Source organism: Nerophis ophidion, linkage group LG01 (assembly GCF_033978795.1).
Source record: "Nerophis ophidion isolate RoL-2023_Sa linkage group LG01, RoL_Noph_v1.0, whole genome shotgun sequence".
Lineage (NCBI taxonomy): Eukaryota > Metazoa > Chordata > Actinopteri > Syngnathiformes > Syngnathidae > Nerophis > Nerophis ophidion.
In genome coordinates, this window is record NC_084611.1 from 7,915,054 (window position 1) to 8,196,695 (window position 281,642).

At 41.5% G+C, this 281,642-nt stretch overlaps 12 protein-coding genes and 1 pseudogene across 22 annotated transcripts in view; all 13 read left to right on the plus strand.

Moving 5' to 3' along the window:
• The window catches only part of LOC133546772 (zinc finger protein OZF-like), a 22,257-nt gene extending 4,057 nt beyond the window's left edge, over positions 1-18,200 (plus strand). Inside the window, exons 2-3 of the mRNA XM_061892891.1 lie at positions 14,348-14,647; positions 14,788-18,200. Coding sequence (XP_061748875.1) covers positions 14,348-14,647; positions 14,788-16,079 — 1,592 coding nt within the window. The 3' untranslated portion in view covers positions 16,080-18,200. The remainder of the gene's footprint in view (positions 1-14,347; positions 14,648-14,787) is intronic.
• Positions 18,201-32,050: 13,850 nt separating this feature from the next.
• LOC133550894 (gastrula zinc finger protein XlCGF17.1-like) lies at positions 32,051-159,367 on the plus strand. Of its 3 annotated transcripts, XM_061897151.1 has the most exons (3): positions 32,051-32,373; positions 44,978-45,025; positions 153,490-159,367. In XM_061897151.1, exons 1-3 carry the CDS (start codon positions 32,283-32,285, stop codon positions 154,458-154,460), a joined length of 1,110 nt encoding a protein of 369 aa, XP_061753135.1. In that variant the 5' UTR covers positions 32,051-32,282; the 3' UTR covers positions 154,461-159,367. The 3 variants fall into 3 exon arrangements, with proteins under 3 accessions (XP_061753135.1, XP_061753047.1, XP_061753214.1); XM_061897063.1 differs by lacking the exon at positions 153,490-159,367 and having other exon boundaries at positions 32,064-32,373; positions 44,978-47,517; XM_061897230.1 differs by lacking the exons at positions 32,051-32,373; positions 44,978-45,025 and adding an exon at positions 137,775-138,144 and having other exon boundaries at positions 153,454-159,367.
• On the plus strand, positions 49,589-59,156 carry LOC133554122 (zinc finger protein OZF-like). The gene is made up of 2 exons (XM_061902573.1): positions 49,589-49,893; positions 54,001-59,156. The coding sequence occupies exons 1-2, from the start codon at positions 49,779-49,781 to the stop codon at positions 55,128-55,130; spliced, it is 1,245 nt and encodes a 414-aa protein (XP_061758557.1). The 5' UTR covers positions 49,589-49,778; the 3' UTR covers positions 55,131-59,156.
• Positions 66,016-87,000, plus strand: LOC133549612 (zinc finger protein OZF-like). 2 transcript variants are annotated; one of them, XM_061895206.1, is made up of 3 exons: positions 66,016-66,331; positions 80,803-81,168; positions 83,571-87,000. In XM_061895206.1, exons 1-3 carry the CDS (start codon positions 66,217-66,219, stop codon positions 84,674-84,676), a joined length of 1,587 nt encoding a protein of 528 aa, XP_061751190.1. In that variant the 5' UTR covers positions 66,016-66,216; the 3' UTR covers positions 84,677-87,000. The 2 variants fall into 2 exon arrangements, with proteins under 2 accessions (XP_061751190.1, XP_061751199.1); XM_061895215.1 differs by having other exon boundaries at positions 80,803-81,102.
• LOC133563861 (gastrula zinc finger protein XlCGF8.2DB-like) lies at positions 92,673-99,877 on the plus strand. 2 transcript variants are annotated; one of them, XM_061918114.1, is made up of 3 exons: positions 92,673-92,970; positions 95,402-95,656; positions 98,403-99,877. In XM_061918114.1, the coding sequence occupies exons 1-3, from the start codon at positions 92,862-92,864 to the stop codon at positions 99,341-99,343; spliced, it is 1,305 nt and encodes a 434-aa protein (XP_061774098.1). In that variant the 5' UTR covers positions 92,673-92,861; the 3' UTR covers positions 99,344-99,877. The 2 variants fall into 2 exon arrangements, with proteins under 2 accessions (XP_061774098.1, XP_061774099.1); XM_061918115.1 differs by lacking the exon at positions 95,402-95,656.
• Positions 106,194-126,898, plus strand: LOC133549619 (zinc finger protein OZF-like). 3 transcript variants are annotated; one of them, XM_061895229.1, is made up of 4 exons: positions 106,198-106,517; positions 112,943-113,311; positions 120,036-120,281; positions 125,102-126,898. In XM_061895229.1, exons 1-4 carry the CDS (start codon positions 106,409-106,411, stop codon positions 126,301-126,303), a joined length of 1,926 nt encoding a protein of 641 aa, XP_061751213.1. In that variant the 5' UTR covers positions 106,198-106,408; the 3' UTR covers positions 126,304-126,898. The 3 variants fall into 3 exon arrangements, with proteins under 3 accessions (XP_061751230.1, XP_061751213.1, XP_061751223.1); XM_061895246.1 differs by lacking the exon at positions 112,943-113,311 and having other exon boundaries at positions 106,194-106,517; XM_061895239.1 differs by lacking the exons at positions 106,198-106,517; positions 112,943-113,311 and adding an exon at positions 117,131-118,703.
• Positions 159,368-159,455: 88 nt separating the features above from the next.
• On the plus strand, positions 159,456-180,973 carry LOC133569606 (gastrula zinc finger protein XlCGF57.1-like). Of its 2 annotated transcripts, XM_061874579.1 has the most exons (4): positions 159,456-159,745; positions 167,958-168,257; positions 176,099-176,389; positions 180,218-180,973. In XM_061874579.1, exons 1-4 carry the CDS (start codon positions 159,649-159,651, stop codon positions 180,268-180,270), a joined length of 741 nt encoding a protein of 246 aa, XP_061730563.1. In that variant the 5' UTR covers positions 159,456-159,648; the 3' UTR covers positions 180,271-180,973. The 2 variants fall into 2 exon arrangements, with proteins under 2 accessions (XP_061730563.1, XP_061778420.1); XM_061922436.1 differs by having other exon boundaries at positions 176,099-180,973.
• A 5,625-nt stretch (positions 180,974-186,598) lies between these two features.
• LOC133551040 (gastrula zinc finger protein XlCGF8.2DB-like) lies at positions 186,599-203,493 on the plus strand. Of its 3 annotated transcripts, none has more exons than XM_061897358.1 (3): positions 186,599-186,888; positions 195,299-195,586; positions 197,642-203,493. In XM_061897358.1, the coding sequence occupies exons 1-3, from the start codon at positions 186,780-186,782 to the stop codon at positions 198,685-198,687; spliced, it is 1,443 nt and encodes a 480-aa protein (XP_061753342.1). In that variant the 5' UTR covers positions 186,599-186,779; the 3' UTR covers positions 198,688-203,493. The 3 variants fall into 3 exon arrangements, with proteins under 3 accessions (XP_061753342.1, XP_061753422.1, XP_061753503.1); XM_061897438.1 differs by having other exon boundaries at positions 195,299-195,532; XM_061897519.1 differs by lacking the exon at positions 195,299-195,586.
• Positions 203,494-205,982: 2,489 nt separating this feature from the next.
• Positions 205,983-217,352, plus strand: LOC133542470 (zinc finger protein OZF-like). The gene is made up of 3 exons (XM_061886945.1): positions 205,983-206,255; positions 209,956-210,309; positions 215,650-217,352. The coding sequence occupies exons 1-3, from the start codon at positions 206,165-206,167 to the stop codon at positions 216,855-216,857; spliced, it is 1,653 nt and encodes a 550-aa protein (XP_061742929.1). The 5' UTR covers positions 205,983-206,164; the 3' UTR covers positions 216,858-217,352.
• Positions 217,353-222,121: 4,769 nt separating this feature from the next.
• LOC133548496 (zinc finger protein OZF-like) lies at positions 222,122-228,965 on the plus strand. The gene is given in 2 exon segments (XM_061893623.1): positions 222,122-222,402; positions 227,452-228,965. Coding segments are annotated over 2 exon segments (1,611 nt in total). The 5' UTR covers positions 222,122-222,305.
• A 126-nt stretch (positions 228,966-229,091) lies between these two features.
• On the plus strand, positions 229,092-231,158 carry LOC133557809 (gastrula zinc finger protein XlCGF57.1-like; annotated as a pseudogene).
• A 3,468-nt stretch (positions 231,159-234,626) lies between these two features.
• Positions 234,627-243,404, plus strand: LOC133553163 (zinc finger protein 629-like). Its single transcript, XM_061901099.1, has 3 exons — positions 234,627-234,926; positions 237,012-237,323; positions 242,265-243,404. Exons 1-3 carry the CDS (start codon positions 234,812-234,814, stop codon positions 243,185-243,187), a joined length of 1,350 nt encoding a protein of 449 aa, XP_061757083.1. The 5' UTR covers positions 234,627-234,811; the 3' UTR covers positions 243,188-243,404.
• A 15,814-nt stretch (positions 243,405-259,218) lies between these two features.
• On the plus strand, positions 259,219-279,992 carry LOC133535504 (gastrula zinc finger protein XlCGF57.1-like). Of its 2 annotated transcripts, XM_061876528.1 has the most exons (4): positions 259,219-259,551; positions 268,917-269,171; positions 271,203-271,538; positions 279,508-279,992. In XM_061876528.1, exons 1-4 carry the CDS (start codon positions 259,437-259,439, stop codon positions 279,804-279,806), a joined length of 1,005 nt encoding a protein of 334 aa, XP_061732512.1. In that variant the 5' UTR covers positions 259,219-259,436; the 3' UTR covers positions 279,807-279,992. The 2 variants fall into 2 exon arrangements, with proteins under 2 accessions (XP_061732512.1, XP_061731694.1); XM_061875710.1 differs by lacking the exon at positions 279,508-279,992 and having other exon boundaries at positions 259,224-259,551; positions 271,203-275,518.
• The last annotated feature ends 1,650 nt before the right edge of the window (positions 279,993-281,642 follow it).

The window sequence follows — 281,642 nt, forward strand, 5'->3', positions numbered from 1 at the left end:
AAAATGGTGGGTGTGTTACCTCGGCGACGTCACATTCTGACGTCATCGCCTCCAGCGCGATAAACAGAAAGGCGTTTAATTCGCCAAAATTCACCCATTTAGAGTTCGGAAATCGGTTAAAAAAATAGATGGTCTTTTTTCTGCACCATCAAGGTATATATTGACGCTTACATAGGTCTGCTGATAATGTTCCCCTTTAACACAGAGCGGTCAAGCGAACGTGTTTCTCTACGTCAACCAGCATGTTTTTGGATGGGGAAATTGTGATATATATATCTTACCGAAGACATCAGTGGATTATGCGTCCTCCTGCAGTAGTTGTCAAAAAAGGCAACTGTGAGCTTGGCTCCTCGGCTTCTCTCTTGAGACACTAGTGTGTTCACCTCAGCCATACGACTTTGATGTATGTCTTTACAATCTCACTAAAACACTATCAAAACAATAAGCAGATAAGGTAGGGGTGTCAAACTCAAAAACAGAGTGGGCCAAAATTTTAAACTGAACAAAGTCGCGGGCCAAGGTTGAACGAATTAACCTTTTAATAGGGACCCAAACAAGTTTTGCATTAAATATTGAACAAGCAAGGCTTATATAACTTTAGTGACATGCAAAATCCAGTTTCAAATAATAATAATAATAATTAAAATAATATCAATGGCATATCGAACACAATTTAAATACTAATTTTATGCCTTTTTTCCTTTTTGCAATCTTTAGGTAAATATCAAATTTTTTCCACAGGCTAATAATACATTTGAAAATAAAATAACAATAATGAATGAACCAAACATTCAAGCCTTGAAGTAGCAAGAGAAAATGCATTGACAAAACGTTAATTATTGGTCATTTTGCTGGAAGTTTCCTGGAAGAGCTAGTGCTGCAAGGGGTTCTGGGTATTTGTTCTGTTGTGTTACGGTGCGGATGTTCACCCGAAATGTGTTTGTCATTCTTGTTTGGTGTGGGTTCACAGTGTGGCGCATATTTGTAACAGTGCTAAAGTTGTTTGTACGGCCACCCTCAGTGTGACCTGTGTGGCTGTTGACCAAGTATGCGTTGCATTCACTTGTGTGTGTGTAAAAGCCACAAATATCATGAGACACGCTGTTAGTATGGAGGAAAAGCGGACGTGACGACAGGTTGTAGAGAACGCTAAAGGCAGTGCCTTAAATGCACGCCCCCAATATAGTTGTCCAGGTGGAAATCGGTATAAATTCGGGAGAATGATTGCCCCGGGAGATTTTCGGGAGGGCCATTGAACTTCGGGAGTCTACCGGGAAAATTAGGAGGGTTGGCAAGTATGAGTATGAGCGGTGAATGCGGTGTTACAGCGGCACCGACGCTGTATAACACCTGCGGGCCAGCTCTAATGCTAAATTGATATTGACTCAAGGGCAATCTGGCCCGCGGGCCAGAGTTTGACACCCATGAGATAAGGGATCTTCCACAATTATCTTCATAAATGTGTCTAATTACATCTGAAACGCTCACACTTCCGCCGCCCGGAGCCGTCGCTTTTAATTTATTTTTATTGATTTATTTTTTTTTCTAGTCCTTCACTATCAATATCCTCATCCACGAATCTTTCATCCTCGCTCAAATGAATGGGGAAATTGTCGCTTTCTCGGTCCGAATTGCTCTTACTGCTGCTGGCCCACATTATAAACAATGTGAGGATGTGAGGAGCCCTCACACCGGTGACGTCACGCACACATCGTCTGCTACTTCCGGTACAGGCAAGGCTTTTTTTATTGGCGACCGAAAGTTGCGAACTTTATGGTCGATGTTCTCTACTAAATCCTTTCAGCAAAAATATGGCAATATTGCGAAATGATCAAGTATGACACATAGAATGGACCTGCTATCCCCGTTTACATAAGAAAATCTCATTTCAGTAGGCCTTTAAGCAGTGGCACAAACATTCATGTCATTTCCAAAACAGAAAGTGCAAGATTGTCAATAGTTGAGGTCAGAGGCCAAAAAGGTTAAGAACCCTTGCATTACAGAGTCCTAACAACTATATTAATGAACAAAATGTCCATCCATCCATCCATCCATCCATTTTCTACCGCTTATTCCCTTTCGGGGTCGCGGGGGGCGCTGGCGCCTATCTCAGCTACAATCGGGCGGAAGGCAGGGTACACCCTGGACAAGTCGCCACCTCATCGCAGGGCCAACACAGATAGACAGACAACATTCACACACTAGGGACCATTTAGTGTTGCCAATCAACCTATCCCCAGGTGCATGTCTTTGGAAGTGGGAGGAAGCCGGAGTACCCGGAGGGAACCCACGCAGTCACGGGGAGAACATGCAAACTCCACACAGAAAGATCCCGAGCCTGGATTTGAACCCAGGACTGCAGGAACTTCGTATTGTGAGGCAGACGCACTAACCCCTCTGCCACCGTGAAGCCCCTGAACAAAATGTATTAAATGTAAATCTTCATGGTGTTTTGTTTTTTTAAACTTCCATCCATCCATTTTCTACCGCTTATTCCCTTTCGGGGTCACGAGGGGCGCTGGCGCCTGTCTCAGCTAAAACTTACAAATTGAAATTAAAGAAAACCATTGTTAATTTTATACAAATGTGCATGCATGATCAAGTGGTTGTGGTCCTAACAAGAGACATTTTAAAACAAGCCACTTTTGTGCATGATGTCACTAAGATGACATATCAAAACAACACTAAATTAAAGTGCACTTTTTGTACAGAACGCCACTACAATAGTTAAAAACACATACAGTGCACTTTTGTGCATGATGTCACACAAGATATTTCAATAAGTGTCAAATAAAAATGAGCTGCATGCTAGGAAATCAAATCGCTATGTGGTTGGTTACTGCGAACATTATCTCCTTTGGTTGTTGACTATTTTTTTTCATACGGTGTTGATGTGGAAATGTTTGCCTCAGCATTTTGATGGTGTGGCACCGAATGCGTAGTAAGCACTTTTCAGTAATGCTACTTTTTGTTGCAACGCTTTTGCCCCACACTTGACAAATTACGGTTGTCTGTTCGACATCTTCCCTCTTGAAGCCAAACCACCGCCCGACGATGGACCCCGTACTGTTTTTCTTGGGAATTAATTCTTCCTTCATTTGTTACCAGATTCACACCTCCTTTCTATCGTATTACCACTCGCACGGCTCCGCTAGCATCACAACTAACGTTACTCATGCCGCTACCTCTCTGCTCCATGAGGGCGTATACGAATGTGACGTATGACGCGACAGTATGTGACGTATGTAAGAAGGTGCGCTAGCTGTCTGTGAGAAGCAGAGACAACAAAGAGTGATAAAAGCCTGTAGTGTAATGCCCGCAGCTAAAACCAAATGCGCTAGAAAAGGGGTGCCCACACTTTTTCTGCAGGCGAGCTACTTTTCAATTGACCAACTCGAGGGGATCTACCTCATTTATATATATCATTTGTATTTATTTATTTATGAAAGAGACATTTTTGTAAACAAGTTAAATGTGTTTAATGATAATACAAGCATGTGTAACACATATAGATGTCTTTCTTTCACAAAGACAAGAATATAAGTTGGTGTATCACCTGATTCTGATGACTTGCATTGATTGGAATCAGACAGTAATGATGATAACGCCCACATTTTCAAATGGAGGAGAAAAAAAGTTGTCCTTTCTGTACAATACCACATGAAAGTGGTTGGTTTTTGGCATCTAATTCATCCAGCTTCCATACACTTTACAAGAAAAACATTGGCGGCAAATTCCGTAGCTTGCTTGATTGACATTCACGGCACCCGAGGGTCTTGTGAGATGACGCTGGCTGCTGCCAGTTCATTATTATGAAAAAATGACAGAGAGGAAGGCGAGAAACACTTTTTATTTCAACAGACTTTCGCGCCGTCCCTTCCGTCAAAACTCTAAAAGCCGACTGCACATTTCCTATCTTCACAATAAAAGCCCTGCTTCATGCTGCCTGCGCTAACAAAATAAGAGTCTCGGAAAGCTGGCGTGCACAAGTGATGTGCACGCCAGCTTTCTGAGGGATCGCTTGTGCACGCCAGTTTTCCGAGACTCTGTATTTAGTTAGCGCAGGCAGCATGAAGCAGGGCTTTTATTGTGAAGATAGGAAATATGCAGTCGGCCTTTAGAGTTTTGACGGAAGGTACGGCGCGAGAGTCTGTTGAAATAAAAAGTGTTTCTCGCCTTCCTCTCGGTCATATTTTCATAATAATGATCTTGCAGCAGCCAGTGTCATCTCACAAGACCCTCCGGTACCGTGAATGTCATTTAAGTGACGTCTTGGTGAAGATTGATGATCACTCATTTTTAGGTCTATTTTTTTTAAAAGCCTGGCTGGAGATCGACTGACACCCCCCCCCCCCCCCCCCCGCGGTCGACTGGTAGCTCACGATCGACGTAATGGGCACCCCTGTGCTAGAACGTATACCCGAATATCACGATATAGTCATTTTATATATCGCACAGAGAAAAACCCGCGATATATCGAGTGTATCGATATGTCGCCCAGCCCTAGAATGAACCCGAGGAAATGTGGGTTTCGGTTGTTCTTCTTTCATGTAACGTCAGATGTCCAACTCTGTGTCGCGTAGCTATACCCACGTCTCTGGTCCTAGGTGGAAGAGGCTGGCTTCCGAGGTCGGTCCAAATAAGGGGCAGATGTTAATCATATGGTCGGCGGTCTGCTCAGGGTCACCGCCCTCGCATGCCACACTGGCGACCGACCCCAGTCCGTAGACTGTTCAGCGTGGGCCATTGCCGGCCTGGTAGGTAGTACGAGTTGATCTTTCCAAGTGTTTTTGACAGAGAGGAGAAATCTTTTTTCAGATCTAGGCAGGCAAAGGATCTTGGGATATAAAAGGAAGCGAAGGATACACAACATGCTTGTTGCTAACGGGAGTAAAGGACACATTTGGGTATTATCTTCGACCCAACTCTCTCCTTTGATTCACGCTTTAAAAGCGTTACTAAAACGGCCTTCTTTCATCTCCGTAATATCGCTAAAATTCGCTCCATTCTGTCCACTAAAGACGCTGAGATCATTATCCATGCGTTTGTTACGTCTCGTCTCGATTACTGTAACGTATTATTTTCGGGTCTCCCCATGTCTAGCATTAAAAGATTACAGTTGGTACAAAATGCGGCTGCTAGACTTTTGACAAGAACAAGAAAGTTTGATCACATTACGCCTGTACTGTATATACCTTTATATACATATATACATACATATATACCTATACTGTATATACCTTTATATACATATATACATACATATATACCTGTACTGTATATACCTTTATATACATATATACATACATATATACCTATACTGTATATACCTTTATATACATATATACATACATATATACCTATACTGTATATACCGTTATATACATATATACATACATATATACCTATACTGTATATACCTTTATATACATATATACATACATATATACCTATACTGTATATACCGTTATATACATATATACATACATATATACCTATACTGGCTCACCTGCACTGGCTTCCTGTGCACTTAAGATGTGACTTTAAGGTTTTACTACTTACGTATAAAATACTACACGGTCTAGCTCCATCCTATCTTGCCGATTGTATTGTACCATATGTCCCGGCAAGAAATCTGCCTTCAAAGGACTCCGGCTTATTAGTGATTCCCAAAGCCAAAAAAAAGTCTGCGTTCTATAGAGCGTTTTCCGTTCGGGCTCCAGTACTCTGGAATGCCCTCCCGGTAACAGTTCGAGATGCCACCACAGTAGAAGCATTTAAGTCTCACCTTAAAACTCATTTGTATACTCTAGCCTTTAAATAGACTCCCTTTTTAGACCAGTTGATCTGCCGTTTCTTTTCTTTTTCTCCTATGTCCCACTCTCCCTTGTGAAGGGGGTCCGGTCTGATCCGGTGGCCATGTACTGCTTGCCTGTGTATCGGCTGGGGACATCTCTGCGCTGCTGATCCACCCCCACTTGGGATGGTTTCCTGCTGGCTCCGCTGTGGACTGGACTCTCGCTGCTGTGTTGGATCCGCTTTGGACTGGACTCTCGCGACTGCGTTGGATCCATTATGGATTGAACTTTCACAGTATCATGTTAGACCCGCTCGACATCCATTGCTTTCCTCCTCTCCAAGGTTCTCATAGTCATCATTGTCACCGACGTCCCACTGGGTGTGAGTTTTCCTTGCCCTTATGTGGGCCTACCGAGGATGTCGTAGTGGTTTGTGCAGCCCTTTGAGACACTAGTGATTTAGGGCTATATAAATAAACATTGATTGATTGATTTGTTGGCTGAATTCAAAGGACACTTGGAGAGTTTTAAATTGGCACAGCCTTCGTGCACCGCGATGACGTCAGCACCCTATGAACGCGCACTGCGAAGGACGCAACCACCAAATTGGGACTCGGCTGGTGCTGTAGTAGGTTTGGTCTCCCTTTTATTGACTGTCTCCTGGATCCCTACAAAGGTTCTTACCAACAGTAGATAACCCATTACTATGTCCTCCTTGCTTATGGCTGTCCATCGATTACGCTGATGACGTTGCTCCAGTAATGGGTTATTGAGGGTGGTTTCGAATATGCCTTTGCATGTGGCTGTGCAGGCCAGTGTGCGACCCGCATGGTTTGCCACATGTGGGGCAGATGTAGTCCAGGTTTGAGAGCGGTGCCCCTGCAACGCGCTGATGTCGCTGTATACGTTGTCGTTTTCTCCTCTCACTGGTCTGCTCTTGGAGATGAGCAATGCCAGTGTGACTGCAGTTGCGCCAGGTGTGGCGATCAGCAGGTTGGGGGGGGGGGGGGGGGGGGAGGAGGTGGGGTGGGGGGGGGGGCGGTAGTGCTGAGGAGGAGCAAAAACACCAGCGCAGTGAATTGATTTAAGTGGTGGCAGAAGTGCGCAGTCTCTACCCACACTGTTTTGTCTTGGCCCCATGTGGCGTCCTCCTGTGGCATGAAAAGCTCATGACGACTTTCTGCCGCACGGGGTTGCAGAGGACTGCCAGAGCACCGGTCTGTTGGTGACTGCCTAATGCGGGTCCTTGCCACAGATTTTTCGTTAGGGGCTTTCTCCCGTAGCCTATAACCAAGTGGTTAGCCAGTAGGCACTGGTCAGTCGGATGGTGGTAGCCTGGATGAGGACTAAGCTATCCACCCCCGGGGGATCCCATGCTGTTTAGCCTGAGGCCGCAAGGCACACAGCTACCGGGGACTGCCACGAGGAGGCACAGCAAAGGTCTTGGTGATGGAGAGGCTATGTACTGGCGAGGAAAGCCTTACGCATTCTGCTTTTCCATCGCTTGGTTCTTGATCAGCTAGCCAGCGGCAGTTCCTGGAAGCGAGAGGCAGCAAGCAGCAGACAGGCATGCAACTATGCTATCCAAGGATGGCTGCACTAGACGCATCACATCACATACCCGCTAGCCCCCAGCTACGTCCTCCTCTCTGTGATGGAGTGTCCTTCTCTGGGGGTGTCAAAACATTCTTCTCTGGGGGTGTCAAAACAATCTTCAAGCACATCAAAACATTTCTTCCACGCAGTTTTTGTCAGACAAGATGAAAAAATTTCAATTTCACATAGCTGTCAGCCTTTTTTGTTCTTTTAAAGAAGCGTGGGCTAACCTGGCCAACACTTCCGATTATTCCGCCCCATGCTTACTCAGTCCTATACAGACGAAGGTAGCTTGGAGACTATATATTCTTATATAGGTACTGCCTTCCCGCTGCCGGACCCGACTGCTTCTATCGCTGACCCTGGGTCGCCGGCCGAACAGTTAAAGGCGCTGCTGATGAAGCCTTATCTCTGTACTCTATTTAATAATACAACTCTAACATTTGACAACCAAACAATTAAACAAGGCGACACGGTAAAGAATCTGGGTATTATCTTCGACCCAACTCTCTCCTTTGAGTCACACTTTAAAAGCGTTACTAAAACGGCCTTCTTTCATCTCCGTAACATCGCTAAAATTCGCTCCATTCTGTCCACTAAAGACGCTGAGATCATTATCCATGCGTTTGTTACGTCTCGTCTCGATTACTGTAACGTATTATTTTCGGGTCTCCCCATGTCTAGCATTAAAAGATTACAGTTGGTACAAAATGCGGCTGCTAGACTTTTGACAAGAACAAGAAAGTTTGACCACATTACGCCTGTACTGTATATACCTTTATATACATATATACATACATATATACCTGTACTGGCTCACCTGCACTGGCTTCCTGTGCATTTAAGATGTGACTTTAAGGTTTTACTACTTACGTATAAAATACTACACGGTCTAGCTCCATCCTATCTTGCCGATTGTATTGTACCATATGTCCCGGCAAGAAATCTGCCTTCAAAGGACTCCGGCTTATTAGTGATTCCCAAAGCCCAAAAAAAGTCTGCGGGCTATAGAGCGTTTTCATTTCGGGCTCCAGTACTCTGGAATGCCCTCCCGGTAACAGTTCGAGATGCCACCTCAGTAGAAGCATTTAAGTCTCACCTTAAAACTCATTTGTATACTCTAGCCTTTAAATAGACTCCCTTTTTAGACCGGTTGATCTGCCGTTTCTTTTCTTTTTCTCCTATGTCCCACTCTCCCTTGTGGAGGGGGTCCGGTCCGATCCGGTGGCCATGTACTGCTCGCCTGTGTATCGGCTGGGGACATCTCTGCGCTGCTGGTCCGCCTACGCTTGGGATGGTTTCCTGCTGGCTCCGCTGTGAACGGGACTCTCGCTGCTGTGTCTTGGATCCTCTTTGGACTGGACTCTCGCGACTGTGTTGTATCCATTGTGGATTGAACTTTCACAGTATCATGTTAGATCCGCTCGACATCCATTGCTTTCCTCCTCTCCAAGGTTCTCATAGTCATCATTGTCACCGACGTCCCACTGGGTGTGAGTTTTCCTTGCCCTTATATGGGCCTACCGAGGATGTCGTGGTGGTTTGTGCAGCCCTTTGAGACACTAGTGATTTAGGGCTACATAAGTAAACATTGATTGATTGATTGATTGATTGATGTGTCAGGTGTGCTTCAGGAACAAGGAGCAGGAAGAAGTGGTCAGACGTGCTTGGGTGGGTGATAGGACGCTCTCGTATGCTCTCTTCAAGTCAAGTCAAGTCAGCTTTATTTGTCAATTTCTTTACATGTGAAGACATACAAAGGAATCGAAATTTTGTTTCGCACTCTCCCATGCGTAGACAACAGTAAAGTGCAACGTGAATATGTCTACCTATTAAAGTGACAATATATATAGTTCCTGTTGTTTTTAAATAGGATATGACTGTAAACAATGAGTGTTTCATCAGTAGTGCAAATACTTGTGATATACTTAGCAGCAGATGTGTGCAATTTTGCATAGTAATTTTTCTGTGGGTCATGGGGTTTAGAGTTCAGGTTGTTCCGGGGAGGGGGATTTCAAAGTCCTGACAGCCTGTTGGATCGGGCTGAGGATTGATGGAGTGGGGGCGGGGGGAGTTCAGCAGCCTAACAGCCTGGTGGTGAAATCTGTTGGTGAGTCTGGTGGTGCGAGAGCGGAGGCTCTTGTATCTTCTTCCAGAGGGAAGGAGGCTGAACAGGTTGTGTGCGGGGTGGCTTGCGTCACTCACAATTGTGAGTGCTTTGCGGGTGAGGCGGGTGGTGTTCAAGTCCTGAAGAGATGGGGGTGGTGCACCAGTGATTTTCCCAGCTTTTTTCACCATGCGCTGCAGGTCTCTTCTGTTGTGTTGAGTGTAGCTCCCGCCCCACACAGTGATGCAGCTAGAAAGGATGCTTTCAAGGGTGCCTCTGTAAAAAGTGGTCAGGATGGGGTGGTGGAGCACTTGCCCGCTTTAGTTTTCGCAGGAAGTAGAGGCGCTGTTGGGCCTTCTTCACCAGTGATGCGGGATTGGTAGTCATGACAGGTCCTCGCTGATGTGCAGGAATTTGGTGCTCCTTACTCTCTCCACTGCAGCACCACCGATGGTCAGCTGCTGATGAAGCCGTATCTTTGATGTGTCAGGAACAAGGAGCAGGAAGAAGTGGTCAGACGTGCTTAGGTGGGTGACAGGACGCCCTCGTAGGCTCTCTTTAGTTAAACTTGGTGAGGTTTATAGCTGGTGAGGCACTGACGTAATCAGAATCGGATTTACAAATATACAGAATGCGGTCTGTGCAGATTATTTGCATTTGATTGGCAACATTAATTTCGGCATTCTTTACACATACAAACTGTCGCCCACAAAATGTGCATTTCATTAAAAACGAAGCAAAAATAATGTTATCGCCGTCTTACTTATAAATGAAGTCCATGCTTCTGGATAAAAATATCTGTCACTTTCTGGTAAAAGTCCTCCTTCACTTACTTCAGTTTTAAAAGTCTTATAAGAGTTCAACATAGTTGCCGCGATTAGCAGAGCTCCTACTCTCATCATTTCAACGAAATGCGAGCTGCTGTTCGGCGAGGAAGTGTTTGAAATCTCTTGGTTCTCTTTTACTTTATCGTTGTGGACACTGATGTTGAGTCGCCGCTGTTCATCCGAAGCCAAGTCCATCCTCGTCATCCCAAACGTTTTTAGGGCAATCTAGCTTTAAAGGGGAACATTATCACAATTTCAAAAGGGTTAAAAACAATAAAAATCAGTTCCCAGTGGCTTGTTTTATTTTTTGAAAATTTGTTCTAAATTTTACCGGTCCCCGAATATCCCTAAAAAAAGCTTTAAAGTGCTTTATTTTCGCTATTTGCGATGCGACTATCCATTTCCCTGTGATGTCATACAGTGCTGCCAATGTAAACAAACAACGGCGAGTACCACAGCAAGATATAGCGACATTAGCTCGGATTCAGACTCGGATTTCAGCGACTTAAGCGATTTAACAGATTACGCATGTATTGAAACGGATGGTTGGAGTATGAAAGTATTGAAGAAGAAACTGAAGCTATTGAGCGATTAGCTATTGACGCTATTCATAGCCATAGCATGGCCGAATAGCTGCGTTAGCATTGCCGGTAAAATGTGCGGACCAAACGATCAGGACTTTCGCATCTTTTGACACTGGAGCAACTTAAATCCTTCGATTGTTTAGTGTTTTTTTCGCATTAAATGTGGGTGGAAGGAAACGTAATATAGTTGCAAATGCATCTGCAGGTTATCCATACATCTCTGTGCCATGTCTGTCATCGCCAGTAAAATGTGGAGACACCTCGGTACATTCTGGCGGCAGACACTTTCGCATTTTCGGGCCTGTGGTGCAACTTGAATCCCTCCCTGTTAGTGTTGTTACACCCTCCGACAACACACCGACGAGGCATGATGTCTCCAAGGTTCCAAAAAATAGTCGATAAAATGGAAAATAACAGAGCTGAGACCCGGTGTTTGTAATGTGTTGAAAATGAAAATGGCGGGTGTGTTACCTCGGAGACGTCACGTTCTGATGTCATCGCAAAAAAGAGCGATAAACAGGAAGGCGTTTAATTCGCCAAAATTCACCCATTTAGAGTTCGGAAATCGGTTAAAAAAATATATGTTCTTTTTTCTGCACCATCAAGGTATATATTGACACTTACATAGGTCTGCTGATAATGTTCCCCTTTAAATATAAGCGGCCGATTGCTCATATTTGGTGAGGCTTCTTTGCAAATTCTTTAGGTCACAAAATCCCATTTGAGTCCACACAGTTCCACAGGTTGAAAAAAGAAGGCAAGGAAAGCAGAAAAGGCGGTTTCTTGTAGAACATCCACAAAGCCACTCTTTTCACGTATACTATTTGGAAAGAGCGAGTAACTTTCCGTCCTGTTGATTGAAATAAACCATTCAGCGCCGGCGTTGGTCTTCCTTTAGTAATTATCTCCTGCTTAGCTTGAAAGTCCACTTTAGAAAACGGTTTATGTGCGGAAATGTAGTGATCCATGTTAAAAGTCGGGATGCACGTGACGGAAAACGTAAGTCACTGCGGCACGTACCCGCTGAGGCCACCGTATGTCTGGGATCAAGAGCGTCCCGCCCCTATCGTGAGGCACGAGATCTGTTTGCCTCACCTCAGACTTTTTTCTCTGCCGTTTTGAACGCCCAGCAACATAACAGACAAGTACGCGCTCTGACGGCATGGCAGACGGAGAAGTTTGCGAGGGATTGCGAAAATTCTGCGATTTTGACGAAACAATATTTCAAATTGGTGAAGCTCAATGAAAATTAAAAACTAACAATTATTTTATCATTATATATTTTATTTATTTGCATGATCACAGGTGAGGCACTGCCTCCCCTGCCTCCCCTGACCGCACATCACTGGTCAAACTTGGTCCAAAGTATTCTCACCTTGGTCGGGCACTGGTCATACTGTTCAAAACTGGGGAGTACATTATTCAAGCAGGCTTTGTTAACGCTCCAGTTGTTGATGCACAGCCCTCCGCCTCTGCTCTTACCAGAGGTTTTGATTCGATTAAAGCGGTGCAGGCTGTGGCCTGTTAGCGGACCAGCTATGACGTGATTGAGCGGATGTAGCCGCCGTTTTAAATTGATTCTGTCCCGAAGCATGTTGTTGCTCGCCAACCATAGCTCCAGTTTGCCTGTTTTGTATACAATGGACTTTTTTCCCCAAATATGTTTTGATATCTGACCGGATTGGAGTCTTGTTCACGATTGAGGGAAGAATGGATCGTGAGATCGACAGGCGGATCGGTGTGGCGTCTTCAGTAATGTATCAATACATTAACTGTATTGATTAACTGATCAATACAGTAACTGTATTGATCCGTTGTGGTGAAGAAGGAGCTGAGCCGGAAGGCAAAGCTCTCAATTTACCGGTCAATCTACTTTCCCATTCTCACCTATGGTCATTGGCTTTGGGTTATGACCGAAAGGACAAGATCACGGGTACGAAATGAGCTTCCTCCGCCTGGTGGCTGGGCTCTCACTTAGAGATAGGGTGAGAAGCTCTGCCATTCGAAAGGAGCTCAAAGTAAAGCCGCTGCTTCTTCACATCAAGAGGAGCCAGATGAGGTGGTTCGGGCATCTGGTCAGGATGCCACCCGAACGCCTCCCTAGGGAGGTGTTTAGGACACGTCCAACCGGTAGGAGGCCACGGGGAAGACCCAGGACACGTTGGGAAGACTATGTCTCCCGGCTGGCCTGGGAACGCCTCGGGATCCCCCGGGAAGAGCTGGCCGAAGTGGCTGGGGAAAGGGAAGTCTGGGCTTCCCTGCTTAGGCTGCTGCCCCCGCGACCCGACCTCGGATAAACGGAAAATGATGGATGAATAATAACTGGTTTGCAAAAAAATATTTTTAACCAAAATATGTGAAATTAGATGATCTCCCCAGTGGTTGAAAAACACTGCCCAAATAAAGGCATAATTTACTGTGGCAATGACTTTCTGACTGTTGAACCTTGTGGACAAAAGTCTCGACTTATATAGTACAATTTGATACGCTTGAATGCAGCTTGAGGTTACTTCCAGTTCCCAAAACCTTTCACCAGAGAGTAGACCTAACAGTAGATGATGTCTTTGTATGGGCTTCCCTGCTTAGGCTGCCGCCCCCGCGACCCGACCTCGGATAAGTTGAAGAAGATGAATGGATGGATGGATGGATGGACATCAAATATGTTGTCTTTGTAGCATATTCAGCCTAATATGGGTTGAAAATGATGTGCAAATCATTATATTCCGTTTATATTTACATTTAACACAATTTCGCAACTCATCGAAATAGGGTTTGTATTACGTAGTAGTAGTAGTATAGCTCGGTTGGTAGAGTGGTCGTGCCAGCGACTTGAGTGTTGCGGGTTCGGTTCCCGCTTCAGCCATCCTAGTCACTGCCGTTGTGTCCTTGGGCAAGACACTTTACCCACCTGCTCCCAGTGCCACCCACACTGGTTTAAATGTAACTTAGATATTGGGTTTCACTATGTAAAGCGCTTTGAGTCACTTGATAAAAGCGCTATATAAATATAATTCACAATTCACAGTAGTAGTAGTAGTAGTAGTGGGGTGGTACTTCTGTTAGAAAATGATTAAAAAAAATAAATAATGTGGTGTTAGGGCTGGGCGATATGGCCTTTTATTAATATCTCATTATTTTTAGGCCATGTCACGATACACCATATACATCTCCATATTTTGCCTTAGCCTTGAATGAACACTTGATGCATATAATCACAGCAGTATGATGATTCTACGTGTCTACATTCAAACATTCTTCTTCATACTGCATTAATATATGCTACTTTTAAACTTTCATGCAGAGAGGGAAACCACAACTAAGTCAATTTACACAAAATGTATTTATTAAACAGTCATTAACAGTGTTTCCCACAGGTCAGGCATCTATTTGTGGTGAAGTCATCGCTGCAGACATTGTGTTGTTTGTGTCCTGCAGACGTCCAGCAGCTGATTGGTCGTCTCGCTCAGTCAGGAGGGAGCTCCACTTTGAAGCAGGAGACTCCACAACCACCCCGCATTAAAATGGAAGAGGAGGAACTCTGGATCACTCAGGAGGGAGAGTGTCTTCTGGGACCACCTGAGGCTGAACTCGCCAAGTTGCCACTGACTATTATCTCTGTGAAGACTGAAGATGATGAAGAGAAACCACAAGTAGACAACCTCTCGGCTCCACTATCAGATAGGGAGGCTGAAGACGAGGTTGGACAACATTTATGCAGCGATACAGACTGTGAAGGTGATATGAGGACTCACACAGACAACCAATACTCTCAATTCTTTAAAAAGAAGAGACGTACATACAGGAGAAAGTGTAGCGAAATCAGGAGAAACATCTCTTGGATCATGTTTGAGCTAAAGTGTGTTTGTGTCCTGCAGACGTCCAGCAGCTGTTTGGTCATCTAGAAGAGCTTCTTCCTCAGTCACCGGGGGGGAGCTCCACTTTGAAGCAGGAGGCTCCACAACCACCCCACATTAAAAAGGAAGAGGAGGAACTCTGCATCACTCAGGAGGGAGAGTGTCTTCTAAGACCGCAGGAGGCTGATCTCACCAAGTTGCCACTGACTGTTGTCTCTGTGAAGACTGAAGATGATGAAGAGGAACCACAACCAGACAACCTCCTAGCTCCAATATCAGATTGTGAGACTGAAGTTGAGGCTGAAGACAAGGTTGAAGAACCGTTGAGCGGTGGTACAGACTGTGAAGGTGATTTTAGGACTCGGACCAAAAAGAAGAAAGGTAAAAAACGTTTGAGCAGCTCAGTTTGGGCTAAAAGCTTTTCCAAACAGAGCAATTTGACTGAATACATAAGAACACACACAGTGGAAAAAACATTTACCTGTTCGGTTTGTGGTAAAAACTTTACCCGAAACAGCTTTTTGACTGCACACATGAGAACGCACACAGGAGAAAAACCATTTAACTGCGCGGTTTGCTGTAAAAGCTTTTCTATGAAGTGCAGCTTGACTGAACACATGAGAACACACACGGGAGAAAAGCCATTTAACTGTTCAGTTTGTGCTAAATTATTTACCAGCAAGGGCAATTTGACTCAACACATGAGAACCCACACAGCAGAAAAACCATTTAGTTGTTTAGTTTGTGGTAAAAGCTTTCCTCAAAGCGGATACTTGGCTGCACATATGAGAACACACACGGGAGAAAAACCATTTAACTGTTCAGTTTGTGGTAAAAGCTTTTCCGTGAAGTGTAGTTTGACTGATCACGTGAGAACACACACGGGAGAAAAACCATTTAAGTGTTTAGTTTGTGCGAAATGTTTTTCTAGCAAGAGCAATTTGACTCAACACATGAGCATACACACTGGAGAAAAACGATTTAGTTGTTCAGTGTGTGCTAAAAGATTTCCCCAAAACAGCTATTTGACTGTGCACATGAGAACACACACAGGAGAAAGACCATTTAACTGCTCTGTTTGTGATAAAAGCTTTTCTCAAAAGAGAAACTTGATTCAACATATGACAACACACACTGGGGAAAAACCATTTAATTGCTCAACTTGCAGTAAAACCTTTTCTCAAAAGATCAGATTTACTCAACACTTGAGAACACACACTGGAGAAAAACCCTTCAATTGTCCAGGTTGTGTTAAAAGCTTTTTTACGAGGCAAGGTTTGACGAAACATAAAATCAAACACAATGGAGAATGAACATTTAGTTGTGCAATTTGCAGTAAAATAATCATTTTAAAGGGGAAAGTTTTCACAAATTCTGGAGGGTTAAAACCAATAAAAATCGGTTCCCAGGGGCTTATTTTATTTTTCGAAGTTTTTTTCAAACTTTTACCCGTTACGCAATATCCCGAAAAACGGCTTCAAAGTGCCTGATTTTCACTATCAGTATATCCACCCATCAATTATCCTGTGACGTCACAGCGTGAAACCACCAGAAACAAACATGGCGGATAACACAGAAAGGTATAGCAATAGTAGGTCGGATTCAGACTCGGATTTCAGCGGCGTAAACGATTCAACAGATTACGCATGTATTGAAACGAATGGTTGCAATATGGAGGCAGGTAGCGAAAACGTAATTGAAGAAGAAACTGAAGCTATTGAGCCATATCGCTTTGAACCGTATACAAGCGAAAACGACACGACAGACAGCGACACGGGAGGAAGCGAGGACGAAAAAAATAAAATAGAAGCCATATTACATACAGATAGTTCGTCATGAGATATAAATTGATTTAAGAGGACGTAAAGGAAACTAGATGAGCTCAAATATAGCTACAAATGAGGCATAATGGTGCAATATGTACATACAGCTACACTAAATAGCATGTTAGCATCGATTAGCTTGCAGTCATGTTGTGACTAAATATGTCTGATTAGCACACTCCACATAAGTCAATAACCTCAATAAAACTCACTTTTGTGCATCCATGCACAACGTTATAAGTTTGGTGGACAAAATGAGACAGAAAAAGAAGTGGCATAAACCACGTCTTAGCCAAGACATCCAGGGGGTTTACCTCGCTCGTCTGCGGGAACAGACTGCCGTCATCGCTTGCCGTGCTCTGTCGTCCCTGAATAGCTCACGCACTCCGGCATATTCAGTGGTGGTCTTTTTTCCAATATTGCAGATTTCGTTGACTTTATTGTTGGAAATGCATCTGCTTTGAGTGTCGCAGGATATCCACACATTCTTGCCATCTCTGTCATAGCATAGCTGTCGTGGGGAAAGTGTGCCGACGAAACTTTCGCATCGTTTGGCCAGTGGTGCAACTTGAATCCCTCCCTGTTAGTGTTGTTACACCCTTTTGACAACACACCGACGAGGCAAGATGTCTCAAAGGTACGGGAAAATTGTCGAAAAAACTGAAAATAAAAGAGCTGATTTGACTTGGTGTGTTTAATAAGATTGAGAAAATGGCGGATCGCTTCACGTTGTGACGTCACGGGTCAAAGGTCATCGCTCTGAAAGGCGTTTAAATCCCCAAATTCACCCTTTTAGAGCTCGGAAATCGGCTAATGTTCCCCTTTTAAAGGGGAACATTATCACCAGACCTATGTAAGCGTCAATATATACCTTGATGTTGCAGAAAAAAGACCATCTATTTTTTCAACCGATTTCCGAACTCTAATTGGGTGAATTTTGGCAAATTAAACGCCTTTCTGTTTATCGCTCTTTTAGCGATGACGTCAGAACGTGACGTCACCGAGGTAACACACCCGCCATTTTCATTTTCACATTACAAACACCGGGTCTCAGCTCTGTTATTTTCCGTTTTTTCGACTATTTTTTGGAACCTTGGAGACATCATGCCTCGTCGGTGTGTTGTCGGAGGGTGTAACAACACTAACAGGGAGGGATTCAAGTTGCACCACTGGCAAGAAATCTGCCGCCAGACCCCCCCATTGCATTTGCCAGAGTGTCTCCACATTTGACCGGCGATGCTAAGACAGACATGGCACAGAGATGTATGGATAACCTGCAGATGCATTTGCAACGATTAAGTCAACTAAATCACAAAGGTGAGTTTTGTTGATTTTGTTGACTTTTGTGCTAGTCAGACATATTTGGTTGCAGCATGACTGCCAGCTAATCGATGCTAACATGCTATGCTAATTGATGCTAACATGCTATTTAAGCTAGCCGTATGTACATTTGAAACTAGATACCCACATTTAATGCGAAACAAACACTTACCAATCGACGGATTTAAGTTGCTCCAGTGTCACAAGATGCGAAAGTCCTGATCGTTTGGTCCGCACATTTTACCGGCGATGCTAATAAGGCAGCCATGCTATGGGCCACTTCATTAGGTACACCCGCGCTATGGCCGAATAGCTTCAATAGCTATTCGCTCAATAGCTTCAATTTCTTCTTCAATTTCGTTTTCGCTATCTGCCTCCATACTCCGACCATCCGTTTCAATACATGCGTAATCTGTTGAATCGCTTAAGCCGCTGAAATCCGAATCTGAATCCGAGCTAATGTCGCTATATCTTGCTGTGGTAACTGCCATGTTGTTTGTATTGGCAGCCCTGTATGACGTCACAGGGAAATGGATAGTGGTTTCGTAGATAGCGAAAATAAGGCACTTTAAAGCTTTTTTTAGGGATAATCCGGGAGGTGTAACATTTTGAAAAAACTTCGGAAAATAAAACAAGCCACTGGGAACTGTTTTTTATTGTTTTTAACCCTTTTGAAATTGTGATAATGTTTCCTTTAAAGCAAATGCATTAGGACACACACGGGAGAATACCCACTAGTTTGTGGTGATATATGACGACATCCTTCCAAACCCAGGACCTCATTGAAATAAGCCGAGGTTTCTTACACACACATGTAAATATTGAGGTGAGAAGTTATTCCATGGTGTGAAAAAGTGTTTCCCACCTTCCTGATTTCTTGTTTTTTTATTGCATATTGGTCACACTTGAAATGTTTCAGATAGTCAAACCAACTGGAATTTTAGTCAAAGTCTAGTAAACGAACACAAATGTTGTTTTTAGATGAAGGTTTCTGTTGTTAAGGAAGAAACCAAATTCAAACCTCAATGGCCTTGTGAGAAAAAATGTTTGCCCCTTACTTGTCAGGCTTTCCCCTGACAGTTTGTCTATGTTTTAGTTTTTTCCTCTGCATTTGTCTATTTCCTCTGTGTTTAGTATCTCCCGTCTTTAGTTCCTGTCTAGTGCTCTTATTTTGTCAGCTTCCTGCCTTGTTCCCTGAGTGCTGAGTTCCTCCTCAGCTGCGGCTGATTGGCTCCGGGCCACACCTGTTGCCAATCAGCCTGCTCCTCTTTATACCTGCTTTGTCTTGTGTCAGTGGCTGGATCGCTGTATTGTCGTTGCCACATATCGCTCTTGTCGTGCTACCTGTCGTCTCGTTTTGTTACAGCTACTACCTGTCATGCTACATTTTGTCCTGGTCTTCGTAGCAGTAAGCTGTTTCTGTTAGCATTAGTTATTTCCAGTTTTTCTGTTTGCTATCCACTAGCTTCCATGCTAAAGTTCCTTTTTGTTTTCTAGCTTCCAGTGCTAGCTCCCTTAGTTTGTTATTCTGCCCACATGCGTGCTTTTTGTTTGTTCTTGTTTAGTTTTAAGTAAATCATGTTTTCATATTCCATGCCTGCCTCCGTCTCTGCATCTTGGGGTTCATCAACAAATAACTCTGACATAACTGTGGTTTTCTCACACCTGAGTTCAGTTTCTCTTGCCACGCCTGTTCTCTACCCAGAAATCACTTAATAGGACAAAGTGAAGTAGACAAGAAGCGAGACATGCTGAGATCGAAAAGAATTCAGGAACGAATGACGTAGAATGCAATTGAGATAAATCATCTGGGTAGAGGTAATAAAACCAATTCTAAAACTTCGGGACTTCACCACAGCAAGAGTCATTATCCTCAAATAGAGGAAACGTGGGATTGCAGTAAACCGTCCCAGAAAATTACCGTAAGAGCACAGTAAAGACCCAAAAGAAACCAGGACAACATCCACAGAACTGAAGGCCTCCATTGCCTTATTTAAAGTCCGTGTTCTTGGTTCCGCCATAAGAAAGAGATTGGGCAAAAACAACCTGCATGGCAGAGTTCCGATACAAAAACCACTGCTGACCCCAAGGAACATCTCAATCTTGCCAGAAAACATTATGAAAATCCCCAAGATTTGTGGGAAACCCCTCTGTGGTCTGGAAGGTGTGTCTCCCGTTATATCTGGCCTGAATTATAGAAAAAGAACCTCATACCTGCAGTCAAATATGTCGATTGTGTTTTTGCCCTGATCGATGCACCCATGAATTCCGCTCTCTATCTAGAAAATCCTGAAAGGAGAATGTCCGGCAGTCTGTTCGTCACGTCACAACAATCAAAACACACCAGCAAGTCCACCTCTGAATGGCTGAAGTTAAACAAAAAGAAGACTTTGGAATTGCCTGGTCAAAGTCCTGACCTGAATCTTAGGGAGAATCTGTGGCTTGCCCTTCAAAAGGTGGTCCGTGCTCAAAAACCCTTGGGTGTTGCTGAATTAAAACAATTTTACAAAGTAGAGTGTGGCAAAATTCAGAGAGACTCATTGTAAGTTATCACTAGGGAGTGGGACTATTCCTTTGAACTATTGGATTCACAATTCGAGACTATTCAGGGACGATATTAGAGGTTTTTTTTTAGAACGATCCGATCCAAAATGATTCAGTGAGTTGAAATCGACTCAGTAAGTTTTGGCAAAATTATATTTTAGTAAAAAGGTGTGACTGGACACTGCAGATGAAAGTTCCTTTATTCCTGTTGTTCCTTGTAAGGGAATTGTGTATAAATGAATTATGGATGCCAACCAGCAAGTATCCATCCATTTTTCCACCGCTTATTCCCCTTTGGGGTCGCGGGGGCCGCTGTCGCCTATCTCAGCTACAATCGGGCGGAAGGCGGGGTACACCCTGGACAAGTCGCCACCTCATCGCAGGGCCAACACAGATAGACAGACAACATTCACACACTAGGGCCAATTTAGTGTTGCCAATCAACCTATCCCCAGGTGCATGTCTTTGGAGGTGGGAGGAAGCCGGAGTACCAGCAAGTAAACAAGTATTAATAGTAGAGATGTCTGATAGCATCGGACTGCCGATATTATCGGCCGATAAATGCATTAAAATGTAATATTATCTGTATCGGTTTAAAAAAAAAAAAGTATTTTTTAGGGCTAGGCAACGATTAAAAATTTTAATCGAAGTTAATCGCACTATTTCTCAGATTAATCGCGATTAACTGCATTGTATACGCAAAGCCCAATAATGACTTCAAAAGTAGTGTGTAGTGCACCTTTATTGGAATATTCTCCCACAGGAACAAAAGCGCCGAAACATTTGTTGTGCAAACACAATTTAAATCAGTCCTTGTTAAACAGTAGCAGTTAAATAGCATATTTTATGAAAATCAACTCAACCCTGTTTGTTATGGAAAATAAATATAATCTACATACAAATCTCTGAGCCACAATCATAACATCTGAACAGGCAATTTCTGAGGTAACAGCAGAAACATTTTTTTTTTATCAGGGTCTTATGTTTAAAAAACCTATATTATAGGTAGTGGGCTATTTTAGGGAATTTTTGATCAAATTATCCGTAGTAGCAATATTAATAATGTTGTGTTTATTCTGCGTAGTGCACTTAAAATAATTATGACCATATCTAGGAATTGATATGATGGGAATATTCCGATTGTTTGCTTGGTGCTTTGATAAACTGAACGCATGTACATGGTACTATATTGTGATGTTATGAGCCAGGGAATAAAAGAACTACCCTACCCAGCATGCAACAGGAGTGAGGAGCATGTATAGGTTGTGTCGCCATGACGGCATCTTGTATGTTGTGATATGCACGCTCTGAAAGTAAACGTTAAGAACTCAGCCAACACTCCTGGTCTGCATTATTCATAAATAGACAGACAACACATATACTCCGCTGCTTCACAGATGTAGCCGGCAAAGTATTCCCATGCTAGCTAGCCGCTCTAGCAAGCCCGCATCATTCAGTCCAAAACGGCCCGATCTATCCACATTCAGAATTGTCTGGCGGTCGTAAGTGATCCCGGAGTGACCACGCTTTAAGCCAGCCGTGAAATTTGCAGAATTGTCCGGTATTTTTGCCAAATGTTCCATCTTTACCAAGAGCCCCTCGACGCCGGGCGACGCCATCTTGTAAAGAAAAGGCGTTAACAAAATAAAAGCATGTAAACAACATAAGCAAATGTGCGATAAAATAATTGTCGCCGTTAATAGATTGATGAGTTAACTCGTAATTAACGCATTAATTTGCCCACCCCTAGTATTTTTATTTTGTCCTGTCTAGCTGTCTATGCCCCAACATATCAGCTGTTCAGATTTAGCCCAGTTTATATCCATCCATCCATCCATCCATCATCTTCCGCTTACCCGAGGTCGGGTCGCGGGGGCAACAGCCTAAGCAGGTAAACCCAGACTTCCCTCTCCCCAGCCACTTCGTCTAGCTCTTCCCGGGGGATCCCGAGGCGTTCCCAGGCCAGCCGGGAGACATAGTCTTCCCAACGTGTCCTGGGTCTTCCCCGTGGCCTCCTACCGGTTGGACGTGCCCTAAACACATCCCTAGGGAGGCGTTCGGGTGGCATCCTGACCAGATGCCCGAACCACCTCATCTGGCTCCTCTCGATGTGAAGGAGCAGCGGCTTTACTTTGAGTTCCTCCCGGATGACAGAGCTTCTCACCCTATCTCTAAGGGAGAGACCCAAACTCATTTGGGCCGGTTGTACCCGTGATCTTATCCTTTCGGTCATGACCCAAAGCTCATGACCATAGGTGAGGATGGGAACGTAGATCGACCGGTAAATTGAGAGCTTTGCCTTCCGGCTCAGCTCCTTCTTCACCACAACGGATCGGTACAACGTCCGCATTACTGAAGACGCCGCACCGATCCGCCTGTCGATCCCACGATCCACTCTTCCCCCACTCGTGAACAAGACTCCTAGGTACTTGAACTCCTCCACTTGGGGCAGGGTCTCCTCCCCAACCCGGAGATGGCACTCCACCCTTTTCCGGGCGAGAACCATGGACTCGGACTTGGAGGTGCTGATTCTTGCACTAAAGGAGGACTATGTTATTGTTTACTTTATTACTCTAGAATACTCTGGACTGAAGCTGTGTGCCTTCATTGTTTTTGAAGCTGTTATTTTGAGGCATGTTTAAGAAAACTAAAAAAAAAACAATGCACTTTTTGAAAGTCAAAGAATAGTACTTCCCACAGCTGTAGTGGGTATCAGGATTATCTCAGGGAGAGCCTGTCCAAAATTCCAAGCTGCTGTTTTGAGGCATGTTAAAAAAAAAAAAAATAATGCGCTTTGTGACTTCAATAATAAGGTGACATTTTTTTCCATGACTTGAGTTAATTCATTTTGGAAAACCTTGTTACGTTATTTAATGCATCACAACAAAATTAGGCATGACAATGTGTTAATTCCCCGACTGCATTTATCGGTATTGGTTCATATCGGAATCGGTAACCAAGAGTTGGACAATATCGAGATATCGGCAATAAAAGCCTCTATCGGACATCTCTGATTAATAGCCAATGCATTGACATTTTATTTGAATAAAGTGCAGCCAACACTTTAGGTTGCTCACATTTTCAATCTTGAAGAAATGTTCAATGCAAGTACAGTAACCAACATTTTAACATTTAGATTTACCTGCTACTTTTGCTGTCGTCGCCTAACATAAAATAATACGATATTCATTTCAAAAAAGAAATGCAGCAGTCTTCTCTTCAGGTTGAATGGGCAGTAGGTTTACCTGAGAAATTAAATACAACCAAATATCCATCCATCCATCTTCTTCCACTTATCTGAGGTCGGGTCGCGGGGGCAGCAGCCTAAGCAGGGAATCAATCAATCAATCAATGTTTACTTATATAGCCCTAAATCACTAGTGTCTCAAAGGGCTGCACAAACCACTACGACATCCTCGGTAGGCCCACATAAGGGCAAGGAAAACTCACACCCAGTGGGACGTCGGTGACAATGATGACTATGAGAACCTTGGAGAGGAGGAAAGCAATGGATGTTGAGCGGGTCTAACATGATAGTGTGAAAGTTCAATCCATAATGGATCCAACACAGTCGCGAGAGTCCAGTCCAAAGCGGATCCAACACAGCAGCGAGAGTCCCGTTCATCCCAGACTTCCCTCTCCATAGCGTCCAGCTCCTCCCGGGGGCCAGCCGGGAGACATAGTCTTCCCAAAGTGCCCTGGGTCTTCCCCGTCCCGACCACAGAACACTTTTCCACTTTGCATCAGTCCATCTTAGGTGGGCTCGGGCCAAGCAATGCATGTAGCATTTCTGGATGTTGTTGATGAATGGATTTCGCTTAGCACAGTAGAGCTTTAACTTGCACTTACTCATGTAGCGACAAACTGTAGTTACTGACAGTAGTTTTCTGAAGTGTTCCTGAGCCCATGTGGTGATACCCTTTACACACCGATATTGCTTTTTAATGCAGTACCGCCTGAGGGATCGACGGTCCGTAATATCGCTTACGTGCAGTGATTTCTCCAGATTCTCTGAACCATGTGATGGTATTACTGACCGTAGATGGTTAAATCCCTAAATTCCTTGCAATAGTTCGTTGAGAAATGTTTTTCTTAAACTGTTGGACAATTTGCTCACGTATTTGTTGACAAAGTGGTGACCCTCGCCCCGACTGAGCATTTCATGGAAGCTGCTTTTATACCCAATCATGGCACCCTTGTGGGGCGGTATAGCTCGGTTGGTAGAGTGGCTGTGCATGCAACTTGAGGGTTGCAGGTTCGATTCCCGCTTCCGCCATCCTAGTCACTGCCGTTGTGTCCTTGGGCAAGACACTTTACCCACCTGCTCCCAGTGCCACCCACACTGGTTTAAATGTAACTTAGATATTGGGTTTCACTATGTAAAGCGCTTTGAGTCACTAGAGAAAAGCGCTATATAAATATAATTCACTTCACCCACCGGTTCCCAATTAACCTGTTCACCTGTGGGACGTTCCAAATAAGTGTTTGATGAGCATTCCTCAACTTGCTCAGTCTTTTTTGCCGCTTGTGCAAGCTTTTCTGAAACGCGTTGCAGGCATTAAATTCCAAATGAGCTAACATTTGCCCAAAAAATATTGGAACATTAAATATTTTGTCTTTGCAGTTTATTCAATTGAATATAAGTTGAAAAGGATTTGCAAATCCTTGTATTCTGTTTTTATTTATGATTTAGTGTGCCAACTTCACTGGTTTTGGGTTTTGTATATTGTCTCGTGTCGTTTGCGTATGTTATGACCTTTCCGAGCCACCGTAGCTATCCGTCATCATTGTTTTAACAACATCACTTACAGGCAAACAGACTTCACATTTGACGTCTTTATCAGTGAAAGTGCTTAACTTCATATAAAGTCTGCTGTTCTTAAATCCAATGTTTTCCTTTTTCTAGTATGGATAGACCGAGTCCCTTTTAAAAAACATCTTGGATCAATATCTATCTTCCAGAAGGGCAACTCGCCGAGCACAGATCGACATACTTGAAACTTAGGAATATCTATTGATATGAGGTGGTGACTTGTCCAGGGTGTACCCCGCCTTCCGCCCGATTGTAGCTGAGATAGGCGCCAGCGCCCCCCGCGACCCCAAAAGTGAATAAGTGTCAGAAAATGGATGGATGGATGGATGGATGGATCAATCAATCAATCAATGTTTATTTATATAGCCCCAAATCACTAATGTTTCAAAGGACTGCACAAATCATTACGACTACGACATCCTCGGAAGAACCCACAAAAGGGCAAGGAAAACTCACACCCAGTGGGCAGGGAGAATTCACATCCAGTGGGACGCCAGTGACAATGCTGACTATGAGAAACCTTGGAGAGGACCTCAGATGTGGGCAACCCCCCCTCTCTAGGGGACCGAAAGCAATGGATGTCGAGCGGGTCTAACATGATACTGTGAAAGTTCAATCCATAGTGGCTCCAACACAGCCGCGAGAGTTCAGTTCAAGCGGATCCAAGACAGCAGCGAGAGTCCCGTCCACAGGAAACCATCTCAAGCGGATCAGCAGCGTAGAGATGTCCCCAACCGATACAGGCGAGCGGTCCATCCTGGGTCCCGACGAGCGGTCCATCCTGGGTCTCGACTCTGGACAGCCGGTACTTCATCCATGGTCATCGGACCGGACCCCCTCCACAAGGGAGGGGGGGACATAGGAGAAAGAAAGGAAGCGGCAGATCAACTGGTCTAAAAAGGAGGTGCCTGTGACCGGGCTTGCTCTAGTGCAGTTAGTCAAATGTGGCTCACATTGGATATCAATCAATCGTTACACCCCGAGACGCTTGTGTCAGTTTCAAACACTGACGACATCTATTAAACAAGACAGGAAGCAAGGAATTAAACAGAGACAGAATTAAATTTGGCTCAATTGAGGAGGGACGTTTGGACTGTACTCTTGTGCACTCTCACTACGCTCCGCGGAAAGATTGTACGCCTCCTCTTTTATTTGGACTTTCCCTGATTACATGGCAACAGCTTTTTCTAAGGGTCGGGGGTCGTAAACGGCCATCGCCTTTGATTACAAACAGTTCAAAGAAAGGGTCGCCTTGTCCTGCTTCCTCTCCGCTTTGCAGTTCTCGGGTCAAGACAATATCGTTCTGTTGATGATAATACATCAAAGGAACAGAACACCTTCATGTTGCTTCCTATCCTACACAGTGGAGTTTTACAAGCCTTGTTCTTGGTAGGATCAAAGACAGCTTTTGTCTTCTCGCCGGGAACTCGTGGCAACACAAAAGTTTTGTGATAACTTAGATACAATTATTCGGACAACTCGGTTGCAATTGTTGCTGCAAAGAGCGGCCCAACCGCTCGTTAGGTTTCAGTGGAAATCGCTTTTTCACACAGGGCCACAGAGGTTTGGGTTTGTTTTTCTCCCTTAATAATAAAAATAAACTGCATTTTGTGTTCACTTGTGTTGTCTTTGACTCAATATTTAAATGTGTTTAATCTGAAAACATGCACACAAAAAAAAGAAATCAGAAAGGAGGCTACACTTTCTTCCACCACTGTAGATTGTGTGTTTTATTATTGTTGTTATTATTATTATTAGTGTGATGCTGCTTCTGTGTGGTCAACCTGATAGAGAATTTGTAGCCATATTTGTTATTTTGCACAACACTGATTTATATATTGTGTTAAATGATCAAAAAGCAGATGTAATGTACAGCCAGTCGATGCATCTGCCAGGATGTTATGTCTTCAATGCGATTTGTACGTCTGTCAACAACATATCGGGAAATGTTCGAGACGGGATAAAGGACGAGTCATTTCATTTTGAGGGTGAGCCGGATCACCGTGTGGAATGTGCAGTTTTGTAAAAAGATGTTTACCAAAGGGAGACTGGTAGTCTCCCAGTTGTGCGTGCAGTCCAGTCCACTTTGTCCTGTGCACAAAAACTATCCTTTTAGTGTGTATTCTATGACAGACACCTGATGTTTTTTTATTTATTTGATGTACCACATGTTGCCGTATTTAATTTTTTTAATCTGCAGCTGCAATCTCCACCAGGTACTTATTCATTATTAATTAACGTTATGACAATTTATTAATCTCACTTGTAATATCTATTGGAATGAATTACAGATAATAGCCAATCAATTTCCAGGACTGTAGTGTATTATATTTATTTGTAACAACTTGCCTTTTTATTTTATTTTGCTTGATTGGTACGTTTCCTTTCTTTGACTTTGCTAACTGTTTATTAATATTGATAATTTTGAATATGTATTTAATCAGTCGACTCTCTTGGTTGCTTTGTTGGGTCTGCTCCTGTCTCTTGCTATGCTCACCCCACCCCAGCAGACAATAACGTGGAACACCGCAGAGGCCATCACAGTGTATTTCATGTTCTTTGATGTTTGATATTTCCCTCTTACACACATGCTTATATGCGCGACGTTTACCTGTTTCTCACCTTTTTTGTAAGGGGCGCCTATTAAAATAATCATGTATATATTATCAGAAAACTTGAGTATGCTTAAAGTAAATTTTTATAGTTTTTAGCTATTGTGCTCGAGTTAGACTTTTCTATCTGTGCAAGGACGAACCTTCTTGTCTGAGGGGTGGCCTCAGTCGCAGATGTTATCTTTGTTTTAGCCCGCTAACAGCCAAGGACTTCGAGGACCTCAACGAAGATAAGACGACAGCACGCAGACGAATTAGAGACCAGGCGAAATCACAAGGCCCCAGCACATCCCGTCACGTATTGTGCGTCCTGAACCTGCCTTGAGTGATGTATGTGACCACTCCTTTTAGAGGCGGCCTCAGGGATGTTGACTGTGAAACACCTGAATAAATAGAGGGACGCGGGAGCTGAGCCTTAGAGTGAAGGGTGAGACTGTGATTAAGTGTGCAGCTCCATGCGTTCTCCTCATGAGCTAAATTGAACTCTGTCTCTGCATGGTTCCTTGCTTCTTGTCTGTTTAATAAATGTCATCCGTGTTTGAACCTGACAGCACCGGAAGTTGGCAGACTTGTGATCCTGTTCTGTCTCCCTGTATTGTTTGTCTGCTCTTGAATGGGATTGTGCTGAAAATCTTCATTTCCCCTCGAGGATTATTAAAATATTTCTCAGTCTGATTCTGATTTCCAGGACTCTAGTGTATATAATTTATTTGTAACAACCTGCCTATTTTTTGCTTGATTGGTACGATTATTTTCTCTGACTAAACGAACTGTATATTATATGGATTATTTTGAATATGAATTTAATCATGATTGCAGCAGCCAGTTGGTTCCTCATCTTTGTTAATCTGAGTTTTACACCACTGTGTGGAATTACAATTCATATAAAAATGCTTTATCACTGTTTGTGCGGGAAAACTTCTGACCATTTAAGTTAAAGTACCAATGATTGTCACACACACACTAAGTGTGGTGAAATGTGTCCTCTGCATTTGACCCATCCCCTTGATCACCCCCTGGGAGGTGAGGGGAGCAGTGGGCAGCAGCAGCGGTGACCCGCCCGGGAATCATTTATGGTGATTTAACCCCCAATTTCAACCCTTGAGGCTGAGTGCCAAGCAGGGAGGCAATGGGTCCCATTTTTATAGTCTTTGGTTTGAACTCACAACCTACCGATCTCAGGACGGACACTCTAACCACTAGGCCACTGACTAGGTTTTTGAACACTTTGTCAACAACAATGTACGAATAACTTGACAATAGAGTTAAGACCTTATCTATGACTCATCAAAATGTTTACATTTGTATGAAGACTAGAAGTTGGTTGGATCATACTGTATTGAATGACACTGTAATGTATGTCACTACAGAGTTCCTGCTTGCTTTTGTGCGTTATTGTTTTTAAGTTAAGATCTAGATGTGTGTGTGCTACATAAAAAATTGTAAAAAAAACAAACTGTTAAATTTAGTCATTTAGTAACTATTTTACTTGTGTCATTATCAAGATCAAAACAAAAAGGATAAACATATATATCCATCCATCCATTTTCTACCGCTTATTCCCTTTTGGGGTCGCGGGGGGCGCTGGCGCCTATCTCAGCTACAATCGGGCGGAAGGCGGGGTACACCCTGGACAAGTCGCCACCTCATCGCAGGGCCATATATATATATATATATGTACATATATATATGCACATATATATACACACACACAAATATATATACACATATATATATATGTATATATACATATATATCTGTATATATACACACATGTATACAGTGTGTGTATATATACATATATGAATATACACATATACAGTATGTGTATGTATACATATATGTATATATATACATACATATATATATGTATATAGATATATATATATACATATTTACACACATGTGTATATATATACACATACATATATATACACACGTATGTATATATATACATACATATATGTATAAAAATACACATATATGTGTGTGTGTGTATATATATATATATATATATATACACACACATATATATATGTGTGTGTGTGTATATATATATATATATATATATACACACACATATATATATGTGTGTGTGTGTATATTTGTATATATACATACAGTATATATACAGTATATATATGTACATATATATACATGCATACATACATATATGTATATGTATGTATATATATATGTACATATATACATAATTTTTTTTTTTTTTTTTTTTTCCCCCAAGATGGCGCTGCTGTAGTGGCTGCTGTAGGCAGGAGCTCTGTGCTCTTGTGTCATCCTTTTGTGTTTCCCTCTTGTTTTCATGTGTTATTATATTTTTTTGCATTTTGGTCCAGGACCCTTTGGGACTGTGTGACAAGGGGTGGCACTTTCGTGACCTCTGTGGTGTTTTTTTTGTGGACTTCTGGATCTGCCTCCCGGGAGCCTTTTGGCCATGGAGACCAGCTGCTGGGTGTCTGCTACACCAGAGTCTGTTTGGAGGGACTGGAGGAGATGCGGATGAGGGGACAGGGCTGCGGAGCTAGCACTGAGCGCTGGGACGGAGAGGCTTTGCGGTGTCTCGGCTGGGTGAGCAGGTGTCGGACACCTCAGTCACCTTGGACGTATCCTCGCTCATCCATGCGGACTGGACACTGGCCGAGAGTGGAGTCGGCTGTCTTGGTTGCTTTGTTGGGTCTGCTCCTGTCTCTGGCCATGCTCCCTCCTCCCCAGCAGACGATGGCGTGGAACACCGCAGAGGCCACCACAGTGGATATGTTTCTTTTACTTTTTATTCATAGCTGTATGTAGAAGTGTCTGGTTGTATCTGCTGCTTTAATGTCTTTAATGTTTGATGTGTCCCTCTTACACACATGGAAGAGGGGTGTGTACTATGGCTATGAGTTGTTGTTTTGTTCCCTTGGCCTCAGTCTGCACCCCCACTCCAGGGCCCAGGCTAAGACCAATTTTTTAAATTTTATTTTAATCTTCTATTCCCCCCCCTGTTTACCTGTATGTCATCTTTTTTGTAAGGGGCGCTGGAAGCCGGCAGACCCGTCAGCTATCTTGTTCTGTCTCCCTGTAATGTTTTTTCTGATCTTGAATGGGATTATGCTGAAAATTTAATTTTCCTGAAGGAACTTTCCTGACGGAATAAATAAAGTACTATCTATCTAATCTAATCTAATCTAATATATATATATATATATATATATATATATATATATATATATATATATATATATATATATATAGTCATATATATATACACATATGTGCATGCGCCGGAAGTAAACAACTTCCGCCCTCGACTCTCACATGAGGTTTTCAAAAAAGGGACATTTTACAATTGTTTTAAAACAGCAGTTCGCAAATGAAATCTAATAACGCCCGATAATCGACAACTACACCAAAAATCATTTATATATATATATATATACATATATATATATATATATATATATGTATATATATATATATATATATATATATATATATATGTATATGTATATCTTTTTTGTAAGGGGCGCTGGAAGCCGGCAGACCCGTCAGCGATCCTGTTCTGTCTCTCTGTAATGTTTGTCTGATCTTGAATGGGATTGTGCTGAAAATTGTAATTTTCCTGAAGGAACTCTCCTGACGGAATAAATAAAGTACTATCTATCTAATCTAATCTAATATATATATGTATATATGTATAGTCATATATATATACACATATGTGCATGCGCCAGAAGTAAGCAACTTCCGCCCTCGACTCTCACATGAGTTTTTCAAAAAAGGGACATTTTACAATTGTTTTAAAAGAGCAGTTCGCAAATGGAATCTAATAACGCCCGATAATCGACAACTACACCAAAGATTATATATATATATATATATATATATATATATATATATATATATATATATATATATATATATATATATATATATATATATATATAATCAAAAAAAGATTCGTTTTTTGGTGTAATTTTCGATAAAATAATCTTTTTTTGATCTATATATATATATATGTGTGTGTGTATATATATATCTATATATATATAGATATATATATATATATATATTGATTATTAGTAGATTTCATTTGCGAACTGCTCTTTTAAAACAATTGAAAAATGCCCTTATTTTGAAAAACTCATGTGAGAGTCGGGGGCGGAAGTTGCTTACTTCTGGCGCATGCGTAAAGTGGCAAAGTACAAAAAAAAAAAGACCGCGATGGTGGACTGAGAGCTCCAGTGACTTTCCGGAGAAGTTTCGAACTGACGGTCTTATAGCCATTTTTATACCTCAAGATTGACCTCTTTTTTAAAAATCAACTTAACCGAAGTTGAATTTGCATCGATGAAGCGTTATCTGAAGTGAAGATTGAAGATTGAAGACGACTCCTGCTATGCTAAGATGGCGACGTCGGCTCAAAGACAACATGAAAGACAATCAGAAACTTCCAGAAAATCACCAACGGAGATAAAGACCAAAACCCCGGATGAAGGTGAGTGAGTTGACATTCTGTCATTTGAAAGCTATTTCAAAGTCCTAAAAGGCGTTGGTGAGATTTCAACCAACTTTGTCGAAGAACGTAAACAAAGAGCCGCCATGATTGTTAGCTTGAAGAAGGCAGTGGAGTTCACATCAGAGGAGATGAAAGAATGCAAAAGTCAAATGAAGAAAGTGGGAGAACAAAACAACCAGTTGTGTAAAGGAAATAATGATTTTGGGGAGGAGTAAGAGATGTGCAGTGTGTGAAGAGAAGACTGGACCACGTGTCTACATCAACCTGCAGAGGATTGGAGGTCATAAAGAACAAGATGAATATGATTCACGTCAACTTTCAATAGGGAAGTATTCCACAAAAATCACAGCTCATAATGTAAAAACAGCTAACAAAAAAAATGTAAACCATTGTAATTTTTGTTATGTGCTGCTGCCAAACAAGCACCCGTTCACTGCTGCTCTCAATCAATCAATCAATCAATCAATCTTTACTTATATAGCCCAAAATCAGAGGTGTCTCAAAGGGCTGCACAAACCACAATGACATCCTCAGCTGAGATCCCACATCAGGGCAAGGAAGAACTCAACCCAATGGGACAATGAGAAACCTTGGAGAGGACCGTAATATTGTGAGAGTCCAGTCCATAGTGGATCTAACATAATAGTGAGAGTCCAGTCCATAGTGGATCTAACATAATAGTGAGAGTCCAGTCCATAGTGGATCTAACATAATAGTGACAGTCCTGTCCATAGTGGATCTAACATAATATTGTGAGAATTAAGTCCATAGTGGATCTAACATAATAGTGAGAGTCCAGTCCATAGTGGATCTAACATAATAGTGAGAGTCCAGTCCATAGTGGACCTAACATAATAGTGAGAGTCCAGTCCATAGTGGACCTAACATAATAGTGAGAGTCCAGTCCATAGTGGACCTAACATAATAGTGAGAGTCCAGTCCATAGTGGATCTAACATAATATTGTGAGAGTCCAGTCCATAATGGACCTAACATAATAGTGAGAGCCCAGTCCATAGTGGATCTAACATAATATTGTGAGAATTCAGTCCATAGTGGATCTAACATAATATTGTGAGAATTCAGTCCATAGTGGATCTAACATAATAGTGTGAGAATTCAGTCCATAGTGGATCTAACATAATAGTGAGAGTCCAGTCTGTAGTGGATCTAACATAATAGTGAGAGTCCAGTCCATAGTGGATCTAACATAATAGTGTGAGAGTCCAGTCCATAGTGGATCTAGTTAATAGTCTGAGAGTCCAGTCCATAGTGGATCTAACATAATAGTGAGAGTCCAGTCCATAGTGGATCTAACATAATAGTGTGAGAGTCCAGTCCATAGTGGATCTAGTTAATAGTCTGAGAGTCCAGTCCATAGTGGATCTAACATAATAGTGAGAGTCCAGTCCATAGTGGATCTAACATAATATTGTGAGAGTCCAGTCCATAGTGGACCTAACATAATATTGTGAGAGTCCAGTCCATAGTGGACCTAACATAATAGTGACAGTCCAGTCCATAGTGGATCTAACATAATATTGTGAGAATTCAGTCCATAGTGGATCCAACATAATAGTGTGAGAATTCAGTCCATAGTGGATCTAACATAATAGTGAGAGTACAATCCATAGTGGATCTAACATAATAGTAAGAGTCTGGTCAATAATGGATCCAATGTAATAGTGTGAGTCCAGTCCATAGTTGATCTAACCTTATATTGAGAGTCCAACCCATAGTGGATCTAACATAATTTTGTGAGAGTCCAACCCATAGTGGATCTAACATAATTTTGTGAGAGTCCAGTCCATAGTGGATCTAACATAATAGTGAGAGTCCAGTCCATAGTGGATGTAGCATAATAGTATGTAAGTCCAGTCCATAGTGGATCAAGCATAATACTTTGAGAGTCCAGTCCATAGTGGATCTAACATAATATTGTGAGAGTCCAGTCCATAGTGAATCTAACCTTATAGTGATAGTCCAGTCCATTGTGGAGCTAACATAATATTGTGAGAATTCAGTCCATAGTGAATCTAACCTTTATAGTGATAGTCCAGTCCATAGTGGAGCTAACATAATAGTGAGAGTCCATGAATTGATTTACGTGGACCCCGACTTAATCAAGTTGAAAAACGTATTCGGGTGTTACCGTTTAGTGGTCAATTGTACGGAATATGTACCGAACTGTGCAATCTACGAACAAAAGTTTTAATCAATCAATCAATCAATCAGTCCATAGCGAGGCCAGCAGGAGATCATCCCGAGCGGAGACAGGTCAGCAGTGCAGAGACGTCCCCAACCGATGCACAGATGAGTGGTCCGCCCCAGGTCCCGACTTTGGATGCATATCTTAATATAGTTTGGTGCTAGAATATGGAATCAAATATATGGGGGCATGTTGCCGAATTAAAGCAAAGTGATGTCCCTTAACCAAAACAAAAACAAGTGTAACAAAACACTCAAGTATTCAAACATGCCTTTTTACCTACTTTGATTTGTTTAAACCCAGATCAATAATTAAATCAGAATCAGAAATACTTTAATAATCCCTGAGGGGAAATGAGGATTTTCAGCACAATCCTATTCAAGATCAGACAAACATTACAGGGAGACAGAACAGGATCGCAGACGGGTCTGGCAACTTCCAGCGCCCCTTAACACTTGATCATATTTGCACAAAACTGCACGCACAAGAATCACTTTAATAACCTCTGTAATTACCCGACTACAATACTCTTCATTCAATGACTGTAAATAATGTAAATACAAGAGTATGAAGAAGTCATACTGTCCCATTACCTTTGTTCATACTACTGTCACTACTCAACTGCCAAAGAACTGTAGACACCTTAAAGGGGAACATTATGACAATTTCAAAAGGGGTTAAAAACAATAAAAATCAGTTCCCAGTGGCTTGTTTTATTTTTCGAAGTTTTTTTTTCGAAATTTTACACCTCCCGGAATATCCCTACAAAAAGCTTTAAAGTTCTTGATTTTCGCTATTTGCGATGCGACTATCCATTTCCCTGTGACGTCATACATGGCTGCCAATACAAACAACATGGCGGTTACCACAGCAAGATATAGCGACATTAGCTGGGATTCAGACTCTGATTTCAGCGGCTTAAGCGATTCAACAGATTACGCATGTATTGAAACAGATGGTCGGAGTATGGAGGCAGATAGCGAAAACGAAATTGTAGAAGAACTTGAAGCTATTGAGCGAATACATATTGACGCTATTCGGCCATAGCGTGGGTGTACCTAATGAAGTGGCCCATAGCATGGCTGCCTTATTAGCATCGCCGGTAAAATGTGCGGACCAAACGATCAGGACTTTCGCATCTTGTGACACTGGAGCAACTTAAATCAGTCGATTGGTAAGTGTTTGTTTCGCATTAAATGTGGGTATCTAGTTTCAAATGTACATACAGCTAGCATAAATAGTATGTTAGCATCGATTAGCATAGCATGTTAGCATCGATTAGCTGGCAGTCTGCATGTGACCAATAAACTTCAACCTTGAACCTTACAAAAAAAGGTGAGAAACAGGTAAACGCTGGGGAGGGAAAAAAATATTCAGTCTATGCCTGGGTCCCTGGAGAGGGGGTCCAAACTAAGGCCAAGGGGGGAAAAACCTAATAGTCATAGCATACATAAACATGCGTGTAAGAGGGAAACATCAAAGAACAAAAAGGACATTAAAGACATTAGAAGAATAGAGCTGATGCAACCAGCCCTAGAAGTAAAACAACAACAAAATAAACAAAAAACTTATACATTGTGGTGGGCTCTGCGGTGTTCCACTCCATCGTCTGCTGGGGTGGGGGGGGAGAATGGCCAGGGAAGGAGCAGACCCAACAAAGCAACCAAGAGAACCGACTCCACTGTCGGCCTTTGTCCAGTCCGCATTGATGAGCAAGGTTACATTCAAGGAGACCAAGGTGTCCGATACCTGCTCATTTAGCCAAGTCACTGTGAAGCTTGTCCGTACCGACGTTCAGCGCCAGCTCCGCAGCCCTATGTCTTTTCATCCGCATCTCCTCCAGTCTCTCCAAACGGACTCTGGTGTGGCAAAGACCCAGCAGCTGGTCTCCATGGACAAACGGCTCCCTGGATGCAGACCCAGAAGCTCACAGTATTAGTTCACAGTAGTTGAGATAGTGATAAGGTAGATAAATCCCACATTTTACAGAGTACTCAATTGAGAAGTAGCTGTCCACAATCGTGACTCCTAAAATTTAATTTATGAAAATACTGCTTAAAACATTTTTTGGATTAGTTTCAATTGTGTTAATGTGAAATAAATTTATGATAACTTTTAAACAGAGGTCGAACGACATATATTTATTGAAAGTTAATTGTTTTGTTTTAAAAACTGCTCAAAATATCGCATCCCTCTTTTTTACATCACTACTGTTGCTTGCGACCAGTCTTCCTCTCGGGGAATAAACCACACCCGTCAATCCCGAGTTCTTTTGAATGACTTATATGTTGACTAAAAAGGACTCCAAAGACAGAACGGTACGATACCAAGGTTTACTGAAACTTCAGGAGACCAGCCCTTACAATGCAACCATGGCATCAGCTAGCAAGGTCTGAATCCAAACAAAAAGAGTCACCTTGTGTAGAACAAAAACAGCCCCTCTCGCCCAAAACAGATAAAAAACTGACTAAAACAGCTCTGTGAGCCGACAAACGGGAGCCCTTAAAACCTCTTAAGGCCCAAGCTGTTTGTTTACATGCTTTTTTAATTTCTCTTTGCTATTTGGGCTTATTGGACCCTAATTAGAATAAAAACTAAGAATCATCTTTTGATATGATGTACTTAGTCCATAAGTACACAAACGTGTACTTCATGTTTAGTGGCATGCTAATTCTTATTTTTACACACTTTTTTTTTCAAAACGACATTATGTTATACTCTTCTGACACCACCAGATGGCAGTATAAGTGTCCACATAAGTGGCCATAAGACCCCAATTCAGTAGTGTACACAATTTTAGAAATAGGAGCTAAAACGTGCTGTCCACGCATGTGGCCATTAAGGCCTTTAGAGGTTTTTAATGAAGACAAAACAAAGAGTTTACTGGCAGACATAAGATTAAAGCAAGGAAGTCACGAGAAGATACCCAACATGGGAAAATACGAGCTGCTTTAAACATGACTACGGATGAGAAAAGAACACTTAAAATTATCTCATTTTCCCCACTATCGAAACACAAGAGTTTTAGAGGCGATTCTATATTTAGGCCACACCTCTACCTTTTTGACCAGGAAATGACGTTGCATTTGTGCCCTTCACTGCTGCGTTGTAAACAACTTCATCCTACAGTTTTTAAATAAATGTGTCTGAAAAATCAGTGTATATCTTTAAAAACTGTAACTACCAAACACATTTTTGTTTTTAATTAAACTTTTTTGGGGCTTTTATGCAACATATAACGTTTCAGTAGTGACAAAATGAAATGGAAAGTAGTTTAATCCTATCATTTTGTAATATTTCATATTGTAATCATTTTCAAATAATTGTTTTCGCAAAGTTTTAAAATAAGTGATTATTATCAAAAAATTGTCGTTTTAATCATCTATTTAACCTAAATAAACATGTTTTTAATGTACCTCCGATGCGCGGCCACCGATGCTGCTCGCTGCTCCCCTCACCTCCCGGGGGGTGAAACAAGGGGATGGGTTAAATCCAGAGGGTAATTTCTCCACACCGAGTGGTATTTTAAAGGCCTACTGAAAGCCACTACTAGCGACCACGCAGTCTGATAGTTTATATATCAATGATGAAATATTAACATTGCAACACAAAATGGTGACCCTTGCCCCGTCATTGTTTGTGAATGACTGAGCGTTTCATGGAAGCTGCTTTTATACCCAATCATGGCACCCACCTGTTACCAATGAGCCCGCTCACCTGTGGGATGCTCCAAAATAAGTGTTTGATGAGCATTCCTCAACATTCTCAGTCTTTTTTCCCCACTTGTGCCAGCTTTTTGGACAACATGTTGCAGGCATCAAATTCCAAATGAGCTAACATTTGCAAAATATAATAAGTGTACCCAGTTTGAATGTTAAGTATCTTGTCTTTGCAGTCTATTCAATTGAATATAGGCTGAAAATGATCATTGTATTCTTTTTTAAATGCACAATTCACACAACGTGCCAACTTCCTGGGTTTTGCATTTTCGAACAACAAGATCACTAAGTCCAAGTAAACCGCTGGAGTCGCCACTTCCAAGTCCGGCTGAATACGTTGTAATCCTCCGTAAATACGTTTTTAAAAACGTCCATCCACTTCTCATTGCTCGGCGTATCAAAATGAAGTTTTTAAAAAATAATGCGCAACATTAAATGCATACTAGTTTAAACACTGCAAGATATTACCTCTAATCAGCCTTCTTCAGCACAGAGATGGCTTGCAAATATTCCTGGGAGTCAAAATGTCCTTGGGTTTATCTTTCTCCCGATGTCAAGTATGTTGTTATAGAAACACACAAGAAATAAGAAAAGACAAGTTGTCCTGCATGCTCTTAATGGCGGCTGAAATTTTGGACAAAAGTTTTTTTAGGAAAGACCCAAACGTGTGAAGTGAAGTGAATTATATTTATATTGCGCTTTTCTCTATTGACTCAAAGCGCTTTTACATTTTGAAACCCAATATCTAAGTTACATTTAAACCAGTGTGGGTGGCACTGGGAGCAGGTGGGTAAAGTGTCTTGCCCAAGGACTTAAAGGGGAACATTATCACCAAACATATGCAAGTGTCAATATATACCTTGATGTTGCAGAAAAAGGACCAAGTATTTTTTTAACCGATTTCCGAACTCTAAATGGGTGAATTTTGGCAAATTAAACGCCTTTCTGTTTATCAGACTGGAGGCGATGACGTCAGAACGTGACGTCACCGAGGTAACACACCCGCCATTTTCATTTTCACATTACAAACACCGGGTCTCAGCTCTGTTATTTTCCGTTTTTTCGACTATTTTTTGGAACCTTGGAGACATCATGCCTCGTCGGTGTGTTGTCGGAGGGTGTAACAACACTAACAGGGAGGGATTCAAGTTGCACCACTGGCCCGAAGATGCCAAAGTGTCTGCCCCCAGACCCCCATTGAATGTGCCAAAGTGGCTCCACATTTTACCGGCGATGACAGACATGGCACAGAGATGTATGGATAACCTGCAGATGCATTTGAGGGGTTCCGGTTTGGTAACCGCAGGATTAGGTCTCTGCTTTTTGCAGATGATGTGGTTCTGATGGCTTCATCTGACCGGGATCTTCAGCTCTCGCTGGATCGGTTCGCAGCAGAGTGTGAAGCGACCGGAATGAGAATCAGCACCTCCAAGTCCGAGTCCATGGTTCTCGCCCGGAAAAGGGTGGAGTGCCATCTCCGGGTTGGGGAGGAGACCCTGCCCCAAGTGGAGGAGTTCAAGTACCTAGGAGTCTTGTTCACGAGTGAGGGAAGAGTGGATCATGAGATCGACAGGCGGATCGGTGCGGCGTCTTCAGTAATGCGGACGTTGTACCGATCCGTTGTGGTGAAGAAGGAGCTGAGCCGGAAGGCAAAGCTCTCAATTTACCGGTCGATCTACGTTCCCATCCTCACCTATGGTCATGAGCTTTGGGTCATGACCGAAAGGATACGATCACGGGTACAAGCGGCCCAAATGAGTTTCCTCCGCCGTGTGGCGGGTCTCTCCCTTAGAGATAGGGTGAGAAGCTCTGCCATCCGGGAGGAACTCAAAGTAAAGCCGCTGCTCCTCCACATCGAGAGGAGCCAGATGAGGTGGTTCGGGCATCTGGTCAGGATGCCACCCGAACGCCTCCCGAGGGAGGTGTTTAGGGCACGTCCAACCGGTAGGAGGCCACGGGGAAGACCCAGGACACGTTGGGAAGACTATGTCTCCCGGCTGGCCTGGGAACGCCTCGGGATCCCCAGGGAAGAGCTCGACGAAGTGGCTGGGGAGAGGGAAGTCTGGGTTTCCCTGCTTAGGCTCGGACCTCGGACCTCGGATAAGCGGAAGATGATGGATGGATGGATGGATGAAGTCAACGAAATCACAAAGGTGAGTTTTGTTGATGTTGTTGACTTATGTGCTAATCAGACATATTTGGTCGCAGCATGACTGCCAGCTAATCGATGCTAAAATGCTACGCTAATCGATGCTAACATGCTATTTACGCTAGCTGTATGTACATTTGAAACTAGATACCCACATTTAATGCGAAACAAACACTTACCAATCGACGGGTTTAAGTTGCTCCAGTGTCACAAGATGCGAAAGTCCTGATCGTTTGGTCCGCACATTTTACCGGCGATGCTAATAAGGCAGCCATGCTATGGGCCACTTCATTAGGTACACCCATGCTATGGCCGAATAGCGTCAATAGCTATTCGCTCAATAGCTTCAATTTCGTTTTCGCTATCTGCCTCCATACTCCGACCATCTGTTTCAATACATGCGTAAACTGTTGAATCGCTTAAGCCGCTGAAATCCGAGTCTGAATCCGAGCTAATGTCGCTATATCTTGCTGTGGTAACCGCCATGTTGTTTGTATTGGCAGCACTGTATGACGTCACAGGGAATTGGACAGTCGCATCGCAAATAGCGAAAATCGAGAACTTTAAAACTTTTTTCAGGGATATTCCGGGAGGTGTAAAATTTTGAAGAAAGACTTCGAAAAATAAAACAAGCCACTGGGAACGGATTTTTATTGTTTTCAACCCTTTTGAAATTGTGATAATGTTCCCCTTTAACGGCAGTGACTAAGATGGCGGAAGCTGGGATCGAGCCTGGAACCCTCAAGTTGCTGGCACGGCCACTTTACCAACCGAGCTATACCGCCCCCAACTGTGCGTTCGACAGCACAGTCCGCTCCTCAAAGGTTCCTGAAGGAACTTTCCAAAGTCTCACCGGGCTCCTCGGTAACAAATTAGTTCCTGGGGAACTTTGTTTGCTCGGGTTGTTTTGGGTGCAAGCGCCCGGGTGGCGGGGGGGTTAATTGGCCATAGTAAATGGGAAAGTTCCTGCTTGAATGCCCTAAACATGACTTGAAAATTAAATGATTTAAAAAAATAAAATGTTTATCTCCGGGTTGGGAAGGAGACCCTGCCCCAAGTGGAGGAGTTCAAGTACCTCGGAGTCTTGTTCACGAGTGAGGGAAGAGTGGCTGGTTAGAGGAAAGTATGGGCTTCCCTGCTTAGGCTGCTGCCCCCGCGACCCGACCTCGGATAAGCAGATGAAGATGGATGGATGGATTATATATTGTTAGAAAAAGTATTACAATATTTTGCTGCTAGTTTGACCTATCTAAATTCAATCAAAACAGAGTTTTGTTTTTTTTGTTTACACTGATTCTAGCTCCACTTGTCTAAGCCAAGTCATGTAAACTTGATCCATCATTCTGGCAAAGCACTAAATCAGGGGTGTCCAAAGTGCGGCCCGGCGGCCATTTGCGGCCCCGCAGCTAATTGTTTACCAGCCCCTCCCCCACACAGTCTGGAAATGCTATTGCAAAAATAAAAAAAGAACATTAAAAACATTGGAATGAGGGGAAATCTAACGAGAAAAAGTTGCAATTTTGACACAAAGCTGCCATGCAGGCTGTTTTTTGTTTTTTTTTGTATTTATTTTACCATATTAAAACCGTCTTTAATAAACAAGTTGAAAAACTTATTCGGGTGTTACCATTAATGGTCAATTGTACGGAATATGTACTGAACTGTGCAATCTACTAATTACAAGTTTCAATCAATTATTATATTTTTGCCATTGCTCCAAAAAAAAAAATAATGACAAAAAAATTAGTTTTATAATGAATTATTTCTAAAGCTCCAATTAGTTCAAATATTTCACTTAAAAATGTTTTATGTGGTAAATATTGCATATATTGTGCCGTTGCCATATAAAAACACTGTTTTCTTTGACAAAAGAGCATAAAACAAACAAAATAATAGTTGAAACGTAAAATCGACAGATATATCTGAAATTGATCTTATAACTTAAAGGGGAACATTATCACAATTTCAAAAGGGTTAAAAACCAAAATCAGTTCCCAGTGGCTTGTTGTATTTTTTGAATTTTTTTTCAAATTTTTACCAGTCCCGGAATATCCCTAAATAAAGCTTTAAAGTGCCTTATTTTCGCTATCTTCGAAACCACTATCCATTTCCCTGTGACGTCACACAGTGCTGCCAATGTAAACAAACAATGGGAATACCACAGCAAGATATAGCGACATTAGCTCGGATTCAGACTCGGATTTCAGCGACTTAAGCGATTCAACAGATTACGCATGTATTGAAACAGATGGTCGGAGTATGGAGGCAGATAGCGAAAACGAAATTGAAGAAGAAATTGAAGCTATTGAGCGAATAGCTATTGACGCTATTCGGCCATAGCGTGGGTGTACCTAATGAAGTGGCCCATAGCATGGCTGCCTTAGTAGCATCGCTGGTAAAATGTGCGGACCAAACGTTCAGGACTTTCGCATCTTGTGACACTGGAGCAACTTAAATCCGTCGATTGGTAAGTGTTTGTTTCGCATTAAATGTGGGTATCTAGTTTCAAATGTACATACAGCTAGCGTAAATAGCATGTTAGCATCGATTAGCGTAGCATGTTTGCATCGATTAGCTGGCAGTCATGCTGTGACCAAATATGTCTGATTAGCACATAAGTCAACAACATCAACAAAACTCACCTTTGTGATTTCGTTGACTATCGTTGCAAATGCATCTACAGGTTATCCATACATCTCTGTGCCATGTCTGTCTTAGCATCGCCGGTCAAATGTGGAGTCACTCTGGTACATTCAATGGGGGTCTGGCGGCAGACACTTTGGCATCTTGGGGCCAGTGGTGCAACTTGAATCCCTCCCTGTTAGTGTTGTTACACCCTCCGACAACACACCAACGAGGCATGATGTCCCCAAGGTTCCAAAAAATAGTCAAAAAAACGGAAAATAACAGAGCTGAGACCCGGTGTTTGTAATGTGTTGAAAATGAAAATGGTGGGTGTGTTACCTCGGCGACGTCACATTCTGACGTCATCGCCTCCAGAGCGATAAACAGAAAGGCGTTTAATTCGCCAAAATTCACCCATTTAGAGTTCGGAAATCGGTTAAAAAAATACATGGTCTTTTTTCTGCACCATCAAGGTATATATTGACGCTTACATAGGTCTGCTGATAATGTTCCCCTTTAAGTGTTGAAAGTATAAAAATAAAAAAAACTAATAAAAATGTATCACTTTCTGAGTGGGGCACCTTTTGTATCCCAATTATATTTAGTAGTATTTTATTTGTATTTTCAGTGTGATTACTCAAAAATAATAAAGAACTAAAATCAATGGAGCCGTATAGCTCGGTTGGTAGAGTGGCCGTGCCAGCAACCTGAGGGTTGCAGGTTCGATTCCCGCTTCCGCCATCCTAGTCACTGCCGTCGTGTCCTTGGGCAAGACACTTTACCCACCTGCTCCCAGTGCCACCCACACCGGTTTAAATGTAACTTAGATATTGGGTGTCACTATGTAAAGTGCTTTGAGTCACTAGAGAAAAGCGCTATATAAATACAATTCACTTCACTTCACATCTTTTAGGGCTCGAATTAACCTACTCAGTGGCCTAGTGGTTAGAGTGTCCGCCCTGAGATGGGTAGGTCGTGAGTTCAAATCCCGTCCGAGTCATACCAAAGACTATAAAAATGCGACCCATTACCTCAGCATTAAGGGTTGGAATTGGGGCTTAAATCACCATAAATGATTCCCGGGCGCGGCCCCCGGCTGCTGCCCACTGCTCCCCTCACCTACCAGGGGGGATAAAGGGTGATGGGTCAAATGCAGAGAATAATTTCGCCACATCTAGTATGTGTGTGACAATCATTGGTACTTTAATTTTTTACTAAATACTGCTTCTTTCAGTTTTACTATTAAAAAAACAAAGATGTTTTTGACAGAAAAGCCATAAAACCTTTTTATTTTTTTTTAAAGTTGGGGACGGCGTGGCGCAGTGGCAGAGCGGCCGTGCACAACCCGAGGGTCCCTGGTTCGAATCCCACCAAGTACCAACCTCGTCACGTCCGTTGTGTCCTGAGCAAGACACTTCACCCTTGCTCCTGATGGGTGCTGGTTGGCGCCTTGCATGGCAGCTCCCTCCATCAGTGTGTGAATGTGTGTGTGAATGGGTAAATGTGGAAGTAGTGTCAAAGCGCTTTGAGTACCTTGAAGGTAGAAAAGCGCTATACAAGTACAACCCATTTATCATTTATATAGAGATTTACTGTAGGCGTTAAATAAAAAATAATACAACTTTTACTTATTTTTAACATTTCAATAACTGAGACCCTTTATGGTCCCCTTGACTCCTAAAGGTAAAATACATTTTAAAAATCCATATATTTTGTTATGGTTTGAAAATGAAAAATATCAAAATGTCCCACGCATGCTTTAATTTTTCCATGTGTGGCCCTCAGTGGAAAAAGTTTGGACACCCCTGCACTAAATGAATGGCCATGAAACACTACATACAGTACACTACATAGAAGTGTTTGTGTTGTGTGTTTCCCGCAGGGGCCGTGCAGCTGATTGGTCATCCAGAAGAACTTCCCCCTCAGTTGGCAGGAGGGAGCTCCACTTTGACTCCACAACCACCCCACATTAAAAAGGAAGAGGAGGAACTCTGCATCACTCAGGAGGGAGAGTGTCTTCTAGGACCGCCGGAACCTGATCTCACTAAGTTTCCACTGACTGTTGTCTCTGTGAAGACTGAAGAAGATGAAGAGAAACCACAAGTAGACAACCTCTTAGCTCCACTATCAGATAGTGAGGCTGAAGACGAAGTGGAAGTAACTTTGAGCAGCGATACAGACTGTGAAGGTGATATGAGGACTCACGCTGACAACAAACACTCTGAATTCTCTGAAAAGATAAGAGACAAAACACATTTCAGCTGCTCAGTGTGTGCGAAAACCTTTACTAAAAAAAGCAATCTGACTTATCACACGAGAACGCACACGGGAGAAAAACCATTTGTCTGTTCAGTTTGCGGCAGAGGCTTTTCTATAAAGTGCAACTTGACCTCACACATTAGGACACACTCAGGAGAAAAAATATTTGGTTGTTCAGTTTGTGGCAAATACTTTTCTCAGAAGAGTTATTTGAGTCAACACATGAAAACACACGCGGGAGGAAAATCATTGAATTCAGGTGACGATTTAGACTTTGAATGCTTTGAAAATAAGCGAAGCAAACGTTTCAGCTGCTCGGTTTGTGCAAAACGTTTTACTAATAAGAGAAACTGGACTCAACACATGAGAACACACACGGGAGAAAAACCCTTTATTTGTTCGGTTTGTGGTCGAGGTTTTTCGGTGAAGGGTAATTTGACTCAACACATGAGAACACACACGGGAGAAAAACTATTTAGGTGTTCGGCCTGTGGTAAAAGATTTTCTCTGAAGAGTAGTTTGACTGACCACCTGATAACACACACCGGAGAAAAACTATTTAGTTGTTCGGTTTGCGGTAAGAACTTTGCTTTGAAGGGTAACTTGACTCAACACATGAGAACACACACAAGAGAAAAACTATTCAGTTGTTCGATTTGTGGTAAAGGCTTTTCTCTGAAGAGCAGTCTGACTGAACACATGAGAACACACACTGGAGAAAAACCATTTAGTTGTTTGGTCTGTGGCAAGTACTTTTCCCAAAGGGGTAATCTGATTCCACACATGACTACACACACAGGCGCCAAACCGTTTAAATGTTCAGTTTGTTGCAAGAGCTTTTCACAAAAGGGTAATTTGAGCCAACACATGACAACGCACACACACGAAAAACCGTTTAACTGTCCAGTCTGCGGTAAAGGCTTTTCTCAAAAGAAAAACATGACGAAACACAAGAGAACACACTCGGAAGAAAATATCACTTAGGTGTGCGGTGAAAGACGCTGAAGAACACACAGAGAACTCAGCTGTCTAGGATATGTTCTCTCCTCAAATATATTCCGCTGCTCCTTTCTCAAATATTCAATGTCTTTGTACAAAGTGGGATTATACATCCATCCATTTTTTTACCGCGTATTTCCTTTGGGGTCGCGGGGGGCGCTGGTGCCTATCTCAGCTACAATTGGGCGGAAGGCGGGGTACACCCTGGACAAGTCGCCACCTCATCGCAGGGCCAACACAGACAGACAACACTCACATTCACACGCTAGGGACCATTTAGTGTTGCCAATCCACTTATCCCCAGGTGCATGTCTTTGGAGGTGGGAGGAAACCCACGCAGTCACGGGGAGGACATGCAAACTCCACACAGAAAGATCTCGAGCCCGGGATCGAACCCTGACTGCTCTGGACCTTCGTATTGTGAGGCAGACGCACTAACCCCTCCCCCACCGTGCTAACCCTCTGGAGCATAATTTTATCCGTCCGTGTCTTCTTTGTCAATGAAACGATCCTGAATTGTGTGACGGACGATGCCTGCAGTGCTTGCTTGGTTGCTCCTTCTGCAGACGAGACAGATGACTCCAGATAAGGAGGAAATGTAGTCCTCTTCCATGATGCCTTCTTTAGCAAAACCTATATGATTAGGCTGAAACGTTTTCCGAACCATTCCCCATGTTGCTCTGAATCTGTGCTCTTTTATCTTTCTTTTTGTGATGTTTTTGACGACTTTTATGTTGCTCTTAGCCTGCCGTATGTTATGTGTTCTCCCCTTTCTCAAATGTGAGACAATACAGTTAAATCAAGTGGAATATATATAATATAAGGCAAATATTTGGACTCGGGGGGCCTCTTTGAGAGAAAAAAATGTGTCAGGGGGAGGGGGGGCAATGTGTATGTGTGTATAAATGATATGTACACATTTAGATGTAAAAATCTGCTGTACAGCATTTGTGTTTGGGTCCCTTTTTGTCAGGAACACTAATACCCAAAGTCATAATGTCTGATGGAATTCTAAAAAACGTATGACAGACCACCCTCAAAACAAAGGAATGGACTTTGACTGTTTTTTTTCACTGAATGGCACACCCAAAATGTACATTAAAATAAAGAAAGTGGCATTTACAATATTAACTATGAACAATAAAACACTAAATAGTAACAACATATGAATGTCGCTACTCTTTTACAATGAATGAGAATAATAATGAATTACATTTGTATCACACTTTACATTTGTTGAAATCTCAAAGTGCTCCAAAGTATAAAAATAATTGAAAAATATAAATAGAAAGTTAGAATATATGATAAATTAAAATAGAAATAAAGTTATGAAAAACACTAGATAAAATAGAAATAAAAGCATGAGAGCACTGGATAAAACAGAGAAATTTGATGAAAGCTGTGCTAAAAAAAACGGGTTTTTAGTCCCTTCTTAAAACGGTCGACCGACTGTGGTTCTCTAAGATGGTCGGGGAGAGCGTTCCAGAGTTGGGAAGTGGTCGAGCAAAAAGCCCGGCGGTCCGTAGATTTTACTTCTCAGACCAGCTCCTCGATAGAAATCTTTTACCATTAAGCAAAACACAACAAAAATGTAACAAAAGAACAAGAGTAATTAAAGCTGCGATGGACGGGACCGACTTTTGCTGGTGTTTCCTGCCTTTACCCATTCAACATATCTTTACCTGCACGTTACCTACCTTCCCTGCATCCTGGGGTCACACTGGTGCTTCTTTCTTTCAACCATACATGCTGGTGCTTCCTGCCATCACAGAGACAATATACCTTTACCGGCACATTACCTACCTTCTCTGTATCCTGGAGTCTAACTGGCGCCTCCTTCTTTCACCCAGTCAACATATCTTCACCCGCACCGTACCTACCGTCTCTGCATTGTGTGGTCACGCTGGTGCTTCCTTCCTTTAAGCGGCCATCTTGAGACGGCAGCAGTTCTTTGAAGGCTCGCAAAATCAAAACCGTAGCAGTTAGAAAAACTCTTTGCGCAACTTTTAATCTCTTTCCTGTGCGAGTTTGAAGCCGACACAACAAACGCGCTCAGAGGAGATAATGTTTGAAAAAAGGTGACGGGTTTTCACAAAACTTTTGTTTTGAAGGGGTAATTGCCAACTTCCTGTTGATTTTTGCTGAAGGATGTCAATTAATGAAATGTAGGTCTAAGTGAGACCTACATAGAGGTTTTTTGTTTCATGTCTCTACGACATTCCTACCGGAAGTTACAAGCAGTTTTGTCTGTGTTTTCTTCCCAAGAGCAGTTTTGTCAGTGTTTTATTCCTAGGGGGCGCTAAAGCGAAATTTTGAGTTTTGGGTTGTTGTTGTTTTTTTTTTTAATTAGATCGCAATTTTCACCAGTCATGATGTGTGTGTCGAGTTTGGTGAGTTTTGAAGCATTTTAAGGGGGTCAAATTTTAGCTCAAAGAGGCAAAAATGACATTTTTTTAGGAAACTTTTGTTTTGAAGGGGTTTTGCCAACTTCCTGTTGATTTTTGCTGAAGGGTGTAAGTATGTAAAAAAAAGTAAATAATAAATAATACAAAATTATTCCGCGTCCTGGTAGTTGGGGACCACTTCAGTACAGTACATATTCCGTACAATTGACCTCTAAATGGTAAAACCCGAATAAGTTTTTCAACTTGTTTAAGTCGGGGTCCACGTTAAATCAATTCATGGTTGCCAATCAAGCTTCTTTATATGCCAACGAGCCTCCTGCAGACTGGGCTGGATCTTTTTTTGGTGTTGTTTTGCTTATGCTAGCATTTCCTATGCACTTCCCTGCTGCACTATTACTTTGTTTTATGAGTGTTGTATAGATTCCTGTCTGCGTTCCATTATTTACAATAAACTGTGGTGAAGTACATTGTTTATATTATTAATATTATTATTATTATTAAAACAAGTATAACTCTACCATTGGTGTGATGCTGCTTTTGTATCAACTCTGTTAGAAAACGGTAAAAAAAAAAAGAAAAATCACTAGTAAAGAATGTGTTAATCACTCTTGTTATTATGCGCAACATTGATATATGTTTCTAAAGTATTAAACAGCAGATGTAATGTAATTGCAAAACGTTGTTTTAATTCAAACCATCCATCCATCCATCCATTTACTACCGCTTATTCCCAAACCATAAACCGTAATACGTTTTTGGAAACCTTTATTTTGAAAAAATATATATGTCAAGTAAGGAACGGAAGTTGCTGACTTGTGGCGCATGCGCAAGCGGGTTGAGCAGTGGCAAGGCGAAAAGAAGAAGACGGGCTGCTGAGTAAATGTGACTTTTTTTACAGTTTTACGGCAACTTGGATTCAATTCGAACTTAGCTACGACTACGTTATTTTCCCACGAAACGGAAGTTGAGTTTGGAGCGACGGAGTGTTACCTGAAGTGAAGATTGAAGACGTGATAGAAGATGGACGACTACTGCTATGCTAAGATGGTGACGTCATGTCAAAGACAACATGAAAGACAATCAGAAACTTCCAGCAAATCACCGACGGAGAAAATGATAAAAACTGAAGATGAAGGTGAGTGAGTTGACGTTTAATTATTTGGAAGCTATTTCAGGCCCCGAAGAAAGGCGTTAATGAGATATTAGCCGACTTGGTTGAAAAATGTAAACGAAGAGCCGCCATGTTTGTTAGCTTGAAGAAGGATGTTGACTTCATATCAGTGGAGATTCTGTACGTTCATATATATATTGTGTGTGTGTGTATATATATATGTGTATCTATATATGTATGTGTGTATATATATATATGTACAATTGTGTGTGTGTGTGTGTGTGTGTGTTGTGTGTGTATATATATATATATATATATATATATATATATATATGTATATGTGTGTGTGTGTATATATATATGTGTATCTATATATGTATGTGTGTATATATATATATATATGTACAATTGTGTGTGTGTATATATATATATATATATATATATATATATATATATATATATATATACATACATATATAGGTATCATGTATGTGTATGTATATATCATGTAAGTATGTATATATATATATATATATATATAGGTATCATGCATGTGTATGTATGGATGTATATATATATGTATATCTATATATGTATGTGTGTATATATGTGTACAATTGTGTGTGTGTGTGTGTGTATATACATTTATATATATACATAGGTATCATGCATGTGTATGTATGTATGTATATCTATTTATATATATGTATATCTACATATGTATGTGTGTGTATATATATGTGTACAATTGTGTGTGTGTGTGTGTGTGTATATACATTTATATATATATACATATGTATCATGTATGTGTGTGTATGTATATATAAATGATAAATGGGTTGTATTTGTATAGCGTTTTTCTACCTTCAAGGTACTCAAAGCGCTTTGACACTACTTCCACATTTACCCATTCACACACACATTCACACACTGATGGAGGGAGCTGCCATGCAAGGCGCCAACCAGCACCCATCAGGAGCAAGGGTGAAGTGTCTTGCTCAGGACACAACTGACGTGACGAGGTTGGTACTAGGTGGGGATTGAACCAGGGGTTGTACACGTCCACTCTCTCACTGCGCCACACCGTCCCTTATATACATATAATATATATATATAGTTATAGTTATTATTTATGTGTATGTATATATATATATATATATATATATATATATATATATATATATTAAATGTATATACATCATGTGTATATATATATATACATGTATATATGTATGTATGTATCATGTATATGTATATATATGTTAGGGCTGCAAATCTTTGGGTGTCCCACGATTTGATTCAATATCGATTCTTGGGGTCACGATTCTATTGAAAATCGTTTTTTTTTTTTTTTTTTCAATTCAACACGATTTTAGATTCAAAAACAATTTTTTCCCCAAATTAAAAGGATTCTCTATTCATTCAATACATAGATTTCAGCAGGATCTACCCCAGTCTGCTGACATGCTAGCAGAGTAGTAGATTTAAAAAAAAAAAAAGCTTATATAATTATAAAGGACAATGTTTTATCAACTGATTGCAATAATGTAAATTTGTGTCAACTATTAAAGGAAGCAAAAATATGACTTATTTTATCTTTGTGCAAACATTGGACACAGTGTGTTGTCCAGCTTATGAGATGCCATGCAAGTGTAAGCCACTGTGACACTATTGTTCTTTTTTTTATTTTTATAAATGTCTAATGATAATGTCAATAAGGGATTTTTAATCACTGCTATGCTGAAATTATAACTAATATTGATACTGTTGTTGATAATATTCATTTTTGTGTCACTACTTTTGGTTTGTTCTGTGTGGTGTTTGTGTCTCCTCTCAATTGCTCTGTTTAGTGCAGTTCTGAGTGTTGCTGGCTCAGGTTTGGTTTTGGAATTGGATTGCATTGTTATGGTATTGCTGTGTATTGGTTTGTTGGATTGATTAAAAAAAAAATCGATTTTTAAAGATGAGAATCGATTCTGAATCGCACAACGTGAGAATCGCGATTCAAATTCGAATCGATTTTTTCCCACACCGCTAATATATATATATATATATATATATATATATACACCTGTGAAGTGAAAACCATTTCAGGTGACTACCTCTTGAAGCTCATGGAGAGAATGCCAAGAGTGTGCAAAGCTGTAATCAGAGGAAAAGGTTGCTATTTTGAAGAAACTACAATGTAAAACATGTTTTTGGTTATTTCACCCTTTTTGTTAAAGGGGAACATTATCACCAGACCTATGTAAGCGTCAATATATACCTTGATGGTGCAGAAAAAAGACCATCTATTTTTTTACCGATTTCCGAACTCCAAATGGGTGAATTTTGGCAAATTAAACGCCTTTCTGATTATCGGTCGTTTAGTGATGACGTCAGAACGTGACGTCACCGAGGTAACACACCCGCCATTTTCATTTTTACATTACAAACACCGGGTCTCAGCTCTGTTATTTTCCGTTTTTTCGATTATCTTTTGGAACCTTGGAGACATCATGCCTCGTCGGTGTGTTGTCGGAGGGTGTAACAACACTAACAGGGAGGGATTCAAGTTGCACCACTGGCAAGAAATCTGCCGCCAGACCCCCATTGAATGTACCAAAGTGTCTTCACATTTGACCGGCGATGCTAAGACAGACATGGCACAGAGATGTATGGATAACCTGCAGATGCATTTGCAACCATTAAGTCAACGAAATCACAAAGGTGAGTTTTGTTGATGTTGTTGACTTATGTGCTAATCAGACATATTTGGTCACGGCATGACTGCCAGCTAATTGATGCAAACATGATACGCTAATCGATGCTAACATGCTATTTACGCTAGCTGTATGTACATTTGAAACTAGATATCCACATTTAATGCGAAACAAACACTTACCAATCGAAGGATTTAAGTTGCTCCAGTGTCACAAGATGCGAAAGTCCTGATCGTTTGGTCCGCACATTTTACCGGCGATGCTAATAAGGCAGCCATGCTATGGGCCACTTCATTAGGTACACCCACGCTATGGCCGAATAGTGTCAATAGCTATTCGCTCAATAGCTTCAATTTCTTCTTCAATTTCGTTTTCGCTATCTGCCTCCATACTCCAACCATCTGTTTCAATACATGCGTAATCTGTTGAATCGCTTAAGCCGCTGAAATCCGAGTCTGAATCCGAGCTAATGTCACTATATCTTGCGGTGGTAACCGCCATGTTGTTTGTATTGGCAGCACTGTGTGACGTCACAGGGAAATGGATAGTGGTTTCGAAGATAGCGAAAATAAGGCACTTTAAAGCTTTATTTAGGGATATTCCTTGACCGGTAAAATTTTGAAAAAAAACTTCCAAAAATACAACAAGCCACTGGGAACTGATTTTTATTGTTTTTAACCCTTTTGAAATGGTGATAATGTTCCCCTTTAAGTACATAACTCCACGTGTGTTCATTCATAGTTTTGATGCCTTTAGTGACAATCTATGATGTAAATAGTCATGAAAATAAAGAAAACACATCGAATGAGAAGGCGAGTCCAAACCGTACTGTATATATACACTTAGAGGTGAGGCATCTCTGGAGTTATTTTTGGGACAAACACAGACAAAACAGACGGTTCCTGTACTAATCACGAGCAAATAGTAGAACAAAGAACTTCAGTGTCCTTCAATGTCTTTTCCACCCACACCCATAAGACCCTACAACACACCTATGTGGTGACTGTGACGTTTTTGTTTGCCATGCGATGTTATTGTTTTTGTTGTGTTTTATCTTCTATCTGTACATATTAGCAAGCGATATGTAATATTTACTACTCTTTTTTCTTTGTCATTACGCTTTACTTCTGTTACTGTGTGTAAAACCCTGCACTGCGACAACGTAATTTACGCATTGTGCGATGATTAAGTCTATCATATCATAAATACATAAATATCGATTTTTAAATGCACGTTTGTTGTATCCTATTGTCCATCAAAACAGATTTTTTATATTTTCTGTAATTTTAGCTCCACTTGTCCGAGTCCAACCCACGTCATGTAAACATTGACCACTCAAACACACTTAGAAGAAAGTGTAGCAAATTCAAGGAGAAACCTCTCATAGATCATGTCTGAGTTAAAGTGTTTGTGTTGTTTGTTTCTGCAGGCGTCCAGCAGCTGATTGGTCATCCAGAAAAACTTCTTCCTCAGTCAGGCAGGAGCTCCACTTTGAAGCAGGAGACTCCACAGCCACCTCACATTAAAAAGGAAGAGGAGGAACTCTGGATCACTAAGGAGGGAGATTGTCATCTAGGACGAGAGGAAGCTGATCTATCCAAGTTTCCACTGACTGTTGTCTCTGTGAAGACTGAAGATGATGAAGAGAAACCACAAGTAGACAACCTCTTAGCTCCACTATCAGATAGTGAGGCTGAAGATGAGGTTGAAGTGTCTTTGAGCAGCGATACAGACTGTGAAGGTGATATGAGGACTCACACTGACAACAAACACACAAAAAAGAAGCAAGGAAAAACGTGTTTGAACTGCCCGGTTTGTGGAACAATATACACCAAAAAGAGCTATTTGACTGAACATATGAGAACGCACACAGGAGAAAAACCATTTAATTGTTTAGTTTGTGATAAAAGGTTTTCTAGGAAGAGGCACGTGATTCGTCACATGACAACGCATGCAGAAAAAAAATGTCGTTGCTTTGTTTGTGATAAAAGATTTTTTTTCAGTCAAAGTTTGACAAGGCACATGAGAACGCACACCGGGGAAAAACCCTTTAATTGTTTAGTCTGCGGTAAAAGCTTTTCTCAAAATAGCCATTTGACTCAACACGCACGAACACACACAGGAGAAAAACCATTCAGTTGTGCAGTTTGCGGTAAAAGCTTTTCTCAAGGCGGCTATTTGAGTGAACACATGAGAACACACACAGGAGAAAAGCTATTTAATTGTTCGGTTTGTGGCAGAAGCTTTACCCAAAAGATTCCTCTGACCAAACACATGAGAACGCACACAGGAGAAAAACCATTTAATTGCTCAGTTTGTGGCAGAAGCTTTTCTCAAAAGAGCAACTTGACTAAGCACATGAGGACGCACACGGGAGAAAAACCGTATAATTGTCCAGATTGCGGCAGAAGCTTTTCTCAGAAGAACACTCTGACTGAACACATGAGAACACACACGGGAGAGAAACCATTCAGTTGTTTAGTTTGTGGCAAAAGCTTTACCAAAAAGGTTTGTTTTACCAAACACATGAAAACGCACACAGGAGAAAAAAACACTTAATTGTTCCTTTTCAAGAGAGAAATCTCACTCAGAACATAAAACCCACTCGACATAATACAAACCCCCTTTCCATGTGAGTTGGGAAATTGTGTTAGATGTAAATATAAACAGAATACAATGATTTGCAAATCATTTTCAACCCATATTCTGTTGAATATGCTACAAAGCCAACACATTTAATGTTAAAACTGATAAACGTTTTGTTTTCTTTGCAAATAATAATTAACTTAGAATTTGATGCCAGCAACACGTGACAAAAAGTTGGGAAAGGTGGCAATAAATGCTGATAAAGTTGAAGAATGCTCATCAAACACTTATTTGGAACATCCCACAGGTGTGCAGGCTAATTGGGAACAGGTGGGTGCCATGATTGGGTATAAAAGCAGCTTCCATGAAATGCTAAGTAATTCACAAACAAGGATGGGGTGAGGGTCACCACTTTGTAAGCAAATTGTCGAACAGTTTTAGAACAACATTTCTCAACGAGCTATTGCAAGGAATTTAGGGATTTTACCATCTACGGTCCGTAAACTCATCAAAAGGTTCAGAGAATCTGGAGAAATCATTGCACGTAAGCGATGATATTACATACCTTTGATCCCTCAGGCGGTATTGCATCAAAAACCGACATCAATGTGTAAAGGATATCACCACATGGGCTCAGGAACACTTCATAAAACCACTGTCAGTAACTACAGTTTGTTGCTACATCTGTAAGTGCAAGTTAAAACTCTACTATGCAAAGCGAAAGCCATTTATCAACAACACCCAGGAACGCCGCCGGCTTCGCTGGGCCCGAGCTCATCTAAGATGGACTGATGCAAAGTGGAAAAGTGTTCTGTGGTCTCACAAGTCCACCTTTTAAATTATATTTGGAAACTGTGGATGTGGTGCCCTCCGCAACAAAGAGGAAAATAACCATCCAGATTGTTACAGGTGCAAAGTTGAAAAGCCAGCATCTGTGATGGTATGGGGGTGCATTAGTGCCCAAGGCATGGGTAACTTACACATCTGTGATGGTATGGGGGTGTATTAGTGCCCAAGGCATGGCTAACTTACACATCTGTGAAGGCACCATTAATGCTGAAAGGTTCATACAGGTTTTGGAACAACATATGTTGTCATCCAAGCAACGTTATCATGTATCATGTATCAAAAACCCTGCTTATTTCAATAAGACAATGCCAAGCCACATGTTACAACAGCGTGGCTTCGTAGTAAAAGAGTGCGGGTACTTTCCTGGCCCGCCTGCAGTCCAGACCTGTCTCCCATCGAAAATGTGTGGCGCATTATGAAGCGTAAAATAGGACGGCGGACTGTTGAACGACTGAAGCTCTACATCACGGGCAGGGAACCTATGGTTCTGGAGCCAGATGTGGCTCTTTTGATGACTGCATCTGGCTCCCTGATAAATCTGAGCTGACGTTGCTTAACACGATAAGTAATGAATAATTCCACTTGTAATCACAGTGTTAAAAATAACGTTCAAAATATAAAACATTCTCATGCTTTTTAATGTTCAAGAAGTTGCAATAATGGTAAGAAGTAATTTATTTATTATTGGTTAGTGTGGGGCTTGCCCTCCTGGGGGTTCTTCAGACCACCAAGAGCCTGTTTTAGGTTTACAATATTGTTTTATTTTACTCTCAGTTGCTTTCCAGCAATTGTCTTTTTCTCTTTCGTCCTCACTCGTGCTCTGGCTCCAGCCCCAACCCAGTCTCTCCTCCTGGCTGCTGCTTATAACAGAGCGACAGGTGATTAGATAACAAGGCCCAAATGGGCCATCTACGCACCTGTCGCTGATTTCGAGGCCGGTCCTGGCAACATCCTGCTTTGCTGCAGGCCCGCAGGCCACGCCCCCTCCACAGTTAGCTTCAGAATAACAATGTTATTACAAAGAATAAGAGACCTACTATACTCTGGAAATGTTGGTCTTACTTAAAAATGCACGCGTTTAGTTGTGTTCAGTGTTAAAAAAAATATTATATGGCTCTTAGGGAAATACATTTTAAAATATTTGGCTTCTTGGCTCTCTCAGCCAAAAAGGTTCCCGACCCCTGATCTACATAAATCAAGAAGGGGAAAGAATTCCGCTTTCAAAGCTTCAACAGTTAGTTTTTTTTCAGTTCCCAAACGTTTATTGAGTGTTGTTAAAAGAAAAGGTGATGTAACACAGTGGTGAACATGCCCTTTCCCAACTACTTTGGCACGTGTTGCAGCCATGAAATTCTAATTTAATTATTATTTGCAAAAAGAAAAATAAAGTTTATGAGTTTGAACATCAAATATGTTGTCTTTGTAGCATATTCAACTGAATATGGCTTGAAAAGGATTTGCAAATCATTTTATTCCGTTTCTATTTACATCTAACACAATTTCCCAACTCATATGGAAACGGGGTTTGTAATATCTGAGCATACTGACTGCAAGAACCCCACTCAAAGTCTGAATGTGTTTTTTTAGGGTCTGACGTCAAAAAACAGTCGTTCATGAGTTTGCTACGCTCAGCAATAAGAATGGAGTCCAGTATGGACTACACCCTTGGTCATGTTTTTGTTGATTTCTCTTTCTTATTCAATAAATGTCCTTATCTTCTTCTCAGCACTTTCCTTCAAGTTTACTTTCTTTCTTCTCCTGGTTGAAAAAACCAAATTGCTATAAGCTAATGTTAGCAAGTAGGACCAGATGTTTGGCGCAGGTCTTAGAGGGATAACTATGACATTCACTACTGGTGCCGATGTTAGTAACTCAAACTTTTGCTCTTAACACAAAACATAACAATCGAGCCAAAAGACAACTCTGAGAATGTCACGCCCATGGGGTTCATGTTTTGTTTTAGTCATGTTCAGTTTAGTTTTTGGGATATTCGGTTCTTGTTCCTGCGCTTCCTTGTTTTTCTTATTTCCATAGCAACTCATTAGTTTCCACCTTGTCTTCAAGTCACGCCCCTGTCCTCAGTTCTCACACCTGTTCATAATTATCATAGCTATTATTTAAGCCACAGTTACCAGGTAGTCAGCCTGGCAACTTCGTATTCCTCAACCCCCTTCATGCCATACCATGCTGTTCATTCATTCTGTCCATGCCACGTAAGTTTTTTTGTTATTCATGCCACAGTGCAAGTGTTTATTACATGTATATAGTTTGTAGCCTTTGTGCTAGTCTTTTGGTTTTTCATTAGTCAAGTTCGTTCTCCGCCATTGTGCGCGCCATTTGTTTGCCTTTTTGTTAGTTATGGTGTTTAAAAATAAAAATGTACTCACATTCATGTCTGGCTCGTGCCAATTTTCCTTTGCATCGGAGAAACAATCCAAGTCGTGACAGAGAATACACTCTTAAAGGGGAACTGCACTTTCTTTTGGGATTTTGCCTATCACTCACAATCCTTGTGTAAGACAAGCACACATGTTTTTCTATTTTTATGCATTCTAACTTGTAAATAAATACGAGCAAATGTACAATGGAGCCTATGGATGTCGCTCGTTTTTGCCGATAAAGCGCTTAAAAAACACCCAAAAACTTCCATCAAGATTTCATATATGTCAGAGTTTGTTTGTGTCGAACCCCAAGGTGCAGAGATGGAGGCAGGCATGGAGTGAGAAAACGTGGTTTTAATATAAAATACAAGAACAAAACCAAAAAAAGGGTACAAACAAAAAAGCACGCACGTGGGCGGATAACAAACTAAGAGATCTAGCATGGGAGCTAGAAATCAAAAAGGAACTTTCGCATGGAAAACAGAAGTCGTACTTGTACATAGAAAACAAAACGGAAGCAGGGAACAAAAGACAGTAAGCTGAAAAAAACGTTTATCAAACATAGCTTACCGCAACGCTGCATTGACACATCAAGATACGACACGACAGGTAGCAAAGACAAGTGCGACATGTGGCAACGACAATAATCCAGCCACTGACTCAAGACAAAGCAGCTACAAATAGGAGCGGGCTGATTGACAACAGGTGTGGCCAGGTGCCAATCAGCCGCAGCTGAGGGAAAACAGCACACAGGGAGACAAACAGGAAGCTGAACCAAAATAAGAGTGCTGACATGAACTAAGGACAGGAAATACTAAGAACACACAGAGGAAAAACTAAAACACAAACTGTCAGTGGCAAGCCTGACAATATACATGCTATCCGTATTTATGTAATGTAGTAACAGGCACATTAGTAATACTTTATGTTTAAGGTTTTTTGGTTCTGCGGGGCATTAATTTCACAAAAAGGACAAGCGGTAGAAAATGGATGGATGCGCCACTACGTTCCTTGTAGTCATCACTGATTGCAACTCATGCAGACTTCAATAGAGCCAACAAACATAATTAAACATCAATTACTGTTAATTGTCTTCTCTCACTGGGATGCTGACTGTTAGCTTGTTGATATATTCCCGCTAAAGGTGGAACAAGCGTCTTTTTGGGTCTTTTTTGCCATTTTCAGGTCTAAGTTGGCTGTCAAAGTTGACCAACTTTTCATGTTATGTCCACATCATTATGCTATCAAGGTGAGAGACATGATTTATAATCTAGAATAAACATTCACGATGATGTCACTTTTGTGTTCCATTGTGTTCAGTATTTTAACACATAAAAGTGTTTGCCAGGCATTAAAAGCCACAAACGCTGGCGGAGTAACAACAATATGAACATTGCACGGGAAAATGTCTCTGCCAGTTTCTGCATCTCACAGGGATTCTTCTTTTGTGTTTCTGCACCTGCGGTTCCCACACAAAGTTGCAACAACATTGTTTATCAACACGGTCTGCTCTCATTTTCTCGCACATTTGACCCTCTGATGTTCTGTGTACCTACACTCTGTCCTCCTCCTGTCTAGGCCTGCTGTGTGTGTGTGTGTGTGTGTGTGTGTGTGTGTGTGTGTGTGTGTGTGTGTGTGTGTGTGTGTGTGTGTGTGTGTGTGTGTGTGTGTGTGTGTGTGTGTGTGTGTGTGTGTGTGTGTGTGTGTGTGTGTGTGTGTGTGTGTGTGTGTGTGTGTGTGTGTGTTACACAGGACATCAATTTCCACACTTCTGGGGCGGTTTAGCTCGGTTGGTTGAGCGGCCGTGCCAGCAACTTGAGGGTTGCAGGTTCGATTCCCTCTTCCTTCATCCTAGTCCTTGGGCAAGACACTTTACCCACCTGCTCCCAGTGCCACCCACACTGGTTTAAAAAAATGTAACTTAAATATTGGGTTTCACTATGTAAAGCGCTTTGAGTCGCTAGAGAAAAGCGCTATATAAATATAATTCACTTCACTATTAGCTCTTTTTTTAAACAGCATCACTGCAGACTTCAAAAGAGCCAACAAACATAATAAAACATCACTTACTGTACAATGTCTGCTGTAATTCGGATGCCGACGGCTAGGATGTTGACATATTCCCATTTAAATGAGGCATGACTCATAATCCCAGAGGAGAAAAGAGGGGTGGAGCCAAGCGTCTTTTCATGTCCTCGCCATTTCTGGGTCTAAATTGGCTGTCAAAGTGTACCGACTTGTCGTAATGCCTCCTCATCCTTCTACTGTCCAGGTGGAGAGGCATGATGTATGGCCGACAATAGACTTCCAGGGAGCAAGGAAACGCCTCACCAGTCGATCATGTCAACATTGTGTATATATTTCAATAAAAAACAAACAGAAAATCGTAAGTAAAAAAAATATTTTTTCAATCCAATCCAATCCACTTTATTTATATAGCACTTTTAAACAACAATAACGTTTCCAAAGTGCTTTACAGCCATGTTAAAAACAATATTAAAAAAAAAAACAAACAATATTATGCTCCACCAATGAATGAATAAAACAAAAAAAAAATACAAATAAAACCAATAAAAACAATATAAAAACAAATATGATTAAAAACTATTTTAAAGGTTAAAATCAATTAAAACAGTGAAATAAAAATCAAAGCGTATAAAAAACACAGAGGACAACAGAGGACCACACAACTCACGTAGTGTTAAAAGCCAAAGAATAAAAGTGGGTCTTAAGACGAGACTTCAAAAGAATAATAATTACATTTAACCTGGAAAGGAAAATGTGTGTTCAATGCTAAAACATTCATCCATCCATCCATCCATTTTCTACCGCTTAATCCCTTTTTTGGGGTCGCGGGGGGCGCTGGCGCCTATCTCAGCCTCAATCGGACGGAAGGCGGGGTACACCCTGGACAAGTCGCCACCTCATCGCAGGGCCAACACAGATAGACAGACAACATTCACACTCACATTCACACACTAGGGACCATCATCATCAATCAATCAATCAATCAATGTTTATTTATATAGCCCCAAATCACAAATGTCTCAAAGGACTGCACAAATCATTACGACTACAACATCCTCGGAAGAACCCACAAAAGGGCAAGGAAAACTCACACCCAGTGGGCAGGGAGAATTCACATTCAGTGGGACGCCAGTGACAATGCTGACTATGAGAAACCTTGGAGAGGACCTCAGATGTGGGCAACCCCCCCCCCTCTAGGGGACCGAAAGCAATGGATGTCGAGCGGGTCTAACATGATACTGTGAAAGTTCAATCCATAGTGGCTCCAAGACAGCAGTGAGAGTCCCGTCCACAGGAAACCATCTCAAGCGGATCAGCAGCGTAGAGATGTCCCCAACCGATACAGGCGAGCGGTCCATCCTGGGTCCCGACGAGCGGTCCATCCTGGGTCTCGACTCTGGACAGTCAGTACTTCATCCATGGTCATCGGACCGGACCCCCTCCACAAGGGAGGGGGGGACATAGGAGAAAGAAAAGAAGCGGCAGATCAACTGGTCTAAAAAGGAGGTCTATTTAAAGGCTAGAGTATACAGATGAGTTTTAAGATGAGACTTAAATGCTAAATGCTAAATACCATTTAGTGTTGCCAATCAACCTATCCCCAGGTGCATGTCTTTGGAAGTGGGAGGAAGCCGGAGTACCCGGAGGGAACCCACGCATTCACGGGGAGAACATGCAAACTCCACACAGAAAGATCCCGAGCCTGGATTTGAACCCAGGACTGCTGGACCTTCGTATTGTGAGGCAGACGCACTAACCCCTCAGCCACCGTGAAGCCGCTAAAACATTCAACTTTTCCAAATTTAACTCAAAACTGGATTGAGATAGGCAGCAGCGCCCCCTGCGACCACAAAGGGAATAAGCGGTAGGAAAATGGATGGATGGAATTTTTATTCTATTTATGTATTTATTTATTTTTTGGAGTTTAAACGTTAATTTTTACAAGTGTTATACTTTTGTAGCTGAATGTAGGAAGGGCGCCTCTGAAGTGGCAGTTGCTTACATCAGCTCTATGCTCCTTTAATGGCTTATGTGTCCTTTGTTTGTTTGTTTTTTGATGATATTTTTTTTTCATGTTTTTTTTTAATCCTCTTTTTGTATCTGCACTGCAACCACATGCAGTAATTTGCCCAATGTGAGATAACTCTAGTCGGTCCTATCCTATCCTACGCACATTTGTCTTGTTTGATGAAGGAAGAGGCAGGCAGAGAATTTAAAGACATGTTTACTGTTCTACAAATTGACTGCAGACTGTCGCCATACTTTGCTTTGTTGTGTGTCTTTTTTGCCGCTTTTAGCCAATTTATTCACTGGGGGTTTGTTAGTTAGTTAGTTAGTTAGTTAGTTTTGAGCAGATTCTGATAAAACGTTCAGGAAATGTCTGAAATGGGATAAGGAACAAGTCATCACTTTTTGGAATGAGCATTTTTGTAAAAATAGTTTGAGATTGAGCAGTAGATCAAGACTAGGAGTACTTTTCTTGTTTATTCAGTCCGGCACTTGTAAAGGTTGTAAAGAAGGACAGAGTGTAGGTACAACAAAACATCAGAGGGTCAAATGTGCGAGAAAATGAGAGCAGACAGTGTTGACAAACAATGTTGCAACCTTCTGTGGGAACCGCAGGTGCAAAAAGACAAAAGGTTGCTAACTAAAATAACCATACAGTGATAATTGTGCGATTCATGACATTTTTCTGGTTTCCGGAAGTGTCTGTGCACAAGCCTGTTGGTTAGAGTTTATTTTGATCATGTGTGGCGTTTTAGTATGTTATATCACATATTTTACATATTTTATGTGACCTGTAACATGTCCGAAAAGGAGTAGGGAGAAGCAACGCTTATTGAATCAACTTCATGACAATTACTAACTGTTCCTTCCTGTACACTTCCTGTTCTCAATGTGTAACACACTTGACATCAATTACTTCTAAATAGAAAAGTTCTCATTATGAATACGTAATTTATTATTTACATAACGAGATGAATGGTGTCTTATTTTCACGATATTAACACGTTTATCACAACTATTCTTGTGAATTATATTTATATAGCGCTTTTCTCTAGTGACTCAAAGCGCTTTACATAGTGAAACCCAATATCTAAGTGACATTTAAACCAGTGTGGGTGGTCACTGGGAGCAGGTGGGTAAAGTGTCTTACCCAAGGACACAACGGCAGTGACTAGGATGGCGGAAGCGGGAATCGAACCCGCAACCCTCAAGTTGCTGGCAAGGCCGCTCTACCAACCGAGTATTTTGTAAACTCCTTTAGTTTAAACTGGATCATGTTAGCACATTGTTTAATTGTTTTGCTTAACCCATTCCATCATTTAAATCCACATACTGATATGCAGAAGGTTTTGAATGTTGTACGCGCATACCAACGTTTTAAGTTAAAAAAAAATTCTAAGGTTATATTTCTCCTCTTTTGTTGAGAAGAATTGTTGCACCTTCTTGGGTAGCGGGTGTCAGGTTCAAACACAGATGACATCTATTAAACAGACAAGAAGCAAGGAGTTAAACATAGACAGGATTCAGTTTAGCTCAATGAGGAGAAACGTCTGGGCTGTACTCTTGTACAGTTTTCCAACTGCTACGTATGGGTAGAAGGTGTCAGGTACAAACAGCGATGTCATCTATTAAACAGACAAGAAGCAAGGAATTAAACCAAGACAGTATTCAATTTTGCTCAATGAGGAGAAACGTCTCACACATTAGTAAGGTTCAAACACAGATGACATCTATTAAACAGACAAGAAGCAAGGAGTTAAACAGAGACAGGATTCAGTTTAGCTCAATGAGGAGAAACGTCTGAGCTACACTCTTGTACGGTCTTCCACCTGCTACATATGGGTAGCAGGTGTCAGGTTCAAACAGCGATGTAATCTATTAAACAGACAAGAAGCAAGGAATTAAACCGAGACAGGATTCAATTTAGCTCAATGAGGAGAAACGTCTGAGCTGTACTCTTGTACAGTCTTCCCCCTGCTACGTATGGGTAGCAGGTGTCAGGTACAAACAGCAATGTCATCTATAATACAGACAAGAAGCAAGGAATTAAACCGAGACAGGATTCAATTTAGCTCAATGAGGAAAAAACGTCTGGGCTGTACTCTTGTACAGTCTTCCACCACGCTCTGACAAAAGGATTGCATGCCTCCTCTTTTATTTGGACTTTCCCTGATTACGTGGCAACAGCTGTTTCAAAGGGGAGAGAGGGGTCGTAAACAGCTGATTATTTCGGAGCGAGGAAATTCCACAACTGGATTTGTTGCACGTGTGGCATTTTATGACAGTTCCATGCTGGAAATCACTGAGAGCGGCCCGTTCTTGCACAAATGTTTGTAGAAACAGTCTTGATTTTATACAAGTGAATATGACACCTGATTGTCATCATTTGGATGGGGGGTGCTGTGGAGAATGCATATATTTTTAAGACTTCTTTCTTTATTCATAAGAGGTCTTTCTTTCTTTTTTCCCCCCATGTGTACTCCTTATGCTTGTATCTTATGTCCGCAAGTAAACTCTGTGCTTCACTTTGAAGGCGTTGTAATGTGGAAGTATGGCAAACTCCCTTTTTACGTTATCAGTGTTAGAACAAAGAGGCTGTATTCCTTTCTGGGGGCTGTTTTCGTATTCAATAATTTGTCTCTTTCCGTTTGGCTTTCAGACCGCTTCTGGATTCTGGTATTGCCGGGTTGTAAGGGTGGTCTCCTAAAGCTTTGGTAAAACTTGATATTCCTATTATGTCTTGATGGTTCTTCTTACTCAGCATATATGGAATCTGAAAGAACTTGGACCAGTGACTTTTGTTCCCTGAGAGGAAGACCGGTCAGATGCAACAGCGGCCAAATACTTTTGGCAATATAGTGTTTGGTTTTTTTAACTTGTTTTCATGTATTGCTTCCTGTTAGTGAAGTGAATTATATTTATATAGCGCTTTTCTCAAGTGACTCAAAGCGCTTTACATAGTGAAACCCAATATCTAAGTTACATTTAAACCAGTGTGGGTGGCACTGGGAGCAGGTGGGTAAAGTGTTTTGCCCAAGGACACAACGGCAGCAACTAGGATGGCACAAGCGGGAATCGAACCTGCAACCCTCAAGTTGCTGGCACGGCCACTCTACCAACCGAGCTATGCCGCCCCATAGTTTTGTAGCTTATTACCCAGTTCAAGGCTAATCCTCTATCGGGGTCGCTTGAGCCTATCTCAACTGCAATCGGGCGGAAGGCGGCGTACACCCTGGACAAGTCGCCACCTCATCTCAGGGCCCTCTATTGTCATACCGTTCTAATTTGTTGATTAAGATATTATGATTTATTATATGAAACGCTGTTGTTAGATCCGTAAATACTGCAGCTGTACAGTTTACCACCTGTTTCGTTTGTAATATCCGCTGTTATTTTGGACAAGCAGTAGAAAATGGAAGGCTGGATAAAAGTAATTTCAATATTTTAACGCGATCTTGTTGGTTATTTTGAGCTTATCGGCTTTGGTGAGCCGTTGTTTCAAAATAATAGTAAAACGGCTTTATTTTGGAAAAAAAACAAAACAAAACGGAAGTTGCTGCATTCTGGCGCATGCGCAAACGGATCACGCAACGGCAAAGCGAAAAGACCAAGATGGCGGACGAAGCAGCTGTGGCTCGTCGGAGAAGTTTTGAATTTACGACCTTGTAGCCGTATAAAGTTAACAGAAAATATATATTCCTCCAGATTCGTCTTTTTTAAAAGCCCGCAAAACGGAAGTGGAGCATGAAGTGACGGAGCGATATCTGAAGTGAAGATTGAAGACGTGATAGAAGATGGACGACTACTGCTATGCTAAGATGGCGACGTCATGTCAAAGACAACATAAAAGACAACCAGAAACTTCCAGCAAATCACCAACGGAGATAAAGACCAAAACTACAGAAAATTGTGAGTGAGTTGAAGTTTTGTCACCTGAAAGTTGTTTCCAGCCGTGGAAAGAACGTTGAGTGTGAACAAAGATATTATCTACTGTTAGGTCTACTCTCTGGTTTTAGTTTTTAAATGCATAAAAACAACGCATACATTTATTTTTTTTGCATCAAAGCTTTTTGACTTTGTCAGGAACCTCTTTGTCAACAAAATAAAACATTTTATTTTTTTTTCACTAAATTATAAAATGCTCTGGTAGAAATTATGCCCTTGGTGTTGTTAGGGTCGGTTTCGACCCGGTTATAAAAATAAGATGATAAAGCAATGATAAGAGCCAAAACTGAACACACTGACAGCCAATCATGTGAGATTTAGTGGATTCTCATTTTACCTTGTTATCCTGTACAAAAACAAACAAAAGACGGACACAAAGTGTCACTTTTTGCCACTCTGATTTTGTTTTTTTATTAGTTTTGGAACTAGTAATCTATTTCTCTTGGTTTCATTCGCTTGATTGGTTGTTGTTTGTTTGATGTTGGATTTCTGTTGCTGAAAAAAATAAGTTTTAGCCTTTTTCTTGAAGTAAATATATATGGGTCGAAATTGACCCGTAACACCATAGATGTTACTATAGTTAAAATTCTTAAAATGAAAAAAATAAATAAAACACATTTATTTAAGAGATGTGTTCTAATACCCCTTAGTAATAGTTAGGTAACACAACAATCTTTTGTTTTATTTATATGATTCTCTTGAGGTTCGTTTTACCATTTTTAAAAATTGAAATCGAGGGGTATACTGACAAAAAATGGCCCAATGGCCCAAACCAAAAATATTAAAACCAATATTTTCAAGGATAAGGAAGCCTAACGAGGTAACCAAGAGATGAGAAACAAATTGGATGATAGATAATTGTTTTTAGTGTATTTTACAGCTGATATAAGACATGGGTCAAAACCGACCCGTTAACATAAGAGATGGTAACAGAAAGCTAACACAAGAGGAAGGTTAAGCCTTTATTTGGGCAGTGTTTTTCAACCACTAGGGAGATCATCTAATTCCACATATTTTGGTTAAAAATATTTTTTTGCAACCCAGTAATTATCCTTCCATGTTCTTCCGTTTATCCGAGGTCGGGTCGCGGGGGCAGCAGCCTAAGCAGGGAAGCCCAGACTTCCCTCTCCCCAGCCACTTCGTCCAGCTCTTCCCGGGGGATCCCGAGGCGTTCCCAGGCCAGCCGGGAGACAATAGTCTTCCCAACATTGTTACGTTCCAGATGGCTCGAAGTCTAGGGATCATAGGGGAACGCAACATAAAAGTGTATAAATCAAATGAATTGTAAATCAAAGACACTGAAGCCAAGAATTGAAAACAAAAACTAGTGTATTAAAAAGTGACCAGGTGGTGGGGCGGGTACAACAAGGACACAACGCTAGCCTAGTTTGGGACTTCTACGACATTCCTAACGGAAGTTACAAGCAGTCCATTTTTTGTCTTTGGCCAAAGGCGGACCCGACCAACGCTGCTTGCAGCTTTAATTATGATTCTTTCTTTCTTTCTTCCGCACCGTCGCACCCCAATTTCACCCCCTTAACATACTTCAAAACTCACCAAATTTGACACACACATCGGTCTTTCATGCCTTCCCAAAGACTACTGGTGCTGTCACAGAAATTAACAAAACATACCAAAATACACCTCTAGAAAAGAAAGATAAGCTGACTAACTAAAGCTATTTAATTAGCATAAACCAAAAACCTACCTAACTACTCTTACCAAAGAGGGGGTCCAAAACATACAAGGGTGACAGTCACCACTAAGTCTGGTGTCTCTATACATAAACATTTATCCTACGTGTGTAGTTTATAGAGGCCTCTGTCTAACCTTTCCCAAGACTAGGCTGCAGATACTCACAAAGGTTGAAAGGTCCAAAGAAAAACTGAAGCGAAAAAAAGAGGGTCTCTCAGAACTCCAGACAGCATGTCAAAAAAATAATTCCCCTGGCCAGTGGTGAGCAGGTGATTTAAAGCAGCACAGGAGGATGAATAGTGGACCGGGATTGGCTGGCTGATCAACAGGTGAAATGAGAAACAGCTGGGAACAGAAACCGGTTGATTGGCAGCAGAGGTCGTGGTTGAGTGTGACCTGTTCAAACGAAAGAAGAAGAAACAAACAACAAACATGCCCGAAACACCTCCCTAAGGAGGCGTTCGGGTGGCATCCTGACCAGATGCCCGAACCACCTCATCTGGCTCCTCTCCATGTGGATCAGCAGCGGCTTTACTTTGAGTTCCTCCCGGATGACAGAGCTTCTCACCCTATCTCTAAGGGAGAGTCCCGCCACCCGGCGGAGGAAACTCATTTCGGCCGCTTGTACCCGTGATCTTGTCCTTTCGGTCATAACCCAAAGCTCATGACCATAGGTGAGGTAAATTGAGAGCTTTGCCTTCCGGCTCAGCTCCTTCTTCACCACAACGGATCGATACAGCGTCCGCATTACTGAAGACGCCGCACCGATCCGCCTGTCGATCTCATGATCCACTCTTCCCTCACTCGTGAACAAGACTCTTAGGTACTTGAACTTCTCCCCTTGGGGCCGGTTCTCCTCCCCAACCCGGAGATGGCACTCCACTCTTTTTGGGGCGAGAACCATGGACTCGGACTTGAAGGTGCTGATTCCCATCCCAGTCGCTTCACACTCGGCTGCGAAATGATCCAGTGAGAGCTGAAGATTAGTGGCCAGATGAAGCCATCAGGACCACGTCATCTGCAAAAAGCAGAGACCTAATCCTGCAGCCACCAAACCGGATCCACCTCAACGCCCTGACTGCGCCTAGAAATTCTGTCCATAAAGTTATGAACAGAATTAGCAATTCTAGTCTGCAAATTATTTGTCGTCGTTGAGTGTCGGTGCTGTCTAGAGCTCGGCTGAGTAACCGTGTAATACTCTTCCATATCAGTAGGTGGCAGCCGGTAGCTAATTGCTTTGTAGATGTCGGAAACAGCGGGAGGCAGGGTGCAGGTAAAAATGTGTCTAATTCTTAAACTAAAAATAAACAAAAGGTGAGTGCTCCTAACAAAAGGCATTGAAGTTTAGGGAAGGCTGTGCAGAACGAAACTAAAACTGATTTGGCTATACAGTAAACAAATACGGAATGCTGGACGACAGCAAAGACTTACTGTGGAGCAAAGACGGCGTCCACAATGTACATCCGAACGTGACATGACCGTCAACAATGTCCCCACAAAGAAGGATAAAAACAACAACGGATATATTCTCGGTTGCTAAAAGAAAGTAGATGCGGGAAATATCACTCAAAGGAAGACATGAAACTGCTACAGGAAAATACCAAAAAAAAGAAAAAGCCACCAAAATAGGAGCTCAAGACAAGAACCAAAACACTGCACACAGGAAAACAGCAAAGAATGGTGTGATGTGACAGGTGGTGACAGTACACCTACTTTGAGACAAGAGCTATATTGATGCATGCTTTGTTATGGTTTGAAGCCGTATCCAACAATTGCAACGACAACTTTTTACCGTCAACTGAGTTTCGTTTTTTTAACGATTTCTGTTGGTGGTGTGCCTCTGGATATTTTCAACGCAAAAAAATGTGCCTCGGCTCAAAAAAGGTTGAAAAACTCTTGACGTAGATTACCGTAATAAATCGTATAACGCTCAAAACCGCAGTTTAACCATTGAAATACTTTCTATAGTTCAAGACTTACGCTCATTTAAAAACGTCACTGCACATCGTAATGGTGGCTACAGATTTGATGTTAAAGGTCTATAAAAATTATGTAGACCGTCCGGCGGGCCGGATTGAAAATCCTAAATGGCCGTGTCTGGTCTAGATCAAAGAGTGATATAAACTCTTTAAAGTCATCTGCAATCGACTTGGTGCTACACCGAAGCCGAGTCGGAATGTTGGTTTCCATAGCTGGTCATATTATTAGTATATCATGAAAAAGTTGATTTATTTCATTAATTCCATTTAGAAAGTCAAACTTGTAGAATGTATACATTCATTCCAAACAGACTGATACATTTCAAGTGTTTTTTGCCAAAAAGGAAATGATTATAGCTGACAACCAATGAAAACCCTAAATTCAACATCTCAGAAAATTGGAATATGGTGAAAAGGTCAGATATTGAAGACACCTGGTGCCACACTCTAATTAGCTAACTAACTCAAAACACCTGGAAAAGCCTTTAAATGGTCTCTCGTTTTGATTCTGTATGACACACAATCATGGCGAAGACTGCTGACTTGACAACTGTCCAAAAGATGACCATTGATACTTTAAAGAAGGAGGGTAAGACACAAAAGGTCATTGCCAAAGAGGTTGGATGTTCCCAGAGCTCTGTGTCCAAGCACATTAATAGAGAGGCCAAGGGAAGACAAAGATGTGGTAGAAAAAAGTGTACAAGCAAGAGGGATAACCGCGCCCTGGAGAGGATTGTCAAACAAAACCGATTAAAAAATGTGGGGGAGATCCACAAAGAGTGGACTGCAGCTGGAGTCAGTGCTTCAAGAACCACCACGCACCGACGTATGCAAGATATGGGCTTCAGCTGTCGCATTCCATGTGTAAATCCACTCTTGAATAAGAGACAACGCCAAAAGCGTCTCGTCTGGGCTCAAGACAAAAAGGACTGGACTGCTGCTGAGTGGTCCAAAGTTATGTTTTCAGATGAAAGTAAATATTGTATCTCCTTTGGAAATCAAGGTCCCAGAGTCTGGAGGAAGACAGGAGAGGCACAGAATCCACGTTGCCTGAAGTCCAGTGTCAAATTTCCACAATGGGTAATGGTCTGGGGTGCCATGTCATCTGCTGGTGTTGGTCCACTGTGGTTCCTGAGGTCTAGGGTCAATGCAGCAGTCAACCAGGAAGTTTTAGAACGCTTTATGCTGCCTGCCGCGGACCAATTTTACGGAGGTGAAGATTACATTTTCCAACATGACTTGGCACCTGCACACAGTGCCAAATCTACCAGTACCTGGTTTAAGGACCATGGTATCCCCGTTCTTGATTGGCCTGCAAACTCACCTGACCTTAACCCCATAGAAAAGCTATGAGGTATTGTGAGGCGGAAGATGCCAGATGCCAGAGCCAACAATGCTGAAGAGCTGAAGGCCACTATTAAAGCAAGCTGGGCTCTCATAACACCTGAGGGTGCAACAGACTGCTGGACTCCATGCCACAGACTGGTGGACTCCATGTATTGCTGCAGCAATTCAGGCAAAAGGAGCCGCAACTATGTATTGATTGCCGTACATGCTGAAACTTTCCATGTTCATACTTTTCAGTCGGCCCACATTTCTAAGAAATATTTTTTGGTACTAGTCGTAACTAATATTCTAATTTTCTGAGATACTGAATTTGGGATTTTCAGTAATTGTCAGTACTAATCATCAAAATTTAAAGAAATAAACATTTCAAATACATCACTATGTGTGGAATGAATTGATATAATATTTAAGTTTCACGTTCTGAATATAATTACTGAAATAAGTTAACTTTTTCATGATATTCTAATAAAATGAACAGCACCTGTGTAATATCACCAGGAATAAAGTTAACAGCTTTTTGCCTCTTTCACAGGCAAATGTGAGGGAGTTTCAGAAACAAAAAGAAGTTAGCACAAAGCGTCAGGCGGACGTACCAACTGGGCCAAGTGCCGAGGTCAGAGATAGGCTTCTGCTTGCGCCATATCTAACATAAACAAAACGCTTTATAAGTACCACAGAGCAGCTAACTGAGGTCTTGGCAACGCACCAAGGGATCAAAGAGCTGATTGCGCTTGTGGGTGCCCTGGACGTCAGAAACCAACAGTCTGAGATCCTGAATAAATACTTTGATAAACTATGAGAGGCTGTTATCTACATTTATCAGTGGATAAACACAATTAGCAGACCGATTCAGCTGAATGAACACGTGGTTGTCCAAAGTCCAGACGACTGCATTTTATTGTCGAGTATCAATCTCTCCTGGCAAAGAGAGGATCTGTTTCAAGGGGAAAGACCCAGACTGAGACGACTTGACGGATAACCTTTTTCCACGCTCTGAGGCATCAGAATAGGCCTGGACTGGATCTTGTTTTCACTTTTTATAGTATTATTAAATCATGTACTCAACTTCACGCTATGTCCAATCCGGTTCTTTTGCATCTCGGGAGAACAATCCACGCAGGAAACTGCCCCCGTAGTCCAAGTTTCGACAGTATGACGCCAGAACGACCAACTGAAAAACCAGGCTTAAATAATAATGGCATGATTGAAACAGGTGTGTGAATCCACCGTGTGAGACAAGTGAATCTAATGGGTCGCCATGGTGACAAAACAGAGTGAAAAAACAGGAAGCAATGGAGTCTTAAACAAAACAAAACATAACTCAACAAAACATGATCACAAGACATGACAAAAAGTTTAGCAGCCGCATTTTGTACCAACTGTAATCTTATAATGCGAGACATAGGGAGACCCGAAAATAATTCGTTACAGTAATCGAGATGAAAAGTAACGAACGCATGAATAATGATCTCAGTGTCGTTCACATAAATATCTACAAACCAACACAGGATTCAAATTCATTGATGATTTTAGGGATTTAATTTCAGTTGCGTGCATTTTGATGATCAGAGGGGACTTAAATGTTCTGGGTTGTCCTTGGAATGTTTGCTTCCTCAGCATGTGCACGAGCCCACCCGTCCACCGCAGACGCCGCACTCTTGATTTGATCATTACTAAGGGTTTTTGGTAGTCCAAACGCAAATGTTTTCAGGACTGCTTTATCAGGTCTTTTCTGGGTTTTTTTCGACTTGTCTGTGAGACCCAAACCAGCAGTTCTGCGGTGGTCAGGGGAAGACTCATGAATGGCAGCAAAAGGACAAAGTTTGTGGAGATGATTAGGATTGATTAGGATTTTGCCAGACCTGGGCAAAATCCGGCCCTCCGGACGTCCTACATCATTTTTTTTTAGACCTTTAAAGAGGAACATTATCAGCAGACCTATGTAAGCGTCAATATATACCTTGATGGTGCAGAAAAAAGACCATCTATTTTTTTAACCGATTTCCGAACTCTAAATGGGTGAATTTTGGCGAATTAAACGCCTTTCTGTTTATCGCGCTGGAGGCGATGACGTCAGAATGTGACGTCGCCGAGGTAACACACCCACCATTTTCATTTTCAACACATTACAAACACCGGGTCTCAGCTCTGTTATTTTCCGTTTTTTTGACAATTTTTTGGAACCTTGGAGACATCATGCCTCGTCGGTGTGTTGTCGGAGGGTGTAACAACACTAACAGGGAGGGATTCAAGTTGCACCACTGGCCCCAAGATGCCAAAGTGTCTGCCGCCAGACCCCCATTGAATGTGCCAGAGTGGCTCCACATTTTACCGGCGATGCTAAGGCAGACATGGCGCAGAGATGTATGGATAACCTGCAGATGCATTTGCAACGATAGTCAACGAAATCACAAAGGTGAGTTTTGTTGATGTTGATTGCCAGCTAATCGATGCTAACATGCTACGCTAATCGATGCTAACATGCTATTTACCGGCGGTGCTAAAGCAGACATGGCACAGAGATGTATGGCTAACCTGTGGATGCATTTGCAACTATATTATGTTTCCTCCCACCCACATTTAATGCGAAACAAACACATACCAATCGGCGGATTTAAGTTGCTCCAGTGTCACAAGATGCGAAAGTCCTGATCGTTTGGTCCGCACATTTTACCGGCGATGCTAACGCAGCTATTCGGCCATGCTATGGCTATGAATAGCGTCAATAGCTATTCGCTCAATAGCTTCAGTTTCTTCTTCAATACTTTCATACTCGAACCATCTGTTTCAATACATGCGTAATCTGTTGAATCGCTTAAGCCGCTGAAATCCGAGTCTGAATCCGAGCTAATGTCACTATATCTTGCTGTGGTATTCCCATTGTTTGTTTACATTGGCAGCACTGTGTGACGTCACAGGGAAATGGCCAGTGTCTTCGCAGAGAGCCAAAATAAGGCACTTTAAAACTTTATTTAGGGATATTCCGAGACCGGTAAAATTTTGAAAAAAATTTCAAAAAATACAACAAGCCACTGGGAACTGATTTTTTATTGTTTTTAACCCTTTTGAAATTGTGATAATGTTCCCCTTTAACATCAAAACTGCAGCCGCAATTATGATGTGCAGTTCTGTTTTTAAATGGTCGTAAGTCTTGAACTACAGAAAGTATTTTAATGGTGTGAATCTGCACTTATGAGTGTTATACGAGTTATTAAGGTAATCTACGTCACAGTAGCTCAGACCAGGAACAAAGCAGAGTGGGCGAGGTTTGTTTTCGGAGCAGCCGGCCCGAAATGCGTATGTTAGGAACAGATGTGGAAGAACACTTTTACACAAAATATCTGCATGAAGGTGATAATATATCATGTTGTAAGTGTTTATTATGTTGCTGTTTGTTACATTGTTGTTGTGTTTTGCTTGATTGTAAAAGATGTTTATCGATGAGCTTGTCCGAGAAGTATAAGAGGAGCGGCGTTCATAAGTTGTTAATAGGGCTGGGCGATAAATCGATATATACGCGATATATCGCGGGTTTGTCTCTGTGCGATGTAGAAAATGACTATATGGTGATATTACAGCAGGGGTCGGGAACCTTTTTGGCTGAGAGAGCCATGAAAGCCACATATTTTAAAATGTATTTCCGTGAGAGCCATATCATATTTTTTAACACTGAATACAACTAAATGCAGGCATTAACGAAGAAGCAGTAGAAAATGGATGGATGGATTTTTAAGTAAGACCAACATTTTTAGAGTATAATAAGTCTCTTATTCTTCTTAATAACATTGTTATTCTGAAGCTCCCCATCCATCCATCCATTTGTACCGTCTGTTCCAGTACCCGGAGGGAACCCGCACAGTCACGGGGAGAACATGCAAACTCCACACAGAAAGATCTCGAGCCCGGAATTGAACTCAGGACCTTTGGATTGTGAGGCACACGCACTAACCCCTGTTCTACTGTGCTGTCCATAATAGTGTGTGTTTGAAATGTTATTATTGAAACATTAATGGAGTGCAGGTCTTGCTGTGAATTCAGTTTTTGAGATGCTCTGCAATTATAATTAATAAAATATTTTCGTCAATTTCGTCGACTAAATCTAATTTAATTTAGATGACTAACCCAATACTAAAACACATTTTGGTTAAAAGACTAACTGAAACTAATTTAAAAACCTGTCAAAATTAACATTGGTGAACATTTTTTACATTCATTGTGTTTCCCTTTAAAGACACTGAATTGTAAGGTTTTTTTTTTTATAATATTTGCCTGAAACAGTGGATGTCTGCACAATTATTTGCACTTAAAAATGTGTGTTTGTAGTAATAAATATGATTATAACATTCTAACATAATGTTTGTGTTCAGTTACAATAATAAATAAAATACTTTTTACCATTAATGCGAATTCTTAAACGGGTGCGGTAGAAAATGAATGGATGGATTAAAAATACATGAGAATGTTTTCTATTTCGAACGTTATTTTTAACACTATGATTACCAGCGGAATTATTCATTACTTATCGTGTTAAGCAATGTCAGCAAAGATTTATCCGAGAGCCAGATGCAGTCATCAAAAGAGCCACATCTGGCTCTAGAGCCATAGGTTCCCTACCCCTGTATTAGAGTATACGTTCTCACGCAGTTGCTTTTATCCGCGGGCATTACACAACAGGCTCTTCCCCCTCTTTCTTGTCTCTCCTTCTCACAGAGACATAAAACAAGCGCACCTTCTTACATACGTCATGCGTGCAACGTCACAAGCCCTCCCCTAGCAGACAGGTAGCGACATTGTAACATTAGCTGTGATGCTACCGGTGCGTCGCGAGTGGTAATGCGAGCGAGAGAATGTGCCAATCTGGTAACAAATGAAGGAAGAATTACCTCCCAAGAAAAACAGCAGGGGGTGCATCGTCTGGCGGTGGTTTGGCTTCAAGCGGGAATATGTTGACCAATTATGCGGCAGAAGCGTTGCTACAAAAAGTAGCAGCACTGCTAGTTGATTTCCTATTATGCAGCTCATTTTTATTTGACAATTACTGAAATATCTTGTGTGACATCATGCACAAAAGTGCACTTTATTTGTTTTAAACTATTGTAGTGGCGTTCTGTACAAAAAGTGCACTTTATTTGTTTTAAACTATTGTAGTGGCGTTCTCTACAAAAAGTGCACTTTAATTTAGTGTTGTTTTGATATGTCATCTAAGTGACATCATGCACAAAAGTGCACCTTATTTGTTTTAAACTATTGTAGTGGCGTTCTGTACAAAAAGTGCACTTTAATTTAGTGTTGTTTTGATATGTAATCTTAGTGACATCATGCACAAAAGTGCACTATGTTTGTTTTAACCTTATTGTAGTGGCGTTCTCTACAAAAAGTGCACTTTAATTTAGTGTTGTTTTGATATGTAATCTTAGTGACATCATGCACAAAAGTGCACTATCCATCCATCCATCCATTTTCTACCGCTTATTCCCTTTTGGTGTCGCGGGGGGCGCTGGTGCCTATCTCAGCTACAATCGGGCGGAAGGCATGGTACACCCTGGACAAGTCGCCACCTCATCGCAGGGCCAACACAGATAGACAGACAACATTCACACTCACATTCACACACTAGGGCCAATTTAGTGTTGCCAATCAACCTATCCCCAGGTGCATGTTTTTGGAAGTGGGAGGAAGCCGGAGTACCCGGAGGGAACCCACGCATTCACGGGGAGAACATGCAAACTCCACACAGAAAGATCCCGAGCCTGGATTTGAACCCAGGACTGCAGGACCTTCGTATTGTGAGGCAGACGCACTAACCCCTCTGCCGACTATTGTAGTGGCGTTCTGTACAAAAAGCGCACTTTAATTTAGTGTTGTTTTCATATGTAATCTTAAGTGACATCATGCACAAAAGTGCACTATGTTTGTTTTAACCTATTGTAGTAGCGTTCTCTACAAAAAGTGCACTTTAATTTAGTGTTGTTTTGATATGTAATCTAAGTGACATCATGCACAAAAGTGCACTATGTTTGTTTTAACCTATTGTAGTAGCGTTCTCTACAAAAAGTGCACTTTAATTAAGTGTTGTTTTCATATGTAATCTAAGTGACATCATGCACAAAAGTGCACTTTGTTTGTTTTAAACTATTGTGGCGTTCTGTACAAAAATTTCACTTTAATTTAGTGTTGTTTTGATATGTAATCTTAGTGACATCATGCACAAAAGTGCACTTTGTGTGTTTTAAACTATTGTGGCGTTCTCTACAAAAAGTGCACTTTAATTTAGTGTTGTTTTGATATGTCATCTTAGTGACATCATGCACAAAAGTGCACTATGTCTGTTTTAAACTATTGTAGTGGTGTTCTCTACAAAAAGTGCACTTTAATTTAGTGTTGTTTTGATATGTAATCTAAGTGACATCATGCACAAAAGTGCACTATGTTTGTTTTAACCTATTGTAGTAGCGTTCTCTACAAAAAGTGCACTTAAATTTAGTGTTGTTTTCATATGTAATCTAAGTGACATCATGCACAAAAGTGCACTTTGTTTGTTTTAAACTATTGTAGTGGCCTTCTGTACAAAAAGTTCACTTTAATTTAGTGTTGTTTTGATATGTAATCTTAGTGACATCATGCACAAAAGTGCACTTTGTTTGTTTTAAACTATTGTGGCGTTCTCTACAAAAAGTGCACTTTAATTTTGTGTTGTTTTGATATGTCATCTTAGTGACATCATGCACAAAAGTGCACTATGTCTGTTTTAAACTATTGTAGTGGCGTTCTGTACAAAAAGCGCACTTTAATTTAGTGTTGTTTTCATATGTAATCTAAGTGACATCATGCACAAAAGTGCACTTTGTTTTAAACTATTGTGGCGTTCTCTACAAAAAGTGCACTTTAATTTAGTGTTGTTTTGATATGTAATCTTAGTGACATCATGCACAAAAGTGCACTTTGTTTGTTTTAAACTATTGTGGCGTTCTCTACAAAAAGTGCACTTTAATTTAGTGTTGTTTTGATATGTCATCTTAGTGACATCATGCACAAAAGTGCACTTTGTTTTAAACTATTGTGGCGTTCTCTACAAAAAGTGCACTTTAATTTAGTGTTGTTTTCATATGTAATCTAAGTGACATCATGCACAAAAGTGCACTTTGTTTTAAACTATTGTGGCGTTCTCTACAAAAAGTGCACTTTAATTTAGTGTTGTTTTGATATGTAATCTTAGTGACATCATGCACAAAAGTGCACTATGTTTGTTTTAACCTATTGTAGTAGCGTTCTCTACAAAAAGTGCACTTTAATTTAGTGTTGTTTTCATATGTAATCTAAGTGACATCATGCACAAAAGTGCACTTTGTTTGTTTTAAACTATTTGGCGTTCTGTACAAAAAGTTCACTTTAATTTAGTGTTGTTTTGATATGTAATCTTAGTGACATCATGCACAAAAGTGCACTTTGTTTGTTTTAAACTATTGTGGCGTTCTCTACAAAAAGTGCACTTTAATTTAGTGTTGTTTTGATATGTAATCTTAGTGACATCATGCACAAAAGTGCACTTTGTTTGTTTTAAACTATTGTGGCGTTCTCTACAAAAAGTGCACTTTAATTTAGTGTTGTTTTGATATGTCATCTTAGTGACATCATGCACAAAAGTGCACTATGTCTGTTTTAAACTATTGTAGTGGCGTTCTGTACAAAAAGCGCACTTTAATTTAGTGTTATTTTCATATGTAATCTAAGTGACATCATGCACAAAAGTGCACTTTGTTTTAAACTATTGCGGCGTTCTCTACAAAAAGTGCACTTTAATTTAGTGTTGTTTTGATATGTAATCTAAGTGACATCATGCACAAAAGTGCACTATGTTTGTTTTAACCTATTGTAGTAGCGTTCTCTACAAAAAGTGCACTTTAATTTAGTGTTGTTTTCATATGTAATCTAAGTGACATCATGCACAAAAGTGCACTTTGTTTGTTTTAAACCATTGTGGCGTTCTCTACAAAAAGTGCACTTTAATTTAGTGTTGTTTTCATATGTAATCTCAGTGACATCATGCACAAAAGTGCACTATGTCTGTTTTAACCTATTGTAGTGGCGTTCTCTACAAAAAGTGCACTTTAATTTAGTGTTGTTTTCATATGTAATCTAAGTGACATCATGCACAAAAGTGCACTTTGTTTGTTTTAAACTATTGTGGCGTTCTCTACAAAAAGTGCACTTTAATTTAGTGTTGTTTTGATATGTAATCTAAGTGACATCATGCACAAAAGTGCACTATGTTTGTTTTAACCTATTGTAGTAGCGTTCTCTACAAAAAGTGCACTTTAATTTAGTGTTGTTTTCATATGTAATCTAAGTGACATCATGCACAAAAGTGCACTTTGTTTGTTTTAAACTATTGTGGCGTTCTCTACAAAAAGTGCACTTTAATTTAGTGTTGTTTTGATATGTAATCTAAGTGACATCATGCACAAAAGTGCACTATGTTTGTTTTAACCTATTGTAGTAGCGTTCTCTACAAAAAGTGCACTTTAATTTAGTGTTGTTTTCATATGTAATCTAAGTGACATCATGCACAAAAGTGCACTTTGTTTTAAACTATTGTGGTGTTCTCTACAAAAAGTGCAGTTTAATTTAGTGTTGTTTTGATATGTCATCTTAGTGACATCATGCACAAAAGTGCACACATAGCTTGTTTTGAAATGTCTCTGACAATCTTGCTCTTTCTGTTTTGAAATGACATGAATGTTTGTGCCACTGCTTACTAACTGTTTAATAAATACACTTTTAGTCAATTGACTTAGTTGTGGTTTCCCTCTCTGCATGAAAGTTTAAAAGTAGCATATATTAATGCAGTATGAAGAAGAACGTTTTAATGTAGACACATAGAATCATCATACTGCTGTGATTGTATGCATCAAAATATGGAGATAGATTAGATTCGATTAGATAGTACTTTATTTATTCCGTCAGGAAAATTGCAATTTTCAGCACAATCCCATTCAATATCAGACAAACATTACAGGGAGACAGAACAGGATCGCTGACGGGTCTGCCGGCTTCCAACGCCCCTTACAATAAAGATGAGATACAGGTAAACAAGGGGGGGAATGGGAGAAAAAAATAGAAGATTAAAATAAAATAAAAAAAATCGGTCTTAGCCTGGGCCCTGGAGAGTGGGTGCAGACTTAGGCCAAAGGACAAAATATGTGGTGTATCGTGACATGGCCCAAAAACATCGAGATATGAATAAATGGCCATATCGCCCAGCCCTACATTGATCCATCATTCTGACAAGGCACTGAGTAAATGGCCGTGAAACCCTACACACACAATACAGTACATAGAAGAAAGTGGGTAGCGAGTTCAAGGAGAAACATCTCATGAATCATGTCTGAGCTAAATTTTTTTTGTGTCCTGCAGACGTCCAGCAGCTGATTGGTCATCCAGAAGAACTTCCCCCTCCATCAGGGGGGAGCTCCACTTTGAAGCAGGAGACTCCACAACCACCCTGCATTAAAAAGGAGGAGGAGGAACTCTGGATCACTCAGGAGGGAGAGTGTCTTCTAGGACAACTTGATTACACCAAGTTGCCACTGACTATTGTCTCTGTGAAGATTGAAGATGATGGAGAGAAACCCCAAGTAGACAACCTCTTACTGTCAGATGGTGAGACGGAAGACGAGGTTGGAGTGCCTTTGAGCAGCGATACGGACAGTGAAGGTGATATGAGGACTCACACTGACAACAAACACTCTGAACGCTCTAAAAAGAAGAGCCGTAAAACAGGTTTGAGCTGCTCGCTTTGTGCTAAAAATGGCCTCGCATCCGAGTAGTTTTCATCAGTTCATGCTCATAGACTACAAACTGGTGGGGCCAATTCAAGGACCTCACTAAACCATCCAATCGGTAGTAGTGACGGGCAGTGTAGGGCTGTGCGATACAGGCTTTTTTTAATATCTCAATATTTTTAGGCCATGTCACGATACACCATATATATCTCCATATTTTGCCTTAGCCTTGAAAGAACACTTGATGCATATAATCACAGCAGTATGATGATTCTATGTGTCTACATTCAAACATTCTTCTTCATACTGCATTAATATATGCTCATTATATACTTTCATGCAGAGAGGGAAACCACAACTAAGTCAGTTGACCAAAAGTGTATTTATTAAACAGTTATTAAGCAGTGGCACAAACATTCATGTCATTTCCAAACAGAAAGTGCAATATTGTCAGAGACATTTTCAAACAAGCTATGAGTGCACTTTTGTGCATGATGTCACTAAGATGATACTTCAAAACAACACTAATTTAAATGGTACTTTTTGTACAGAACGCCACTAAAATAGTTAAAAACAAATAAAGTGCACTTTTGTGCATGATGTCACTAAGATGCCATATCAAAACAACACTAAATTAAAGTGCACTTTTTGTACAGAACACCACTACAACAGTTTAAAGGGGAACATTATCACGATTTCAAAAGGGTTACAAACAATAAAAATCAGTTCCCAGTGGCTTGTTGTATTTTTTGAAGTTTTTTTCAAAATTTTACCGGTCTCGGAATATCCCTAAATAAAGCTTTAAAGTGCCTTATTTTCGACTCTCTGCGAAGACACTGGCCATTTCCCTGTGACGTCACACAGTGCTGCCAATGTAAACAAACAATGGGAATACCACAACAAGATATAGCGACATTAGCTCGGATTTAAACTCGGATTTCAGCGACTTAAGCGATTCAACAGATTACGCATGTATTGAAACAGATGGTTGGAGTATGAAAATATTGAAGAAGAAACTGAAGCTATTGGGCGAATAGCTATTGACGCTATTCATAGCCATAGCATGGCCGAATAGCTGCGTTAGCATCGCCGGTAAAATGTGCGGACCAAACGATCAGGACTTTCGCATCTTTTGACACTGGAGCAACTTAAATCCGTCGATTGGTAAGTGTTTGTTTCGCATTAAATGTGGGTGGAAGGAAACGTAATATAGTTGCAAATGCATCTGCAGGTTATCCATACATCTCTGTGCCACGTCTGCTTTAGTACTACCGGTAAATAGCATGTTAGCATCGAGTAGCGTAGCATGTTAGCATCGATTAGCTGGCAGTCAACATCAACAAAACTCACCTTTGTGATTTCGTTGACTATCGTTGCAAATGCATCTACAGGTTATCCATACATCTCTGTGCCATGTCTGCTTTAGCACCGCCGGTAAATAGCATGTTAGCATCGATTAGCATAGCATATTAGCATCGATTAGCTGGCAGTCAACATCAACAAAACTCACCTTTGTGATTTCGTTGACTATCGTTGCAAATGCATCTGCAGGTTATCCATACATCTCTGTGCCATGTCTGCCTTAGCATCGCCGGTCAAATGTGGAGAAACTCCGGCACATTCAGTGGGGGTCTGGAGGAAGATTTCTTGCCAGTGGTGCAACTTGAATCCCTCCCTGTTAGTGTTGTTACACCCTCCGACAACACACCGACGAGGCATGATGTCTCCAAGGTTCCAAAAAATAGTCAAAAAAACGGGAAATAACAGAGCTGAGACCCGGTGTTTGTAATGTGTTGAAAATGAAAATGGCGGGTGTGTTACCTCGGCGACGTCACATTCTGACGTCATCGCCTCCAGCGCGATTAACAGAAAGGCGTCTAATTCGCCAAAATTCACCCATTTAGAGTTCGGAAATCGGTTAAAGAAATAGATGGTCTTTTTGCTGCACCATCAAGGTATATATTGACGCTTACATAGGTCTGCTGATAATGTTCCCCTTTAAGCCGCAAGCTCCACTCCCGGTGGCGCCCTTCCGTCAATTCCTGAGCTTGGTGCTAAGCTCCTAACTATTTCTCACCAACATGAGGAGCGTTTGCACAGTGAATGTGTGAATTTGACTGAACACATGGTTATCCGTAGATTGAATCGTTCATACACCGTATCAAACCTTATTGAATCATGCATACTCGAAATGGAATCATGTCAAATCGTTCTGTTTTCATGAATAAATCATATCGTAAACCATGTATCGAGATGCGAATGAAATCGTCAGTCACAAAAAAGATTGGCATCCCTCGACCGAACACAGAATGGCGCACACACAGAAGAAAGTGCGGAGCGAAATCGGGGAGAAACACATCATGGATCATGTCTGAGATAAAGTATGTTTGTGTCTCGCAGATGTCCACCAGCTGATTGGTCATCCACAGCCACCCCACATTAAAAAGGAAGTGGAGGAACTCTGGATCACTCAGGAGGGAGGGTATCTTCTAGAACCTCAAGAGGCTGATCTCACCAAGTTGCCACTGACTGTTGTCTCTGTGAAGACTGAAGATGACGAAGAGAAACCACAACCAATCAAACTCTTAGCTCCACTATCAGATAGTGAGGCTGAAGACGAGGTTGAAGAACCTTTGAGCAGCGATACAGACTGTGAAGGTGATATGAGGACTCACACTGATAAACACTCCGGATGCTCTAAAAGGAAGAGTGAAAAAAAATGTTTGAGCTGCTCGGTTTGTGCTAAAAGTTTTAACAGAAAAAGCAATTTGACTCAACACATGGTCACACACAGAGGAGAAAAATCATACAATTGTTCCGTTTGTAGTAAAAGTTTTTCTCGAAAGGGCAATTTGACTCAACACATGAAAACTCACGCAGAAAAACATTTTTGTTGCTCTGTTTGTGATAAAAGGTTTTTCTTCAGACAAAACTTGACGCGACACGTAACGAGACACAAAGTAGGAAAACCATTTAATTGTTCAGTTGGTGGTAAAAAAGTGCGTAAAAAGTGTGATTCGACTCAACACACGAGCACCGACACAAGTGAAAAAACATTTAATTGCTCCGATTGTGGTCAAATGTTTCCTCAAAAAAGCAATTTGACCGATCACATGAGAACACACACAGGAGAAAAACCCTTTGATTGTTCGGTTTGTGGTAAAAGCTTTTCTCAAAAGAGCCATTTGACTCAACACACGAGAACGCACACAGGAGAAAAACCATTTGATTGTTCAGTTTGTCATGAAAGCTTTTCTCAAAAGAGCAGCTTGAATGATCACGTGAGAACGCACTCAGGCGAAAAACCATTAATTTGTTCATTTTGTAGTAAATGTTTCATTTCCAGACAAGGTTTGACCCAACACATAATGAAGCACACGGGAAAGGATAAGTGTTCAGTATGTAGTAAAAGCTTTCCTAAAGAGAGCAGTATGCACACAGGAGAAAGACCATTTAATTGTTCAGTTTGTGCAAATAACTTTTCTCACAAGAGCAGTTTGACTTAACACATGAGAACACACACAGAAGGAAACACTTTTTAATTGTTCCGTCCGCGGTAAAAACTTTTTTTATAAGAGCAATTTGATTCAACACATGGGAACGCACACGGGCGAAAAAAACATTTTAATTGTTTGGTTTGTGGTAAAACTTTTTCTCTAAAGAGCTGTTTGACTGAACACATGACAACGCACACAGGAGAAAGACCATTTAATTGTTCAGTTTGTGCTAATAACTTTTCTCACAAGAGTAGTTTGCCATAACACATGAGAACACACACAGAAGAAAACCATTTTAAATCTTTGGTTTGTGGTAAAACTTTTTCTCAAAAGAGCTGTTTGACTGAACACATGAGAACACACAGAGGAGAAAAAACCTTTAAATGCTCCGTTTGTGGTAAAAGCTTTCCCCTCAAAACCAATCTGATTCAACACACGAGGAAAAAGTTATTTGTTCAGTTTGCAGTAAAAGCTTTTTTCAAAAGAACAATATGGTTCAACACATGAGAACACACACACAAGAGAAGAAAACATTTAATTGTTCAGTCTTTCCCGTATCCATTGATTATACGTTTTTATATTATTTTTATTGTAATAGTATTTTTTAAATGTTAAAAAAATACTTGCGGGCCGCACTTTGGACACCACTATGGCTCGGTTGGTAGAGTGGCCGTGCCAGCAACTTGAGGGTTGCAGGTTCGATTCCCGCTTCCGCCATCCTAGTCACTGCTGTTGTGTCCTTGGGCAAGACACTTTACCCACCTGCTCCCAGTGCCACCCACACTGGTTTAAATGTAACTTAGATATTGGGTTTCACTATGTAAAGTGCTTTGAGTCACTAGAGAAAAGCGCTATATAAATAGAATTCAATTCAATAACTATTATTCAACTACTCTAAAGCAACAAGTACAGGGACTCTGACAAACCATGGTTTAATGACAAGTCACAGGAAGGATCACAGGAAGCCAAGAGCGTTTATGGGGGATTTGCCCCCCTCAAGATTTAAATTTAATTGTGTTTTTTATTTTTATTTGTGTTTGTTTGAACAGGGGTTTCCTTTCACCATAGACTTTCTTAGGAACTCTGTAAGTGTTTCCAGAATACCTTTTTGAACATTTTCAATAGTGCCTTCACAGATGTGTAAGTTACCCATGCCTTTGGGCACTAATACACCCCCATACCATCACACATGCTGGCTTTTGAACTCTGCATCGATAACAGTCTGGACGGTTCGCTTCCCCTTTGGTCCGGAAGACACAATTGTCCAAAAACAATTAGAAATGTGGACTCGTCAGCCCACAGAACACTTTTCCACTTTGCATCAGTCCATCTTAGATGATCTCGGGCCCAGAGAAGCCGGCGGTGTTTCTGGATGTTGTTGATAAATGGCTTTCGCTTTGCATAGTAGAGCTTTAACTTGCACTTACAGATGTAGCGACCAACTGTATTTAGTGACAGTGGTTTTCTGAAGTGTTCCTGAGCCCATGTGGTGATATCCTTTAGAGATTGGTTTTTGATACAGTGCTGTCTGAGGGATCGGAGGTCACGATCATTCAGTGGAATGATTTCTCCAGATTCTCTGAACATTTTGACTGTATTATGGAGCGTAGATGTTGAAATCCCTAAATTTCTTGCAATTGCACTTTGAGAAAGGTTGTTCTTAAACTGTTTGACTATTTGCTCACACAGTTGTGGACAAAGGGGTGTACCTCGCCCCATCCTTTCTTGTGAAAGACTGAGGATTTTTTGGGAAGCTGTTTTTATAGCCAATCATGGCACCCACTGGCTCCCAATTAGCCTGCACGCCAAATAAGTGTTTGATGAGCATTCCTCAACTTTGTCAGTATTTATTGCCACCTTTCCCAACTTCTTTGTCACGTGTTGCCGGCATCAAATTCTAAAGTTAATGATTATTTGCACAAGAAAAATGTTTATCAGTTTGAACATTAAATATGTTGTCTTTGTAGCATATTCAACTGAATATGGCTTGAAAAGGATTTGCAAATCATTGTATTTTGTTTATATTTACATCAAACACAATTTCCCAACTCAAATGGAAACGGGGTTTGTAGAATCCTTGCTAAGAAAATAAATAAAAAAAGAAAATATGCCTGTTTGCCCACACTAAAATATTTATTTTTAATTTTCCTTAAAGGGCCACATTTTAGTTCTTTGAGTGTTTAAATACGTTTATTTTCTTCCATTTCATGGGAAATTTATAGATTGGTTATTTACATTTTCACGAACGCGTTGTTACTTTTTTGATGTTTGTTTTGTGTATGATGCTCTGTATCAATTTGTTATCAAAATAAAGACGATGATAAAAAACTGTTCATAGGTCTAAAGCAGTGTTTTTCAATCTTTTTTTGAGGCAAGGCACATTTTTGTCCTTAAAAAATCTGGGGTCACACCAGCAGCAGAAAACGTTGAAAAATTAAACTCCGCCAGGTCGTCGTGCCTTATTTTGAGTTTGTTGTTTGGCAAGGAACCATGCAGGAGTGGTCACTTATGTTCTGCAAAGCAAGTACGCACAATGTCCTGGGACTCGTGATTTCCTTGTTTCTGCTTCGTCTGCGTGCTGAGGTCCTTGAAATCCTTGGCTATTAGCGGGCTAAAACAAAAATAACATCTGCGGCTGAGGCCACCCCTGAGACAAGAAGTTTTGTCCTTGCACAGATAGAAAAAATGCAGCTTGAGCACAATAGCTAATAACTATACCAACGGACTTTAAGCATACTAAAGTTGTGTGAATCTGCGGCTGAGGCCACCCCTGAGACAAGAAGTTTTGTCCTTGCACAGATAGAAAAAATGCAGCTTGAGCACAATAGCTAATAACTATACCAACGGACTTTAAGCATACTAAAGTTGTGTGAATCTGCGGCTGAGGCCACCCCTGAGACAAGAAGTTTTGTCCTTGCACAGATAGAAAAAATGCAGCTTGAGCACAATAGCTAATAACTATACCAACAGACTTTAAGCATACTAAAGTTGTGTGAATCTGCAGCTGAGGCCACCCCTGAGACAAGAAGTTTTGTCCTTGCACAGATAGAAAAAATGCAGCTTGAGCACAATAGCTAATAACTATACCAACAGACTTTAAGCATACTAAAGTTTTGTGAATCTGCGGCTGAGGCCACCCCTGAGACAAGAAGTTTTGTCCTTGCACAGATAGAAAAAAATGCAGCTTGAGCACAATAGCTAATAACTATACCAACGGACTTTAAGCATACTAAAGTTGTGTGAATCTGCTGCTGAGGCCACCCCTGAGACAAGAAGTTTTGTCCTTGCAGAGATAGAAAAAAATGCAGCTTGAGCACAATACCCTGAGACAAGAAGTTTTGTCCTTGCACAGATAGAAAAATGCAGCTTGAGCACAATAGCTAATAACTATGCCAACGGACTTTAAGCATACTAAAGTTGTGTGAATCTGCGGCTGAGGCCACCCCTGAGACAAGAAGTTTTGTCCTTGCACAGATAGAAAAAAATGCAGCTTGAGCACAATAGCTAATAACTATACCAACGGACTTTAAGCATACTAAAGTTGTGTGAATCTGCTGCTGAGGCCACCCCTGAGACAAGAAGTTTTGTCCTTGCACAGATAGAAAAAATGCAGCTTGAGCACAATAGCTAATAACTATACCAACGCACTTTGAGCATACTAAAGTTGTGTGAATCTGCGGCTGAGGCCACCCCTGAGACAAGAAGTTTTGTCCTTGCACAGATAGAAAAAAATGCAGCTTGAGCACAATAGCTAATAACTATACCAACGGACTTTGAGCATACTAAAGTTGTGTGAATCTGCTGCTGAGGCCACCCCTGAGACAAGAAGTTTTGTCCTTGCACAGATAGAAAAAATGCAGCTTGAGCACAATAGCTAATAACTATACCAACGCACTTTAAGCATACTAAAGTTGTGTGAATCTGCGGCTGAGGCCACCCCTGAGACAAGAAGTTTTGTCCTTGCACAGATAGAAAAAAATGCAGCTTGAGCACAATAGCTAATAACTATACCAACGGACTTTAAGCATACTAAAGTTGTGTGAATCTGCTGCTGAGGCCACCCCTGAGACAAGAAGTTTTGTCCTTGCACAGATAGAAAAAAATGCAGCTTGAGCACAATAGCTAATAACTATACCAACGGACTTTAAGCATACTAAAGTTGTGTGAATCTGCGGCTGAGGCCACCCCTGAGACAAGAAGTTTCGTCCTTGCACAGATAGAAAAAAATGCAGCTTGAGCACAATAGCTAATAACTATACCAATGGACTTTAAGCATACTAAAGTTGTGTGAATCTGCGGCTGAGGCCACCCCTGAGACAAGAAGTTTTGTCCTTGCACAGATAGAAAAAATGCAGCTTGAGCACAATAGCTAATAACTATACCAACGGACTTTAAGCATACTAAAGTTGTGTGAATCTGCGGCCTAGGCCACCCCTGAGACAAGAAGTTTTGTCCTTGCACAGATAGAAAAAAATGCAGCTTGAGCACAATAGCTAATAACTGTACCAACGGACTTTAAGCATACTAAAGTTGTGTGAATCTGCGGCTGAGGCCACCCCTGAGACAAGAAGTTTTGTCCTTGCACAGATAGAAAAAATGCAGCTTGAGCACAATAGCTAATAACTATACCAACGGACTTTAAGCATACTAAAGTTGTGTGAATCTGCGGCTGAGGCCACCCCTGAGACAAAACGTTTTGTCCTTGCACAGATAGAAAAAAATGCAGCTTGAGCACAATAGCTAATAACTATACCAACGGACTTTAAGCATACTAAAGTTGTGTGAATCTGCGGCTGAGGCCACCCCTGAGACAAGAAGTTTTGTCCTTGCACAGATAGAAAAAATGCAGCTTGAGCACAATAGCTAATAACTATACCAACGGACTTTAAGCATACTAAAGTTGTGTGAATCTGCGGCTGAGGCCACCCCTGAGACAAGAAGTTTTGTCCTTGCACAGATAGAAAAAAATGCAGCTTGAGCACAATAGCTAATAACTATACCAACGGACTTTAAGCATACTAAAGTTGTGTGAATCTGCTGCTGAGGCCACCCCTAAGACAAGAAGTTTTGTCCTTGCACAGATGGAAAAAAATGCAGCTTGAGCACAATAGCTAATAACTATACCAATGGACTTTAAGCATACTAAAGTTGTGTGAATCTGCTGCTGAGGCCACCCCTGAGACAAGAAGTGTTGTCCTTGCACAGATAGAAAAAATGCAGCTTGAGCACAATACCCTGAGACAAGAAGTTTTGTCCTTGCACAGATAGAAAAAATGCAGCTTGAGCACAATAGCTAATAACTATACCAACGGACTTTAAGCATACTAAAGTTATGTGATAATATAAATACATGATTACTCTAACATTGGTGTTTTCCTGTGTCTAGTGCTTTAGTTCTTGTCTTGCGCTGTTATTTTGGTGGGCCTTCCGATTTTGTTGGTGTTTTCCTGTAGCGGTTTCATGTCTTCCTTTGAGCGCTATTCCGCGCACCTGCTTTGTGTTAGCAAGCGAGTCTATGTACGTTGTTGCTATCCTTCTTTGTGTGGACATTGTTGATCGTCATGTCATGTACGGATGTACTTTGTGGGCGCCGTAAGTTTTTGCCGTCGTCCAGCATTCTGTTTGTTGACTTTGTAGCCAGTTCAGTTATGCATAGCCATTGCCTTTTCCTTTCCCTTTCGTTCATTTTTGGTTTGAGCATTACATACCTATTTACCTGCACGCTGGGGTCTGCATATTGGGATCATGACAAACCATCCTGGTCTCACCCGACACATTCCGACTTTTGCAAAGCAAGTAACTACCTGCTGCCACCTACTGACTTGGAGTACTACGTGGTTACCCTGCCGAGTTTTGCACAACACAGACACTAAGCAACGGCACGTTATTTGCAGATTATAACTATTGATTTGCAAAACAATATTTTCTGGACCAATCACGTGAAGTTGCATAATTTCCCACGGCACACCAGACAATATCACAGTGTGCCGCGGCACAGTGGTTGAAAAACACTGGTCTAACAGCACAACAATGTGCACGATTAAATGTATTCGTTGCTCAGACAGTCATGTGCGTTCATTTTGGTGCATAACTTTTGACAAGGGGAAAGATGTCAATGTGTGTTATATTCATGTTCGCATTTAAGATAACCAGCAATTTGTGGCGATTAGCACGAGAGTCATGGCCGCTGATCGCTCGGTAGGATTGCATTAGCTTGCTTTCCCGGGAAATAAGTAGTATCACCATTTTTGCTGTGCAAGAGTAAGACACCTAAGAATGTGTGCCAGACATTAAATTGACAACTCGGGCTTTTAGCTCGATGCCTCGCACTCTCATTCAATTTGGAACCCAGTCCAGAATGCAGCAAGTGCTGGACCAATCTGGTTACACTTACTTGTATTGTCTGTTTAGGCCAGTTATTATTATATTATATATTACTATATAAATTATTATTGTTGAGTTGATTTCGTACATGCAAACAACATGATACATCACTGTGACGAACACTTGCCGTCGTGCGGGTTCTATGGACCACCAAGGAAGGACATTCTTGTGCAGGTTTGACTCTTGTTTAATTTTTCAAATAAAGAAAGTCTTTTGCGCCCACTGCTCGCTCCTCCGTCTCGCTCTTCAGCCGCCCCCGGCGTCTGAGTCTAGCTCTCTGTCTCTTTCGCTCCTCATCCACTGCTGCGGGCTCTCCAACTCCTTCTGCTTTCATCTCTCCTTCTCCCTTTTTATACATTGAGAGGAGTTACATTGATTGTGTCCAGGTGCGGCGTCGCTCCCGGCATCCCCCGCCTCGCCGCTCGCTCGCATTCTCCGCCTCCTTGCCGCCATCTTGGCCCTGCCGCTCAGTCGGACCGTGGGCTCCGCCTCTCCACAATCACAATTTCCAGTCTTTTTCTTTTCAACATGTTCGAAAAGAAGTAGAAAGAAGCAGAGCTGATTTGATCCTACCCGTTTTCCTTCACATAGTAGTTGCCAACACTTTAGTTTACTTCCTGTTCTTAATTTATCAACAATATACTCCATAAATCCATCCATCCATTTTATTACGCTTATCCGAGGTCGGGTCGCGGGGGCAGCAGCCTAAGCAAGGACATTTCCCTCTCCCCAGACTGTAGACTGGTTGGGCAAAACTGCCATGCACCCTCAAGGACCCTGCCGAGAGTATAGAGCTGGTCCACAGTCTCACGACCAGGACGAAAACCACACTGGTCCTCCCGAATCCAAGATTGGACTATCCGGCGTAGTCTCCTCTGCAGTACACCTGAATAGACCTTACCGGGAAGGCTGAGGAGTGTGATCCCAGGAAAGTTGGAACACACCCTCTGGTCCCCCTTTTTAAAGAGAGGAACCACCAGTCCGGTCTACCAATCCAGAGGCCCCGCCCCCGATGTCCACGCGACATAAATACTTCATAAATAATAACGTTACAACATAAATAGACAGATAGTACTTTATTGATTCATTCATGAGAGTTCCCTCAGGAAAATTAAAAATAAATATATAAAAATAAATCAATTAATTCATGAATAAATAGTGCCGTAAGTTGTATTTTTATGGGGCTTTTTTTGTTTATTCAGTCTAACAATTTGAGTTTGTTACTTAGAAATAACTGTTTTAAATAATTGTTCTAGTTTTTACAATCATTTTATTGTATGCAGGATAATATGCCATATTTTGCTGGTTTGAGCACCGAAAAATGTGAAGTTAAGTGAATTATATTTATATAGCGCTTTTCTCTAGTGACTCAAAGCACTTTAAATAGTGAAACCCAATATCTAAGTGTGGGTGGCACTGGGAGCAGGTGGGTAAAGTGTCTTGCTCAAGGACACAACGGCAGTGACTAGGATGGCAGAAGCAGGGGATCGAACCTGGAACCGTCAACTTACTGGCACGGCCACTCTACCAACCGAGCTTTGCCGCCTGTGGGTGGATAGTAAAAAAAAAATGCCCTTATTTTGAAAAACTGCTATCAAATGACGCAACGGAAGTTGCGGACTTCTGGCGCGTGCGCACACGGATCAGGGCAAAACGACTGAGTGGTTGATGTTTCCCGGAGAAGTTTTTGTATTTACGACGCGATTGCCGCGTCAATTCAAGTCAAATATAGACGCAAATGCCTCAAAATTCGTCTTTTCTTAAGCCCGCGAAACGGACGTTGAGGTGAAGATTGAGGACGTGATAGAAGATGGACGACTACTGCTGTGCTAAGATGGCGACGTCATGTCAAAGAGAAAGTGAAAGACAATCAGAAACTTCCAGCAAATCACCAACGGAGATAAAGACCAAAGATGAAGGTGAGTGACTTGACGTTTTGTCATTTGAACACTATTGGATCTAGCATGATAGTGAGAGTCCAGTCCATAGTGGATCTAAAATAATAGTGAGAGTCCAGTCCATAGTGGATCCAACATAATAGTGAGAGTCCAGTCCATAGTGGATCTAACATAATAGTGAGAGTCCAGTCCATAGTGGATCCAACATAATAGTGAGAGTCCAGTCCATAGTGGATCTAACATAATAGTGAGAATCCAGTCAATAGTAGATCTGACAAAATAGTGAGAGTCCAGTCCATAGTGGATCTAACATAATAGTGAGAGTCCAGTCCATAGTGGATCTAACATAATAGTGAGAGTCCAGTCCATAGTGGATCCAACATAATAGTGAGAGTCCAGTCCATAGTGGATCCAACATAATAGTGAGAGTCCAGTCCATAGTGGATCCAACATAATAGTGAGAGTCCAGTCCATAGTGGATCCAACATAATAGTGAGAGTCCAGTCCATAGTGGATCTAACATAATAGTGAGAGTCCAGTCCATAGTGGATCTAACATAATAGTGAGAGTCCAGTCCATAGTGGATCCAACATAATAGTGAGAGTCCAGTCCATAGTGGATCTAACATAATAGTGAGAGTCCAGTCCATAGTGGATCTAACATAATAGTGTGAGAGTCCAGTCCATAGTGGATCTAACATAATAGTGAGAGTCCAGTCCATAGTGGATCTAAAATAATAGTGAGAGTCCAGTCCATAGTGGATCTAACATAATAGTGAGAGTCCAGTCCATAGTGGATCCAACATAATAGTGAGAGTCCAGTCCATAGTGGATCTAACATAATAGTGAGAATCCAGTCAATAGTAGATCTGACAAAATAGTGAGAGTCCAGTCCATAGTGGATCTAACATAATAGTGAGAGTCCAGTCCATAGTGGATCTAACATAATAGTGAGAGTCCAGTCCATAGTGGATCCAACATAATAGTGAGAGTCCAGTCCATAGTGGATCCAACATAATAGTGAGAGTCCAGTCCATAGTGGATCCAACATAATAGTGAGAGTCCAGTCCATAGTGGATGTAACATAATAGTGAAAGTTCAGTCCATAATGGATCTAACATAATAGTGTGAGAGTCCAGTCCATAGTGGATCTAACATAATAGTGAGAGTCCAGTCCATAGTGGATCTAACATAATAGTGTGAGAGTCCAGTCCATAGTGGATCTAACATAATAGTGAAAGTCCAGTCCATAGTGGATCTAACATAATAGTGAGAGTCCAGTCCATAGTGGATCTAACATAATAGTGAGAGTCCAGTCCATAGTGGATCTAACATAATAGTGAGAGTCCAGTCCATATTGGATCTAACATAATAGTGTGAGAGTCCAGTCCATAGTGGATCTAACATAATAGTGTGAGAGTCCAGTCCATAGTGGATCTAACATAATAGTGAGAGTCCAGTCCATAGTGGATCTAACATAATAGTGAGAGTCCAGTCCATAGTGGATCTAACATAATAGTGAGAGTCCAGTCCATAGTGGATCTAATGGGAGACCATCCCGAGTGGAGACAGGTCAGCAGTGCAGAGATGTTTTCCAACCGATGCACAGGCGAGTGGTCCATCCCGGGTCCCGACTCTGGACAGCCAGCACTTCATCCGTGGCCACCGAACCTGTGCCCCCCTACCCCTTTCCACAAGAGAGGGGTGAAGAGCAGAAGATAAAAGAAACGGCAGATCAACTGGTCTGAAAAGGGGGGTCTATTTAAAGGCTAGAGTATACAAATGAGTTTTAAGATGCTTCTACTGAGGTAGCATCTCTAACTGTTACCGGGAGGGCATTCCAGAGTACTGGAGCCCCAAAAGAAAACGCTCTATAGCCCGCAGACTTTTTTGGGGGGGCTCTGGGACTCACTAATAAGCCGGAGTTTTTTGAACGGAGATATCTTGTGGCATATTTGCCAACCTTGAGACCTCCAAATTCGGTAGCAGGGGTGTATATTGTAGCGTCCCGGAAGACTTAGTACTGCAAGGGATTCTGGGTATTTGTTCTCTTATGTTACGGTGTGGACGTTCTCCCGAAATGTGTTTGTCATTCTTGTTTGGTGTGGCTTCACTGTGTGGCGCACATTTGTAAGAGTGTTAAAGTTGTTTATACGGCCACCCTCAGTGTGACCTGTATGGCTGTTGACAAAGTATGCCTTGCATTCACTTATGCGACTGGGCGGGCACGCTGTTTGTATGGAGGAAAAGCGGACGTGACAACAGGGTGTAGTGGTTGCTAAAGGCAGTGCCTTTATTGTCGTCCGGGTGGAAATCGGAGAGAATGTTTGCCCCGGGAGATTATCGGGAGGGGGACCGAAATTCGAGAGTCTCCCGGGAAATTCGGGAGGGTTGGCAAGTATGCCTGGATCATGTCTGGGACTAAGTGTGTTTGTTTTGTGTGTGTCCTGCAGACGTCCAGCAGCTGATTGGTCTTCCAGAAAAACTTCTGCCTCAGTCAGGCAGGAGCTCCACTTTGAAGCAGGAGACTCCACAACCACCCTGCATTAAAAAGGAAGAGGAGGAACTCTGCATCACTCAGGAGGGAGAGTGTCTTGTAGGACCACAGGAAGCTGATCTCACCAAGTTTCCACCGACTGTTGTCTCTGTGAAGACTGAAGATGATGGAGAGAAACCCCACCCAGACAACCTCTTAGCTCCACTATCAGGTAGGAGCAGCAAATCCAGTCGTGAAATTTCCTCACTTTATTATAAGAAAAGTGAAGAGTTTGGGAACAACAGCAACTCAGCCACCAAGCGGTAGGCCACGTAAACTGACCGAGAGAGGTCAGCGGATACTGAAGCGCATAGTGCAAAGACTTTCTGCTACAGAGCTCCAAACGTCATGTCACCTTCCAATGTGGATACAGAGCTCATGTTTCAACTTCAATGGCTTTAATTGAAATTACAGAAAAAATGACCAATGCAATAGATGGTAAAAAAATGTGCGGCAGCAATGTTTGTGGATCTAACTTAAAGTATTTGATAGAACTAATCACAATATTTTAATCAAAAAACTAGAAGGATATGGCATCAGAGGGTTAGTCTTAAACTGGATAAGAAGTTATTTAAAGGGGAACATTATCAGCAGACCTATGTAAGCGTCAATATATACCTTGATGGTGCAGAAAAAAGACCATATATTTTTTTAACCGATTTCCGAACTCTAAATGGGTGAATTTTGGCGGATTAAACGCCTTTCTGTTTATCGCGCTGGAGGCGATGACGTCAGAATGTGACGTCGCCGAGGTAACACACCCACCATTTTCATTTTCAACACATTACAAACACCGGGTCTCAGCTCTGTTATTTTCCGTTTTTTTGACTATTTGTTGGAACCTTGGAGACATCATGCCTCGTCGGTGTGTTGTCGGAGGGTGTAACAACACTAACAGGGAGGGATTCAAGTTGCACCACTGGCCCCAAGATGCCAAAGTGTCTGCCGCCAGACCCCCATTGAATGTGCCAGAGTGTCTCCACATTTGACCGGCGATGCTAAAGCAGCTATTCGGCCATGCTATGGCTATGAATAGCGTCAATAGCTATCCGGTCAATAGCTTCAGTTTCTTCTTCAATATTTTCATACTCCAACCATCTGTTTCAATACATGCGTAATCTGTTGAATCGCTTAAGTCGCTGAAATCCGAGTCTGAATCCGAGCTAATGTCGCTATATCTTGCTGTGGTATTCCCATTGTTTGTTTACATTGGCAGCACTGTGTGACGTCACAGGGAAATGGCCAGTGTCTTCGCAGAGAGCGAAAATAAGGCACTTTAAAGCTTTATTTAGGGATATTCCGAGACCGGTAAAATTTTGAAAAAAACTTCAAAAAATACAACAAGCCACTGGGAACTGATTTTTATTGTTGTATTTTTTGAAGTTTTTTTCAAAATGTTACCGGTCTCCGAATATCCCTAAAAAAAGCTTTAAAGTGCTTGATTTTCGCTATTTGCGATGCCACTATCCATTTCCCTGTGACGTCACACAGTGCTGCCAATGTAAACAAACAATGGGAATACCACAGCAAGATATAGCGACATTAGCTCGGATTCAGACTCGGATTTCAGCGGTTTAAGCGATTCAACAGATTACGCATGTATTGAAACAGATGGTTGGAGTATGAAAATATTGAAGAAGAAACTGAAGCTATTGAGCGAATAGCTGTTGACGCTATTCATAGCCATAGCATGGCCGAATAGCTGCGTTAGCATCGCCGGTAAAATGTGCGGACCAAACGTGGCATGTTAGCATCGATTAGCTGGCAGTCAACATCAACAAAACTCACCTTTGTGATTTCGTTGACTATCGTTGCAAATGCATCTGCAGGTTATCCATACATCTCTGTGCCATGTCTGCTTTAGCACCGCCAGTAAATAGCATGTTAGCGTCGATTAGCGTAGCATGTTAGCATCGATTCGCTGGCAATCATGCTGCAACCAAATATGTCTGATTAGCACATAAGTCAACAACAACATCAACAAAACTCACCTTTGTGATTTCGTTGACTATCGTTGCAAATGCATCTGCAGGTTATCCATACATCTCTGTGCCATTTCTGCCTTAGCATCGCCGGTCAAATGTGGAGACACTCTGGTACATTCAATGGGGGTCTGGCGGCAGACACTTTGGCATCTTCGGGCCAGTGGTGCAACTTGAATCCCTCCCTGTTAGTGTTGTTACACCCTCCGACAACACACCGACGAGGCATGATGTCTCCAAGGTTCCAAAAAATAGTCAAAAAAACGGAAAATAACAGAGCTGAGACCCGGTGTTTGTAATGTGTTGAAAATGAAAATGGTGGGTGTGTTACCTCGGCGACGTCACATTCTGACGTCATCGCCTCCAGAGCGATAAACAGAAAGGCGTTTAATTCACCAAAATTCACCTATTTAGAGTTCGGAAATCGGTTAAGAAAATAGAAGGTGTTTTTTCTGCACCATCAAGGTATATATTGACGCTTACATAGGTCTGCTGATAATGTTCCCCTTTAAGTACTTGCAACAACTTTTAAGTACATTTAACAAGTTTTAAATACATTTGATAAGTTTTAGATATTTTCAACAACTTTTAAATACATTAAACACGTTTTGAATACTTTTAACAACTTTTTAATATATTTAAGACGTTTTAAATACATTCAACAACTTTTAAATACGTTTAGCACGTTTGATACGTGTTAAATACTTTTAACAACTTTTAAATACATTTATCAAGTTTTAAATACTTTCAACAACTTTTAAAGACATTTGATAGGTTTTAAATCCTTACAACAACTTTTAAAAACATTTAAAAAGTTTTAAGTACTTGCAACAACTTTTAAATGCATTTAACACGTTTTAAATACATTAAACAACTTTAAATACATTTGACAAGTTTTGAATACTTTCAGTATTTCAGTGCGTTTGTTTCTTGCAGACGTCCAGCAGCTGATTGGTCATCCAGGAGAACTTTCCCCTCCGCCAGGATGGAGCTCCACTTTGAAGCAGGAGACTCCACAGCCACCCCGCATTAAAAAGGAAGAGGAGGAACTCTGCATCACTCAGGAGGAAGCTGATCTCACCAAGTTGCCGCTGACTGTTGTCTCTGTGAAGACTAAATATGATGAAGAGAAACCGCAACCAGACAACCTCTTAGCTCCACTATCAGATAGTGAGGCTGAAGACGAAGTTGAAGAACCTTTAAGCAGCGATACGGACTGTGAAGATGATATTGGGACTCACACTGACAACAAACACTCTGAATGCTCTAAAAAGCGGAGCGTTCAAACACATTTCAGCTGCTCAGTTTGTGCGAAAAGCTTTACTAAAAAGAGCACTTTGACTCGGCACATGAGAACGCACACGGGTGAAAAACCATTTAAATGTTCATTTTGTGGTAAAGGCTTTTCTATAAAATGCAATTTGACCGCGCACGTGAGGACACACACCGGAGAGAAACCTTGCACTTGTTCAGTTTGCGGTAAAAGCTTCTCCCTCAAAAAGAATTTGACTGACCACATGAGAACGCACACCGGAGAAAGACCGTTTAGCTGCTCCATCTGCCGTAAAAGCTTTACGAAAAAGTGCCACATGACTCAACACGTGGGAGCGCACACTGGACAAAAACCATTTATGTGCTCAGTTTGCGGTAAAAGCTTTTCTCAGTCGAGCCATTTGACGCGACATGTAAGAACGCACACGGGAGAAAAACCTTTTAATTGTTTAGTTTGTGGTAAGGGTTTTACTAAAAAGATTAGTTTCACTCAACACATGGGAAAACATACAGCAGAAAAACCATTTAATCGTTCAGTCCGCGGTAAAAGATTCCATCGTAATTTAGACACAGTCAGACACATAAGAACACACACAGGAGAATAACCAATCAGCTGTTTGGTTTGTGGTATGTTGCTCACCTGTGAGACCCAGGACCTGCTCAAAATAAATTGACTGATTAGTCTTTCACAAATATTCGAGGTATTTGTACAACTTTCCTAACGAGTAAAATAGTTACTCCTTCAGGCAAAAATTGACGTGATGTTGGGGAGGAATTGTTGTGTCATTCAGTGATGCTTTCACCGTCTCTGCATAACTGTGAACATCGACAACCTTCGTATGCAACACAAATAACAATTGCTATTGTTACAAAATGCACACCCCATTGTATTTGTTTATACTGTATATTTTATAAGAAAGGTCTGTGTTCTGCACAGTAATGCCATACATAAATATTAGAGATGTCCGATAATGGCTTGTTTGCCGATATTCTGATATTGTCCAACTCTTAATTACCGATTCCGATATATACGGTCGTGGAATGAACACATTATTATGGCTAATTTTGTTGTGATGCCCCGCTGGATGCATTAAACAATGTAACAAGGTTTTCCAAAATAAATCAACTCGAGTTTGTCATGTCTGTGTGATCATGTTTTGTTTTAGTCATGTTCGGTTTTGTTTTTAGACTCTTTGTGCACTTTTTGTTTGTTTTGTCACCATAGCAACCTATTAGTTTTCACTCACGCTCCTGTTTTCACTTATCACCACAGTATTGTTTAAGCCACAGTTGCAAGGTAGTCAGCCTGGCAACATCACCATCTATCACCCTCGATCACACTCTCCACATCCATGCCCCTTGTCTCTTTCCAAGTAAGTTTTTTTATTCATGCCATTGTGCAAGTGTTTTGTTTTATGTTCATAGTTTTGCCTTTGCGATGGTTTTGTTTCATTGTTAAGTTTTTGTACCTCTGCTGAGAGCGCAGGGGTACTAATGCAGCACTAACTCTTCCGGAACGCTACAACATACACCCCCCACTACTACCAAACCCCGCCCACCTCATTATTATTTTATTTTTGAATTTATTACCCTGTGGAAAAAGTTAATGTTGATATTAACCTCAGAAGGCTGCAAATAGAAAAGAGGCATTCATTTTTTGGAATTAAATATTATTTAATATACCATTGATGTTTTTTGAAAGTTGATTTTGCACTATTACGTTATATAAGCTCTGCCTGTTCCATGGGAGGAAGCCCAAATACCCAGAGGGAACCCACGCAGTCCCTGGGAGAACATGCAAACTCCACACAGTAATCCTGTTGAACCCAGGATTACTCAGGACCTTCGTATTGTGAGGCAGATGCACTGACCCCTGTTCCACCGTGCTACCCTATTTAAGCCTTGCTTGTTCAATATTCATTGCAAAACTTGTTTGGGTCCCTATTAAAAGGTTAATTTGTTCAACCTTGGCCCGCGGCTTTGTTCAGTTTTAAATTTTGGCCCACTCTGTATTTGAGTTTGACCCCCCCTGCACTGTAACTGTAAACTCCGCCCCCTCCCGTTGGCTCCAAACAGAGACAATTTTTGTTATTTGGGTCCAAAATGGCTCTTTCAACGTTCTGGGTTGCCTACCCCTGCGTTAGTGGAAAAGCGGAAAATGAGTGAAAGCGACAGAAACGTTGCCATGGAAACGAGGGTTTTCTTAAGTGCCTGGCTGCAGTCACACCGCGACACCTGTCCGTCAATAATAACAGTCCCCGATAACCTGGACCATTTCAAACAGTTATTCGTTTTTTTATTGTTTAATTTGCATTGCCTCACACGATGAACACTACATATATTTCTATATGACGCCGTCACTTTTTTGCGCTCGCTATCCAGGTACTTTCCTGGCTATTATCCGCCGGCCGCCCTGTTGCTGTAGGGAGGAAAAGCGAAAACGGCACACATTGCGGAAGTAACATTATTTTACGTGCGTCGGCTGAATACAAATATATTCCACAACCCCAAACACATCTTTTTCAAAGCCTGCAGTGAAGGGAAAGGTTAGTGATGAGCGAAGACAATTCCAGGAAAAGTGGGAGATGCGATTTTTCTTTGTTGAGCACAGGGGGACCCCGACGTGTCTTATTTGCGGTGCACAATTCTCATTTTGTTGTATCCTGATTTGATTTTGTGTTGAAAATAAAAATAAAGACATTTAAAAATATATTAAAAACATTTTTTTTTTTTTTGCGGCCCAGCCTCTGCATCCAGTAGCCCCCAGGTAAATTGAGTTTGAGACCCTTGATCTAGTTGATGATCCCGCACGGATTATGAAACATAAAAATAGTTCCAAACTGGATCTCTGCCTTCCTTCCTTCAGCAGACAATCATGTTGTCACTATCAGTGCTCCTTAAACCACCGTGTCGTATCCACCCTGGCAAACTATAATCTTCCAGCGATAAACAAACCTGGGGAAGCGGAGGGTTTCCGAAGAGCCATATTTGAGGTATTTTGAGTGTTTGGATATGTTTATCTTCCGGAGTTGGCGGATGATGGTTTCATTGAAGCTCCACAGCGGTCACAAAGGCGGAAGAAGGCTGCAGCAAAGTAGGGTCCCCAATTGTTTTGGTCTCCATGCCATTGGACCCTGGCTTTCTCTTTGCCAAGGGCAATATGGTGGCTGTCAGTGCACCAGTCATCCCACTTTAAAATATTCCACGCACAGGCGTTCTCCTGAAGGCAATCCCACCAACAGGAAGACAATCATACTCGTTTTCAGTGATCGCCGACCACAACTATGTTTATCTTCCTCTATTTTGTAGGCCTACTGAAAGCCACTACTAGCGACCACGCAGTCTGATAGTTTATATATCAATGATGAAATATTAACATTGCAATACGGCCGCGTTAGTTTACTAAATTGCAATTCTAAAATTTGCGCCGAAATATCCTGCTGAAACGTCTCGGTATGATGACACGTGCGCGTGACGTCACGCATTGTAGAGGACATTTTGTCGCAGCATCAATCCCAGCTATAAGTCGTCTGTTTTCATCACCAAATTCCACAGTATTCTGGACATCTGTGTTGCTGAATCTTTTGCAATTTGTTCAATGAACAATGGAGACATCAAAGAAGAAAGCTGTAGGTGGGAAGCGGTGTATTGCGGCCGGCTTTAGCCACACAAACAGCCGGCGTTTCATTGTTTACATTCCCGAAAGATGACGGTGAAGCTTTACTATGGAACAGAGCGGTCAAGCGAACACGGTTGGATTTCACCACGCACACAAAGTACAGTGTATTATGCAGCGATCATTTCGAAAGATCGTGTTTCGAAGAGGGTCCCTTGCGAAGGGCAGAGATGGGCATCGCCACCACCCGTCGACTGGTGCGGAAGAAAGGTGCGGGGCCGACCTACAGGTTGTACAGGTACGACCATATAATCTCACTAAAACACTAGTAGCACAATAAGCAGATAAGGGATTTTCCAGAATTATCCTAGTAAATGTGTCTAATAACATCTGAATCGCTCCTACAGTATAGTCTTTTTTTTTTTTTTTTTTTTACTAGTCCTTCACGCTCACTTTCCTCATCCACAAATCTTTCATCCTCGCTCAAATTAATGGGGAAATCGTCGCTTTCTCGGTCCGAATCGCTCTCGCTGCTGGTGGCCATGATTGTAAACAATGCTCAGATGGGAGGAGCTCCACAACCCGTGATGTCACGCACATTTCATCTGCTACTTCCGGTAAAGGCAAGGCTTTTTTATCAGCACCAAAAGTTGCAAACTTTATCGTGGATGTTCTCTACTAAATCCTTTCAGCAAAAATACGGCAATATCGCGAAATGATCAAGTATGACACATAGAATGGACCTGCTATCCCCGTTTAAATAAGAACATCTCATTTCAGTAGGCTTTTAAGGAAGTAGTTTGGTTCATGTGTCGTCAGGTGGGTTCACTTCCTGTTGTATGTAAACACGTCCATGTATGGATGTTCATATTGACCTTTTATTGTATATTAGTTGTCTTTTAATATCTTGCTTTATTGCCTAAATAATAATTATAATCTGGCAATTTATGACCTCATTTGGAAAATGTATGACTTTTTTTTTAATTTCATCGATCAAGACGTGTTGCTGTTGTTTCGTGTTTGTTTTGTTTGTGGTGTTTTGGTTCGCTTTGTTACTGAAATGAGGAGTAAAGTAAAAAAAAAGTTCAATCAATCAATGTTTATTTATATAGCCCCAAATCACAAATGTCTCAAAGGACTGCACAAATCATTACGACTACAACATCCTCGGAAGAACCCACAAAAGGGCAAGGAAAACTCACACCCAGTGGGCAGGGAGAATTCACATCCAGTGGGACGCCAGTGACAATGCTGACTATGAGAAACCTTGGAGAGGACCTCAGATGTGGGCAAACCCCCCCCCCCTCTAGGGGACCGAAAGCAATGGATGTCGAGCGGGTCTAACATGATACTGTGAAAGTTCAATCCATAGTGGCTCCAACACAGCCGCGAGAGTCCAGTCCAAAGCGGATCCAAGACAGCAGCGAGAGTCCCGTCCACAGGAAACCATCTCAAGCGGAGTCGGATCAGCAGCGTAGAGATGTCCCCAACCGATACAGGCGAGCGGTCCATCCTGGGTCCCGACGAGCGGTCCATCCTGGGTCTCGACTCTGGACAGCCAGTACTTCATCCATGGTCATCGGACCGGACCCCCTCCACAAGGGAGGGGGGGACATAGGAGAAAGAAAAGAAGCGGCAGATCAACTGGTCTAAAAAGGAGGTCTATTTAAAGGCTAGAGTATACAGATGAGTTTTAAGGTGAGACTTAAATGCTCATATTAAGTTCATATTAATCATCCATCCATCTTCTTTCGCTTATCCGCGGTCGGGTCGCGGGGGCAGCAGCCTAAGCAGGGAAGCCCCAGACTTCCCTCTCCCCAGCCACTTCGTCCAGCTCTTCCCGGAGGATCTCGATGTGTTCCCAGGCCAGCCATGAGACATAATCTTCCCGGCGTGTTCATATTAATTATTTAGGTCTAAAAGAGCACAGCCTGTATCTTTATGTGCACAATTGAATGTTTTAGTTGTTCACATAGTTATGTTTGTACTAGTTTAGATTGGCGGATGACGTTATTAATGGAGAAAGATGTAAACGTGTCTTGTATTCATGTTTGCATTTACTATGATAACTACTAGCTAGCAATTAGTAGCCGCTCTGGGTATTAGCTGTGAGTTACCGCCTTCACTTGCAACCTACCTAGTGATCAGTGCACTGGCTGGCGTTTCCAGATGATGAGCTGTGTCACCAGTCTTTGAGTGCAGTTATCGGTCACGCTTTTAGGCTAATGTTTGAATAATTATGTATATATTATCACACAACTCTTATGCTTTTAAGGGACGTTGCTGTAGTTATTATCAATTGTGCTAAAATGGTATTTTTTTTTTTTCTGTGCAAAGCTGGCAATCCAAACGATTGCAAGCCAGTCTCGTATCAGTGTTTGGTTCCAGAATCGGCCTGCTGACTGCCAAGGCTGAACATCGAGTACCGCGATGCAGACAGAGCAGAGACAAGGCAATATCACGACTTTCAGCACATTTGCATTTTTTGTGTAATCATATATTGTGTCTAACTGGAGTTGTCGGGATTACCCCCTTCCCTCAGCGACAGCTTCAGTGATGTAACCAGGGACCTCCCAAATAAATGGAGAAAGCACGTGGGCTGGAATTGTAGAACGTAGTTTGGATCTGCAACTAGAGTACAGCCCAAAACACGTCTCTCCTCAATTGAGCAAAATTTAACTCTTGTCTCTGCATGATTCCTTGCTTCTTGTCTGTTTTAATAGATGTCATCAGTGTTTGAACCTGACAGCTAATTTGTGTTTGGAATGGTAAAACTAACTCTGGGGAGTTTTCAAGGGTTCAGGGAACTTTATTGTCATTCCAGATTAGCAGGAAGAGCTTGTGTGCTCTTGGTCTATCATGAATTTAGGCTGCCATTTGCGGTCACTATCAATCAATCAATCAATCAATCAATGTTTACTTATATAGCCCTAAATCACAAGTGTCTCAAAGGGCTGCACAAGCCACTACGACATCCTCGGTAGGCCCACATAAGGGCAAGGAAAACTCACACCCAGTGGGACGTCGGTGACAATGATGACTATGAGAACCTTGGAGAGGAGGAAAGCAATGGATGTCGAGCGGGTCTAACATGATACTGTGAAAGTTCAATCCATAATGGATCCAACACAGTCGCGAGAGTCCAGTCCAAAGCGGATCCAACACAGCAGCGAGAGTCCCGTTCACAGCGGAGCCAGCAGGAAACCATCCCAAGCGGGGGCGGATCAGCAGCGCAGAGATGTCCCCAGCCGATACACAGGCAAGCAGTACATGGCCACCGGATCGGACCGGACCCCCTCCACACGGGAGAGTGGGACATAGGAGAAAAAGAAAAGAAACGGCAGATCAACTGGTATAAAAAGGGAGTCTATTTAAAGACTAGAGTATACAAATGAGTTTTAAGATGAGACTTAAATGCTTCTACGTGTCATCGGGGGGGGGTTTGGAATCATTTCTGTAGTTTGCAAATAACCAGCAGGCCACGTTGAAATGTTAATTATGTTGTATTATGCTGCGAAGAGGTCCAGGGTGTACCCCGCCTTCCGCCCGATTGTAGCTGAGACAGGCGCCAGCACCCCCACGCGACCCCAAAAGGGAATATTTTTATCCTGTTTCGCAAAACCCATGTCACGTGACTTCAAACCTGACACCTCATTGGCTGGTTCGATTACTTCGGTCTTAGTTTACCGGAAGTGAGTCTTGCTTTTTAAGCATCTAATTTTTTCACACTGACTTTTTCAGCATTTCATTTTTTTTTTTTTTTTTTTACACTAAATTTGTGTGCTCTTATGTGAACGCCTTATTTTGAAAATCTACCGTGAAGTGGGGAACAGGAGTTGATGACTTCTGGCGCATGCGCAAACTGAGCAGTAGCAAAAAGAAAAGAACCAAGATGGCGGACTGACTCACGGTGGCTATCCGGAGAAGTTTCACATTTACGATCTCGCAGCCATTTAGAGTCGAAGCGAGGACGACAACACACGTCTCAATATTGTTCGTCTTTTCTAAAGTCAATGAAATGAAAGTGTTGTCTGAAGTGAAGACGTGATAGAAGATGGACGACTACTGCTATGCTAAGATGGCGACGTCATGTCAAAGAGAACATGAAAGACAATCAGAAACTTCCAGCAAATCACCAACGGAGATAAAGACCAAAGATGAAGGTGAGAGAGTTGAAGATTTGTTATTTGAAAGCCATTATCAGCCCATGAATGAGTGTTGATGATAAATTAACTCTAATTTATTTATATATACACACATACATATACAAACCCTGTTTCCATATGAGTTGGGAAATTGTGTTAGATGTAAATATAAACGGAATACAATGATTTGCAAATCCTTTTCAACCCATATTTAGTTGAATATGCTATAAAGACAACATATTTGATGTTCAAACTCATAAACTTTTTTTTTTTTGTGCAAATAATAATTAAGTTAGAATTTCATGGCTGCAACACGTGCCACAGTAGTTGGGAAAGGGCATGTTCACCACTGTGTTACATCACCTTTTCTTTTAACAAAATGCAATAAACGTTTGGGAACTAAGAAAACACATTTTTGAAGCTTTTCAGGTGGAATTCTTTCCCATTCTTGCTTGATGTACTGCTTAAAGGGGAACATTATCCCAATTTCAAAAGGGTTCAAAACAAAAAAAAAATCAGTTCCCAGTGGGATGTTGGATTTTTTGAAGTATTTTTCAAAATTTTACCTGTCTCCGAATATCCCTAAAAAAAGCTTTAAAGTGCTTGATTTTCGCTATTTGCGATGCCACTGGCCATTTCCCTGTGACGTCACACAGTGCTGCCAATGTAAACAAATAATGGGAATACCACAGCAAGATATAGTGACATTAGCTCGGATTCAGACTTGGATTTCAGTGGTTTAAGCGATTCAACAGATTACGCATGTATTGAAACAGATGGTTGGAGTACGAAAGTATTGAAGAAGAAACTGAAGCTATTGAGCGAATAGCTATTGACGCTATTCATAGCCATAGCATGGCCGAATAGCTGCGTTAGCATCGCCGGTAAAATGTGCGGACCAAACGATCAGGACTTTCGCATCTTTTGACACTGGAGCAACTTAAATCCGTCGATTGGTAAGTGTTTTTTTCGCATTAAATGTGGGTGGAAGGAAACGTAATATAGTTGCAAATGCATCTGCAGGTTATCCATACATCTCTGTGCCATGTCTGCTTTAGCACCGCCGGTAAATAGCATGTTAGCATCGATTAGCGTAGCATGTTAGCATCGATTAGCTGGCAGTCAACATCAACAAAACTCACCTTTGTGATTTCTGTGACTTTATCGTTACAAACGCATCTGCAGGTTATCCATACATCTCTGTGCCATGTCTGCTTTAGCACCGCCGGTAAATAAAATGGTAGCGTTGATTAGCTTAGCATGTTAGCATTGATTAACTGGCAGTCACGCCGCGACCAAATATGTCTGATTAGCACATAAGTCAAAAAACAACACTCACCTTTGTGATTTCGTTGACTTTATCGTTGCAAATGCATCTGCAGGTTATCCATACATCTCTGTGCCATGTCTGTCATCGCCGGTCAAATGTGGAGACACTCTGGCACATTCAATGGGGGTCTGGCGGCAGACATTTTCGCATCTTCGGGCCAGTGGTGCAACTTGAATCCCTCCCTGTTAGTGTTGTTACACCCTCCGACAACACACCGACGAGGCATGATGTCTCCAAGGTTCCAAAAAATAGTCGAAAAAACGGAAAATAACAGAGCTGAGACCCGGTGTTTGTAATGTGTTGAAAATGAAAATGGTGGGTGTGTTACCTCGGCGACGTCACATTCTGACGTCATCGCCTCCAGCGCGATAAACAGAAAGGCGTTTAATTCGCCAAAATTCACCCATTTAGAGTTCGGAAATCGGTTAAAAAAATAGATGGTCTTTTTTCTGCACCATCAAGGTATATATTGACGCTTACATAGGTCTGCTGATAATGTTCCCCTTTAAGTTGTTCAACAGTCCGGGGTTTCTGTTGTCATATTTTAGGCTTCAAAATTTTCAATGGGAGACAGGTCTGGACTACAGGCAGGCCAGTCTAGTACCCGCACTCTTTTACTGTGAAGGCACAGTGTTGTAACACGTGGTGCGGCATTGTCTTGCTGAAATAAGCAGGGGCGTCCATGATAACGTTGCTTGAATGGCAGTATACGTTGCTCCAAAACCTGTATGTACCTTTCAGCATTAATGGTGCCTTCGCAGATGTGTAAGTTACCCATGCCTTGGGCACTAATGCACCCCCATACCATCACAGATGCTGGCTTTTGAACTTTGCGCCTATAAGGGGCGGCATAGCTCGGTTGGTAGAGTGGCCGTGCCAGCAACTTGAGAGTTGCAGGTTCGATTCCCGCTTGTGCCATCCTAGTTACTGCCGTTGTGTCCTCGGGCAAGACACTTTACCCACCTGCTCCCAGTGCCACCCACACTGCTTTAAATGTAACTTAGATATTGGGTGTCACTATGTAAAGCGCTTTGAGTCACTTGAGAAAAGCGCTATATAAATATAATTCACAATTCACAAAGAATCCGGATGGTGTGTTTCCTCTTTGTTCCCGAGGACACAAATGTTCACAGTTTTCCAAAAACAATTTGAAATGTGGACTTGTCAGACCACAGAACACTTTTCCACTTTGCATCAGTCCATCTTGGATGATCTCGGGCCCAGAGAAGCCGGCGGCGTCTCTGGATGTTGTTGATAAATGGCTTTCGCTTTGCATAGTAGAGCTTTATCTTGCACTTACAGCGACCAACTGTAGTTACTGACAGTGGTTTTCTGAAGTGTTCCTGAACCCAATGTGGTGATATCCTTTAGAGATTGACGTCGGTTTTTGATACAGTGCTAGTGTTTCCCACAGGTCAGGCATCTATTTGTGGTGGTGTGGTCGGGCGGCGGGGGGGTGGGGGCAGCAGCGGCGGCGGCGATGACCAAGAAGAACGTGGAGTTGGAATAAAATTACAACACTTTATGTACATATTTATATAATATTTACATATTTATATCATATGTAACTACAAGCTTCATTCACAGACAGTCCCATTGCTTTTATGAGCGGTCAAGCGAGTCAAAAGGCGAAAAAAAATAATAAATGAATAAATAAATAAATAAATTTAAAAAAATAAAAATTGGAAAAAAAAAAAAATATATATATATATTGTGTTAAATGTAAATATAAACGGAATAAAATGATTTGCAAATCCTTTTCAAGCCATATTCAGTTGAATATGCTACAAAGACAACATATTTGATGTTCAAACTGATAAACCTTTTTTTTTGCAAATAATCATTAACTTTAGAATATGATGCCAGCAACACGTGACAAAGAAGTTGGGAAAGGTGGCAATAAATACTGATAAAGTTGAGGAATGCTCATCAAACACTTATTTGGAACATCCCACAGGTGTGCAGGCTAATTGGGAACAGGTGGGTGCCATGATTGGCTATAAAAGCAGCTTCCATGAAATGCTAAGTCATTCACAAACAAGGATGGGTCGAGGGTCACCAATTTGTAAGCAAATTGTCGAGCAGTTTTAGAACAACATTTCTCAACGAGCTATTGCAAGGAATTTAGGGATTTTACCATCTACGGCGCATAAAATCATCAAAAGGTTCAGAGAATCTGGAGAAATCACTGCATGTAAACCATGATATTACGGACCTTTGATCCCTCAGGCGGTACTGCATCAAAAAAGAGACATCAGTGTGTAAAGGATATCACCACATGGGCTCAGGAACACTTCATAAAACCACTGTCAGTAACTACAGTTTGTCGCTACATCTGTAAGTGCAAGTTAAAACTCTACTATGCAAAGCAAAACCCATTCATCAACAACACAAAGGAACGCCGCCAGCTTCTCTGGGCCCGAGCTCATCTAAGATGGACTGATGCAAAGTGGAAAAGTGTTCTGTGGTCTGACGAGTCCACCTTTCAAATTATATTTGGAAACTGTGGACGTGGTGACCTCCGGAACAAAGAGGAAAATAACCATCCGGATTGTTATAGGCGCAAAGTTCAAAAGCCAGCATGTGTGATGGTATGGGGGTGCATTAGTGCCCAAGGCATGGGTAACTTACACATCTGTGAAGGCACCATTAATGCTGAAGGGTCCATACAGGTTTTGGAGCAACATATGTTGTCATCCAAGCAACGTTATCATGGACGCCCCTGCTTATTTCAGCAAGACAATGCCAAGCCACGTGCTACAACAGCGTGGTTTCTTAGTAAAAGAGTGCGGGTACTCTCCTGGCCCGCCTGCAGTCCAGACATGTCTCCCATCGAAAATGTCTGGCGCATTATGAAGCGTAAAATACGACAACAAGACCCCGGACTGTTGAACAACTTAAGCTGTACATAAAGCAAGAATGGTAAAGAATTCCACTTTCAAAGTTTCAACAATTAGTTTCCTCAGTTCCCAAACGTTTATTGAGTGTTGTTAAAAGAAAAGGTGATGTAACACAGTGGTGAACATGCCCTTTCCCAACTACTTTGGCACGTGTTGCCGCCCTGAAATTCTAAGTTAATTATTATTTGCAAAAAAAACAACAACTAAGTTTATGAGTTTGAACATCAAATATGTTGTCTTTGTAGTGCATTCAACTGAATATGGGTTGAAAATGATTTGCAAATCATTGTATTCCGTTTATATTTACATCTAACACAATTTCCCAACTCATATGGAAACCGGGTTTGTATATACATACATACATACATACATAGATAGAAAGTACTTTCTTTATTCCTTCAGGAGAGTTGGTCGCTACATCTGTACAGAGTTGAGATATAAATTAAAAAGTAAACAATAAATAATGGGGGTTTATGTTATTGTTTTGCGTCACCTGTCATCCTAGAACCCCCCACACCCCACACACACACTCCCAGAGAGGAGTTGTACAGTCATATGTATATACACACACACACACACACACACACACACACACACACACACACACACACACACACACACACACACACACACACACACACATCAATCAATCAATCAGTCAATGTTTACTTATATAGCCCTTAATCACAGGTGTCTCAAAGGGCTGCACAAGCCACCACGACATCCTCTGCTCAGATCCCACATCAGGGCAAGGAAAAACTCAACCCAATGGGATAACAATGAGAAACCTTGGAGGGGTTTCTCATTGGACGTTGAGTGGATATATCATAATATTGTGAGGGTCCAGTCCATAGTGGATCTAACATAATAGTGAGAGTCCAGTCCATAGTGGATCTAACATAATAGTGAGAGTCCAGTCCATAGTGGATCTAACATAATAGTGTGAGAGTCCAGTCCATAGTGGATCTAACATAATAGTGAGAGTCCAGTCCATAGTGGAACTAACATAATAGTGAGAGTCCAGTCCATAGTGGATCTAACATAATAGTGAGAGTCCAGTCCATAGTGGATCTGGCATAATAGTGAGAGTCCAGTCCATAGTGGATCTAACATAATAGTGAGAGTCCAGTCCATAGTGGATCTAACATAATAGTGAGAGTCCAGTCCATAGTGGATTTTGCATAATAATTTGAGAGTCCAGTTCATAGTGGATCTAACATAATAGTGAGAGTCCAGTCCATAGTGGATCTAACATAATAGTGAGAGTCCAGTCCATAGTGGATCTTGCATAATAATTTGAGAGTCCAGTTCATAGTGGATCTAACATAGTAGTTAGAGTCCAGTCCATAGTGGATTTTGCATAATAATTTGAGAGTCCAGTTCATAGTGGATCTAACATAATAGTGAGAGTCCAGTCCATAGTGGATCTAACATAATAGTGAGAGTCCAGTCCATAGTGGATCTTGCATAATAATTTGAGAGTCCAGTCCATAGTGGATCTAACATAATAGTGAGAGTCCAGTCCATAGTGGATTTTGCATAATAATTTGAGAGTCCAGTTCATAGTGGATCTAACATAATAGTGAGAGTCCAGTCCATAGTGGATCTAACATAATAGTGAGAGTCCAGTCCATAGTGGATCTTGCATAATAATTTGAGAGTCCAGTCCATAGTGGATCTAACATAATAGTGAGAGTCCAGTCCATAGTGGATCTTGCATAATAATTTGAGAGTCCAGTCCATAGTGGATCTAACATAATAGTGAGAGTCCAGTCCATAGTGGATCTGGCATAAGTCCATAGTTTCAACACAAAAAAAACTTTCTTCGGCTCCAAAAAGGTTGAAAACAGTGGTTTAGGGGACGAGCTTTAATTGCAAAATAATAATTAAAAAAAGACATACTGTGGGGAATAGACCCAACACAATTTAAGAAAAAGGAGAATATAAGAAATGACAACACATTGAAATAATTATTTGGGGACCAAATACAAATCAAATCCTAACTTTGTGGGTACCAGGGACTCACTACCTTAAAAACCTATCAACATCATTGTATTGTTTTCTGTGATTCGAGCTCCTCTTGTTTGAGTCCAAGCCAAGTCATGTTAACACTGATCCATCATTCTGGCAAGGCACTAAATGAATGGCCAAGGAGAAACATCTCATGGATCATGTCTGAGATAAAGTATGTTTGTGTTGTTTGTGTCCTGCAGACGTCCAGCAGCTGATTGGTCATCCAGAAGAACTTCCTCCTCAGTCAGGGGGGAGCTCCACTTTGAAGCAGGAGACTCCACAACCACCCTGCATTAAAAAGGAAGAGGAGGAACTCTGCATCACTCAGGAGGGAGAGTGTCTTCTAGGACGAGAGGAAGCTGATTACACTAAGTTGCTACTGACTGTTGTCTCTGTGAAGACTGAAGATGATGAAGAGAAACCACAACCAGACAACCTCTTAGCTCCACTGTCGGATAGTGAGGCTGAAGAAGGGGTTGAAGTAACTTTGAGCAGCGATACAGACTGTGAAGGTGATATGAGGACTCACACTGACAACAAACACTCTGAATGCTCTTCAAAGAAGAGAGGTAAAACATGTTTGAGCTGCTCAGTTTGTGCTGAAAGTTTTACGAAACGGTATAATTTGACTCAACACATGAGAACTCACAAAGGCCAAAAACTATATAATTGTTCAGTTTGTAGTCAATGTTTTTCTATAAAGAGCAGTTTCACTGCGCACATGAGAACACACACAGGAGAAAAAACATTTAACAAACATTTGGATTGCAGTAAGAATGGCAAAAATGGTTCGAGCTGCTCAGTTTGTGCTAAAAGCTTCAGCAAAAGGAGCCATTTGACTGATCACATGAGAACGCATACAGGAGAAAAACCGTACAATTGTTCCGTTTGCGGTAAAAACTTTACCCAGCAGAGCAGTTTGACGCAGCACACGAGGACGCACACTGGAGAAAAACCATTTGATTGTTCAGTGTGCGATAAACGCTTCACCAGCAAGAGCAGTTTGACCGAGCACATGAGAAGACACACAGGAGAAACACCATTTTCCTGTTCAGTTTGTTGTAAACGCTTTACTAAAAATGTTAGGCTGACCGAACACATGAGAACACACACGGGAGAAAGAAAATTTTGTTGTTTGGTTTGTGGTAAAAGCTTTATCAAAAATAGCGCTTTGACTCAACACATAATGATACACACTGGACAAAAAACGTGTATTTGTTCAGTTTGCGGTAAAGGCTTTTCTCAAAAAAGCAATTTAACTAAGCACATGAGGACACACACAGGGGAGAAAACATTTAGTTGTTCGGTTTGTGGTAAGAACTTTTCTCAAAAGGACACTTTAACTCGGCACATGACGACACACACGGGCGAAAAAACCTGCATGTGTTCTGTTTGCGGAAAAAGCTTTGTTACCAGATCTGGTTTGACCAAACATGAAAAGAAACACACCGGACAAAAACCATTCCGTTGTTTAGTTTGTGATAAAAGCTTTTCTCAAAAGATCAGATTGACTGTACACAGCAGAACGCACACCGGAGAAAAACCCTTCAAGTGTTCAATTTGCGGGAACAGTTTCTCCCAAAAGGGCAGCTTGATTCGACACACGGCGACGCACACCGGGCAAAAACGCTTTAACTGCTTGGTTTGTGGTAAAAGCTTTTATGAAAAGAAGAGCTTTGCTCAGCACACGAGAACACACACCGGGGAAAAGCCATTTGCTTGTTTGGTTTGTGGTAAAAGCTTTTTTACCAAACCAGGTTTGACTAAACATGTGAAAAAACACAATGGAGAAAAATGATTTAACTGGTTCAGTTTTTGCTAAAAGGTCTCATCATAAGTAGAACACACACCTAAACAACCAACCCGCTGTTTAGTTTGTGTTTTTTTGTTCATGTGTGGGCGACATCCACACCGCTCAGGACCCCCTCAAAACTGTTCACTGCTTCTTTCACAAATATCCCATGTCTTCCTCCAAATTGTGATCGTCTGGAGCTTAATCCTACCTCCTCATGACCCCAAGTCTTCTGTGGATCTCAAACTTTTCTGACTCCTAACATGGATGATGCTACTAGTGCCTCTTTTGAATATGTAAAAACGGGAAAAAAAATTGTGTCCAAAAAGTGCAGCGGTCTTAAGCACTGATGTCAAACTCAAAGCCCGGGGGCCAAATGTGGCCCGCCACTTCATCTTATTTGGCCCTCGAGAGCTGGAAAATATAATGTGTCAATAAAGAACTTTAATTTTTCTTACTAAATGTAATCATTATTTCTATTTTGGGAGAAAAAAATACATACGTTCTCCTTGTAAGAATCAATCGATCAATGTTTGTTTATTTAGCCCTAAATAAGAAGTGTCTCAAAGGGCTGCACAAGCCACAACGACATTCGCGGTCCAGTTCCCACATAAAGGCAAGGAAAAACTCACAACCCAGTAGGACGTCAATAAAAATGACTGTGAGAAACCATGGAGAGGACCGCAAATATGGGATGCAATTGACGTCAAGTGGGTCGACCTTTTCTTTGAACTGTTGTAACCAAAGGTGATGGCTGTTTATGACCCCCGTCCCTCAGAAACAGCTGTTGCCATGTAATCAGGGAATGTCCAAATAAAAGCGGAGGCCTACAATCTTTCGCCAGAGCGTGATGGAAACATTATACAAGAGTACAGCCCAGACGCGCTCTCCTCAATTGAGCCAAATTGAATCCTGTCTCTGTTTAATTCCTTGAGTCTTGTCTTGTTTGAAAGATGTCATTGTTACGGCTGTTCGATTCCCTCGAGGATGCGTCGAAATTGAACACAGCAAAGGTAAGGTTTTACTATTTATTTGAATAACAAAAGGTGCTAGGTAACAAACATACTGGAGTAAAGAAAAGGCAAACAAAAGACGCTAGCATGAAAGCTAGGATAAACAAATAGTAAACTAAACTAGCAAATAGGCACACAAAGGGGAAAACAAAACATTTAGCATGAGAGCTAAGAATAAATAAAATTGCGCAGCGTGAGAGCTCGCGAGAATAATACAGAAATTGCATGTAGGCAAAAGCGCAAAGCAGACATACCGCTGCGTGTGAACAAATTAGAGTCCCAGGCAGAAGAATGAAAAGAGGAAGGCTTATAAAGGGAAGGTGATTATTTGTAGCAGGTGTGCGGGACCGTGAGTAGCAGGTGAACTAATGAGTGACCATGGTGACGGAACAAACAGGAAATAATAGGTAGAATGATGGAGTGATACAACAATGGAAACAATAATATGAGAAGATCCGAGTACGGATCTTAACAGTGAGGTGGTTTGGGCACCAGAAATTGCCAGAAATAGCCAATTTGCTCAATTTACCTTTAATAAATAAATCTATATATATATATATATATAAAAAATGGGTATTTCTGTCTGTCATTCCGTCTTACAATTTTTTTCCTTTTACGGAAGTTTTTTTTGTAGTGAATAAATTATGAAAAAACACAAACGGTTTAAAAGAGGAGAAAACAGGAAAGAATTTAAAATTAAATTTTTAAACTTAGTTTATCTTCAATTTCCACTCTTGAAAATTCAAAATTCAACTGAAAAAAAGAAGAGAAAAACTAGCTAATTTTAAATCTTTTTGAACAAATTAAAAAAATAATTTATGGAACATCATTAGTCATTTTTCCTGATTAAGATTAATTTTAGAATTTTGATGACATGTTTTAAATAGGTTAAAATCCAATCTGTACTTTGTTAGAATATATAACAAATTGGACCAAGCTATATTTCTAACAAAGACAAATCATTATTTCTTCTAGATTTTCCAGAACAAAATTTTTAAAAGAAATTCAAAAGACTTTGAAATAAGATTTAAATTTGATTCTAAAGATATTGTAGATTTGCCAGAATATTTTTGGGGAATTTTAATCATAATAAGTTTGAAGAAACATTTCACACATAGCTAAAATGAAAAATTAAATAAAAAATTTATTTATTATTCTTTACAATAAAAAAAATAAAGTTACTTGAACATTGATTTAAATTGTCAGGAAAGAAGAGGAAGTAATTTAAAAGGTAAAAAGGTACATGTGTATAAAAATCCTAAAATCATTTTTAAGGTTGTATTTTTTCTCTAAAATTGTCTTTCTGAAAGTTATAAGAAGCAAAGTAAAAAAATAATTCATTTAAACAAGTGAAGACAAAGTATTTTAAAATATTTTCTTGGAGTTTCAAATTCTATTTGAGTTTTATCTCTCTTAGAATTAAAAATGTCGAGCAAAGCGAGACCAGCTTGCTAGTAAATAAATAAAATTTAAAAAATAGAGGCAGCTCACTGGTAAGTGCTGCTATTTTTAGAAGAGGCCAGCGGGCGACTCATCTGGTCCTTACGGGCACCGCGTTGGTGACCCCTGGTGTAGGGTAATGCCTGCAGCTAAAAGCAACTGCGTGAGAGCGTATACTCGAATATCGCCATATAGTCATTTTCTCTATCGCACAGAGACAAACCTGCGATACATCCAGTATATCGATATCGCCCAGCCCTACATGCATTACATTTATTTTTGTCTGTCAAAATGGAAATAATGTATTTAGTAAGTCCTTTAAGCCCAGATCTGGCCCCCAAGCCTTGAGTTTGAAAACATGCATTGTATATTATCCATCCATACATTCAAGAAGTGAAGTATATTTATATAGCGCTTTTCTCTAGTGACTCAAAGCGCTTTACATAGTGAAACCCAATATCTAAGTTACATTTTTTTTTTAAACCAGTGTGGGTGGTACTGGGAGCAGGTGGGTAAAGTGCCTTGCCCAAGGACACAACGGCAGTGACTAGGATGGCAGAAGCGGGAATCGAACCCGCAACCCTCAAGTTACTCTACCAACACAAGTTCCACAGAATGATCCATCCATTTTCTACCGCTTATTCCCTTTCGGGGTCGCGGGGTCTATCTCAGCTACAATCGGGCGGAAGGCGGGGTACACGCTGGACAAGTCGCCACTTCATCACAGGGCCAACACAGATAGACAGACAACATTCACACACTAGGACCCATTTAGTGTTGCCTATCAACATGCAAACTCCACACAGAAAGATCCCGAGCCTGGATTTGAACCCAGGACTGCAGGACCTTTGTATTGTGAGGCAGACGCACTAACCCCTCTGCCACCGTGAAGCCCCTCCACAGAATGACGTGGAAGTTAATTAAAACATTTTAAGTAGAGTTGTCGGTTATTGGACGTTATCAGTTGATACTTTTGCCAACTGTTGTTTTGAAACAAATGTAAAAAAAAATACCTTTATTTTGAAAAAAAACAAAAAACGTTTGCGAAGTCGGGAACGGAAGTTGCTGATTCTGGCGCATGCGCAAACGTAATTGCGACAGCCGGGAAAAAAGATCAAGATGGCGGACTGAGTGGCTGCTGCGTTTCAGGGAGGTTTCGAATTTACGATCTTTTAGATATTTAGATTCAAGTCGAACATAGCGACATATACCTCGTGATTTGTGTTTTCTGAGCCCCATTAATTTGGAGCAATGGAGTGTTATTTGAAGTGAAGAACGTAGACGACTACTGCTATGCTAAGATGGCCACGTCCGGTAAAAGAGAAACTGAAAGAAAATCCAAAACTTCCAGCAAATCACCAACGGAGATAAAGACGAGAACTGCAGATGAAGACGAGCCACTGGAATTTTCCAACAATGCAATTTCGAAGGCCATCGTAAACCCCGAAAAGAGCGTTGAGGAGAAACTAGCCGACTCTGTTGAAGAATGTAAACAAAGAGCCGCCATGATTGTTAGCTTGAAGAAGGCGATGCAGTCAAAATCAGAGGAGATGCAAGAATGCAAAAGTCAAATGAAGAAACTGCAAGAGCAAAACGAGCGCTTGTGCAAAGAAAATAACGATTTGAGAGCAGAGATGTTGGGGAGGAGTAAGAGATGTGCAGTGTGTGAAGAGAAGACTGGACCACATGTCGATACCAACCTGCAGAGGATTGGAGGTAATAAACAACAAAAATAATATGATTAATGTCAACTTTTCATTGGGAAGTTCCCCGTAAGTGTCACTGCTCATTAAAAGGGAACATTATCACAATTTCAAAAGGGTTCAAAACAATAAAAAATCAGTTCCCAGTGGCTTGTTGTATTTTTTGATTTTTTTTTTCAAAATTTTACCGGTCTCGGAATATCCCTAAATAAAGCTTTAAAGTGCCTTATTTTCGCTCTCTGCGAAGACACTGGCCATTTCCCTGTGACGTCACACAGTGCTGCCAATGTAAACAAACAATGGGAATACCACAGCAGGATATAGCGACATTAGCTCGGATTCAGACTCGGATTTCAGCGACTTAAGCGATTCAACAGATTATTGAAACAGATGGTTGGAGTATGAAAATATTGAAGAAGAAACTGAAGCTATTGAGCGAATAGCTATTGACGCTATTCATAGCCATAGCATGGCCGAATAGCTGCGTTAGCATCGCCGGTAAAATGTGCGGACCAAACGATCAGGACTTTCGCATCTTGTGACACTGGAGCAACTTAAATCCGTCGATTGGTAAGTGTTTTTTTCGCATTAAATGTGGGTGGAAGGAAACGTAATATAGTTGCAAATGCATCTACAGGTTATCCATACATCTCTGTGCCATGTCTGCTTTAGCACCGCCGGTAAATAGCATGTTAGCATCGATTAGCGTAGCATGTTAGCATCGGTTAGCTGGCAGTCAACATCAACAAAACTCACCTTTGTGATTTCGTTGACTATCGTTGCAAATGCATCTGCAGGTTATCCATACATCTCTGTGCCATGTCTGTCTTAGCATCGCCGGTAAAATGTGGAGACACTCTGGCACATTCAATGGGGGTCTGGCGGCAGACACTTTGGCATCTTCGGGCCGGTGGTGCAACTTGAATCCCTCCCTGTTAGTGTTGTTACACCCTCCGACAACACACAGACGAGGCATGATGTCTCCAAGGTTCCAAAAAATAGTCGGAAAAACGGAAAATAACAGAGCTGAGACCCAATGTTTGTAATGTGTTGAAAATGAAAATGGCGGGTGTGTTACCTCGGCGACGTCACATTCTGACGTCATCACCACATGAGCAATAAACAGAAAGGCGTTTGATTCGCCAAAATTCACCCATTTAGGGTTCGGAAATTGGTTAAAAAAACAGATGGTCTTTTTTCTGCACCATCAAGGTATATATTGACACTTACATAGGTCTGCTGATAATGTTCCCCTTTAATCGAGGTGGAAGCAAAGATATCGGCACATATCGAGATCGGCACATCATGGATCGTGCCTGAACCAAAGTGTGCTTGTTTCCTGCAGACATCCAGCAGCTGATTGGCTGTCCGGACAAACTTCCTCCTCAGTCCCCTAGAGGGAGCTCCGTTTTGAAGGAGAAGGTTCCACAGCCACCCCACGTTAAAGAGGAAGAGGAGGCAGCCATCACTCAGGAGGGAGAGTGTCTTCTAGAACCACTAGAAGCCGATCTCACCAAGCTGCCACTGACTGTTGTCTCTGTGAAGACTGAAGATGATGAAGAGAAACCACAACCAAACAAGTCACTCTCAGGTAGGGAGGCTGAAGAATCTTATAGCAGAGATTCAGACTGTGAAGGACTCATAAGTAGATGTGTCCGATAATGGCTTTTTTGTCTATATTCCGATATTTTCCAACGCTTAATTAACGATTCCGATATCAACTGATACCGATATATATGGTCGTGGAATTAACACATTATTATGTCTAATTTTGTTGTGATGCCCCGCTGGATGCATGGATGGTAACAAGGTCGTCCAAAATAAATCAACTCAAGTTATGGGAAAAAATGCCAACGTGGCGCTGACATATTTATTATTGATGTCACAAAGCGCGTTATTTATTTTTAACATGCCTCAAAACAGCAGCTTGGAATTTGGGACATGCTCTCCCTGAGAGAGCATGAGGAGGTTGAGGTGGGCGGGGTTGAGGTAGAGGGTAGCGGGGGTGTATATTGTAGCGTCCCAAAAGAGTTAGTAATGCAAGGTATTCTGGGTATTTGTTCTGTTGTGTTTATGTTGTGTGACGGTGCGGATGTTCTCCCGAAATGTGTTTGTCATTCTTGTTTGGTGTGGGTTCACAGTGTGGCGCATATTTTTCACAGTGTTAAAGTTGTTTATACGGCCACCCTCAGTGTGACCTGTATGGCTGTTGACCAAGTATGCCTTGCATTTACTTGTGTGTGTAAAAAGCATGACATTTTATGTGATTGGGCCGGCATGCAAAGGCAGTGCCTTTAAGGATTATTGGCACTCTGTATTTCTCCCTACGTCCGTGTACCACTCTGTACAGCGGCGTTTTAAAAAGTCATAAATGTAACTTTTTGATACCGATAATTTCTATTAAATTTTAAATTACTTATCGGCAGATAATATCGGCAGTCCGATTTTATTGGACAGCTCTACTCATAAGGGCTCTCACTGACAACAAACACTCTGAATTCCCTGAAAAGAAGAAAGGAAAACTAGTACTAAAAGCTTTACTTTAATCATCAATTTGACTCAACACATGACAACACTCACCAGGAGACCAACTATTTAATTGCTTAGTTTGTGGCAAATTCTTTGGGCTTGATTTACTGAAGGTTTGCGTGTACTGAACAGGTGCAAACTTGATAGCACACGCAAATATACAGTACAGGCCAAAAGTTTGGACACTTTCTCATTCAATGAGTTTTCTTTATTTTCATGACTGAAGGCATTAAAACTATGTATGAACACATGTGGAGTTATGTACTTAACAAAAAAAGGTGAAATAATTGAAACCATGTTTGTGGAGGGAGGCTGCGTGTGTAAGGACCGGCCTCGAAGCATGGCTGGCAGGTGATTGGATTACCCAGCTGGGAATGATCGTCCACACACCTGCCATGCTTATTAGCAGCAGCCGGTCGGAGACACAGTTGTTGGAGTTGGAGTGAACGAGGAAGCGCACACTGGACGTTGCCAGAGAGACTGAGAAGTTGTGCGCAGCCCCTTAAGACACTTATGATTTAGGGCTGTATAAATAAACATTGATCGGGACGGCGTGGCGCAGTGGGAGAGTGGCCGTGCGCAACCCGAGGGTCCCTGGTTCAAATCCCACCTAGTACCAACTTCGTCACGTCCGTTGTGTCCTGAGCAAGACACTTCACCCTTGCTCCTGATGGGTGCTGGTTGGCGCCTTGCATGGCAGCTCCCTCCATCAGTGTGTGAATGTGTGTGTGAATGGGTAAATGTGGAAGTAGTGTCAAAGCGCTTTGAGCACCTTGAAGGTAGAAAAGCGCTATACAAGTACAACCCATTTATCATTTATCATTTATTGATTTAATTTATTGATTTATTGATGATTTCAAAACATATTATCAATCAAATTGACAATGGATTTTACGGTTAAATTGCGCCGACTGAGGTTTTTTTTGCATAAAATCCACTTTGGTACTGTTTTTTTCTATATACAGTAAGACACTAAAACATTAATAAACAAACAAAAATACATTATTGCGATGAGGTGGCGACTTGTCCAGGGTGTACTCTGCCTTCCGCCCGATTGTAGCTGAGATAGGCGCCAGCGCCCCCCGCGACCCCAAAAGGGAATAAGCGGTAGGAAATGGATGGATGGAAATACATTAAAACAAGATTTTAATCAAATAAACCCCACTGTGTGCTCTGTTGTTTGATTTTACCGCTAAAACAGTGGTATGGCTTCTCTATTCATTAAATATTTTTATATGCTGTAAAAAAAATTAAATTCTGGTGACTCAGCTGCCGGTTTCCAAAGTAAAATTTAAATATTTTTTGCAGCTTTTTTCCACATACAGTAAGACACTAAAACATTAATAAACAAACAAAAATACATTAAAACAACAAGATTTTATGGTGGGAAAAAAAACACTGTCAACTTTGTTGCTTGATTTTATCGGTAAAACAGCAGTATGGCTTCTCCATTCATTAAATATTTTATTTGCTGTAAAAATTGTAAAATTTTGATGACTCAGCTGCCAGTTTTTAAAGTAAAATTTAAATATTTTTTGCAGCTTTTTCCCACGTACAGTTGTACACTAAAACATTGATAAACAAACAAAAATACATTAAACAACAAGATTTTACGGTAAAATAAACCCCACTGTGTGCTCTGTTGTTTGATTTTACCGCTAAAACAGTGGTATGGCTTCTCTATTCATTAAATATTTTTATATGCTGTAAAAAAAATTAAATTCTGGTGACTCAGCTGCCGGTTTCCAAAGTAAAATTTAAATATTTTTTGCAGCTTTTTTCCACATACAGTCAGACACTAAAACATTGATAAGCAAACAAAAATACATTAAAACAAAAAGATTTTACAGTAAAAAAAAAAAAAACACTGTCAGCTCTGTTTGATTTTACCGCTAAAACAGTAGTATGGCTTCTCCATTCATTAAATATTTTATTTGCTGTAAAAATTGTAAAATTTTGACGACTCAGCTGCCAGTTTTTAAATTGAAATTTAAATATTTTTTGCAGCTTTTTCCCACATACAATAAGACACTAAAACATTAATAAACAAACAAAAATACATTAAAACAACATGATTTTATGGTGGAAAAAAACAAAACACTGTCAGCTCTGTTGCTTGATTTTTACCGGTAAAACAGTGATATGGCTTCTCCATTCATTAAATATTTTTATATGCTGTAAAAATTGTAAAATTCTGGTGACTCAGCTGCCAGTTTTTAAAGTAAAATTTAAATATTCGTGCAGCTTTTTCCCACTTACAGTAAGACACTAAAACATTAATAAACAAACAAAAATACATTAAAACAACAAGATTTTACGGTGGAAAAACAAAACATCGTCAGCTTTGTTGCTTGATTTTAGATTAAAACAGTAGTATGGCTTCTCCATTCATTAAATATTTTATTTGCTGTAATAATTGTAAAATTCTGATGACTCAGCTGCCAGTTTTTAAAGTAAAATTCAAATATTTTTTGCAGCTTTTTCCCACATACAGTAAAACACTAAAACATTAATAAACAAACAAAAAAACATTAAAAAAACAAGATTTTACGCTGGGGAAAAAAAACACTGTCAGCTTTGTTGTTTGATTTTACCGCTAAAACAGTGGTATGGCTTCTCTATTCATTAAATATTTTATTTGCTGTAAAAATTGTAAAATTCTGGTGACTCAGCTGCCAGTTTTTAAAGTAAAATTCAAATATTTTTTGCAGCTTTTTCCCACATACAGTAAGACACTAAAACATTAATAAACAAACAAAAATACATTAAGACAACAAAATTTTACGGTGGAAAAAGAAAAAACACCGTCAGCATTGTTGCTTGATTTTACCGCTAAAACAGTGGTATGGCTTCTCCATTCATTAAATATTTTATTTGCTGTAAAAATTGTAAAATTCTGGTGACTCAGCTGCCAGTTTTTAAAGTAAAATTTTTATTTTTTTTGCAGCTTTTTCCCACATACAGTAAGACACTAAAACATTAATAAACAAAAAAAATACATTAAAACAACAAGATTTTACGGTGAAAAAAAACAAAAACACTGTCAGCTCTGTTGCTGGATTTTACCGGTAAAACAGTAATATGGCTTCTCCATTCATTAAATATTTCATTTGCTGTAAAAATTGTAAAATTCTAATAACTCAGCTGCCAGTTTTTAAGGTAAAATTCAAATATTTTTAGCAGCTTTTTCCCACATACAGTAAGACACTGAAACATTAATAAACATACAAAAATACATTAAAACAACAAGATTTTACGGTGGAAAAAGAAAAAACACCGTGAGCTTTGTTGCTTGATTTTACATTAAAACAGTAGTATGGCTTCTCTATTCCTTAAATATTTTTATATGCTGTAAACATTGTAAAATTCTGATGACTCAACTGCCAGTTTTTAAGGTGAAATTTCAATATTCATAAAAATATATGGCCCTTGATGAAAACTAGTTTGACATCCCTGTCCCATATGAATAAAACTTCTTAAATATGCATTTTTTTTGCGTCTTGAGCATGTAAGTGCAGCCTCTCCCACAGTGCTTAAAAAAAGTGATTCATTGTATGAGCGCCGACTGCTTCTAAAATGCCCATAAAAAGTGGTAGATGTCTCCGGCTCGTTTGAGAACATAGCAAAAAAGCCACAGATAGGTAGGAGCACACATATGGATATGCAGTAAATGATCAAGTGTTGTATTATACGCAACACGGCCACTAATAGTACACTCTTTTTTTGTTGTTTGCACGTGCTGTTTAGCATGTGGTATTTTGGATTTTCATCTCCACACACACACATACAGTACATAGAAGAAAGTGTGTAGCAAATTCAAGGAGAATCATCTCATGGATCATGTCTGAGTTAAAGCGTATTTGTGTTGTTTGTGTCTTGCAGACGTCCAGCGGCTGATTGGTCATCCAGAAGAACTTTCCACTCAGTCAGGAGGGAGTCCCACTTTGAAGCAGGAGACTCCGCAGCCACCCCGCATTAAAAAGGAAGAGGAGGAGGGAGAGTGTCTTCTAGGTCCGCCGGAACCTGATCTCACCAAGTTTCCACTGACTGTTGTCTCTGTGAAGACTGAAGATGATGAAGAGAAACCACAACCATGCAACCTTTTGGCTCCACTATCACATAGTGAGGCTGAAGATGAGATTGAAGTAACTTTGAGCAGCGATACAGACTGTGAAGGTGATATGAGGACTCACACTGAATGCTCTAAAATGAAGACAGTTAAAAAAGGTTTCCGCTGCTCAGTTTGTGCTAAAAGTTTTACTGAAAAGAGCAATTTGACTCGGCACATGAGGACACACCCAGGGAAAAAAACATTGAACTGTTCATTTTGTAGTAAAAGCTTTACTCAACAGAGCATTTTGACTGCACACATGAGAGCACACAAAGGAGAGAAGATATTTATCTATTCCGTTAAGAACAAAAACTGTAAATGCTCGGTTTGTTCTAAAAGCTTTAACAACAAGTACAGTTTGACTCGACACATGCGGACGCACACAGGGGAAAGACCATTTACTTGTTCAGTTTGCGGCAAAAGCTTTTCTCTCAACAAGCATTTGACTGAACACATGAGAACGCACACGGGAGAAAAACCCTTTAGTTGCTCAGTTTGCGGGGAACGCTTTTCGCAAACGAGCAATTTGTCCACACACATGAGAACGCACACCGGAGAAAAACCGTACACTTGTTCCGTTTGTGGGAAAACCTTTTCTCTGAAGGGCAATATGACTCAACACATAAGAAGACACACAGGGGAAAAAAATGTTCATTGTTCAGTCTGTTGTAAAAGCTTCACGACAAATTGCTATTTGATTCGACACATGAAAACCCACGCCGGACCAAAACCTTTTAGTAGCAGCGAAAGCCATTCCCAAACGAGCGACGTGACACAAGACCTGCGAAAACGCACGGGGGCAAAAACGTTTAACTGTATAGTTTGTGGTCGAAGCTTCACGAAACTCATCGATTTCATTCAGCACATGAGAAAATACACCGGGGAAAAAATATTTAACTGTCCCGTTTGTGGTAAAAGATTCCATCATAATTCGGAGGCAGACAGACACATAAGAACACACACGGGCGTGTGACGCATCAGCTGTTTGGTTGGTGGTGACTACCACCCAAAGCCAGGAACTCCTCACTGCTTCTTCTACAAATAGCAGATCAGTTTGTACAAACCGAGAGATTATCTATCGATTTTCTTCTGCTTTTCCCTCTCAGGGTCTCTGTGTCTTCTGTCCATCTAAAACAGGGGTGCCCACACTTTTTCTGCAGGCGAGCTACTTTTCAATTGACCAACTCGAGGGGATCTACCTCATTTATATATATCATTTATATTTATTTATTTATGAAAGAGACATTTTTGTAAACAAGTTAAATGTGCTTAATGATAATACAAGCATGTTTAACACATATAGATGTCTTTCTTTCACAAAGACAAGAATATAAGTTGGTGTATTACCTGATTCTGATGACTTGCATTGATTGGAATCAGACAGTAATGATGATAACGCCCACATTTTCAAATGGAGGAGAAAAAAGTTGTCCTTTTTGTACAATACCACATGAAAGTGGTTGGTTTTTGGCATCTAATTCATCCAGCTTCCATACACTTTACAAGAAAAACATTGGCGGCAAATTCCGTAGCTTGCTTGATTGACATTCACGGCACCCGAGGGTCTTGTGAGATGACGCTGGCTGCTGCCAGTTCATTGTTATGAAAAAATGACAGAGAGGAAGGCCAGAAACACTTTTTATTTCAACAGACTTTCGCGCCGTCCCTTCCGTCAAAACTCTAAAGGCCGACTGCACATTTCCTATCTTCACAATAAAAGCCCTGCTTAATGCTCCCTGCGCTAACAAAATAAGAGTCTCGGAAAGCTGGCGTGCACAAGTGATGTGCACGCCAGCTTTCTGAGGGATCGCTTGTGCACGGCAGTTTTCCGAGACTCTGTATTTAGTTAGCGCAGGCAGCATGAAGCAGGGCTTTTATTGTGAAGATAGGAAATATGCAGTCGGCCTTTAGAGTTTTGACGGAAGGTACGGCGCGAGAGTCTGTTGAAATAAAAAGTGTTTCTCGCCTTCCTCTCGGTCATATTTTCATAATAATGATCTTGCAGCAGCCAGCGTCATCTCACAAGACCCTCCGGTACCGTGAATGTCATTTAAGTGACGTCTTGGTGAAGATTGATGATCACTCATTTTTAGGTCTATTTTTTAAAAGCCTGGCTGGAGATCGACTGACACACCCCCCGCGGTCGACTGGTAGCTCGCGATCGACGTAATGGGCACCCCTGATCTAAAACTTTAGACGTGACGGAACGTATTATTCTAGCTGGGGAGGAATTGTAGTCTGCTTCTGTGGTGCTTTTACCTGCCTGAAACCACACCTTCCACGTCGCCTGGTGGTCATGTTTTGTGTCTATGGACCACCATGAGAGGACGACTGGGTGTGTAATATCTGAGCGCATTGACACCATCCGAGAACTCCACCCAAAGTCTGAAATGGTTGTTCTTAGGAATCTGGGGACGTATGTATCAAGCTTCTTAGATTTACTCCTAAGAAGTCTGCTAAGAGTTGACTTATGAGTTAAAGAAATTCTTCGCTGAAAGCTGCACTTAAAAGTTAGTTATCAAGCGTCTTACTCACAGTTTCAGCAAAGTGTAGGACTGAATCTTAAAGGGGAACATTATCACAATTTCAAAAGGGTTAAAAAAACAATAAAAATCAGTTCCCAGTGGCTTGTTGTGTTTTTTGAAGGTTTTTTTTCAAAATTTTACCGGTCTCGGAATATCCCTAAATAAAGCTTTAAAGTGCCTGATTTTCGCTATCTACGAAGACACTGGCCATTTCCCTGTGACGTCACACAGTGCTGCCAATGTAAACAAACAATGGGAATACCACAGCAAGATATAGTGACATTAGCTCGGATTCAAACTCGGATTTCAGCGACTTAAGCGATTCAACAGATTACGCATGTATTGAAACGGATGGTTGGAGTATGAAAATATTGAAGAAGAAACTGAAAATATTGAGCGAATAGCTATTGACGCTATTCATAGCCATAGCATGGCCGAATAGCTGCGTTAGCATCGCCGGTAAAATGTGCGGACCAAACGATCAGGACTTTCGCATCTTTTGACACTGGAGCAACTTAAATCCGTCGATTGGTAAGTGTTTGTTTCGCATTAAATGTGGGTGGAAGGAAACGTAATATAGTTGCAAATGCATCTACAGGTTATCCATACATCTCTGTGCCATGTCTGCTTTAGCACCGCCGGTAAATAGCATGTTAGCATCGATTAGCATAGCATGTTAGCATCGATTAGCTGGCAGTCAAAATCAACAAAACTCACCTTTGTGATTTCGTTGACTTTATCGTTGCAAATGCATCTGCAGGTTATCCATACATCTCTGTGCCATGTCTGCCTTAGCATCGCCGGTCAAATATGGAGACACTCTGGCACATTCTCAAGTTCTCAAGTTTATTGTTCTTCGGTCAATGGTCAACAAAGCAAAAAAAACAGTTGTACATTCATAGATTGAAAATAAAAACTTGTACATTCATAGATTGAAAATAAAAAAATGTTACAGACCGAAAGGGTTTAAGCTGAAGTTAAACACTTATTGCGCCTAACCCTATAAACAATTACAAGTACAAAATAAACTTCCGAAAGTTATAAAAAGTCCTTTGCACAACTTATTATAAATACACATTATAAACAACATTATAAACAATTTTATACACAGTACAGGCATGTGAAATATCCCTGTGTACATATAGACCTTTGCACTAATTATATATACAATATATACAAACAATTATACTTCTATTATTATTTATATCTCATGTTTAATTTTCAATTAACATTAATCATAGTATTAACTACAATGTTAATTCAAGAGTGATATATTTTTTCAAGACATTGGTCTTAAAGTGTTTTTTAAATGTGTGAATGGAACTGGAACATTTGGAGGAATCATCCAAGCTGTTCCACAGTTGAACTCCTCTAACAGAAACACATCTACTTTTTAAGCTTGTTCTTATTTTGGCTTTCTGAAAGAAAGCTGAACCTCTGAGGTCATAGGGATTCTCTCTGGGTTTAAATCTCACTTGTAGACACCCAGGCAGCATGTGGTTATGAGCTTTGAAAGTCACAATTGTTGTGATCCGGCTTCCGGATCACACATCTCTAGCATGTTTGTCTTTTTTGTATTGTCCTACTATGTTTTGATCATGTTTTGGACTCTACCGATCCCGTTTGTTAGCGCACTTCCTTATTTACATTCATCACCATGACAACTTATTTGCTCCTCCTGCATGGCTCATTCACACACCGGTTTGTAATTATGTTTTCTGTATTTAAGCCCCTCTGCTACCTAGTTCGCTCTCGCCAGTTTGTTTGCACCTGCAACCGTTACGTGAGTGGTCTCTGATTATTTTTCTGCTTGCTAAATGTAGCTTGCCTCCGCGCGCTTGGCTCGCGCTTTATGGACTTCGAACTCTGTCTTCTGTGTATATTAGCATTTAGTTTTCTGTGCTCAGACACGCCTTTGATTTGCTCTTTTGTACCAGTGTTCTTTTGTAACTTCATATTAAAAGGCTGTTCATACCTTCATTCCTGCCTGCTGTGATCCTGCGCATCGAGAGGCGACACTCCCCGCGCATCCACGATGCCGCGCAAACGTAACAGAAACTGGCGAGCAGAAACGCGTCACCTCGCGCTGGATCCTCCAGGACACCGTTCCCGACAAGCAGCATACCCGACCAAGTACTCCTCCGTTCCAACCCAGGACTCTTCTCTACGGGTTGGTACTTTGTTCACTTCTCCCGTTCCCAGTCACCATGTTGCTATTCCCATTAGCATCCCACCATCTTCCGCCTTCCCTGTCACTCACAGTGACGTCGCTCCGTTCACGCCCCCCTATGACGTCACCGTTAACACCTTAGTGGATTCCTCTGCACATTTTTTTGACCTTAGTGACGAGGAGTTTTTTGAAGATGAACTTTCTCCCATTCCACCCAAGGACCTAATTTTATATAAGAAAATTTTCAAGGATAATTGTAGCACATCCAAGCCCAGTCACACCCCCAACAATGACTTTAATAATATAATTAATTATTACCAGGACATTTTCCGCCACTACTATGACTCTAGTCAGTCTTCACCCCCCATACCCGCTTCCCCCCCTCTCAAGTCTCGTTCTCCGCCTGAATCCGTGCCTTTTTCCACCTCATTTAGTGAGGATTTTGAACATTTTAGAGGGGAGGAGCCTACCCTCCTCCAAACCTCCCACCGCCCGCCCTTACGGTCAGCCTCTGTCCAACTGGGCCCCGTCTGGAATCCGGGTCTTGAGGGGAGGGCCAGTATTACTACTAAGCCTCCTAGACCTCCACCACCGGTGTTCACCCCTGTTAAACCTGTTAAGCCACTACGGCCTCCTAGACCTCCTCCACCGGTGTTCTCCCCGGTCAAGTCACGCCCTCTTAGACCTCCTCCACCTGTGTTCCGTCCGTGCCCTAGTTCTAGTTTTAGTCACAGTCTCTCTCAGAGTTCGAGTCCCAGCCTTCTTCGTAGCCCATGCTCTAGTCCTACTCGTAGACCGACTTGTAGACTGAGTCGTAGTCCAAGTCCTGGTCCGAGTTTCCGTTCTGATTCCAGTTGTAGTCCTAGTCTTTCTCGTAGTCGTCGTAGTCCTAGTTCCACTCGTAGACTGATCCGTAGTCCGAGTCCTGTTTCGAGTCCGGTCCCGAGTCTTGTTTCTTGCCTTTGTAATATTAGTACTGATTCCCCTCGTGGTCTTAGTCCGAACCCTAGTCCTTACCCAAGTTCTTGTCCGAGCCCCAGTGTTACTGTAAGTCCTAGTCTTTGTCCTAGTCCTTGCCCGAGCACCAGTTTGATTGTTAGTCCCAGTCCTTGCCCAAGTCCTAGTTTGACCGTTTGTCCTAGTTCTTGCCCAAGCCCTGGTATGACTGTAAGTCCTGGTCGTTGCCCAAGCCCTTCTCAAAGCACTAGTGTGATTGTAAGTCCTGGTCCTCTCTCAAGTCCTTGCCCGAGTCCTAGTGTTTGTCTTATCACTCATCATAGTCCTAGTCCTGCTCACAGCCAGTCCCCTAGTTCTCCTCGGCAGACCCCTGTGCCTGCTCCTCGGCTGAAGCCGACACCTGCTCCTCGGCTGAAGCCGACACCTGCTCCTCGGCTGAAGCCGACACCTGCTCCTCGGCTGAAGCCGACACCTGCTCCTCGGCTGAAGCCGACACCTGCTCCTCGGCTGAAGCCGACACCTGCTCCCAGTCTGGTTCTCACACCAGCACATGACTCTGACCTGGTTTTCACACCAGAAAATGTTTCTAGCCTTGTTCTCACGCCAGTTTCAGACTCTAAACTGGTTCTCACGCCAGAAAATGTTTCTAGCCTTGTTCTCACGCCAGTTTCAGACTCTAAACTGGTTCTCACGCCAGAAAATGTTTCTAGCCTTGTTCTCACGCCAGTTTCAGACTCTAAACTGGTTCTCACGCCAGCACAAACTCCAAGGCTGGAGCCCACTCTAGCACCAGTTCCTAAGCTGGAGCCCACTCCGGTACCAGCACCACGACAGGTACCGGTGCCAGCTCCGTGCCGCCAAGCACCGGTGCCAGCTCCGCGCCGCCAAGCACCGCCGACGACGGGGCTGGAGCCCACACCAGCGCCGACGACGGGGCTGGAGCCCACACCAGCGCCGACGACGGGGCTGGAGCCCACACCAGCGCCGACGACGGGGCTGGAGCCCACACCAGCGTCGACGACGGGGCTGGAGCCCACACCAGCACCACCGACGACTCCTGCGGCTCCCAGGCCGCCTCCGACGACTCCTGCGGCTCCCAGGCCGCCTCCGACGACTCCTGCGGCTCCCAGGCCGCCTCCGACGACTCCTGCGGCTCCCAGGCCGCCTCCGACGACTCCTGCGGCTCCCAGGCCGCCTCCGACGACTCCTGCGGCTCCCAGGCCGCCTCCGACGACTCCTGCGGCTCCCAGGCCGCCTCCGACGACTCCTGCGGCTCCCAGGCCGCCTCCGACGCCTTCTTCGGCTGCAGTCCCCGCACCCTCGTCTGCTGCTTCCAAGCCTGCTGGGACTTCGGTGCTGAGGCGTCGTCCACCACGTCGACCACGGGCGTGGCCTCTGCGAGGTCATCCTCCTCGCCAGATACTCCCTCCTCCATGTCGGCCACGGATGTGGCCGTGCCCGGGTCGTCCGCCTCGCCGGGCACCTCATCCTGCGAGGCGGCCACTAATGTGGCCTTTTCGAGGTCGCCCGCCAAAACTTTTTCGGCAGCAGCGTTCCACCCGCCGCCGCCACATGATGTGTCCTCGGTGGATTCGGGGACATGCGATCTTGCGACCCTCCACCGTGGACTCCCTCCGCCCTCCCTTCGTTTGTGAACTTTCTGGTTTTGGGAGGGGGTTCTCTTTATTGCAGTTTTTTGGGGGCATCTGGGATCTGCCCCTTAAGGGGGGGGTAATGTTGTGATCCGGCTTCCGGATCACACATCTCTAGCATGTTTGTCTTTTTTGTATTGTCCTACTATGTTTTGATCATGTTTTGGACTCTACCGATCCCGTTTGTTAGCGCACTTCCTTATTTACATTCATCACCATGACAACTTATTTGCTCCTCCTGCATGGCTCATTCACACACCGGTTTGTAATTATGTTTTCTGTATTTAAGCCCCTCTGCTACCTAGTTCTCTCTCGCCAGTTTGTTTGCACCTGCAACCGTTACGTGAGTGGTCTCTGATTATTTTTCTGCTTGCTAAATGTAGCTTGCCTCCGCGCGCTTGGCTCGCGCTTTATGGACTTCGAACTCTGTCTTCTGTGTATATTAGCATTTAGTTTTCTGTGCTCAGACACGCCTTTGATTTGCTCTTTTGTACCAGTGTTCTTTTGTAACTTCATATTAAAAGGCTGTTCATACCTTCATTCCTGCCTGCTGTGATCCTGCGCATCGAGAGGCGACACTCCCCGCGCATCCACGATGCCGCGCAAACGTAACAACAATAATAGTATTGAGGTCAACAAGATGGTGCAGTTTTAATGTTTTTAATTGAATGAACAGAGCATTGGTATGGTCATGATAATTCGCATAAGTTACAATTCTAATCGCTTTCTTTTGAAGTAAAAATATAGAGTTGATGTTTGATTTGTAATTGTTTCCCCAGATTTCAACACAATAGTTAGGATATGGGAGTATGAAAGAATTATATAACATGATAAGAGCCTTTTGATTCAATGGGGGTCTGGCGGCAGACACTTTGGCATCTTCGGGCCAGTGGTGCAACTTGAATCCCTCCCTGTTAGTGTTGTTACACCCTCCGACAACACACCCACCAGGCATGATGTCTCCAAGGTTCCAAAAATAGTCGAAAAAACGGAAAATAACAGAGCTGAGACCCGGTGTTTGTAATGTGTTGAAAATGAAAATGATGGGTGTGTTACCTCGGCGACGTCACATTCTGACGTCATCGCTAAAAGAGCGATAAACAGAAAGGCGTTTAATTCGCCAAAATTCACCCATTTAGAGTTCGGAAATCGGGTAAAAAAATACATGGTCTTTTTTCTGCACCATCAAGGTATATATTGACGCTTACATAGGTCTGCTGATAATGTTCCCCTTTAAGAAAGTTGACAAATAGCTTTTATTCTTAAATTTGAGAGTTGGACTAAATTTCCCAGATTCTCAGGACTTGAGTGTAAAACGGCACTCTAAGACGCTTGATGAATACGGCCTCTGATCACCTTGTTGCTGTTTGGAAAGGCGTGTTGTTGCCGTGTGGTGTTTGTGGGCTTTTGTTTCGCTTTGGTTATTGAAATAAAGATGACATTTTAAATAAGTGCTCATATTAATCACTCTTAAGAGAGCTCAGCCTGTAGGTTCAATTTGCAAGATTGGATGTCTTAGTTATGTGTTTATACAAGTTTAGATTGCTGCATGACGTTTGTAAAGAGGAAAAACGTTGAAGGGGAACTCCACTTTTTTATGGAATTCTTCCTGTCGTTCACAATCATTAGAAGAGACAGGAACTGTTTTTTTTCTTTATTTTTTTTTCTTTAGGATTCTAATGCTGATTTTAAAAAAAACGCTTGCACCTTGTAAAAGCTGATTTTCAAGGGTTTTCAAGGCAAAAGCTGATCTTCAAGGCAAAATCAGTTTTGCCTTTGAAAACCCTTGAAGATCAGCTTTTATTTTGAAAAAAAAGCTGATTTTCAAGGATTTTCACGGCAAAAGCTGATCTTTAGGGCAAAAGCTGATTTTCAAGGATTTTCAAGATGAGGTGGGGATCAGCTTCCCGGTAGGTAAAAACTGATTTCCAAGGGTTTTCAAGGCAAAAGCTGATTTTCAAGGTAAAAGCTCATTTTGAAGGATTTTAAAGGTAAAAGTTGATTTTCGAGGTAAAAGCTGAGCTTCAAGGGTTTTCAAGGCAAAAGTTGGTTTTCAAGGATATTAAGGTAAAAGCTGATTTTCAAGGATTTTCAAGGCAAATGCTGATATTTAAGGTAAAAGCTGATCTTCAAATTAAAAGCTAATTTTCAAGGATTTTCAAGGCTATAGCTGATTTTCAAGGATAGTCAAGGCAAAGCTGATCTTCAAGGTAAAAGTTAATTTTCAAGGCTAAAGCTGATCTTCGAGGTAAAAGAAGATTTTCAAGGTATAGGCTTGTTTTCAAAGTAAAAGCTGATTTTCAAGGATTTTCAAGGTAAAAGCTGATTTTCAAGGCAAAAGCTGGTTTTCAAGGTAAAAGCAGATTTTCAAACTAAAAGCTGTTTTTCAAGGATTTTCAAGGCTATAGCTGATTTTCAAGGCAAAAGCTGGTTTTCAAGAATTTTTAAGGCAAAAGGTGATCTTCAAGGTAAAAGCTGATTTTCAATGATATTCAAGGCAAAAGCTGATTTTCAAGGATTTTCAAGACAAAAGCTGATTTTCAAGGATTTTCAAGACAAAAGCTGATCTTCAAGGCAAGAGCTGATTTTCAAGGATTTTCAAGGCAAAAGTTGATTTTCAAGGATTTTCACGGTAAAAGCTGATCTTCAAGGCAAAAGCTGATTTTCAAGGCAAAATCTGATTTTCAAGGATTTTCAAGACGAGGTGGTTTGGGCATCTGCTCAGGCAGGAGGCCATTAGGAAAACCCAAGACAAGGTCTGGGAATGCCTCGGGATCCCCGGGTGGAGCTGGACGAAGTGGCTGGGGAGAGGGAAGACTGGGCTTCCCTGCTTAGGCTGCTGCTCCCGCGGCCTGACCTCGGATAAGTGGAAGAAGATGGATGGATGGATGTTTTTTCTATTTTTGGCTAAAGTACGACAAAGAAAAACATCTGAAGTTGTTATTTTTTAGTTTTAATGCCATGGTTTTAATAGTCCAGCCCGCATGTGCACAGATTTTCCTCCATGGGGTGCCTGAGCTAAAATGAGTTTGACTAGGCTGACCGTATTCTGAACAATTGTAGGGTCCCGTAAGAGTTAGTGCTGCAAGGGGTTCTGGGTATTTGTTTTGTTGTGTTTATGTTGTGTTACGTTGCGGATGTTCTCCCGAAATGTGTTTGTCATTTTTGTTTGGTGTGGCTTCACAGTGTGGCGCATATTTAACAGTGTTAAAGTAGTTTATACGGCCACCCTCAGTGTGACCTGTATGGCTGTTGACCAAGTACGCCTTGCATTCACTATCAATCTACGACCTGGCTCTCTCTGCCCCTACCACACGAATGTTGCTGCGTGAGCTAATCTTTACAATTTGTTTTGTTTTTAACCCTGAAATTTACATTGAAAATAGACGCAACCCAAACTCATTTGAGGCATTTTTAAAGAAACCCCGCCCGGACAGCCCGGACAGCCCGCTCAGCCCGCAAAAGAGGACATGTCCTGGGAAAAGAGGACGTATGGTCGGTGTAAGTTTGACACCAAACAATAATAAAATGTGTAACTGTTGCTACTAATAATTATTATAATTTGTTTTATTTCTCTAAAAACAGAATAAGTTTAGTTCATAAAAGGGAATTCAAATCAAATGCATAAAAGTTCATTAGAAGGCTTTATTTAAAGGCCTACTGAAATGAGATTTTCTTATTCAAACGGGGATAGCAGGTCCATTCTATGTGTCATACTTGATCATTTCGCGATATTGCCATATTTTTGCTGCAAGGATTTAGTAGAGAACATCCACGATAAAGTTTGCAACTTTTGGTCGCTAATAAAAAAGCCTTGCCTGTACTGGAAGTAGCAGACGATGACGTCACCCGTTGATGGCAACCCCTCACATCCTCACATTGTTTATAATGGGAGCCTCCAACAAAAAGAGCTATTCGGACCGAGAAAACGACAATTTCCCCATTAATTTGAGCGACGATGAAAGATTCGTGTTTGAGGATATTGATAGCGACGGACTAGAAAAAAAATTTAAAAAATTACGTTAAAAAAAAAGCGATTGCATTGGGACAGATTCAGATGTTTTTAGACACATTTACTAGGATAATTCTGGGAAATCCCATATCTTTCTATTGTGTTTGCTAGTGTTTTAGTGAGTTTAATAGTACCTGATAGTCGGAGGGGTGTCTCCACAGGTGTCTTGAGGCCAGTGTCTCAGGGAAGTCACGTCAGCTTCATGTACGGCTCAAGCTCAGCTGATCTACAGTAAGTGGCGACTTTTTACCACAATTTTCTCACCGAAATCTGCTGGTTGACATTTGATCGGGATCCATGTTCGCTTGACCGCTCTGATCCATAGTAAAGCTTCACCCCCGGGAATTTTAAACAAGGAATCACCTTGTGTTTGTGTGGCTAAAGGCTAAAGTTTCCCAACTCCATCTTTCTACTTTGACTTCTCCATTATTAATTGAACAAATTGCAAAAGATTCAGCAACACAGATGTCCAAAATACTGTGTAATTATGCCGTTAAAGCAGACGACTTTTAGCTGTGTGTGTGTGCGCAGCGCTAATATTCATCACAGCCCGTGAGGTCACGCGTACACGTTCAACAGGATACTTTGCGCGAAATTTAAATTTGCAATTTAGTAAACTAAAAAGGCCGTATTGGCATGTGTTGCAATGTTAATATTTCATCATTGATATATAAACTATCAGACTACGTGGTTGCTAGTAGTGGCTTTCAGTAGGCCTTTGAGTTACTATATGATTAAAATGTAATGTCATGCCTTTTTGTTAAGTTTGTGGGCATACTTTTATTTTGAAGTGTCTCGTTTGGTCCGTCGTCGGATGTAGGGAAGTTACTTCCGGGTATGAGAAAACATCTTTTTGATGCAATGAGAAGGGAGAAAGAGAGCGACTTTAGGCGTTTGGGCTATAAGAGCCAGAAGAGCACAATTTCTTCCTAAAAGAAGCACGCAGGCCAACAAGGTATTTGTTTGTCATTTGTTGGTATTTTACTTCGGCAAAATGTTTGATCCACATGCTGTGCATGTTGTTGTTTTTACGTTTGTAACGTGCTTTATTTTATTACATTTTTCACAGTGAATTTGAAGGGAAGCCTTCAAATAAATCAGTTCAAGAAAGTCATTCTGTCTGCGCTATTTTGAGGGAGTTACAAAATGCCTTTATTTTGGAAAAAAAAAACTGATTTAATGTAGGGAACGGAAGTTGCTGACTGCTGGCGCATGCGCAAACCGATCGAGCGACAAGATGGCAGACTGAGCGGCGTTGACTTTCTGGATAAGTTTCCAATTTAAGCTCTTATAGCAAGGAATGTCTCAAGCAAAGTATTTTCTAAAAAAAAAACACCCACCGCACAGAAGTTGAGTTTTGGAGTGATGGAGTGTTACCTGAGGTGAAGATTGAAGACGCGACAGAAGATGGACGACTACTGCTATGCTAAGATGGTGACGTCATGTCAAAGAGAACATGAAAGACAATCAGCAACCAAAAAAAAGACCAAAGATGAAGGTGAGTGAGTTGGAGTTTCATTTATTAGAAAGCTATTTCAAGTCCCGAGAAGTTGCGTCGATGAGAAATAAGCCGACTGTTGAAGAATGTAAAGAAAGGGCCGCCATGATTGTTAGCTTGAAGAAGGCAGTGGAGTTCACATCAGAGGAGATGAAAGAATGCAAAAGTCACACGAAGAAAGTGGAAGAGCAAAACAAGAAAATAATGATTAGTAAGAAGACATTTTTGATGTTCAGTGTGTGAAGAGAAGACTGGAGCTCATGTCTACATCAACCTGCAGAGCAGGGGTAGGGAACCTGTGGCTCTTTTGATGACTACATATCAATCAATCAATCAATCAATGTTTACTTATATAGCCCTAAATCACTAGTGTCTCAAAAGGCTGCACAAACCACTACGACATCCTCGGTAGGCCCACATAAGGGCAAGGAAAACTCACACCCAGTGGGACATTGGTGACAATGATGACTATGAGAACCTTGGAGAGGAGGAAAGCAATGGATGTCGAGCGGGTCTAACATGATACTGTGAAAGTTCAATCCACAATGGATCCAACACAGTCGCGAGAGTCCAGTCCAAAGAGGATCCAAGACACAGCAGCGAGAGTCCCGTTCACAGCGGAGCCAGCAGGAAACCATCCCAAGCGTAGGCGGACCAGCAGCGCAGAGATGTCCCCAGCCGATACACAGGCGAGCATGGTTCTCAGATAATTATATTTATATAGCGCTTTTCTCTAGTGACTCAAAGCGCTTTACAAAGTGACACCCAATATCTAAGTTACATTTAAACCAGTGTGGGTGGCACTGGGGGCAGGTGTGTAAAGTGTCTTGCCCAAGGACACAACGGCAGTGACTAGGATGGCGGAAGCGGGAATCGAACCTGGAGCCCTCAGGTTGCTAGCACGGCCACTCTACCAACCGAGCTATGCCGAGTAACCGTGTAATACTCTTCCATATCAGTAGGTGGCAGTCCGTAGCTAATTGCTTTGTAGATGTGGGAAACAGCGGGAGGCAGTGTGCAGGTAAAAAGATGTCTATTGCTTAAACCAGGGGTAGGGAACCTATGGCTCTTTTGATGACTACATATGGCTCTCAGATAATTATATTTATATAGCGCTTTTCTCTAGTGACTCAAAGCGCTTTACAAAGTGACACCCAATATCTAAGTTACATTTAAACCAGTGTGGGTGGCACCGGGAGCAGGTGTGTAAAGTGTCTTGCCCAAGGACACAACGGCAGTGACTAGGATGGCGGAAGCGGGAATCGAACCTGGAACCCTCAGCTTGCTAGCACGGCCACTCAACCAACCGAGCTATGCCGAGTAACCGTTTAATACTCTTTCATATCAGTAGGTGGCAGTCGGTAGCTAATTGCTTTGTAGATGTGGGAAACAGCGGGAGGCAGAGTGCAGGTAAAAAGGTGTCTATTGCTTAAACCAGGGGTAGGGAACATATGGCTCTAGAGCCAGATGACTGCATATGGCTCTCAGATAAATCTTAGCTGACATTGCTTAACACGATAAGTAATGAATAATTCCGCTGGTAATCACACTTTCAAAAATAACGTTCAAATTATAAAACATTCTCATGCATTTTAATCCAACCATCCGTTTTGTACCGCACCTGTTCACGATGTCGCATTAATGGTATTGTATGTATTATTGGTTAACTTTTATAATAACAATGTTGTTAAAAAGAATAAGAGACTTATTATACCCTACAAATGTTGGTCACGCATAAAAATGCACAAATTTAGTTGTATTCAGTGTTGAAAAATGTTATATGGCTCTTACGGAAATACATTGTGAAATATTTGGCTCTCTCAGCCAAAAAGGTTCCCGACCCCTGCTGCAGAGGATTGGAGGTAATAAAGAATAAGAATGATATGATTAAAGGCCTACTAAAATAAGATTTTCTTATAGCAGGTCCATTCTATGTGTCATACTTGATCATTTCGCGATATTGCCATATTTTTGCTGAAAGGATTTAGTAGAGAACATCCACGATAAAGTTCGCAACTCTCGGTGCTAACAGAAAAGCCCTGCCTCTACCGGAAGTAGCAGACGATGACGTCACCCGTGTGATGGCTCCTCATATATTCACATTGTTATAAATGGGAGCCTCCAACAAAAAGTGCTATTCGGATCGAGAAAACGAGGAATTCCCCATTAATTTGAGCGAGGATGAAAGATTTGTGTTTGAGGATATTGATAGCGACGGACTAAAATAAAAAAAAGTTAAAAAAAAAACGCGATTGCATTGGGACAGATTCCGATGTTTTTAGACACTTTACTAGGTCAATTCTGGGAAATCCCTTATCTTTCTATTGTGTTGCTAGTGTTTTAGTGAGTTTAATAGTACCTGATAGTCGGAAGGGTGTCTTGAGGCCAGTGTCTCAGGGGAGTCGAGGGCAGCTATGGACGGCACAAGCTCAGATTTTCTCCGTTAAAGGGGAACATTATCACAATTTCAAAAGGGTTAAAAACAATAAAAATCAGTTCCCAGTGGCTTGTTGTATTTTTTGAAGTTTTTTTCAAAATTTTACCGGTCTCGGAATATCCCTAAATAAAGCTTTAAAGTGCCTTATTTTCGGCTCTCTGCGAAGACACTGGCCATTTCCCTGTGACGTCACACAGTGCTGCCAATGTAAACAAACAATGGGAATACCACAGCAAGATATAGCGACATTAGCTCGGATTCAAACTCGGATTTCAGCGACTTAAGCGATTCAACAGATTACGCATGTATTGAAACAGATGGTTGGAGTATGAAAGTATTGAAGAAGAAACTGAAGCTATTGAGCGAATAGCTATTGACGCTATTCATAGCCATAGCATGGCCGAATAGCTGCGTTAGCATCGCCGGTAAAATGTGCGGACCAAACGATCAGGACTTTCGCATCTTTTGACACTGGAGCAACTTAAATCCGTCGATTGGTAAGGTTATCCATACATCTCTGTACCATGTCTGCTTTAGCACCGCCGGTAAATAGCATGTTAGCATCGATTAGCATAGCATGTTAGCATCGATTAGCTGGCAGTCAACATCAACAAAACTCACCTTTGTGATTTCGTTGACTATCGTTGCAAATGCATCTGCAGGTTATCCATACATCTCTGTGCCATGTCTGCCTTAGCACCGCCGGTAAATAGCATGTTAGCGTCAATTAGCGTAGCATGTTAGCATCGATTAGCTGGCAGTCACGCCGCAACCAAATATGTCTGATTAGCACATAAGTCAACATCAACAAAACTCACCTTTGTGATTTCATTGAATTTATCGTTGCAAATGCATCTGCAGGTTATCCATACATCTCTGTGCCATGTCTGTCATCGCCGGTAAAATGTGGAGACACTCCAGCACATTCAATGGGGGTCTGGCGGCAGACACTTTGGCATCTTGGGGCCAGTGGTGCAACTTGAATCCCTCCCTGTTAGTGTTGTTACACCCTCCGACAACACACCGACGAGGCATGATGTCTCCAAAGTTCCAAAAAATAGTCCAAAAAAAACGGAAAATAACAGAGCTGAGACCCGGTGTTTGTAATGTGTTGAAAATGAAAATGGCGGCTGTGTTACCTCGGCGACGTCACATTGTGACGTCATTGCCTCCAGCGCAATAAACAGAAAGGCGTTTAATTCGCCAAAATTCACCCATTTAGAGTTCGGAAATCGGTTAAAAAAATAGATGGTCTTTTTTCTGCACCATCAAGGTATATATTGACGCTTACATAGGTCTGCTGATAATGTTCCCCTTTAAGAACTGACTTTTTAACCACAATTTTCTCACCGAAACCTGCTGCTTGACAAGTGGTCGGGATCCATGTCCGCTCTGATCCATAGGAAAGTTTCACCTCCAGGAATTTTAAACAAGGAATCACCGTGTGTTTGTGTGGCTAAAGGCTAAAGCTTCCCAACTCCATCTTTCTACTTTGACTCCTCCAATATTAATTGAACAAATTGCAAAAGATTCAGCAACACAGATGTCCAAAAAACTGTATAATCATGCCGTTAAAGCAGACGACTTTTAGCTGTGTGAGCAAAGCGCTCATACTTCCTAAAAACCTGTGACGTCTTGCGTACACGTCATTATTACACGACGTTTCAAAGACGAAACTCCCAAGAAATTTAAAATTGTCATTTAGTAAACTAAAAAGGCCGTATTGGCATGTGTTGCAATGTTAATATTTCTCCATTGATATATAAACTATCAGACTGTAAGGTTTCTTTTCTGAAAATGCAGAATGTCTCTTTGTTTATTTCTACAAGAAACTCATTCTTCTAGCGTGGATAACACATGTGTCACAGCTCATTAAGTAATCCAGGGACAAGCTGTAAAAAATATGGATGAATGGATCACGATAAACAGTACAGGCCAAAAGTTTGGACACACTTTCTCATTTCAATGAGGTTTTTAAATTTATTTTTATGACTATTTACATTGTATATTGTTGCTGAAGTGCTCAGTGTTCTCAAGCTTTTTTCAGTGATGTACCCCCTGTGAACAGTTTTTTAATTCAAGTACCCCCTAATCAGAGCAAAGCATTTTTGGTTGAAAAAAGAGATAAAGAAGTAAAACACAGCACTATGTCATCAGTTTCTGATTTATTAAATTCTATAACAGTGCAAAATATTGCTCATTTGTAGTGGTCTTTCTTGAACTATTTAGAAAAAAAGATATAAAAATAACTAAAAACTTGTTGAAAAATAAACAAGTGATTCAATTATGAATAAAGATTTCTACACATAGAAGTAATCATCAACTTAAAGTGCCCTCTTTGGGGATTGTAATAGAGATCCATCTGGATTCATCAACTTCATTCTTTAACATCAATATTTATGGAAAATGTCCACAAAAAATCTAGCTGTCAACACTGAATATTGCATTGTCGCATTTCTTTTCACAGTTTATGAACTTACATTCATATTTTGTTGACGTATTATTCAATAAATAAGGATTTTTGAATTGTTGCTATTTTTAGAATATTTTTAAAAAAATCAATCAATGTTTATTTATATAGCCCCAAATCACAAATGTCTCAAAGGACTGCACAAATCATTACGACTACGACATCCTCGGAAGAACCCACAAAAGGGCAAGGAAAACTCACACCCAGTGGGCAGGGAGAATTCACATCCAGTGGGACGCCAGTGACAATGCTGACTATGAGAAACCTTGGAGAGGACCTCAGATGTGGGCAACCCCCACCCCCCCTCTAGGGGACCGAAAGCAATGGATGTCGAGCGGGTCTAACATGATACTGTGAAAGTTCAATCCATAGTGGCTCCAACACAGCCGCGAGAGTTCAGTTCATGCGGATCCAAGACAGCGGCGAGAGTCCCGTCCACAGGAAACCATCTCAAGCGGAGGCGGATCAGCAGCGTAGAGATGTCCCCAACCGATACACAGGCGAGCGGTCCATCCTGGGTCTCGACTCTGGACAGCCAGTACTTCATCCATGGTCATCGGACCGGACCCCTTCCACAAGGGAGGGGGGGACATAGGAGAAAAAAGAAAAGAAGCGGCATATCAACTGGTCTAAAAAGGAGGTCTATTTAAAGGCCAGAGTATACAGATGAGTTTTAAGGTGAGACTTAAATGCTTCTACTGAGGTAGCATCTCGAACTGTTACCGGGGAGGGCATTCCAGAGTACTGGAGCCCGAACGGAAAACGCTCTATAGCCCGCAGACTTTTTTTGGGCTTTAGGAATCACTAATCTCACATACCCCTTGGCATACCTTCAAGTACCCCCAGGGGTACGCGTAACCCCATTTGAGAAACACTGCATTAGAGCATACTTCCCAACCTTGAGACCTCCAAAATCGGAAGATATGGGGGCGGGGGTTTGGTGGTAGCGGGGGTGTCTATTGTTTCGTCCCGGAAGCGTTATCCAGAACCCCTTGCAGCACTAACTCTTCTGGGACACTACAATATACATTCCCACTACCACTCAACCCCGCCCACCTCAACCCCGCCCTCCCTATCTCAAACTGTTTTTGTAGCTGTTGTTTTAAGGCATTTAAAATAAATAAATAAATAATAATGCACTTTGTGAAAGTCAAAGTATAGTATTTCCCATAATTGTAATGGGTATCAGTAGTAACATTTCGGTTCGGTCCGTACCTCGGTTTAGCGGTCACGGTTCGGTTCATTTTCGGTACAGTAAGAAAACAACAAAATATATATATTTTTTATATTTATTTACCAAATTTGCAAAATCTACCACCAAAAATATTTTTCTTAGTGGAATATTTGATGTGAAGTAATGGGAACCCTGGATAGGTCAATAATTCATAATAACATTGATTTTGATTCATCCATCCATCCATTCATCCATTTTCTGCCGCTTATTCCCTTAAGGGTCGCGGGGGGCACTGGTGCCTATCTCAGCTACAATCGGGTGGATGGCGGCGTACACCCTGGACAAGTCGCCACCTCATCGCAGGGCAATTTTGATTCAATAATATAGAATAGAATAGAAAGTACTTTATTGATCCCTGGGGGAAATTCAGCACCACAGTTCGCTCACTATAGACAAGAATAATAATAAATAATATAATATATATATATTGTAAATATATTCTACATATACTACATACATATACTCTACATGTGTTTATGTTTAGAGCAATGACAGTTCGAAAGAAAAAAAACAGCTTCGTTTTATTAGTCAACATTGCAACTTTTTCTAAATGACATTTAACATTGAAGCTTTTTTCTTTCACTTTTGTTATGTTTTTGTTTATTTCCATAGTATTTTTAGAATGTGCCGTGGGCCTTCAAAACATTACCTGTGGGCTGCAAATGGCCTCCGGGGCACATTTTTGACACAAAAATTAAATATAATAAATCTATGGATAAAAAGCAGACAACCTCCCGAATGCTACTGCGCTCGCAATTTGTTTTGTTTTTAACTTTCTTAACGCTGAACCTACATTGAAAATACACGCAACCATAACTCGAGGTGCCGGACATTTGGGGCGTTTGGCCGGGGGGTTTGGAGTCCGGTCAGGGGAGGACGTGTGGTCAGGACATGCTAGCAATGACCGGCCTAGGTCATAGACTGACCATACCTCCTCTTTTCACCGGACATGTCCTCTTTTGCCGGGCTGTCAGGGCGGAGTTTCTTAAATGCCTCAAATGTCCGGCATTTTGAGTATTGTTTACACAACGTGCAGTAAGCTACTTAATATGTCCGTGTGGAAACTCGTTCAGTACACCTATGCACCGAACTGGAAACCCCGTACCGAAACGGTTCGATAAAATACCCGTATCGTTACACCCCTAGGTATCAGGATTATCTCCAAAAATTCCAAGCTGTTTTGAGGCATGTTAAGAAAAATAAAGCACTTTGTGGCCTCAATAATAAATATGGCCGTGCCATGTTGGAACTTTTTTTTTTTCCAAAACTGGAGTTGAAGTTTTTCTCTTATTTTGGAAAACCATGTTTTTGATTGATTGATTGAAACTTTTATTAGTAGATTCCACAGTACAGTACTTATTCCGCACAATTGACCACTAAACAGCATACTTGGCAACCTTGAGACCTCCGATTTCGGGAGGTGGGGGGCGTGGTTAAGAGGGGAGGAGTATATTTACAGCTGTTGTCTGCGCAGTTGTGCACTGCACTCTCTAAAAGCTGTAGATGTTATTGTCACATAAGCATGATTGATTGAAACTTTTATTAGTAGATTGCACAGTACAGTACATATTCCGTACAATTGACCACTAAATGGTAACACCCCAATAAGTTTTTCAACTTGTTTAAGTCGTGGTCCACGTTAATCAATTCATGGTACAAATATATACTATCAACATAATACAGTCATCACACAAGTTAATCATCATAGTATATACATTGAATTATTTACATTATTTACAATTCGGGGGATGGGATGAGGAGCTTTGGTTGATATCAGAACTTCCGTCATCAACAATTGCATCAACAGAGAAATGTGGACATTGAAACAGTGTAGGTCTTATTTAGTAGGATATGTACAGCCAGCAGAGAACATAGTGAGTTCACATAGCATAAGAACAAGTATATACATTAGAAGTACATTTGATTATTTCAATCAATCAATCAATGTTTACTTATATAGCCCTAAATCACTAGTGTCTCAAAGGGCTGCACAAACCACTACAACATCCTCGGTAGACCCACATAAGGGCAAAGAAAACTCACACCCAGTGGGACGTCGGTGACAATGATGACTATGAGAACCTTGGAGAGGAGGAAAGCAATGGATGTTGAGCGGGTCTAACATGATACTGTGAAAGTTCAATCCATAATGGATCCAACACAGTCGCGAGAGTCCAGTCCAAAGCGGATCCAACACAGCAGCGAGAGTCCCGTTCACAGCGGAGCCAGCAGGAAACCATCCCAAGCGGAGGCGGATCAGCAGCGCAGAGATGTCCCCAGCCGATACACAGGCAAGCGGTACATGGCCACCGGATCAGACCGGACCCCCTCCACAAGGGAGAGTGGGACATAGAAGAAAAAGAAAAGAAACGGCAGATCAACTGGTCTAAAAAGGGAGTTTATTTAAAGGCTAGAGTATACAAATGAGTTTTAAAGTGAGACTTAAATGCTTCTACTGAGGTGGCATCTCGAACTGTTACCGGGAGGGCATTCCAGAGTACTGGAGCCCGAACGGAAAACGCTCTATAGCCCGCAGACTTTTTTTGGGCTTTGGGAATCACTAATAAGCCGGAGTCCTTTGAAGGCAGATTTCTTGCCGGGACATATGGTACAATACAATGGGCAAGATAGGATGGAGCTAGACCGTGTAGTATTTTATACGTAAGTAGTAAAACCTTAAAGTCACATCTTAAGTGCACAGGAAGCCAGTGCAGGTGAGCCAGTATAGGTATATATGTATGTATATATGTATATAAAGGTATATACAGTATAGGTATATATGTATGTATATATGTATATAAAGGTATATACAGTACAGGTATATATGTATGTATATATGTATATAAAGGTATATACAGTACAGGTGTAATGTGATCAAACTTTCTTGTTCTTGTCAAAAGTCTAGCAGCCGCATTTTGTACCAACTGTAATCTTTTAATGCTAGACATGGGGAGACCCGAAAATAATACGTTACAGTAATCGAGACGAGACGTAACAAACGCATGGATAATGATCTCAGCGTCTTTAGTGGACAGAATGGAGCGAATTTTAGCGATATTACAGAGATGAAAGAAGGCCGTTTTAGTAACGCTTTTAACTTGTGCCTCAAAGGAGAGAGTTGGGTCGAAGATAATACCCAGATTCTTTACCGTGTCGCCTTGTTTAATTGTTTGGTTGTCAAATGTTTACATTAGGTTATTTACAATCCGGGGAGATGGGATGTGAATGGAGGAGGATATTAGTAAAGTGTTGAAGTTGCCTGGAGGTGTTGTGGTGCATGTACAGTAGATGGTGGTATTGTCCTTTTTAAGAGTGTCACAACATTGCTGTTTACGGCAGACGAACTGTTTTACGGTAGACGAAAACGTGACTGCTGTTGTTGTGTGTTATTACCGCGCCGGGAGGACGTTAATGAAACTGCCTAACAATAAACCCACAGAAGAAATACAGAACTCGTCCTCGATCATTCTACAGTTATAACGTCATTGGGCAGACACGCTGTTTATATCGTGGGTAAGCGGATGTGAAAACAGGCTGTCCTCACTCAGGTCCACATGGACCTGGAGGGGGCGTGGCCTCCAGCTCAGTCTGAATTTCAAGAGAAACTTTGTCCCGGGAGGTTTTCGGGAGAGGCGCTGAATTTCGGGAGTCTCCTGGAAAATCCGGGAGGGTTGGCATGTATGACTAAACGGTAAACACCCGAATACGTTTTTCAACTTGTTTAAGTCGGGGTCCACGTTAATCATTTCATGGTAAAGTTACATTGTTTAATGCATCCAGCGGGGCATCACAACAAAATTAGGTATAATAATGTGTTCATTCCAAGGCTGTATGTATCAGTATCGGTTGATATCGGCATCAGTAATTAAGAGTTGGACAATATCAGGATATCAGCAAAAAAGCTATTATCGGACATCTCCAGTTATAAGTATTTATTTAAGATGTTAAAAAAAAACATCAGTTTACAGAGAAGCAAGTCTGCACTGCTGACTTAAAGAAAAAGCGACAGAGACCCAGACAAAGAAAACTCCCAACGCTTATCTTTGCCCAGGAATGCATGGGGGGAGGGTTAGAGACCAGCGGCCGCTGCTCTTCAGAAACAGGGAACGTAGGAAAGGTAAACACATCCGGGCTTCGACATAACGCAGGTCCAAACGGAACGAGTCTGGCAGAGAAAGACTAAGCACGCATAAGAACCACTTTTTAAAAATATTGACTATCATTTACAATCTTTACGTGAGACAGGCACAGGTTTTACTTTTCTGATTAGTAAATAAACACTAGCAAAAGTCAGCTAACAAAAGAGGTCATGTGACTCTGCCTATAAAGCACTCTAATCACATCCAGAAACCATCAATTATACACACTGTAAGTATATATGTATTATAGTCACAGGCACATTAATAATAACATGTAATATTTACATATTTTGCTCATTTTAAGCATGCGGCAGCACGTTAAAGGGGAACATTATCACAATTTCAAAAGGGTTAAAAACAATAAAAATCAGTTCCCAGTGGCTTGTTGTCTTTTTTGAAGTTTTTTTCAAAATTTTACCGGTCTTGGAATATCCCTAAATAAAGCTTTAAAGTGCCTTATTTTCGCTCTCTGCGAAGACACTGGCCATTTCCCTGTGACGTCACACAGTGCTGCCAATGTAAACAAACAATGGGAATAGCACAGCAAGATATAGTGACATTAGCTCGGATTCAAACTCGGATTTCAGCCACTTAAGCGATTCAACAGATTACGCATGTATTGAAACAGATGGTTGGAGTATGAAAGTATTGAAGAAGAAACTGAAGCTATTGAGCGAATAGCTACTGACGCTATTCATGGGACGGTTTAGCTCGGTTGGTAGAGCGGCCGTGCCAGCAACTTGAGGGTTGCAGGTTCGATTCCCGCTTCCGCCATCCTAGTCATTGCCGTTGTGTCCTTGGGCAAGACACTTTACCCACTTGCTATTCGTGGGGCGGTTTAGCTCGGTTGGTAGAGCGGCCATGCCAGCAACTTGAGGGTTGCAGGTTCGATTCCCGCTTCCGCCATCCTAGTCATTGCCGTTGTGTCCTTGGGCAAGACACTTTACCCACCTGCTCCCAGTGCCACCCACACTGGTTTGAATGTAACTTAGATATTGGGTTTCACTATGTAAAGCGCTTTGAGTCACTAGAGAAAAAGCGCTATATAAATATAATTCACTTCACTTCACTTCATAGCCATAGCATGGCCGAATAGCTGCGTTAGCATCGCCGGTAAAATGTGCGGACCAAACGATCAGGACTTTTGCATCTTGTGACACTGGAGCAACTTAAAACCGTCGATTGGTAAGTGTTTGTTTCGCATTAAATGTGGGTGGAAGGAAACGTAATATAGTTGCAAATGCATCTGCAGGTTATCCATACATCTCTGTGCCATGTCTGCTTTAGCACCGCCGGTAAATAGCATGTTAGCATCGATTAGCGTAGCATGTTAGCATCGATTAGCTGGCAGTCAACATCAACAAAACTCACCTTTGTGATTTCGTTGACTATCGTTGCAAATGCATCTGCAGGTTATCCATACATCTCTGTGTCATGTCTGCCTTAGCATCGCCGGTCAAATGTGGAGACACTCTGGCACATTCAATGGGGGTCTGGCGGCAGACACTTTGGCATCTTGGGGCCAGTGGTGCAACTTGAATCCCTCCCTGTTAGTGTTGTTACACCCTCCGACAACACACCGTCGAGGCATGATGTCTCCAAGGTTCCAAAAAATAGTCAAAAAAACGGAAAATAACAGAGGTGAGACCCGGTGTTTGCGATGTGTTGAAAATGAAAATGGTGGGTGTGTTACTTAGGCGACGTCACATTTTGACATCGCAAAAACAGCGATAAACAGAAAGGCGTTTAATTCGCCAAAATTCACCCATTTAGAGTTCGGAAATCGGTAAAAAAATAGATGGTCTTTTTTCTGCACCATCAAGGTATATATTGACGCTTACATAGGTCTGCTGATAATGTTCCCCTTTAAATTTACAGACGCATCATAACGTTCGCCATTTCGTTCAACAAAAACAACTACTACTCATAGCAGACTTCCTGAGAGACGACGACGACGACGACTTCCATCCATCCATTTCTACCGCTTATTCACCTTGGGGTGGCGGGGGTGCTGGTGCCCATCTCAGCCACAATCGGGCGGAGGGCTTGGTACACCCTGGACAAGTCGCCACCTCATCACAGGGCCAACATAGATAAGCAGACAACATTCACACTCACATTCACACACTAGGGACAATTTTTGGTGTTGCCAATAAACCAATCCTGTTTGGGACAAATTAGGAACCAAAGCCCTATATTTTTGAGCCTGAATATACAGAAGACGAGGTACAAGTAGGGCTGGGCAATATGGCCTTTTTTTTAATCTCTCGATATTTTTAGGCCATATCGCGATACACCGTATATATCTCCATATTTTTTCCTTAGCCTTGAATGAACACTTGATGCATATAATCACAGCAGTATGATGATTCTATGTGTCTACATTCAAACATTCTTCTTCATACTGCATTAATATATGCTACTTTTAAACTTTCATGCAGAGAGGGAAACCACAACTAAGTCAATATACCCAAAAGTGTATTTATTAAACAGTTATTAAGCAGTGGCACAAACATTCATGTCATTTCCAAAACAGAAAGTGCAAGATTGTCAGAGACATTTTAAAACAAGCTACTAGTGCACTTTTGTGCATGATGTCACTAAGATGACGTATCAAAACAACACTAAATTAAAGTGCACTTTTTGTACAGAACGCCACTACATTAGTTTAAAACAAATAAAGTGCACTTTTGTGCATGATGTCACTAAGATGACATATCAAAACACTAAAGTGCACTTTTTGTACAGAACGCCTCTACAATAGTTTAAAACAAATAAAGTGCACTTTTGTGCATGATGTCACACAAGATAGTTCAAAAAACAAGCTACTAGTGCACTTTTGTGCATGATGTCACTAAGATGACATATCAAAACAACACTAAATTAAAGTGCACTTTTTGTACAGAACGCCACTACAACAGTTTAAAACAAATAAAGTGCACTTTTGTGCATGATGTCACACAAGATAGTTCAATAACTGTCAAATAAAAATGAGCTGCATAATAGGAAATTAATTAGTGTATGTCCTTCGCTATGTGGTAGGTTCCTGCGTACGTTATCTCCTTCTGTTGTTGACAAATTTTTTCATACGGTGTTGATGTGGAAATGTTTGCATCGGCATTTTGTTGGTGCGGCACCGAATGGAGATGTTGAAATGCGGAGTAAGCACTCTTCATTCTCTAGCAGGTGGCTTTTGAAATGATGCTACATATTAGCAGTAATGCTACTTTTTGTAGCAACGCTTTTGCCCCACACTTGACAAATTACGGTTGTCTTTTCGAAATGTTCCCTCTTGAAGCCAAACCACCGCCAGACGATGGACCCCCTGCTGTTTTTCTTGGGAATTAATTCTCCCTTCATTTGTTACCAGATTCGCACCTTCTTTCTCTCGTATTTCCACTCGCAGGGCTCCGATAGCATCACAGCTAACGTTACCCATGCTGCTACCTCTCTGCTCCGCTAGGGCGTATACGTATGTGACGTATGTAAGAAGGTGCGCTTGCTGTCTGTGAGAAGGAGAGACAAGACAGAGTGGGAAGAGCCTGTAGTTCAGGGGTCAGGAACCTTTTTGGCTGAGAGAGCCATTAAAGCCAAAAAATTATAAAATGTATTTCCGTGAGAGCCATATAATATTTTTTAACACTGAATACAACTAAATGTGTGCATTTTTAAGTAAGACTAACATTTTAAGAGTATAATAAGTATATTTTTCTTTTTAATAACATTGTTATTCTGAAGCTAACAAATAATAAATAAAACACTTCTTACCATTAATGCAATTTCTTGAACAAGTGCGGTAGAAAACGGATGGATGGAATAAAATGAATGAGCATATTTTATATTTTGAACCTTATTTTTAACACCGTGATTACCAGGGGAATTATTCACTAGTTATTGCTGTGTTTTTCAACCACTGTGCTGCGGCCCGTGGGAGATTATGTAATTTCACCTAATTGGGTTAAAAATATTTTTTTGCAAACCAGTAATTATAATCCGCAAATGTGCCGTTGTTGAGTGTCTGTGCTGTCTAGAGCTCGGCAGAGTAACCGTGTAATACTCTTCGATATCAGTAGGTGGCAGCAGGTAGCTAATTGCTTTGTAGATGTCGGAAACATGGTTTGTCGAGATCAGAATAGGCGGGATGCAGTGTGTAGGTAAAAAAGGTATCCAACACTTCAACCAAAAAAGTGCCGTAAAGAAAAGGCATTGAAGCAAAACTAAACTGAACTGACTGTAAAGTAAACAAAAACAGAATGCTCGCAGCGTGCGGAGCAGACAGCGTCCACAAAGTACATCCGCACATGGCATGACAATCAACAACGTCCCCACACAGAAGGAGTGTGTCCGAACAACTTAAATAGTCTTGCTTGCGAAAACAAAGCAGGTGCGGGGAATATCATTAAAAGGAAAACATGAAACTGCTACAGGAAAATACCAACAAAAGAGGAAAAGCCACCAAAATAGGAGCGCAGGAAACACAGGAAAACGCCCAAAAAACTCAGAATAAGTTACAGCGTGGTGAGACGGGTCGTGAGAGTACACTTCCATTGAGACAAGAGTTATAGTGATGCATGCTTCGTTGTGGTTGAACGCATAGCCAACAATTGCGAGAACAACTTTGCATTGTCAGTATCGGCTACGAGTTTCATTTTTTAATTTTTTCTGTTGGTGGTGTGCCTTGAAAGTTTTTCAATGAAAAAAATGTGCTTTGGCTCAGAAAAGGTTGAAAAACACTGACTTATCGTGTTAAGCAATGCCAGCTAAGATTTATCTTGAGAGCCAGATGCAGTCATCAAAAGAGCCACATCTGGCTCTAGAGCCATAGGTTCCCTACCCCTGCTGTACTGTATTGCTAGGTGCTAAAAGCAACTGCGTGAGAATGTATACTCGAATATCACGATAGTCATTTTCTATATCCCACAGAGACAAAACCGACAACCCCTAATCGGATTCAACGAAATCAAGGAGAAACCTCTCATGGATCATGCCTGACCTAAAGTATGTTACTGTTGTTGTTTGTGTCCTGTAGACATCCAGCAGCTGTTTGGTCATCCAGAAGAACTGACAGGAGGGAGCTCCACTTTGAAGCAGGAGACTCCACAGCCACCCAACTTTAAAAAGGAAGAGGAGGAACTCCGGATCACTCAGGAGGAAGCTGATCTCACCAAGTTTCCACTGACTGTTGTCTCTGTGAAGATTGAAGAGAAACCACAAGTAGACAACCTCTTAGCGCCACTATCAGATAGTGAAGCTAAAGACGAGGTTGAAGTACCTTTGAGCAGCGATACAGACTGTGAAGGTGATATGAGGACTCACGCTGACAACAAACACTTTGAATCCTCTAAAGAGAAGAGAGGTAAACAATGTTTCAGCTGCTCAGTTTGTGATAAAATGTTTACTCGAAAGAGAGATTTGACTCAACACATAAGAACACACACAGGGGAAAAACCATTCAGCTGTTCAGTTTGCAGTAAAAGCTTTTCTCAAAAAAGCAACTTGACTCCACACATGAGAACGCACACAGGTGAAAAAACATTTAGTTGTTCAGTTTGTGGTCAGTGCTTCACTCTAAAATGCAATTTGACTCATCACGTGAGAACGCACACGGGCGAAAAAACCTCTCTTTGCTCTGTTTGTGGTCAAAGCTTTTCTCAAAAAAGCAATTTGACTCAACACATGAGAACGCACGACGGCCAGAAACCATTTGGTTGTTCAGTTTGTGGTAAAAGCTTTTCTCAAAAGAGTAGCTTGACTCTGCACATGCGCACGCACACGGGACAAAAAACGTTCAATTGCTCAGTTTGTGGCAAAGGTTTCTCTCAAAAGGGCAGTTTGACTCGACACAAGACGACACACACAGGAGACAAACCCTTTAATTGTTCGGTTTGTGGTAAAGGTTTTTCTCAAAAGAGCGGCTTGACTAAGCACCTGAGACGACTCAATGAAGAAAAACCATTTAGTTGCTCAGTTTGTGGTAAACAATTTCATCTTAATGCAGATGCATTAAAACACATAAAAACACACACGCAGGAATAACAGATCACCAATGTAGTTTATAATAAGTTAGTCGTAAGTAACAACATCCATCCAAACCCAAGAACCCATAAACCTCCCATCAGTGGGCATCCCAATGAGAGCAGACATTGTACAGTAAGTGTTTGTTTATTATGTTTGTAGTTTAGATTAGATTAGATTAGATAGTACTTTATTTATTCCGTCAGGAGAGTTCCTTCAGGAAAATTACAATTTTCAGCACAATCCCATTCAAGATCAGACAAACATTACAGGGAGACAGAACAGGATCGCTGACGGGTCTGCCGGCTTCCAGCGCCCCTTACAAAAAAGATGACATACAGGCATATCTTGTGCAGCACTCAGCAATACCGCATTTGCTAGTCCAGAAAGGACCGGTTGCTATTTTTAAAAATAAATACTTTTCACACAAAAGCCGTACCAAATCTGATGAAATATCTTAGGAATTCTGAAATAAGTACTCCCCAAAATTCCTATTTGAACCATTTCAACAGGCACTGTATGGGGCCTTTTTTATTTGACTTCTTGCCAGGAATACACTTGTTTGCTCACAATATGATCGGGTCCTCAAGCAAATATTTAAAAAATATATTTAAACAGCACCTTTAACAGTGGGGCAACAAAGTATTTAGTCAGCCAAAGGTTTTGTGCAAGTTCTCCCACTTAAAATGATGACAGAGGTCTGTAATGTTCATCATAGGTACACTTCAACTGTGAGAGACAGAATGTGGAAAAAAAATCCAGGAATTCACATTGTAGGAATTTTAAAGAATTTATTTGTAAATTATGGTGGAAAATAAGTATTTGGTCACTTCAAACAAGGAAGATCTCTGGCTCTCACAGACCTGTAACTTCTTCTTTAAAAGGCTCTTCAGTATTAATGGCACCTTACCCAAGCAAAGTTTCCTAAAAAATGTCATTTTTGCCTCTTTGGGCTGAAATTTGACCCCCTTAAAATGTTTCAAAGTCCAAGTTAAAGCTCTACTATGCGAATTTAAAGCCATTTATCAACAACATCCAGAAAAGCCGATTTGTAATTTGACCCCCTTAACATGCGTCAAAACTCACCAAATTTTACACACACATCAGGACTGGCAAAAATTGCCATCCAATAAAAAACCTAACCCCAAAAATCAAAATATCGCTCTAGCGCCCCCTAGGAAAAAACACAGACAAAACTGCTTGTAACTGCTGTTAGGAATGTCGTAGAGACGTGTAACAAAAACCTCTATGTAGGTCTGACTTAGACCAGGGCTTGGGTCGCGGGGGCAGCAGCCAAAGGCAGACCCGACCAACGCTGCTTGCAGCTTTAATTGAACTTGTTATCTGTATGTCTTCTCAGCTGATCCTCGCTCGCTTTCAGTCGGCCGCTTTGTCGCTGTCTTCGGCTCGCTGTCTGTCGCTCTCGGTACTCAGGTTCTCCACCTCCTTCTGCCCTGATCACTCCTCCTTATTCCCTTTTATGCAGCGCAAGGAAAAATGTTAATCGTTCCCCGGTGTGTGAGCAACACAGCTTAATTAGATTGCGGCGGCGTCGCTCCCGGCACGCCCCGTCTCTCCGCTCCGGCGCTTTCTCCGCCTCCTTGCCGCCATCTTGGGCAGGGCTCCTGCGTGCCCGGCCGTCGGCTCTGCCTATCCACAACATCGTTCATATTATGTTTTTTTCTTATGATTATAGCCTAATAATCCATTCATCCATTTTCTACCGCTTGTCAGTTTTGGGGTAGCAGGGGGTGCTGGAGCCTATCTCTGCTGCATTCGGGCGGAAGGCGGGGTACATCCTGGACAAGTCGCACCTCATCACAGGGCCAAGACCAATGTATTTCCTCCATTTATTCATTCTCACAATAATCTTACTTATCACATAAAACATAACTTATTTCACCAATTATTTATTTATTTTTATTGTGATTACTTATGGATTGTATTGTGTATAAATTGAGAACAGGAAGTGAACAAAAGTTTTAGCAACTGTTATGTAAAAGAAAAGGGGTAGAATTAAATAAGCTCTGCTTCTTCCTGCTCCTTTTCGAACATGTTGAGAAGAGAAACTGGACATTGTGATGGATCATGTTGTATGCACGCTTCGTCCAAATAAACACAAACTCAAACAGAGATAGACAACATTCACACTCTAGGGACCATTTAGTGTTGCCGATCAAGGTGCATGTCTTTGGAGGTGGGAGGAAGCCACGCAGTCACGGGGAGAACATGCAAACTCCACACAGAAAGATCCAGAGCTCGTGAATTTTAAAATATTTTCTGCAATTTATGCCCTTTTTTGACTTGTATTTTACATGCTTTTGGATGAAAGAATGTTGGTTTAATTTTCACAATGTAGATCAGGGGTCTCAAACAAGCGTCTTGTGGGCCAATTGCGACCCACGAGACGTTATTTTGCGGCCCTCACCTCGATATAGTGTGGCCCGCGAGTTTTAGAAGAATGGCGCTTGACAGCGTTGTGTTATTTGGCTCCAAAATGGCTCTTTCAACGTTCTGGGTTGCCTACCCCTGCGTTAGTGGAAAAGCGGCAAATGAGTGAAAGCGGCAGAGACGTTGCCATGGAGACGAGGGTTTTCTGTAGGGCTGTGAATCTTTGGGTGTCCCACGATTCGATTCAATGTCTATTCTTGGGGTCACGATTCGATTCAAAATCAATTTTTTTTCAATTCAACACGATTCTCGATTCAAAAACGATTTTTTCCCGAATTGAAAGGATTCTGTATTCATTCAATACATACATTTCAGCGGGATCTAACCCAGTCTGCTGACATGCAAGCAGAGTAGTAGATTTTTGTAAAAAGCTTTTATAATTGTTAAAGACAATGTTTTATCAACTGATTGCAATAATGTAAATTTGTTTTAACTATTAAACGAATCAAAAATATGACTTATTTTATCTTTGTGAAAACATTGGACACAGTGTGTTGTCAAACTTATGAGATGCCATGCAAGTGTAAGCCACTGTGACACTTTATTTTTATTTTTATAAATGTCTAATGATAATGTCAATGAGGGATTTTTAATCACTGCTATGCTGAAATGATAACTAATATTGATACTGTTGTTGATAATATTCATTTTTGTTTCACTACTTTTGGTTTGTTCTGTGTCGAGTTTGTGTCTTTATTGCAGTTCTGAGTGTTGCTGGGTCAGGTTTGGTTTTGGAATTGGATTGCATTGTTATGGTATTGCTGTGTATTGTTTTGTTAGATTGATTAATAAAATATTTTTAAAAAAAAGGAGAAATGATTCTGAATCGCACAAAGTGAAAATCGTGATTCGAATTCAAATCGATTTTTTTTCCCACACCCATAGTGAAGTGAAGTGATTTATATTCATATAGCCCGTTTTCTCTAGTGACTCAAAGCGCTTTACATAGTGAAACCCAATATCTAATTTTTACATTTAAACCAGTGTGGGTGGCACTGGGAGCAGGTGGGTAAAGTGTCTTGCCCAAGGACACAACGGCAGGGACTAGGATGGCGGTAGGGGGGATCGAACCTGCAACCCTCAAGTTGCTGGCACAGCTGCTCTACCAACCGAGCTTACATGCCTGGCTGCAGTCACACCGCGACACCTGTCCGTCAGTAATACCAGTCCCCAGTAACCTGGACCAATTCAAACCGTTATTTGTTTTTTTATTGTTTAATTTGCATTGCCTCACACGATGAACACTACATATATTTCTATATGACGGCGGATAACACTCCGGGAACCGTCACTTTTTTTGCGCTCCCTATCCAGGTACTTTCCCGGCTATTACCCGCCAACCGCCGTGTTGCTGTAGGGAGGGAAAGCGGGACGACACACATTGCGGAAGTAACATAATTCTCAGTGCGTCGGCTAAGTACAAATATATTCCACAACCCCAAACACGTCTTTTTCAAAGCCTGCAGTGAAAGGAAAGGTTAGTGGTGAGCAAAGACAATTCCAGGAAAAGCAGGGGATGCAATATTTCTTTGTTGAGCACATTGGCACAGAGAAAGTTGCGGTGCACAAGGAATACAATTTGAAACGTCATTATACAACTAGACATTGATTGATTGATTGATACTTTTATTAGTAGATTGCACAGTTCAGTACATATTCCGTACAATTGACCACTAAATGGTAACATCCCAATAAGTTTTTCAATTCATGGTACAAATATATACTATCAACATAATACAGTCATCACACAAGTTAATCATCATAGTATGTACATTGTATTATTTACATTATTTACAATCCGGGGGGTGGGATGAGGAGCTTTGGTTGATATCAGAACTTCAGTCATCAACAATTGCATCAACAGAGAAATGTGGACATTGAAACAGTGTAGGTCTTATTTAGTAGGATATGTACAGCCAGCAGAGAACATAGTGAGTTCACATAGCATAAGAACAAGTATATACATTAGAAGTACATTTGAGTTGTTTATAATCCGGGGAGATGGGATGTGAATGGAGGAGGGTATTAGTAAAGTGTTGAAGTTACCTGGAGGTGTTGTTTTAGAGCGCTTTTGAAGGAGGATGGAGATGCACTTACTTTTACACCTGTTGGGAGTGCATTCCACATTGATGTGGCATAGAAAGAGAAGGAGTTAAGACCTTTGTTAGATCGGAATCTGGGTTTAACGTGGTTTGTGGAGCTCCCCCTGGTGTTGTGGCTAAGGATGCTGAGGAGTGTGCAACATTTTTTTCAAAGAAATCTTTTCTCGCGACCCAGCCTCACCCAGACTCTGCATCCAGTGGCCCCCAGGTAATTTGAGTTTGAGACCCCTGAGGTAGATTATTTGAAGTTGATCAGTTCAGTTCATCAAGATACCATGAATTGATTAAACAAGTTGAAAAACTTATTGGGGTGTTACCATTTAGTGGTCAATTGTACGGAATATGTACTGTACTGTGCAATCTACTAATAAAAGTATCAATCAGCCGTTGTTGGCTTTTATTTTGAAAAAAAAAAGTGCTGTCAAGTTGGGAACGGAAGTGGCGGCATTCTGGCGCATGCGCACACTGATGGCGCAGTGGCGAGGCGGCAAGAGAAGGAGGGAGGCCTTCAGAGTGGCTTTGAATATTTACGATCTTACAACAACATCGATTCACAACGAATGCAGCGACAGGCCCCACAAATATTAATCTTCTCCAAAGTCCACGAAACGGCGATGGAGTGTTACCTGAAGTGAAGATTGAGGACGTGATAGAAGATGGACGACTACTGCTATGCTAAGATGGCGACGTCATGTCAAAGAGAAAGTGAAAGAGAATCAGCAACGGAGAAAAAGACGAAAACCGAAGACGAGGGTGAGTGAATTAAAGTGTCGTAATTTCTAAGCTAAGTCCTGAAAAGAGTCCATCCATCCATCCATTTCCTACCGCTTATTCCCTTTGGGGTGGCTACAATCGGGCGGAAGGCGGATTACACCCTGGACAAGTATAGGGCGGCATAGCTCGGTTTTTAGAGCGGCCGTGCCAGCAACTTGAGGGTTCCAGGTTCGATCCCCGCTTCTGCCATCCTAGTCACTGCCGCTGTGTCCTTGGGCAAGACACTTTACCCACCTGCTCCCAGTGCCACCCACACTGGTATAAATGTAATTTAGATATTGGGTTTCACCATGTAAAGTGCTTTGATTCATTAGAGAAAAAGCGCTATATAAATATAATTCACTTCACTTCACAAGTCGCTACCTAATTGCAGTGCTGAAAAGTGCATTTATGATTATTTAGCCGACTTTGTTGAAGAATGCAAAGAAAGAGCCGCCATGATTGTTAGCTTGAAGAAGGCAGTGGAGTTCACATAATGGCTGATAAATGGTGATTTGGTTATTGTCACGGTTATTTGGTGACGAACCCCAAGATGCAGAGAAGGAGGCAAGGAGATACAGAGACAAAAACAAAACCAAAAGGGTACAAACAAAAAGCAGGCACATGGGCGGATATAAAAAACTAAGGGCTATGAACGAACTAATCGGAAGCAGGGAACAAAAAACAGTAAGCTACAAAACACCTACCAAATATACGCTGCATTCACACGACCAGTCGGAATGACAAATAGAAAAGGACATTGACACGACAATAATCCAGCCCTGACTGGAGGAGAAAACAGGTCTTAAATAGTGCCTGGCTGATTGATTCCAGGTGTGGCCAGGTGCCAATCAGCCACAGGTGAGGGGTTACACAGCACTCGGGGAGACCAACAGGAAACAGAACCAAAATAAGAGTGCTGACAGGAACTAAAGACAAACGCAGAGGAAAAACTAAGACATACACCAAAACTGTCAGGGACAAGCCTGACAGTGTATAGCGCTTTTCTAGCTTCAAGGTACTCAAAGCACTTTGACATAGGGCTGGGCGATATGGCCTTTTTGAAATATGTCGATATTTTTAGGCCATGTCACGATACACCAAATATATCTCCACTTAGCCTTGAATGAACACTTGATGCTTATAATCACAGCAGTATGATGATTCTATGTGTCTACATTCAAACAATCTTCTTCATACTGCATTAATATATGCTACTTTTAAACTTTCATGCAGAGAGGGAAACCACAACTATGTCAATTGACCAAAAGTGTATTTATTAAACATTTATTAAGCAGTGGCACAAACATTCATGTCATTTCCAAAACAGAAAGTGCAAGATTGTCAGAGACATTTTTAAACAACCTATGAGTGAACTTTTGTGCATGATGTCACTAAGATGACATATCAAATAACACCAAATTAAAGTGTACTTTTTGTACAGAACACCACTACAATAGTTAAAAACAAATGAAGTGCACTTTTGTGCATGATGTCACTAATATGGCATATCAAAACAACACCAAATTAAAGTGTACTTTTTGTACAGAACGCCACTGTAATAGTTAAAAACAAATGAAGTGCACTTTTGTGCATGATGTCACTAAGATGGCATATCAAAACAACACCAAATTAAAGTGTACTTTTTGTACAGAACACCACTGCAATAGTTAAAAACAAATGAAGTGCACTTTTGTGCATGATGTCACTAAGATGACATATCAAAACAACACCAAATTAAAGTGTACTTTTTGTACAGAACGCCACTGCAATAGTTAAAAACAAATGAAGTGCACTTTTGTGCATGATGTCACTAAGATGACATATCAAAACGACACTAAATTAAAGTGTACTTTTAGTACAGAACACCACTACAATAGTTAAAAACAAATGAAGTGCACTTTTGTGCATGATGTCACTAATATGGCATATCAAAACAACACCAAATTAAAGTGTACTTTTTGTACAGAACGCCACTGCAATAGTTAAAAACAAATAAAGTGCACTTTTGTGCATGATGTCACTAAGATGACATATCAAAACAACACCAAATTAAAGTGTACTTTTTGTACAGAAAGCCACTGCAATAGTTAAAAACAAATAAAGTGCACTTTTGTGCATGATGTCACTAAGATGGCATATCAAAACAACACCAAATTAAAGTGTACTTTTTGTACAGAACGCCACTGCAATAGTTAAAAACAAATGAAGTGCACTTTTGTGCATGATGTCACTAAGATGACATATCAAAACAACACCAAATTAAAGTGTACTTTTTGTACAGAACACCACTACATTAGCCTTTAAAGGCCTACTGAAATGAGATTTTCTTATTTAAACGGGGATAGCAGGTCCATTCTATGTGTCATACTTGATCATTTCGCGATATTGCCATATTTTGGCTGAAAGGACTTAGTAGAGAACATCGACCATAAAGTTCTCAACTTTTGGTCGCTAATAAAAAAAGCCTTGCCTGTACCGGAAGTAGCAGACAACGATTCGGACCGAGAAAGCGACAATTTCCCCATTAATTTTTAGGCCATGTCACGATACACCATATATATCTCCATATTTTGCCTTAGCCTTGAAAGAACACTTGATGCATATAATCACAGCAGTATGATGATTCTATGTGTCTACATTCAAACATTCTTCTTCATACTGCATTAATATATGCCACTTTTAAACTTTCATGCAGAGAGGGAAACCACAACTAAGTCAATATACCCAAAAGTGTATTTATTAAACAGTTATTAAGCAGTGGCACAAACATTCATGTCATTTCCAAAACAGAAAGTGCAAGATTGTCAGAGACATTTTAAAACAAGCTACTAGTGCACTTTTGTGCATGATGTCACTAAGATGACATATCAAAACAACACTAAATTAAAGTGCACTTTTTGTACAGAACGCCACTACATTAGTTTAAAACAAATGAAGTGCACTTTTGTGCATGATGTCACTAAGATGACATATCAAAACAACACCAAATTAAAGTGTACTTTTTGTACAGAACGCCACTGCAATAGTTAAAAACAAATAAAGTGCACTTTTGTGCATGATGTCACTAAGATGACATATCAAAACAACACCAAATTAAAGTGTACTTTTTGTACAGAAAGCCACTGCAATAGTTAAAAACAAATAAAGTGCACTTTTGTGCATGATGTCACTAAGATGGCATATCAAAACAACACCAAATTAAAGTGTACTTTTTGTACAGAACGCCACTGCAATAGTTAAAAACAAATGAAGTGCACTTTTGTGCATGATGTCACTAAGATGACATATCAAAACAACACCAAATTAAAGTGTACTTTTTGTACAGAACACCACTACATTAGCCTTTAAAGGCCTACTGAAATGAGATTTTCTTATTTAAACGGGGATAGCAGGTCCATTCTATGTGTCATACTTGATCATTTCGCGATATTGCCATATTTTGGCTGAAAGGACTTAGTAGAGAACATCGACCATAAAGTTCTCAACTTTTGGTCGCTAATAAAAAAAGCCTTGCCTGTACCGGAAGTAGCAGACAACGATTCGGACCGAGAAAGCGACAATTTCCCCATTAATTTTTAGGCCATGTCACGATACACCATATATATCTCCATATTTTGCCTTAGCCTTGAAAGAACACTTGATGCATATAATCACAGCAGTATGATGATTCTATGTGTCTACATTCAAACATTCTTCTTCATACTGCATTAATATATGCCACTTTTAAACTTTCATGCAGAGAGGGAAACCACAACTAAGTCAATATACCCAAAAGTGTATTTATTAAACAGTTATTAAGCAGTGGCACAAACATTCATGTCATTTCCAAAACAGAAAGTGCAAGATTGTCAGAGACATTTTAAAACAAGCTACTAGTGCACTTTTGTGCATGATGTCACTAAGATGACATATCAAAACAACACTAAATTAAAGTGCACTTTTTGTACAGAACGCCACTACATTAGTTTAAAACAAATGAAGTGCACTTTTGTGCATGATGTCACTAAGATGACATATCAAAACAACACCAAATTAAAGTGTACTTTTTGTACAGAACGCCACTACAATAGTTAAAAACAAATGAAGTGCACTTTTGTGCATGATGTCACTAATATGGCATATCAAAACAACACCAAATTAAAGTGTACTTTTTGTACAGAACGCCACTACATTAGCCTTTAAAGGCCTACTGAAATGAGATTTTCTTATTTAAACGGGGATAGCAGGTCCATTCTATGTGTCATACTTGATCATTTCGCGATATTGCCATATTTTGGCTGAAAGGACTTAGTAGAGAACATCGACCATAAAGTTCTCAACTTTTGGTCGCTAATAAAAAAAGCCTTGCCTGTACCGGAAGTAGCAGACAACGATTCGGACCGAGAAAGCGACAATTTCCCCATTAATTTGAGCGAGGATGAAAGATTCATGGATGAGGACATTGAGAGTGAAGGACTACAAAAAAAAAAGGCGAGGGCAGTGAGAGCGATTTCAGATGTTATTAGACACATTTACTAGGATAAATCTGGAAAATCCCTTATCTGCCTATTGTGTTACTAGTCTTTTAGGGAGATTATATAGTACCTGAAAGTCGGAGGGGTGTCGCCAAGGGTGTAGTGACCGCCAGTGTCTCTGAGGGAATGAAGCCAAGCAGCTGCAGCAAGACGCAATCTCCGCTATGTCTCCGCTAAGAGCCGACTTATTACCACAATTTTCTCCCCAAAACCTGCCGGTTGACATGTGGTCGGGATCCATGTTCGCTTGACCGCTCGGATCCATAGTAAAGCTTCACCTTCGGGAATTTTAAACAAGGAAACACCGTGTGTTTGTGATGCTAAAGGCAGCTGCAGTGCATCGCTTCCCACCTCCGTCTTTCTACTTTAAGTTCTCCATTATTAAATGAACAAATTGCAAAGATTCAGCAACACAGATGTCCAGAATACTGTGTAATTATTAGATTGAAGCAGACTACTTATAGCTTGAATCGGGCTGGAAAAAAAATGTCCGCTACAACCCGAGACGTCATCATACGTGTCATCATTCCGCGACGTTTTCAACAGGATACCTCGCGGGAAATTTAAAATTGCAATTTAGTCAACTAAAAAGGCCGTATTGGCATGTGTTGCAATGTTAAAGGGGAACAATATCACAATTTCAAAAGGGTTAAAAACAATAAAAATCAGTTCCCAGTGGCTTGTTTTATTTTTCTAAGTTTTTTTCAAAATTTTACACCTCCCGGAATATCCCGAAAAACTGCTCCAAAGTGCCTGACTTTCACCATCGCTATATCCACCCGTCCATTTCCCTGTGACGTCATACAGGGCTGCCAATACAAACAACATGGCGGTTACCACAGCAAGATATAGCGACATTAGCCGATTCAACAGAGTACGCATGTATTGAAACAGATGGTCGGAGTATGGAGGCAGATAGCGAAAACGAAATTGAAGAAGAAATTGAAGCTATTGAGCGAATAGCTATTGACGCTATTCGGCCATAGCATGGGTGTACCTAATGAAGTGGCCCATAGCATGGCTGCCTTATTAGCATCGCCGGTAAAATGTGCGGACCAAACGATCAGGACTTTCGCATCTTGTGACACTGGAGCAACTTAAATCAGTCGATTGGTAAGTGTTTGTTTCGCATTAAATGTGGGTATCTAGTTTCAAATGTACATACAGCTAGCGTAAATAGCATGTTAGGATCGATTAGCGTAGCATGTTAGCATCGATTAGCTGGAAGTCATGCTGCAACCAAATATGTCTGATTAGCACATAAGTCAACAACATCAACAAAACTCACCTTTGTGATTTCGTTGACTTAATGGTTGCAAATGCATCTGCAGGTTATCCATACATCTCTGTGCCATGTCTATCTTAGCATCGCCTGCAGACACTGGCAAATTCAATGGGGGTCTGGCGGCAGATTTCTTGCCAGTGGTGCAACTTGAATCCCTCCCTGTTAGTGTTGTTACACCCTCCGACAACACACCCACGAGGCATGATGTCTCCAAGGTTCCAAAAAATAGTCGAAAAAATGGAAAATAACAGAGCTGAGACCCGGTGTTTGTAATGTGAAAATGAAAATGGCGGGTGTGTTACCTCGGTGACGTCACATTCTGACGTCATCGCTAAAAGAGCGATAAACAGAAAGGCGTTTAACTTGCCAAAATCACCCATTTAGAGTTCGGAAATCGGTTAAAAAAATATATGGTCTTTTTTCTGCAACATCAAGGTATATATTGACGCTTACATAGGTCTGCTGATAATGTTCCCCTTTAAGTATCTGTTCCCGCTCCTTCCTAATTTCCATAGGCCTCGTTTACACCGCACCCAAATCAGATTTCTTTTGACCTCAAGCGTGTTAGAATAATTGTGTAAATATTTTCACAAAACTCTCACGCTTAAGGACAGTTGCTATAGTTATTATCAATTGTGCTCAAGTGGTATTTTTCTTTGTCTGTTCAAAGCTGGCAATCCAAAAGATTGCAAGCCAGTATGGTATCAGTGTTCGTTTCCTGAATCGGCCGGCTGACTGCCAAGGCCAAACATCGGTTACAGTGACGCAGACAGAGCAGAGACAAGGCGATATCACAACAGTCAACACATTTGCATATTTGTTTAATCATATAATATGTCTAACTGGAGCTGGTTCAGGTTCAAAGTAGTGGCTAATAGTCCGGAATTTACGGTAGTTATTATTGTTGTCACCGACAAATGATCCGCATAGTTACAGAAATATTTCGAATGACGTAGTCAACTGCCTTAAACTATCTCAAGCTAAATTTAAAAATTGATGGCTAAATTAGAACCACTAAATCGACTTCATCTTCATAGTCCTTGAGGGTGCATGGGAGTTTGCCCAACCAGTCTACATGTGCTTTGTGGACTTGGAGAAGGCATTCGACCGTGTCCCTCGGGAAGTCCTGTGGGGAGTGCTCAGAGAGTATGGGGTATCGGACTGTCTTATTGTGGCGGTCCATTTCCTGTATGATCAGTGTCAGAGCTTGGTCCGCATTGCTGGCAGTAAGTCGGACCCATTTTCAGTGAGGGTTGGACTCCGCCAAGGCTGCCCTTTGTCACCGATTCTGTTCGTAACTTTTATGGACAGAATTTCTAGGCGCAGTCAAGGCGTTGAGGGGATCCGGTTTGGTGGCTGCGGGATTAGGTCTCTGCTTTTTGCAGATGATGTGGTCCTGATGGCTTCATATGGCCAAGAACTTCAGCTCTCAATGGAGTGTGAAGCGACTGGGATGGGAATCAGCACCTCCCAAGTCCGAATCCATGGTTCTTGCCCGAAAAAGGGTGGAGTGCCATCTCCGGGTTGGGGAGGAGATCTTGCCCCAAGTGGAGGAGTTCAAGTACCTCAGAGTCTTGTTCACGAGTGAAGGAAGAATGGGCGGCATCTTCAGTAATGCGGGCGCGGTATCGATCCCTTGTGGTGAAGAAGGAGCTGAGCCGGAAGGCAAAGCTCTCAATTTACCGGTCGATCTACGTTCCCATCCTCACCTATGGTCGTGAGCTTTGGGTTATGACCGAAAGTACAAGATCACGGGTACAAGCGGCCAAATTGAGTTTCCTCCACCGGATGGCGGGGCTCTCACTTAGACGTAGGGTAAGAAGCTCTGTTATCTGGGAGGAACTCAAAGTAAAGCCGCTGCTCCTCCACATGGAGAGGAGCCAGATGAGGTGGTCTGGGCATCTGCCCAGGGAGGCGTTTCGGGCACGTCCGACCGCTAGGAGGCCACGGGGAAGACCCAGGACACAGGGGGAAGACTATGTCTCCCGGCTGGCCTGGGAACGCTTTGGGATCCCCCGGGAGGAGCTCGACTAAGTGGCTGGGGAGAGAGAAATCTGGGCTTCTCTGCTTAGGCTGCTGCCCCCGCGACCTGACCTCGGATAAGCGGGAGAAGATGTATGGATGGATGGATTAGTAGTCAAAGAGGAGTCCACCATCAAAATAGCAATAAACTTTGTTGTCAGCAGAGGAGAAAATCGCTATTTGAAGACAAACCATGTAAACATTGATCCATCCTGTTGCAACAACACATTGGTCAGGTAAAACTAACCTGGCTCACCATGGTCTAATCCCAGCTATCACACTACACACACATACAGCACATAGAAGAAAGTGTGTAGAGAGTTCAAGAAGAAACATCTCATGGATCATGTCTGAGCTAAAGTGTGTTTGCGTTGTTTGTGTCCTGCAGATGTCCAGCAGCTGATTGGTCATCCAGAAAAACGTCTTCCTCAGTCAGGGGGGAACTCCACTTTGAAGCAGGAGACTCCACAGCCACCTCGCATTAAAAAAGAAGAGGAGGAACTCTGGATCACTCAGGAGGGAGAATCTCTTCTAGGAGTGCAGGAGGCTGATCTCACCAAGTTGCCACTGACTGTTGTCTCTGTGAAGATTGAAGATGATGAAGAGAAACCACAAGTAGACAACCTCTTAGCTCCACTCTCAGATATTGAGGTTGAAGAACCTTTGAGCAGCGATATAAACTTTAAAGGTAAGTATAAGGACATACACTGAGACCAAACAATCTGAAAGCTCTAAAACAAACCTGGGGTGTTAAGATCTTCAATCCGGCCCGTCGGACGTTTCAAAGTAATTTTGTTTAGAACTTTAAAATAGAAACTGAAGCTGCCATTATGATGTGCAGTGCTGTTTTCAAACTACCCTAAGTCTTGAACAATAGAAAGTATTTCAAAGGTTGGAATCTGTGAGTTTGAGTGATATACAAGTTAGACTCAGACTTTAAACTTTAAAGGGGAACATTATCAGCAGACCTATGTAAGCGTCAATATATACCTTGATGGTGCAGAAAAAAGACCATATATTTTTTTAACCGATTTCCGAACTCTAAATGGGTGAATTTTGGCGATTTAAACGCCTTTCTGTTTATCGCTCTGGAGGCGATGACGTCAGAATGTGACGTCACCGAGGTAATACAGCCGCCATTTTCATTTTCAACACATTACAAACACCGGGTCTCACCTCTGTTATTTTCTGTTTTTTCGACTATTTTTTGGAACCTTGGAGACATCATGCCTCGTCGGTGTGTTGTCGGAGGGTGTAACAACACTAACAGGGAGGGATTCAAGTTGCACCACTGGCCCGAAGATGCCAAAGTGTCTGCCGCCAGACCCCCATTGAATGTGCCAGAGTGTCTCCACATTTGACCGGCGATGCTAAGGCAGACATGGCACAGAGATGTATGGATAACCTGCAGATGCATTTGCAACGATAGTCAACGAAATCACAAAGGTGAGTTTTGTTGATGTTGACTGCCAGCTAATCGATGCTAACATGCTACGCTAATCAATGCTAACATGCTATTTACCGGCGGTGCTAAGGCAGGCATGGTACAGAGATGTATGGATAACCTGCAGATGCATTTGCAACGATAAAGTCAACAAAATCACAAAGGTGAGTTTTGTTGATTATGACTTATGTGCTAACCAGACATATTTGGTCGCGGCGTGACTGCCAGTTAATCAATGCTATTTACCGGCGGTGCTAAGGCAGACATGGCACAGAGATGTATGGATAACCTGCAGATGCATTTGTAACGATAAAGTCACAGAAATCACAAAGGTGAGTTTTGTTGATGTTGACTGCCAGCTAATCAGTGCTAACATGCTACGCTAGTCGATGCTAACATGCTATTTACCGGCGGTGCTAAAGCAGACATGGCACAGAGATGTATGGATAACCTGTAGATGCATTTGCAACTATATTACGTTTCCTTCCACCCACATTTAATGCGAAACAAACACTTACCAATCGACGGATTTAAGTTGCTCCAGTGTCACAAGATGCGAAAGTCCTGATCGTTTGGTCCGCACATTTTACCGGCGATGCTAACGCAGCTATTCGGCCATGCTATGGCTATGAATAGCGTCAATAGCTATTCGCTCAATAGCTTCAGTTTCTTCTTCAATACTTTCATACTCCAACCATCTGTTTCAATACATGCGTAATCTGTTGAATCGCTTAAGTCGCTGAAATCCGAGTTTGAATCCGAGCTAATGTCACTATATCTTGCTGTGGTATTCCCATTGTTTGTTTACATTGGCAGCACTGTGTGACGTCACAGGGAAATGGATAGTGGCATCGCAAATAGCGAAAATCAAGCACTTTAAAGCTTTTTTTAGGGATATTCAGAGACCGGTAACATTTTGAAAAAAACTTCAAAAAATACAACAAGCCACTGGGAACTGATTTTTATTGTTTTTACCCCTTTTGAAATTGTGATAATGTTCCCCTTTAATGATCCACAAGGGAAATTGTTCAACACAGTAGCTCAGTTACAATGATGGAGTGTGTAAGGATGGAAACTACAATCCAGGTATAAATAGACTAGATATAGCAATATAAAATATAACATATCTGCGTATATGATGTATACTTAAAGGGGAACATTATCACAATTTCAAAAGGGTTAAAAACAATAAAAATCAGTTCCCAGTGGCTTGTTTTATTTTTCAAAGTTTTTTTCAAAATATTACACCTCCCGGAATATCCCTAAAAAAAAGCTTTAAAGTTCTTGATTTTTGCTATTTGTCCATTTCCCTGTGACGTCACACAGTGCTGCCAATGTAAACAAACAATGGGAATACCACAGCAAGATATAGCGACATTCTCTCGGATTCAGACTCGGATTTCAGCGGTTTAAGCGATTCAACAGATTACGCATGCATTGAAACAGATGGTTGGAGTATGAAAATATTGAAGAAGAAACTGAAGCTATTGAGCGAATAGCTATTGACGCTATTTGGCCATAGCGTGGGTGTACCTAATGAAGTGGCCCATAGCATGCCTGCCTTATTAGCATCGCCGGTAAAATGTGCGGACCAAACGATCGGGACTTTTGCATCTTGTGACACTGGAGCAACTTAAATCCGTCGATTGGTAAGTGTTTGTTTCGCATTAAATGTGGGTATCTAGTTTCAAATGTACATACAGCTAGCGTAAATAGCATATTAGCAACGATTAGTGTAGCATGTTAGCATCGATTAGCTGGCAGTCATGCTGTTACCGAATATGTCTGATTAGCACATAAGTCAACAACATCAACAAAACTCACCTTTGTGATTTTGTAGACTTAATCGTTGCAAATGCATCTGCAGGTTATCCATACATCTCTGTGCCATGTCTGTCTTAGCATCGCCGGTCAAATGTGAAGACACTCTGGTACATTCAATGGGGGTCTGGCGGCAGATACTTTCGCATCTTCGGGCCAGTGGTGCAACTTGAATCCCTCCCTGTTAGTGTTGTTACACCCTCCGACAACACACCGACGAGGCATGATGTCTCCAAGGTTCCAAAAAATAGTCGAAAAAACGGAAAATAACAGAGCTGAGACCCTGTGTTTGTAATGAGAAAATGAAAATGGTGGGTGTGTTACCTCGGTGACGTCATCGCTAAAAGAGCGATAAACAGAAAGGCGTTTAATTTGCCAAAATTCACCCATTTAGAGTTCGGAAATCGGTTAAAAAAATACATGGTCTTTTTTTCTGCAACATCAAGGTATATATTGACGCTTACATAGGTCTGCTGATAATGTTCCCCTTTAATATCTGCCAGCATAAAATAGAATATAAACATTAAAAACAAAGAGAAGTAGCTGACATAGAAGGTGTCAGGTAATGAACGGATATTATCTATCGCTGTATGGGGAGTGATGATACAGCTGCATGGAGTGCGGAATGAAGGAGTTCTTGAATCGCACAGTGCGGGAAAGAAGCTGAATGAGCCTGTTGGAGTATGAACTCCGCAGTCCCTCAATTGTCTGGTGGACTGGGTGGGCAGGATTGTCCACGATGGCCAGCAGTTTGTCCAGTGTCCTCCTGTCCCTCATCGACACAAAGGCCTCCAACTGCGAGCCAGTAGTTTGGCCGGCTTTCCCGATCAGTTTATCAATCTGGTTTGAATCCCTTTTGCTGGTGCTGCTCCCCCAACAAACCACTGCGAAGTGCAGGGCACTGGCCGACAACAGACTGATAAAAGATCTCCAACAGCTTGTTGCACACATTAAAGGACCTAAGCTTCCTCAGGAAAAATAGTCTGCTCATGCCCTTCTTGTAAACAGCATTGCAGTTGTCCTTCCAGTCCAGTCTGCTGTTCAAATGGACTCCGAGGTACTTATACTGCCCCACTACTGCCACCTCCCGACCCTGGATCTTGATGGGTTATTACGTTTTTCTACGTCACAGCAGCTCTGGTGAGGCACAAAGCCGAGTGTGTCGTAGGGTTTTTACAACAAAGTTCGGCAGAAAAGTAATTAAATATATCAGATTGTAGGTGGGTTTTTTTTACCCTTTGCGTTTACCGTATTTTTCGGACTATAAGGCGCACACTTAAAATCCTTTTATTTTCTCAAAACTCGACAGCGAGCCTTATAACCCGGTGCGCCTAATGTACGGAATTATTCTGGTTGTGCTTGCCGCCCTCTATACTATTTTATTCTGTACATGGCAAGAAATCTGCGTTCAAAAGACTCCGGCTTATTAGTGATTCCTAGAGCTCAAAAAAAGTCTGCGGGCTATAGAGCGTTTTCCGTTCGGGCTCCAGTACTCTGGAATGCCCTCCCGGTAACAGTTCGAGATGCTACCTCAGTAGAAGCATTTAAGTCTCACCTTAAAACTCATTTGTATACTCTAGCCTTTAAATAGACCTCCTTTTTAGACCAGTTGATCTGCCGCTTCTTTTCTTTCTCCTATGTCCCCCCCTCCCTTGTGGAGGGGGTCCGGTCCGATGACCATGGATGAAGTACTGACTGTCCAGAGTCGAGACCCAGGATGGACCGCTCGTCGGGACCCAGGATGGACCGCTCGCCTGTATCGGTTGGGGACATCTCTACGCTGCTGATCCGCTTGAGATGGTTTCCTGTGGACGGGACTCTCACTGCTGTGTTGGAGCCACTATGGATTGAACTTTCACAGTATCATGTTAGACCCGCTCGACATCCATTGCTTTCGGTCCCCTAGAGGGGGGGGGTTGCCCACATCTGAGGTCCTCTCCAAGGTTTCTCATAGTCAGCATTGTCACTGGCGTCCCACTGGATGTGAATTCTCCCTGCCCACTGGGTGTGAGTTTTCCTTGCCCTTTTGTGGGTTCTTCCGAGGATGTTGTAGTCGTAATGATTTGTGCAGTCCTTTGAGACATTTGTGATTTGGGGCTATATAAATAAACATTGATTGATGGTGAAATGAGAAGTGTGACCGGTAAATGGCAGTCACACATAAGAGTTGCATGTAAATTGCAATATGATGGCAGTCACACATAAGAGATATGTGCAGACTGCCATATGACTCATATGTTTTATGTTGTTGTGATCCGATGGTCGGATCATCACCATATTGTTATTTTTCTTCCATTTTTATATCACTCTGCGGTTTGACATACTTAGTTCCTGTTTTGTTCGTTTCCATGGTCACTCATTAGTTTCAGCTGCTACTCTCTTTTTCCAGCACACCTGTCTTTACTAACCACCAGCGTTTTCTGTTCACTGATTGTCGGATCTTAGTTTGTTCACATACATCTGTTCATGACTTGTCTCTCACTCTCGTTTTCGCTAGCTCTCATGCTAAGCTTTATTTTATTCCTAGCGTTCACGCTAGTTGTTTTGTGTTTCCTTTTGTGTGCCTTTGTGCTTCGGTTTGTTTGTCCTATCTTTCCATGCTAGCGCTTTTATTTGCCTTTTCTATTTGTATCAGTGTTTTTGTTCATAGTTCCTTTTGTTTAATAAATCCCTTAGTTCTTACCTTTTTGCTGTGTTCTTGCTGACGCATCCACGGAGGACCGAATCCGGCATTACAATGCCACACAATGTTCCATTTAAAATATAGATTGTTACACACGGCGCTTAAAATCAAAATGTTTTAGTACGCCTTTGGTAAGCCATGAAGCTGCACCGCTTAATGGATTGTACTGTGCTTCAACGTACGAGTATTATTATGGTGTGTGTATAAGGTAAGACACATTATCCGGCGTTTTGTTTCACAACATTATGCAAAAGCCTTTTTTCTTACCTTTTGGTACCTGCTGATCTGTATTTGGGATCTGCATAAGTTCTGAAAATTTGCACACGTCCGCCTTTGTAGTCTGTAGGCGATAAGCTTCTTTTTCTCTTTCTTCTTGTTATGGGACATTCATCCTCCGCTGTTGCCATTTCTAATATAAAGTAGTGTAAAGTTTTTACTTATATCTGTCAGTACACTCGCCATGAAAGCGCTAAAAAATACAGGTGTAGTGAGTTTAAATTATTCACTCAAGGAACTTTAGTCATTGGAGAGTTATTAGACGGTTTTTCACAGGACACATATTGATTGAAGTCAATCAATCAATCAATCAATGTTTACTTATATAGCCCTAAATCACTAGTGTCTCAAAGGGCTGCACAAACCACTACGACATCCTCGGTAGGCCCACATAAGGGCAAGGAAAACTCACACCCAGTGGGACGTCGGTGACAATGATGACTATGAGAACCTTAGAGAGGAGGAAAGCAATGGATGTCGAGCGGGTCTAACATGATACTGTGAAAGTTCAATCCATAATGGATCCAACACAGTCGCGAGAGTCCAGTCCAAAGCGGATCCAACACAGCAGCGAGAGTCCCGTTCACAGCGGAGCCAGCAGGAAACCATCCCAAGCGGAGGCGGATCAGCAGCGCAGAGATGTCCCCAGCCGATACACAGGCAAGCAGTACATGGCCACCGGATCGGACCGGACCCCCTCCACAAGGGAGAGTGGGACATAGGAGAAAAAGAAAAGAAACGGCAGATCAACTGGTCTAAAAAGGGAGTCTATTTAAAGGCTAGAGTATACAAATGAGTTTTAAGGTGAGACTTAAATGCTTCTACTGAGGTGGCATCTCGAACTGTTACCGGGAGGGCATTCCAGAGTACTGGAGCCCGAACGGAAAACGCTCTATAGCCCGCAGACTTTTTTTGGGCTTTGGGAATCACTAACAAGCCGGAGTCCTTTGAAGGCAGATTTCTTGCCGGGACATATGGTACAATACAATCGGCAAGATAGGATGGAGCTAGACCGTGTAGTATTTTATACGTAAGTAAAGTCTGAATGTCATTAAAACAGTTAGCTCCGTCTTTTGACTCTTCTTCCACTCCCGTCCTTGCACGCTACACCAGTATTTTGACCGAAGAACCACCATTACATGTTATGTAGACCACAAGGAAGGGTTTTACATTTAGAAAAAATCTATAATAATATGACCCCTTTAATGCGCCCTATAATCTGGTGCGCCTTTTGTTCGAAAATAGACCTGACTAGACCAGCTCATCGGCAGTACGCCTTATAATCCGGTGCGCCCTTTGGTCCAGAACATACGGTATATTTTGCTGTGTTTTTTTAAAGCTGATCTGAGATGTAAAACAGGAGTGTTGTTCATACCTTGTCAATATTCAGTGCTTTATCGGTCATAGTTAAAATTGTAAATCGCACATTCTTTATTTTCATGTACATTCTGGGTGTGTCATTCAGTAAAAAAAAAAAATGAAATCCCATTCCTTTTTGTTAGGTGGTCCGTCGTAACGTTTTTAGCATTCTATCAGACATTATTGTGAGTTCCTGGAAAAAAAAAGCTGCATGCGTATATTTATTTTATACACACCGGCCCCCAGACAATGTGGGCCCCTGAGTCAAAATATTTGCCCAGGTTTGTTGTAAAATGAAGAAAAGTGAAAAAAATAAGGTTTGCTCAGTTTGTACTTAAACCTTTACTAAAAACAGCCGTTTGACTGAACACTTACACAGAAGAAAAATGTTCATTATTTGTGTGTTTGTGGTCAAAGTTTTCCCAATCTGACCCAACACATAATGACACAAACAGGGTTTCAGAAACATTGTATGTAAATTATCAAAAAACTTTCCATTCCCAGACAAAAGCTGTCTTTGTTCCACTGTGTAAGACGAGAGGAGACGGGAGGGGTTATCTGTTGTGATCCAAGACTTGCCCAAGCTCGAACCAGGACCAGTCCAAGCCAGAGGCATCATTTTATTTTGTGTTAATGTGACCGAAAACAATGGTTGTTTACATACCCCCATTCCTTTAGAAACAGCTGTTATGTAAACAGGGAAATTCCATAGAAAAAGATGTGGCGCACAATCTTTTGCCAGTGCGTGCTGAAGACTGTAGAAGAGAACAGCCTAGACTTTTCTCCTCAAATTGAGCCAAATTTAATTCTCCCTCTGTTTAATTCCTTGCTTCTTGTCACGTTTAATAGATGTCATCAGTGTTTGAACCTGACACAGGGCAACAAACATTTAGACACTAAATAATTGCCCACTAATTCAATACATTGTGTTGTTCGTGTCTTGCAGACATCCAGCAGCTGATTGGTCATCCAGAAGAACTTCCCTTTCAATTCGGGGAGCGCTCCACTTTGAAGAAGGACAGTCCACAGCCAACCACCTTTGAAAAGGAAGAGGAGGGAGAGTGTCTTCTAGGACCACAGGAGGCTGATCTCACCAAGTTGCCACTGACTGTTGTCTCTGTGAAGACTGAAGATGATGAAGAGAAACCACAAGCAGACAACTTCTTAGCTCCACTCTCAAATAGTGAGACTGAAGACGAGGTTGAAGTAACTATGAGCAGCGATACAGAATCTGAAGGTGACGTGAGGACTCACACCTACACCAAACACTCTGAATGCTCTAAAAACAAGAGCGGTGCAAAGCCTTTGAGCTGCTCAGTTTGTTCTAAAATCTTTGCTCGAGAGCGAGGTTTGTCTCAACACATGAGAACACACACCGGAGAAAAAACATTTGAGTGTTCTGTATGTGGTAAAAACTTTAGTCAAAAAAACAATTTGACTCAACACATGAGAACGCACACGGGAGAAAAACCATGTATTTGTTCCGTTTGTGGCAAAAGCTTTTCCCAAAATGGCAATTTGACTCAACACATGAGAACGCACACTGGAGAAAAACCATGTATTTGTTCCGTTTGTGGCAAAAGCTTTTCCCAAAATGGCAATTTGACTCAACACATGAGAACACACACAGGAGACAAACCATTTAGTTGTACGGTTTGCGGTAAAAGCTTTTCTCGAAAAGCCAGTTGGACTCACCACGTAAGAACGCACACGGGAGAAAAACCATTTAATTGTTCAGTTTGCGGTAAAAGCTTTTCTCGCAAAGGCAATTGGACGTTACACATGAGAACACACACGGGTGAAATAACATTCAATTGTTCTGTTTGTAGTAAAAGCTTTTTTTATAGGAGCAATTTGACAAAGCACATGAGGACGCACACAGGAGAAAAAACATTTAGTTGTTCAGTTTGTGGTAGATGCTTTTATCATAATAGCAATTTGACCCTACACATGAGAACTCACACAGGTGAAAAAACGTTTAATTGTCCTGTTTGTGATAAAAGCTTTTTTCTAAAAGGCAATGTGACCCAACACATGAGAACACACACCGGAGAAAAAATATTTAATTGTTCAGTTTGCGGCAAAAACTTTTCATATAAGAGCAGCTTGACTCTGCACATGAGAACACACACAGGGGAAAAACCATATAATTGTTCGGTTTGTGGTAAAGACTTTTCCCAAAAGGTACGATTGACTCAACACATGAGAGCGCACACTGGAGAAAAACCATTTAGTTGTTCAGTCTGCGGTAAAGGATTCTGTCATAACGCACACGCAGTAAGACACATAAAAACACACTCGGGAGAATAACCGATCAGCTGTTTGGTTTGTGGTATGTTGCTCATATGTGGCCACATCCATCCAAACTCAGGACCTTTTAAAAAAAAGTTCACTGCTTCTTTTACAAATCTCGGAGGTCGTCATACAAATTAGTATTACCTACTCATCTCCTCATGAACACTTTGTATAATTTGTTTGAACATTTCATTCGTTCGAGAAACTTGCTTGTTCTATTTGATTTCATGCTAAAGTCTACTATGTTCACGTCGGTTAAGTTTGAGTTTAAGTTACCTTGATTTTGGTCATTCTGATAGCTGCTTTGTTGTAATATTTGAACGGGGAGAAATGAATGTGTTGTGGCATTTGCGGGTGTCAGCGGCGGCTTGAGGAAACACTCGCTTGCTTTTCCAAACAGGTCTCTAATGGTGAACTACCAACGTGAGGATGCGAAACAAGAAGTCCTTGAATGTTAATGGTGTTGTTAATACCCTGAGACAAATTAGTTCATATTGTTATTTGTGTTGTTTTTAAAACGGCAGCCATTTGTATTAATATTCAGCTAAGTTGAAGTGTTTTGCCAAATTATATCTAATGATACATTTTTAGAATGTGCTTGTTCTATTTTTCGCCAAAGTAAGACAAAGAAGACAAGTTGTCTTTATTTTTAAGTTTTAAAGTCATAAATCCGATTAGGAAGACAATTTTAGATTTGGAAGGTGATCCCAGGATTTTTGTTTAAATTAAATATGGTTATTTCAGTTAGTAAACGTTGTTAACTAAAATACTATAATACATGTACCCTATATATATATATATATATATATACATTTAAAATCTCCTGACAATTGAGGGAACCCCTCATGAAACAGTTCTGTAGAGATGAAGTAGTCTTTTAATTTTTCCCACTCATACATATATATATATATATAAACACACACACACACACACACACACACACACAGTGGGGCAAAAAAAGTATTTAGTCAGCCAACGATTGTGCAAGTTCTCCCATTTAAAATGATGACAGAGGTCTGTAATCTTCGTCATAGGTACACTTCAACTGTGAGGGACAGAATCCAGGAATTCACATTGTAGGAATTTTAAAGAATTTATTTGTAAATTATTGTGGAAAATAAGTATTTGGTCACTTCAAACAAGGAAGATCTGTGGCTCTCACAGACCTGTAACTTCTTCTTTAAGAAGCTCTTCTGTCCTCCACTCGTTACCTGTATTAATGGCACCTGTTTGAACTTGTTATCTGTATAAAAGACACTTGTCCACAGCCTAAAACATTCAGACTCCAAACTCCACTATGGCCAAGACCAAAGAGCTGTCGAAAGACACCAGGAAAAGAATTGTAGACCTGCACCAGACTGGGAAGAGTGAATCTACAATAGGCAAGCAGCTTGGTGTGAATAAATCAACTGTGGGAGCAATCATCAGAAAATGGAAGACATACAAGACCACTGATAATCTCCCTCCATCTGGGGCTCCACGCAAGATCTCGTCCCGTGGGGTCAAAATGATCATGAGAACGGTGAGCAAAAATCCCAGAACCACACGGGAGGACCTGGTGAATGACCTGCAGAGAGCTGGCACTAAAGTAACAAAAGTTACCATCAGTAACACACTACGCTGACAGGGAATCAAATCCTGCAGTGCCAGACGTGTCCCCTGCTTAAGCCAGTGCATGTCCAGGTCCGTCTGAAGTTTGCCAGAGAGCACATGGATGATACAGCAGAGGATTGGGAGAATGTCATGTAGTCAGATGAAACCAAAATAGAACTTTTTTGGTATAAACTCAACTCGGCGTGTTTGGAGGAAGAAGAATACAGAGTTGCATCCCAAGAACACCAAACCTACTGTGAAGCATGGGGGTGGAAACATCATGCTTTGGGGCTGTTTTTCTGCTAAGGGGACAGGACGATTGATCCGTGTTAAGGAAAGAATGAATGGGGCCATGTATCCTGAGATTTTGAGCCAAAACCTCCTTCCATCAGTGAGAGCTTTGAATGGTTGACCAAATACTTATTTTCCACCATCATTTACAAATAAATTCTTAAAAATTCCTACAATGTGAATTCCTGGATTTTTTTTTCACATTCTGTCTCTCCCAGTTGAAGTGTACCTATGATGAACATGACAGACCTCTGTCATCATTTGAAGTGGGAGAACTTGCACTTGAAATTATGGAGTAAATACTTTTTTGCCCCACATAAACAATGTATGAAAACATTAGATATCTCTATATCTTAGGGACCAAGAGACTGTAACTCTGTTGCTGCGGCAGCAGAGACTTTATTCTGTCTCGACACTTTGTATTGATATTTTCAATTGCATTCTTCCCTTAAATGATCATGTTTACAGTGATTGTTTTATATGTATTTTTTTAATGTATGTCGCTTTGGATAAAAGCGTCTGCCAAATACGTAAACATAAACATATATAAACACCTGAAAGTCTTTATATCAGCCAATCTGTTTCATCGGATTCAGAATAAAACCAAATTCTGTCTTACCCAACAATGTTAGTATTTGAATATTGTTACTTGAAGACTTATTCCTGGTTACAATCATACTGCTAAGAAAGTATTGACTTATACTTTGCTTAAAATGAAAATGCATCATATTCAGTGGTGGATGGTGATTTTTGTTTTAGGTGGGCCTGAAAGTTTGCAAACCAAACAAAGAAATCCTCCCCCAGAAGATTTCTTTGTGATTTTCACATTTTTGTGCATTCTGACAAAATATCCATCCATCCATTTCCTACCGCTTGTCCGTTTCAGGATCGCAGGGGGTGCTGAAGCCTATTAATGAAGACAAAAAGAAAATGTCATAGGTTTGCAGCAAACTATATACAATATTCACACTGAAGGCATGACTCCACCATATGTTTGCAGAGAACTATTTACAATATGCACACACTCTTCTCACAAAATACAACCAATAGTACCTTAATGTTAAATATTACTTGTGCAAAGTAATCCTCCGATTTCCTATTTTCAACAGTCCGCTCATTTGAGCAGGAAAACGCTGAAAACCACCAGCCTGGCATCTTTGTTGTCTACCTGTCAACTGTCAGTTTAGACCAGTGGTTCTCAACCTTTTTTCAGTGATGTACCCCCTGTGAACATTTTATTCATTCAAGTACCCCCTAATCAGAGCAAAGTATTTTTGGTTGAAAAAAGAGATAAAGGAGTAAAACACAGCACTATGTCATCATTTTCTGATTTATTAAATTGTATAACAGTGCAAAATATTGCTCATGTGTAGCGGTCTTTCTTGAACTATTTGGAAATAAAAGATATAGAAATAACAAAAAACTTGTGGAAAAATAAACAAGTGATTCAATTATAAATAAAGATTTCTACACATAGAAGTAACCATCAACTTAAAGAGCCCTCTTTGGGGATTGTAATAGAGATCCATCTGGATTCATCAACTTACTTCTAAACATTTCTTCACAAAAAAAAAAAATCTTTAAAGGGGAACATTATCACAATTTCAAAAGGGTTAAAAACAATAAAAATCAGTTCCCAGTGGCTTGTTGTATTTTTTGAAGTTTTTTTCAAAATTTTACCGGTCCCGGAACATCCCTAAATAAAGCTTTAAAGTGCCTTATTTTCACAGGGACTATCCATGTCCCTGTGACGTCATACAGTGCTGCCAATACAAACAACATGGCGGTTACCACAGCAAGATATAGCGACATTAGCTCGGATTCAGACTCGGATTTCAGCGACTTAAGCGATTCAACAGATTACGCGTGTATTGAAACAGATGGTCGGAGTATGCAGGCAGATAGCGAAAACAAAATTGAAGAAGAAACTGAAGCTATTGAGCTATTCGGCCATAGCGTGGGTGTACCTAATGAAGTGACCCATAGCATGGCTGCCTTATTAGCATCGCCGGTAAAATGTGCGGACCAAACGATCAGGACTTTCGCATCTTGTGACACTGGAGCAACTTAAATCCGTCGATTGGTAAGTGTTTGTTTCGCATTAAATGTGGGTATCTAGTTTTAAATGTACATACAGCTAGCGTAAATAGCATGTTAGCAATGATTAGCGTAGCATGTTAGCATCGATTAGCTGGCAGTCATGCCGTGACCAAATATGTCTGATTAGCACATAAGTCAACAACATCAACAAAACTCACCTTTGTGATTTCGTTGACTTAATCGTTGCAAATGCATCTGCAGGTTATCCATACATCTCTGTGCCATGTCTGTCTTAGCATCGCCGGTCAAATGTGGAGACACTCTGGCACATTCAATGGGGGTCTGGCGGCAGATTTCTTGCCAGTGGTGCAACTTGAATCCCTCCCTGTTAGTGTTGTTACACCCTCCGACAACACACCGACGAGGCATGATGTCTCCAAGGTTCCAAAAAATAGTCGAAAAAACGGAAAATAACAGAGCTGAGACCCGGTGTTTGTAATGTGAAAATGAAAATGGCGGGTGTGTTACCTCGGCGACGTCACGTTCTGACGTCATCGCTAAAAGACCGATAATCAGAAAGGCGTTTAATTCGCCAAAATTCACCCATTTAGAGTTCGGAAATCGGTTAAAAAAATACATGGTCTTTTTTCTGCATCATCAAGGTATATATTGACGCTTGCATAGGTCTGCTGATAATGTTCCCCTTTAACATCAATATTTATGGAACACGTCCACAAAAAAATCTAGCTGGCAACATTGAATATTGCATTGTTGCATTTCTTTTCACAGTTTATGAACTTACATCCACATTTTGTTGAAGTATTATTCAATAAATATATTTATAAAGGATTTTTGAATTGTTGCTATTTTTAGAATATTTTTTTAAAAATCTCACGTACCCCTTGGCATAACTTCAAGTACCCCCAGGGGTACGCGTACCCCTGCTCGCCGGCTCCTCATCACCACTTCAAGATGGCGGCCCAATTTCTCGCGTACTAGCAGCCAATGCTGCGTCCACTTATAAGATGTCTGGTTGTGTTGAAACTTAGGTTGACTGGCAACACTAAATGGTGCCTAGTGTGTGAATGTGAGTGTGAATGTTGTCTGTCCATCTGTGTTGGCCCTGCGATGAGGTGGCGACTTGTCCAGGATGTACCCCGCCTTCCGCCCGAATGCAGCTGAGATAGGCTCTAGCACCACGCGCAACCCCAAAAGGGACAAGTGGTAGAAAATGGATGGATGGATATAAATTGGCCCTAGTGCGTGAATGTGAGTGTGAATGTTGTCTGTCCATCTGTGTTGGCCCTGCGATGAGATGGCGACTTGTCCAGGGCGTACCCCGCCTTCCGCCCGAATGCAGCTGAGAGGCTCCAGCACACCCCGCCACCCCAAAAGGGACAAGCGGTAGAAAATGGATGGATGGATATAAATTGGCCCTAGTGTGTGAATGTGAGTGTGAATGTTGTCTGTCTATCTGTGTTGGCCCTGCGATGAGGTGGTGACTTGTCCAGGGTGTACCCCGCCTTCCGCCCGAATGTAGCTGAGATAGGCCCCAGCGCCCCCCGCCGCCCCAAAAGGGACAAGCGGTAGAAAATGGATGGATGGATATAAATTGGCCCTAGTGTGTGAATGTGAGTGTGAATGTTGTCTGTCTATCTGTGTTGGCCCTGCGATGAGGTGGTGACTTGTCCAGGGTGTACCCCGCCTTCCGCCCGAATGTAGCTGAGATAGGCCCCAGCGCCCCCCGCCACCCCAAAAGGGACAAGCGGTAGAAAATGGATGGATGGATATAAATTGGCCCTAGTGTGTGAATGTGAGTGTGAATGTTGTCTGTCTATCTGTGTTGGCCCTGCGATGAGGTGGTGACTTGTCCAGGGTGTACCCCGCCTTCCGCCCGAATGTAGCTGAGATAGGCCCCAGCGCCCCCCGCCACCCCAAAAGGGACAAGCGGTAGAAAATGGATGGATGGATATAAATTGGCCCTAGTGCGTGAATGTGAGTGTGAATGTTGTCTGTCCATCTGTGTTGGCCCTGCGATGAGGTGGCGACTTGTCCAGGGTGTACCCTGCCTTCCGCCCGAATGCAGCTGAGAGGCTCCAGCACACCCCGCCACCCCAAAAGGGACAAGCGGTAGAAAATGGATGGATGGATGGATATAAATTGGCCCTAGTGCGTGAATGTGAGTGTGAATGTTGTCTGTCCATCTGTGTTGGCCCTGCGATGAGATGGCGACTTGTCCAGGGCGTACCCCGCCTTCCGCCCGAATGCAGCTGAGAGGCTCCAGCACACCCCGCCACCCCAAAAGGGACAAGCGGTAGAAAATGGATGGATGGATATAAATTGGCCCTAGTGTGTGAATGTGAGTGTGAATGTTGTCTGTCTATCTGTGTTGGCCCTGCGATGAGGTGGTGACTTGTCCAGGGTGTACCCCGCCTTCCGCCCGAATGTAGCTGAGATAGGCCCCAGCGCCCCCCGCCGCCCCAAAAGGGACAAGCGGTAGAAAATGGATGGATGGATATAAATTGGCCCTAGTGTGTGAATGTGAGTGTGAATGTTGTCTGTCTATCTGTGTTGGCCCTGCGATGAGGTGGTGACTTGTCCAGGGTGTACCCCGCCTTCCGCCCGAATGTAGCTGAGATAGGCCCCAGCGCCCCCCGCCACCCCAAAAGGGACAAGCGGTAGAAAATGGATGGATGGATATAAATTGGCCCTAGTGCGTGAATGTGAGTGTGAATGTTGTCTGTCCATCTGTGTTGGCCCTGCGATGAGGTGGCGACTTGTCCAGGGTGTACCCTGCCTTCCGCCCGAATGCAGCTGAGAGGCTCCAGCACACCCCGCCACCCCAAAAGGGACAAGCGGTAGAAAATGGATGGATGGATGGATATAAATTGGCCCTAGTGTGTGAATGTGAGTGTGAATGTTGTCTGTCCATCTGTGTTGGCCCTGCGATGAGATGGCGACTTGTCCAGGGCGTACCCTGCCTTCCGCCCGAATGCAGCTGAGAGGCTCCAGCACACCCCGCCACCCCAAAAGGGACAAGCGGTAGAAAATGGATGGATGGATGGATATAAATTGGCCCTAGTGTGTGAATGTGAGTGTGAATGTTGTCTGTCTATTTGTGTTGGCCCTGCGATGAGGTGGCGACTTGTCCAGGGTGTACCCTGCCTTCCGCCCGATTGTAGCTGAGATAGGCGCCAGCGCCCCCCGCGACCCCAAAAGCGAATAAGCGGTAGAAAATGGATGGATGGATGGATATATACATTTACCCTGTATCAGATTTTCAACTTAACTGTTGAAAATGTATTATAGGGTTGTAGTTATCATAATTATAGCCTCATAAAAAAAATGTAAAAACCTTTTTGTGATTTTTCCCTTTTGGATAAATTTTGCTTTACTTTTTAATGAGATTTTCTTATTCAAACAGGGATAGCAGGTCCATTCTATGTGTCATACTTGAACATTTTGCGATATTGCCATATTTTTGCTGAAAGGATTTAGTAGAGAACATCCACGATAAAGTTTGCAACTTTTGGTCGCTAATAAAAAAGCCTTGCCTGTACCGGAAGTAGCAGACGATGACGTCACAGGTGTGAGGGCTCCTCACGTCCTCACATTGTTTTTAATGGGAGCCTCCAGCAGCAAGAGCTATTCGGACCGAGAAAACGGCAATTTCCCCATTAATTTGAGCGAGGATGAAAGACTCGTGGCTGAGAATATTGATAGTGAAGGACTAGAAAAAATAAAAAAAGTTTTTAAAAAAAAGGTGATTGCATTGGGAGCGATTCAGATGTTTTTAGACACATTTACTAGGATAATTCAGGGGAAATCCCTTATCTTTCTATTGTGTTGCTAGTGTTTTAGTGAGTTAAATAGTACCTGATAGTCGGAGGGGTGTGTCCACAGGTGTGTTGACTGATTGATTGATTGATACTTTTATTAGTAGATTGCACACTTCAGTACATATTCCGTACAATTGACCACTAAATGGTAACACCCCAATAAGTTTTTCAACTTGTTTAAGTCGGGGTCCACGTTAATCAATTCATGGTACAAATATATACTGTAAACGGGGTGGTATAGCTCGATTGGTAGAGCGGCCGTGCCAGCAACTTGAGGGTTGCAGGTTCGAATCCCGCTTCCGCCATTCTAGTCACTGCCATTGTGTCCTTGGGCAAGACACTTTACCCACCTGCTCCCAATGCCACCCACACTGGTTTGAATGTAAAAATTAGATATTGGGTTTCACTATGTAAAGCACTTTGAGTCACTAGAGAAAAAGCGCTCTATAAATATAATTCACTTCACTTCACTATCAACATAATACAGTCATCACACAAGTATCACCCCAGTGTCTGAGGGAAGTCACGGCAGCTGCATGGACGGCACAAGCGCTGCAGATCTCCGGTAAGAGGCGACTTTTTACCACAATTTTCTCACCGAAACCTGCCCGTTGACAAGTGGTCGGAATCCATGTTCGCTTGACCGCTCTGATCCATAGTAAAGCTGCACCTCCGGGAATTTAAAACAGGGAATCACCGTGTGTTTGTGTGGCTAAAGGCTAAAGCTCCCCACTTCCATCTTTCTACTCCATTATTAATTGAACAAATTGCAAAAGATTCAGCAACACAGATGTCCAGAATACTGTGTAATCGCGCGATGAAAAGAGACGACTTTTAGCCGCAAGTGTTGCTGGGCTAATATGTCCCCTCCAACTCGTGATGTCACGTCATCATTCCGCTACGTTTTCAACAAGATACTCCGCGGGAAATTTAAAATTGTAATTTAGTCAACTAAAGCGGCCGTATTGGCATGTGTTGCAATGTTAATATATCATCATTGATATATAAACTATCAGACTGCGTGGTCGCTAGTAGTGACGTGAAGTGAATTATATTTATATAGCGCTTTTTCTCTAGTGACTCAAAGCGCTTTACATAGTGAAACCCAATATCTAATTTTTACATTCAAACCAGTGTGGGTGGCAGTGGGAGCAGGTGGGTAAAGTGTCTTGCCCAAGGACACAACGACAGTGACTAGGATGGCTGAAGCGGGGATCGAACCTGCAACCCTCAAGTTGCTGGCACGGCCGCTCTACCAACCCAGTGGGTTTCAGAATGCCTTTAAAGTGGAGATTATTGATGATTTTGCTAACAGTTGTTTTGAAACTAAAATGGCTTTATTTTGGAGGGGAAAATAAGAAACGGAAGTTGCTGACTTCTGGCGCATGCGCAAATTGATCGCGCACAGCCAAGAAGGCGCACTGAGTGACTGTGTTCATATTTACGATCTTACAGCAATATCGATTCACGTCGAATACAGCAACATCTCCTCCTGAAGATTCATCTTTTCTCACGCCCAGGAAACGGAAGTTGAGCAAAAGGAAGTGAAGATTGCGGACGTGATAGAAGATGGACGACTTCTGCTATGCTAAGATGGCGACGTCATGTCAAAGAGAAAGTGAAAGACAATCAGAAACTTCCAGCGAATCACCAACGGAGATAAAGACCAAAGATGAAGGTGAGTGACTTGAAGTTTTATAATTATTTCAAACCCTGAAAACAGTGTTGATGCGAAATTAGCCGACTTAGCTGAAGAATGTAAACAAAGAGCCGCCACGATTGTTAGCTTGAAGAATCAATCAATGTTTACTTATATAGCCCTAAATCACTAGTGTCTCAAAGGGCTGCACAAACCACTACCACATCCTCGGTAGGCCCACATAAGGGCAAGGAAAACTCACACCCAGTGGGACGTCGGTGACAATGATGACTATGAGAAACCTTGGAGAGGACGAAAGCAATGGATGTCGAGCGGGTCTAACATGATACTGTGAAAGTTCAATGCATAATGGATCCAACACAGTCGCGAGAGTCCAGTCCAAAGCGGATCCGACACAGCAGCGAGAGTCCCGTTCACAGGGGAGCCAGCAGGAAACCATCCCAAGCGGAGGCAGATCAGCAGCGCAGAGATGTCCCCAGCCGATACACAGGCGAGCAGTACATGGCCACCGGATCGGACCGGACCCCCTCCACAAGGGAGGGGGGGGACATAGGAGAAAAAAGAAAAGAAACGGCAGATCAACTGGTCTAAAAAGGGAGTCTATTTAAAGGCTAGAGTATACAAATGAGTTTTAAGGTGAGACTTAAATGCTTCTACTGAGGTGGCATCTGGAACTGTTACCGGGAGGGCATTCCAGAGTACTGGAGCCCCAACGGAAAACGCTCTATAGCCCGCAGACTTTTTTTGGGCTTCGGGAATCACTAATAAGCCGGAGTCCTTTGAAGGCAGATTTCTTGCCGGGACATACGGTACAATACAATCGGCAAGATAGGATGGCGCTAGACCGTGTAGTATTTTATACGTAAGTAGTAAAACCTTAAAGTCACATCTTAAGTGCACAGGAAGCCAGTGCAGGTGAGCCAGTACAGGTATATATGTATGTATATATGTATATAAAGGTATATACAGTACAGGTATATATGTATGTATATATGTATATAAAGGTATATACAGTACAGGCGTAATGTGATCAAACTTTCTTGTTCTTGTCAAAAGTCTAGCAGCCGCATTTTGTACCAACTGTAATCTTTTAATGCTAGACATGGGGAGACCCGAAAATAATACGTTACAGTAATCGAGACGAGACGTAACAAACGCATGGATAATGATCTCAGCGTCTTTAGTGGACAAAATGGAGCGAATTTTAGCGATATTACGGAGATGAAAGAAGGCCGTTTTAGTAACGCTTTTAATGTGTGACTCAAAGGAGAGAGTTGGGTCGAAGATAATACCCAGATTCTTTACCGTGTCGCCTTGTTTAATTATTTGGTTGTCAAATGTTAGAGTTGTACTATTAAATAGAGGTCGGTGTCTAGCAGGACCGATAATCAGCATTTTTTTTTGGCGTTGAGTTGCAAAAAGTTAGCGGACATCCATTGTTTAATTTCATTAAGACACGCCTCCAGCTGACTACAATCCGGCGTGTTGGTCAGCTTTAGGGGCATGTAGAGTTGGGTGTCATCAGCATAGGAGTGAAAGCTAATACCGTATTTGCGTGGAGTTCACATCAGAGGAGATGAAAGAATGCAGAAGTCACATGAAGACACTGGAAGAGCAAAGCAATCGATTGTGTGAATAAAATATTGATTTGAAAGAAGAGATGTTGGGTTAGAACAAACCTGGGCAATAATTTTGACTCGAGGTGGGCCACATTTACAGTTGTGATCAAAATGATTCAACCCCCAGACAATTTGGGTGTTTTAGCAAGTTGGACATTTATTCCGTATTTTGTTTATAGTCATATCAAATAAAGATGTGTCAAATAGACAAATGCAACTTAAATTGTAACACTGTATTTTACAAAATAGCGAAAAAATGACATTTTTCTTAATATCTCATTGACAAAATGATTCAACCCCCTAGTTCCATGCATCTTTAGTACTTAGTAGAACACCCTTTGGCAGTAATGACATCCTTCAAAGGTGATACATAAGCGGACACAAGCTTCTTGCAAGCATCTACAGGTATTTTAGCCCATTCCTCTTGGGCAAAGGCCTCCAGTTCATTCATATTCTTGGGCTTGCGTGCTGCAGCTGCCTTCTTCAAGTCCCACCACAGCTTTTCTATATGATTTAGGTCTGGCGACTGTGAAGGCCACTCCAGAGTCTTCCAGCTCTTCTTCTGCAACCATTCTGATGTTGATTTGGAGGTATGCTTGGGATCCTTGTCCTGTTGGAAGGTCCAACGTCTCCCAAGCCTCAGCTTCGTCACTGACTTCATGACATTTGCAGCTAATATATCCTGCTAGGAAATAGAATTCATAATGCCTTGAACGTGCTGGAGATTCCTGGTACCTGAGGCAGAGAAACAGCCCCAGAGCATGATTGACCCCCCACCATGCTTAACAGTAGGCAAGGTGTTCTTCTCTTTGTAAGCTTAATTTTTTTCTCCTCCAGACATAAGGTTGATTCATAGGCCCAAAGAGTTCCAATTTTGTCTCATCACTCCATAGAACAGTTTCCCAAAACCTTTGGGGTTTGTCCAGATGATTTTTAGCATACTGGAGTCTATTTCCTTGTGCCTGGTAGTCAGAAGTGGGGTGCGCCTGGGAGTTCTGGCATGGAGGCCTTCATCGCCTTATTGTCTGGGACGAAACCTGCGTTCCTCCCTCTGCAATGTCCTGTTGTAGTTCCTCAGCTGTTACCCGGGGGTTTTTCACCACTGTACGCTTCAAATACCGGACAGCAGTTGCACACAGCATCCTCTTTCTACCACGCCCAGGTAGTGTTTCCACTGTGCCTTTAGCTTTAAACTTGCGAATTGTGCTCCCAACTGTGTTTCTTGGAATGTGTAATGTCTTTGCTATTTTCTTATATCCATATCCTTTCTTATGAAGAGAAATGACCTCCTCTCTTGACTTCTTTGACCACTCCCTGGACTTCACCATGTTGCAAATACACCATTGACCATCTACAAGAAGCTGAGCGTTACTGTGATGTAACATTATTCGGTATTAAGAAGGGACCTTTATTTTGAAGCCGTGTTGCTCCTTCCTCTGGTTTCCGGAAGTCTGCGTGTGACAGTCTGACGCTCACTTGTTTACACACGAGACGTATTTACGTGATTCAGCGCTTAAAGTTAGTTGTTTCTTCCACGAAGTGCCTTGGAAACACTGTCTGTCAGTCTTGTGTCTGTTTTATGAGTAACATGAAGACGTTGTGTGTGCGTGTAAATATAAAAAAAAATAGTACTGTGTGAAGATAGCTTGTTCTCCTGTTTTAGCTTGTTGCTACTTAGCATTTAGCTTATTTGCTCGCGAGCTCACTGCTCTAAAGGTGGATGCAATGTTTGTGTCTCTCCTCTTCAGTATATAATGTATATTATCCTGTGTTTACAAGCATTCCATATGTACATCTTATTCATGTGTGGCTTTGAGTGTTAGGACTATTTACATACGTTTATGAGCACTGTTTACATGCTATTGTATGGGCTGTGTGTGTATGTGTGAAAACATGTTATGCAGCAAAAATGTATGGACATGTTGTTACTTAGTAGTGTTTATTTGACATATATTTTGTGTCTCTTTATAGAGTTTTACATAAAAAAAGAAAACCAAAACAAACTAATCAATACAAGGAAAAGAGAAAACAAAGAAAGAAATGACCAATTAGACAAGAAGAAAAGAAAAGTGCATTCTCTGTGAAAATCACTAAAGCTTCTCAAAGATAAAAGGCCTGGACTCTTTCTCCCATTTCCTTGGGATTTTCATGTTAACTATCTGTCAACTTCTTTACGTCACGGACACAGACACGTAGGACGGAATAGTCACAGTCTTTTTCAATCAGTTCGATTGTTGCTCGTTATGGTTCTAATCACATCTACAGGTGTTTTCAACACCTGATTGAAAAGACCTTATTCAAATTCTGTTCTTAAGAGTTATCAATCAATCAATCAATCAATGTTTACTTATATAGCCCTAAATCACTAGTGTCTCAAAGGGCTGCACAAACCACCACGACATCCTCGGTAGGCCCACATAAGGGCAAGGAAAACTCACACCCAGTGGGACGTCGGTGACAATGATGACTATGAGAACCTTGGAGAGGAGGAAAGCAATGGATGTCGAGCGGGTCTAACATGATACTGTGAAAGTTCAATCCATAATGGATCCAACACAGTCGCGAGAGTCCAGTCCAAAGCGGATCCGACACAGCAGCGAGAGTCCCGTTCACAGCGGAGCCAGCAGGAAACCATCCCAAGCGTAGGCGGACCAGCAGCGCAGAGATGTCCCCAGCCGATACACAGGCGAGCAGTACATGGCCACCGGATCGGACCGGACCCCCTCCACAAGGGAGAGTGGGACATAGGAGAAAAAGAAAAGAAACGGCAGATCAACTGGTCTAAAAAGGGAGTCTATTTAAAGGCTAGAGTATACAAATGAGTTTTAAGGTGAGACTTAAATGCTTCAAGGGGTTGAATAATTTTGTCAATGACATATTAAGCGAAATAACACTGTTTGGTATGTTACAAAATATAATGTTGTAATTCTAGTTGCATTTGTCTATTTGACACATCTTTATTTGATATGACTATAAACAAAATACGGAATTAATGTCCAATTTGCTAAAACACCAAAATTGTGTGGGGGTTGAATCATTTTGATCACAACTGTAGAGAAAAAAATGTGTCTGGGGACCCGGTGTATCCATTTTTATGAACACTAATACAAAATCCTCACAATAATGTCTGATTGAATGCTAAAAATGTTATGACAGACCGCCTTCAAATACATAATGGAATTTTATGTTTTTCTATGAAGGATAAAACACTGAATATTGACAACATATGAAGGTCACACCCCCTTTTCATCGACACATTTTACAATCAAGTGAAACGCAACAAAAATGCAACAAACAGTGAAATATGAACCCGAAGGGTACAAAATAAACCCACCTACAATCTGATATATCTGATACATCACTAAGGTTTAGAACCTTGTTGTGAAAATCTGTGGAAACGCTTCCCGCCCACACTGCTTTGTGCCTCGTCTGAGCTGCTGTGACTTACATTACCATAGTAACTAATTAGATGACCATAGTAACTAATTAGATGACCTATATTAACTAATTAGATGACCTATATTAACTAATTAAATGACCATAGTAACTGGTATATCATCCATAAGTGTAGATTCCAACCATTGAAATACTTTGTATAGTTGAAGACTTACGGTCGGTGGAAAACATGACAGCACATCATAACGGCAGCTACACTTTCCATCTTAAAGGCCAATCAATCAATCAATCAATGTTTATTTATATAGCCCCAAATCACAAATGTCTCAAAGGACTGCACAAATCATTACGACTACGACATCCTCGGAAGAACCCACAAAAGGGCAAGGAAAACTCACACCCAGTGGGCAGGGAGAATTCACATCCAGTGGGACGCCAGTGACAATGCTGACTATGAGAAACCTTGGAGAGGACCTCAGATGTGGGCAACCCCCCCCCTCTAGGGGACCGAAAGCAATGGATGTCGAGCGGGTCTAACATGATACTGTGAAAGTTCAATCCATAGTGGCTCCAACACAGCCGCGAGAGTTCAGTTCAAAGCGGATCCAAGACAGCAGCGAGAGTCCCGTCCACAGGAAACCATCTCAAGTGGAGGCGGATCAGCAGCGTAGAGATGTCCCCAACCGATACACAGGCGAGCTGTCCATCCTGGGTCTCGACTCTGGACAGCCAGTACTTCATCCATGGTCATCGGACCGGACCCCCTCCACAAGGGAGGGGGGGACATAGGAGAAAGAAAAGAAGCGGCAGATCAACTGGTCTAAAAAGGGAGTATATTTAAAGGCTAGAGTATACAGATGAGTTTTAAGGTGAGACTTAAATGCTTCTACTGAGGTAGCATCTCCAACTGTTACCGGGAGGGCATTCCAGAGTACCAGAGGCCTACTGAAAGCCACTACTACCGACCACACAGTCTGATAGTTTATATATCAATGATGAAATATTAACATTGCAACACATGCCAATACGGCCTTTTTAGTTTTAAATTTTGCGTGGAAGTGTCATGCTAAAACGTCATGGTATGATGACGCGTGCCAGCGGGTGTATGGACGGTGTAGCCAGGAGTTGTGGATGCATTGCATTCTGGGTAAGTGTTATGTTGCATTTATAATGTGTTACAGAGCAGATGTTCTCCCGAAATGTGTTTGTCATTCTTGTTTCGTGTGGGTTCACAGAGTGTGGCGCGTATTGGTAGGAGTGTTGAAGTTGTTCTATATCACAACCATTAGTGTGATTTGTATGGCTGTGGAACAAGACTCCTGGTTTACACACAGTAAATGCAAAGAATACTCCTCCGCCATCTCGAAAATGAAGGCAGGGGAAGCGTCACTTGTGACGTCATGAATTTGACCCGGCGGTAAAAGTAAGCATGCGCTTATTAACTTGGTGAGTGAGTTTTACCCAGCAGTAATTACATGCCCGGCCGCTATTCAAGGAAATACGGTAATCTCACTAAAACACTAGTAACGCAATAAGCAGATAAGGGATTTTTCCAGAATTATCCTAGTAAATTTGTCTAATAACATCTGAATTGCTCCCACTGTATAGTCTTTTTTTTTTTTTTTTTTTTCTTGTCCTTCACTCTCACTATCCTCATTCACAAATCTTTCATCCTCGCTCAAATTAATGGGGAAATCGTCGCTTTCTCGGTCCGAATCGCTCTCGCTGCTGGTGGCCATGATTGTAAACACACACTCACTACTTAGAGGGGAACATTATCACAATTTCAAAAGGGTTAAAAACAATACAAATCAGTTCCCAGCGGCTTGTTGTATTTTTGGGAATTTTTTTTTCAAAATTTTACCGGTCTCGGAATATCCCTAAAATAAGCTTTAAAGTGCTTGATTTTCGCTATTTGCGATGCGACTATCCGTTTCCCTGTGACGTCATACAGTGCTGCCAATGTAAACAAACAATGGGAATACCACAGCAAGATATAGCGACATTAGCTCGGATTCAAACTTGGATTCCAGCGGCTTAAGCGATTCAACAGATTACACATGTATTTTTACGGATGGTTGGAGTATGAAAGTATTGAAGAAACTGAAGCTATTGAGCGAATAGCTATTGATGCTATTCATAGCCATAGCATGGCCGAATAGCTGCGTTAGCATCGCCGGTAAAATGTGCGGACCAAACGATCAGGACTTTCGCATCTTTTGACACGGGAGCAACTTAAATCCGTCGATTGGTAAGTGTTTTTTTCACATTAAATGTGGGTGGAAGGAAATGTAATATAGTTGCAAATGCGTCTGCAGGTTATCCATACATCTCTGTGCCATGTCTGCTTTAGCACCGCCGGTAAATAGCATGTTAGCATCGATTCGCTGCAACAAAACTCACCTTTGTGATTTCGTTGACTTTATCGTTGCAAATGCATCTGCAGGTTATCCATACATCTTTGTGCCATGTCTGCTTTAGCACCACCGGTAAATAGCATGTTAGCGTAGCATGTTAGCATCGATTAGCTGGCAGTCACGCCGCAACCAAATATGTCTGATTAGCACTTAAGTCAACAACATCAACAAAACGCACCTTTGTGATTTTGTTGACTTTATCGTTGCAAATGCATCTACAGGTTATCCATACATCTCTGTGCCATGTCTGTCTTAGCTGGTAAAATGTGGAGACACTCTGGCACATTCAACGGTGGTCTGGCGGCAGACTCGCATCTTCGGGCCAGTGGTGCAACTTGAATCCCTTCCTGTTAGTGTTGTTACACCCTCCGACAACACACCGACGAGGCATGATGTCTCCAAGGTTCCAAAAAATAGTCGAAAAAATGGAAAATAACAGAGCTGAGACCCGGTGTTTGTAATGTGTTGAAAATGAAAATGGTGGGTGTGTTACCTCGGCGACGTCACATTCTGACGTCATCGCCTCCAGTGTGATAAACAGAAAGGCGATTAATTCGCCAAAATTCACCCATTTAGAGTTCGGAAATCGGTTAAAAAAATAGATGGTCTTTTTCTGCACCATCAAGGTATATATTGACGCTTACATAGGTCTGCTGATAATGTTCCCCTTTAAACATCTATCTTGTTAGAAAAAATATTGCAATAAATTGCTATACAAGCAACGTTCCCTCTAAGCTACTCGCCTGTGCAATTGCACACTGCTCACGCGTCCTCCGCGCACGGCAAATCTACGCCGCGCACAAAATCGAATAAAAAGATAAGCGCATAACAGTGTGCACGTCTGCCGCCGCTCACATGTGTGCCACTAAATCCTCAAGGAGTTTTGACGTTTGCTCACACATATGAAAAATTGGAGGGAAAATTGCATATAAGTATTCTTTTTCCACTGCGAGGTTGTAGTATGTATGAAGTATAAAGTCTGTTTGTGTGCTGCAGACATCCAGCAGCTGATTGGTCATCCAGAAGAACTCACTTTGAAGCAGGAGACTCCACAGCCACCCCACATTAAAAAGGAAGAAGAGGAACTCTGGATCCCTCAGGAGGGAGAGTGTCTTCTAGGACCACAGGAGGCTGATCTCACCAAGTTGCCACTGACTGTTGTCTCTGTGAAGACTGAAGATGATGAAGAGAAACCACAAGTAGACAACCTCTTAGCTCCACTATTAGAAAGTGAGGCTGAAGACCAAGTTGATGAAACTTTGAGCAGAAATACTGACCGTGAAGGTGATTTTATGACTTAAAAGTAGGGGTGGGCAAATTAATGCGTTAAGTACGCGTTAACTCATCAATCTAGTGAATTGTGAAGTGAATTATATTTATATAGCGCTTTTTCTCTAGTGACTCAAAGCGCTTTACATAGTGAAACCCAATATCTAAGTTACATTTAAACCAGTGTGGGTGGCACTGGGAGCAGGTGGGTAAAGTGTCTTGCTCAAGGACACAACGGCAGTGAATAGGATGGCGGAAGCGGGAATCGAACCTGCAACTCTCAAGTTGCTGGCACGGCCACTCTACCAACTGAGCTATGCCGCCCCATTTTAACGGCTATTAACGCCGACAATTATTTTATCCGCTTGAGATGGTTTCCTGTGGACGGGACTCTCGCTGCTGTCTTGGATTCGCTTGAACTGAACTCTCGCGGCTGTGTTGGAGCCACTATGGATTGAACTTTCACAGTATCATGTTAGACCCGCTCGACATCCATTGCTTTCGGTCCCCTAGAGAGGGGGGTTGCCCACATCTGAGGTCCTCTCCAAGGTTTCTCATAGTCAGCATTGTCACTGGCGTCCCACTGGATGTGAATTCTCCCTGCCCACTGGGTGTGAGTTTTCCTTGCCCTTTTGTGGGTTCTTCCGAGGATGTTGTAGTCGTAATGATTTGTGCAGCCTTTTGAGACATTTGTGATTTGGGGCTATATAAATAAACATTGATTGATTGATTATCGCACATTTGCGTATGTTGTTTACATGCTTTTATTTTGTTAACGCCTTTTCTTAACAAGATGGCATTTCCCTGATGTACTTCGGCGTGGAGGGGCTCTTGGTAAAGATGGAACATTTGGCAAAAATACCGGACAATTCTGCAAATTTCCTGGCTGGCTTACAGCATGGTCACTCCGGGATCACTTACGACCGCCAGACAATTCTGAATGTGGATAGATCGGGCCGTTTTGGACTGAATGAGGCGTGCTTGCTAGACCGGCTAGCTAGCATGGGAATACTTTGCCGGCTACATCTGTGAAGCAGCGGAGTATATGTGTTGTCTGTCTATTTATGAATAATGCAGACCAGGAGTGTTGGCTGAGTTCTTAACGTTTGCTTTCAGAGCGTGCATATCACAACATACAAGATGCTGTCATGGCGACACAACCTATACATGCTCGTCACTCCTGTTGCATGCTGGGTAGGGTAGTTCTTTATTTCCCTGGCTCATAACATCACAATATAGTACCATGTATATGATGCCTTCAGTTTATCAAAGCACCAAGCAAACAATCGGAAAATTCCCAGCATATCAATTCCTAGATATGGTCATAATTATTTTAAGTGCACTACGCAGAATAAACACAACATTATTAATATTGCTACTACGGATAATTTGATCCAAAATTCCCTAAAACAGCCCACTACCTATAATATAGGTTTTTTAAACATAAGATCCCTGATAAAAAAAAAATGTTTCTGCTGTTACCTCAGAAATTGCCTGTTCAGATGTTATGATTGTGGCTCAGAGATTTGTATGTAGATTATATTTATTTTCCATAACAAACTGGATAACTTAAATACCCTGGCAGTGGCAATAAGCTTAAATGTTTGTATTTACATTTTTTGAGTTGATTTTCATAAAATATGCTATTTAACTGCTACTGTTTAACAAGGACTGATTTAAATTGTGTTTGCACAACAAATGTTTTGGCGCTTTTGTTCATGTGGGAGAATATTCCAATAAAGGTGCACTACACACTACTTTTGAATTCATTATTGGGCTTTGCGTATACAATGCAGTTAATCGCGATTAATGGGAGAAATAGTGCGATTAACTTCGATTAAAATTTGTAATCGTTGCCCAGCCCTACTTAAAACAAAAACTTTTGTCTCATTGTCCGTTCACTTTGTGGTCAACATTTTCCTAAAACAGAAATTTAACTCAACAAATAATGACACACACACACAGGAGGAAAAATGTTTAGGCAGTAAATAAATGGTCATGAAACACTGCACACAAGTACAGAACATGGAGATACGTGTGTAAAGTTTGTGTGTTGTTTGTGTCCTGCAGACATCCAGCAGCTGATTGGTCTTCCAGAAGAACTTCCCCCTCAGTCAGGGGGGAGCTCCACTTTGAAGCAGGAGACTCCACAGCCACCCCGCATTAAAAAGGAAGAGGAGGAACTCCGGATCACTCAGGAGGGAGAGTGTCTTCTAGAAGCCGATCTCACTAAGTTGCCACTGGCTGTTGTCTCTGTGAAGACTGAAGATGATGAAGAGAAACCACAGCCGGACACCCTCTTAGCTCCACTATCAGATAGTGAGACTGAAGACGAGGTTGAAGTGACTATGAGCAGCGATACAGACTGTGAAGGTGATATGAGGACTCATGCTGGCAACAAACACGCTAAACACTGTAAAAAGAAGAGAGGTAAAAATAAATATAGCTGCTCAGTTTGCGCTAAAAGCTTTACGAGAGAGAGAGATTTGACCCAGCACACGAGGACACATACCGGAGAAAAACCATTTGATTGTTCGGTTTGCGGTAAAAGCTTTTCTCAAAAAAGCAATTTGAATCAACACATGAGAACGCACACGGGAGAAAGAGCATTCAATTGTTCCGTTTGCGGTAAAGGCTTTTTTCGAAAAGACAATTGGACTAATCACGTGCGAACGCACACAGGAGAAAAACCATACAGTTGCTCAGTTTGCGGCAAAAGCTATTTTCAGCAAGGAAAATTGACTATACACTTGAGAACACACACGGGAGTAAAAACATTCAATTGTTTAGTTTGTGGTAAAAGCTTTTATCATAAAGTCAATTTGACGCTACACATGAGAATACACACAGGAGAAAAACCGTACAGTTGTTCAGTTTGTGGTAAAAGCTTTAGTCAAAAGGGCAACTTGACTCAACACATGAGCTCACACACAAGAGAAAAAACATTTAATTGTTCCGTTTGTGGTAAAAGCTTTTTTCTAAAAGGCAATTTGACTCGACACAGAAGAACACACACGGGAGAAAAAATATTTAATTGTTCAGTTTGTGGTAAGAAATGTTCTCTTAGGAGCAATATGACTCAACACATGAAAACACACAGGAGAAAAAACATTTAGTTGTCCAGTCTGCAGTAAAGGATTCTATCATAATGTAGATGTGGAAAGACACATAAAAACACACAAAGGAGACTAACCTAACAATTGTTCAGTTTGCAGCAAAATAGTTTTTCCTAAACTGCTGTGTTGAAACTACGTGACCAAGATGGCGGGCAAAAATTATTTATATGTATTGTTTTTGTTTACCTTTTAGCAGAGCAGGCGTGTGTGTGTGTATTTTAAAGGCAAGGGGGAGAATGTATAAAAAGATACCATCAAAAAAATATCTGAATGTGATGGAGTGGATCTATACTTTCCACTCAATTTAAAAGCCCGAAAAAAATGACCATTCGTCGTTTCTAACTGGCAAAGAGTAGTAGCACAAACGTATGGAAGCGCATCATTTTCTATGGGTTCAATATTAATTCAATATATTGGGACGTTCAAAATAACTTTTTACCAAAAATTCCCATTGGAACCATTTCCACAGGCGAGAACAAGTTGCATGTATGCGACATTTTCCCTCTGCTTTAATTTGACTTCTCGCTAGGAGTACGCCACAATATGTTCCAGTCCTCAAGCACACACTGAAATATTTTAATACAGAAGAGTCTTGACGTACAGAAGAGTCTTGACGTACAGAAGAGTCTTGACGTACAGAAGAGTCTTGAAGTACAGAAGAGTCTTGAAGTACAGAAGAGTCCTGAAGTAAAGAAGAGTCTTGAAGTACAGAATAGTCTTGAAGTAGAGTCTTGAAGTACAGAAGAGTCTTGAAGTACAGAATAGTCTTGAAGTACAGAAGAGTCTTGAAGTACAGAAGAGTCTTGAAGTACAGAAGAGTCTTAAAGTACAGAAGAGTCTTGAACTACAGAAGAGTTTTGAAGTAAAGAAGAGTCTTGAAGTACAGAAGAGTCTTGAAGTACAGAAGAGTCTTGAAGTACAGAAGAGTCTTGAAGTACAGAAGAGTCTTGAAGTACAGAAGAGTCTTGAAGTAAAAAAGAGTCTTGAAGTAAAAAAGAGTCTTGAAGTACAGAAGAGTCTTGAAGTAAAGAAGAGTCTTGAAGTAAAAAAAGAGTCTTGAAGTAAAAAAGAGTCTTGAAGTAAAAAAGAGTCTAGATGTACAGAAGTCTTGAAGTAAAGAAGAGTCTTGAAGCAACGAAGAGTCTTGGAGTACAAAAGAGTCTTGAAGTACATAAGTCTTGAAGTACAAAGGAGTCTTGTAAAAAACAGTCTGGAAGTACAGAAGTCTTGAAGTACAAAAGAGTCTTGTAAAAAAGAGTCTACAAATACAGAAGAGCCTTGAAGTACAGAAGAGTCTTGAAGTAAAGAAGAGTCTTGAAGTAAAGAAGTGTCTTGAAGTAAAGAAGAGTCTTGAAGTACAAAAGTCCTGTAAAAAAGAGTCTAGAAATACAGAAGAGTCTTGAAGTAAAGAAGAGTATTGAAGTACCAAAAGTATTGAAGTAAAGAAGGGTCTTGAAGTACAGAAGAGTCTTGAAGCAAAGAAGTCTTGAAGTACAGAATAGTCTTGAAGTAAAGTAGAGTCTTGAAGTACTAGAGAGTCTTGAAGTACAGAAGAGTCTTAAAGTACAGAAGAGTCTTGAAATACAGAAGAGTCCTGAAGTAAAGAAGAGTCTTGAAGTACAGAATAGTCTTGAAGTAGAGTCTTGAAGTAAAGTAAAGTCTTGAAGTACAGAATAGTCTTGAAGTAAAGAAGAGTCTTTAAGTACAGAAGAGTCTTGAAGTACAGAAGAGTCTTGAAATACAGAAGAGTCCTGAAGTAAAGAAGAGTCTTGAAATACAGAAGAGTCTTGAAGTAAAGAAGGGTCTTGAAGTACAGAATAGTCTTGAAGTAAAGTAAAGTTTTGAAGTACAGAAGAGTCTTAAAGTACAGAAGAGTCTTGAAGTACAGAAGAGTCTTGAAATACAGAAGAGTCTTGAAGTAAAGAAGAGTCTTGAAGTAAAGAAGAGTCTTGAAGTAAAAAAGAGTCTTGAAGTAAAAAAGAGTCTTGAAGTAAAAAAGAGTCTTGAAGTACAGAAGAGTCTTGAAGTACAGAAGAGTCTTGAAGTACAGAAGAGTATTGAAGTAAAGAAGAGTCTTGAAGTAAAAAAGAGTCTTGAAGTAAAAAAGAGTCTTGAAGTACAGAAGAGTCTTGAAGTAAAGAAGAGTCTTGAAGTAAAGAAGAGTCTTGAAGTACAGAAGAGTCTTGAAGTAAAGAAGAGTCTTGAAGTAAAAAAAGAGTCTTGAAGTAAAAAAGAGTCTTGAAGTAAAAAAGAGTCTAGATGTACAGAAGTCTTGAAGTAAAGAAGAGTCTTGAAGCAACGAAGAGTCTTGGAGTACAAAAGAGTCTTGAAGCAACGAAGAGTCTTGGAGTACAAAAGAGTCTTGAAGTACATAAGTCTTGAAGTACAAAGGAGTCTTGTAAAAAACAGTCTGGAAGTACAGAAGTCTTGAAGTACAAAAGAGTCTTGTAAAAAATAGTCTACAAATACAGAAGAGCCTTGAAGTACAGAAGAGTCTTGAAGTAAAGAAGAGTATTGAAGTACCAAAAGTATTGAAGTAAAGAAGGGTCTTGAAGTACAGAAGAGTCTTGAAGCAAAGAAGTCTTGAAGTACAGAATAGTCTTGAAGTAAAGTAGAGTCTTGAAGTACAGAAGAGTCTTAAAGTACAGAAGAGTCTTGAAATACAGAAGAGTCCTGAAGTAAAGAAGAGTCTTGAAGTACAGAATAGTCTTGAAGTAGTCTTGAAGTAAAGTAAAGTCTTGAAGTACAGAATAGTCTTGAAGTAAAGAAGAGTCTTGAAGTACAGAAGAGTCTTGAAGTACAGAAGCGTCTTGAAATACAGAAGAGTCCTGAAGTAAAGAAGAGTCTTGAAATACAGAAGAGTCTTGAAGTAAAGAAGGGTCTTGAAGTACAGAATAGTCTTGAAGTAAAGTAAAGTTTTGAAGTACAGAAGAGTCTTAAAGTACAGAAGAGTCTTGAAGTACAGAAGAGTCTTGAAATACAGAAGAGTCTTGAAGTAACGAAGAGTCTTGAAGTACAGAATAGTCTTGAAGTAAAGTAAAGTCTTGAAGTACAGAATAGTCTTGAAGTAAAGAGGAGTCTTGTAAAAAAGAGTCTCGAACTATAGAATAGTCTTAAAGTAGAGTCTTGAAGTAAAGAAGAGTCTTGAAATACAGAAGAGTCTTTAAGTAAATAAGAGTCTTGAATTACAGAATAGTCTTGAAGTAAAGTAAAGTCTTGAAGTACAGAAGAGTCTTGAAGTAAAGTAGAGTCTTGAAGTACAGAAGAGTCTTGAAGTACAGAAGTCTTGAAATACAGAAGAGTCTTGAAGTACAGAAGTCTTGAAATACAGAAGAGTCTTGAAGTAACAAAGAGTCTTGAAGTACAGAATAGTCTTGAAGTAAAGTAAAGTCTTGAAGTACAGAATAGTCTTGAAGTAAAGAAGAGTCTTTAAGTGCAGAAGAGTCTTGAAGTACAAAAGAGTCTTTTAAAAAGAGTCTAGAAGTACAGAAGTCTAGAAGTACAGAAGAGTCTTAAAGTACAGAAGAGTCTTGAAATACAGAAGACTCTTGAAGTACAAAAGAGTCTTTTAAAAAAGAGTCTAGAAGTACAGAAGAGTCTTAAAGTACAGAAGAGTCTTAAAGTACAGAAGAGTCTTGAAATACAGAAGAGTCTTGAGAGATGTCCGATAATGGCTTTTTTGCCGATATTCCGATATTGTCCAACTCTTAATTACCGACACCGATATACACAGTCGTGTAATGAACACATTATTATGCCTAATTTTGTTGTGATGCCCCAGTGGATGCATTAAACAATGTCCCAAGGTTTTCCAAAATAAATCAACTCAAGTTATGGAAAAAAAAATGCCAACATGGCTCTGCCATATTTATTATTCAAGTCACAAAGTGCGTTATTTTGTTTAACATGCCTCAAAACAGCAGCTTGGAATTTGGGACATGCTCTCCCTGAGAGAGCATGGGGAGGTTGAGGTGGGAGGGGGGGGTAGCGGGAGGCGTATATTGTAGAGTCCCGGAAGAGTTAGTGCTGCAAGGGGGTTCTGGGCATTTGTTCTGTTGTGTTACGGTGCGGACGTTCTCCCGAAATTCTTGTTTGGTGTGGGTTCAGTGTGGCGCATATTTGTAACAGTGTTTACGTTGTTTATTACGGCCACCTTCAGTGTGACCTGTATGGCTGTTGACCAAGTATGCCCTGCCTTCACTTGTGTGTGTGAAAAACCGTAGATATTACGTGCCTTTAAGGTTTATTGGCGCTCTGTACTTCTCACTACATCCGTGTATACAGCAGCGTTTTAAAAAGTCACACATTTTACTTTTTGAAATCGATACCGATAATTTCCGATGTTACATTTTAAAGCATTTATCGGCCGATATTATCGGACATGTCTACTTTTAACGATATTATTTCCTTCGCAGAAGAAACATTAAATATTCTTCTGGCTTCTAAAAAGCCACATGTTTAAATGTTTATTTTATTCCATTTTACGGAATTATTTTGATTCATTTGAAATCACACGGGTTCACTTCCTGTTGTATGTAGAAACGTCATGTATGGATCTTCATGTTTACCTTTACTGGATAGCAGTTGTGGTTTAATATCTTGTTTTATTGTCCAAATAGTAATGAATCTGGCAACTCCTGAAGATGTTTCTTATGACCACATTTTAATTAAATTTACAGAAGATCGTTTTTTATTTTAATGATCGCATTAATGTTTTGAAAGACTATGTTGTTGCCGTATTATTTTTTGTGTGTGTGATGTTTTTGTATCACTCTGTTCTTGAAATAAAGATGACGTTTAAAAGTGTTCATATTTATCACTCTAAGATATTACAACCTGCAGGTTCAATGTGCGCAATTTATTATCCTATTTGCCCAGATAGTAATGTATTTATAATATTTTTCACTATTTCTGCATGCTCCATATTAAGTGAAGTGAATTATATATATTTATATAGCGCTTTCAGTGTTTCTCCCAGCATATTTGTTAGTTTAGGTGGCGGGAAGGGGGCGTCGCCCGGGACAGACGGGGAACAGACTGTGGTGAAGTAGGCCGGCTTCGGCGCATGAAGACGCCTACAGTTTTTGGTCGTGTGTTCCGCTCTTTATGCTGAATGGCAAAATACAATATATATACATCTCGATATTTTTTCCGTAAAGTAAAAACAAAACACAAAACAGTCCTAGTTACCTGAGATACTAAGATGGTTGTGTGGGTGGGACAATGCTGGGTGCTCCAGCAGAGACGCACTGACAGAGGCAGAGGCAGCACAAAGCGTAGCAGCTTGTTAAGACTTTAGTTTAGCACCAAATCAATCAATCAATATTGTGAAAGTCCAGTCCATAGTGGATCTAACATAATAGTGAGAGTACAGTCCATAGTGGATCTAACATAATATAAATATATTTAAGAAAGTCAAATACAAATAAGGCACAAATAGAAGTATCCTACACTTCTCTTTTGGAAAGTAAATCTGAACAGCCAGTATGGGCATCGACATCAACTGTAGGATTTGCCTGAGAAGCTGGACAGGACAAAAAAAAAAAAAAAAAAAATTTTAATTATTATTTTTTAAGACTTTAGTTTAGGCGGTGGCCCTTTGTTGTTAAGGCGGCTGCCTTAACAACAAAACGCTGCGGCGAACCCTGGCTTTTCTCCCGTGACTCAAAGCACTTTTACATAGTGAAACCCGATATCTGAAGTTACATTTAAACCAGTGTGGGTGGCACTGGGAGCAGGCGGGTAAAGCGTCTTGCCCAAGGACACGATGGCACCGACTAGGACGGCGGAAGCGGGGATCGGACCTGGAACCCTCAAGTTGCTGGCACGGCCACTTTACCGACCGAGGGTGCAGAATTAAGATGAGACACTTTGAATGTTTGGGTCACATTTCTCACATTCAGCTATTTGTAATCTACATTTCAGGTAGAACTGAATTGATGAACGTAAATGTTGAATACAATTTATCCATCAATCTTCAATCCACTTATCTGCGGTCAGGTCAGGTTGTTCCCCTCCTCCCATAGAGAGCCTACTGACCAACTGCATCTCTGTCTGGACTGGAGCCTGCCGTACCTCAGACTAGAAGTCTCTCCAGAGAGTGGTGAGGACGGCGGAAAAGACCATGAGGACTCCTCTTCCTCCTATCCAGGAGATCGCAAAAAGCCGCTGCCTGACCAGGGCTCAGAAAATCTGCAGAGACTCCTCCCACTCCCACCCCCACCAAGAACTGTTTTTACTGCTGGACTCTCGAAAAAGGTTCCGCAGCCTCCGTAGCAGAACCTCCAGGTTCTGTAACAGCTTCTTCCCTCAGGCCGTAAGACACTCACCTTAAAACTCATTTGTATACTCTAGCCTTTAAATAGACTCCCTTTTTAGACCAGTTGATCTGCCGTTTCTTTTCTTTTTCTTCTATGTCCCACTCTCCCTTGTGGAGGGGGTCCGGTCCGATCCGGTGGCCATGTACTGCTCGCCTGTGTATCGGCTGGGGACATCTCTGCGCTGCTGATCCGCCTCCGCTTGGGATGGTTTCCTGCTGGCTCCGCTGTGAACGGGACTCTCGCTGCTGTGTTGGATCCGCTTTGGACTGGACTCTCGCGACTGTGTTGGATCCATTATGGATTGAACTTTCCCAGTATCATGTTAGACCCGCTCGACATCCATTGCTTTCCTCCTCTCCAAGGTTCTCATAGTCATCATTGTCACCGACGTCCCACTGGGTGTGAGTTTTCCTTGCCCTTATGTGGGCCTACCGAGGATGTCGTAGTGGTTTGTGCAGCCCTTTGAGACACTAGTGATTTAGGGCTATATAAGTAAACATTGATTGATTGATTGATTGACTTGAACGCATCATAATAAGCCCCTCAATAACCCCCAAAAATGGATTAACTGGCTGGAATATAAAGACAATATAACATACATCCACAGACGTGGATGCATTTGCAAAAGTGCTATATATTTATCTGTACAGTTATCTATTTATTTATATCTGCACTTCAGTGCTTTTTTATCCTGCACTACCATGAGCTAATGCAAGGAAATGTCGTTCTTACCTGTACTATAAAGTTCAAATTTGAATGACAATAAAAAGGAAGTCTAAAGTCTTATAATAACTATAGTCTGATGATAAATTTATGAATATTTTTCGCAATATTTGACAATATTTCCTGCTTGAGCACCAGCTTTTGAAAATGTCATAATTATAGTAACATGGCTTTATTTTGAAAAACAAAACAAAAAAACTGCCGTATAGTAGGGAACGGAAGTCGCTGTCTTTTGGCGCATGCGCACACCGATCGAGCAGTGACAAAGCGAAAAGACCAAGATGGCGGACGGAGGTGCTGTAGCTTCGTGGAGAGGTTTATTATACACGATACTACAACTAGACAAATTAATATAACATTCAGCAACAAACCAACCAAATATTCCAAAGCCCAGCAATGGAGTGCTATCTGCCGAATTGAAGATTTGATAGAAAATGGACGACTACTGCTATGCTGAGATGGCGACGTCCGGTAAAAGAGAACATGAAAGACAATCATTAACGGGGAAAAGGTGGAAAGATGAAGGTGAGTGAGTTGTAGTTTATCCATTTTAAAGCTATTATAAGTCCTGAAAAAGGCATCGATGACAAATTAACGGACTTTGTTGAAGAATGTAAACAAAGAGTCGCCATGATTGTTGGCCTGAAGGTTCTACAACCCCCCCCCCCCCCCCCCCCCCATTTACTTCCGGGGTCATGATTAATACAGACGTTTTTTTTAACGATATATTATAAAAAAATTAAAAAACGATTTACAAACACAAGCTATGGGATGAAGCATTTACTTCCGAGGTCACATTTACTCTGTCATCCCATAGCTTGTTTGTAATTTTTTTTTATTTTATTTTAATCAATCAATCAATCAATGTTTACTTATATAGCCCTAAATCACTAGTGTCTCAAAGGGCTGCACAAACCACTACGACATCCTCGGTAGGCCCACATAAGGGCAAGGAAAACTCACACCCAGTGGGACGTCGGTGACAATGATGACTATGAGAACCTTGGAGAGGAGGAAAGCAATGGATGTCGAGCGGGTCTAACATGATACTGTGAAAGTTCAATCCATAATGGATCCAACACAGTCGCAAGAGTCCAGTCCAAAGCGGATCCAACACAGCAACGAGAGTCCCGTTCACAGCGGAGTCATTAGGAAACCATCCCAAGCGGAGGCGGATCAGCAGCGCAAAGATGTCCCCAGCCGATACACAGGCAAGCAGTACATGGCCACAGGATCGGACCCCCTCCACAAGGGAGAGTGGGACATAGGAAAAAATAAAAGAAGCGGCAGATCAACTGGTCTAAAAAGGGAGTCTATTTAAAGGCTAGAGTATACAAATTAGTTTTAAGGTGAGACTTAAATGCTTCTACTGAAAAATGTCTGTATTAATCATGACCCCGGAAGTAAATAGGCGCGGGGGGGGTTTAGGGAGAAGAAATTTGGCATGACAGCCCTAAAGCTGGGATACAATCATGTGACCTACAAGCACATCCGGGTACTATAAACCCATTTATAGACATCTGCTAAGGCAGTGGTTCTCATATGGGGGTACTTGAAGGTATTCCAAGGGGTACGTAATATATATTTTTTAAATATTCTAAAAATAGCAACAATTCAAAAATCCTTTATAAATATATTTATTGAATAACAAAATAAGACAGTAAGTTCATAAACTGAGAAAAGAAATGCAACAATGCAATATTCAGTGTTGACAGCTAGATTTTTTTGTGGACATGTTCCATAAATATTGATGTTAAAGATTTATTTTTTTGTGAAGAAATGTTTAGAATTAAGTTGATCACCGCAGCCATCCGACCTCGAGGTATGTCTTTACAATCTTTAAAATCTCACTAAAACACTATTAAAACAATAAGCAGATAAGGAATATTCCAGAATTATCCTAGTAAATGTGTCTGATTACATCTGTAACGCTCACACTGCCGTCACTTTATTTTTTTCTAGTCCTTCACTATCAATATCGTAATTCACGAATCTATCATCCTCGCTCAAATTAATGGGGAAATTGACGCTTTATCGATCCAAATTGCTCTTACTGCTGGTGGCTCCCATTACAAAGTTAAAAGTTAAAGTAAAGATTGTCACACACACTCTTGGTGTGGCGAAATTATTCTCTGCTTTTGACCCATCACCCTTGATCACCCTCTGGGAGGTGATGGGAGCAGTTAAACAATGTGAGCCCTGCAACTCGTGACGTCACGCGCACATACTTCCGATAAAGGCAAGGCTTTTCTATTAGCAACCAAAAGTTGCGGACTTTATCGTCGATGTTCTCTACTAAATCCTTTCAGGAAAAATATGGCAATACCGCGAAATGATCAAGTATGACACATAGAATGGACCTGCTATCCCCTTTTAAATAAGAAAATCTCATTTCAGTAGGCCTTTAAAGTACATTTTGGGTGTCCATTTGGGTGTACATTTGGAGTATACCAATGAGTTTTAGGATGGGACTTAAATGCTTCTACTGAGGTAGCATCTCGGGAGGGCATTCCATAGTACTGAAGCTCAAATAAAGAATGCTCTATAGCCCGCAGATTTTTTTTGGGCTCTGGGAATCACTAATAGGCGAATGAATGGCCATGAAACACTACACACACATACAGTACATTGAGGAAAGTGGGTTCAAGGAGAATGTATATGTATAGGAGTGGGACCTAATAAGTTTACTTCTTCCCACTCCCTTTTGAGCCAATCTTGACATCTACAAAAGATTAGTCACATCTAATGATTTCAATGTAGGTGTAAAAATAATGTATTTATATATTTCTTTTGTATTTTATGTCATTCTCTTGTTTTGTTTGCACGGCTCAAAATAAACCATTCATTCATTCAAAAAAAACCATCTCATTGATCATGTCTGAGTTAAAGTGGAACATTGTCACAATTTCAGAAGGGTTAAAACCAATAAAAATCAGTTGCCAGTGGCTTATTTTATTTTTAGAAAAAAAATTCTAAATTTTACCCGTCCCGGAATATCCTTAATAAAAGCTTTAAAGTGCTTGCTTTTCGCTATTTGCTTAAACCACTGTCACATAGCGATTCCAATACAAACAATGGCGAATAGCACAGCAAGATATAGCGGCATTAGCTCGGATTCAGACTCGGATTTCAGCGGCTTAAGCGATTCAACAGATTACGCATGTATTGAAACAGATGGTTGGACTATGGAAGCAGATAGTGAAAACGAAATTGAAGAAGAAACTCAAGCCATTGAGCGAATAGCTATTGACGCTATTCGACCATCTTTGCGTTAGCATCGCCGGTAAAATGTGCAGACCAACCGATCAAGACTTTCGCATTGACACTGGATCAACTTAAATCCGTCGATTGGTAAGTGTTTGTTTCGCATTAAATGTGGGTGGAAGGAAACGCTGGATGTAAATATAGTTTCAGATGTACATACAGGTAGCCTAAATAGCATGTTAGCATCGATTAGCTGGCAGTCATGCCGCGACCAAATACATCTGATTAGCACATAAGTCAATAACATCAACAACACTCACCTTTGTGATTTCGTTGACTTTATCGTTGGAACGCATCTGCTTTGAGTGTCGCAGGATATCCAGACATTCTTGTCATCTCTGTGCCATCTCTGTCATAGCATCGCCGGTAAAAAACAAACGAGGGACTTTCGCATCTCTTGACACTGGAGCAACTTAAATCCGTCGATTGCTAAGTGTTTGTTTGGCATTAAATATGGGTGAAGGGAATAGCTTGATGTAAATATAGCTACAAATGAGGCATAATGCTGCAATATGTGCACACAGCTAGCTTAAATAGCATGTTAGCATCGATTAGCATGCCGTGTTAATCGATGCACATTCTACGTAAATCAACTTGAATCCGTCCCTGTTAGTGTTGTTACACCCTCCGACAACACACCGACGAGCCATGACGTCTCCAAGGTATCGGAAAACAGTCGAAAAAACGGAAAATAACAGAGCTGATTTGACTCGATGCGTCTGATGTGTAGGGAAAAATGGCGTTGAGTACCGATGTGACGTCACGTTCTGACGTCGTCGCTCAGAGAGCGATAAACAGAAAGGCGTTTAATTCACCAAAATTCACCCATTTAGAGTTTGGAAATCGGTTAAAAAAATAGATGGTCTTTTTTCTGCACCATCAAGGTATATATTGACGCTTACATAGGTCTGATGATAATGTTCCCCTTTAACGTATGTTTGGTGTTGTTTGTGTCCTGCAGACGTCCAGCAAAAGATTGGTCATTCAGAAGAACTTCCCTCTCAGAAGGTGAGCTCCACCTTGATGCAGGAGACTCCACAGCCACCCCGCATTAAAAAGGAAGAAGAGGAACTCTGGATCACTCAGGAGGGAGAGTGTCTTCTAGGACCACAGGAAGCTGATCTCACCAAGTTTCCACCGACTGTTTTCTCTGTGAAGACTGAAGATGATGAAGAGAAACCACAAGTAGACAACTTCTTAGCTCCACTCTCCGATACTGAGGTTGAAGAACCTTCCAACAGCGATACAAACTGTGGAAGTGATATGACGACTCAAACCGGAACCAAACCCTCTGAATGCTCTAAAATTAGGAGAGGTAAAAAAAAAAATGTTTCAGCGGCTCACTTTGTGTTTGAACCTTTACGAAATATATACATTTGATGTACACAGAAGAAAAACATGATATTGTTGATTTATAAATGGTTGGTTTATTAAGGCTAGTAAGGTCAAGTTTTGTACCTGACAAGTTTCGGCTGCCTTGCTTCTGCAGGCTTCATCAGAGGTGTCACGTGATGTTCGCGTGATGTCTGTGACGTGTTATAAGGATTGTTTCAGGTGGGATGGCGGGGCCCCCTGGTGTGCGCCGGGGTTAAAGGGAAACATTATCAGCAGACCTATGTAAGCGTCAATATATACCTTGATGGTGCAGAAAAAAGACCATCTATTTTTTGAACCGATTTCCGAACTCTAAATGGGTGAATTTTGGCGAATTAAACGCCTTTCTGTTAATCGCTCTGGAGGCGATGACGTCAGAATGTGACGTCGCCGAGGTAACACACCCACCATTTTCATTTTCAACACATTACAAACACCGGGTCTCAGCTCTGTTATTTTCCGTTTTTTGGACTATTTTTTGGAACCTTGGAGACATCATGCCTCGTCGGTGTGTTGTCGGAGGGTGTAACAACACTAACAGGGAGGGATTCAAGTTGCACCACTGGCAAGAAATCTGCCGCGAGACCCCCATTGAATGTGCCAGAGTGTCTCCACATTTTACCGGCGATGCTAAGACAGACATGGCACAGAGATGTATGGATAACCTGCAGATGCATTTGCAACGATAAAGTCAACGAAATCACAAAGGTGAGTTTTGTTGATGTTGACTGCCAGCTAATCGATGCTAACATGCTACGCTAATCGATGCTAACATGCTATTTACCGGCGGTGCTAAAGCAGACATGGCACAGAGATGTATGGATAACCTGTAGATGCATTTGCAACTATATTACGTTTCCTTCCACCCACATTTAATGCGAAAAAAAAACTTACCAATCGACGGATTTAAGTTGCTCCAGTGTCAAAAGATGCGAAAGTCCTGATCGTTTGGTCCGCACATTTTACCGGCGATGCTAACGCAGCTATTCGGCCATGCTATGGCTATGAATAGCGTCAATAGCTATTCGCTCAATAGCTTCAGTTTTTTCTTCAATACTTTCATACTCCAACCATCTGTTTCAATACATGCGTAATCTGTTGAATCGCTTAAATCGCTGAAATCCGAGTTTGAATCCGAGCTAATGTCGCTATATCTTGCTGTGGTATTCCCATTGTTTGTTTACATTGGCAGCACTGTGTGACGTCACAGGGAAATGGCCAGTGTCTTCGCAGAGAGCGAAAATAAGGCACTTTAAAGCTTTATTTAGGGATATTCCGAGACTGGTAAAATTTTGAAAAAAACTTCAAAAAATACAACAAGCCACTGGGAACTGATTTTTATTGTTTTTAACCCTTTTGAAATTGTGATAATGTTCCCCTTTAAGGCGGGGCGTCCCCTGTCGTCTGGATGTCTACCAGACGGCCAGGGGTGGGATAGTTGGTAGGCTCCTTCGTCCCTGTTGACAGTTTTTGGGGCCCGCTTCCTGATTCCAACCGCCTCTTTTTCATCCACCGATGGAATTGATTTGCTTTTCATTCCAATGACCTTGGCTGCCTCCCAGTTCATTAGATGCTTTTCCCTCTTGCAAATATTAGATTTCCCTGCGTTGCTTTCATTCTCCTTGCACGATGTTTCCTTTTTCACATTATTTCCGGTGTTTCTCTTTTCGCGGGCCGCCCCCGGCCGTTTGGTAGACATCCAGACGACGGGGGGGGGGGCGCCCCGCCCTACCCCCGGCGCACACCAGGGGACACCGCCATCCCACCACTTCAGGTGGGATGGAACAATCCATATAACACGTCACAGACCACGTCACGCTAACATCACGTGACACCTCTGATGAAGCCTGCAGAAGCCAGGTAGCCGAAACTTGTCAGGTACAAAACTTGACCTTACTAGCCTATATAAATAAACCCTTTATAAAGACACATCAGTAGGCTAAATGAAGCACTTCCACATATTATACTGTTAAGTTTGTGGTTAAAGGCCTACTGAAACCCACTACTACCGACCAAGCAGTCTGTGAAGTGAAGTGAATTATATTTATATAGCGCTTTTCTCAAGTGAAGTGAAGTGAATTATATTTATATAGCGCTTTTCTCTAATGACTCAAAGCGCTTTACATAGTGAAACCCAATATCTAAGTTACATTTAAACCAGTGTGGGTGGCACTGGGAGCAGGTGGGTAAAGTGTCTTGCCCAAGGACACAACGGCAGTAACTAGGATGGCACAAGCGGGAATCGAACCTGCAACCCTCAAGTTGCTGGCACGGCCTCTCTGCCAACCGAGCTATGCCGCCCCAACACGTCTGATAGTTTATATATCAATGATGAAATATTAACATTGCAACACATGCCAATACGGCCTTTTTAGTTTACTAAATTGCAATTTTAAATTTCGCGGCGAAGTATCCTGTTGAAAACGTCGTTGAATGATGACGCGTGCGCGTGACGTCACGGATTGTAGCGGACATGTTGTTCCAGCCCCGATCCCAGCTATAAGTCGTCTGCTTTAATCGCATAATTACACGGTATTCTGGACATCTGTGTTGCCGAATCTTTTGCAATTTGTTCAATTAATAATGGAGACGTCAAAGAAGAAAGATGTAGGTGGGAAGCGGTGTGTGGCTCCGAAATCACAACACTGGCTCGGTTTCTTAAAGACGGGCTCTTTACTTGAGTTTTAAGCTGTGAAAACTCGTGGCCGCCTGCCGCTTCGGAGGTTCTCGGGCAGCAAACACTCCAGTGTTGTGCAACTTGTTCAGCTAGCCAAATGTTCCCCACTGCTGCTGGTGGCCCAAAGTCCTTTGCATGTCTGCAACTCCAAACAACACACCAAATCTCGCGAGAATAGCGGTGTGACAAAGAAAATAAATTGCCCTTTTTATAGTACACCAAATGTGTCTTATTTACAAAAAATATAACATGACTTCAAAACCATAATAATTTACAACAAAAAATGTTTACCCTTAAAACAAAAAATATTAAGTGTAAGTTTTCAACAACACTTACACGGTGTATTGCGGCTGCCTTTAGCAACACAAACACAGCCGGTGTGTCCTTGTTTACATTAAACGGGTTGTACTTGTATAGCGCGTTTCTACCTTCAAGGTACTCAAAGCGCTTTGACACTACTTCCACATTTACCCATTCACACACTGATGGAGGGAGCTGCCATGCAAGGCGCTAACCAGCACCCATCAGGAGCAAGGGTGAAGTGTCTTGCTCAGGACACAACGGACGTGACGAGGTTGGCACTAGGTGGGGATTGAACCAGGGACCCTCGGGTTGCGCACGGCCACTCTCGCACTGCGCCACGCCATTCCCTGAAGATGACGGTGAAGCTTTACTATGGAACAGAGCGGTCAAGCGAACATGGTTCCCTACCACGTGTCAAACGGCAGGTTTCGGTGAGAAAAGTGTGGTAATAAGGCAGCTCTTACCATAGACATGAGCGGATAGCTTGCGTCGTTCCTCGTGCACCTGTCAAAGAGGCCGCCCCCGAACGTGGGATGCTTCCACCGTGGAGGAGGGAGGGGAAAAAAAAGCTCAGACCGACCCCAACGGCTGCCTTTGCTTCGCCTCGTCGAGAAACGTGGCTTCCCTCAGAGACACTGGCGGTCACCTAACCCGTGGCCACACCCCTCTGACTTCCAGGTACCATATAATCTCGCTAAATCACTAGTAACACAATAAGCAGATAAGGGATTTTCCAGAATTATCCTAGTAAATGTGTCTAATAACATCTGAATCGCTCCCACTGCCGTCTTTTTTTTTTCTTCTAGTCCATGGGTGTCAAACTCTGGCCCGCCGTGTAATTTAATCTGGCCCTTGAGGCAATATCAAATTAACATTAGAGCTAGCCCGCCGGTGTTATACCAGTGCGGTGTCGCTCTAACACCGCACTCACTACTAATACTCATACTTGCCAACCCTCCCGATTTTAGTGTCCCTCCCGAAAAACATTGCCCCCAATTTCCACCCGGACAACAATATTGGGGGCGTGGCTTAAAGGCATTGCCTTTAGCGCCCTCTACAAACTGTCGTCACATCCACTTTTCCTCCATACAAACAGCGTGGCGGCCCAGTCACATAATATATGCGACTTCTACACAGAGGTATGTGAATGCAACACATACTTGGTCAACAGCCATACAGGTCACACTGAGGGTTGCCGTATAAACAACTTTAACACTGTTACAAATATGCGCCACACTGTGAACCCACACCAAACAAGAATGGCCAACACATTTCGGGAGAACATCCGCACCGTAACACAATATAAACACAACAGAACAAATATCCAGAACCCCTTGCTGCATTAACTCTTCCGGGATGCTACAATATAAACCCCCCACCTCCCATTTATTTTCAAATTTATTAGCCTGTGGAAAAATGTAGTGTTGATATTTACCTCAGAAGGCTGCAAATAGAAAAGAGGCATTCAATTTTGTATTAAAATTGTATTTAATATGCCATTGATGTTTTTTCGTTTGTTTTTTGAAAGTTGACTTTGCACTATTAAGTTATATAAGCGTTGCTTGTTCCATATTCAGTCTTAAAGCAAATCAGTGTAGCAAACTGAGCAATAATTATTGATATTTTATTATTATTATTATTATTTGAAACTCGATTTTGCATGTCACTATAAAGTTATGTAAGCCTTGCTTGTTCAATATTCAATCCAAAACTTGTTGGGGTCCCTGTTAAAAGGTTAATTTGTTCAACCTTGGCCCGCGTCTTTGTTCAGTTTAAAATTTTGGCCCACTCTGTATTTGAGTTGTAGTCCTTCACTATAATTTCCTCATCCACAAATCTTTCAACCTCGCTCAAATTAATGGGGAAATCGTCGCTTTCTCGGTCCGAATCGCTCTCGCTGCGGGTGGCCATGATTGTAAACAATGTGAGGATTTGAGGAGCCCTACAACCCGTGACGTCACGTGCACATTGTCCGCTACTTCCTGTACAGGCCAGGCTTTTTTATTAGCGACCAAAAGTTGCGAACTTTATCGTCGATGCTCTCTACTAAATCCTTTCAACAAAAATATGGCAATATCGCAAAATGATCAAGTATGACACATAGAATGGACCTGCTATCCCCGTTTAAATAAGAAAATCTCATTTCAGTAGGCCTTTTAAAGTTTTCCTAAAAAGAGAAATTTGACTCAACACATAATGAAACACCCTCAGACACTAAATTAACGACCTGGAACACTGCACACAAATACAGTGCATAGAAGAAAGCGTGTGAAGTGTGTTTGTGATGTCTGTGTCCCACAGACATCCAGCAGCTGATTGGTCTTCCAGAAGAACTTCCCCCTCAGTCCGGGGGGAGCTCCACTTTGACGCAAGATACTCCACAGCCACCCCACATTAAAAAGGAAGAGGAGGAATTCTGGATCACTCGGGAGAGAGAGAGTCTTCTGGGGTCAAAAGAAGCTGATCTCACCAAGTTGCCACTGACTATTGTTTCTGTGAAAACTGAAAATGATGAAGAGAAACCACAAGAAGACAACCTACAAGCTCCACTATCAGATAGTGAGGCTGAAGACGAGGTTGAAGTAACTTTGAGCAGCGATGCAGACTGTGCAGGTGATGTGAGAACTCAAGCTGACAACAAACACTCTAAAAAGAAGAGAGGTAAAAAACTTTTCAGCTGCTCAGTTTGTGCTAAAAGCTTTAATAGAGACAGAGATTTGACTCAACACATGAGAACGCACACAGGGGAGAAACCATTTGATTGTTCAGTTTGCGGTAAAAGGTTTTCTCAAAAAGGCAATTTGAGTCTACACATGAGAACGCACACAAGCGAGAAACCATTTTGTTGTTCCGTTTGCGGTAAACGCTTCACTCGAAAAGGCAACTGGAGTCAACACATGAGAACTCACTCGGGTGAAAAAACGTTCAATTGTTCGGTTTGTGGTAAAAGCTTTTACTATAAAAGCAATTTGACGAAACACTTGAAAACACACCCGGGAGACAAAGTATTGAATTGTTCAGTTTGCGGTAAAAGCTTTTCTCATGAGAGCAATTTGTTTTTGCACATGAGAACACACACAGGAGAAAGTGCATTTAATTGTTCTGATTGTGGTAAAAGTTTTTCTTATAAGAGCAATTTGACTCTACACATGAGAAAACACACGGAAGGAAAAACATTCAATTGTCCTGCTTGCGATAAAAGCTTTTATCTAAAAGGCAATTTGGCTCAACACATGAGAACGCACACGGGAGAAAAACCGTTCAATTGTTCAGTTTGCGATAAAAACTTTTCTCACAAAAGCAGTTTGACCCTGCACACCAGAACACACACAGGCGAAAAGCCATTTGATTGTTCGGTTTGTTGTAAAAACTTTTCTCAAAAGAAACGTTTAACCGAACACATGAGGACACACACCGGAGAAAAACCATTCAGTTGTTCTGTCTGTGGCAAAGGATTCTATTACAATGCCCACGCGGTTAGACACAAAAGAACACATAAGGGAGAATAATCAATAAGCTGTTTAGTTTTTGGTGTATTATTTTTATGTGGCGACATCCACCCATACCAAGGACCTACTTTAAATAAATTCACTACTTCTTTCACAAATCTCAGAGGTCAACATACAAATTCGGATTTTATGGTGTATAATCTTATCTCCTCTAGACCCCATGTCTTCTGTGTACCCGAAACTTTCCTGACTCGTAATATAGATGATGCTTGTAGTGCTTTGTTACGCCTTCTTCGGACCAGACAGACCTGATGAGTCCAGCTGAGGAATTGTAGTCTTCTTCAGTGTTGCTTTTACCGCCTCCATAATGCCCGACTTTGAACACCAACAACATGAATCGATCTGCCAGAAACTACACCTACGCTTCAAAGACCAATGGTCCTGATGGGATCCCAGCAACTATCTATTAAAATGTATATAATGTAATAATAATAAGCACATATATGATATGTAATATTCCAAATATTTTGGTGATTAAATATTGCTTTAATTTCTTTCCTTGGTGCATTGATATTACAGAACGCATAACAACGACATAGAGAGCACATTTTGTGTTTTGTTTCATAGCAGACTTTTGAGAGCCTTGGTGCTTCATCACTGTTGCCAAACCTTTCAATTAAGAACATGACACAGTGACTGACCATGTCCGCTCATATTTTAGACCAGACCTGGGCAAATTAAGGCCCGGGGGTCGAATGCAGCCTGTGACGCTTTTCAATCTGGCCAGCTTGTTTTGGTTTAGACAGTATTGTGTTTATACTACGTCACACTTTTCACATCACAGGGGTGTCAAACTCAAATACAGAGTGGGCCAAAATTTAAAACGGAACAAAGCCGCGGGCCAAAGTTGAACAAATAAACCTTTTAATAGGGACGCAAACAAGTTTTGCATTAAATATTGAACAAGCAAGGCTTATATAACTTTAGTGACATGCAAAATCCAGTTTCAAACAATAATAATAATAATTTAAAAAAATCAATGGCATATCAAATAAAATTTAAATAAAAATGGTATGCCTTTTTTTCTATTTGCAACCTTCTGAGGTAAATATAATTTGTTTTCCACAGGCTAATAATAAATGTGACAATAAAATAACAATAATGAATGAACCAAAACATTCAAGCCTTGAAGTAGCAAGAGAAAATGCATGAATAAAACCTTATTTATTGGTCGGTTTGCTGGAAGTTTCCCGGGAGAGTTAGTGCTGCAAAGGGTTCTGGGTATTTGTTCTGTTGTGTTACGGTGCGGATGTTCACCCGAAATGTATTTGTCATTCTTGTTTGGTGAGGGTTCACAGTGTGGCGCATATTTGTAACAGTGCTAAAGTTGTTTATACGGCCACCCTCAGTGTGACCTGTGTGGCTGTTGACCAAGTATGCCTTGCATTCACTTGTGCGTGTGTGTGTGTGTGTGTGTGTGTGTAAAAGCCACAAATATTATGTGACACGCTGTTAGTATGGAGGAAAAGCGGACGTGACGACAGGTTGTAGAGAACGCTAAAGGCAGTGCCTTAAATGCACGCCCCCAATATAGTTGTCCAGGTGGAAATCGGTAGAAATTCGGGAGAATGGTTGCCCCGGGAGATTTTTCGGGAGGGGCACTGAACTTCGGGAGTCTACCGGGAAATTTTGGAGGGTTGGCAAGTATGAGTATGAGCGGTGAATGCGGTGTTACAGCGGCACCGACGCTGTATAACACCGGCGGGCCAGCTCTAATGCTAAATTGATATTGACTCAAGGGCCAAATTAAATTACACGGCGGGCCGGATTTGGCCCGCGGGCCAGAGTTTGACACCCATGCTCTACGCGGTGCCAAATCTTTAGCTCACTTTTTTCACATCTGGCTAAATTTTTTTACACTTGAGGTACTAATGTATCCGCAAATCTAAATGTTAAATATAATTTTAACATTTAGAACCCAACCGCTTATTTGCGGTTGGGTTGCGGGGGCAGCAGCTCAAGCAGAAAGGCACAGACTTCCTTCCACAAAGCGACTTTATCCAGCTCATTCCGGCGGATCCCGAGGCGTCCTCAGGACAGCGGGAGACACAGTTCCTCCAACAAGTGTCCTCGGTCTTCCCCTTGGCTTCCTATATGATGAGTTTGTAAAGGTTGTTGACTTAAATAACAATATACTTTGAAAACATATTATTGTGTTGTTTTGATGTACAATAATTTATATATATAATATACATATATATATATATGTGTCTATATATATGTATGTGTGTGTATATGTATATATATATATATATATATATGTGTGTGTGTATATATATATATATATATATATACATATACGTATATGTATATGTGTGTATATATATATGTGTGTGTGTGTTTTGTTGTGGAGTGTGTTTATTGGAATTTTCAATAATCATTCTTCCAAAAGCGCATTAGTGAGGTCACACACTGATGTTGGTCGAGAAGACCTGGCTTTCCGTCGCCGTTCTAATTCATCCCAAAGATGTTCAATCAGGTTAAGTTCAGGACTCTGTGCAGGCCAGTCAAGTTCATCCACACCGCACTCTGTCATCCATGTCTTTATGGACCTTGTCATGTTGGAAGAGGAAGGGGCTCGCTCCAAAACTGTTCCCACAAGGTTGGGAGCATGGAATTGTCCAAAATGTTTGGTATCCTGGAACATTCAAAGTTCCTTTCACTGGAACTAAGGGGCCAAGCCCGGCTCCTGAAAAACAACCCGCACCATAATTCTGATCATTTGGATGGGTGACCAAATACTTTTGGCAATATAGTGTATAATTAAATATAATATTTTTATGAATATTTTTTGCGATTTGTGCCATTTTTTTCTGGCTTGAACACCAACCTCTGAAAATGTCTATGCACATTACTGTGGATGGATAAAAATTGTTTACATTTTTTAGGTGGAGTTACCGATTATTTGAAGTCACAAGCAGATAGATTCGCTAATTGTTGTTTTAAAACTATTGTAAAATGGTACTCATTGGCCTAGTGGTTAGAGTGTCCGCCCTGAGATGGGTAGGTTGTGAGTTCAAACCCCGGCCGAGTCATACCAAGGAGTGTTAAAATGGGACCCATTACCTCCCTGCTTGACACTCAGCATCAAGGGTTGGAATTGGGGGCTAAATCACCAAAAATGTTTCCCGGGCGCGGCCACCGCTGCTGCTCACTGCTCCCCTCACCTCCCAGGGGTTTAGCAAGGGGATGGGTCAAATGCAGAGAATCATTTCGCCTCACCTAGTGTGTGTGTGACAATCATTGCTACTTTAAAGGCCTACTGAAATGTGATGTTCTTATTTAAACGGGGATAGCAGGTCCATTCTATGTTTCATACTTGATCATTTCGCGAAATTGCCATATTTTGGCTGATAGGATTTAGTAGAGAACATCGATGATAAAGTTTGCAACTTTTGTTTGCTAATAAAAAAGCCTTGCCTGTACTGGAAGTAGCGGAAGATGTGCGCGTGACGTCACTGGTTGTAGAGCTCCTCACATTGTTTACAATCATGGCCACCAGCAGCTAGAGCGATTCGGACCGAGAAAGCGACAATTCCCCCATTAATTTGAGCGAGGATGAAAGATGCGTGGATGAAGAAGTTTAATAATAATAATAATAATAATAATGGATTAGATTTATATCGCACTTTTCTATTGTTAGATACTCAAAGCGCTCACAGTCTAATGGGAACCCATCAATCATTCACACCTGGTGGTGGTAAGCTACATCAGTGGCCACAGCTGCCCTGGGGTAGACTGACGGAAGTGTGGCTGCCAGTTTAGAGTGAAGTACTAGAAAAAAAAAAAAAAGAAAAGGCGACGGCTCCAGGCGGCGTTTCAGATGTAATTAGACACATTTACTAAGGATAATTCTGGAAGATCCCTTATCTGCTTATTGTTTTAATAGTGTTTTAGTGAGATTGTAAAGTCATACCTGAAAGTCGGAGGGCTGCGGTGAATGCCAGTGTCTCTCAGAGAAGCCGTGGAGCCAAGATCACAGCTGCCTTTTTGAGCTGCAGGAGGAGGTCCCATAATCCACTGAAGTCTCCGGTAAGAGTCGACTTATCATCACAATTTTCCCATCCAAAAACTTGCTGGTTGACGTAGAGCAGGGGTAGGGAACCTATGGCTGTAGAGCCAGATGTGGCTCTTTTGATGACTGCATCTGGCTCTCTGATAACTCTGAGCTGACATTGCTTAACAGGATAAGTAATGAATAATTCCACTTGTAATCACAGTGTTAAAAACAACGTTCAAAATATAAAACATTCTCATGCATTTTTATGTTCAAGAAGTAATTTATTTATTATTGGTTAGTGCGGGGCTTGCCCTCCTGGGGTTTTCTTCAGACCACCAAGAGCCTGTTTTAGGGTTACAATATTGTTTTATTTTAGTTTTCTCTCAGTTGCTTTACAGCAATTGTCCTTTCGTCCTCACTCGCGCTCTGGCTCCAGCCCCAACTCTGTCTCTCCTTCTGGCTGCTGCTTATAACAGAGCGACAGGTGATTAGATAAAAAGGCTCAGGTGGGCCATCTACGCACCTGTCGCTGATTTCGAGGCCGGTCCTGGCAACATCCTGCTTTGCTGCAGGCCCGCAGGCCACGCCCCCTCCACAGTTAGCTTCAGAATATCAATGTTATTACAAAGAATAAGAGACTTATTATACTCTGGAAATGTTGGTCTTACTTAAAAATGCACGCGTTAAGTTGTGTTCAGTGTTAAAACAAATATTATATGGCTCTTAGGGAAATACATTTTAAAATATTTGGCTTCTTGGCTCTCTCAGCCAAAAAGGTTCCCGACCCCTGACGTAGAGAAACATGTTCGCTTGACCACTCTGGGTTAAAGCTTCACAACAAACAAAGAAACACCAACAGCATTCTTCTTTGACGTCTCCATTATTAATTGAACAAATTGCAAAAGATTCAGCAACACAGATGTCCAAATTACTGTGTAATTATGCGATGAAAAGAGACGACTTTTAGCCGTAAGCGGTGCTGGGCTAATATGTCCCCTCCAACCAATAACGTCACAAACACACGTCGTCATTCCGCGACGTTTTCAATAAGAAACTCCGCGGGAAATTTAAAATTGTAATTTAGTAAACTAAACCGGCCTTATTGGCATGTGTTGCAATGTTAATATTTCATCATTGATATATAAACTATCAGACTGCGTGGTGGCTAGTAGTGGCTTTCAGTAGGTCTTTAACTTTATCACTTTGAAAAAACTGCTGTCAAGAAGGAAACGGAAATACTCCTCCTGGCGCATGCGCAAACGCATTGAGCAGCGGCAGCGCGAAAACGACCAAGATGGCGGACTGAGTGGCTCTTATAGCCATTAAAAAACACATCGAATAAAGCTCAAAATACCTCAAGAGTGGTCTTTTCTAAAGCCCGCGAAACGGAAGTCGACTTTATCACGATGGAGTGTTACCTGAAGTGAAGATTGAAGACGTGATAGAAGATGGACGACTACTGCTATGCTAAGATGGCGACGTCATGTCAAAGAGAACATGAAAGAGAATCAGAAACTTGGAAAAAGACCACATTTTCAGAGGAAGGTGAGTGAATTGAAGTTGCATCACTTATAAGCTATTTTGAGCCGTGGGAAAGAGCTTCGATGAGAAACTAGCCGAGCTTGGTGACGAATGTAAACAAACAGCCGCCATGATTGTTAGCTTGAAGAAGGCAGTGGAGTTCACATCAGAGGAAAAGTCAAATGAAGAAACTGCCAGAACAAAACAATCGATTGTGTAAAGAAATTAATAATTAGTAAGAAGAATATCGGACAATTTTCGTCTACTTTATACCTGCATTATGCCATCCATTCATCTATCTTCTTCTGCGTATCCGAGGTCGGGTCGCGGGGGCAGCAGCCTAAGCAGGAAAGACCAGACCTTTCTCTCCCCAACCACTTGGTCCAGCTCCTCCCGGGGGCAACCAATGTATTCCCAGACCAGCCGGGAGACATAGTCTTCCCGACATGTCAATCAATCAATCAATCAATGTTTACTTATATAGCCCTAAATCACTAGTGTCTCAAAGGGCTGCACAAACCACTACGACATCCTCGGTAGGCCCACATAAGGGCAAGGAAAACTCACACCCATTGGGACGTCGGTGACAATGATGACTATGAAAACCTTGGAGAGGAGGAAAGCAATGGATGTCGAGCGGGTCTAACATGATACTGTGAAAGTTCAATCCATAATGGATCCAACACAGTCGCGAGAGTCCAGTCCAAAGCGGATCCAACACAGCAGCGAGAGTCCCGTTCACAGCGGAGCCAGAAGGAAACCATCCCAAGCGGAGGCGGATCAGCAGCGCAGAGATGTCCCCAGCCGATACACAGGCGAGCAGTACATGGCCACCGGATCGGACCGGACCCCCTCCACAAGGGAGAGTGGGACATGGAAGAAAAAGAAAAGTAAACGGCAGATCAACTGGTCTAAAAAGGGAGTCTATTTAAAGGCTAGAGTATACAAATGAGTTTTAAGGTGAGACTTAAATGTTTCTACTGAGTCCTGGGTCTTCCCCGTTGCCTCCTTACCAGATGCCCGAACCACCTCATCTGGCTCCTCTCCATTATTATTATCCTTTCCATCCTTTCTAACTGAGCTACCGTGTGGATCAATAAAATGTGTTTAAGTCTAAGAGATTTGGGGGAAATGTAAGAGAAGAACAAGAATAATATGATGACTGTCAACTTTAGATTGGGAAGTTCTCCACAGGTGTCAAAGCTCAAAATGTAAAAGATAGTTCCATCCATCCATTTTCTACCGCTTGTCCCATTCAGGGTCGCGGGGTGTGCCGGAGACTATCTACGTTGCATTCGGGCGGAAGTCAGGGTATACCCTGGACAAGTCGCCATCTGTAAAAGAAAGTTACCAAAGAAAATTCTAACAATTTGCGGTTTTGCTTTGTCCGTTTTTACAAAGCAAAATAAAAATGTTTTTTAATGTTTGAATGTTGGGTCGCTAAAATATGTTTTGTTGAAAAAAATTGAAAATCTACATGAAACTCCTGAGGTGGACACTCAGCTCAATTGGCAGAGTGCCTGTGCCAGCAACCTGAGGGATCCAGGTTCGATCCCCGCTTCCGCCATCCTGGTCACTGCCGTTGTGTCCTTGGGCAAGACACATTTCGCCCACCTGCTCCCAGTGCCACTCACACTTAGATATTGGGTTTCACTATGTAAACGCGCTTTGAGTCACTAGAGAAAAGCGCTATATAAATATAATTCACTTCACTTCTAAATAACAAAGGACTAATTTCAGGGGGGGGGTTTTTTCAGTTTTTTGTTAGTGAATTCCATCCAAGGGGTTTGTTTGAAACCTAATTGTACAAAAAACTGAAACAGTATCTCCAAAAAATATCATGTGAATTTATTTAGTGCTGTGTGATATTTACAAACATACATATGAATTATATTTATATAGTGAAGTGAATCATATTTATATAGCGCTTTTTCTCTTGTGACTCAAAGCGCTTTTACATAGTGAAACCCAATATCTAAGTTACATTTAAACCAGTGTGGGTGGCACTGGGAGCAGGTGGGTAAAGTGTCTTGCCCAAGGACACAACGGCAGTGACTAGGATGGCGGAAGCGGGAATCGAACCTGCAACCCTCAAGTTACTCGCACGGCCACTCTACCAACCGAGCTAAACCGCCCATATCCACTATGGACTGGACTCTCACTATTATGTTAGATCCACTATGGACTGGACTCTCACTATTATGTTAGATCCACTATGGACTGGACTCTCACTATTATGTTAGATCCACTATGGACTGGACTCTCACACTATTATGTTAGATCCACTATGGACTGGACTCTCACACTATTATGTTAGATCCACTATGGACTGGACTCTCTCACTATTATGTTAGATCCACTATGGACTGGACTCTCACACTATTATGTTAGATCCACTATGGACTGGACTCTCACTATTATGTTGGATCCACTATGGACTGGACTCTCACTATCATGTTAGAGCCACTATGGACTGGACTCTCACACTATTATGTTAGATCCACTATGGACTGGACTCTCACTATTATGTTAGATCCACTATGGACTGGACTCTCACTATTATGTTAGATCCACTATGGACTGGACTCTCACTATTATGTTAGATCCACTATGGACTGGACTCTCACTATTATGTTAGATCCACTATGGACTGGACTCCCACTATTATGTTGGATCCACTATGGACTGGACTCTCACACTATTATGTTACATCCACTATGGACTGGACTCTCACTATTATGGTAGATCCACTATGGACTGGACTCTCACTATTATGTTAGATCCACTATGGACTGGACTCTCACTATTATGTTACATCCACTATGGACTGGACTCTCACTATTATGTTACATCCACTAAGGACTGGACTTTCACTATTATGTTAGATCCACTATGGACTGGACTCACAATATTATGTTAGATCCACTATGGACTGGACTCTCACTATTATGTTAGATCCACTATGGACTGGACTTTCACTATTATGTTGGATCCACTATGGACTGGACTTCCACTATTATGTTAGATCCACTATGGACTGGACTCTCACTATTATGTTAGATCCACTAAGGACTGGACTTTCACTATTATGTTAGATCCACTATGGACTGGACTCTCACTATTATGTTAGATCCACTATGGACTGGACTCTCACTATTATGTTAAATCCACTATGGACTGGACTCTCACTATTATGTTAGATCCACTATGGACTGGACTCTCACTATTATGTTAGATCCACTATGGACTGGACTCTCACTATTATGTTAAATCCACTATGGACTGGACTCTCACTATTATGTTAGATCCACTATGGACTGGACTCTCACTATTATGTTAAATCCACTATGGACTGGACTCTCACTATTATGTTAGATCCACTATGGACTGGACTCTCACTATTATGTTAGATCCACTATGGACTGGACTCACACTATTATGTTAGATCCACTAAGGACTGGACTCACACTATTATGTAAGATCCACTAAGGACTGGACTCTCACTATTATGTTAGATCCACTATGGACTGGACTCTCACTATTATGTAAGATCCACTAAGGACTGGACTCTCACTATTATGTAAGATCCACTAAGGACTGGACTCTCACTATTATGTTAGATCCACTAAGGACTGGACTCTCACTATTATGTTAGATCCACTATGGACTGGACTCTCACTATTATGTTAGATCCACTATGGACTGGACTCTCACTATTATGTTAAATCCACTATGGACTGGACTCTCACTATTATGTTAGATCCACTAAGGACTGGACTCTCACTATTATGTTGGATCCACCATCTGCGACCCCCTCCAAGGTTTCTCATTGTCATTCCACAGGGTTGAGTTTTTCCTTGTGGGATCAGAGGATGTCGTTGTGGCTTGTGCGGCCCTTTGAGATAATTGTGATTAAGGGCCAAATAAGTAAACATTGATTGATTGATGTTATTTTCCTCTGTTTTATCTTTCCTTAATTTAATAGAATTTGCTTTGCTGTTCCCTCAGTGTGTTAAGATAATGTTGAACGAATCCCTATTTTGTTTGGTTTTTAGTACATATTCTTTAAAACTGGTACGTTATCAACATATGTAAAAAAAAAATGGTGATATTAATCGATATCAGATGAAAAAAATAATCGTTTGTTAAACAGTCTGGGGTCTCCAGTGTGGTATTTTAGGCGTCATAATGCACCACACATTTTCAATGGGAGACAGGTCTAGACTACAGGCAGGCCAGTCTAGTACCTGCACTCTTTTACTAAGAAGCCACGCTGTTGTAACACGTGGCTTGGCATTGTCTTGCTGAAATAAGCAGGGGCGTCCGTGATAACGTTGCTCGGACGGCAACATATGTTGCCGCAAAACCTGTATGGACCTTTCAGCATTAATGGTGCCTTCGCAGATGTGTAAGTTGCCCATGCCTTGGCCACTACTCAGCGGCCTAGTGGTTAGAGTGTCCAGAGATCGGTAGGTTGTGAGTTCAAGCCTAGGCCGAGTCATACCAAAGACTATAAGAATGGGACCCATTACTTTCGTGTTTGGCACTCAGCATCAAAGGTTGGAATTGGGGGTTAAATCACCAAAAAGTATTCCCGGGCGTGGCCACCGCTGCTGCCCATTGCTCCCCTCACCTCCCAGGGGGTGATCAAGGGTGATGGGTCAAATGCGGAGAATAATTTCGCCACAACTACTGTGTGTGTGACAATCATTTTTAAACACTAATACACCCCCATACCATCACAGATGCTGGCTTTTCAACTTTGCCCCTAGAACATTCCAGATGGTTCTTTTCCTCTTTGTTCTGGAGAACACGACGTCCACAGTTTCCAAAACCAATTTGAAATGTGGACTCGTCAGACCACAGAACACTTTTCCACTTTGCATCAGTCCATCTTAGATGAGCTCGGGCCCAGCAAAGCTGGCTGCAATTCTGGGTGTTGTTGATAAATGGCTTTCACTTTGCACAGTAGAGCTTTAATTTGCATTTAAAAAGTGTGTAGCGAGTTCAAGGAGGAACATCTCATGGATCATTTCTGAGTTAAAGTGTGTTTGTGTTGTTTCTGTCCTGCAGATATCCAGCAGCTGATTGGTCATCCAGAAGAACTGGCAGGAATCAGCTCCACTTTGAAGCAGCCAACCCACATTAAAAAAGAAGAGGAGGAACTCTGGATCCCTCAGGAGGGAGAGGGTCTTCTAGGACCACAAGAGGTTGATCTCACCAAGTTGCCACTGACTGTTGTCTCTGTGAAGACTGAAGATGATGAAGAGAAACCACAAGTAGACAACCTCTTAGCTCCACTATCAGATAGTGAGGCTGAAGACGAGGTTGAAGTGACTTTGAGCAGCGATACAGACTGTGAAGGTGATATGAGGACTCACACTGACAACAAACACTCTAAATGTTCTTCAAAGAAGAGAGGTAACAAATGTTTGAGCTGCTCAGTTTGTGCTAAAAGCTTTAGTCAAAAAAGCAATTTGACTCAACACATGAGAACACACACAGGAGAAAAAACATTCAATTGTTCAGTTTGCGGTAAAAACTTTTTTTATAAGAGCAATTTGTCTCAGCACATGAGAACACACAACGGGCAAAAACCTTTTAATTGTTCTGTTTGTGGCAAAAGTTTTTCTCATACGAAAAGTTTGACTCGGCACAAGAGCACACACACGGGAGAAAAACCATTTCATTGTTCGGTTTGCGGTAAAAACTTTTCCCAAACCACTTACTTGACCCTACACATGAGGACACACACAGGGAAAAAGCCATTTAATTGCTCACTTTGCGGTAAAAACTTTTCTCAAAAGAGCAGCTTGACGCTACACACGAGAACGCACACAGGGGAAAAACCCTTTAATTGCTCCGTTTGCGGTAAAAGCTTTTCTCAAAAGAGGAGTTTGAATCGACACGATCGAACACACACGAGGAAAAACATTTAATTGTTCAGTTTGTGGTTGTAAAGCCTTCCCAAATGAGCAATTTTGACAACATGCATAGGAGAAAAACCAAATAATTGTTCGGTTTGTGGTAAAAAATGTTCCCAAAACACTTACTTGACCCTACACATGAGAACACACACAGGGACAAAGCCATTTAATTGCTCACTTTGCGGTAAAAACTTTTCTCAAAAGAGCAGTTTGACGCTACACACGAGAACACACACAGGGGAAAAACCCTTTAATTGCTCCGTTTGTGCTAAAAGCTTTTCTCAACAGAGGAGTTTGAATCGACACGAGAGAACACACACGAGGAAAAACATTTAATTGTTCAGTTTGTGGTTGTAAAGCCTTCCCAAATGAGCAATTTTGACAACATGCATAGGAGAAAAACCATTTAATTGTTCGGTTTGCGGTAAAAACTTTTCCCAAAACACTTACTTGACCCTACACATGAGAACACACACAGGGAAAAAGCCATTTAATTGCTCACTTTGCGGTAAAAACTTTTCTCAAAAGAGCAGCTTGACGCTACACACGAGAACGCACACAGGGGAAAAACCCTTTAATTGCTCCGTTTGCGGTAAAAGCTTTTCTCAAAAGAGGAGTTTGAATCGACACGATCGAACACACACGAGGAAAAACATTTAATTGTTCAGTTTGTGGTTGTAAAGCCTTCCCAAATGAGCAATTTTGACAACATGCATAGGAGAAAAAACATTTAATTGTTCGGTTTGTGGTAAAAAATGTTCCCAAAACACTTACTTGACCCTACACATGAGAACACACACAGGGACAAAGCCATTTAATTGCTCGCTTTGCGGTAAAAACTTTTCTCAAAAGAGCAGTTTGACGCTACACACGAGAACACACACAGGGGAAAAACCCTTTAATTGCTCCGTTTGTGCTAAAAGCTTTTCTCAAAAGAGGAGTTTGAACCGACACGAGAGAACACACACGAGGAAAAACATTTAATTGTTCAGTTTGTGGTTGTAAAGCCTTCCCAAATGAGCAATTTTGACAACATGCATAGGAGAAAAACAATTTAATTGTTCGGTTTGTGGTAAAAACTTTTCCCAAAACACTTACTTGACCCTACACATGAGGACACACACAGGGAAAAAGCCATTTAATTGCTCACTTTGCGGTAAAAACTTTTCTCAAAAGAGCAGCTTGACGCTACACACGAGAACGCACACAGGAGAAAAACCCTTTAATTGCTCCGTTTGCGGTAAGAGCTTTTCTCAAAAGAGGAGTTTGAATCGACACGAGAGAACACACACGAGGAAAAACATTTAATTGTTCAGTTTGTGGTTGTAAAGTCTTCCCAAATGAGCAATTTTGACAACATGCATAGGAGAAAAAACATTTAATTGTTCGGTTTGTGGTAAAAGCTTACACACATGGATTTATTGAACATATCTAAAGTTAAAGCCCCAATGATTGTCACACACACACTAGGTGTGGCGAAACTGTTCTCTGCAGTTGACCCATCACCCTTAATCACCTCCTGGGAGGTGAGGGGAGCAGTGAGCAGCAGCGTTGGCCGCGCCCAGGAGTTATTTTTTGGTGATTTAACCCCCAATTCCAACCCCTTGATGCTGACTGCCAAGCAGGGAGGTAATGGCTCCCATTTTTATAGTCTTTCGAACTCACAACCTACCGATTTTAGGGCCGCCACCGAGTATGTTATATCATGAAACACGGTGGGGAAAAAAAAACCCTTTAGTTGTACCGTACCGTAATGTAGTAAGAGGCATATTCATGATGGTATGTAATGTTCACATTATTCTGATCATTGCAAGTTGTGGGAGTCGATCCCAACCCGCTCCACGGATATCACGTCACAGATTTAACACAATCTTCACGTGTTGCTTTTCTCCCGTCTCTCTCCGCCCTCTTCCTCCGCTGGCCACTCACTGCTAAAGACAACAGATGAAGTGAATTGAAGTGAATTATATTTATATAGCGCTTTTTCTCTAGTGACTCAAAGCGCTTTACATAGTGAAACCCAATATCTAAGTTACATTCAAACCAGTGTGGGTGGCACTGGGAGCAGGTGGGTAAAGTGTCTTGCCCAAGGACACAACGGCAGTGACTAAGATGGCGGAAGCGGGAATCGAACCTGCAACCCCCAAGTTGCTGACACGGCCACTCTACCAAGCGAGATGATTAGAATACCACGTACCACCTGTGAAATCTAATCCCCTGCCAGCCGTGTCTCGCCGTCCGCACATGCCTTGCCCCTGGCTGATGGCGCTCCGCCCTCGACACCACTGCCAGAGGCGGTGACCTTTGCTCCTGCAGGTGCGCTGACGCACTTCCTTCCACACAAGTAGTACCATATTAGGTATTTCCTGCGTGCATTGATTTGCATGCTACTTCTGTCAACAACAACAACCCAGGGGTAGGGAACCTATGGCTCTAGAGCCAGATGTGGCTCTTTTGATGACTGCATCCGGCTCTCGGATAAATCTTAGCTGACATTGCTTAATTCGATAAGTAATTAATAATTCCGCTGGTAATCACAGTGTTAAAAATAATAAAACATTCTCATGCATTTTAATCCAAGCATCCGTTTTCTATCGCACCTGTTCAAGAAGTCGCATTAGTGGTCAAAAGTATTTTATTTATTATTGGTTACCTTCAGAAAAACAATGTTTTTGTTTTTTGTTTTTGTTTTTTTAAAGAATAAGAGATGCATGCATTTAGTTGTTGTAATCTGGGAAAGTCCAAATAAAAGAGGAGGTGAAGAAATTTCTTGTCAGAGCGTGGGATGACACTGTACAAGAAGGGTACAGGTCTACACGTTTCTCCTCATTGAGCTAAATTGAATCCAGTTGATTCCTTGCTTCTTGTCTGTTCAATAGATGTCATCAGTGTTTGTACCTGACAGTTGTATTCAGTGTTAAAAATACTATATGGCTCTCACGGAAATACATTTTAATATATTTGGCTTTCGTGGCTCTCTCAGCCAAAAAGGTTCCCGACCCCTGACCTCGAGAGAACATTCTGTGTTTGCTACCACTAATCATGGCAGACTTTGTGGCAGCCTTGGAGCGTTTTTACGTCGCACTATCGCCCAACATTTCAAATAAGAACATGAAACAGTCAGCTAACAATGTCACCGTTGCGGAAAGTAGTGAAGTGAAGTGAATTATATTTATATAGCGCTTTTTCTCTAGTGACTCAAAGCGCTTTACATAGTGAAACCCAATATCTAAGTTACATTTAAACCAGTGTGGGTGGCACTGGGGGCGGGTGGGTAAAGTGTCTTGCCCAAGGACACAACGGCAGTGACTAGGATGGCGGAAGCGGGAATCGAACCTGCAACCCTCAAGTTGCTGGCACGGCCACTCTACCAACCGAGCTAAACCGTAGTGGAGACACACGATTTCATGACGTTTTCCTATCATGGAAAACATTGTGTGTATTTCGGATCAGCATAAGTCCTGAAATTGTGAAATGGAACAGTGGAGGCATTGCACAGATATTTATAAAATAATATTGCCTTCTTTCCTTCTTTGTTTGGATTGTGCTCCTTATGTGACATCATCAGATAGTCCATATTTGGTATGAATTTACCTGAACATCTTTGCGCGAATCTGTCTAGCATCCATCCATTTTCTTAGTTTTTGTGATTCATTAAAGGGGAACATTATCACCAGACAATATATACCTTGATGTTGCAGAAAAAGACCATCTATTTTTTTAACCGATTTCCCAACTCTAAATGGGTGAATTTTGGTGAATTAAACGCCTTTCTGTTTATCAGACTGGAGGCGATGACGTCAGAATGTGACGTCGCCGAGGTAACACACCCACCATTTTCATTTTCAACACATTACAAACACCGGGTCTCAGCTCTGTTATTTTCCGTTTTTTCGACTATTTTTTGGAACCTTGGAGACATCATGCCTCGACGGTGTGTTGTCGGAGGTTGTAACAACACTAACAGGGAGGGATTCAAGTTGCACCACTGGCAAGAAATCTGCCGCCAGACCCCCATTGAATGTACCAGAGTGTCTCCACATTTGACCGGCGATGCTAAGGCAGACATGGCACAGAGATGTATGGATAACCTGCAGATGCATTTGCAACGACAGTCAACGAAATCACAGAGGTGAGTTTTGTTGATGTTGACTGCCAGCTAATCGATGCTAACATGCTACGCTAATCGATGCTAACATGCTATTTATCGGCGGTGCTAAAGCAGACATGGCACAGAGATGTATGGATAACCTGTAGATGCATTTGCAACGATAAAGTCAACGAAATCACAAAGGTGAGTTTTTTTGATTGTGACTGCCAGCTAATCGATGCTAACATGCTACGCTAATCGATGCTAACATGCTATTTACCGGCGATGCTAAGACAGACATGGCACAGAGATGTATGGATAACCTGCAGATGCATTTGCAACGATAGTCAACGAAATCACAGAGGTGAGTTTTGTTGATGTTGACTGCCAACTAATGGATGCTAACATGCTACGCTAATCGATGCTAACATGCTATTTACCGTCGGTGCTAAAGCAGACATGGCACAGAGATGTATGGATAACCTGCAGATGCATTTGCAACTATATTACGTTTCCTTCCACCCACATTTAATGCGAAACAAACACTTACCAATCGACGGTTTTAAGTTGCTCCACCCAAAAAAAACATCACTGTGCACATGCTTGTGGATGGATAAAAGTTATTTTGATTATCAAGGCGCGGGTGTTGATTATTTCAGATTACCGGGAACTACTTTTAAAAACGATAAAATACCTTTATTTTGGAGGGGGAAAATCTGCTGTCAGAAGGGAACGGAAGTGGTAGAAAAAGTGATCATATTTGGTGGTGATCTAAGGATTTTTAGAAAATGCCTTTTTTTTTTAGCTAAATGTTTAAAAGCCTACAGAAATGAGATTTTCTTATTCAAACGGGGATAGCAGGTCCATTCTAGGTGTCATACTTGATCATTTCACGATATTGCCATATTTTTGCTGAAAGGATTTAGTAGAGAACATCCACGATAAAGTTCGCAACTTTTGGTCGCTAATAAAAAAAGCCTTGCCTTTACCGGAAGTATGTGCGCGTGACGTCACGAGTTGCAGGGTTCCACACATATTCACAATGTTTTTAATGTGAGCCACCAGCAGTAAGAGCAATTCGGACCGAGAAAGCGACAATTTCCCCATTAATTTGAGCGAGGATGAAAGATTTGTGAATTAGGATATTGATAGTGAAGGACTAGAATTTTTTTTTTTTTTAAACGACGGCTCCGGGCGGCGGCAGTGTGAGCTTTTTAGATGTAATTAGACACATTTACTAGGATAATTCTGGAAGATCCCTTATCTGCTTGTTGTTTTAATAGTGTTTTAGTGAGATTGTAAAGACATACCTTGAGGTCGGATGGCTGCGGTGAACACGCCAGTGTCTCAGAGAGAAGCCGAGGAGCCAAGCTCAAAGCTGCCTTTTTTGACAGCTGCTGCAGGACGACGAATAATCCACTGATGTCTCCGGTAAGATATAGATCACAATTTTCCCATCCAAAAACAAGCTGGTTGAAATAGAGAAAACATGTTGGCTTGACCGCTCTGTGTTAAAGCTTCACAACAAACAAATTGTCTCGATGCTAAAGACAGCTGCAATCCACTGCTTTCCACCAACAGCATTCTTCTTTGACGTCTCCATTATTAAATGAACAAATTGCAAAAGATTCAGCAACACAGATGTCCAAAATACTGTGTAATTATGCGGTTAAAGCAGACGACTTTTAGCCGCGAGTGGTGCAGCGCTAATATTTCCTGACAGTACGCGTCGTTTTCAACAAGAAACTCGCGGGAAATTTAAAATTGCAATTTACTCAACTAAAAAAGCGGTATTGGCATGTGTTGCAGTGTTAATATTTCATCATTGATATATAAACTATCAGACTGCGTGGTGGGTAGTTGTGGCTTTTAGTAGGTCTTTAATGCTTCTCTGGTTTATTTATTCATAATGAGTAAATAAATGTTAACTAAAATAAAAATCTACTTTGAAAATACCTTCTTGCGTTGTTTATAATAATTATACCCTAATGATAATTTTATGAATATTTTTTTGTGTTTCATTATCTGGCTTCAGCACCAACCCCCAAAAATCACTGTACACGTGTGTGGATGAATAAAAGTTATTTTGATTATCAATGCGCAGTTGTCGATTATTTCAGGTTATCGGTAAATACTTTTAAAACATTAAGATACCTTTATTTTGAAGGGGGAATAAACTCTTATCATATGGGAACGGAAGTTGTTGACTTTTAGCGCATGCGCGAACCGATCAAGCGGCGGCAAATCGCGTAAAGACCAAGATGGCTGACGTCTTGTTTGTGTCTGTACGAGTTTACCGCCATACGCTTTTAAATTCAGCAACAAATACATCAAATGTCATATTTTTTACGCCCACGAAACGGACATTGAGTTTGGAGCGAGTGAAGTGAAGTGAAGATTAAAGACTTGATAGAAAATGGACGACTACTGCTATGCTAAGATGGCGACGCCATGTAAAAAACAACATGAAAGAGAATTAGAACCTTCCAGAAAATCACCAACGGAGATAAAGACGAAACCCGAGGATAAAGGTGAGTGATTTGAAGTTTTGTCAAATTATTTGAATTTCTAGCCCTCAAAATAGAAATTGGGCGACCGTGTTGAAGAATGTAAACAAAGAGCCGCCATGATTGTTAGCTTGAAGAATCAGAATCAGACATACTTTATTAATCCCCGAGGGGAAATTAAAATTATCAGCACAATCCCATTCAAGATCAGTCAAACATTACAGGGAGACAGAACAGGATCGCTGATGACGGCTCTGCCAATTTCCGGCGCCCCTTACAAAAAAGGTGATACAGGTAAACAAGTAGAGGGGAATGGAGAAAAAAATAAGATAAAATGAAAAAAATCGGTCCAATCATGGGCCCCTGGAGAGGAGGTCCAGACTGAGGCCAAAGGAAAAAAACAACTCATAGCCATAGCAAACATTGTCCGTTCCTTTGTTTGCGACGGCTCGCGTCGCATCAAGAAAAATACAGCAAAGAAACTTAACTTAACTTTACTTAACTACCATAGCAATTTTGGCAGAATATGTTATAACATATTTTGCTGAAATTGCTATACCATTTTAAAGGGGAACATTATCACCAGACCTATGTAAGCGTCAATATATACCTTGATGGTGCAGAAAAAAGACCATGTATTTTTTGGACCGATTTCCGAACTCTAAATGGGTGAATTTTGGCAAATTAAACGCCTTTCTGTTTATCGGTCTTTTAGCGATGACGTCAGAACGTGACGTCACCGAGGTAACACACCCGCCATTTTCATTTTCACATTACAAAGACAAGGTCTCAGCTCTGTTATTTTTCATTTTTTCGACTATTTTTTGGAACCTTGGAGACATCATGCCTCGTCGGTGTGTTGTCGGAGGGTGTAACAACACTAACAGGGAGGGATTCAAGTTGCACCACTGGCCCGAAGATGCCAAAGTGGCAAGAAATCTTCCGCCAGACCCTCATTGAATATGCCGGAGTGTCTCCATATTTTACCGGCGATGCTAAGGCAGACATGGCACAGAGATGTATGGATAACCTGCAGATGCATTTGCAACGATAGTCAACGAAATCACAAAGGTGAGTTTTGTTGATTTTGACTGCCAGCTAATCGATGCTAACATGCTACGCTAATCGATGCTATCATGCTAATTACCGGCGGTGCTAAAGCAGACATGGCACAGAGATGTATGGATAACCTGCAGATGCATTTGCAACGATAGTCAACGAAATCACAAAGGTGAGTTTTGTTGATATTGACTGCCAGCTAATCGATGCTAACATGCTACGCTAATCGATGCTAACATGCTATTTACCGGCGGTGCTAAAGCAGACATGGAACAGAGATGTATGGATAACCTGCAGATGCATTTGCAACTATATTACGTTTCCTTCCACCCACATTTAATGCGAAACAAACACTTACCAATCGACGGATTTAAGTTGCTCCAGTGTCAAAAGATGCGAAAGTCTTGATCGTTTGGTCCGCACATTTTACCGGCGATGCTAACGCAGCTATTCGGCCATGCTATGGCTATGAATAGCGTCAATAGCTATTCGCTCAATAGCTTCAGTTTCTTCTTCAATACTTTCATACTCCAACCATCTGTTTCAATACATGCGTAATCTGTTGAATCGCTGAAATCCGAGTTTGAATCCGAGCTAATGTCGCTATATCTTGCTGTGCTATTCCCATTGTTTGTTTACATTGGCAGCACTGTGTGACGTCACAGGGAAATGGCCAGTGTCTTCGCAGAGAGTCGAAAATAAGGCACTTTAAAGCTTTATTTAGGGATATTCCGGGACCGGTAAAATTTTGAAAAAAACTCCAAAAAATACAACAAGCCACTGGGAACTGATTTTTATTGTTTTTAACCCTTTTGAAATTGTGATAATGTTCCCCTTTAACTGCAACACATTCAGAGAGCTAACGCCATTCCGTGATTCTAGCTCCACTTGTCCCAATCTAAGACAAGTCATGTAAACATTGATCCATCATTCTGGCAAGGCACTAAATTAATGTCAACGAACCACTGAACACACATACACTACATAGAAGAAAGGATATCATGGATCATGTCTGAGCTAAATTGTGTCTGTGTTGTTTGTGTCCTGCAGACGTCCAGCAGCTGATTGGTCATCCAGAAAAACGTCTTCCTCAGTCAGGCAGGAGCTCCACTTTGAAGCAGGAGACTCCACAACCACCCCACATTAAAAAGGAAGAGGAGGAACTATGGATCACTCAGGAGGGAGAGTGTCTTCTAGGACCGCCAGAGGCTGATCTCACCAAGTTGCCACTGACTGTTGTCTCTGTGAAAACCGAAGATGATAAAGAGAAACCACAAGTAGACAACCTCTTAGCTCCACTATCAGATAGTGAGGCTGATGACGAGGTTGAAGTAACTTTGAGCAGCGATACAGACTGTGAAGGTGATATGAGGACTCAAACTGACAACAAACACTCTCAATGCTCAAAACAGAAGACAAGTAAATAACGTTTGAACTGCTCAATTTGAGCTTAAAACTTTACATAAAAAGGCAATTTGTCTAACAGAATAATGACCCACACATGGGGAAAAAATGTCATTATTCAGTTTGCGGTCCAAGTTTTCCTAAAAAGAACAAATAACTGAACATATAATGACACACACAGGTGAAAAAATTAATAGGCACTAAATAAATTGTCATGGAGCACTGCACACAAATACAGTACATAGAAGGAAGTGTGTAAAACAGACCGGGGCAAATTGAGGCCCGGGGGCCACATGTGGCCCGTTAATCAGATGCAAAATCAGAAAAGATTTTATTGCCATTGTTTGAGAACATGTTCACAAACTAGGAATAAAACCTGGCGCAATCGTGCAACATAAAAAGACATAACACAGAAGTTACGTTTTTCAATCTGGCCCGCCGGACATTCCCAAATATTTTTTTTAGATCTTTAAAGGGGAACATTATCACAATTTCAAAAGGGTTAAAAACAATAAAAATCAGTTCCCAGTGGCTTGTTGTATTTTTTGAAGTTTTTTTCTAAATTTTACCGGTCCCGGAATATCCCTAAATAAAGCTTTAAAGTGCCTTATTTTCGCTATCTTTGAAACCACTATCCATTTCCCTGTGACGTCACACAGTGCTGCCAATGTAAACAACATAGCGGTTACCACAGCAAGATATAGCGACATTAGCTCGGATTCAGACTCGGATTTCAGCGGCTTAAGCGAGTCAACAGATTACGCATGTATTGAAACAGATGGTCGGAGTATGGAGGCAGATAGCGAAAATGAAATTGAAGAAGAAATTGAAGCTATTGAGCGAATAGCTATTGAAGCTATTCGGCCATAGCGTGGGTGTACCTAATGAAGTGGCCCATAGCATGACTGCCTTATTAGCATCGCCGGTAAAATGTGCGGACCAAACGATCAGGACTTTCGCATCTTGTGACACTGGAGCAACTTAAATCCGTCGATTGGTAAGTGTTTGTTTCGCATTAAATGTGGGTATCTAGTTTCAAATGTACATACAGCTAGCGTAAATAGCATGTTAGCATTGATTAGCTGGCAGTCATGCCGTGACCAAATATGTCTGATTAGCACAAGTCAACAACATCAACAAAACTCACCTTTGTGATTTCGTTGACTTTATCGTTGCAAATGCATCTGCAGGTTATCCATACATCTCTGTGCCATGTCTGTCTTAGCATCGCCGGTCAAATGTGAAGACACTCTGGTACATTCAATGGGGGTCTGGCGGCAGATTTCTTGCCAGTGGTGCAACTTGAATCCCTCCCTGTTAGTGTTGTTACACCCTCCGACAACACACCGACCAGGCATGATGTCTCCAAGGTTCCAAAAAATAATTCAAAAAACAGAAAATAACAGAGCTGAGACCCGGTGTTTGTAATGTGAAAATGAATATGGCGGGTGTGTTACCTCGGTGACGTCATGTTCTGACGTCATCGCTAAAAGACCGATAAAAAGAAAGGCGTTTAATTTGCCAAAATTCACCCATTTAGAGTTCGGAAATCGGTTAAAAAAATACATGGTCTTTTTTCTGCAACATCAAGGTATATATTGACGCTTACATAGGTCTGGTGATAATGTTCCCCTTTAAGATGGAAAGTGTAGCTGCCATTATGATGTGCAGTCATGTTTTCTAATGACCATAAGTCTTTGAACTCTACCAGAGGTGTCAAACTCAAATACAGAGTGGGCCAAAATTTAAAACTGAACAAAGCCGCGGGCCAAGTTTGAAAAAAATAACCTTTTAATAGAGACCCAAACAAGTTTTGCATTGAATATTAATAAACAAGCAAGGCTTATGTAGCTTTATAGTCACATACAAAATCGAGTTTCAAATCATAATAATGAGTAAACAATATCAATGGCATATCAAATAATAAAGCTGCAAGCAGCGTTGGCCGGGTCCACCTTTGGCCGCTGCCAAGCCCTGGTCTAAGTCAGACCTGCATAGAGGTCTTTGTTTCATGTCTCTACGACATTCCTAACAGAAGCTACAAGCAGTTTTGTCTGGGTTTTTTCCTAGGGGGCGCTGGAGCGCAATTTTGACTTTTGGGGTTTGGGTTTTTATTAGATGGCAATTTTCGCCAGTCCTGATGTGTGTGTAAAATTTGGTGAGTTTTGAAGCATGTTAAGGGGGTCAAATTACAGATCAGCGTTTCTGGATGTTGTTGATAAATGGCTTTCGCTTTGCATAGTAGAGCTTTAACTTGCACTTTGAAGCATTTTAAGGGGGTCAAATTACAGTTTAAAGAGGCAAAAATGACATTTTTTAGGAAACTTTGCGCAGGGGTTCTTTGAAAGCGCGTTAAATCCAAACCGGAGCAGTAATCAAAACTTTGTTGGATAGTTTTAATCAAAAGGGTTCAATCTCTCTCCTGTGCGAGTTTGAAGCCGAAACGACAAACGCACCCGGAGGAATTTACGTTTGAAAAAGGTGACGGGTTTTTAAAAAACTTTTATTTCGAAGGGGTAATTTTTAACTTCCTGTTGATTTTTGCCGAAGGATGTCGATTATCTAAATGTAGGTCTAAGTGAGTCCTACATAGAAGTTGTTGTTTCATGTCTTTTCGGCATTCCTACTGGAAGTTACAAGCAATTTTGTTTGTGTTTTCTTCCTAGGAGCAGTTTTTGCTGTGTTTTATTCAAAAATTGCGCTAGAGCGAAATTTTGAGTATTGGGATTTGGTTTTTTCATTAGATCGCAATTTTTGCCAGTCCTGATGTGTGTGCCAAGTTTGGTGAGTTTTGAAGCATTTTAAGGGGGTCAAATTTCAGCTCAAAGAGGCAAAAATAGCATTTTTTTGCGAAAATTTAGCTTTGAAGGGGTTTTTTCAAAAAATTTTGTTGATTTTTGCCCTAGAAGGTAAAATTATGAAATCTAGGTCAAGGTTAGACCTACATGACAGTTTTTGTTTCATGTCTGTACGACATTCCTAACGGAACTTACAAGCAGTCTGTTTTTCTTTCCTTCCTAGGGGGCGCTAGAGCGCAATTTTGATTTTTATGGTTTGGCTGCCTAATAAGTTGGGAAGGCATGTGTGTCAAATTTGGTGAGTTTTGAAGCATGTTAAGGGGGTCAAATTACAGCGCATAGGTGCGGAATAATAATAAAACGCACCAGTTTCAATAGGGTCCTTTGCCATGGGCCTGCGGACCCTAAAAATGTCAATAAAAATTGGGGGAGCGGGGTTTGGTGATAGCGGGGGGGTTATATTGTAGCGTCCCGGAAGAGTTAGTGCTGCAAGGGCTTCTGGGTATTTCTTCTGTTGAGTTTATGTTGTGCTACGGTGCGGATGTTCTCCCGAAATGTGTTTGTCGTTCTTGTTTGGTGTGGCTTCACAGTGTGGCGCATATTTGTAACAGTGTTAAAGTTGTTTATACGGCCACCCTCAGTGTGAACCTTATGGCTGTTGATCAAGTATGCCTTGCATTCACTTGTGTGTGTGTTAAAGCAGCATATATTATGTGACTGGACCGGCACGTTGTTTGTATGGCGGAAAAGCGGACGTGACGACAGGCTGTAGAGGACGCTCAAGGCACGCCCCCAATATTGTTGTCTGGGTGGAAATCGGGAGAAATTCGGAAGAATGGTTGCCCCGGGAGATTTTTGGGAGGGGCACTGAACTTTGGGAGTCTCCCGGGAAAATCGTGAGGGTTGGCAAGTATGAGTATCAGCGGTGAATGCAGTGTTACAGAGGCATCGCCGCTCTATAATACCGGCGGGCCAGCTCTAATCTTAATTTGATATTACCTCAAGGGCCAAATTTGGCCCGCGGGCCAGAGTTTGACACCCATGCACTATACCAAGTCTTTCAATGGTTAAAATATGCGCTTTTGTATGATATACCAGTTACTAGCCTTTAAATAGACTCCCTTTTTAGACCAGTTGATCTGCCGTTTCTTTTCTTTTTCTTCTATGTCCCACTCTCCTTTGTGGAGGGGGTCCGGTCCGATCCGGTGGCCATGTACTGCTTGCCTGTGTATCGGCTGGGGACATCTCTGCGCTGCTGATCCGCCTCCGCTTGGGATGGTTTCCTGCTGGCTCCGCTGTGAACGGGACTCTTGCTGCTGTGTTGGATCCGCTTTGGACTGGACTCTCGCGACTGTGTTGGATCCATTATGGATTGAACTTTCACAGTATCATGTTAGACCCGCTCGACATCCATTGCTTTCCTCCTCTCCAAGGTTCTCATAGTCATCATTGTCACCGACGTCCCACTGGGTCATTATTGTCACCGATGTCCCACTGGGTGTGAGTTTTCCTTGCCCTTATGTGGGCCTACCGAGGATGTCGTGGTGGTTTGTGCAGCCCTTTGAGACACTAGTGATTTAGGGCTATATAAGTAAACATTGATTGATTGATTGACTATGCTCATCTAATTAGTTACTATGGTATTGTAAGTCACAGCAGCTCAGACGAGGCACCAAGCAGTGTGGGCGGGAAGCGTTTCCACAGACGCGGAAGGAGATTTTCGCAACAGAGTTCTAAACCTTAGTGATGTATCAGATATATCAGATTGTAGGCGGGTTTATTTTGTACCCTCAGCGTTCGTATTTCACGGTTTGTTGCATTTTTGTTGCCTTTCACTTGATCGTAAAATGTCTCCATCGAGAATATTTGGTCAATATTCAGTGTTTTATCCTTCATAGAAAAATGGAAAATTCCATTACGTTTTAGTAAGGCGGTCTGTCATAACGTTTTTAGCATTCAATCAGACGTTATTGTATTAGTGTTCATAAAAATAGATACACCGGCCCCCAGACGCATTTTTTTCTCTAAATGTGACCCCCCGAGTCAAAATAATTGCCCCAAGCCTGGTGTAAAGAATGTTTGTGTTGTTTGTGTCTTGCAGACGTCCATCAGCTGATTGGTCATTCAGGAGAACTCCTCCCTCAGACTTTGAAGCAGGAGACTCCACAACCATCCAGCATTAAAAAGGAAGAGGAGGAGCTCTGGATCACTCAGGAGGGAGAGTGTCTTCTAGGACGAGAGGAAGCTGATCTCACCAAGTTTCCACTGACTGTGAAGACTGAAGATGATGAAGAGAAACCACGACTAGACAACCTTCGTAAGGCTGAAGACGAGGTTGAAGTACCTTTGAGCGGCAATACAGACTGCGAAGGTGATATGAGGACTCACACTCACAACAAACAATTTGAATGCTCTAAAAATATAAGAGGTAAAGAGCGTTTCAGCTGCTCGGTTTGTGCTAAAAGCCTGACGAGGAAGATAGATCTGACTCAACACATGAGAACGCACACAGGAGAAAAACCATTTAGTTGTTCCGTTTGCGGTAAGAGCTTTTCTCAAAAAGGCAATGTGACGCAACACATGAAAACACACACAGGGGAAAAAACATGTATATGTTCAGTTTGTGGCAAATACTTTTCTCAAAAAAGCAATTTGGTTCAGCACATGAGAACACACACGGGAGAAAAACCATTCAGTTGCTCGGTTTGCGCTAAAAGCTTTTCCCAGAACAACAGTTTGACTCTACACATGAGAACGCACACCGGAACAAAACCATTTACTTGCTCAGTTTGTGATAGAAGCTTTTCCCAAAAGAGCAGTCTGACATTGCACATCAGAACGCACACTGGGAAAAAACCATTTAAATGCTCAGTTTGCGGTAAAAACTTTTCCCAAAAGATCCGTTTGACTCAACACATGAGAACGCACAAAGGAGAAAAACCATTTGTTTGCTCAGTGTGCGGTAAAAGATTCTATCATAATGTGCACGCAGTGAGACACATAAGAACACACACAGGAGAATAACCAATCAATGCTTTACTTAGCTCACATGTGGCGACATCCACCCAAACCTACAACCTCATCAAAATAAATTCACTCCGTATTTCACAAAAATGTGATGAGTTCATCTGCATAATCTTATCTCCTCATGACCCCATGTCCTCGGTGTATCTGAAACTTTCCTGACTAGCAAGATGGATGATACTTGTAGTGCTTGCAACATAAATTGATCAGCCTGAAATTACACCTTCCAGGTCGCCTGGTGTTCATGTTTACATTTTTCCGAGGTGGCACCTGTCAAAAAATCGATTCCCGTCGCGGGAGCATACTCTTTAATTAAAGCTGCACTGCTGGGGCTTCGTCTGTCCACAACTGATTACAACGTGTAGGACAAACACTTTATATTCATTGTTATCGTAAGAACATATGTTGGATTTTTTTTTATCCTTTATTGTTTATGAAATAGGAACGAGTTCCCCATTTCTATGATTTTTATTTGTAAGGAACTGTTGTTGACCCAATGTTGATGTGCTGAAACCTCTCCCTGTTTAAAAGCTACATACAATATTAACTGTTGTTTGTTCATGCACTTAAATAATAATGAAATGTTCATTCAATCAACTCTTGGTTGCCAAAAAGGGTATTGATTAAGTAACACTTTGATATTGAAACATCTCATCTGTGCTTAAATTATTATTGGGGGTGCACGGATGAGACGTGTCAATATCGAAATATTATTTTGAATCGATAAATTGTTTGGAGTTGATTTAAGCTTTTTAAAGGGTACTTTGACACGTAAACGGTAAAGTATGTATTTTATTATCATTATCGTAACTCTCTTGAAAAAATACATCCAAACACTTTTTGTTAATATTTATAATGTGCATCAATAAAGGTCAGTTATTACTGTACGTAGCTTCAAAACAAAATATGTTTTAGCACATCAACATCAGATCAACAATAGTCCTTTACCATTCCACCAATACCATACAAATGGCCAAATCTTTAATTTTTCGGACACGATAATAGCTTAAAGGGGAACATTATCAGCAGACCTATGTAAGCGTCAATATATACCTTGATGGTGCAGAAAAAAGACCATCTATTTTTTTAACCAATTTCCAAATTCTAAATGGGTGAATTTTGGCAAATTAAACGCCTTTCTGTTTATCGCGGTGGAGGTGATGACGTCAGAATGTAAACATTGGGTCTCAGCTCTCTTATTTTCCGTTTTTTCGACTATTGTTTGGAACCTTGGAGACATCATGCCTCGTCGGTGTGTTGTCGGAGGGTGTAACAACACTAACAGGGAGGGATTCAAGTTGCACCACTGGCCCCAAGATGCCAAAGTGTCTGCCGCCAGACCCCCATTGAATGTGCCAGAGTGTCTCCACATTTTACCGGCGATGCTAAGGCAGACATGGCACAGAGATGTATGGATAACCTGCAGATGCATTTGCAATGATTAAGTCAACTAAATCACAAAGGTGAGTTTGTCGATGTTGACTTATGTGCTAATCAGATATATTTGGTCGCGGCGTGACTGCCAGCTAATCGATGCTAACATGCTACGCTAATCGCCGCTAACATGCTATTTACCGGCGGTGCTAAAGCAGACATGGCACAGAGATGTATGGATAACCTGCAGATGCATTTGCAACGATAGTCAACGAAATCACAAAGGTGAGTTTTGTTGATTTTGTCTGCGTGCCTTCGGTACGTAGCTCGGTTCAGAGGTCACGGTTCGGTTCATTTTCGGTACAGTAAAAAAAATATATATACGTATATAAATTTTTGGGTTATTTATTTACCAAATAAGTGGGAGTGCTCAGAGAGTATGGGGTATCGGACTGTCTTATTGTGGCGGTCCGCTCCCTGTACGATCAGTTCCAGAGCTTGGTCCGCATTGCCGGCAGTAAGTCGGACACATTTCCAGTGAGGGTTGGACTCCGCCAAGGCTGTCCTTTGTCACCGATTCTGTTCGTAACTTTTATGGACAGAATTTCTAGGCGCAGTCAAGGCGTTGAGGGGTTCTGGTTTGGTGACCGCAGGATTAGGTCTCTGCTTTTTGCAGATGATGTGGTCCTGATGGCTTCATCTGACCGGGATCTTCAGCTCTCACTGGATCGGTTTGCAGCCGAGTGTGAAGTGACCGGAATGAGAATCAGCACCTCCAAGTCCGAGTCCATGGTTCTCGCCCGGAAAAGGGTGGAATGCCATCTCCGGGTTGGGGAGGAGACCCTGCCCCAAGTGGAGGAGTTCAAGTACCTAGGAGTCTTGTTCACGAGTGAGGGAAGAGTGGATCGTGAGATCGACAGGCGGATCGGTGCGGCGTCTTCAGTAATGCGGACGTTGTACCGATCCGTTGTGGTGAAGAAGGAGCTGAGCCGGAAGGCAAAGCTCTCAATTTACCGGTCGATCTACGTTCCCATCCTCACCTATGGTCATGAGCTTTGGGTCATGACCGAAAGGATAAGATCACGGGTACAAGCGGCCGAAATGAGTTTCCTCTCTCCCTTAGAGATAGGGTGAGAAGCTCTGCCATCCGGGAGGAACTCAAAGTAAAGCCGCTGCTCCTCCACATGCAGAGGAGCCAGATGAGGTGGTTCGGGCATCTGGTCAGGATGCCACCCGAACGCCTCCCTAGGGAGGTGTTTAGGGCACGTCCAACCGGTAGGAGGCCACGGGGAAGACCCAGGACACCTTGGGAAGACTATGTCTCCCGGCTGGCCTGGGAATGCCTCGGGATCCCCCGGGAAGAGCTAGACGAAGTGGCTGGGGAGAGGGAAGTCTGGGCTTCCCTGCTTAGGCTGTTGCCCCGCGACCCGACCTCGGATAAGCGGAAGAGGATGGATGGATGGATGGATATTTACCAAATTTACAAAATCTTCCACCAAAAATATTTTTCTTAGGGGAATATTTGATGTGAAGTAATAGGAACCTTGGATAGGTCAATAATTCATAATAACATTGATTTTGATTCAGTATCATGTTTTGAGCAATGACAGTTTGAAATAAAAAAAAAACAGCTTTGTTTTATTAGTCAACGTTGCAACTTTTTCTAAATTACATCCAGCCTTTAAGCTTTTTTATTTCACTTTTATGGTAAATGGGTTGTACTTGTATAGCGCTTTTCTACCTTCAAGGTACTCAAAGCGCTTTGACACTATTTCCACATTCACCCATTCACACACACATTCACACACGGATGGAGGGAGCTGCCATGCAAGGCCCTAACCACGAACCATCAGGAGCAAGGGAGAAGTGTCTTGCTCAAGGACACAACAGATCGTGACGAGGTTGGTAGAAGGTGGGGATTGAACCAGGAACCCTCAGGTTGCTGGCACGGCCACTCTCCCAACTTCGCCACGCCGTCCCCACTTTTGTTTATGTTTTTGTTTATTTTAATAGTATTTTTAGAATGTGCCATGGGCCTTTAAAACATTAGCTGTGGGCTGCAAATGGCACACTTTTGACACCCCTGCTATAGATAATAAAAAATAAAATCTGATAAATCTGTGGGTAAAAAGCAGAGCCTGGCGACACATGCGTGTTTATCATAACTCTCTCGCTCTCTCTGTCTCTGCCCCTCCCTCACGATTGTTTGTTTTGTTTTTAACCCCTTCTCAACCCTGAACATACATTGAAAATACACGCAACCCTAACTTAAAATGACATTTGAGGCATTTAAGAAACTCCACCCGGACAACCCGGCAAAAGAGGACATATCCTGTGAAAAGAGGAGGTATGGTCAGTCTATCGTAGCTCGGTCGCTGCTAGCATGCCGTGTGTTGTTGTTTTTTTGATTGATTGAAACTTTTATTGGTAGATTGCTCAGTACAGTACATATTCCGTACAATTGACCACTAAATGGTAAAACCCGAATAAGTTTTTCAACTTGTTTAAGTCGAGGTCCACGTGAATCAATTCATGGTGCATTGTTTACACAACGTGCGGTGCGCTACTTAATATGTCCGTGTGGAACTCGTTCGGTACGCCTCCGAATCGAACCGAAACCCCCGCACCGAAACGGTTCAATACAAACACACGTACCGTTACACCCTTAGTATTTAACTAACATGTCAGTTAGTTGTGTTACCGTCTTAGTAAACATGCCTTTGTTTTGATTACTTACCTTATTTTTACCTGTTCCATTGTAAATAAAATCAACAGCTTCCTGCCCGGGGAAGGCAGCCAGCCCCAGGTCCGACAATGCAACCAGGACTGAGTTCTTGTCAACCAAGACAGCCCCACAGCATTCAGAACTTTAAGCAACTCCGGGGCGGATCTCATCCACCCTGGAGTCCTGGCACTGAGGAGTTTCTTAACTACCTCTGCAACCTCAGCCCCAAAAGACAAAAGAGCCTACCAAAGAGTCATAGGAAGACGTGTAGGTGGAATTGAACAGGTTTTCAAAGTATTCCTTCCACCAATTCACAACAGCATCCCCACCACACACTGTGTTGAATGTGCACTTTTTACCTTCTTGACACGGTACTTTGTGGTCTAGAATCTCTTTAAAGCCATCCAGAAGTTGTTCAACATGGCTTCCCCATGTCGATGATTTTGTCTTGCAAACGCCAAAGTCCCCTGTCAGCTGCCTCGGAAAAAAAAACCCAGATCGGACTCTTTCTTTCGGCTTGACGGCATTCTTCACGGCTGGTGTCTACCAACAGGTTCTAGCGTTACCACCACGATAGGCAACCATTGCGGCGAATAGACCATAAAGGCACAAAACTGACTCGAAGACCCCGCCTAGTCTGGAAAATGCTCGAAAGTCTCCGAAAAATGGGAGTTGAATCTCTCGCAGCCCGGAGACTCTGTCAGATGTTCTCAGCAGACCCTCACAACGCAATTGGGCTTGCCAGGTCCTACCAGCATCCTGCCCTACCATCAAGAACCAACTCACCACCAGGTGAGTCTTTCATCTCCAGGAACATCCATACTTTTACCACCAGAGGAACATGGGCTGATTTTGAATCAGGAACATCCACTACTGATCACATCAGACCAGATTAATACAATGGACAACCAAAGATCTGACTCTTAGGAACATCCACTACTGATCACATCAGAACAGATTAATACAATGGACAACCAAAGACCTGACTCTTAGGAACATCCACTACTGATCACATCCGACCAGATTAATACAATGGACAACCAAAGATCTGACTTTTAGGAACATCCACTACTGATCACATCAGACCAGATTAATACAATGGACAACCAAAGATCTGACTCTTAGGAACATCCACTACTGATCACACCAGACCAGATTAATACAATGGACAACCAAAGATCTGACTTTTAGGAACATCCACTACTGATCACACCAGACCGGATTAGTACAATGGACAACCAAAGATCTGACTATTAGGAACATCCACTACTGATCACATCCGACCAGATTAATACAATGGACAACCAAAGATCTGACTTTTAGGAACATCCACTACTGATCACATCAGACCAGATTAATACAATGGACAACCAAAGATCTGACTTTTAGGAACATCCACTACTGATCACATCAGACCAGATTAATACAATGGACAACCAAAGATCTGACTCTTAGGAACATCCACTACTGATCACATCAGAACAGATTAATACAATGGACAACCAAAGACCTGACTCTTAGGAACATCCACTACTGATCACATCCGACCAGATTAATACAATGGACAACCAAAGATCTGACTATTAGGAACATCCACTACTGATCACATCCGACCAGATTAATACAATGGACAACCAAAGATCTGACTTTTAGGAACATCCACTACTGATCACACCAGACCAGATTAATACAATGGACAACCAAAGATCTGACTTTTAGGAACATCCACTACTGATCACACCAGACCGGATTAGTACAATGGACAACCAAAGATCTGACTATTAGGAACATCCACTACTGATCACATCCGACCAGATTAATACAATGGACAACCAAAGATCTGACTTTTAGGAACATCCACTACTGATCACATCAGACCAGATTAATACAATGGACAACCAAAGATCTGACTTTTAGGAACATCCACTACTGATCACATCAGACCAGATTAATACAATGGACAACCAAAGATCTGACTCTTAGGAACATCCACTACTGATCACACCAGACCAGATTAATACAATGGACAACCAAAGATCTGACTCTTAGGAACATCCACTACTGATCACATCCGACCAGATTAATACAATGGACAACCAAAGATCTGACTCTTAGGAACATCCACTACTGATCACACCAGACCGGATTAGTACAATGGACAACCAAAGATCTGACTTTTAGGAACATCCACTACTGATCACATCGGACCAGATTAATACAATGGACAACCAAAGATCTGACTCTTAGGAACATCCACTACTGATCACACCAGACCAGATTAATACAATGGACAACCAAAGATATGACTTTTGGGAACATCCACTACTGATCACATCGGACCAGATTAATACAATGGACAACCAAAGATCTGACTCTTAGGAACATCCACTACTGATCACACCAGACCAGATTAATACAATGGACAACCAAAGATCTGACTCTTAGGAACATCCACTACTGATCACACCAGACCAGATTAATACAATGGACAACCAAAGATCTGACTCTTAGGAACATCCACTACTGATCACACCAGACCAGATTAATACAATGGACAACCAAAGATCTGACTTTTAGGAACATCCACTACTGATCACATCCGACCAGATTAATACAATGGACAACCAAAGATCTGACTTTTAGGAACATCCAGTACTGATCACATCGGACCAGATTAATACAATGGACAACCAAAGATCTGACTCTTAGGAACATCCACTACTGATCACATCCGACCAGATTAATACAATGGACAACCAAAGATCTGACTTTTAGGAACATCCACTACTGATCACATCGGACCAGATTAATACAATGGACAACCAAAGATCTGACTCTTAGGAACATCCACTACTGATCACATCCGACCAGATTAATACAATGGACAACCAAAGATCTGACTCTTAGGAACATCCACTACTGATCACATCGGACCAGATTAATACTATGGACAACCAAAGATCTGACTTTTAGGAACATCCACTACTGATCACATCCGACCAGATTAATACAATGGACAACCAAAGATCTGACTTTTAGGAACATCCACTACTGATCACACCAGACCAGATTAATACAATGGACAACCAAAGATCTGACTCTTAGGAACATCCACTACTGATCACACCAGACCAGATTAATACAATGGACAACCAAAGATCTGACTCTTAGGAACATCCACTACTGATCACACCAGACCAGATTAATACAATGGACAACCAAAGATCTGACTTTTAGGAACATCCACTACTGATCACATCCGACCAGATTAATACAATGGACAACCAAAGATCTGACTTTTAGGAACATCCACTACTGATCACACCAGACCAGATTAATACAATGGACAACCAAAGATCTGACTTTTGGGAACATCCACTACTGATCACATCGGACCAGATTAGTACAATGGACAACCAAAGATCTGACTTTTAGGAACATCCAGTACTGATCACATCGGACCAGATTAATACAATGGACAACCAAAGATCTGACTCTTAGGAACATCCACTACTGATCACATCCGACCAGATTAATACAATGGACAACCAAAGATCTGACTTTTAGGAACATCCACTACTGATCACATCCGACCAGATTAATACAATGGACAACCAAAGATCTGACTCTTAGGAACATCCACTACTGATCACACCAGACCAGATTAATACAATGGACAACCAAAGATCTGACTTTTGGGAACATCCACTACTGATCACATCCGACCAGATTAATACAATGGACAACCAAAGATCTGACTCTTAGGAACATCCACTACTGATCACACCAGACCAGATTAATACAATGGACAACCAAAGATCTGACTTTTAGGAACATCCACTACTGATCACACCAGACCAGATTAATACAATGGACAACCAAAGATCTGACTTTTAGGAACATCTACTACTGATCACATCGGACCAGATTAATACAATGGACAACCAAAGATCTGACTTTTAGGAACATCCACTACTGATCACACCAGACCAGATTAATACAATGGACAACCAAAGATCTGACTCTTAGGAACATCCACTACTGATCACACCAGACCAGATTAATACAATGGACAACCAAAGATCTGACTTTTAGGAACATCCACTACTGATCACACCAGACCAGATTAATACAATGGACAACCAAAGATCTGACTTTTAGGAACATCCACTACTGATCACACCAGACCAGATTAATACAATGGACAACCAAAGATCTGACTTTTAGGAACATCCACTACTGATCACATCCGACCAGATTAATACAATGGACAACCAAAGATCTGACTTTTAGGAACATCCACTACTGATCACATCTGACCAGATTAATACAATGGACAACCAAAGATCTGACTTTTGGGAACATCCACTACTGATCACATCGGACCAGATTAATACAATGGACAACCAAAGACCTGACTCTTAGGAACATCCACTACTGATCACATCCGACCAGATTAATACAATGGACAACCAAAGATCTGACTCTTAGGAACATCCACTACTGATCACATCCGACCAGATTAATACAATGGACAACCAAAGATCTGACTCTTAGGAACATCCACTACTGATCACACCAGACCAGATTAATACAATGGACAACCAAAGATCTGACTTTTAGGAACATCCACTACTGATCACACCAGACCAGATTAATACAATGGACAACCAAAGATCTGACTTTTAGGAACATCCACTACTGATCACATCCGACCAGATTAATACAATGGACAACCAAAGATCTGACTCTTAGGAACATCCACTACTGATCACACCAGACCAGATTAATACAATGGACAACCAAAGATCTGACTCTTAGGAACATCCACTACTGATCACACCAGACCAGATTAATACAATGGACAACCAAAGATCTGACTTTTAGGAACATCCACTACTGATCACATCGGACCGGATTAGTACAATGGACAACCAAAGATCCGACTCTTTCGCAAGTATATGAGTATGTGCTCAGGGGTTGGCCTCACACTTTGGACAGAGACTTTATGCCTTGTCGACAAAGACAAACTAAGTTGAGTGTACAGGAGGGATGCATTGTTCTGCACCCATGTTTGAACAGCTAGATCAGTCACATGGACCACAAGGTAAAGTCATGCACCACATGCCAAGAACACAGAAAGGCACTGCTCCATCCGTGGGAATGGCCAGAAAGAGCCGTGGGGAAGGCTCCACATAGATTACGCATGCCCTTTTATGGACACAATTTTTTTTTTAGGTATTGTGGATGCATATTCAAAATGGTTAGATTTAAATCCAGTAGCCTCATCCACACTTTTCCAACAGAATCAACTACCCGTAATACAGTTTCAGTCCATATACGCAGGAACAAGGGCCAGGGTGGTGACCCCAGATGGTAACGGCGAGGAGTTTGACATCCTGGCTGGAGTTATTCGAGGGGATACACTAGCCCCCTTCCTCTTCATCATAGTCCTTGATCATGCGCTCAGGAAGGCAATCAATGGGCGAGAGCAGGAACTTGGCTTAACACTGACACCAAGAAAGTCGAGTCGACAACCGGCAGTGGTCCTGACAGTACTTGACTATGCGGATGACATCAGTCCGACCTCCAACAACGTGGAACAAGCACAAGAACTACTACACATGGTAGAGCTAGAGTGCGCCAAGGTTGGCCTTAGGCTAAATGTCAAGAAAACTGAGGTCCTGACCTACAACGTTCCCCCAGAACATCAACCTCTGATAACAGCAGGAGGCACTGTGCTGAAAGAAATTGAGGACTTCAAATACCTGGGCACATGGGTCGACTCAACTGAGCAAAATCTAAAAGTGAGGAAGGCACTTGCATGGAGGGCCCTGAACGGCATGGAACTCCAATCTCCCCCGCCAAATCAAACTCAGCTTCTTCTACACGACAGTTGAGTCCGTTCTCCTCTATGGTCCCTGAAGTTAACCCTAGAGAAGTCTCTGTATGGATGCTACACCAGGATACTGCGTCAGTGCTTAAAGGGGAACATTATCACAATTTCAAAAGGGGTTAAAAACAATAAAAATCAGTTCCCAGTGGCTTGTTTTGTTTTTCGAAGTTTTTTTCAAAATGTTACACCTCCCGGAATATCCCTAAAAAATGCTTTAAAGTTCTTGATTTTCGCTATTTGCGATGCGACTGTCCATTTCCCTGTGACGTCATACAGTGCTGCCAAAACAAACAACATGGCGGTTACCACAGCAAGATATAGCGACATTAGCTCGGATCAGACTCTGATTTCAGCGGCTTAAGCGATTCAACAGATTACGCATGTATTGAAACAGATGGTTGAAGTATGGAGGCAGATAGCGAAAACGAAATTGAAGAAGAAATTGAAGCTATTGAGCGAATAGCTATTGACGCTATTCGGCCATAGCATAGGTGTACCTAATGAAGTGGCCCATAGCATGGCTGCCTTATTAGCATCGCCGGTAAAATGTGCGGACCAAACGATCAGGACTTTCGCATCTTGTGACACTTGAGCAACTTAAATCCGTTGATTGGTAAGTGTTTGTTTCGCATTAAATGTGGGTATCTAGTTTCAAATGTACATACAGCTAGCGTAAATAGCATGTTAGCATCGATTAGCGTAGCATGTTAGCATCGATTAGCTGGCAGTCATGCCGTGACCAAATATGTTTGATTAGCACATAAGTCAACAACATCAACAAAACTCACCTTTGTGATTTTGTTGACTTAATCGTTGGAAATGAATCTGCAGGTTATCCATACATCTCTGTGCCATGTCTGTCTTAGCAGACACTCTGGTACATTCAATGGGGGTCTGGCGGCAGATTTCTTGCCAGTGGTGCAACTTGAATCCCTCCCTGTTAGTGTTGTTACACCCTCCGACAACACACCGACGAGGCATGATGTCTCCAAGGTTCCAAAAAATAGTCGAAAAAACAGAAAATAACAAAGCTGAGATCCAGTGTTTGTAATGTGAAAATGAAAATGGCGGGTGTGTTACCTCGGTGACGTCACGTTCTGACGTCATCGCTAAAAGACCGATAAACAGAAAGGCGTTTAATTTGCCAAAATTCACCCATTTAGAGTTCGGAAATCGGTTAAAAAGATACATGGTCTTTTTTCTGCAACATCAAGGTATATATTGACGCTTGCATAGGTCTGCTGATAATGTTTTGATTGATTGATTGATTGATTGATACTTTTATTAGTAGATTGCACAGTACAGTACATATTCCGTACAATTGACCACTAAATGGTAACACCCGAATAAGTTTTTCAACTTGTTTAAGTCGGGCTCCACGTTAATCAATTCATGGTTCCCCTTTAACATCAACAAGAGTGCGCACGTAACCTACAGAATCCTCTACAAGGGAATACCAAGGGTGAGCGAGAAGATTGCTGTGAGGAGAATGAGTCTAGCAGGACACTGCCAAAGGCATCAGGAGCTGCCAACCAGGAAATTGGTGCTGTGGGAACCAACACATTGGCATTGGTCAAGAGGACGTCCCACACTAACATACGTGGACGTACTCAAGAAGGATGCAGGAGCTCAGAGTACCAAGGAACTGGCCAAATGTATGGAGAATCGGGATGACTGGAAGCAACGATGGAAGGCTCGTCTGAGGACCACCGAGAGAGATACATGACATCCTGGAGAAGATTGGGTCTGACAATGCACAACGTCTTGTTTGTGGAGAAATAACAGAGGAATGGGAATAAGACATGTCACATCGGAACCTATACAACCCGCATCCTTCGACTTGGCAGAAAGAGCCATACCGACTTTTGAAGAGCTGATAAAAAAGAGCAACGGGTATTCCTTGGAGACAAAATTGAGCAGAGTTTTAGAAGACGTTTCGCCGCTTCATCAGATAAGCGGCAACATGTCTTCTAAGACCTACCAAACAGTCCAGTTGTGATAAATTGAATGCCCTGAGATGACCATGACTTTGGTGAATAAGAGAACATTCACAGACTTTAGCAGAGTTTTCCATCATCAATCAATCAACGTTTTTTTTATACAGACCATAATCACACATTTGCATTTCCACCAGAGTCTGATACCAATCACATTTTACTTGCAGTGTCAACAGTCAGCTGGGGGGAAAAAATCAGATCTAAACAAAATTCGATTTGGGCAACTTTGGTCCTGCAGTGTAAAGGCAGAGTAGTCTATGTCTTCAGGTGGGCTGAGAACGCCTTGGGAGTTGGACCGGATAAGTGGATGAATTGTATTTCAATCAATCAATCAATCAATTAATGTTTACTTACATAGCCCTAAATCACAAGTGTCTCAAAGGGCTGCACAAGCCACAACGACATCCCAGATCCCACTTTAGGGCAAGAAAATGCTCAACCCAATTGGAGGGGAATGCAGTTCCTCTTTCATGCACAGGTTAAATAATGTTCTTTAAAGGGGAACATTATCAGCAGACCTATGTAAGCGTCAATATATACCTTGATGGTGCAGAAAAAAGACCATCTATTTTTTAACCGATTTCCAAACTCTAAACGGGTGAATTTTGGCGAATTAAACGCCTTTCTGTTTATCGCTCTGGAGGCGATGAAGTCAGAACGTGACGTTGCCGAGGTAACACACCCGCCATTTTCATTTTCAACACATTGTAAACATTGGGTCTCAGCTCTGTTATTTCCCGTTTTTTCGACTATTTATTGGAACCTTGGAGACATCATGCCTCGTCGGTGTGTCGGAGGGTGTAACAACACTAACAGGGAGGGATTCAAGTTGCACCACTGGCCCGAAGATGCCAAAGTGTCTGCCGCCAGACCCCCATTGAATGTGCCAGAGTGTCTCCACATTTGACCGGCGATGACAGACATGGCACAGAGATGTATGGATAACCTGCAGATGCATTTGCAACGATAGTCAACGAAATCACAAAGGTGAGTTTTGTTGATGTTGACTTATGTGCTAATCAGATATATTTGGTCGCGGCGTGACTGCTTGGTAATCGATGCTAACATGCTACGCTAATCGATGCTAACATGTTAATTACCGGTTGTGCTAAAGCAGACATGGCACAGAGTCGTAAGGATAACCTGCAGATGCATTTGCAACTATATTACATTTCCTTCCACCCACATTTAATGCGAAACAAACACTTACCAATCGACGGATTTAAGTTGCTCCAGTGTCACAAGATGCGAAAGTCCTGATCGTTTGGTCCGCACATTTTACCGGCGATGCTAACGCAGCTATTCGGCCATGCTATGGCTATGAATAGCGTCAATAGCTATTCGCTCAATAGCTTCAGTTTCTTCTTCAATACTTTCATACTCCAACCATCCGTTTCAATACATGCGTAATCTGTTGAATCGCTTAAACCGCTGAAATCCGAGTCTGAATCCGAGCTAATGTCGCTATATCTTGCTGTGGTATTCCCATTGTTTGTTTACATTGGCAGCACTGTGTGACGTCACAGGGAAATGGATAGTGGTTTCGAAGATAGCGAAAATAAGGCACTTTAAAGCTTTATTTAGGGATATTCCGAGACCGGTAAAATTTTGAAAAAAACATCAAAAAATACAACAAGCTACTGGGAATTGATTTGTATTGTTTTTAACCCTTTTGAAATTGTGATAATGTTCCCCTTTAAGATGAAAAAAAATCGAGGCGTAGAGTTAAAGGTAGTTACCGTTTTAAGACGCTAGATGGCAGTAATGTATCGGCTATGACAGCCATGGATGTGTGAGGCTGTGCCCGCAAGGATGCAATTGCACTCTTTCTGACGTTGTTTCCCTGATTAAATAAACTGATATAATGAGTCTAAATCATATCTATCTACAAATATGTATATTTTACTTTATACTATAATTACTCTATTGAGTTAATAACCCCCTGTATTGTTGTTGTACTTGTTTCAATTGTCCTTGTTCATATGTTTGTTTGTAAATGTTGAGCTTTACAAATAAAGGTGTATTCATACATTGGGAGAAAAAAATAGAAGATTAAAATAAAATTGAAAAAAATCGGTCTTAGCCTGGGCCCTGAAAGAGGCTGAGGCCAAGGGAAAAAAACAACTCATAGCCATAGTACACATCCCTCTTACATGTGTGTAAGAGGGAAACATCAAAGAACACATCCATCCATCCATTTCCTACCGCTTATTCGCTTTTTTGGGCTCGCCGGGGGCACATCTCAGCTACAATCGGGCGGAAGGCCGGGTACACCCTGGACAAGTCGCCACCTCATCGCAGGGCTAACACAGATAGACAGACAACATTCACACACTAGGGCCAATTTAGTGTTGCCAATCAACTTATCCCTGGGGAGGACATGCAAACTCCACACAGAAAGCATGAATTGATTAACGCGGACCCCGACTTAAACAAGTTAAAAAACTTATTCGGGTGTACTTTTATTAGTAGATTGCACAGTTCAGTACATATTCCGTACAATTGACCACTAAATTGTACGGAATATGTACTGAACTGTGCAATCTACTAATAAAAGTATCAATCAATCAAAAAGATCCCGAGCCTGGATTTGAACCCAGCACTGCAGGAACTTCGTATTGTGAGGCAGACGCACTAACCCCTCTTCCACCGTGAAGACTTCAAAGAACACAGAAGACATTAAAGACATTAAAGCAGCAGATATAACCAGACACTTCTACATACAGCTATGAATAAAAAGTAAAGGAAACATATCCACTGTGGTGGCCTCTGCGGTGTTCCACGCCATCGTCCGCTGGGGTGGAGGGAGCATGGCCAGAGACAGGAGCAGACCCAACAAAGCAACCAAGACAGCCGACTCCACTCTCGGCCAGTGTCCAGTCCGCATGGATGAGCGATGATACGTCAAAGGAGACTGAGGTGTCCGACACACTGCTCACCTGACTTAGAGCATATACGAACGCAGATTTCTTGCCGGGACATATGGTACAATACAATCGGCAAGATAGGATGGAGCTAGACCGTGTAGTATTTTATACGTAAGTAGTAAAACCTTAAAGTCACATCTTAAGTGCACAGGAAGCTAGTGCAGGTGAGCCAGTACAGGCGTAATGTGATCAAACTTTCTTGTTCTTGTCAAAAGTCTAGCAGCTGCATTTATGTCCGGGCAAGAAATCTGCGTTCAAAGGACTCCGGCTTATTAGTGATTCCCAAAGCCCAAAAAAAGTCTGTGGGCTATAGAGCGTTTTAATTTCGGGCTCCATTACTCTGGAATGCCCTCCCGGTAAAAGTTTGAGATGCCACCTCAGTAGAAGCATTTAAGTCTCACCTTAAAACTCATTTGTATACTCTAGCCTTTAAATAGACTCCCTTTTTCGACCAGTTAATCTGCCGTTTCTTTTCTTTTTCTCCTATGTCCCACTCTCCCTTGTGGAGGCGGTCCGGTCCGATCCGGTGGCCATGTACTGCTCGCCTGTGTATCGGCTGGGGACACCTCTGCGCTGCTGATCCGCCTCCGCTTGGGATGGTTTCCTGCTGGCTCCGCTGTGAACGGGACTCTCGCTGCTGTGTTGGATCCGCTTTGGACTGGACTCTCGCGACTGTGTTGGATCCATTATGGATTGAACTTTCACAGTATCATGTTAGACCCGCTCGACATCCATTGCTTTCCTCCTCTCCAAGGTTCTCGTAGTCATCATTGTCACCGACGTCCCACTGGGTGTGAGTTTTCCTTGCCCTTATGTGGGCCTACCGAGGATGTGGTAGTGGTTTGTGCAGCCCTTTGAGACACTAGTGATTTAGGGCTATATAAGTAAACATTGATTGATTGATTGATACTGTTAAGCAAATTATGAATAATAAAACACGCCAAAACATGTGTCATTTACCATAGCTACACGTATGACAAAAAAAAGTGCGTGAAAATGAGTGGTATTCGGTGTCAGTATGCGCTGACAGTTCATTGCTCCTGCCAGATTAATTGCACTGAGTGGAGCGCATCACCACTCCAAGATGGCGGCCCCGCGTCTCGTCAGCGCCAGCAGGAAGTAGCGCTCCATGCCGCGAAAACAGTGAAGCAGGCCAAGATGGCGGACTGAGCGGTTGTTGCTTTTCGGGGCAGGTTTCAAAATGACGACCTTTTTCGCCAATTAAGATTCGAATTCACCATTACATACCCCACAATTAATCTAATCCCATGTAATGGAAGTTGAGTTTGTAACGGCTGGTGTGTTACCTGAAGTGAAGACGAGATAGAAGATGGACGACTACTGCTATGCTAAGATGGCGACGTCATGTCAAAGACAACATGAAAGAGAATCAGAAACTTCCAGAAAATCACCAACGGAGATAAAGACAAAACCTGCAGATGGAGGTGAGTGAGTTAAAATATCTGTATTTTTGAAAGCTATTTCGAGCCCTGTTGATGAGAAAGTACCCGAACGATTTGAACAAAGAGGCGCCATGATTGTTAGCTTGAAGAAGGCAGTGGACTTCACATCAGAGATGAAAGAATGCAAAAGTCACATGAAGAAAGTGGAAGAACAAAAAAAAAATATTGTAAAGAAAGGATTTTGGGGAGTAGTAAGAGATGTGCAGTGTGTGTAGAAAAGAACATCCTGCTCGCTGTTCACATGTTTACATCAACGATTGGAGTTTTTGAGTCAAAACACTGCCAGTAAGATTCGGTATCCATCCATCCATCCATTTTCTACCGCTTATTCCCTTTCGGGGTCGCGGGGGGCGCTGGCGCCTATCTCAGCTACAATCGGGCGGAAGGCAGGGTACACCCTGGACAAGTCGCCACCTCATCGCAGGGCCAACACAGATAGACAGACAACATTCACACTCACATTCACACACTAGGGCCAATTTAGTGTTGCCAATCAACCTATCCCCAGGTGCATGTCTTTGGATTCGGTAAGATTCGGTATCGAAAACAAATTGGAAAAAGTTGTATTGTCCGCATAACAAGTTATTGAAACAAATTAATACATCCATCCATTGACTACCGCTTATTCCCTTTGGGGTCGCTGGTGCCTATCTCAGCTACAGTCTGGCGGAAGGCGGTGTACACCCTGGACAAGTCGCCACCTCATCGGAGGGCCAACACAGATAGACAGACAACATTCACACCATTTAGTGTTGCCAATCAACCTATCCCCAGGTGCATGTCTTTGGAGGTGGGAGGAAGCATGGGAGAACATGCAAACTCCACAAAGAAAGATCCCGAGCCCGGAATTGAACCCAGGTCTACTCAGGACCTTCATATTGTGAGGCAGACGCACTAACCCCTCGACCGGCGTGAAGCCCAAAAACTTAAAAAAAAATTGGAGATGTCCGATAATGGCTTTTTTGGCCGATACCTATGTATACAGTCGTGGAATGAACACATTATTATGCCCCACTGGATGCATTAAACAATGAAACTAGGTTTTTCCAAAATAAATCAACTCAAGTTATGAGAAAAAAAATGCCATTTTTATTATTGAAGACACAAAGTGCATTATTTTTTTTAACATGCCTCATAACAGCAGCGTGGAATTTGGGACATGCTCTCCCTGAGAGAGCATGAGGAGTTTGAAGTGGGAGGTGCGGGGGAGGGGTCTATTGTAGCGTCCCGGAAGAGTTAGTGCTGCAAGGGGTTCTGGGTATTTGTTCTGTTTTGTTTATGTTGTGTTACGGTGCGGCTGTTCTCCCGAAATGTGTTTTGTCGTTCTTGTTTGGTGCGGGTTCACAGTGTGGCGCACATTTGTAACGGTGTTAAAGTTGTTTATACCAGTGTTCTTCAAGCTTTTTTGAGCCAAGGCACATTTTTTGCGGTGAAAAAATACCGAGGCACACCACCAGCGGGAATTATTAAAAAACTTGTCTTAAAGTAGGTGTACTGTCCCCACCTGTCACATCACACCCTGACTTATTCGGACTTGTTTGCTGTTTTCCTGTGTGTAGTCTTTTACTTCTTGTCTTGTGCTCCTATTTTGGTGGCTTTTTCCCTTTTTTTGTTATTTTCCCGTAGCAGTTTCATGTCTTCCTTTGAGCGATATTTCCCGCATATACTTTGTTTTAGCAATCAAGACTATTTCAGTTGTTTTTATCTATCTTCATGGGGACATTGTCGATTGTCATGTCATGTTCGGATGTACTTTGTGGACGCTGTCTTAGCTCCACAGTAAGTCTTTGCTGTTGTCCAGTATTCTGTTTTTGTTTACTCAGTTGCCAGTTCAGTTTTAGTTTCGTTGTGCATAACCTTACCTAAGCTTCAATGCCTTTTCTTCGGGGAATTCACCTTTTTTTTAATTTTTGGTTCAAGCATTAGATACCTTTTTACCTTCACTTTGCCTCCCGCTGTTTCCGACATCTACAAATAAATTAGCTACCGGCTGCCACCTACTGATATGGAAGAGTATTACACGGTTACTCTGCCGAGCTCTAGACAGCACCGACAACTCAATCAATCAATCAATGTTTACTTATATAGCCCTAAATCACTAGTGTCTCAAAGGGCTGCACAAACCACTTGACTTTATTTATTCATGCTTTGCAGACTTTAATTACTGGTTTGGAAAAAATGTTTTTAACCCAAGTAGGTGAATTTAGATAATCTCCCACGGCACACGAGTGGTTAAAAAACACTGGTCACCCTCAGTGTGACCTGTATGGCTGTTGACCAAGTATGCCTTGCATTCATTTGTGTGTGTTAAAAGCCGTAGATATTATGTGACTGGGCCGGCACGCAAAGGCAGTGCTTTAAAGGTTTATTGGTCCGTGTACACAGCGGCGTTTTAAAAAGTCATACATTTTACTTTAAAAACAAAAACAAAAAACGATACAAATAATTTCCGACATTACATTTCAAAGCATTTATCGGCCGATAGTATCGGCAGGCCGGTATTAGCGGACATCTCTAAAAAAAATTATATATTTTTGGTGCATAGTTATTTGAATCAAGACATCAATCAATCAATCAAAGTGTATCTAAAAGACTTAAAAAGTTGCAAGAATATCTTTGAATTGAAAAAAGAGTAACAAAAAGAGACTGATTTTTGATTTTGATTGGACGTGTCATTTTAAAGATGCTTAAACTAAAATTTAAAAGTATGTTGGAGTCTGGGTGTTGGTGAAGGGAACACTTATAAAGTCATCTAAAATAATTTTTGTTAAAAAGGGGTCAGATAAATATAATAATAGTTTTCTTCCATCTGCTCCTTTCTGATCATGAAAATGTATAAGAAACAAAAAAAAACAATGAAAGTGTCAATTGTACATGGCTTGTATTTATACATTTTCATGAAAGGAATAAAAGAACAACATTTTTTATACAGCCCTTAATCACAAGTGTCTCAAAGGGCTGCACAAGCCACAACAACATCCTCGGCTCAGATCCCACATCAGGGCAAGAAAGAACTCAACCCGATGGGAGGACAATGAGAAACCTTGGAGGGGATCGCAGATGGTGGATCTAACATAATAGTGAGAGTCCAGTCCATAGTGGATCTAACATAATAGTGAGAGTCCAGTCCATAGTGGATCTAACATAATAGTGTGAGAGTCCAGTCCATAGTGGATCTAACATAATAGTCAGAGTCCAGTCCATAGTGGATCTAACATAATAGTGAGAGTCCAGTCCATAGTGGATCTAACATAATAGTGAGAGTCCAGTCCATAGTGGATCTAACATAATAGTGAGAGTCCAGTCCATAGTGGATCTAACATATTAGTGAGAGTCCAGTCCATAGTGGATCAAACATAATAGTGAGAGTCCACTCCATAGTGGATCTAACATAAAGTCCAGTCCATAGTGGATCTAACATAATAGTGAGAGTCCAGTCCATAGTGGATCTAACACAATAGTTAGAGTCCAGTCCATAGTTGGTCTAACTTAATAGTGAGAGTCCAGTCCATAGTAGATCTAACATAATAGTGAGAGTCCATTCCATAGTGGATCTTACATAAAAGTGAGAGTCCAGTCCATAGTAGATCTAACATAATAGTGGGAGTCCAGTCCATAGTGGATCTAAAATGATAGTGAGAGTCCAGTCCATAGTGGATCTAACATAGTAGTGAGAGTCCAGTCCATAGTGGATTTAACATAATAGTGAGTGTTCAGTTCATAGTGGATCTAACATAATAGTGAGAGTCCAGTCCATAGTGGATCTAACATAATAGTGTGAGAGTCCAGTCCATAGTGGATCTAACATCATAGTGAGAGTCCAGTCCATAGTGGATCTAACATAATAGTGTGAGAGTCCAGTCCTTAGTGGATCTAACATAATAGTGAGAGTCCAGTCCATAGTGGATCTGACATAATAGTGAGAGTCCAGTCCATAGTGGATCTGACATAATAGTGAGAGTCCAGTCAATAGTGGATCTAACTTAAACGTGAGAGTCCAGTCCATAGTGGATCTAACATAATATTGAGAGTCCAGTCCACAGTGGATCTAACATAATAGTGATAGTCCAGTCCATAGTGGATCTAACATAGAGTCCAGTTCATAGTGGATCTAACATAATAGTGAGAGTCCAGTCCATAGTTGATCTAACATAATAGTGAGTGTCCAGTCCATAGTGGATCTAACATAATAGTGATAGTCCAGTCCATAGTGGATCTAACATAGAGTCCAGTTCATAGTGGATCTAACATAATAGTGAGAGTCCAGTCCATAGTGGATCCAACACAATAGTGTGAGAGTCCAGTCCATAGTGGATTTAACATATTAGTGAAAGTCCAGTCCATAGTGGATCCAACATAATAGTGTGAGAGTCCAGTCCATAGTGGATCTAACATAATAGTAAGAGTCCAGTCCATAGTAGATCTAACATAATAGTGTGGGAGTCCAGTCCATGGTGGATCTAACATAGAGTCCAGTCCATGGTGGATCTAACATAGAGTCCAGTCCATAGTGGATCTAACATAATAGTTTGAGAGTCCAGTCCATAGTAGATCTACCATAATAGTGAGAGTTCAGTCCATAGTGGATCTACCATAATAGTGAGAGTCCAGTCCATAGTGGATCCAACACAATAGTGAGAGTCCAGTCCATAGTGGATCTAACACAATAGTGAGAGTCCAGTCCATAGTGGGTCCAGCAGGAGATCATCCTGAGTTGAGACAGGTCAGCAGCGCAGAGATGTCCCGAACTGACGCACAGCTAGCGTGTCATCTGTGGTCACCTAATATAGTCTCCACGCAGGAGAGGGGGGCAGAGCAGAAAAGAGACGGCAGATCAACTGGTCTAAAAGGGGGGGTTTTGTTTAGTCATTGCATCACTCCAAAGTCAACCACTGGACAAGTCACCTGCGTAAATGATGATGGGACACAAGTCAAGAGGCACGTGTAAGTGGACTAGGACTAAGGAAAGGACATCCCTGGACCAGTTTCCGACACTGTGTTGCTCGGAGACAGTAAAGTCGGCAGGAGACATGTTAAAGTTCATGTAAAGTCAAGTTAAAGTCCCAATGATTGTCAAACACGTACTAAGTGTGGTAAAAATGTGTCCTCTGCATTTGACCCAACCCCTGAATCACCCCCTGGGAGGTGAGGGGAGCAGTGAGCAGCAGCTGTGCCACGCCCGGGAATCATTTTTGGTGATTTAACCCCCAATTCCAACCCTTGATGCTGAGCACCAAGCAGGGAGGTAATGGCTCCCATTTTTATAGTCTTTGGTATGACTCGGCCGGGGTTTGGACTCACAACCTACCGATCTCAGGGCGGACACTCTAACCCAGGGGTGTCAAACTCAAATACAGAGTGGGCCAAAATTTAAAACTGAACAAAGCCGCGGGCCAAGGTTAAACAAATTAACCTTTTAATAGATCAGATTAGATTAGATAGTACTTTATTTATTCCGTCAGGAGAGTTCCTTCAGGAAAATTAAAATTTTCAGCACAATCCCATTCAAGATCAGACAAACATTACAGGGAGACAGAACAGGATCGCTGACGGGTCTGCCGGCTTCCAGCGCCCCTTACAAAAAAGATGGGACCCAAAGAAGTTTTGCAATGACTAATGACTATTGAACAAGCAAGGCTTATATAACTTTTTATCCATCCATCCATCCATTTTCTACCGCTTATTCCCTTTCGGGGTGCAAAATCCAGTTACAAATCAATGGCATATGAAATCAAATTTAAATAAACATTGAATGCCTCTATTCTATTTGCAGCCTTCTGAGGTAAATATCAAAACAAACTTTTTCCGCAGGCTAATAATGAATTTGAAAATAAAATAATGATGAACGAATCAAACAGTCAAGCCTTTAAGTAGCAAGAGAAAGTGCATGAAAAAAACATTAATTATTGCTCAGTTTGCTACACTGATTTGCTTTAACACTGAATATGGAAAAAGCAACGCTTATACAACTTAATAGTGCAAAATCAACTTTAAAAAAACAAACGAAAAAACATCGGTATTTAAAAAAAAAATTCATGAAAAATTGAATGCCTCTTTTCTATTTGCAGCCCTCTGAGGTAAATATCAACATTAACTTTTTCCACAGGCGAATACATTTGAAAATAAAGTAACAATGAATAAATCAACCATTCAAGCCTTTTTACTGCTCAGTTTGCGACACACGGTTGTTGGTAGCAAGCGGTGTATATTGTAGCGTCCCGGAAGAGCTAGTGCTGCAAGGAGTTCTGGGTGTTTGTACTGTTGTGTTTATGTTGTGTTACGGTGCGGGTGTTCTCCCGAAAATGTGTTTGTCATTCTTGCTTGGTGTGGGTTCATAGTGTGGCGAATATTTGTAACAGTGTTAAAGTTGTTTATACGGCCACCCTCAGTGTGACCTGTACGGCTTTCGAATAGGTATGCCTTGTGTGTGTAAAAGCCGCATATATTATGTGAAGGAAAACCGGACATAACGACAGGTTGTAGAAGACGCTAAAGGCAGTACCTTTAAGGCACGCCCCCAATATTGTTGTCCGGGTAGAAATCGGGAGAAATTTGGGAGAATTGTTGCCCTGTGAGATTTTCGGGAGGGGCACTGAAATTCGGGAGTCTCCCGGGAAAATTGGGAGGGTTGGCAAGTATGAGTATTAGCGGTGAATGCGGTGTACCGGCGGGCCAGCTCTAATGTTAATTGGAAATTGCCTCAAGGGCCAAATGAAATTACATGGCGGGCCAAATTTGACCCGCGGGCCAGAGTTTGACACCCATGCTTTAACCACTAGGCCACTGAGTATGTTGACAAATGTCACGATACACCATATATATCTCTATAACTTTCTGAGACTCTTATTTTGTTAGCACAGGCAGGATGAAGCGGGTCTTTTATGGTGAAGACAGGAACTGTGCAGTCGGTCTTTTAGAGTTTTGACAGCCCAAGAGTCTGTTGAAATAAAAAGGGTTTCTCTCTGTCCTGTCAGTGATTTTTTTTCTTAAAGGGGAACATTATCACAATTTCAAAAGGGTTACAAACAACAAAAATCAGTTCCCAGTGGCTTGTTGTATTTTTTGAATTTTTTTTCAAAATTTTACCCTTCCCGGAATATCCCTAAAAAAAGCTTTAAAGTGCCTTATTTTCGCTATCTTCGAAACCACTATCCATTTCCCTGTGACGTCATACAGTGCTGCCAATACAAACAACATGGCGGTTACCACAGCAAGATATAGCGACATTAGCTCGGATTCAGACTCGGATTTCAGCGGCTTAAGCAACTCAACAGATTACGCATGTATTGAAACAGATGGTTGGAGTATGGAGGCAGATAGCAAAAACGAAATTGAAGAAGAAATTGAACCTATTGAGCGAATAGCTATTGATGCTATTCGGCCATAGCGTGGGTGTACCTAATGAAGTGGCGCATAGCATGGCTGCCTTATTAGCATCGCCGGTAAAATGTGCGGACCAAACAATCAGGACTTTCGCATCTTGTGACACTGGAGCAACTTAAATCCGTCGATTGGTAAGTGTTTGTTTCGCATTAAATGTAGGTATCTAGTTTCAAATGTACATACAGCTAGCGTAAATAGCATGTTAGCATCGATTAGCATAGCATGTTAGCATCAATTAGCTGGCAGTCATGCCGTGACCAAATATGTCTGATTAGCACATAAGTCAACAACATCAACAAAACTCACCTTTGTGATTTCGTTAACTTAATCGTTGCAAATGCATCTGCAGGTTATCCATACATCTCTGTGCCATGTCTGTCTTAGCATTGCCGGTCAAATGTGAAGACACTTTGGTACATTCAATGGGGGTCTGGCGGCAGATTTCTTGCCAGTGGTGCAACTTGAATCCCTCCCTGTTAGTGTTGTTACACCCTCCGACAACACACCGACGAGACATGATGTCTCCAAGGTTCCAAAAAATAGTCGAAAAAAACGGAAAATATCAGAGCTGAGACCCGGTGTTTGTAATGTGAAAATGAATATGACGGGTGTGTTACCTCGGTGACGTCACATTCTGGCGTCATCGCTAAAAGACCGATAAACAGAAAGGCGTTTAATTTGCCAAAATTCACCCATTTAGAGTTCGGAAATCGGTTAAAAAAATACATGGTCTTTTTTCTGCAACATTAAGGTATATATTGACGCTTGCATAGGTTTGGTGATAATGTTCCCCTTTAAAGTGCCTGATTTTCGCTATCTGTATATCAACCCATCCGTATGGCAGATAGAACAGAAAGATATAGCGACATTAGCTCGGATTCAGACTCGCATTTCAGCGGCTTAAGCGATTCAACAGATTACGCATGTATTGAAACGGATGGTTGGAGTATGGAGGCAGATAGCGAAAACAAAATTGAAGAAAAAAACTGAAGCTATTGAGCCATATCACGACAGACAAAGGCAACGAGGACGAATTCGGTGATTGCCTTCTAACCAACGATTGCATCTTTTGACCATTGGAGCCACTTAAATCCTTCGATTGGTAAGTGTTTGTTTCGCATTAAATGTGGGTGGAAGGAAACGCTGGATGCAAATATATTTTCAAATGTACATACAGCTAGCCTAAATAGAATGTTAGCATCGATTAGCTGGCAGTCATGCCGCGACCAAATATGTCTGATTAGCACATAAGTCAACAACATCAACAAAACTCACCTTTGTGATTTCGTTGACTTTACCGTTGGGAATGCATCTGCTTTGAGTGTCGCAGGGTATCCGGACATTCTTGCCATCACTGTGCCATCTCTGTCATAGCATCGCCGGTAAAAACCAAACGAGGGACTTTCGCATCTCTTGATACTGGAGCAACTTAAATCCGTCGATTGGTATGTTTTTTGGCATTAAATGTGGGTGGAGAGAAAGGCTGGATGTAAATATAGCTACAAATGAGGCATAATGACGCAATATGTACATACAGATAGCCTAAATAGCATGTTAGCATCGATTAGCATGCCATGCTAATCAATGCATATTCTACGTAAATCAACTTGAATTCGTCCCTGATTGTGTTGTTACACCCTCTGACAACACACCGACGAGGCATAATGTTTCCAAGGTTCGGAAAACAGTCAAAAAAACGGAAAATAACAGAGCTGATTTGACTTGATGCGTGTGATGTGGTAGGGAAAAATGGCATTGAGTACCGATGAGATGTCACGTTCTGACGTCGTCGCTAGGAGATCGATAAACCGAAAGGCGTTTAATTTGCCAAAATTCACCCATTTAGAGTTGGGAAATCGGTTAAAAAAATATATGGTCTTTTTTCTGCACCATCAAGGTATATATTGACGCTTACATAGGTCTGCTGATAATGTTCCCCGTTAAAGTGTGTTTATGTCCTGCAGACGTCCAGCAGCTGATTGGTCATCCAGAAGAACGTTCCACTCAGTCAGGAGGGAGCTCCACTTTGTCTCCAGAGCCACCCCACATTAAAGAGGAAGAGGAGGAACTCTGGATCACTCAGGAGGGAGACTGTCTCCGAGGACCGCAGGAGGCTGACTATGAAGACAATCCACGAGGAGACAACCTCTTCTCTTCGTCAGATAGTGAGGCTGAAGACGAGGATGAAGAAGCTTTGAACAGCGATACAGACTATGAAGGTGATATGAGGACTCACACTGACAACACACACTCTGAACGCTCTAAAATAAAGAGAGGTAAAAACATTTACGCTGCTCAGTTTGCGCTTAAACGTTTATTAAAAATAAACATTTCAGTGTTTCCTCCAGAAAATGTGTTAGTAAAGGTGGTGTCTCTCCGGTGGACAGACGGGGTGGGTGTAAGGATCGGTGTAACTCGGCCTGTCGCTGCCACCAAATAGCCTCGAGGGCAATAGACTACGGACTGTGGTGAAGTAGGCCGGCTTCGTCGCGTGAAGAAGCCTAAAGTTTTTGGCTGTGTTTTCCGCTCCATTTGCTGAATGGCGATATACGATATATATCTCGATATTTTTTCCATAAAGTAAAAACAAAACAGTCCTAGTTTACCTGAGGTACTAAGTATGTCGTTATTATGCCACGTGCTTACATGTACTCAACTCATCATGCTTAATTTAGTGTTTGATTTTTTTTATTAATGTTTAGACAGAGATAAACAGAACAGAAAAACAGCAATACATTTTTTTTTTCAAATCAAATAAAGCTAAATCAAATCAAATAAAGCTAAAATAGAAATAACAACACTTATACATAGAAGAGAAAGAACGAACATCCACCCCAAAAAGGAACACACACAAAAAAAAACTAAACCTTGCTTAGACTGTCACTTATACAGTTATGACATAAAACATAAATATACTGTACGTAGACCTTCAGTATGTAAACCAACCAGAATACTGTTAAAAAAATAAAAATCACTGTTGTACCTTTGTTGATGGTTGTTCAAAAAAGGTCAGAAAACACCTCCACACCCGATAAAACTTCCTTTCCGAACCCCTCATCACGAGTCTAATTTTCTCTCGTTTGAGATGATATAAAACGTCTTTTACCCAGTGTGAAACTGTGGGTGGGGCAGCTTCCTTCCATTTCAAGAGGATCAAGCGGCGCGCTAATAAGGTTGAAAAGGCAATGAGCCTTCGACCGCCGACAGGTAATCCTCATCATGCTTAATTTATTACAGCATTTGGAAAGCCTGTAGTTGATTGTCATTATATAAATGATATATTTTTATCAACGTGTTATAGCAGGGACCCTGCCATTCAAAACTAGACTGCTACATTACTAATGATAAATGTAACCATCGCTGAAAAAATAGTACAATAGCAATAGGAGAGATTAATCATCCCTGAACACCATGGAGTTCATGTAGGCTTTATGATGCACTTACATTATTATATCAACTATCAGAGACTGAAAATCTTCATTTAACATAATGTCCTTTTTTGCTGCTTCAACACAGAAAAAGGTCAAGTGAAATAACTTAGTTTTTAACTGTAAGTCAATATTGCTTCTTTCTCAGACAGACAGGACTTTGCTGTCCGTAACACACACGCACACTGCAAAATGAGCTAACATTACACTAAAAGCTAAATAGCCTTCACCTTAAGGACTTCCAGCGAGTTGAGATGCCGTTTATGTTTCTAGAACGTCAACGGGCTCATAGTGATGTTACTAGTAGCTGACTGGGAGGTGTTTATTATCATTAGGGGAGAGTCCGCTGCCTGATGCTTACCTGCTAAACACCTATCTGCTCATCATGACGCTGGAGCACTGACTCCATGCGCTCTGAATACGCACTGCTGATTGGCTGTTACCGCTCTGCTTGTAACCAATCAGATGGTTCTGTGGGTGGGACAATGCTGGGTGCTGCAGAGACGTACTGACAGAGGCAGAGGCAGAACTAAGAGGAGCAGCTTTAGCTTAAGCGGCGGCTCTTTGTTGTTAAGGCGGTTGCCTTAGCAACAAAGCGTTGCGGGAAACCCTGCATTTGACCAAACACATAATGACACACAGAAGAAAAAATATTTCATTGTTCAGCTTGTGGTGAAGGTTTTCCTTAAAAGAGTAATGTGACTCAATAGTGAAATAAATATGACAGCAAATGTTTGGACCCTAAATGAATAGCCATGAAACACTCTACACAAAAACGGTACACAGAGAAAGTGGGTAAAGAGCGTTTTTTGTGTCCTGCAGACATCCAGCAGCTGATTGGTCATCCAGAAGAACTTCCCCCTCAGTCAGGAGTGAAGTCCACTTTGAGGCCGGAGACTCCACAGTCACCCCACATTAAAAAGGAAGAGGAGGAACTCTGGATCACTCAGGAAAGAGAGTGTCTTCTAGGACCGCAGGAGGCTGATCTCACCAAGTTTCCACTGAGCATTCTCTCTGTGAAGACTGAAGACGATGAAGAGAAACCACAACCAGACAACCTCTTAGCTCCCCTGTCCGATAGTGAGGCTGAAGACGGGAGTGAAGAACCTTTGAGCAGCGAAACGGACTCCGACGGGCGCAGCGAAGCAGACAGTGAAGGTGACATGAGAACTCACACTGGCAAAAAACACTTCAAATGCTCTAAAAAGAAGATAGACAAAAGATGTTTCAGCTGCTCGTCTTGTGCTAAAAGCTTTATTAGACCGGCTGAATTGGAGCAACACATGAGAACGCACACAGGAGAAAAACCATTTGTTTGTTCAGTTTGCGGTAAAAGCTTCTCTCAAAAAGGCAATTTGGCTCAGCACATGGTCACACACACAGGAGAAAAAACATTCGGTTGTTCTGTTTGCGCCAAAACCTTTTCCTACAAGACCAATTTGACTCAACACATGAGAACACACACAGGAGAGAAAACATTTTATTGTTCAGTTTGTGGTAAAAACTTTTCTCACAAGAGCAGCTTGACTCTGCACATGACAATACACACGGGGAAAAAACCGTTTACTTGTATAGTTTGTAGTCAAAGCTTTGCTCAAAAGAGAACTTTGATTCAACACAAGGTAACGCACACAGGGGAAAAACCTTTTGCTTGCTCAGTTTGTGGCAACCGCTTTTCTCAAAAGGGCAGTTTGACTGCGCACATGAGAACACACACAGGTCAAAAACCATTTAATTGTTCCGTTTGTGGACAAAGCTTTTCTCAAAAGAGAACTTTGACTCATCACATGAGAACACACACCGGAGAAAAACCATTTAATTGCCAGGTTTGCGGCAAATGCTTTTCGCAAAAGAGAACTTTGACTCAACATCAGAGAACGCACACAGGAGAAAAACCATTCAGCTGTTCACTGTGCGACAAAGCCTTTTCTCAAAACGGCAGCTTGACTTTACACATGAGAACTCACACAGGAACAAAACCATATGAATGCTTAGTTTGTGGCAAAAGTTTTTCTCAGAAGAGAAACATGACTCAACATATAAGAACGCATACGGGGGAGAAACCATTTTGTTGCTCGGTTTGCGGCAAATGCTTTTCTCAGAAAAATAAATTTAACCAACACGTGAGAGGACACGCCGAATATTTAATTGCTCAGTCTGAGGTGAAAGATTCCACCATAACTCTCACTGGGGAGAAATTGTAGTCCTCTTCTGCTATGCTTTTACCGCCTTCAAAATGTCCGACTTTGAACACCATTAACATGAATCGATCTGCCTGAAAGTACACATTCCAGGTCGCCTGGTGTTCATGTTTTGTGTCTGCAGACCAACCTCATATGATGACTGAGTACAAAAAATGTTCACAAGTTGCAGCCACGTTTTTTCAACCATCAAAATGTAGGACCGATAATGTTTTGCAATTCTTGTCCTGACTCTTCAAAGATTCCTTTTTAGAGATAATGTACACTTCACTGCACTTGTAACACATTATAATGTTGCTGAGCATGATATAACAATTCTGAGTGTTGGGTTTCAGCAGCACAGGCGTGCATGCGTGCTTTAAAGGGGAACATTATCACCAGACCTATGTAAGAGTCAATATATACCTTGATGTTCCAGGAAAAAGACCATATGTTTTTTTAAAGGGGAACATTATCACAATTTCAAAAGGGTTAAAAACAATAAAAATCAGTTCCCACTGGCATGTTGTGTTTTTTGAAATTTTTTTCAAAATTTTACCAGTCTCCGAATATCCCTAAAAAAAGCTTTAAAGTGCTTGATTTTCGCTATTTGCAATGCGACTATCCATTTCCCTGTGACGTCACACAGTGCTGCCAATGTAAACAAACAATGGCGAATAGCACAGCAAAATATAGCGACATTAGCTCGAATTCAGACTCGGATTTCAGCGACTTAAGCGATTCAACAGATTACGCATGTATTGAAACAGATGGTCGGAGTATGAAAGTATTGAAGAAGAAACTGAAGCTATTGAGCGAATAGCTATTGACGCTATTCATAGCCATAGCATGGCCAAATAGCTGCGTTAGCATCGCCGGTAAAATGTGCGGACCAAACGATCAGGACTTTCGCATCTCTTGACACTAGAGCAACTTAAATCCGTCGATTAGTAAGTGTTTTTTTCGCATTGAATGTGGGTGGAAGGAAACGTAATATAGTTGCAAATGCATCTGCAGGTTATCCATACATCTCTGTGCCATGTCTGCTTTAGCACCGCCGCTAAATAGCATGTAAGCATCGATTAGCGTAGCATGTTAGTATCGATTAGCTGGCAGTCACGCCGCAACCAAATATGTCTGATTAGCACAAAAGTCAAAAAACAACACTCACCTTTGTGATTTCGTTGACTTTATCGTTGCAAATGCATCTGCAGGTTATCCATACATCTCTGTGCCATGTCTGTCATCGCCGGTCAAATGTGGAGACACTCTGGCACATTCAATGGGGGTCTGGCGGCAGACACTTTGGCATCTTCGGGCCAGTGGTGCAACTTGAATCCCTCCCTGTTAGTGTTGTTACACCCTCCGACAACACACCGACGAGGCATGATGTCTCCAAGGTTCCAAAAAATAGTCGAAAAAACGGAAAATAACAGAGCTGAGACCCAATGTTTACAATGTGTTGAAAATGAAAATGGCGGCTGTATTACCTCGGCGACGTCACATTCTGACGTCATCGCCTCCAGCGCGATAAACAGAAAGGCGTTTTTAATTCGCCAAAATTCACCCATTTAGAGTTCGGAAATCGGTTAAAAAAATAGATGGTCTTTTTTCTGCACCATCAAGGTATATATTGACGCTTACATCGGTCTGCTGATAATGTTCCCCTTTAACCGATTTCCGAACTCTAAAAGGGTGAATTTGGCAATTTAAACGCCTTTCAATTGATAGCCTGTCGGAGCGATGACCTTTCACCCGTGATGTCACAACATGAAGCAACCCGCCATTTTCTCAATCTCATTACACACACCAAGTCAAATCAGCTCGATCATTTTCCGTTTTTTCGACTGTTTTCCCGTACCTTGGAGACATCATGCCTCGTGGGTGTGTTGTCGGAGGTTGTAACAACACTAACAGGGAGGGATTCAAGTTGCACCACTGGCCAAAAGATGCGAAAGTCCCTCGTTGGTTCCGCACACTTTACCGACGACAGCTATGCTACGACAGAGATGGCAAGAATGTGTGGATATCCTGCGACACTCAAAGCAGATGCATTTCCAACGATAAAGTCAAAGAAATCTGCAATATTGGAAAATAGACCACCACTGAATCTGCCGGAGTGCCTTGGGAGCTATTCAGGGTCGACGGCAGTCTGTTCCCGCAGACGAGCGAGGTAAACCCCCTGGATGTCTTGTCTAAGACTTGATATATGCCACTTCTTTTTCTGTCTCATTTTGTCCACCAAACTTATAACGTTGTGCATGAATGCACAAAGGTGAGTTTTGTTGATGTTATTGACTTATGTGGAGTGTGCTAATCAGACATATTTGGTCACGGCATGACTGCAAGCTAATCAATGCTAACATGCTATTTAGGCTAGCTGTATGTACATATTGCGTCAATATGCCTTATTTGTAGCTATATTTGCATCCAGCCTTTCCCTCCGCCCATATTTAATGCCAAACAAACACATACCAATTGTTGGTTAGAAGGCGATTGCCAAATTTGGCTCAATAGCTTCAGTTTCTTCTTCAATTTCATTTTCGCTACCTGCCTCCATACTATAACCATCCGTTTCAATACATGCGTAATCTGTTGAATTGCTTACGCCGCTGAAATCCGAGTCTGAATCCGAGCTAATATCGCTATACCTTTCTGTGCTACCCGCCATGTTTGTTTCTGGTTGTTTCACGCTGTGACGTCACAGGATAATGGACGAGTGGATATACCGATCAGGCACTTTGAAGCCGTTTTTCGGGATATTGTGTGATGGGTAAAATTCTGGGAAAAACTTCGAAAAATAAAAACAAGTCCCTGGGAACTGATTTTTATTGGTTTTAACCCTTCAGAAATTGTGATAAGGTTCCCAGGGCTCTGTGTGCGTGCAGGCTGCTTTTAAGATAATGTACATGTCATTGTTTGTCTACTATATCAAAATAAACACGATAGGAGATGTAATGCCGCATCTAGTCAGTTATTGCTGCTTTTTTTCAGGCCTGTGATTGGAAAAAAATGTGCATGACAGCTGGTGTATGCGTCTGTGTGTAGACATCGTCAGTTTTCGAACTACAGTTGTGTGGATGGAGACCGTTTTAACCCCAAAAATGCGATTTTGTGTGGACATGACCCAAGTACCCATTTTTATATATATATATATATATATATATATATATATATATATATATATTTATTTATTAAAGGTAAATTGAGCAAATTTCTGGCAATTTATTGAAGTGTGTATCAAACTGGTAGCTCTTCTCACTAATCAGTACCCAAGAAGTAGCTCTTGCTTTCAAAAAGGTTGGTAAACCCCTTAGCTAATGCTAACGAATAAGACCGGGTGTTGTTGACAGATCTTATCCGTATCATCCTGACAATCTATTTAATCTATTTATTAATATCAATCAATCAATCAATGTATTTTATTTCGGCAATCTTCACATAAAACAAAGAACAACAACAAGAAAAAAAAATATGCAATGGACACAAAAACTCAAATAATATTTACTGTATTTCAATCAAATTAAAGTATTACTTAAACTTCTCTTCAGGACACATTAATTTCATCGAGGGCATAGCATCGTACGCTACTTCTATCTGTCAACAACAACAACATAGAAAGCACATTCTGTTTGCCACCACTAATCTTGGAGTGTTATCGTGGAGCACTATTGTCAAACGTTCCAAGCAAGAACATACACCAGTGTCTGAACATGTCTGCTCTCACTGGGGAACTCGACTGATGAGATGGTTGTATCTTTCAGCACCTGAGCACTCCTTCGCCTGGTATATTCTGAATAATTCTCACCCCTCAAATTTGATTAATTTTCCTTTTATTTCTATTAATTTCTTCCTTAAGTTCGGTTTAAAAGACTGTAAATATAAACATAAATAAACTTTACATAAGCATATGGTCCATTGTGTATTTTACACACAAAAAATAAACGACAGGTGTTTGCACATATTCAAATTGAATAACATCCACATTAAACATTGCACACATTGAATGTGACTCATCACAATTAAACCTAACATTTTGGTGTAGCGTTCTCGCCCTCTACAGGTCAAATGTAGCGCTGCATGTAAATAAGGCAGATTTACTCTCAAGTCAAACATGACTAAAGACATCACAAAGTCAGCCATTTCAATACAAAACAATCTAAATAGTCTTTAAACATCCACTTAGAAATGATGAAGCTTACACTTTAGGATTTCTACCGTTGTTGCTGCTTCTGTAGAACACGGTCCGTCGCTTAAAAGGTCCTACAGGAAACAATGACTCACAACACTTGCCCGGGGCGGAACATTCTAAATTTGTTGTTCAGTTGTTGTCAAAAGTCTTGATTTTAGCAAAAGTTTTTTTTTTCTACATCCATAGTGCCATTACTTTGAATTAGTAGTCTTCTACCCGCTGCTGCTCAGTGTTGCCCCCTGTGGGGTGGCGGGAGTACTGCATACATTGAGCAACCCTAGTTTTAATGGTTTTCCTCAAACATTTTTGGTGATGTCCGGCGGTCCAAATGGGGCGCCAGCCAAACAATTTCAGTACAGCTTTAGAGACAATAACAATGTCTCTAAAGATCGGTTAAAATGCAGATCAATCAATCAATCAATCAATGTTTATTTATATAGCCCCAAATCACAAATGTCTCAAAGGACTGCACAAATCATTACGACTACAACATCCTCGGAAGAACCCACAAAAGGGCAAGGAAAACTCACACCCAGTGGGCAGGGAGAATTCACACCCAGTGGGCAGGGAGAATTCACATCCAGTGGGACGCCAGTGACAATGCTGACTATGAGAAACCTTGGAGAGGACCTCAGATGTGGGCAACCCCCCCTTCTAGGGGACCGAAAGCAATGGATGTCGAGCGGGTCTAACATGATACTGTGAAAGTTCAATCATAGTGGCTCCAACACAGCCGCGAGAGTTCAGTTCAAGCGGATCCAAGACAGCAGCGAGAGTCCCGTCCACAGGAAACCATCTCAAGCGGAGGCAGATCAGCAGCGTAGAGATGTCTCCAACCGATACACAGGCGAGCGGTCCATCCTGGGTCTCGACTCTGGACAGCCAGTACTTCATCCATGGTCATCGGACCGGACCCCCTCCACAAGGGAGGGGGGGACATAGGAGAAAAAAGAAAAGAAGCGGCAGATCAACTGGTCTGAAAAGGAGGTCTATTTAAAGGCTAGAGTATACAGATGAGTTTTAAGGTGAGACTTAAATGCTTCTACTGAGGTAGCATCTCGAACTGTTACCGGGAGGGCATTCCAGAGTACTGGAGCCCGAACGGAAAACGCTCTATAGCCCGCAGACTTTTTTTGGGCTCTAGGAATCACTAATAAGCCGGAGTCCTTTGAAGGCAGATTTCTTGCCGGGACATATGGTACAATACAATCGGCAAGATAGGATGGAGCTAGACCGTGTAGTATTTTATACGTAAGTAGTAAAACCTTAAAGTCACATCTTAAGTGCACAGGAAGCCAGTGCAGGTGAGCCAGTACAGGTATATATGTATGTATATATGTATATAAAGGTATATACAGTACAGGTATATATGTATGTATATATGTATATAAAGGTATATACAGTACAGGCGTAATGTGATCAAACTTTCTTGTTCTTGTCAAAAGTCTAGCAGCCGCATTTTGTACCAACTGTAATCTTTTAATGCTAGACATGGGGAGACCCGAAAATAATACGTTACAGTAGTCGAGGCGAGACGTAACAAACGCATGGATAATGATCTCGGCGTCTTTAGTGGACAGAATGGAGCGAATTTTAGCGATATTACGGAGATGAAAGAAGGCCTTTTTAGTAACGCTTTTAATGTGTGACTCAAAGGAGAGAGTTGGGTCGAAAATAATACCCAGATTTTTTACCGAGTCACCTTGTTTAATTATTTGGTTGTCAAATGTTAAAGTTGTATTATTAAATAGAGGTCGGTGTCTAGCAGGCCCGATAATCAGCATTTCCGTTTTTTTGCCGTTAAGTTGCAAAAAATTAGCGGACATCCATTGTTTAATTTCATTAAGACACGCCTCCAGATCACGGCATGTCGGCGGAGCGTTTTTGGATGTTTTGTTGCAAGACTATAATGCGAGCAGTTCTTGCAATTTTTTACAGCAAACAATAAAAAGGAAAGATGTGTGATCTTGTCTTAAATTCGAATTGTGGATGATGGGCAAGATTCCAAAAATGCAGTTTTCCTTCATAACACGTAATGAAACACACTGAACTCCTCAGTTCGCAGCAAGAGAGTCTTTCTTAAACTGCTGGGTTGAAACTGTGTAACCAAGACGTTGTTATATTTATATACAGTGGGGCAAAAAAGTATTTAGTCAGCCAGCGATTGTGCAAGTTCTCCCACTTCAAATGATGACAGAGGTCTGTAATGTTCATCATAGGTACACTTCAACTGTGAGAGACAGAATGTGAGAAAAAAAATCCAGGAATTCACATTGTAGGAATTTTCAAGAATTTATTTGTAAATTATGGTGGAAAATAAGTATTTGGTCAACCATTCAAAGCTCTCACTGATGGAAGGAGGTTTTGGCTCAAAATCTCACGATACATGGCCCCATTCATTCTTTCCTTAACACGGATCAATCGTCCTGTCCCCTTAGCAGAAAAACAGCCCCAAAGCATGATGTTTCCTCCCCATGCCTCACAGTAGGTATGGTGTTCTTGGGATGCAACTCACTATTCTTCTTCCTCCAAACACGACGAGTTGAGTTTATACCAAAAAGTTCTATTTTGGTTTCATCTGACCACATGACATTCTCCCAATCCTCTGCTGTATCATCCATGCGCTCTCTGGCAAACTTCAGACGGGCCTGGACATGCACTGGCTTAAGCAGGGGGACACGTCTGGCATTGCAGGATTTCATTCCCTGTCGGTGTAGTGTGTTACTGATGGTAACCTTTGTTACTTCGGTCCCAGCTCTCTGCAGGTCATTCACCAGGTCCCCCCGTGTGGTTCTGGGATTTTTGCTCACCGTTCTCATGATCGTTTTGACCCCACGGGATGAGATCTTGCGTGGAGCCTCAGATCGGGGGAGATTATCAGTGGTCTTGTATGTCTTCCATTTTCTGATAATTGCTCCCACAGTTGATTTTTTCACACCAAGCTGCTTGCCTATTGTAGATTCACTCTTCCCAGTCTGGTGCAGCTCTACAATTCTTTTCCTGGTGTCTTTCGACAGCTCTTTGGTCTTGGCCATAGTGGAGTTTGGAGTCTGACCGTTTGAGTCTGTGGACAGGTGTCTTTTATACAGATAACGAGTTCAAACAGGTGCCATTAATACAGGTAACGAGTGGAGGACAGAAGAGCTTCTTAAAGAAGAAGTTACAGGTCTGTGAGAGCCAGAGATCTTCCTTGTTTGAAGTCACCAAATACTTATTTTCCACCATAATTTACAAATAAATTCTTTAAAATTCCTACAATGTGAATTCCTGGATTGTTTTTCCACATTCTGTCTCTCACAGTTGAAGTGTACCTATGATGAACATTACAGACCTCTGTCATCATTTTAAGTGGGAGAACTTGCACAATCGCTGGCTGACTAAATAATGTTTTGCCCCACTGTGTGTGTGTATATATATATATATATATATATATATATATATATATATATATATATATATATATATAGCATGCTGCCTTCTATTTGAGATACTTTGAATTTACAACCCCCTGGCGCTGTTTTTTCCCCTTTTACTGTTTTTGTACTTACTTTGATTATTAATTTCAACTGATGTTGAAATTTATAAATAAAGGTTTATAAAAAAACAAATCTACAACAGTCTTATGTAATGAAGTTGTCACATGACTCGGTCTGTGAGCTCCATTTGGTGAGCGAGCAATGACGTAACGCCCACTAAAACTTTTGAGGACCCAACAGGTTCCCATTCCTAAAAGTGCCAAAAAAGTGTTGTTGTTTTTATATATTTTTTTATACATTTTTGATGTATTTATTACCTACAACATTTAAGTCTGTAGATAAACTTCTAATCCATCCGGCAATTATACTTTTTTTTTTTTTTTTTATGATTTTTTTGTTTGTTTTATGACTTTTTTGTCAAACAAAACTTTGTATTTTTTTTCTGGTAAACACACAACATATACAATATTTACCTAAAAAATAATATTTGATGTGAATTATTTAGAGCCTCATACAGGTCACTAATTTATAACAACATAGATTTTAATTCAATAATGCTTTTTAATTTTTTAGCAATGATAAAACTCTTGGGGACCCAACGGTGTCCCATTCATAAAGGTGTTAAAAATAAGTTGCTTTTTTCTCACTTACAACACTTAAGTCTCTATATTAACTTCAGATATATCCAGCAAATATAAGTTTTTATTTTTATTTACTTTTTAAAGATTTTTTGGGTTATATTATTCCCCTTTTGTCAAGCAAAACTATGTTTTTTTTTTACATGGCAAACACACAAAATATAGAATATTTCCCCGAAAAATATATTTGATGTGTAGTATATAGTTCAATAATTAATAACGACATTAGTTAATGATGATGTTTTAATTCAAGTTTTTTGAGCATTAAGAGTTTTAATAAAATCTTGGGGACCCAACAGGGTCCCATTCATAAAAGTGTTATAAATAAGTATTTTTTTTATTATTATTTTGTTTATTTATTTTACGTTCAATGCTTAAGTCTGTAGATGACGTTATAATCTAATTTTATTTAATGATGTTTTTTTTGTTGTTTTACGTCCTTTTTTTTAAATAGCAAACACACAAAATAGATAATATTTCCATAAAAAAATTATATATATTTGATGTGAATTATTTGGAGCCTTAAATAGGTAAAAAAAATTATAAGAAAATTAATTAATGTTTTTTGAGCAATGACAGTTAAAAAAAAAAATCCCACTAAGATTATTAGGGGACCCAATAGGGTCACATTCATAAATGTGTTGAAAATAAGATCTTTTTTTTTTTTTGTATTTCAAACACTTAAGTCTCTAGATTAACTTCAGATCCATCCAGAAAATATAAGTTTTTATGTTTATTTTATTTCATACAATTTTTTGTTTATATTATGCCCCTAT

What these genes read in the sequence shown, in the direction of transcription:
- LOC133535504 (XM_061875710.1), top strand. Translation starts at nt 259,437, where the DNA reads ATGGACGACTACTGCTATGCTAAGATGGCGACGTCATGTCAAAGACAA. An exon ending in GACAAAACCTGCAGATGGAG is followed by an intron (nt 259,552 to 268,916) that starts GTGAGTGAGTTA and finishes TATGTCCTGCAG; the next exon opens with ACGTCCAGCAGCTGATTGGT. An exon ending in CAGCGATACAGACTATGAAG is followed by an intron (nt 269,172 to 271,202) that starts GTGATATGAGGA and finishes TGTGTCCTGCAG; the next exon opens with ACATCCAGCAGCTGATTGGT.
- LOC133553163 (XM_061901099.1), top strand. Translation starts at nt 234,812, where the DNA reads ATGGACGACTACTGCTATGCTAAGATGGCGACGCCATGTAAAAAACAA. An exon ending in GACGAAACCCGAGGATAAAG is followed by an intron (nt 234,927 to 237,011) that starts GTGAGTGATTTG and finishes TGTGTCCTGCAG; the next exon opens with ACGTCCAGCAGCTGATTGGT. An exon ending in CAGCGATACAGACTGTGAAG is followed by an intron (nt 237,324 to 242,264) that starts GTGATATGAGGA and finishes TGTGTCTTGCAG; the next exon opens with ACGTCCATCAGCTGATTGGT.
- LOC133550894 (XM_061897063.1), top strand. Translation starts at nt 32,283, where the DNA reads ATGGCGACGTCGGCTCAAAGACAACATGAAAGACAATCAGAAACTTCC. An exon ending in GACCAAAACCCCGGATGAAG is followed by an intron (nt 32,374 to 44,977) that starts GTGAGTGAGTTG and finishes TGTTTCCCGCAG; the next exon opens with GGGCCGTGCAGCTGATTGGT.
- LOC133554122 (XM_061902573.1), top strand. Translation starts at nt 49,779, where the DNA reads ATGGACGACTACTGCTATGCTAAGATGGTGACGTCATGTCAAAGACAA. An exon ending in GATAAAAACTGAAGATGAAG is followed by an intron (nt 49,894 to 54,000) that starts GTGAGTGAGTTG and finishes TTGTTTCTGCAG; the next exon opens with GCGTCCAGCAGCTGATTGGT.
- LOC133569606 (XM_061922436.1), top strand. Translation starts at nt 159,649, where the DNA reads ATGGACGACTACTGCTATGCTAAGATGGCGACGTCATGTCAAAGAGAA. An exon ending in GACGAAAACCGAAGACGAGG is followed by an intron (nt 159,746 to 167,957) that starts GTGAGTGAATTA and finishes TGTGTCCTGCAG; the next exon opens with ATGTCCAGCAGCTGATTGGT. An exon ending in CAGCGATATAAACTTTAAAG is followed by an intron (nt 168,258 to 176,098) that starts GTAAGTATAAGG and finishes CGTGTCTTGCAG; the next exon opens with ACATCCAGCAGCTGATTGGT.
- LOC133551040 (XM_061897358.1), top strand. Translation starts at nt 186,780, where the DNA reads ATGGACGACTTCTGCTATGCTAAGATGGCGACGTCATGTCAAAGAGAA. An exon ending in GATAAAGACCAAAGATGAAG is followed by an intron (nt 186,889 to 195,298) that starts GTGAGTGACTTG and finishes TGTGTGCTGCAG; the next exon opens with ACATCCAGCAGCTGATTGGT. An exon ending in CAGAAATACTGACCGTGAAG is followed by an intron (nt 195,587 to 197,641) that starts GTGATTTTATGA and finishes TGTGTCCTGCAG; the next exon opens with ACATCCAGCAGCTGATTGGT.
- LOC133549619 (XM_061895229.1), top strand. Translation starts at nt 106,409, where the DNA reads ATGGACGACTACTGCTATGCTAAGATGGCGACGTCATGTCAAAGAGAA. An exon ending in ATGCTCTTCAAAGAAGAGAG is followed by an intron (nt 113,312 to 120,035) that starts GTAAAACATGTT and finishes TGTTTCCTGCAG; the next exon opens with ACATCCAGCAGCTGATTGGC. An exon ending in ACCAAACAAGTCACTCTCAG is followed by an intron (nt 120,282 to 125,101) that starts GTAGGGAGGCTG and finishes TGTGTCTTGCAG; the next exon opens with ACGTCCAGCGGCTGATTGGT.
- LOC133542470 (XM_061886945.1), top strand. Translation starts at nt 206,165, where the DNA reads ATGGACGACTACTGCTATGCTGAGATGGCGACGTCCGGTAAAAGAGAA. An exon ending in GAAAAGGTGGAAAGATGAAG is followed by an intron (nt 206,256 to 209,955) that starts GTGAGTGAGTTG and finishes TGTGTCCTGCAG; the next exon opens with ACGTCCAGCAAAAGATTGGT. An exon ending in ATGCTCTAAAATTAGGAGAG is followed by an intron (nt 210,310 to 215,649) that starts GTAAAAAAAAAA and finishes TGTGTCCCACAG; the next exon opens with ACATCCAGCAGCTGATTGGT.
- LOC133549612 (XM_061895206.1), top strand. Translation starts at nt 66,217, where the DNA reads ATGGACGACTACTGCTATGCTAAGATGGCGACGTCATGTCAAAGACAA. An exon ending in GACCAAAACTACAGAAAATT is followed by an intron (nt 66,332 to 80,802) that starts GTGAGTGAGTTG and finishes TGTGTCCTGCAG; the next exon opens with ACGTCCAGCAGCTGATTGGT. An exon ending in AAAGAAGAGCCGTAAAACAG is followed by an intron (nt 81,169 to 83,570) that starts GTTTGAGCTGCT and finishes TGTGTCTCGCAG; the next exon opens with ATGTCCACCAGCTGATTGGT.
- LOC133563861 (XM_061918114.1), top strand. Translation starts at nt 92,862, where the DNA reads ATGGACGACTACTGCTGTGCTAAGATGGCGACGTCATGTCAAAGAGAA. An exon ending in GATAAAGACCAAAGATGAAG is followed by an intron (nt 92,971 to 95,401) that starts GTGAGTGACTTG and finishes TGTGTCCTGCAG; the next exon opens with ACGTCCAGCAGCTGATTGGT. An exon ending in CCTCTTAGCTCCACTATCAG is followed by an intron (nt 95,657 to 98,402) that starts GTAGGAGCAGCA and finishes TGTTTCTTGCAG; the next exon opens with ACGTCCAGCAGCTGATTGGT.